At 41.9% G+C, this 258,215-nt stretch overlaps 8 protein-coding genes across 13 annotated transcripts; 4 read left to right on the top strand and 4 right to left on the bottom strand.

Moving 5' to 3' along the window:
* Positions 1–18,543: 18,543 nt before the first annotated feature.
* WDR26 (WD repeat domain 26) lies at positions 18,544–48,689 on the top strand. 2 transcript variants are annotated; one of them, XM_062490464.1, is made up of 14 exons: positions 18,544–19,369; positions 20,894–20,993; positions 21,110–21,217; positions 27,706–27,842; positions 28,405–28,502; positions 29,292–29,448; positions 34,193–34,331; positions 37,843–37,983; positions 39,287–39,406; positions 40,170–40,315; positions 40,807–40,885; positions 41,435–41,564; positions 44,194–44,379; positions 45,778–48,689. In XM_062490464.1, the coding sequence occupies exons 1-14, from the start codon at positions 19,014–19,016 to the stop codon at positions 45,801–45,803; spliced, it is 1,923 nt and encodes a 640-aa protein (XP_062346448.1). In that variant the 5' UTR covers positions 18,544–19,013; the 3' UTR covers positions 45,804–48,689. The 2 variants fall into 2 exon arrangements, with proteins under 2 accessions (XP_062346448.1, XP_062346447.1); XM_062490463.1 differs by having other exon boundaries at positions 18,887–19,369; positions 21,110–21,166.
* Positions 48,690–54,263: 5,574 nt separating this feature from the next.
* Positions 54,264–62,066, bottom strand: CNIH4 (cornichon family AMPA receptor auxiliary protein 4). 3 transcript variants are annotated; one of them, XM_062490460.1, is made up of 5 exons: positions 61,914–62,052; positions 60,562–60,630; positions 59,638–59,750; positions 55,538–55,678; positions 54,264–54,942 (listed from the first exon to the last, which is right to left on the bottom strand). In XM_062490460.1, exons 1-5 carry the CDS (start codon positions 61,980–61,982, stop codon positions 54,915–54,917), a joined length of 420 nt encoding a protein of 139 aa, XP_062346444.1. In that variant the 5' UTR covers positions 61,983–62,052; the 3' UTR covers positions 54,264–54,914. The 3 variants fall into 3 exon arrangements, with proteins under 3 accessions (XP_062346444.1, XP_062346446.1, XP_062346445.1); XM_062490462.1 differs by lacking the exon at positions 61,914–62,052 and adding an exon at positions 61,849–61,864 and having other exon boundaries at positions 60,562–60,658; XM_062490461.1 differs by lacking the exon at positions 55,538–55,678 and having other exon boundaries at positions 61,914–62,066.
* Positions 62,042–99,991, top strand: NVL (nuclear VCP like). 3 transcript variants are annotated; one of them, XM_062490459.1, is made up of 23 exons: positions 62,042–62,164; positions 64,106–64,179; positions 64,731–64,783; positions 64,874–64,970; positions 65,817–65,871; positions 66,415–66,681; positions 67,485–67,608; positions 67,901–67,977; positions 68,257–68,391; positions 69,854–69,955; positions 71,791–71,908; positions 72,421–72,565; positions 74,872–75,091; positions 77,338–77,556; positions 78,141–78,245; positions 79,013–79,075; positions 80,257–80,376; positions 81,048–81,147; positions 88,719–88,825; positions 92,356–92,432; positions 93,927–94,015; positions 97,907–97,977; positions 99,730–99,991. In XM_062490459.1, the coding sequence occupies exons 1-23, from the start codon at positions 62,108–62,110 to the stop codon at positions 99,772–99,774; spliced, it is 2,520 nt and encodes an 839-aa protein (XP_062346443.1). In that variant the 5' UTR covers positions 62,042–62,107; the 3' UTR covers positions 99,775–99,991. The 3 variants fall into 3 exon arrangements, with proteins under 3 accessions (XP_062346443.1, XP_062346442.1, XP_062346441.1); XM_062490458.1 differs by having other exon boundaries at positions 74,872–75,130; XM_062490457.1 differs by lacking the exon at positions 62,042–62,164 and having other exon boundaries at positions 64,131–64,970; positions 74,872–75,130.
* Positions 99,992–105,902: 5,911 nt separating this feature from the next.
* On the bottom strand, positions 105,903–110,347 carry DEGS1 (delta 4-desaturase, sphingolipid 1). The gene is made up of 3 exons (XM_062489326.1): positions 110,242–110,347; positions 108,709–109,451; positions 105,903–106,522 (listed from the first exon to the last, which is right to left on the bottom strand). The coding sequence occupies exons 1-3, from the start codon at positions 110,321–110,323 to the stop codon at positions 106,376–106,378; spliced, it is 972 nt and encodes a 323-aa protein (XP_062345310.1). The 5' UTR covers positions 110,324–110,347; the 3' UTR covers positions 105,903–106,375.
* A 4,328-nt stretch (positions 110,348–114,675) lies between these two features.
* On the bottom strand, positions 114,676–128,107 carry FBXO28 (F-box protein 28). Its single transcript, XM_062489325.1, has 5 exons — positions 127,895–128,107; positions 121,925–122,034; positions 120,812–120,950; positions 118,194–118,389; positions 114,676–116,316 (listed from the first exon to the last, which is right to left on the bottom strand). The coding sequence occupies exons 1-5, from the start codon at positions 128,105–128,107 to the stop codon at positions 115,922–115,924; spliced, it is 1,053 nt and encodes a 350-aa protein (XP_062345309.1). The 3' UTR covers positions 114,676–115,921.
* Positions 128,108–139,061: 10,954 nt separating this feature from the next.
* TP53BP2 (tumor protein p53 binding protein 2) lies at positions 139,062–190,742 on the top strand. Its single transcript, XM_062489323.1, has 18 exons — positions 139,062–139,224; positions 158,817–158,964; positions 164,103–164,216; positions 165,722–165,801; positions 169,966–170,067; positions 172,509–172,683; positions 174,020–174,201; positions 174,576–174,740; positions 175,147–175,384; positions 177,080–177,208; positions 177,613–177,755; positions 178,546–179,035; positions 179,402–180,183; positions 181,951–182,088; positions 182,660–182,793; positions 183,766–183,932; positions 186,963–187,162; positions 189,839–190,742. Exons 1-18 carry the CDS (start codon positions 139,198–139,200, stop codon positions 189,878–189,880), a joined length of 3,456 nt encoding a protein of 1,151 aa, XP_062345307.1. The 5' UTR covers positions 139,062–139,197; the 3' UTR covers positions 189,881–190,742.
* A 1,324-nt stretch (positions 190,743–192,066) lies between these two features.
* CAPN2 (calpain 2) lies at positions 192,067–214,532 on the bottom strand. The gene is made up of 21 exons (XM_062489041.1): positions 214,296–214,532; positions 213,448–213,517; positions 206,770–206,888; positions 206,275–206,408; positions 205,295–205,463; positions 203,302–203,385; positions 201,957–202,042; positions 201,253–201,327; positions 200,871–201,031; positions 200,395–200,564; positions 199,815–199,826; positions 198,085–198,296; positions 197,303–197,339; positions 196,610–196,675; positions 196,047–196,104; positions 195,040–195,104; positions 193,885–193,953; positions 193,467–193,545; positions 193,137–193,253; positions 192,722–192,780; positions 192,067–192,090 (listed from the first exon to the last, which is right to left on the bottom strand). Exons 1-21 carry the CDS (start codon positions 214,530–214,532, stop codon positions 192,067–192,069), a joined length of 2,103 nt encoding a protein of 700 aa, XP_062345025.1.
* A 7,107-nt stretch (positions 214,533–221,639) lies between these two features.
* Positions 221,640–251,074, top strand: CAPN8 (calpain 8). Its single transcript, XM_062489322.1, has 21 exons — positions 221,640–221,876; positions 224,070–224,139; positions 231,936–232,054; positions 233,133–233,266; positions 233,517–233,685; positions 234,536–234,619; positions 235,414–235,499; positions 236,853–236,927; positions 237,927–238,087; positions 238,790–238,965; positions 240,912–240,923; positions 242,653–242,864; positions 243,444–243,480; positions 244,119–244,184; positions 245,110–245,167; positions 245,679–245,743; positions 246,987–247,055; positions 248,323–248,401; positions 249,301–249,420; positions 250,061–250,119; positions 251,051–251,074. Exons 1-21 carry the CDS (start codon positions 221,640–221,642, stop codon positions 251,072–251,074), a joined length of 2,112 nt encoding a protein of 703 aa, XP_062345306.1.
* The last annotated feature ends 7,141 nt before the right edge of the window (positions 251,075–258,215 follow it).

Here is a 258,215-nt window from a genome sequence, read left to right as displayed (position 1 = left end):
TAAATGGTCATTTTTAACTCTTGAACTCCTATGACTTAGTGAGATGGTATGATCTGTATTACATCTGCTGCAGCAGTATTTAAACAAACATCCTTAATAAAATCTTGCTCACTCCCACCATCTAGAAATCCTGTTTTGTATTTCACACATTTTATTTTCATACCTCAGAATTCAAAACACCAGAAGGCAGGAGTTTGGTCTGGTAACTATTAAATTAGTTGCACCCTGATACAAAATCAATTTGCTTACTGCATCCTTTACACTTGTCATTTTACTCAGTGAACTGGCTGCAGAGACTGTCTAAAAATTCACTTCTGTCTCCTCTAAATGTTGTTTAAGTCAGCAGCCTGTCCTCTATTCACCTCTTTTCAGTGTGAAACACAGCCACACACAGCCAAGTCAGGGTTGTGCAAGAAGAAGATTATGAGGGTGGATCCACTTGTTTTGATCTCCCGACAGAGCGCTGTGGCTCACCCTGCTACCACCAGGCTGTGGGGCTGCTCCTGCAGTCACCTTCTTGCTCTTTTTCCACTCCTAAGCTCTCTTCTTTTTCCCCTTTTCTTTCTTTCCCCTTTTTCTCCCCGAAATTAATGAATTAATCTACATGTCTAGCAGCCACCACTCACAAAGAGCCAGACCTCAATGTTCTTGAGAGCAAGGAGGCAAATTTTAACTACTGAAATGAACTTGTGTGCTGGAAGAGCTGCTTTGACACAGAAGGGAGGCGTGCAGAGGGATGAGTGTGGAGGTTTAAGTCAGATCTTATTATCACAAGACCTCAGGGCACTGGCTAATCAGCAGGGGTGTAGCTTTATTGGGAAAAGTGTCTTTTATGATATTCATGTCTGTATCTGAAACATTCCATTTCAGTGAGACACCAGAGACATTTCATGAGCCACTGGAGTGCAGTATCATAGCAATTAATAACAATTACTGGGAGACTCTCTTCCAGGGCATGCCAAGCCCCAGCATGTGGGAAGGGATAAAGCACATCACTGCTCATGTCTTTCAAGCATGCTCTTCCCAACACAGAAACTAAAGCAAATACCAACATACACGGCAGACTTATTTCTTCTCTCAGCATACTCTTTTTCCTGTAATCCAAGTATTGGGACACATTTCTTCCATCTACTACATATCTTTTATCTAAAACCTCAGATTTGTGCACTCTGAGTTGCAGCTTTATCCTCATAGGATAACAAATCACTTTTAGGATAAAGAATCCAGAACAGGGAAGCAAAAAACTCCAAACTCAGTTCACAGTGTAAACAAAAGACTGCATTTACTCCACTTGTTGGACATCCTGTATAGAATAGGATGGCAAATTTCCCTAGGCTTTGTTTATGCTGGCTAGCAAAATATGCTATAAACAAAGCAGAAAACAAACTGGTTTCTAACATGATTTGTCCAGTCTTTGAGGAATAAAACCAAACTTTTTAAGGCTAACCCAATACAATCAACCAGCCAAACTAGTGGAAGGATTGAAATGAGCTATATATAATTCAAAAAGCCAAGCCAAGAGGAGGCATCAATGACCCAGAGTCAGAATTCAAGTCATTCAAGCATAGAATAAACAGAGGAGGGACACCAAGCAAAAACAAGTTTCTGCATATCCATATTTAAGGGTTAAGTTAAAGAGCAAAAGATCTGCTCACCATCTCCTTCTGGAGATTAAACCAGAACTAAGTGCATACACGTTAGTATATCAGTAAGCACCAGTATATATTCTTATGTTAGAACACCATTTCATAACATACATTTGTTCTTATCAGAAGCTGGAAGACAAAAGAACTCTTCATCCTGCAAGTTAACAACGGGTGACAATCTGCTAGCAACAGAGTAAACAGCGTACTTTATCAAGCATTACTTCATCTTCACTCTTCTGTTTCCATCTTTTTGTGTCCTTGTAAAGACTGGAGTAGCAGGTGTGAAACAAGGAAATGCTACATGCTAAATGCTAAATGCTACAGAATTCCAAGTAATAACATCCAAACCCTGCTTTTTTTAGAATAAACAAGTTTTGCTCCAACATGTGCAGTTGTTTTAAGGAATTTTTATCCTGAACTCAGCATTTAAGGATTGAAAGACAATTAAATATTTAATGTAATCCTATTAAAATACTAAACACTGATGATCATAAAAAGAAAAAGATAGTGTGAAATAGATAATATTGATGTTCTTGCAAAGTGATGCTGTTGCAAAGTCATTCAGCTTGTGTTTCTCTGTGTGTGTGTGTGTGTGTGTGTGTGTGTGTGTGTGTGCCTGTCTTGGTTCTCTCCTCACCCTGATATGGCTGGACTTGCCAGAATGTCTCATTTCTCCCTTTCTGGCTGCAGTTTCCCTGCATGAAGACTGGCTAGGGTAGAGATGAATAAAGGGTGGGAATGTAGGTGTCACCCCAGTTATGGATGAAGACAAGGCACATGCGGGGAGCTGAAGAGCACTGCTGAGGCATGCAGTACAACCACAGCTAATGCAGCCAAGACAGGCCTTAGGCAGCAAGTGATTTTGCAGCTCTGTCTAATCTCCAGGCTTATAAATGGATGCTTTCTGACATTGCTCCTTTTGCTGTGTAATTCTTCTTACCTGTAAGAAAAAAGCTTCAGCAGTTCCCTGAGACATTCCCAAACAATAGATATAGTAATTATTTAGAATGGCCACCTGCTGCTTGGTCCACTGCAATTAGATGTTCTGAATTTTGACAGCATTCCTTTATTTTAAACATGCCACCAAGAGTAAATATTTAATGGTCAGTGATCCCTCAACAATGAGGTATAATTTCTCATTTACCAGGTATATGGGAGTAAATCCATACTCAGTATTCTGTAATAAAACACAGCTCATAAAGTAATATTATGCTTTGGAACATAAATATGAGGCATGACACACAGCATATAACTTAATCATTCTTGACTCTGGCACAAATGGTCAGAGGTGAATGCCACCTAGATTAATACCAGTTACACCTTGCACCTTTATGAACAGACTGACTGAAGCACTTATCAGCCATGCACACAAGCAATTTGTTCTAAGCCACACAATGAGTCAGTGGCAAACAAAGGAAAGGAAACAAGGTTCCTTTATTTCCCAGACTTCTTCTGAGCCAGCTTCTCGCCAACAAGAAATAAAACCCATTTCATACTTCATAGCTACTTTTTGTCAGTGTTTCACCAGAGTTATAACCTCAGCCTCACAATGTATTAAGAAGCTTTGTACAAGTAAATACATAAATATATAAACGTGTGTGTGTGTGTGTGCGCGCTTTAAATATGGCAAAACATAAACCTAATGGGATAAAGCCTCACAACTCCTAAAATCCTATATTTAGTATCTGTACACATTACCAAGGAAAAGAGTACTACTCTAAAAGCACACATTTATTGTATAAACCTCAGTATTTTGTGCAGCCTTTAGGTTCACTGCAATCTTACTGTACTACATTTTTATACTCCTTTAAATAACCACTGGGTGTCACAGTTACCAACAGAAAATGCTTGGGGGATTTTTCCAGGTTCATTTCAATTGTGATTCATATCATCAGAGATAGTACCTATTCTTATACCTGTAATGTTAATACCCACTCCCAGTTCAAGATGAGAAAGTGGCTTCTTCAATTTAAAAAAAAATCAGAGTAAATACAAACTGTGTTCTTTCAGAAAATGTAGCAAAATGGAGATTTACCTTGCAAATTTAGCCTACGGGTAAGATTTTGTCATACTGCACATTTGTGAAGTTCACTACTGAAGTGGAATGAGGCAATTTTAGACTTCATGGACTTGAGGAAAAAATTCTATAGGCTTTCTCTTTCAAAAATTAAGTAACATGAAGAACAATTATTTCCTCTCCACTTCATAAGGATCTCATTCACTTGAAATATTTTGGCATTCTAAATAGCATTATAGCCTTATGCTTCAGGTCTCAGCTCTCAGAATCACACAACTAGCAGAGGAACGTGAGTTTTCTTAATTTAAAAGTAAGTTTATGATCTTCATCATGGAAAAGAAAATGTGACCCCAGTGACTATTCAGGTTTGCAAACAACAGCTTTAAATCATGCACGCTGCTCCGTGTCTTTGTTCAGTTGTCAGTCCCAAAGTAACAAAGCACTGTTCTTTGGGAGCCCTGGAAACTGCCCAAGGGATAGAATTCTTCATGTTCCGGGGAAAGAGGCCCTAAACTGTTAGAAGGCCACTTAGGACATGAAGAAGAATTATTGCCCCCGCACAGTCCTTTGGGGTCTCATGTTAATATACCCCAGTTCTGTCTCCCTGGTTGGCCCGTTGGCCTCTCCCTGCCTTTTCCCTTACTATGTACATTCCCTGGAATGTTCTCCCTTCCCTGGGCTCCCATTGGCCCCATTTTCCTGTAGTGCCCCGCCCCTTTTATCCTATTGGCTGTCACCCTTTGCCCCGCCCCTGAGCCCTCAGCCCATTGGCCCTGATGCTCTGCTCCAGCCCCTTGTTCCCCCATATTTAAACCTGGACCTTGCACTGACACTTCTGTGTCCCTGGAATAAACCTGCCCTGTGGAATCCACCCATACAAAGACCCTTCTTGCCTCTCCTTCATTCGTTGCTTGGATTATCTGGAGTGTGTGGTTTTGTTTTTTCCCTGTGAGAGAGCGTGTGCCACTGAAGCAAATTCCCTCCTATACTGGAGATGCTTTTGGAGGGTCGTGGCGCTTCACCACCACTTCACGCTGCAATACTGTTCACCCCACAAAATCCCAGTGAGATGAGGATTTCACCCACACGGGTGTGTGCCTCACAACTGGAGAGCTGCTCCATGCTTCCACAGCATAGGCAGCAACAACTAAGCACCAAGTAAACTTGCACTTTTAGAGACTGTCTCACCACATACTGGATCCAAATGGTTTGTGAGGAAAGGCTCGCATGGCTGGGACACTTGGGAGAAGACAGAGTGGACAGCCAGCCAGAGTGGACAGCCAAAGGACTGGAGCTCCTAAGTGCCTAGGAATGTCTGCAGGATACTTGGGAAGCCTCTCTTGTAGCCATGCTAAGGAATATTGGTCTGGAGCAGATGCTAAGAGCAGTCAGGGATTCATATTTGGGATCATTCTGGACAACAGAGTTTTGGGGATATTTGTCAGGACTTGTAAGATGTGAAGAAATAAGGAGGAAGGTATTTCATGGATATCTCCTGTATCTTATTAGAGTATGACTTCTGAGGGCTAAATTAAGGAGCATGGGTCAGTTACCAGCTGCCACATTTCTCATTCCCTACTTTTTCTTACTCAGATATTCTGAATTAAAAAACGGAGACAACTAAAAATGGAAGCAAAGAACTAACCTAATCCCTGAAAATCAGGCTCCACAGAAGCACCTATGGCTCCTGGCCACAGTTCAGGTGATGGGTGAGAGGTGCAGGCTGAGACATGGGCAGGTGAGACAGAAATGCCAAACAGGCACTGTCATGAGTGATATGCAACACATGGCAGGCACCAGCCTCTCTCTCATCAAAACTATGTTTAGGGCCTCAGATCACCTTAAGCAAATCACCCTGCCCTGCCCAGTGTTTTCTAACTCCTCCATTTCAGCCACTTGCTGCCTGAGCACTTAAAATGACTGTCTCAGCCAGAAATGTGATTTTTTTTTTCTTTAATCTATATTCATCCAAGTCCAGCTGCAGAGAAAAAGGCACATGCAGGAGAACGCAAGCATTATCTAATATATAAAAGATGGATGCAGAGAGGAAGAGAATTAAGCTGTTCTTCATGCCCAGCATGGCATGATAAGAAGTAATGGGTGTGAACTGCAGGTGGGAGTTTTAGATTAGACATTAGAAATGGCTTCTTTTAACAGTAGGCATTATAAGGACTTGAATAGATTGCTTGAGGAGGCTGCAAAGGATTTCAAAAAGAGATTAGACAAACATTTATCAGGAATCATATTGGTATACATGTTTGCAGAGTGGAGCAAGGAATGGTTTGTCTAAAGTCCATTTCAGTTCTGTTTTCCTGTGATTTTTTGATCCAAAGTTGTCTAATGACTTTTTTTTGCTAGGGATTGGTCTTAAACAAATCTGACAATCTTAAAAACCTGCCACCAAAATAATAAGAAGGACTTTTAAAAAATAAACATTTTTCCAATTTCTTCTAGTCAAAAAGCCCTCCCACTCTGCAACACATTCAACTACAAAGCTGAATACAGTCAGTAAAATACTGAAAGCATTAGCAGTACTGCTAACACCATGGCAATAATACAGCAAGTGATCTGAAATCTCCATTTCTTTTGACCAACTCCTTGCCACTTGTACCTTTCTGACCTTCTTGGCATCCCAACACAATACATAATTTTCTAAATTACTTGAGCTTTTCTGCACACTTTCATTAACATAGCAGGTGCAGTTATTTAGACCATTAATGTCCTAGCAGTAGTGGAATTTGGGAGTGACCCCACTGCAAATTAACAGTTCAGACACAAGAGGTGAATGGTGCTTTAAAATACAGCTGGAAATCTTCCACTGTACCCAAACAGGACTTGGTCTAAGGCCCTTGTCTGAAAGCTGCCCTCTTAACACAAGTCACTTGAGTTGGAGGAGAAAAGCATTACAGATTAATTCTGGTTTGTGGAGAAAAGAGGCTCTTTTCTTCCAGCTGAAGTTGAAAGCTGCCAGCAAACATCAGCGACCTATTTGGAAATTTTGGACTGACTCCTCATGTGATTTGACCATGGACTTTTTCTCCACTTTCTATTGTATTATTTCTATTAAGTCAGTCACCAAAAGCTTCTCTGAGTCAAATTCATTCTTTCTGCCCTTTCCCTTCACACTACTGTGCCACTATTTGTCTTTCCCATTCCCATCACTTCTCAGCAATTATTTCCCTTCCAACAGTTTGAAAGACTGATGAAAATGTTAAGAATAAACCTGCAAGGGAATTCCCCCTATTCAACCTGTTCTGTCCATGTTACCTTTCCATTTTGTCTCCTCTTTCTAAGCTCTAAGCATGCAGGGGCATGGACAGACATAAATTCAAACTAAATATCTACAAAAGTAGGGCTGACTTTGCCTGGGCCTGCTGGGATTACTGGTACATTAATGGTTAAAGACATTGCATTTATGTATTGTAAATAATGCAATGTAATGTAGTTTCAGATTGTGGCTACTACTGCATACCTCGGGAAAAAGAGCAAATAACCTCCAGGAATTCTTCTTGAAATATTACGAAAAAACATGATAAAAAGGAGATGCAAAAAAAGGACAGTGTGATAAATCATATTGAGAATGTGCTGGTCACATGTCAAACCACACTGACAATTACTGAATACAGAACTGGCCATGGAGTGGGGTCCCAAAGCGTGTGTTTGGTAATTGCATCACCTGTGATACATATTCTGAATAACTTTGGTTGAACTACCTACTTTATTACTCATGCAACCCTATAGTTAAATGCAGGACATGGCTGCACAGCTCAGCGCAGCACTCCTACCAACTTACTCCAAAACAAGATGCTGTAGAGGTGTGTCACCAGGGTGCTCCACCTCGGATAATGAGCACAGCAGCCAGCTGGGAAGGCGGGCTGAGGTGGGAGACCTGCATCTTCCACAGCCCAGTGTCCCTCTGGGAATGGGAATGAGGAACAGGACAATCATTACACCTATCTCACTTCAAAGACTTCAAGAAACAGCCTTTTGATGTCTATGTAGCACATATGGATGGAAAGATAAGATCTGCTTCTCTTTTAACTCAGAGACCTCTCTGAGTCGGATTCCAGTCCTTCTTGTTCACAACCACCCAAATTGCTTTTCTTCTGCAGAGCTAAAATTATGGCAATGTGATCACAGCAAATTGAGTGTTACATTGTTGTTGATTAATTACATCATTAAATACATCCTAATTAGTTTCAGTGGACCCTATGTGGCCCCACATAGGTAAGAATCACAAAAAATGTGCAGTGAAGCCAGCAGAGCTTACACTAGTGTAAGCCAGTCTTAAAACAATGTAAATCTCATTTAGGTAAACAAAGAACAGGCCAAATAAATCATCTACCTGAATTTATTACAATAGCTGTCTATACCAAATATTACTTAGGTTAATGAGTCATACCCAGTGAACCTCATTCTGATATTCCTTGTTCTTCCTCACATAAAACTTCCGCAGTGTAAAGAGAGCAGGATTAGACCAAACAATTCCATGAGCTCATTAGCTTCACACCACAAACACAAATCAGACACGCGTAAGAATAAAGAGCCAGTTTGGCAAGATACCATGATGCCAAGTCAGGTCAGTCAGGTTATAATAATTTTTAATTAACACTCTTCCAAGTTTCAGTGTTATTTATTTGCATGCCAGTGTCACTCAGAACAATACAATCCTCTTTCCTCCCTATGGAAACCTTGGAAAAAAACCAAAAGAAAAATTTTCAGCCTGATCTGGACAAAGAGAAATCCAACGTAATGACAAATAAAAATGATAGGTGAACTTGAAAAAAAACATCTCTAGAGATGAGAAGACTGATATCAGTCTGATACCAATGATAAAGAAAAAGCATAAATCAGCAAGGTTGAACACCACAGAAAACATTATTTCTACTGTTCTAGCTATTTTTGATTATGTTTGTCCAAGCAGCAAAAAATTCCCCATCTCAGAGGCTTTATATTGCCTTGCCCCTGAAAATGCTCCCTTTTGAGATATCGCTAGTGTTATTCCCTAAGGAATACAAAGGTCCAATGTAAAATTCAGCAGGTTGAGTATTCTAGAAGGTTTCATTTAAAAAATAATATTTAAATTATGTTTTGAAAATGCTTGATAGTGCAATAACTATGCAATATTATTCATCAAGATTCATTTCAAAAGCCAAGTCATGGCAGCAGTTGCTGACAATCTCAATCTGCCTCAATCTACTGTCTTCTAGTTGAAAAAATCCAGACTGAATATCCATAGGGTTTGTTCCATACATTAAAGTATTTACAATTTAAATTCATGTTTACAGGTATTTGTGTAATATAGGTAAAATCATAAAAACCATTGAAAGTGTTGAAAGGCATAGCTAAAATTTCTATTCCTATGACAAACTTCAGAACATATGTGAAGTAGCATAGTCTTATTTTTCATGTAATATTTGCAATGTATTTCATTATTAATATTTTGTTAACAATATTGATAAAATGCAAATATTCAATACGTTATAAAAGTAAGATGTATAGTAATATATTAGTCCTGTGTAGAAGACAGATTAAGGATGTTTTAGCATCAAATAACTCATAAGATTTCAGAGAAGTCATAATGTGTTTATACCAGACATTTTAGAATATCTACATGGTCAAACTTTTTAACAATAAAGTAGATGATCCTAAGTCTCTTCTCAGTGTTGAAATAAAGCTATCAAAATATTGTTGAAGCAGGCATGCACATATGTGTTATGGGGTAGTTGACCTTATAAAATACAAAAATTAATATGAAAAATGAATGGGTTTAGTGAACAAAAGTGCCTATTTTTAGAGTTTTGTTGAAAAGGCTTTATTTTACAAAAGGCTTTTGTATTTCTTCTTTATTTTTACAAAGGATAAGAGATGGTGGGAAGAAAGAAACTGCTGGCAGTTCTGTATACACAGAATGCTTACTGCATCAGAAAAGTTTTTTAAGCTTTTACCTTGCTTTTTGTTCCTCTGATAATATTTCCATAATAATTTTAATAGTGTATATATTTTTATAACTAATTAAACATCAGTGACTACCCTTTACCATCTCATGAACTGCATATAGGCTCCAGTTAGGCCCAAGAGTCGTAAGGCACATACCCTGAGGAATCAAGAGGATGGAGAGCTCAGGGAGCAGCTTCAAGACAAGATGTGGTAGGTCTAGACCCTCAGAGATCCCCAGAGGTCATCCTGGGATCCTTCCTGCTAACATCCTTGGAGATGCTTCTTCAGGTGACCTGTCAATACTGGCCTGAACATCCCTGTCTGGCTGGTTTCCTCCCACAGCTGGGTCTTAGGAGCCATTATGACCTTGAGGACAGATGATGGCACATCACCAAGAAGGGATGTGAAGGTACAGCTCTGCAATCCATGAGCCACAGGCTGGCTTCCCAGTAACATGGGAGTAAGTGCTCCACTGCCACAGCTCACTGTGTCAGAGCCACATTGGCATCTCTCAGCCAATATGACACTGTTTGGATTTCCACATTTAAAATCACAGTGGTAGAATAGAGGATAGAATTCACCTCTCTTAACTCTACTCACCTACAAGTTAGTGATGTACTCTAACATCGCTGGGCTAGGCTCCGGCAGCATCACTGCAGACACCACACACATCCCATCCTATGATAAGGATCTGGGATGAATCACCTTTGTGGCTGCCTCCACCTCTCCAGAGGAAGCCTAGAAAAATAGCTTAGGCCAACTGCTTAACTTAGAGATGTACAAAGTCAGGCTAGTTTAATGCCATGAACTATGTTTTACAAAAAGGAAGTTCTATTGAGGTTTTCCTGCTAACACTGTTGTTACCATAATAACAGCAAAGCAGATTTATCAAGCTACCTACTTTGCATTTGTGTCAATGCTCCTGGCAAAATGAAATGAGTTCTGTTCAGCTGTGTCTTTGGCACTGCACATCTTTGGCAGGGGACTCCTAACAACACATGGGTATTCTTTTCGCTTCGGGGAGAGGAGTCTTTGTCTTTTAGGACAGAAAGCTTGAACTCATTTCAGGATGCATTTGTGAGGTTTTGAGAGGCCATGGTGTGCAATATAATTAGTTACTCCTAGGTGACAGGTTTGTTATAATTCAAAAAACCAGGTTCCAACTGTGAAAACACAGTAAACAGTAATGCCCAAAGAAGTATGTCTATGCATGCACTGAAAAATGTAAAAGACCAAGCCTTTGATGCTAATTTTAGGAAACTCCCCTCTCCTCCTTCCAGCTGGAACTACTTCCCACCATGCCTCTCAGCACTGACAGAATCCAGCAGGACACACTTCTCTCTCAGATGTGGAGCTCTGAAGAAGCGCTATTAAATCGGAGTTACTGACAAAGAAGGTGTTGGTATTTATAGAAAATGAGGAACTACCTTCAAAATTCTACAGATGTAACTGTGTCTATTGTATCAACTTGTCCTGCTGGATAAAAATAGGAATGACAATATCTAGGGTGTCCTGCCCATTAGTCCAACTGGTGATGAGTAATGCAGCCAAATGCATGTCAGTAAATCCTGCCTACCACACCATGCTTCAGAAACCCTCTTGGCACTCTTCTTTAAGAGAGAAGCCATGAAAGCATAAAGTTTAATCTGCATGTATTTGAAATTATTATGCTATTTATGAGGTAGATTCAAATAAGGTATATTAGTTGCTCCAAATACATCTTAGTAAAAAACTATCTCTGCCTACAGTCCACAGATTGTACCCTCTTCAAAAAAACCCCAAGTATGATATAAAATTTGGTGAAAGTTACACTTTCAATTGGAAAAATCAGGTTTGTTTAGTACAAAAGACCAGAATACATTAGTCAAAGACAAAAAAAAACCCCTAAACTCTCTGATACTAAGAGCCTTTGGAAAAGGATCTGAAGAAACTCTTCTGGAAATGAAAATGTAATAATTAAAGGTTAGTGGATCACATAGATTTAACACCTTACTGCCTGGTGTTAGCCTCAGACAGAATTTGTGTCTTGCATGAGTGTCCTCCTGAAAGCCTGAGTGATCAGTCTTCAGTACCATGTAATACTCCTGCATCTGAAGCCAGTCTAGTTCTGGAACAAAACCCTTTTTCAAGCATGCAGAAAAAGTATTTTTGTGCTGGACTAGTGGTGGTGTCTTGGGTTCTTTATCAGAGTAGGTATTTGAAACTTCCTGATGTCTTAAGTCTGAGAGTAAGTGCCAGAGCTGATGTACCAGAAAACATTAGATGAAGTGGTGAAGACTTTTTTTACTACTGAAATGTATGGAGCCACACAAAGGAATCTTTTCTCTAATTTTGTAACTCTAAATTTCTGATGTAAATACTAGGCACCAACAAGGGAGGGGGAGCTTGTCCAGGAAACTGTATTTTAAGTAAAGGTACAGTTACAAGAAAAACTAATGATTTCCCTTAAAATAAGGGGCACTTAAATAGTGCAGTTACATTCTTGTGACACTAGCCTTTAACCTCTTGCCAAAAGTAAGGAGGGTCTAGTTCACTTGTTTTTTTAAACACGGACTTGAAAAACCATATATTCCTGATTAAGAAGGGGAAAAAATTAATAAGTAATCCCAGGGCTCCAAGGAGCTATTCACAAGCTTAGTGTTAAGATGCAATCTTCTGGTGATTACGTAATAATTTCCCCTCTGCCCATTCCAGAGTGCGTATGAGACACTACAGTCTGCATGCCTGGTCTTGAATGTTTAGTTCCAGGTGTGAGAGCTCATTGCAGTTGCTTAGAGAAAGGCCAAGTATACATGGCATTCTGGAAGAGACAGGTCCTAATTCCAAGGATAGGCAATAGAAGGTGGTGTGTCACCTCACTCAGGGTTAGGCTCTAGGAGCCATGTGGGAGTTGGCAGAGACAATTAACAAGCCTGAAATAACAATTGCCTTGAGAACCAGCACAAAATAAAAGGCAGGGGAGCAGCCCTCAAGTAGGAAAAGTAAAATAACTGGAACAATAGCAGGACAAATCTAATCTCACATAAAAACACCAATAACCCATCTGAGACCTGGACATGAAATCAACACACTGATATTAAGGAACGCAGACCACAAGAAACAACAAGTTTGGAAACCTCCAGGGAATAAAATCAGTGATTGGCTTTTCCATGGAATATCTGCCAGCTCCTGCGGCACACAGTGGTCAGAAGGGGATTTCATAAGTGTTAGAGTGAACATTTACACCTATCAAAATGTGGAAAAAGAAAACTCCAAGCATGCTGCTATTCTGTCCATTGCAATCCATTGAAGCACTGACATGGTAGCCTACTGTCTTTGCAAATCCTGGCTACACATAACTTCTGAATATATCTGAAAATGCCTTATACATCACAGGACACACAGACAAATTTTGCAAGGTGATATCTAGGACAGCCCCAGACAGATAAATCCTGCATGCAAAGCAAGTCTGACATGTCAGATTCACAGCATATGCAATATTGTCTTGCTCAGAGAAGCTGCACATTAAGTACCAATCTGTCAGCACACCCCTTGCACGTGCATGTTTTATCTATTCTTACAGGGAAGTCCAAGTTCTCCCAATACATCACATCCCGCACATCCAGAAAGACACCTGTGGCAATGGAAATACAGGGGAAGCCATGCCATGTATGCTCTTCCTATGAGAAATTGCACTGACCATGTAATAATATGACACACCCTGTATTAAACAGGATGTTCTGTACCTCATGGGATCCTCGGCCCTTTCTGACATTTATTTTTGTGACACACCACGCTGTGCTTACCCAGGAGAGTGCAGAGGTCAACATCAGTGTATGCACATTTTGGTGGACAGAAGACACTGTGTGATTACCTAATATTTAATTAGGCTGCAACAATAGCACCATGTAAGCTCAGCTACAAAGCAACATGATGGCTGTACTGAAGCTTTGGGATATAATATCAGTAACCCCCAAGACATGACGATTATCCAGTCACCAATACTGTTCCTCCCCTAACACAAGGACAGTCTTGTAGAAAGTATATTTATAATCACATCAAAATCAAAGTTGGGCAAGATATTTTGCAGGTCACTGGTTCAACCTCCTGCGCCCTCCACAGCTATCTTCAAAGATAAACTAGGTTGCTCAAAATATTTTCCTGTCTAGTTTTGTTTCCAAGGATGAAAAATCTACAACCACTCAGGGAAAGTGCTCTGCTACTTGACCACTCTCACTTTGAACTTTTGTTTCTTACACACAGTTGGAGTATCTCTGGGTGCAGCTTCTCACTTTTGTCTCTCATCCTGCTGGTGACCATCTCAGAGAGAAGCCTTGTGCCATCTTCCCTATAATTCTCCCTGGGAAGGTGCACATTGTAATTAGATCCTGCTGTGGCCAAATTCACTCCCTCACACAGCATGTGCTCCAGCCCCTACCACCTCAGCATCCTCTGCTGAACTGGCTGTTCCCAAACTGGACCGTGTGTATCCAGTGTGGCCTCACCAATGCTGCACACAAAGCTCGTACCCACTGGGTATATGGATAATGCAGCCCTGCAGGTGTTGAAATCCCATGAGGAACTTCTTTTTGTCCACCAGGATGGCCAGGACCTTTTCTGCTGGGCTACTTCCAAGCCAGCTGGTTCTCAGCCTGTAGCGTCCTATGAGGATAGTCTGTCCCACATTCAGGACTTTGCCCTTGTCTCTGTTGACCAACACAAGGCTCTCACTGGCCCGCTCCTGCAGCTTGGCAAGCCTGCTCTGACTGGCGGCCTCCTGTGTATCAACTGATCTCCCCAGCTTGGCAAAGGGATCAACTGAAAACTTGCTGAGGGTGCACTCTGTACCACCCTCTGTGTCAAACAAGACTTGCTCCAGTACTGATCCCTGACCCCCTCCTAACGGGGCATCAGTCAAGACTTCAAACCATTGAGACACAGCCTTCAAGCCTGGGGGTACAGCCAATTTTTCACACACACACAGTCTGCCCACCCCACCCATGTCTCCTCAGTTGTAAGGTTACTGAGGAAGTCCACCAAAAGCCCTCATAAAGATAAGCTTGAATGGTAGCCTTTACTTTCCCTGTGCTCACTAAGCCCAAAGTCAGTGACACTGGGTCAGACACAACTGAATGCCTTTGTTCAGTCACCTGCAGTTTTTAAATGCCATGGACTTTCAAATGTCACAAGGTGTGAGCACAAAATAAAACTGGCCAGCTCCCTCAACACTCATATTAGTGTCATGTGGTCCAATGGACTTGTATATGCCCAGTTTGACAGACTGGACTTTCTGTGGGTAGTTTCACTCCTCTGCCCAAACCCTGCTACCACCCACAGAACCTTGGGAGATGTGGAAGGGCTTTTTCCCAGCAAAGTCCAAGATGAAAGAGGTCTCTTCTTTCTCCTTGACCTTTATGGCCAATTTAATCACCCAGTTCTGCAGCAGACCCACATTTCCCCTGGTCCTCCTTTTGCTGCAAATTCACCCATAGAAGCTCTTTATGTTGTCCTTCATGCCCTTCAGTTGGAACTCCAGCCAGGTTTTGGCTTTCCATATTCCACTCCTCTACTAAAATACTGACCATCCTCCTCTGCATGAAGTGATGGAATCTCAGACCAGTGTAATTTTCTTACTATCTGCTGAAAAACTTATAGAAATGCTTTTAAGGAAGGCGCTTATCTTTCATCCTTATCTTGTTTTTTTGGAAGTTGCAAGCATATCCAGGTGCCTGTTCAAGCATTTATTTAGCTGGTGCAGTGGAAAACGCGACTGTTCTAAATTATTTTTTCTTTCTTTGTTCTTTGTTGATAGTTGGTTTGTTTCCAATAACCTCAAATTTGGTGCAGAAGAAAATGGAAAGTATATACACCTGATAGAGAATCAAATAATTAATTACCTTCAGCATGCAGCTTTGATGGCTAATCCATCTCTAGAGGATTTTCTGTAATATTTTTTAGTATTATAACTCTGCTGAAGCTGCCTCATATGGCTGTTATCAAATAACCCAGGCCCTTAATGAGAGTTCCTTCCTATTATTCAGATCTGGACTGTGTGCTCCATCCTCCTCTAAAAAAAATGGGAGGGGGGGGAGGGAAGAAGTAAAAAAAAAAAAAAAAAAAAAAAAGGCAACAAAGCTAAATTAGCCAAAGTTTATTAGTTCTTGCCAGCTCATGAACAATAAATTCAAGGGTTGTCTTTTTCTGACTTTCTAGAGATACAAAATGGAAGTGTTTCTTGCTACTCAAGCATTTTTATTTACTCCAGAATGTCCCAAGACAGGTTTCTTCCACTGAAGAGATACCACTAGTTCAAAATATTCTACATTGGTAATTTTAGTGGTTGCTTTTGACAGGGGGTGATTTGGTCTCTTCAGTTTTCTAAACTATCACAATAAAGAAGAAGTATTTCTGCAACATTTTTTTTCTATTAAAGATGTGGATCTATACAATAGGAAGTTGTCTGAATTACAATGTAGTCAGAATTGTACATATTTTGTACAGTTATGTACGACACCTCTGCTTCAGTAACATGGCTGGCACTACAACTGTATTTAAGGTTGTCAAATTTCTCTTCAAAATTCTTCTTCTGGGTGTTATGAGTTTGTCATTTTTTATAGCTGAATTGCTGCATTAATTCTCTACTTTTGGGTAACTTCAAAGATGCCTGAATATGGTGAACTCACACTTCTGATATTATAATAGAGTCATCTGTCACAAGTGAGACGTGTTTTGAATTTACCAATTGATTGTCTGATTGCTCAAAAAGCTGCACACTTATTTGGATTAATAAATTCGCCCTCTCCCATCTGGCTGCAGAATAGAATCAGATCCAAATCAGGGCTTAGCTGATGAAAAACTGACAAAGCATGGTGCCATTACCCCTTTCACAATTCTCTTTTCCCTGCAACTGTGCCAGCCCCAGACCTGTCTTCCAAGATGCCCTCCTGGTGACTAGAGAAAGCCTAGAAGTAAAAACAACCTCTACGAGCAGGAAAGCCATAGGTGACAAAGGACAACAGGAGCAGATGGTGGGAAGTGGTTTTACCATCCCCTTCCCCTGGACACTGAGGCACAAGGCAGGAAAGAATGATGAGCAACTTTACCTTCCTGAAAACCTAGTCTTGATCTTTAAAGTTCACTCTCAGATGCCTTCACAGGGTCTGTGCTGCTCTCTGTGATTGTTCCTGTCATCTTTACCTAATCCAGCAAATGGATTGTGTGATTCACACAGATCCAGTGATGGCATCTGGGGAAGACCAAGAAAGAACTCAACAATGCTGAAAACACAGAACAATGGAGAGTATATACAGCAGTGAAGTGGCTAAAACACAAGCCTTGTGCCCTCCAGCAATAGCTGGTGAGCTGAAAACACAAAATCAACATTCCCCTCTCTGGAAGACCAACACTGAATTTAACCTACAGCCACACCTGAGCAGAGGTCAGGGACAAAGCTCTTTCCAACCTCTCCCTCTGGCAGAAGAGTGCTTTGGATGTTATCAGCCAAATATCTTCTGCAGGCTCTAAATAGGGCCAAGGTATCCACTTCAGCTGGCCAGGCTTCCATGAGGTCTCATCTTCTTCTCTGGTTTCACTCCTTTCATGCATTTTGTCCTTCCATGAAGTTCTCCTCTGGTCTTGGGCCTGTGATTTCCCTCAGCTGGACTTTTTCAAAGCTCCACTCAAAACAAAGCACTGTTCAAACTTACTAGTTTAACCTAAGACAGCACTCCTAAAACCTCAGCTTCTGAAGATAATTAGATATTAACCTCAGCTTTCAATAAGGGAAAAAAAAAAAAAAAAGTTTTGTTATTTCCCTTTGGGTTTTGGAGAAAAGTTTGAGCATACCAAAGATAAACATTCTAGGCTCTAAACCAAATAACATAAAACATATTATTTCAAGATGCTATTTTTAAAGACCAAGATTTCACTCATCTCATGACTTTTGACCAGAGGCTTGGCTCAGGATTTGAGTTTGCCTTCCACCACACAGGAGGGTTAGCAGGAAGAAACAACAGAGCAGAAACTGGGACCCTTATAATTCCCACTGTCTTCCGACAGCCTGTCCTGACAAATGCGCCCCAACTCTTAACACTCCTGCTAGATCCACAGCAAAACTGCCATTTCCCCCCTTTTTCCATGCCAATGTATGCAGTGACTTCAGAAGATAAGGATGTCAGTGGGCCTGAAACCTTCCAGTAACCAACCCGTGCAACACCAGGATGCAACTTCATTAAGCATTTTTCTCTTCTGAAAATCCCCAAACACAGAATCACAGAATCAGGCTTGGAAGTGACCTTAAAGCCCTTCCCATTCCAAACACCCCTGCCACGGGCTGGGACACCTTCTACTAGACCAGGTCGCTCAGAGCACCATCCATCCTGGTTTTGAACACCACCAGGGCTGGCACATCCAAACCTCCCAGGGCAACCTGTTCCAGTGTCCCATCACTCTCACGTGAAAGAATTTCTTCCACACACCCAACCTAATTTTCCCCTTGCAGTTTGCATCTATCTCCCCCTGACCAAACCGCATCAGGAAACTACCTGAGGCCGGAAATTTCCCGGTCACCTACACGGTGTCACAGGGACAGCCGGTCCCACCGGGACACGCCCACCGCACCTCCTGCGCGTCCATCCCGGCTTCTCTCCCACCCCGGCTTCTCTCCCACCCCGGCGCTGCCAGGCGCGGGCACGCCCAGGGCACATGCCCGGGAGCCCAGGAAACCCCTCGGGAACGACGGCCCCGGCCCCCGCAGGCGCCGCGGGACCCCGCGCGGGCGGGCGGGGACCCGGGCGGTGCCGTTGGGGCGTCCCCGTCCCCCCCGGGGGCCGCCCCGCCACCGCCCCCCGGCAGCCGTGGGGCCGTGCCCACCGCGGCCCCGGGCGGCGGAAGTGTGTGTAGGGGGCAGTGCAGGAATTTCCTGTGACGTCCCGGCCCGGACTCCATTAGGTGCAGCTGGGCTGAGAGGAGACAAACCCGGCGGGCAGCGAGCGGAGCGGGCCGGGCGCCTGGGGCTGCCGGGCGGGGGCTCAGGGCAGCGGCGGCCGCCATCGCCAGAGGGAGCCCCGAGCGGGCGGCGGCGCTGCCTCCGGGACCCCCGGCGGGCGCAGGGCCCCGCTCCGCCTCCCCTCGCCCCCGCCGCCTCCCCTTCCTCGCCCCCCCGGCTTCCCACCACGGCCGCTCTCGGCGAGGAAACTCTGGCCTCCGCTTCCTCCTCCTCCGACTCGGACACCGGCGGAGCCTCCCCGCCCCCGCGGAAGAAAGCCCGGGCCTCCCCGGCGGCGGCGGTGGAGGGAGCAGGAGAGCCCGGGGCTTCCGCGGGCAGAGCAGGCCTCACGTCGTCCCAGTCCCCCTCGGTGCCCGCCGGGCTCGCCCCCGCCGCCGCCCCGCTCAGAGGCAGCAGTAGCAGCGGCGGCATCGCCAGCAGCGCCATGCAGGCCAACGGGGCGGGAGGGGGCCAGCAGCAGCCGCCGCCGCAGGGCCCGGAGCTGGGCTGCCTGGGCGCCCAGAACGGCGAGGCCTCGGCGGGCACGGCCGCCGGTGACCAGCTGGCCCACGCCAACGGGCTGCTGCCCTCGGCCAACAGCGGCGGCCCCGGCGGCGGCGGCAGCCCCGGCGGGCTCGGCGTCAACAACGGGGTGCCCGCCGCCGGGGGCCCCGGCCCGGCCGCCGCCGAGCTGGGGGGCAGCGGCGGCGGCAGCGCCTTGAAGAAGAAGAAGCGGCTCTCGCAGTCCGACGAGGACGTGATTCGGCTGATCGGGCAGCACCTCCACGGGCTGGGGCTCAAGTAAGTGACCGCGGTGGGCGAGGGGCAGCGCGGCCGGGGCGGGGGGCAGGCTCCTTCCTACCTTCCTTGGTTTTTTTTGCGGCGCCCTGAGCGGAGGGACCCCCGGGGCAGGTGCGGCCCCGCACACACGCCCGGCGTCCTCCGCTCCGTCCGCGGGGTCCCTGTGGAGGATGGGCAGCCCGAAAGCGGGGAGGAGGGGAGAGGAAGGTAACCCCGGCGGGGGGGTTAGTAGCCAAAACTGCCCCGTCGCAGCCCGGTGGTGTCCAGCGAGGGGAGAGCGGTGCCCGGCTGCCAGGCAAAGCATTGGGGCAGGCCCGCTCTCGGAAAAATGGGGCCGGAGCTGCGTTTTGCAAGCCTGTGCCGGTGTCTAGCGAAGGGACAGGACAGGAGCTTCCGCTGCCAGGGATGGCAATATGGAAGTCGAGTTGCACACCGATAAGGGTAGATCAATACAAATGTGTTAGTGGGGGAGAAGTTATCTGGTAAACATAATGGAGCCCGCAGCTGGGCGTGGGGGGGGGCGGCTTTTCGCAGATGAGCTCCAAGGTTTGGCTTGTCAGCTCGGAGGAAGCGAGACAGAGTAAACTGCCGCTTAAGCAGGCTGTTCGGTTTTGCTCTGGAAACCTTTGGCCCTCTAAATGGTGAAGGCCTCTCTAGATTTGTGCTGGGCACGTGTTTTTTTGCTAAAAGTCTTACTTGTAAACAAGAAATGAGAATGTTGGCCTTCTCTTAAAATCAGAATAGAAAAAATAATTTCCCAGTGGAATGGGGGAAGTCTTAAGTATTTAATCATAACACTTTGTGAGTAAAGCTAAAGCTAGCCAGTATATGTCATCATTTTGGAAGGAGGGTAGAGAAGACCTACAAAGTGCTTATGTAGCCACAAAAGAAGTCTTCAAAACATTGCAGAATGGGTCAGCTATAAAGAACATGTTCCATAAAATAAATTGCTTCTGACACAAGAGGCAAGTTTACAGCAGCAGGCAACTCGTGACTATTCATAGATGACACCACAGTAAATAAGCTATTTTTAGTATAAAAGGGGGAGGGCTACAGGTTCCTGAGTTTGTTTATATTTTTTTAAGGAGCCAGTCTTTCAAGAAGTGATGAAGTAGTACAAATTAGGCCTGTGCCAGATGTTGTAGCTCTCCTTGTTCTTTTAGGGGGGAGGTAGGGAGGAGGCAGGGGATGGCAGCCAGTAGCTAACAGCTTTCTAGACTGTGTCTTCCTTCATGAAGTTTATCTTCTGTGCAGGGCTGGCTATTTGTGGTGGCTGGTAAGTCACATACTTTATGGTACTTCAGCAAAGCTTTCAAGCTCCTTGGCAACTTGCTTTAGGTAAAGGTAGCTTTTTACATGTCTCAGGCAACTGAGATGATCTCCTTGAATGAGCATCTGAATCTGGTCATCGTATTCTTGTTTTATTAAAGTTTCTTTAAAGTATGGTAAACTGTTATCATAGCAGGCGGTGTATTTGTGAGGGTGAAACTGGTCGGGTTTTTTTACACTGTATCTCTCCTGCAGCCAGACTGTTGATCTCCTCATGCAAGAGTCAGGATGTCGTTTAGAACATCCTTCAGCTACCAAATTCCGCAATCATGTCATGGAAGGAGAATGGGATAAGGTAACGTAGGGCTTATAGGACTGTATTAACCACTGTTGAAATTTATAGTATCTATGAGAGAATTCAAAATTCATCCTCCTTATATACTTTTTTTTTTCTTATACTGATTTCTGCAGGCTGAGAACGACCTGAATGAACTTAAGGCCTTAGTGCATTCTCCGCATGCAATTGTGGTAAGAGGCACACTTGAACTCTTTCAGAGCTGTGTAGTTGGACTACTTGTAGTGGTGTGATCTTTCACTATGGAGTTGGTTGTCCATAGTTCTTGTTTTCTCTTTTTTGTTTACTTTAAGATGCTTGCATGCTATCTCAAACATTATGCTAATCTGAACTTTTTTTATTCTGTTGTAGAATGTGAGATAAGCAGCCCAAAAGTATTGAGGCTAAGATTTGGTGTACTGAATGTTAAAACTCCATTAAGCATACCTAACTGATAAAATAGAAATCCTGTCACAGTCCTAAAATAGGTCAGTTTCTGTAGAAACTGCCTATGTTGAATACTAATTTCAACCTTGAAATACTTCTTACAGTCTCTGTGTTTATAGGAGATAGGTTTTCTTGAGGGAAGAAAAGTTTAGAAATAAAATGCATTAACACTAATGTAGTGTTGGCATTGTATTAGCACATTACAAGAATATAGAGGCTGCTATAGACCATGAACAATGCTGTTGCTTTTCCAGATGGCTTTTAAAGAGAAAATGCATTTGTATTGCTGTTTGTGATTTTATTTAGAGCTTTTTCTCTTTGGGTGGCGCTTTTTTTTTTCTTTTTTTTTTTTTTAAGATAAACCTAGAAATAGAAGGTTGGTGGATCCTGTGACATGACAACTACAATATGTGTTGTTATGATTTCAGTTGCTTTGAGTCAAGTGTTTCTTGTTTTGATTTTTGGATCTTAAGATGAAAATCATCACTTGGCTCTTCAAGGAGCTTATTATTTTGTGTTTAAACGTTTATTTCAATGAGATGAAGTTATAACAACTAGGGTCACTTAGGAAGCAAACAGTATCAAGGCTTTTTGAAGTGTCTGTGACTGTAAACAATGAAGAATCAGCTGATGGCTGCTTAGTTCCACTTCTCGCTGATTCCTGATTCGTTTGTTGTCAAGATAATTTCCTGTCTGGTGGGGGAGGGAGAGAAAGAGAGAACAGGAAATGAAGTAGGAAAACCAGATGTTTAGCAAAACATCAGAGGGTACTTGACAGAAGTTAACATTAGGTTCTGTTAATTTGGTCAAAGCTTAGCACCTCTTAATTAGACCACTAGTCCACTTTCTCTTTTGTCCAAGACCTGAACGAGTTGAGAATATTGCATGCAGCTTTCAATAGTTTGTGCAGCCTGAAAGTATGGAACTGCCATATGGGATGATCATTTGAAACAAATTTTCTCATGTTTTCTCATGTTTCTGAAGTTACAAAGTTCGTAGCATTGAAGTGCTTTGCATGTCAATGAGTCAAGAGGTTTAATTAAGTTGTCAACGTTTTTGAAGAACTCAGTTTGAGAAAAAAGAATGTTTTCCTTTTGTTGTGAAGGGCTCCAAGAGCATTCTTTAGTATTGATGTCTTAACTGGTTCTGTAAAGCTTGGTGCAGTAAAAATACTTAGTTTAGACTGAACTTTACCTGAACCGATATTAACTATTTTCTTTTTAAAACTGATCTCCTTTATATAAACTTGATATGATTTAAAACAGGTAACAGTTTTGAATGTCTTACATGTGTAAGATCGCATTATTTGCAAGGATAAGTTGAGCTTGCATGTGTTCCATTGCATGCACCGAGTCTCCTCTTCCCTCCCTGTCCAGCTTTTGTGCACATGGTTGAGGTTCTGGGTGGGTGTTAGTGCTGTCAGCAGCTGGGAAGCTAGAGAAAGATCATTACAGGTAAGGAGGGATGCTGTATGCTCTGTAGGTATTCCCCACTGCAGTAAAGTCAGAGCTAATGAAGGTGATAAATGCCTTGATCAGGAAAAGTCCAAACAAGGTGCTGCTGCAGGTAACTCTTTAAAAATAGAAAATTGAATATTGAGTTTCCTGACTTGTGACTCACACTGTGTGACTAGATGTTTTAAAAATGTGTGCGTTCAAGGAGAATGGGTACCTAAAAATTTAGATGACACAGAGTATTTAACTAAGTAGGGTGTGTGTTTTGTGGTTTGTTTTTGGTTTGTGGTGTGGGTGGGTTTGTTGTTTTTGTATTTGTTTTTTTTGTTTCTTTGTTTTTGGGTTTTTTTTGGGTTTTTTTTTTTTCCTTATGGTTAATATGACCTGGACAAAATAACCAGGATACATAGTTGCTTTTGAAATGTTTGGTCAGCAAGGAGAAATGCATATGTATTTTTATAATCCTACTCATGTTTAATTTCCTGATTCCTGCAAAGTGCTTTAAGTTCTACAGGTGAAAACACTTTAAAGCTTTGATGCAGTGTATTGAAATGGGGGTTGGGGGTGGCAGCACATGGGACAGTTTGCTATTTCTATTTGTGTCAACACAACTGAGTGCTGTACAGTATGTGATTAGTCATGTTTACTTTTCCAGCATATAAGATACAGCTGTCTTAGAAATTCTGTAGGAAAACTTTATAATTGAATCAAGCATGATGTTTTTCCTTGAGTAACAATTGGAAAATACCAACTTCAAGCCACTCTGAGGTTTTGCTTACTGTGGGGCTGCTCAAGCATGTGATGGCATCTATCTTGGGTACTTAATTGCATCTAGGAACAAACTTGGAGATTATTCCTCTACACTCATCTAGAAAATACCTTCAAATTGTTCTCTTTACTTACTCCAGAGATATACAGCTTGCAGCAGGCAATACAATCTAAAAAGTGAGTTAAATATTATCATTTGAGTGAAGTGCTCCACCTGCCTGCATGATGTCCTTCTTGCTACCAGCATTAAGGGCAGTTCCCTCCTGGAGTTAATTACTCCCTGTGTGGAAGGACCTGGTGTAGTTGAAGCCTCATTAAACTCCTTGCTGAATTCTGTAGAGCAGAATGTTTTCTGCCCTTTACATATCAGGGCATTTAAGTTTTGGATTGTTTTTAAATGCTTTCATCAGTGTTTTACAAAACTATCCAAGTAAAAGACTACAGGGTAAAGAAAACTGAGGTCTTAGTCCTGCAGCCTGTAAATAGATAGCTGCTGTGTTGAGTTTGTTTTGAAACATGTGCTGATAATTTCACCATGTATTTTAGTTACCTATTGAATTTCAAAGAGCGGTTGTTTCAGCAATGTTTACTTATTTTGGACTCCTAGTGCATTAATAAAACTGTTGTGGAGCTTGGTAAGATACAGAGGTTGAAAATAACACCAAAATCTAGCCCTGAACTTAGGTTATTTTGCATTTTGCTCATTAAACTACTGAAGTTTTGCTCCTGGTTACAGTTACTGATCAGAACAGCCCAATTTCTTGCCTGTGGCAGTATGTATGTCCTGTTCCTTTCACAGTTTTGTTTGCTGAGGTTTTTGCCTTTGGTTATGTGGTGATGGTGAGTTATAGTACATGCCAGACTTCCTAGAATTTAGGATTCTGGAAGATGTTTTCCTAACACTTAGGACAAGGAAGGAGTACAGTACTAAGCATTCATGTTAGTAATTGAAGGGTGTAGTTTGAAGAAAGGGAAATGCTAATAGTGCATACACTGAAACAAACAAACAAAACCCTGTAAATCTGTTAACTCTTAGTTTTGCCCCAGGGTAATCAGAGTTCAATTTACACTTAAATAATAGCTCATAGAAACAACAAAGTAATGCACTTTATCCTCATCCTTTCTGTAGAGGTGAAATATAGGATGAGGTAGTAATAACTGAACAAAACCAGCCAGACTGCAGTGCTGACACTTGGATTGGATTTTTCCAGGGGTCCTTCAGGGTGAGGAATCTTGGCTATAAGCTAAGCAGTGGTGGTGTCTGAATTTTAAATCGTTCAGCAGTAATGAGTGTAATGATGTTGAATTTCCTTTGCAAACACTGAGATGATAACAAAGGCACTTGTGTTACTTCAGTATGGTTTTGATTATGATTATTTTGATTCCCCTTCTTTGTAAGGCAGCTAAAAAATATGGAGAAGAGAGTAAGCTACTTAACAGTGGAATTTGTGCTTTTGCTTTACAGTTGTCAATATTATAAACAGTTCTCTTTGTTTCTAGAAGAGGCTGTTTGGGCTGTAGAAGAGATGATGTACCCAAAATGGTCTTGGATTTTGTAAAAGGTGGTGTTGGAAGAAATTAGAAGTACTTCTAGGGCAGCATAGAGGAGTTGAGAGAAATGTATTTGTCAGCAAAGTCACTAATTGCACAGAAATGAGAAGTGGGAGGCAGTGTGTCCCAATGTTAAAAAGGTGACCTGCAGTGTGATGTTACTGGAGTGTGACTCTTGCCTTAAGGAAGGTCATTGTTTGAGTATGCTGTAGGGCAAGTTTTGGAGCAGTTATCAAAATAGCTTAGAAGTTCAATTTAACTTCCCCATCAAGACTTTAGTCCCTGCCCTCTGCTATCGATAAATAACTATTTCAAGTTGCTTATCTCTTATTCTAATTCTCCATTATGGGAACACTAGATTGCTGCATGCGATGTATAATACTTTGTTTTTCTGGAGGCCTTTATATTCCTAATATGCCTAAGTCATACATGGCACCAATGACCTCCTTTTTTAAACCATACCTTTTAGCCTAGAACTGAAACTGCATCTCTTTGGCAACAGCATTCTGAGTGGTAGCATTCCTGTTATGCTTTCATGGAATTGCTGGGACTGATGCTATAAAACCCATGTTATAGGGTTTTTCTGCTCCTTTTATTTTTCCTCTAACAAAATGAATTTAATGTGCCAAGTCCTGGAAGTAAGGTGGGAGAAAAGGTAGGTTATCACATTTAACGGAAATATTATATAAATTGAGTAAATATTATATGCAGTGAATGGAGAAGGAAGATAGGGAGAAATTACAGTTTTTATTACAAACTGGAAATACCAGGCTGTTTTTTATCTGGTGGTGATCGTCAGTGTGAGGTGACCAAGAGAAGGGAAATAAAGTGTGTGTCTGCTACCTGGGCATCTCCCTGTATCCTGGAGAGCATGTGCACAGCTAGTGGAGGAAGTTCTTATCCCTCCTGCTGCTGGTATATAAGCAGACAGTGTGGGGTCTGCTGGCCTGCTGCATGGAGCCAACCACCGGGCTTGTAAATGATTGGGATATCTTTCATGTGGTTTTTCACATGTCAGAACATCGAAAAAAGTTGTCTCACCCGGAAGAACTGTACAGTAATGGTCTAATAATTCCAAATTCATATAAACTAAAGAGCTAGATTGGGAGTGCGATACAGGTTTGCCTGTCAGATACAGGAGAGCAGAGATCTACAGACAAGTTTGAGCATAAATCATCTTTACTGTGTCATGTTTTATGCTTCACAAAGCTGTGTGGTAAGTTAATGGCAGTGTATGTGGAAACCCGATTCTTTTGAAGATCGGAGTGTCTCTGGAAATGAAAATGTTTTCTGTTTTAACTTTAGATTTAACATCTAGTAAGCCTTAAACTTTCATGTGAGCTTTAATAGGACAGGAACATCTTAAACTTCCCGATTATCCCTCTACTTAAGGAGGCTGGCAGCGTGTGTGAAACTAAGTAAACATTGACCAAATATGAGCATGAAAATAGTGAGGTGCCTGAGGTCTGATGAAAGCCAAGGAAACTGGTGATTGAACTGGTGGTGTATTCATTAGAAAAGCAAATATAGTTTGCTACACTTTATCTCCAGTGTATGTTTCATCAGTTTATCTAAGCATGTACATTTTCCTCATTTTCCTCTTCAACCTGGTGAGTTTTGTGGACTAAACCTATCATTTCTGTCTGATAACTGTGAGCAGTAAAGAGTGTGTACAAACACAAGATACTTGGTTTCATCCAGAAATAACCAGTGTGTTTCTGCTAAAATTAGTATTAGAAATTTCTAGGCCTTCAGTTTTTTTCTTTTTAGTATAGTAACTTAATGCCTAATTTGCCGTTTTTTTAACCCACAGATATTTGTTGTTAGAATAGAAGGCTTGATTATCTTTCTTAAAGAAAACTACCAAAAACTGTATAAGTGAAAGGAACACTGTGAAGTGACAGCACTTAATTCAGAGTGTTGAAGTGACTCCTAAATATAGGAAACTATTATTTTCTGTAATCCTGAAAACAACTCCCAAGGAAAACAAGTTAACATGGAACTACGAAAAAAACCCCAAACCTGAGGCAGTGTCAGTTTGTCACTGTTTTGTTATGCAGCTACACAAACAATCCCTGTCAACACCTATGTAAGCAGTGTGAGAACTTGGTGAGTTGTGTTCTGTGCTGTCTTGCAGTCTTAAATATGTGAATAGCTGATTTGGGGCCCTTTTCTTGGTAGAATGTTTCACTGGGAAACCTGTCTAATGCAGGGTTTGGAGGATGATGACTGAAGAGAGAGCAGGTGGAAATAGGACCAGTTGCAATGGGGATCTGAGGGATGAGATAGGAACGTACTTGGAGCCCCATCAAGCAGGGAGGAAATTCATGGATAGCTTAATTGCTGCAATGTTGTTGAAAAGCCAACAGAAGAAATTGAGTAATGAAACATTACTTAGAGCTATGTTTCTGAAGGGCATAGTAGAATGGTTTCTACTGTTCTGTTTAGGCTCAAACGTTTTCTGAAACTTCAGTCAACCTTTTTCCCCTGACTGCTGCTTTCTGTCATGTCAGAGGATGAAGTTTTTGCTGCTGCAGCAGAAGTACCTGGAATACCTGGAGGATGGCAAGGTCCTGGAGGCACTTCAGGTTCTACGCTGTGAACTGACGCCTCTGAAATATAATACAGAACGCATTCATGTCCTCAGTGGGTAAGTGTTTGGACTTGGAGAGCTGTTGCAGGAAAGATTTTTAAGGAGTCCTATAACTTTTGATAGGTGATATTGTGAAGACTCAAGCTGTATTAAAGCTACTATCCTGGTGAATAGTAGGCTGTACTGAGATGTGATGAAATGCTGTTAAGTAGACAATATTTTGTTTCAGATGCTTGAGAATAAGCTGATGATTTACTTTAATACTACTAGAACCCCAATTAACACAAAGATATGGTCAACTGTTCTTGAGAATTATTAGCCAGTTACCTTATAATTTAATTTAGTATAATCTGGTTTGTTCTTAGATGAAAATAAGACATTTCTTCCTTCCTAAAATTGCATATGTTTTATTTTCTCTTTGTGTGGACAGTTCACAGACATTTGTTCAGAAGACATGCATTTGTGTGAAATAGTTCTCTGCCTTTTTCCCTATTGGTCTCAAGTTTAAATTACATGTTCCCAGCTGATTAAAAATGTTATGATCTGTATCATGCTCAAAAGTGAAAAGAACTATTCCAAAAAGACTTGGTCTGTTGGTGTATGTGCACTTTTGAAACAGGTACCTGATGTGTAGCCATGCAGAAGACTTGCGTGCAAAAGCAGAGTGGGAAGGGAAAGGAACAGCTTCCAGATCTAAACTTTTGGACAAACTCCAGAGTAAGATGTTCTAGTGTTCAGAATTTCTTCTCACCTCTCTTAAATCCAGTATAACTTGCACATCCCAGGGAATTAGCTATGTTTGCTGGTTGATTGTTTTTTGTATTTCTTCATTCATGGGGATACCTTTAGGTGCCTTTACCCTTTGGTTTTCTGTACCTGACCTTTTGCTGTCTCTGATAAACTGTTTGTAATAAGAACTGTTACTTGTAAGCTCTGCTGTGTGCAGTAGTGATACAAATAGGTGATTAAATGTTGTGTGGTTTAGGGAGGGGCATGTGTGTGTTATAAATGCCAGCCACAGTGAGTGGTGGAAACTTAAGTGTGGCCTATTACTGATTGATAGTGGTCTCATACTTTGCTCTGAATTATGGTTTCTCCTCTATTGTTGCTGTTGTAATACTCTGTACCAGAGTTGTAAAACCCATAGTATTCTTTATTTTTATAGTGCTGATAGAGAATTCCTTAAAGGAGCACAGCTGATGTTGTTATACAACATCATAGATTTTGTTAAGTACTGGGTTTTGAGTTAGCTTGTTGGGCAGGACAACATACTTTGTAGCAACAAATACCTTGCATACAGCTCTGCTTTCCAGAAGTTCATGCTTCTAATTCCAGGTGTATAGCTGTAAATTCAACAAGCTGTACGCTATTATTTACCAAGGTCTCTTCCAAAGCCACTCAAATCAAAGTATGCTCTTACTTGACACTTGCTTTTGATAAGTCTTTTTTTTTCTACATTTGTTGGTTTTTTTTGTTGTTTTTTTTTTTTCCCTAACTCCTCTGAAGCCTACCTACCCCCATCAGTGATGCTTCCTCCAAGGCGTTTACAGAACCTGCTCCGCCAGGCTGTGGAACTCCAACGGGACCGGTGCCTATATCACAACACCAAACTAGACAGCAACCTAGATTCTGTCTCGCTGCTAATAGATCACGTTTGTAGTAGGTAAGAAACCTTCCTGACTCCTGAGATGGGCAGTCTTTCTTGGTCTTCTAAAATAATCTGATTGTTAGCAGAAATGTGAAAACTGTTCTGAGTTGGTTTTACAGGATTTTGCTGGGAAAAAGCAGTTCTCGCTAATTGAGCAATGGAGGTGGGGAGTAAAAAAGGTGTGTAGAGGAGACTGATGTCTGGATGTGGGGTAATGGGATCAGACTGAAGCTTAAAAGATTTTAATCAAATTGATGTAGAAAGAAGCTAACTGCTATGCTAATCCATTGCTGTTTGTTTCTGGTAATTTTGGATAGCCAGTCTGTTTTTTCATAAACACAGGATTGCTGTGATTTTTCATTGGAGAATCAGTTGTATATTGCTTATCCAGACTCTGTCTTCAGGGTTACTGGAATGCAGAAAGCCTGCTGAAGCATGCTTCCATGAACTCAGCTTTCACCTGTAACTTTTAAGAGTAGACACATGTGCTATTAGACACGAAGGTTAAAATAGAGGAGAAATGTGCAGTGGATTTTTCTGAGTTACATGATGTATAGTGTGAATAATACAAAAAACTATTTTCTCGGAGTTGTAAGGTGGTAAGAATTGAGTGTCTCTTATGCCTTTGTATTGGCTCTTTAGACTGTCTGGATAACTTTTTTTTGGTGACAAAATGGTGGCTGCTTCTGAACCTTCAAAATGCAATACTCATAAATAGACGTGAAACCAGAAGATGTTTGTTTTTAACAAATGGCTAATTTGAGCAGTCTTTCCTCATCAGGGAAAACTTGGCTAAGGACCTAAAAACTCAGTGTAGCTTTTATGGAAAACTGTTGTGCTGTGCATGGTGGATTAAGGGAATAAGGGCTAGAACATAAGGGCTGTATGGGATATTCTTATATATTTGTCAGTATACTTTTATATATTTGTCCTTGTATATGTAACAAGCTAACTTTGGACTTACAGGGGAATTGTTTTCAGATAAGTTAGCTCATCTGAGGAAGTTAATTAAGAACTGATAAGGTTATAGAAATTTTCTGTACTCAGCTGCTTTGACTTGCATTCTTGGGTTACTTGGAATCAGCTTTTAAAGATGCAGACTTCTGTAGTACTTTGCTGTAACCATTTTAAGGTTTGAAAATTACTGTCTTTGGCACTTTATGTATTCAAGTAGCCTTTTAGCTTACAATTCTGCTGCATTGCATTGTTTCAGCATCTGTGTGTGTGTGTGCAGACATTTGAATGTTGCCCATTTTAAGAGCTGCTGGGAATGATCATATACTGATATTGTGGCTTCCCTCCTTCAGAAGTGAGTCTTAAAATCAGACTGCCTAGAAGAGACTTAACCTTTTAGGCAAGTCCATGAGTACTACTGGATGTTGTGCAACAGGTTTGATATAACTAATCAAGTCCCAAGGAGCATTCAAGATCATTGTGAAGAGCTTGATTTACTGAAGCCAGGCTACAGAGAGCCAGATAGAAAAAATGCCACATGCAATAAACCTGGGTTTGAATTTCCCCCATCTGAATCTATTTGCTGACATAAAAGTTTGGCCATACTTTGGATTTCTGGTTTGTTGGTTCCTTTTTTTTTTCCCACTAAAGTAGTACTTCCTAAACTTGGATGTTTCCTGTGTATATACATACATAGATACTCATGGCTACTGTAATTTAAAAATTCCTAGCAACAATAAGAACCCCAACAAAAGAAGTACCCAAAAAGCTACTTGAAAAGAAAGGCTTCCATTCTGTCCTCATCCTATTGTAGCTGCCTATTGCAGGGGTCTGAGTGCAGCTTGTGGTGTGCTGTACGTGCTGCCATGCTTGGGCATAGTGAGCTGAGTTAGACAGTAGAAGCCAAATTTTGATGAAGGTGATAGAAGTAACAGTAGTCTAAGAGCTTGGGCAGTTCAACTCCTGTGCTATTTAACTGATGGAACACTGGTAAGTTTCCCCTTTTTAGTTGGAATTAATCACTTTTGGACTTAGGGCAATATTTTGGTCAGGCATGCTTGAATTGCACTAACAGGAAAAATGTTTAAGTAAAAACTCATTTGATAAGAGCAGGAGATGAGTGAGGCACTATTGGGAGCGAAGGTGAGGGATTTAATCTTATTGTGCCAGAGATTTTTATAGTAGAGAATTGATGCTCTTGGGGATAATGATTTTTGGTTTTGAGAGCCTTTGGCCTTGTTGGGTGTGTTGGGGTCTCTTTGTTCGTTTGCTTTTTTGATTTTCTTTGTTGAGGAATAAATCTCTCATTGTAGGAAAAGGGAATAAAAAGGTAGCTATTTAGTGTTTTATTCTGTAATTTTGAACTTGTGTAAATACAACATCAGGAAGCTTTATTAGATGCTTTATCTCAGTAAGTGAATGACATAATTCAGGTGTTTTTTGCTGAACAGAGCAATTTGTAATGAAACACTTCACAAAAGATGAAGAAAAGCCTTTGAGCTTCAGTAATATCTAATTGCCAAAACTAGAAGCTGTTAAGACAGCTGGTTCTGGTTTCTTGTTTCAAGACTGCTGATATTTCCTTCCACATCCAGGTTATTTAATGTGGTTTTGCTGTCTATGAAGTCAAACTTGTTGAGTTCTGTTTCACTAGTTAAATGAAACAGTTTTGTAGGAGCACTCTGATCCAACGGAGTTGTGATCAGCATAATTCAGTGTTGAGATGTGTTGGCAGCAGCTCTAATAACTGTGTGTCACCCCTTTTAGGAACCTAAAGGTATCTTACTGTGAAAACTGTGTGCTCCAGTATTACCCTGCTTGCTTTTCATGTCTACAGTACCTTGGCTGCTTTTCTTAAGCTTTAAGATGGAAGAGCTATTGTTCCATAGAGTAGTGTTTTGAAATGAAATGTGCTGAAAAGACTTTCCTGGGACACAGCATGCCCCTTGTACTTTGTGTGAATTATGGATGCAGCCTCACCTCCTAGGGCAGGTTGCTGCTCTGAGCCAAAGCATTAATTTATAACATTATGGCTAAATAATAATGAAACACTGCTCCTGTAGGTGCACATCTCTGTGTAAAGGCTTGCCTGCTGCCCTCTAGACTTGAAGGAAAACAAACTCTTCTTTCATGAGTGGGGCTTTTTACCTTGGGTTCAGTGTTCTTCCAGGGGCAACCAGGCAGTTCCTGGTCAGCTGAAAGCAGGAGCAGAACACACTTGTTTCTCTATAAAAAAGTAAGTATGGACATACCCAAGGAAGCCAAATATATAGATATAGATATATATATATATATATATATATATATACACACACACATATATGTACATTTTATCCCTCTCTACCATAAGACAGAAAATGAGACTGTATTGTTGTTCAGTGCTGCTTGATAGTCTTTAAGCACAGACTAGGAAGCCTCTTCTGATAAAAGAATATGGTCTGTGAGGGTACAGAGCACTATGTGAAGCAGAACATTTTCTTGCTTCAGGGAAGAAGTAATTTATTAGGTGTCTGTCAGCCGGGCTGTTGCCAAACTGTGTTTGTAAACATGAATGTGAAGGAAGTAAGTTTTCTGCTTAAATTAATGGGGGAGGGTTGTTTGACTTAAAAAAAAAAAATATTTCCTTTGGTTGGCGAGTTGTGATGTGTTTTTGGTGTGGGCTTTTTTTGTTTTGTTTTGTTTTTGGTTTTTTGTTTTTTGTTTTTTTTTTTTTTTTTGTTTGTTTTAAGCCTGTTTATCTCCAGTGATAAATACAACTGTACATTCGAGGGCACTGTCATTTCCTTAGAACCTGTGTCCCATCAGAGTTGTGTTGTACTAGGTGCTGTAAAAACAGCCTATATCTAAACCACTTTAGGATCTCTGCAATTGAAGAAAATGTTTGTGGTTAGAGACTATCTTTTACTGCATCTGAACAATGAACTTCTTGCAGTATTACTTTGAAATAAAGAAATCTGCTGTAAAAGCCTACACTTATTTTATCTTAGCTCTGAAATTCTTATTTGAGAGTTTGTAGGCAAGATTTAAATCAAATAAAACTTGTCTCCCGTTCTCACCTAACTTAATAATTTGACTGTTAGCCTTTTTTTTTGGTGTGTACCTAGAATATTAAACATTAGCTCTACAGAAATGTTTGAATCTTCTTCAGTAGTTTATCATGTAATATTTTGTTTGATAAACACACCATTTTACAAAATTGCTTAGATTTTGTAAAGGAGAACTGTTCAAGTTGAAAGCTCAATGGTATCTTGCTAGTTATACTTAGATACTGTATGTGGTACTCTGCAAAGTAAAAATGACAAAACAGAGGCAAAGAAACATTAATTTATTGCAAGGTCACAGCAACAAGGAACTTTGATGTAAGAATCATTTCTTAGCAAGATATAGGTTAGTGAGTTAGATAGCTATAAAAACCTCCTGAGTAAAAACATTGTACCTGTGGTTCAAAGAGACCTATACTATAGTATTTTCTATACAGTAGAAAATTATATAATAATAAACTGTTACACTCCTGATAATGTCAGTTTAATTCCAAGTTACATGAATGCATAACAAATCATGCAAGCGAAATAAGAGCAGTTGTATGTTTTTATGGTTAATTATGATGACTTGGTGTGAGCTTGTTGCCTGATAACACACTTTGTTCTGTACTTACTTGAAACAGCTGTTAATGGGGGGGTTTCTAAGTTGTCTGGTCTTGCATATAAATAAGGTTTTTGTTTGATTGGGTTTTTTCAATAACTTGACTTTAAAAATTTTTACTGCTTTCTTACTGATTTGTGAATGCATCACTTTGTTTTTCCAGGAAACAGTTTCCATGCTATACCCAACAGATCCTAACGGAGCACTGTAATGAAGTGTGGTTCTGTAAATTCTCCAACGATGGCACTAAATTAGCAACAGGATCTAAGGACACAACTGTTATTATATGGCAGGTTGATCCAGTAAGTGTGCAAAGTGTAAAAATGTGTATGTTTTGTCTTTCCCTTTCCTCTCAGCTTTCTCCTGCCAGGATGAAGTGATTCTTGTAGGACAGGCTGACATGGACTGTAGCCCTCTTAAATCCCATTGCCTGGGATGTAAAAGTCTTGTAAGTCTCATAGCTGTAGGATATTTCATATATCTTTCCTACACATAGCTATTGGTATATAAATAAAGAGGTCAATTGATGAATCTAATCCTGTTTTGACTTGTGAAAGTAATTAAGAAAGAATGTCTATGTATTTCATAATAAGTGAAGACTGGGAATAAACTTGAGCATACACACACAGCGTTTGAAGTGGCTAACGCTTGTGAAACACTATCAGAAATAAGATCCTCATGGTTTTTTAACCACACAGCTGCAGGCTGGTATGTGAGGTGGAAAATGAAAGGTTTCTTCAACTTCCATGCTGGTGTTCAGTAGGATCTGAAAGGAGCGTTCCTTTTTTTTTTCACTTCAGGTTAGCAAGCCATATAGTCTGAGTTCTTTTTCGCTATTAAAATGATGGGAGGACTTTCAAAACCCTGTTCCACGTGCATAATCGTTATATCTAGCACCAGAACTACCAGCAGGCACCATGGCTTTTTCAGGCAAAAGCCTGCTGTGGTGTCTTACTGAGGCCAGTGTGCTCTGGGCCAAGAGCTGCATAGCAGCAAAGCTGACTTCTGTTATTTAGTTTGGAAATTACCTGAATTTTGTTTGTTGATTATGGTTTTGTTATTTTTTAACAGAGTAATTTAGTTGAATTAAGGATCAAAAGTTTTTTGCTGTTAACTTGTCACTTGAATGTAGATGCACGTCTTCCTTCTATATTGATGGGTTTTAATGCCAAACATCTTGATTAGCATATCTTGGAAAACTACATAAATGTTTTGTGGGTGTTTAGACTAAGCCTTTTGACCTAAGTGTTGCTTTAGACTAAGCCTTTTGACTGAAGTGTTCCTAAAGAATAAAAAACTCTAAAAAATAATTTAGTGGGGAAGTGGTTTTGTAGAGTTTTATTCGTTTGTCTCTTTTTTTAAGTGCTTTAAAAAAAATTGAAACCTTTTCAAGCAGGTAGGTACTTAAATAGCATTAGGCCACATCAAGTGATTAATTTTTGTATTTGCCAGAACATGCTTCTCACATTTCCTGTAGCAGTTGACAATGTCTTTTGACCCATAAATTTAATCTGTTTTTCGAGGCTTTAGATAGACAGATTCTAATCTGTTCACATAAACTACATGGAAACAAATGTCCAGCAATGTCTGAGCATGTGGTCGGGGAGCCCTGTTTTAAATGAACAGTGCTTGATTTTTTCCACCCACACTCAAGTATGTGAGAATCCTTCATTTTTCCTTTTCTTTCTTAATCACCCCTCTTGAAGTGCAAGGACACTACTGCAATGTGTTGTCTTAATTTCAAACTTCAAATTTCTTATTCTTTTCTAAGACCCAGCCACGTGTCTAGACTGTCTTAACCTATGCTTCTGTTGTCATTTTTGTGTGCTAATTTCAAAGTTCTATCACAGACTCAGCAGCATTAAATAGTGTCTTGAGTTGACTAGGTTTGTGTGGGATGCATTATTTGACTGTCAGGAAGTGTGGCAGAGTCTCTGTGGAGCACAAAGGATGAGCACATTGTGCATCACCTTGTCTAATATGTATTTTCTTTGTAAAGAGTTCTCCTTTAACTGGCTCCTTACAAAAATCCCTTCTGCATTTTCTAAAAATGGTTGACAGGTTTTTGGCATTTCAGCCAAGGAGTTCAGCTACTGCAGACTTGAGTTGATGCCTGAATAGTTGCTTGTCATACTCAACAAAAATTTGGGAAGCTGTATGTAAGGGATAGAAGTGCTGAGATTTCTTTTGGTGGTGGGTGGGAGGCAGATTGATTACATTTGGGGATGTTTGCCTGAAATACCACTGACTGCTGTTTTAGAGCATGGTATAGCAGCTTTATGGCATTTGGAGGGAAGTATGAGAGCAGTATGGGAAGATAGTAAAAGCCACAGAGCGCTATCATTAGAAGAGGAATATCTTATGTATCTTACTCCTCATGGGTTTCAGATACGCTGAAGTGACAGGCTGCTTTAATCCTGTTGTAAAAAGAAATGTGTCTGTGCTCGACAAGCTCCAGGATGTGAGATGATGTCAGACATGACTCAGTTCCCTACAAAATCACTTTAGCTAATAGACACAAGAATGTCTAATGCAGTTCAGGAATAATGATTGGAATGGAAAAGGGATCTTGAGGAGGTCCATTCATTTGCCTCTCTTTCTCTCCACTGTGAAGATTATTCTTAGTTCACTTTCTTTTGAGGAATTTACTTTTTCTAGCCAGCAAAGCTACCAGTGCTGCAGGCTGGCTGAGAGTCACCAAATAAATCCCTCACAGCTGATCCCAGGAAAGAATCCTTCATGTCACTCTTCTTCTGGTCCTTCTCTTTAGAATCAAGAAGTGCTCTGTTGATTAAAACTAGAAATAAAAAAAAAGAGAGAGAGAGAGAAGGGACAATTAGAGAAATCAAGCTAGATTTTTAAACTGGTTACCCATTTTTTAAAGAAGTTGGAGATATAAGCATCTGCCATGCATGGGAAAAAACAGGGGAGGGTGGGTAGAGGGAGGACAATTTGATTGCCCTTTCCAAGAGGCTTTGAAATAATTATTGTCAGCATTTTATCAAGCTCTGTTCTACTTGTGTATATATATGCTGTTACCAAGAATCAGTGCTAATACTGTACTGAAGCATGTTTCTGTATTTAGGAAGCCAGTGTGTGGTTGTTTCACAGTATCTAGCTGTACTATTTATTTTTATAAGCTTTCTGAAAAGTTAAGTTCCTCCAATGAGGCAGCAGTAAGACAGTTGTAATATAGAGATGATACAAGATGCTGCATGTGCCAAGTACGCTTCATTCACTAAATTTGGCAGAAGACTGCTTGCTGTAGGCAACACTTCTGAAATAAGAACACCACCTCTCAAGGAAGTTTTAAGAAATATTTTTCTGTAAATCTCCTTCCTTGAGCAACACACACAAGATACATGCAAGTTTATAAAAATATTGGCACTTCAAAGTTTTTTCCTTTTCAGTAGCTGTGAAGGTTTTGGTTCTCTATTTAACCATGTCAGGTTTCCAATATGTCTTTACTTTTAAGAAAGTAACTTAATTCTATAAAATATAGATAATACTACTTTCATATTCCAGTAGATGTAGAAACACTTAATACTACAGAAATCTTCTGTACTCAGGCAAGTGTAATGTAATGTAAAGTTTTGTAGACAGTGGTATTCCTTGAGTTTTCTGTTCAGAATCACAGAAGATGAGAGCAAAAATACCTGTGAGTGTTCTTGTTTTGAAGATTGAAAGTTAGGAGCTTTCATTTTCTGGCCCTGTAAACTAGCAAACCTATCATGCTGTAGATGGAAGCTGTGGAAATGTGAAATGTGATGGGAGTTCATTTGTGTTGTCTCAAGAACACCTCTCTTGTTGCAGGACACTCACCAGCTAAAACTACTTAAGACGTTAGAAGGTCACGCGTACGGGGTCTCCTACATTGCCTGGAGTCCAGATGACAACTACCTTGTTGCCTGTGGCCCAGATGATTGTTCTGAGCTTTGGCTCTGGAATGTACAAGTAAGTGGTGGCTAAGAGTGAAAAAGAAAACTTGGTGATCAGCCAGCTGCTTTTGTTTCAATATGTAAGTATTGGAGGTGTGAAAGAAGTAAGTGCTGCAAACGCATGCTTGGTTGGAATGTAAAGAAGAGATGCTGATCTTGCTGTTCTCTCAGTTTGAAGAAATAATTATGGCAGCCCGCAAATGCTCTTTGCACTTTGGACGGAAATGAAACTGGAGTTCAAGTCTTAAGTGTCCGGGATTGTGCAGCAATTCTGATGTGTGTGGTTGATAATATAATATATAATTTCTGAGAAAGGATGGCATAAATGCATAGGATGTCAGAGAGCTCTTGAAGAGGACAGCAAATGAATCGAGAGAAGCTGAGAGCATTTTTATCATTGAAGGGAATTGCTCACTGATGATTTTAACAAGTAGCAAAAGTAAAAGATGCAAACTATTTTACTTCATGTAACCCTCCCAGTGGTATTAGTGAAAGGGGCTTCAGTGTATGATTTCAGAACTTCATCTTTCTGACAGGCACTTGGACATTTTGCCATTCCCTCCATGAATTTGAAAATCACTTTCTGCTGTTGAATTTTATGGGCACTTGAGTTAGTATAAAAGCTTGCCTTGCCTCCTTTGAGAGCTGTATCAACTTCCTTGGGCTGTCTTTTACTCTGAACTAATTTGGTTTCCTAAAACAAAAACACTCCCTTTCTTCACCCTTGGAACACTTTTCTTCTGTTTAATTGACTAAACTGGCTCAGCGAAGAGCCCTACTGACAATGCCACTCATTGGTGTTCTGTGTTGTGAAATGGTGGCTTTATACGCTAGGCATGGATGCAAAACCTTGGCATGGAGAACTTTAGCTCAAGGAGGAAAATGTTCTAACTACTGTTATATTCCTAACTTCTTACTAAAATTTATTTTGTCACCTTTTTTCTTCTAATCTCTCCCTGCCTCTTTTTTTCAGGTTTTTTTTTTGTTCTTTTTTTCATTTGGTAGTGCTTGTCATTCTCTTGGCTTGTTCATGTAATTTCTTTTCATTCCACTCAACATCTTTTAGTTGTCTAACTCACCAGCTATTCCATCTCTCTTGATTTGAGAGACCAAGAAATTGTCCCAAATCACATCCAGATTCACTGGATTTGCTAAAGTAGTTCTGCCTTTTCATTGCATTATTCATAAATGCGTAGCTTTTTAATAAACTTGTTGAAATATATACACTTTCAAACACTATTCATGTCAGATAAAATTATCAGTGCCTTTTTGGGAAAGGGTTCTGGTATAAGGCCCTGCTGCCTTTGTTTATTTGCCAGACTGGAGAGCTGAGGACAAAGATGAGCCAGTCTCATGAAGACAGTTTAACAAGTGTGGCCTGGAATCCTGATGGGAAGCGTTTTGTAACAGGAGGGCAGCGTGGACAGTTCTATCAGTGTGTAAGTACTCCCCATCTGTCCCTTTGAAGGCAAAGCAAGAAATTAAAGTTTGTTTGATAAATTTCAGGTTTTGTGTGTGTGTGTACGCTACAGCTTCTGATCCTTTGTAATTCAAAGAAGCAATGCATTAATGCAAGTATTTCAGGAGCACTTTTGTGTGGAGTAGTTTGAAGGGTTTGAGCATCTTTGGTCTGCCTCAAGGAGTGTTTGTGGTCTGGAATTTTTTTCTTAGCTGCTTCAGAAAAAAAACCAACCCACTAATAAAAAGCAGTATCTTTGTCCATATGTATTTTTATTCCACAGAATTTTGACTACGACTTTCTTAGTTTTTGTATGCCATCTTTGCTTAGTGAAAACAGAAATGTGAAGCCCTCATTACTTGACTAGTATTGGTTTAGGGTGGTGGTCCATGGTTTCACCATATTCTTGATTATTTTTTTCAACTAGTTCCCAGAACAGTAATGTGGTATGCAGACCTCACTGTAAAGGTCAGCTCGGTGATGGGGGGTGCAGGTGGCACATGTCATGCACAAGAAAACAAGTGACAGAAGGGCTTCTCTGCTCTCTAGGGCAGATTTCTACAAAAGCCCTCGGTTAGGACAACCAACTCCTAATTCCTTAAGCTCTCCCTTGTAAAGGGTGAGAGTGCTTTCTCTAGCAATTGTCTGAATAGAAAGTGAAAAATATTATTGTGTCGCAGCTCCTCAGAAACCTGAGACTAATGATTGAATGTTTGTTGTTTGTTTTTTTCCCTTCTGCTCAGGATTTAGATGGTAATCTGCTTGACTCCTGGGAAGGGGTTAGGGTACAATGCCTTTGGTGCTTGAGTGATGGGAAAACTGTTTTAGCGTCGGACACACACCAGCGAATTCGGGGTTATAACTTCGAGGATCTCACAGACAGGAACATGTAACTACCTCTTTTTTTGTTGTTCTGAATTCCTGCTTCTTAGTGTCAGAGGAAAATTGAGGAAAGTTGTGGGGAACAGTATGGGAAATGATGTTTTCCATATTAAAAGATGGGACAGGAATTAGTGAGCAAGTTTCAGCAATCAGCGTTAGATCAGGTATTAGAAATAAATTCCTAAGCACTAGAGTAGGTTTCTGGTGATGTTTTGGAATTTCTGTCATCACGAGTACTTGTAGTCCTCTCAATTCCTGGCATATTTTAGTAGATTCTGCCTTGAATTTAGGAGTTGAGGTCTGAAGTCCCTTTGGGTCTTGGTGTTTGGCCCAAGTATAAACAAGTATTGCAGACCTGGCTTGTATTGATGTATGGAGTCATACCTAATATCAGATTTGGAACTATTTTCCCCTGATATTACTGCAGAGACAGGACATGCCTATTGTCTTGGTGTTGCATCATTATCTGGTTATCTTGACTCTCATGTCTTATTTCAGAGTACAAGAGGATCACCCTATTATGTCGTTTACTATTTCAAAAAATGGCCGTTTAGCTTTGTTAAATGTAGCAACTCAGGTGAGTTTGGGATGTTGAAAGGAAATGAAAATAAATTTGCTTGCAACTGCTACCTGTTTTTAAATATTTAGATGCGAGTTGAAGTGTTTGATATTAACTACTCGTATATTGTATAATGTGAAGGCCTTAATATTCATAAATATAGCATGGAATTCTCTGACAAGAAGGCAATCTTATTCTTGAGACCCGTTTTGACTGATTCATAGTCAGGAGTTTTATATTGGGAAATACGTGCTATTAAATGTTATTATCTGGCTTCTGCATTGAGAAGCCAGGTACAGCAAGAGCTGTGGCACTTTACATGTCTGGGGACATAGATTTTATGTATCTGTTTCTGCTTTTGAAACACTGGGTAAGAATAAAGCTTTCAGATTGGAAGGGTGAAAGTCATGTTTAGTAATTTGATGTATCTTTACTCATTTCACCTACTAACTGTACAGAAGTTGGCTCTAAAGTGGTGCACTTTTGTGTAATTTTTTCGTTGTTCAGAAGAATGCCATTAATAGTATTTAATGATAAAATTACATTCTTTATATTTCTTATTTCCAGGGAGTTCACTTATGGGACTTACAAGACAGAGTTTTAGTGAGAAAGTATCAAGGTGTTACACAAGGATTTTACACAATTCATTCATGTTTTGGAGGTCATAATGAAGATTTCATTGCGAGTGGCAGTGAAGGTAACAACATTCTCCTTTGCAGAAAACTGGGACACTGTATCCTTCCTATACTTTCATCTTATAGATGACAGTTGCTAACAACAACATTATAAAAGCAAACCAAATGGCTCATGAAATAAATTTGAGGTGTGCTGAGATTGTGGCATACTTCAAGAAGTAATTGTGGGCTGGCATAAAGAATCTTCTGAGAGGATGGCAGAGGTAGAACGCATTAATTAGTCTTTTGTGTTCCTCCTCTAAAGCAAAAGCATCTGCACAGTTTTAATTAGAAGTGGGTGGAGTGTTCTTGAGGATTTTTCTTTTTGTGGTATGATATTTAGACTTCTGGTTTGAATAAAATTTACTTCTGGGGAATAACAGCTTCATTTGCCTGTTGAAGATACAGGTGTGGTGAGGTTATTTTGATTTCAGTAGAATCATTTTAATTACAGAGTAGCCTCAAATTAGGCAGTTGTTGACGTAGTCTGGTAGAGTTCCTTGGTGATTAAAGGCATTGTGGTACGTTTTTATTTAGCTGTCTGTGGCAAGAGTAGAAATTTGTTAAAAGCTTATGTGTTGAATTGGTTCAGTTCTGTCACTGGTGTAGTGCCATAACCTGCCATGGAGGTCACTTAAAATTCACACTTATGCGGGGCTAAGAATTACGCTTGCAATATATAAACAAATTACTGTGAGTACGCTGTAACTCACAGTTCTTGGGAAGCAAGGTTGGCAAAGGCATTTCCTACTATCTGTTTTTGGAAAATACAAAATAAGTCTAAAATAAAACCAGGTTTCACCCTCTGACTATATCCAGTGGAGTATGACTGAAGGACAGCGCCTCCAGTCCTCCAATCCAATGTGAACCTCTTTCCATGGTTGGACAAGCTTCTTGGTTTGAGACCTGAGTGCCTGAAAGTTCAGGATTTGTTTAGCCATAACTGTGTGGTTGTGTAGGTGTAGATACTGTCATGCACCAGTCCTTTTCCCCCCAGTTTATTGGCTTTTTATTGTCTTCACTATTTAAAAACCACTGTGGTTGAAACTGATGGTAAGGAACTGATGGTTCCTTAGACTTCAACTGTCTGAAGCTGTCACCTTTTTGTAAGTGTGGCCACTGAGACTTTTTTTTTAAATCAAACAATAATAACAGGTCACATTGTCATAGCCGGCTTTAAAAAGTAGTTGATCACATTGTCATTATCTCTTAAAAATCTTGTCACCTGGGTGGGGGTTTTCCTGACAATTGCATCCATGTGAAGAAAATAGAGGTCTCTGTCTCAGAGGGGAATTGACTGCTGCCTTAATGTAGCTATCTTGTTTTTTCCAAACCAAAGTACTGCTTTGTCTTTAGGCTTTGGTTATCTGACAGAGCAGAGGCTTGTGTGTCTAGTGTGTGAACTGTGTTGTTTGGTGAATGGCATGGATGCACAGTCCCCTTGAAACCTGAAGTGGAACGGAAGCGCAGCCAGAACATTTGCATCAACACCAGCACGTGTGAAGGTGGTGCCCTCAAATGAGCTGGTTCAGCATAAGACAAAGGAGTTACCATGTGGGAAGAAGCCATGAGGCTTTTCTAGCAGAGAGGTCAGCAGTGTTTTATATGGGGCTGGGAGGAGGAATAGAGGAAGAGGTTTGTTTGCTGAGCCTTCAGAGTGACATCTATGTGAAAGCCTTTCAGATAGACTGAAATACTTTCATTTGATTTCTAGATCCCAATCCTAGGCTGTTGTGTGATACTAGGAATACATATTTGTCCAGTTTATGTAGCTCTGTTTGGAATATTCCACAGGCATTCTTAGACAGGTAAACCCACAAACTTGTTAAAAGCTGCTGGACTACAGCTGAGACAGCTCCCCCCTTCTTCTCCCCACCCCCCCATTTATTCTTAAAAATGGTTGGTTATAGAGAATGACTCCTCTCTAAACATTGCAGTAGAGTGTCCAAACAGTTGCCTATTCTATATCTAGCATGGTGCTAGAAGTTATTAAAAGCTTCCCATCACAAAATAGGATGTGTAGGGTTTATTTGCATCTGCTTTAATATGTACAAATTTATATCTTTAAATACCACACAATAATTGGTTGTCAAAAGACAGTAATAGCTCACAATTTGAGGCATCAAGCTTTGCCCTCCCTCACTTGCTCTGTTTGCACTTTCACTGGAGTGTTACAGGTTTTTAGTAGGATGTTTTTCATAAACTGTAGAGCTGTGATCTTACTTGGTGCTCATCAACAGGAGGTGATTATAATTATTCTTAGTACTCATGACTTCATAATGCATTTACTAATTTGAAAATACAATTATTTGAGGGGGGAAAAAAAATCTCCAAGTCTTCCTTTTGAATAAGGTTGCAACTCCATACCTGTAATTAAACAGTAGTTTAGTTTCTCCTTTTAGCTTTGTATTGTCTTATTTGCATTGCAGTCAAATGTTTTTCTTCAAATACCAAGTGTAGTAGACTTGCAGGTGTTAGAATGTGTCTCTTAATGGAAGAGCTTTGCCTGCGCTCCTTTGATCACTTTTGAAAGAAAAACTGAGTGCTGTTCCACACCGGAGACCCGGGTGGTAAGGAGAGCTGGCAGAGAGCGCTGTTGGTTTCACGGGCGGGGCAGCGCTGCTGACGCCGCTCTGCGTGTGTTTGGTTCAGATCACAAGGTGTACATCTGGCACAAGCGCAGCGAGCTGCCCATCGCCGAGCTGACGGGGCACACGCGCACGGTCAACTGCGTCAGCTGGAACCCGCAGATCCCGGCCATGATGGCCAGCGCCTCCGACGACGGCACCGTGAGGATATGGGGACCAGCGCCTTTCGTAGACAACCAGGATTTTGAAGGTAAAATAAATGCCTTACTGAAAAATCAGTCGCTGCTTTGTTTTGGATTTTTTTTTTTTCCTAGTGTTTCTGTTGGTTTTTATCCCAGTTACTCATGTTGTGGCGTACAAAAGACACAACCAGTGTTTCCAGCACTATTCTGACACACCTTAGTGGTGTCACTACGGCCTTAGGATTATATTAACTTATTTATGCAGACTCCATGAAAACTTTGCTTTCAGTGCTTAGTTTTAGTAATGTACAATGTTATTAAAATTTAAACAGTGTGTTCTAACCACACTGCAAATGGAGTGATGGTATTGTAATGGTTACAAAAGGAATTTCCAACGTCTAGAGAGACTGTAAAGTTTTACTTGAGAAAATCTGTACAAAATTATATCTTTACTAACCATCAGTAACCATATGTGTCTAGGGGAGAGAGACTGCTCATTTTTTTGCTGCTGGAATGCACCCAGGTGTTCCCAGCCCTTGTTGCCTCCCTTAGGATTGTTAAAGGAGATGACTGCTTGGGAGTTGTTGTGCAATTTATATGCTTCTGTCATTATGTATTCAACCTTGCAGTAAGAATTCACAGGGGACATTAAAATTATATATGGTGTATCCTGTTGCCACAGAACCTCATGGATATGACTTCAAGGGGAACCTGGGCAAAGTAATCAAAGAGAAATCCATTAAGTGCTGGTAGATAGGTGAACACCTCTAGTTCAGAATGTCCCTTAGGTAAAAATGGCTGAAAGTTGGAAGGCTCTTAGGAGGAAGAATTGCCTCCTCTCCCTGCTCCAGTGCTTTGATACATTTGCTTCTAGTCTTGGACTAGGTGGACCAGCCTGGCTAATCTGTAACACCCGGAATGCCCCCATAAGGAGTCAGAGGCTGTCTTCCAGCTGGTTTTACTCATGGCTTTGTTGTTTGGTTTTCTCCAGTGAGCTGCTTGCTCGCTCTTTCTTAGTTCCTCCAGAAAATGAACCAGTAAGTGCCATCAAACCAAACCAACCATAAATGGATTTCTCACAGCAGTGCTTTCGCAAGAAGTGTGGGTGCATGGAATAATAGCTAACCACTTAGGAATCCTAAATGGGTGACAAGAGAGCTCTGTAATTAGCACACTCCCTGTGAACTTGTTTGTAAATGTGTGTTACTTCTTTTTGGACCAGATGCTTTTTGAGTACCCACACCTAATATGCTAAAATTATTTCTAGATTGTTATGAGTGATTTTATCTAAAATAAGTAACTTCAAGCATGGACTTTAGCTACAGTATAAGATCCATTAACTAGTGCATGTTCTGTTAAAATTTATGTAAATACACTGTATTAATTACAGTATGATAGAAATATGAACTGTTGCTAAGATTTTCAAGCTGTGATTTCTTTCTTTCTCTGTTTTTGTTTTTGCTCAGAGGAATGCAGTAGCATGGATAGTTGATGGCGAATTTGGAGCAGACGACTTCAGTTTAACTTAATTAGTCGTATTTTAAATGGCTTGGGATTTGGTGCAAACAAACATGATTGATAGCTGGACAGACATGCTCGTCATGAAAAAGAACCATTTCTGAAGCCCGGTTGGGGCCAAACATTTGCCACCTTTGCTTCATAGTAACCAGTCGAAATGAAGCACGTCTTTAGAACTTTGTTGGACACCCTGTTGAAATTACCCCCCCATCGGTTGTGAAGAACTGTGCTACATTCAGGCTAACCATTGAACTCAGCATATATATATTTTTCCCTCCTGCCTTTTTGTCTGGCAGGCTACTGTTCTTGTTGCTCTTCTGTGTAATGAAGTTTAAATGCTTGTTTGGAACACTTTATTTAACAGTTTAGAAGGCTTGATAGAAAGAGTGCTTTAGTCTGAAGAGTATACATTGGATAGGAAAGTATTTCCTTCTCTTGTTTCTCAAGTCTCTCTCCGCCTTACTTAGCTTGAGATCTTTGCAGCTTGGTTCATGGATTCTAGCCTTGCCCGTTGCGCAGTATATCTATCAATTGAGAGGATAAACCAATGAACTATGTCAAAAGCACTCTCAGTATCACATTTGACAAAAAGTTTTGTACTTTTCACATAGCTCGTTGCCCTGCAAAGGGGTTAACAGCACAATTTTTTAAAAATAAATTATTTATAGGATTAAAGTGACTTCATTTGTATACATTTGGAATTAAAACAATGCAAGAAGTGTCGGTATCACTGATGCTTTTCTGGAGTGTCCTGAGACCCAATCAAAAGCAGTGGCTGGAAGGAGATTTATGTAGGCAGTAAAGCTTCGTTTCAGGTGGAGGAATTCACTATCCATCTTAATGGATAAACTGTATTAGTTAGGAAAAAAAAAAGCATTCAGACTGCACCACCAGTCTAAGAGTTGAAACAAGAAAGAGGTCTTTTTGGTTTTTTTAATTACATAAATATATGCAACAATGCTGGTGTAAAAGGTAGACTACACTTTGAGGGAAGAATGTGTTGAAAGAGTCCTTTCTTCACAAAGTCAACACTTTGTATAAGTAATTTACGTATACAAATCATAATTAAACACTTGTATTATGATGGAAATTTTTTCTTTATTTGCTAAACAAGGGTGGGCAGATTTTTTTCAATTGAGAATATACTTTTAAGTTTGCAGATAAAAATGCCTCTCCCAGACCTTATTGCAAGCTGGGGCTGTGAACTTCTTGACACATCTAGGAGTAGTTCCACTAATGTTAAAAAGAAACACAGACATTTATAATTTAAGTATTTATTCTTTTTGACATAAACAGATGGCCTGGCATCTCTGTGCTTCTGCACTGCACACAAATCCATTATGGGATGGCACTGGATTCCCTTTTGCCACCTTGGGTGGAAAGGTAGTGTTGGTACTGCTGCAGAGTAAAGAAGGAGCAGGGAAGGGCATGCCACCAGGAGTCATGTGAGCAGAAGTGTGGACTTCATCCTTTCATGAGATAATGATTTAGTGTCCTTAGTAGTCATGTGTAGAAGAAGGGTGGGGGGAGGTTTGCTGGAATTCCTGGGAAGACACATGTAGCCACTATGATGAATGGGAGTGTGGTGTTTCCCAGAAAAACAAAAGTTAGCAGGTTAGACTTACTTTTCTTTCTGATTCCAGCCATCTGGTGGTGTGTGTGTGTGTCTTGCCTTGTGTGCAAACTTAAACATGAGCTAAGATTCTGATACTGGTTGAGACCAGCCCTGAATCTGACATATGAGTCTTCTAATACCTCCAAAACCAGGTAGGGACTTAATGTTCAGCCTTAAAGCTAAGGTGAATGCTTTGATAACAATTACTGTTTCACAGCACTGAGAATAAGTGTGTGAACTTAAGATTGTACATCAGTTCCTTCTTCCTTTAATCAGTTCTGGAAGAAGCTCTTGATTTCCCTTCCTAGTTCAAACAGTGTAAGATGAGTCAGGCCTGTGGCCTTTTCATGTTGCAGGAAAACAGACAAGTTCCCATGGTCAAATTTGAGTATGCTAAACCTTGGGGTTTAAGGAAAAATTAATTACCTAAATTGTAAATAGTAAATTGTAGAAGTAATTTACATGTTCAAAACATTCATAAGCAATGCCAGCATGTGAATCTTTGGAAGTTACTCGTATTGTCTTGCTCTGGAACTTAATGTTTTCAAACCAAACTCTGTTTAGGGAGAGTGAGGAAAATGATGGTTTTGATGTCTCTTAATGTCTCATACGGTGGTCTGTCACTACATACTCGTGGAAATAAAGTGGGAACTTTAGGCAGGTGGTGAAGCTGGATCAAATCTCAAGTGTAGATTTCAATTCTCATATGCACTTTAGACATTTCTAATGTGGTGGCCATAACTAACCAGGGCAAGACAGGTACAGCTGGGGTGGTGTGGGCTTGATGCCTGCTTTCCACTGCAGTGCAATTAGGAATTTAAACATAGGACCTCTGCCAAAACACTGCCCATCTCTTCTGGACTTGGTTTGTCCCTCTGAAGGACACTTGAGGTATTTAGAAGCTGAGTTAGGGAGAAGCACTTGTGGGATCTCTCTCCCTTAGTGTCCTGGTGCAGCTGTGCCATGTAAAGGCAGGCTCCAAGCAGGTGGTACTGCTTCCTGAGTGTCTCAGTCACAGCCTGTTTGCATCTCGTGGGCCATGAGCAGGCAGGACAGAAAGGTGAGATTAATCTACATTTTGCCACACTACTCAGTCCAACAGTAGCTGCCATTAGAGATGCAGCAATGAGTACCATCCCAACCTGGAGATGAAAGAGCAACCTAAACTGTTTCCAACACATACATTGCATATTCACACTATGTGGATTGAAAAGTACCAATACTTTTTGTGCACAGACAATGAAACGAGACTGGTGGAGGGGGAGGGGGCGGGGGGGAGAACCCAAATCAGTTTGCTCATTTGCAACACATTGATTTCCATGTGCTTAAAAATGTTCATAGGCTGGAGTGTAAGGCTGGAACAAGTACAGGCAGACAATAAATTACTGTATTTCCAGTCAGCAGGCCCATGGTTTTAGAGAGGAAAATACTGTAAGTGTGTAGTCATTTTGTAACTTTCTCTGGTCACCTGCTGGCTTCAAATATTCACAGTAGCCCCAGGTTATTTTCAAGGCAGATCTCAAAAAAAAAAAAGTGCTGAAGCATTTTATTATCTGAATATTCTCTAGCTGTTCAGGTAAGTAATTTTGAAGGCAAATGGAAATGGAAAATTGGAAAACAATGGAAAACTAAAGGGAAAATAGTAGCTCTGTTAATGTTTTGGAGGGGAGGGAAGTTGGGAAAATGACACCTTTGTTTTTAAATTCCCTCTGTCTTTTCTGAAGTTCTCCAACTTTAAAGTTAACTTCTCTTTATGATTGGAGCAAAGATGCAAGCTAGAAATCTGCCCAGATCTTGCCAGTTACTTCTCAACTTGGCTTCAACCAGGTAATGTTTAATAAAACTGTCTGCTGTTGGGAGTTGGTGTCTAGTTGTGTATTTTTACACTGCTAAGTGATACTCCCACCCAAAATCAGTTGTAAAGGCTTCCTTAGCAGGAAGCTGTGACTTGTACAATTAGCTGTAGCTCAAGGGGATATGTTGTAGATCCAAAAGGGGAGGGAGGTAGAGAAAAAAGGATGGACATAAAAAGCAGGATTTACTGACCAACAAACAGACTACTGTAACTCAAGGGGGAGGAGGAAAAATGCACTTTCAATAGTTTGTCCATATTTTTAGCTACAAAATACACTTGTATCTAATTTCATTTTGAGACAACTATTAAGAAGAACACCCACCCCATAAATGGCTAACCCTCCTTTTGCCCTCCTCCTGACTTTTCCACATTGGCTTCAGTCCATTTTCAGCTGCCATACTTGATTTTTGAAAACTGCTACTTTTAACGATGTCTAGAAAGCAAAATCATTAACTATGACACTTTTTTTAAACAGGGTGGACTTAATTGAAGTATGCAGTGTTGAACTACTGCTGCAGTAGCTGCCTCTAGTTGAAATAAACTGTAGCCAAGTTTTTTCTGTCTATTCATCCAGATAATCTGGATTCAGTAAAACATCTGTGAGAGTGTTCCTCCCATCTGGTATGAGTGTGTGTGTGCATGTGTTCCACGAACAGACAGAGAACCAAACGTTCTAGGTACTTGTCATGTTTTATTGCATACTTTAAGTTGTGTGTGTGTGAAGTGTCCTTTGACCAGAAGGTTTTGGTTAATATCAGTATATTTTTATAAATTTAAAATTCATTGTGCCCCATCTTTTTTCATAAACACTTTTCATTCTTAGGGTATATGTGCTAGATTTGAAACTTAACATTTTTAGGCACAGATGGAAAAAGCTATTGGTTCCTTGAAAACATATGGGACAAAATGGATCCTCAAAGCATGTATGTACTTACAAACCAAGCTGTAGAGATCAAGAAAAGAACTTTATTGTTGATCTCAAGATTTCTAAATTGTCAAGATTTATATGGAGTTGTGGTGGAACTAGTTAACACTTAGAGCTTTTGGTATGTAATGACTATTTGCTATGGACTGATATTAAATGTTTCAAAGGATTGCGTTCTTAAACTTTCTGGATTTTTGTTACTCTCCTCAGATATATTAAGTAGTTAAAAATTTCTTTGCTATATTGCATTAAAAACATAAGAACTTTGGGTCTCGTATTTATTTTCACTTGTTTTACTAATTATTTACAGAACACCGTTTTAACTTTTTTATTTTATAAATGTGTAGTATTTTAAACATATCTTTAAAAATTGTTCAATTGGAACTACATTAACTTCTGTTATGTTTTTATTAGGATTTTTAAAAAAATACACTTTTTCCATGTTGGTGCACAGCACTTAACAGAAATGTTTGTATTCCCTTTCTTTCAATTCAATAAACAATAAATAACTGGAATGAATAGTTCTTAGTTTCCCTAACTTCACTTATATGACTGACTTGGATGTTAATTTCTTAATCATTAATTATAGATTTCTGCCATAGTATTTCACTTCCTCGCTAGGAAAATTAATCTGTGGCAGTGTAGCTGCAGCTGGGTCACTCAGTGCTGTGTTCATGTTCTCCATGCTCTGCTGTCTGGCTCTAATCCACCTCACCCTTGTTTTTGTGCTGTACTTTAGCACTGGACTTGCCCATGTCCCAGGCTGTGCTTATCTCACTTGCTCAATATCTGTTCCCTTGAGGCTCTGTGAAATCCATCATTCCTTAATGCTGCAGCTAACTTAAATACCAGATTCTGGTTGCTGTAGGTGATCTGTGAGCTGTATGGGGTTTTTTGATACTTTATAGCAACAAGATGCTCCTATAGTACTTGGATCTCCTGCCTTTGTGTTCCCTCCAGCTGACCTCATGTTCTTGTCCCTCCTTCCTGGGCCTTAAACCAGAACCTCATCTTTGTCCTGCATTTTTATTCAGCTCTAACTTATATCGTGTTAAAAAAGTTGTGCCTGAATTTCCACTCCCTGTAGCTTTTTCAAACTCAAACCTTTTGCTGATGTGCATTCAATTTTTTAATTCTTTTAACTTAAGTATTGATTAGAAGTCTTCACTCCCTCTAGTAGCATCGTTGTATTAACTTTGTTCTCTCCCTTACAGTTTAGGCAGTATATGCCAGATAATTATGGCTTAAATACAGCTGCCAAGAGAAGGGATGTGCCTCATTCCTCTGCATGACCTCCTTTGTGCCATTTCCCTTGGCTGATGGTATTTGCAGGAGGGTTCTTGGGTTGCAGACCCACTTCAGCCATAAGTTATTCACACAGCAGATGAAGGAAGTTACTGACAAACCCAGCCAAAAAAGCTGTGCTGCATCTGCCATCCTGTCTGCCTTTAATAGGTCAGAAAAGTGCAAGAGAAATAGGTATATGAATTCTATGATCCTATGACTTTTCAGCATTTGTAAGATTTAAGTCCTGTGGGTTTGGTTTTTTTTTTTTTCTAATGTGTTTTTTGGGGTTTTGCTTGTTTTTTAAAATAATTCAGCTTATTTCAAAGAAATTCCTAAAGGAACCTGACAGTAGATGTGCATTTCTTAATTAGCTTAATTCCAAAACTCTGCCTGGGAGCCCTTCCTTACACCTTGTCCTGTGCTCCCTGTGCTGCCTGGTCACTTCCCTGTGTGTCTTGCCAAGGCTGTTGCCTCATCCCAGAAGGATGGCAGTGCCAGTTGTCTTCTCACTTTAAAAGACCTATAATGCTCTGAAGGATAACCACTGAGGCTTGCATGCCTCTGTTCCTGACAAAGTTTAGGTGGTAAATGTACTGGTAACTGCATGGTTATATACATATATATGGCCCAAATTTTCCTACTGCTTCTTCCACTATCCACTGTACCCTATACTTAAAGGTGTAAATGGTCTTTTGGCATTTGTACAAAATCCTAGAGAGCTTCTTGTGAGAAGAATGAATTGGAGTAAACTCTTGACAATCCTGAACAGATAAAGATTTGCCTTTTTGGTCTTATCAGGGCTTCTGGTTGATTGTTAACCTGCATGTAGAATTGTTCTTAGGGCTGCTGGTCAGACCACTGATTTATACCATGTTCCATAATACAGAACCACTTTAGAAAACCAAACCAGTCATTTACTAGATTGAGGCAAGTATATTCTTTAAAAAAACAGGCTCAATAACCAGCACTCTGTAACTAATGATTAATTAGGGGGAAACCTGCAATTCTACACATTTTAACTAATCCCCCAAAAGCAGAATTCTTAACTATTATGTAATCTCTCTGAAAACTGATGCAGGATGATCATCTTTGCAAGCTGGCTGGGCTGTAGATTGTGGGTGAAGAAAAGGACTCAGTAACATCAGTTAACAGTTGGAATCCCTGCATTTGGACTTTGATTTACTTTCACTGATGAGGAGTTCTCTTTCAATCATAGCTAAAGGTTCCTCACAAACTTATACTTGGATACCTCAAGTCCAGAGGGAAATAGTCTGAATGAACAGGAAGGAATTTGTATTTAACCTCACACTAATTTATAGTGATAGTCAGATGAATTTTTTTAAAAATCAGTCTCAAGTTTCTAATTCTCTTGAAATCCATATGATAAGCTTGGGTTTAAATTACCCTGTCCTCTGCTGGGAAATAGGGAGGTTTTGGGGTTTTTTACCATCAAAAGAATTTCTATGCTCTGTGGGTGTCCCAAGAGTGACATAACCACAGTATCCCTATTTCTAGCTAATTAATCATGTTTTTAATTATTACAAATACATTTTTGCTGTAGTTGATGCTGACTTCTGAAGATCTCTGTTGAAGCAGGCACTGACCATGTACAGTAAGAAGACTTCAACATTACCAGCATAATTGTAGTATCTGAAAGCTGCTGCTGAAGTTTTTACAACTCTTATAATCAGTTTTTGGATATAAATGAACAGAGAACTTATTTATCATGTTTTTAGCATCAGATGTCAAGTTGCTAGTTTAATTAATGGACTTTGAATTAGGTTAGTGTTCATGTTTCTCAGTGTGAAGCAAGTTTAGTGAAATGTATTTATTATCAGCAGTTCAGCAAGGACCTGACTTTGGCTCTTTCTTCTAACACCCAAAATATGTGTAGTAGGCTTTTTTTCACATGCAGATAAAATAATTTAATTGCCTACCATCATCTGCTAAAAAAGTTAGTTACTTTCTACTCTTTCAAAGTTTCATTTGCTCTCCTTTCTCCAGACCTACCTCCTGTCTGGGTTTTGGCTTTATAGGGCAGTACTTTTTGTAGTCTGAGGTTATGCTGTCAGGTACTCAGTGGCATCCAGCTGGGGTAGCTGTTTCCTTAGTTATTTTTTTAATGAGCACAATTTTCAGCAGTTCTTAGTTTTTAACACAGCTGAACTTGGACTCCATCTATCAAAAATGTAAAGCCAAACTTCTAGAACAAACACTGAACACAAGGTTATCAACACCAATAAAGCATCAGTGTTGCCTTTTCATGGCTATCCCCAAAAACAGTTGTTGACTCCAGCTGTACACTGGAACTGCAAATACTCAAGAAGAAAAAGCTCATAAATTTTTGGACGTAATTACAGAAATGTATCTTTTTCAAAGTGTTTTAATTGATGTGTTTGTTCAAAGAGACCTGTTTGCAAGCACGTATAAAAAACTTAAAAGACACTGAGGGTACAAACTCAGGTTTATACACTTATCACCGATGCAAGAGCTGCACAAAGAGAACTTGCTGGTATCACTGAAGCAGAATCACATCAGAATTGAGATGGAGGGGGGCGGGGGGTGATGGGTTACCAGACCATTTCCCTGAGCTAGACGGACTCTAGTTTCACCCCACTGGCTGTGCAAACAGCAGGTTCAGGGAGTACCAACTGCAGATAGTCTTCAACTCCACCCCAGTGCAATATGTTCTTTATCTGGATCTCCATGATACACTTCAGTGACAAAATAGGAATTGAAGGGAAAAAACAAGTATTAATCACGTTTCTTGTTTATCTGCACTCTTACAAGTGTCATATGCACCAAAAAATCCATCCAAATACAAGACTTCATATAGGTTGCTGCAGGGGGAATGGGGAAAGGGAGGAAAACGTAACTTTTGTTCCATTGATTTTTGTCTGGAAAGAGTACCAATGAAAAGATGCAAGATGTGCTCCTGTTCCACTTTGAAATCTCTTCCGAGTGCTGCTTCAAATTAGGCTCTGATAGGACAGCTTGGCAGCCAGAGTCTTGTCCTGACGCCTCTCAGCAAGAATCAGGTATCATTGCTGCACTTAAATGTGTTCTGGAACTACCATCATTACCAGCTCATGCTGCTGAAACAAGTTTCCCTTATCACCTTTTAATTCCTGCAAGGTCACTTCTGTAAGCAAGGATTTCATCTTGCAGAAACAGTAGCTCCAGCAGTTTGGCTTGTAAAGGAACAAAGACGACTGCTACACAGATCCAATGTCTTTTGAAAATATTTTATGTTAAAAATACAGAAAAATATTTCTTGTTCAAAGAGGAAAAATATACTGCATGACGACACTGATCTAGGTGTGTTCGGGAGGTGTCTGTGGCTCCACAACCAGTCACTGGAGTGATGACCCAATTTGGCAGCTAATGGTTCTCTTTCAACTTCTCAATCATTTATCAAAGCCAGAATCATACTGTGACAAAACAGAAAACATGATACCAGTGGATTACTGAAGCTTGTACAAGCCAGGAGCAGCTTTCACTGTCACAGGAGAGCTGCACTGAGAGAACCTGAAATAGAAAGTCAAGGCACCCCTGCTGTGTGCTTTTGTTTAGGAAGACAAGGCTGCAGAAGCAATACTGAAGCAGAGGAACAACAGCTCTGTCACCTTGAAGTAGTGGGCATTATCACAGAACACATCTTTTTTGTTTGGAGTTTGTAACTCCACCAGATCAACTTCATTTTTTAGAACCAATTTGTAGAATAAACTAAGTTCTCAAGAGTATATCCTTTCTAAACAGGCCACTTACAGTAGGTGCTGAAAACATGCTCTTTACATTGTCCTTACGGTTTTGAGAGTAAGGAATAGCCTGAGTTTCCAAACAGTGTTTGATCAGAATGAATAAAGGCATATGAGCCCAGAGATAGCTGTCAAAATATATTACTGAGGCTTAGCCAGATGCAAAAACTAAGACATGAATACCAGCAATTACACTAGTGGATTAGAGGAGATAAAAATAGCTGGCAGACAATCCCTTTGTTCCTTGGCAGCAATTTTTGAAACTAACCTGTAAAGGTACATGAAGAAACAGAGCAGATGAAAGCCCAGCTTAATCATGGCTTCTTTCATGTGTGATTTCAGTTGTCCTCGGTTATGGATCTCTGTGGGATCAAATACTCCCATGTTTCCACTTGGCACCATAATGTACCTGAAAGTTAAAGGGGGAAAAAAAAAAAAAAAACCACACAACACAACCCAAAAATGTAATCACCGAAACACTAGGGAGTGTCAGGGCAAGAGGCAGGGTAAAGCTTGCCAAGAAGGGACTTTAATCTGGAGAGTTGTTTCACAATTCAAGGTAAGGGAGTCCTGGACATTGCAGCTATCTCTGCCACCACAACCCACAAATAATAAGAGAACAAGTACTACTAAAAACATCAGCTTAGCTTCCCATGTATAAGTGGGAAAGATTCCAGGTAATAGCCAATTTCAGTTTATTTTAATTGCTGTTCACAGTTAGTTGCTGTCGTGGGGAAAATGCCCACCCACAGTGGAAAGATGCATTAGATGAAAGGGACTGGAAAAGAACCTAATTTAACTAAGAATCAGTGATTTCTTTAGCAAAAAAAAAAAAACCTCACAGTGAAAATCACAACCTCCAGTGGTCACAATGAGATGGTACAAGCCAAGGCAAAGGATCCGTGCCGTTACTCCTGCCCTTGTCACAGCAATCCTGGGACACCACAGCCCAGACACTGAGGCTGACAGGATGAATCGGGCAGAACTGAAGATGTCAGGTTCTGCTGTCTGAACCCACATGAGAGCAACAGCTGAGTGAAGCCAAGTGGAATGTAAGCCAAGGAAGCTTAAAACCAGTAAAAACCAAGTGTTTATGTCCTGTGACAATTGAGCCAGCAGCATGTTCTCTTGTCAGAATTTCTTGAGGGAACACATGGAGTTCTTACTCCAGCTGAGCTCAGGCTAAACATCATTTCACTATGATGTTATACAGGCTCTACTTTCCTGGAATCAGACTCTTTCTATATAGGAATTTAACTGTCCTAAAGCTGGAGCAGAAACACGGTCTCAGAACACTTCAATTTTCTTCATTTACTCCAATGGCACAACTTGTAGTCCAAAAGGCACTTCCCCCACTCTTACAACATTCATTTCCATAACAGGAGAGGAAGGCATGGGAACAAGCAACAGGGGGGTTTTCTAGCAGCAGTAGGACATTAGGAAAGAAAAAGTTCAGCCCACAGCAATTGTCTGTCACAGAGGCACAGAAAAGCAGCATATTTGACTAATACCAAAGACAGTTGCGTCCCATTAAAAATAGTTCACGTTAAATAATTCCAGCTTGAAATTCTCCCCTAATTTTGAAGTTCTGAAGAGTTGTTCTGTTTTTTAGTGTTATAACACAAATTATTAATCCATTTCATGGGAAAGTAGCACATTTTATTGGAATACAAAGAGGAACACATTTCCTGTACCGTTTTATCCTAGAAACAATGTAAAATGGTGACACTTAAATGATGCACCTTAATTATGTAAGCTGTGAGGCATTTCTTCTAAGAGGCTCACAAAGCAGGACAGCCTATATGCTATATCTAAGGAACTGAGCCATGGATACAATTCTGCTGGATGCTAACAAACCCAGCTCAAGCCAGCTGATATCCTCTAAACAACAAAAAAACCTGCAGCAAACAAGTAAACTGTCAGCTTTAATAAATACACACATTAGTGCCTCTAGGATTTGCATTCAGTGGAAGCTGCTATCACAGCAACAGGACACTTCCCTCTAGATTTCCCAGTTTTGGAAGGGATATAGAAGTTCTGTCCAGAATTTTCAGTGAATTGTAAAGATATTTTTTTCACTCTTTCAGTTTTATCTTCTTAAAGGCATGACAAGAATCTCATTATTTGGGCCTGTTCTCTCAAGGAGATCTATATAACAAAGAAGGAAAAAAGACCTGAATACTTCCCTTTGAGTTTTAAAACAAGGAGAATGTAAGATAAAACTGTCTCACTGGAGACACTACAAAATTAATCTAAAAAAAAAAGTTAAATATCATCTGAGGGTGCTGAACAAGAAGGGCCAGTAGAATGTTACAATAAACATGTTGAAAATTTGAAAGTCTCTCTTAATGATGATTTTGACTAATTTTTCCTTCCCAGGATTTGTTTCTGATATCCTTCCCACACAAAACCTCTTTTCTCTCACTGAAATCCTTGAGAGAATTACTAAATTAAGCCAGTACTGCTGGTAGCTGCCATGTAGTCACTGGAATTAAGGAGGATTTAAAGAAAAGTGAATAAGGGGACGACATTATCCTACCTTTCCCTCTATCACTTACACAGCAAAGCAGGGACTTCTTCAATCTCAACAGAATTATTTTTTTCTGTATTTCTAATCTAAATTTCCCCTCTTTTACTTTGCACCCGTTACTCCTGGTGCTATCCCTATAGTTCCCAATGAGCTGAAAATGCTAAACCCCACACTTGCTTTTGCAGGCCTCCAACTCCTTCACTAGAGGTGGGATAGTCCAGACTATCAGTGTGGGAGAAACTCCTCAACACACAGAAAGAAGGGAGAATTAGTGATAGAGGCCTAATATTTTGACTTCTTATTGCCTACACTGCACATCTAAAATTAAGGAAACAATCCTGGATTTTAGGATATTCAGAATATTTACGCTATGTAGAACATATATAAAATGAGAGCTGTCAATACAAAACAGCAATCAAAGCTTACTGGCTGACATGTAGAAATAGAAATAATTTGTCTTTTAAAACTCCCTCTGACCAGTTTTAGAAGGGAAAGCAAGTGGCTACTTTAAAAATTAACCTAAGTACACAAAATGAAGCAGCAAAGTGGCAAACAGCACAAGAAATTTTGACAGTGTCAAAGAAAATGCATTCTGTCTGTGGTGTCTCAGCCTTGCCTAAATGAAACATCACACCCTAAACTTGCCAGCAGATCCCCAACCAAATACTGGTCACTGTAGGTCACAGCCATACATAGGGAGGGGCAGAAAAAAACAGGCAAAGCCATGCCCTATGTGTGTGTATTTAGACATTTATTTATTAAGCATAAAGTTATACTGTCTCATGTTTCTCCATCTTAGAAACATTTGAAGGCTTTGCTGTTCTTTGGAAAATAAGGGTTATATTTATCGATATTTAAATAGCACAGCTATTTTTCCCCAAAACAACCAGGTTTTCAGTGCAGAGATCCTCAACTTTGTTTTTATAAGAGCTATGAAACTTCTTCTTTAATCCTACCAGCAACTCAACTCATCCCTGCCAACAGTTAGCCCTGGCAGGTTCAGGAAAACAAGAATTACAGCCAGCTTTCCATACCTGTACATTTAACATTTGGGCTTTTGGGTTCCCTCAGTATAGTGACTGGAGATAATTTGTGATAAATCCAAATCCAGTTTCCATCAGCTAAACACCTGTGAAGGGTCAGTTCTCCACACACCTGATATCAATGATATCAGATTAAAAAAAAGAACATGGTTGGAACTGACAGCCCCAGTGTTGCCACCTGGAAACCCCCACTGGTAACTAAACCATTTCCAAGGGTGGCAGTCCAGTGTACACAGAGCAGTAACACTGACAGCTGTCCTAGGGTGAAAAGGCTGCAAACCTTCCCAAATACAAATCTGCAGGATGGGGAACCAAAACCAATGCAGTTGGAAGAGGAAGGCACAAGTCAGTAAATGAAGGAAGGTGCAGAGGACAGCACCCCAGCCCCATGGTTTAACACCCATCAGCCATGCTAGCCTAAGCACTTCTATGCTGATAGCACTATCAGGAACAGCATGAAAACAGTATTAACTCTGTTTTCAGTACTATTTCATAATCCCAATTAATCTGCTATGATTTCCTGTGAATTGGAAGTGACCCACAAATGGAGATTCCTGGGAACTAAAGAGAATGCAAGCCAAGGCCAAAAGTTACATGTCCTTCACACTGTTTGGTTTCTTGTCATTAAAATGGCACATGCAAAAATATGTCAGTTTGATCAATAAAGACTGTTAGCAGCTCAAGAACACAACTGAAAACATCTCACCAATGACACATTATTCATCTTTGTACTACACTTAAAGCTAAACTAGTAACAGTGCTAAAGAGAAGCCCCACGAGCCCTTGAGCACTTACCTATATATATTCCATGTGGCCACTGGCAGGTTAAGGAGAAAGATGAACCAGTGCAATGAAATAAGCATTAATACTGTGACAACAGCATGGCCAACCACCTCAGGCACCACCCACTGCAAAAAAGGGAAAGAGGAAAGAGTTACATGCACAAATGTAAATTCCTTTATGAAAAAGACATCTATTTGGGATTATAATCTGATTATAACCATGAAAAATCTGAAGAATTGACAGCAGAGGCATGTGATTCCATCACAGTGTGGACAAATTAATGCCTTCAGGCAGATTCCACACAAGTTAGCAGAAATGGAGCCCTGGGATATTGTAACAGAGGTGCTTTTCCCAAGAGTTGCAAACATTTCTAGAGAGCAGCACAGTCTGAACACAACCATAATACACAAGCATTCAAGAAAGAGAACTGAGAAAGTATACAGAGCTCATTTGAAATCACTCCAGAGAACAGTGGGTTTGGGAATTCAGATAATTAAAACCTGCACAAACAGCCCCAAGCTTGAAACAGATAAGAAAGCTGATCAATATAAAAACTGGCATCTTTAAACTGGGTCAGACCCTGGCAATTACACGTTCTTGGTTTGACAGGATCCTGTACCATTCTCTCTCACATTAAGAAAAAAATACCTTTAAATCAAAGCGAACACACGCATGGGAAGGCCACACTGATTTAAATCTAAGAGTTTTAAGCAGATTAACTGAAAATGGTAATTTTGTGATGGAATTTGCTGAAAGATGGACATCAAAAAAAAAAAAAAAAACAAACAAACAAAAACAAGCAGGCTGAAATAAGGTATACATGCAAAATAGTGCCAATCAAGGCTCCTCAGGTATCCATCACACCCCAGTTATTTGCAATGTTCAGATGAAGGATGTGGTTTTCTAAAACCACAGCAAATGCAAAGAACAATTTACTTTATTGAGCTTGGAGCAGCATGATCTAGCGTTGATGTAGTCACATTCCAGATCTGATAGTGTGATTATCTGAAGTTCAGGATAAGGAAACACTGCACTGTAATTCAGAATACACAAAGCTTTACTTTTAGCCAATAAACTGGGGAAAACCCTCTGCTCTCAGAGTTCACGGCCTCGCCGTACCTCCCTATGTCAAAGGCATGCTTCAATTAGTTACAACTCACTTCCACTTTAGATTGAAGGCTTGGCTACATTTTATCATCAGGACAAGTGATTTTATTACAAATTCTGAAGGGCAACTGTTGCACAAATGCTAAAGTTCAGTTCGGCCCTTAAAACAACCAGGAAGGCAAACTCAGTACTTTTAGTATCAAAATTGTTACTACAACCCTTGAAACCAAAACTTAAAGGGCGGGAGAAGATAATACACTTCCAAACTCTCCTCACAAAATTGCGCAGTTTTAAACAGTGAATCTACGGTTTTTTGGTTTTGTTTTTTTCCCCAACAATTACAACAACATTGAATTAATTAATACTTTGCTAGGAAATAGTAGGATAACATATAATAAAGATAACAATAATATCTAATATATAATAATAGAGTATCAGCTGAATGAACTCTCGGACTGAAATACAAATATTTCAGACAGAAAAGTCCTCTCAAAGAAGGCTTAGGATGCACGTGTGCACCTCGCAGTGCTGTCTTGTAGAGCTCATGGCTCTTTTCTCCAAGGAAGCGACCACTAAGAGGTCTTTTTCCCATTCCTAAAAACGGGTAAAAGCTGTTCATTTTTCAACAAATAACTTATCCTTCTAGGATGAATTTTTTTTTTCGAGTGGTTTTGCTAAGATAACTGAATAGACCCTGAAAAATCCCATCGGGATTGAATGTGAAAACCAGTTGCCTTTTATTGAGAAAAGTAAGGGAAAGAAGTCACATCCGTGCCTTTACACTGCAAGGACGCCAGCCAGCAAAGACTGCGGGCCGGCCTCTAACAAAAGCGCATGGAAATCCTGCTCGCCGAGGAGCTCGGAGCCACGAACGCACCGCTGAACGGGCACGGAGCAGGGAAACACTGCCGGCCGCACTCCTCGGGCCCCTGGGGCTCCCTCCCGCCCACCCCCCGCTCCTTGTGCCGCGCCCCTGCCTCCTCGGCCGCGGCCCCTCAGCCGCCGGGCTGCGACCGCGGTCCGGGCTCCAACCCGCGCCGCCGCCGCCGCCGCCGCCCCACAGCCCCCGGGCCCCGCGGCCATCGCCCGGCGCGACACCCGCACCCCTCCGCCCACCGGTGCCTCAGCGGGCCCGGCCCGCCCCGAGGCCACTCCCTCCCCGAGCCGGAGGAGCAGGATACGAAGTAGACGGAGAGGAAGATGAGAGCGCAGCAGTCGATCAGCGAGAAGATGAAGACCACCGACTCCATCCCGCCGCCGCGCCCGCCGCGCTCGGGCCCTCCCGGCCGCCGTAGGCACCGCCCCGCCCGGGCGGGCCTGCGCAGCGCGGCATGCTGGGAAATGGAGTCCTCTCTCAGGTGGGGGGGTGGCGGCCATGCGGTGCCGGCCCGGCCGCGTCTCCGATCCCCGGCTGAAGCAGCGCATCAAGCAGGTACCGCCCGCCCGCCCGCCTGTCGGGGCACCCCCGGTACCACCGGCACCGGCAGCCGGCGGGGAACTCGTGTATCCGCCTGTGGCTGAGGGGCCTTGAGTCATCCGGCCCTCTCAGCGGCAGGAGAGGACCAAACCCCGGCCCTGCCTCTGAGGGCTTTCGAAAGGCCTTAAAAAGGCTTTAGAAAGGTCTATTGGTTTATTTTCTTTATTTTAATTTTCTGTAAAATATTTTTTTTCTGTCATTCTTCTGGTCTCTTTAGTACTTCTGTTTTTGAGGCTGGCTGCTGCTGCTTCACATGAAATGAAATGAATAGGGCAAAATAAATGTACTCAAAATATACATATATATACACATACATATATATATGTATATATATGTGTGTGTATATGCACACACGGTGTGTATCTGTATATGTATATACGGTACATGATAGATATATATGCATGCGTCTATATATGTAGATATATAGATATATGTATATGCGGTATATAGGTACTTGTATGTAAATATATATGTATATATGTGTGTGTATACGTATATACTTGAACCTTAGGAAGAACTTCTTGAGAAAAAGGGTGATTGGACATTGGAGTGGGCTGCCCAGGGAGGTGATGGAGTCACCTTCCCTGGAGGTGTTTAAGGAAAGACTGGATGTGGCACTCTGTGGTGGACACCATGGTGTTCAGTCATAAATTGGACTTGATGATGTCAGAGGTCTGTCCCAACCTGACTGATCCTTTGATTCTGTGATATTGGCAAATGCTGTTTGTATTTAGAAGCAAGTACAGTGATTTTATTAAATAGCTGAGAAAAGGGGAGCATGGGATTACTTCCCAAATACATGTGGGAACAGCAGGGAAAACTATGATTCCTTCAAGTGGCACAGTGCTGTGTCACATCTTATGATAGTTTATAATAACTTTTCACCTTGAATACCAGGTTTCTGAGCCTCTGAATAAATGTACTCCACTTCTAACTTTAAAATGAGACAGTAATTGCTCAAGGAAACTTGCCTGGTTTAATTGGCAAGATTACATTGAGTGTGTCTCAACTATTCCAAAGTGGAGAACCTAGCTGGGTTTATGGTAGCCTTGATGTTTTGTGCAGGGCAGGAGCTGCCCATGGGTGATCTGAAGTGCAGTGTAATTTTAAAAACTAAATGCGTATTCAATTTGATTGTTTTGTGTAGAGTTATTAATTTAAATGAGGGTTTGAAATCCTCCTTGCTGTGGCATTTGTGATACCAGATCTTTTAGGATGATTCTATTTTTTCTTCCCTTTTTTAAAGAAGGGACCCATCTTTATGGTATCAAAAGTTCCCGCTGCTGATTTGGGGAGTGGGGGAGAGAAGCAAGTGGAGTACAGTAGTACATGAAATTTAGTACATTTTCTCACACTTTCATAACTGGGGTTTGAAAATGGGTTGAATTAGCTGCTGCCAGAGCAATAAAAAGGCTTGATAGGATTCACCTTATTAACAGACTTCTCTATAGTATTCTCTGAAATGTCTTGTAAAGATTAAAGTTGTTCTTATGGGAGTATCCATGCTGATTCATATAGATAGTTTTGTTTTGAGGGCAGGAGATTTAAACCAAAAGGAGGATAACTGAGAGGAACCAAGATGGTGTGTGGACTACAGAGTCAGCTTTCTTGCTAAATAAAAGTAACAGAGCTGACCAGCAAAAGTCATCAAAGCCCCCAGATGTAGGATGCTGCCTTTTCCTAGGAAGCAGAGCTGCCCAGTAATCTGTTCTTTAATAAGTATTTCCCATTTCATTGGAAGTACTGTCTGGTGTGTAGCAAGGCAGTAAAAAGCTGATTCTGATTTTCATTTCAACTTTTAAGGAGGGCAGAATTTAAAATAGGCGTATTTCTCAAGCTGTTCTGGGGAAGTGATTGACAAAGGTTTTATTCCCTGCTTAAAATTCTTCATTTCAGTATCTTGCAAGTAGTAAATGCGGGCAGTATGTTGACATTGGAATTCTAGCATCTGATTTGCAGAAAACCTACAGGTGAGCCAAGATTTGTCTTCTTATATTCTGTCTTTGAAATGTAGAATATATTAGTTTGTTCTTTCACATTCATGATGAAAGTTGTAATTTTCTTTATGTTACCTTCATTACCAGTTGTTGATTGAAACAACAAGATTGTTTGCCTCTGCTGATATATTTAATGGCTCATATTTTATTAATGCATTGGCATTACAAGATCTAGTTGTGGTTTGGGTTTTTTTATGGTTTGTTTTTGTTTTCTTGTTTTAAATAAAAAGCTGCAGACTCGTTGCAGCATGTTGGGGTTTTCCATGGTGAGTTTAAAATAGGGGGGAAAATAACACCTCGGTGCAGACATGGGCAGGGAGACAGAGGGTCCAGTAAGACACTAATACCTTGCTCGGTCTCTCAGCAGGACAATCATGTTTTTTTGCCCAGGTAGTCTTTAATAAGAACCTGTGTGGAAGCTTGGGAATCAACTTCCCATGTACTTTTTCCACTGGGAATGACGTTATGTTGAGGGAAAAATCAGTTGGTGTAACCTGTTTTTTTGTGTTTTTTTTTTTTTTCAGTGTAGATTATGGACGAAGAAAAAGAAATGCCTTTAGAATACAAGTTGCAAAAGGTACATCTGTTAATATTGTGTCCAACATGTCAAATTCTTTGACTGTACTTTGGCTGTTAATTCTTAACATGGTTGAGCCTTTTCTTGCAGTGTTTGAAATAATCAGCAATGAAAAAGAACGCGAAGATTTGGCAGTTTTAGAATCTGAACACGTGGCAAAAAGAGCAAGACAGCAAGAGAAAAATGAGTAAGAAGAATTTTTACCACTAGATTAATAATGCCATTGCCATTACCATTTCTTTAAAGCTTTCTGGGTTTGGTTTATTGTATTTTGGTTATTTCAAGGCTGCAGGTTGATTTCCCATAGTTACCTGTAGTTACTGGAAACTTTTTTTCGTGCTGAAGACAAGCAGATATTAGAGGCAATCATGATTTCTTTGTGTTGGGGAACATACAGCCCTGAATTAGTGGACAACCTTATGGCTTCCTTGGTAGTTTTCCACATAATAATACCCTGTTCCTCATGTGTTTCAGATCCTTTGTTTTATTCTTAATCGTTCTTGGGTGTGAAAGATGCTGGGCACATCTGAGAGATGGGACTACCAGACAGGCTATTCAGAGTAAATCACCAGTGGGTGTGAGATTGGAAGGAAGATTTCCTGACTCCTAATCCAGTCCATAATCTCATGGAGTGTTCTGTTTTCTCTAACCTGGGATAGATATTAATGATCTCATGGGAAGCACAGGACGCTGTTGTCAGAGGGGTTGGTCTGGTTCAGCAGTGATTTGGTCATATTTCCCTTGGTGAACTGAACCAGAATGAACCTACATCACTTTTATATAGGTCTGTCTTTCAGACAGGTTGGCAAGTTGATCCAACTCATCACACACTTGGAAAGGATGCGTTTTTTTTAACTTTCCATGGTGGAAGATTATGAGCATAGGAGTCAGGAATTTCTCTCCAGCATTGGGCTACATACCATGACTATGGGGAGCCACATTGCGGAAATCGCTTTTGTTTTATTTTACAGATGTCTCACTTGCAGTTCTGCTCTGATAAATTAATAGTTTTTGTCTTCCCTTCCCTGTCAAGGACTACTGGGAGTGGCACAGAGGACTCTGACTATGATGATTATCCAGAAGATCTGGTAAGTTGTATTTTATTATGATTGTTTGTATTTGTATAATGTATGATTCTATGTTTTGAAATTGCGCTTGAAGAGTTTAAAAGGGGAGATAGAGATAAGGTCTAGTCAGAGTTAGCAATTCCACCTGAGATTCTGTGGGGCTGGAAGGAGACTGTTTTCTGAAGGAAAAAGAGGAACTTGTGGTGGGGAATCACTTTTGGGAAGGCACACTGAAGAGCCTGAAGGACTTGGCTGTCAAATGGATGAAGTGATTGAAGGAATTGACATTTCCAACTACTGCCAAAAGAGGTGCCTGCCCGTTAACAGGAGTCATTCCAGGGTAAATTGCAAAGGCTACTGCCCCTTCAGCCAGCACATGTAGGTTTATATGCAGTCATTTGGTTTGCAGAAGAGTGGGTTGGAAGATGCATTCCCTGTTTTCTCCAGCAGGGATAATGCTGAATTATGTTCATGAAATAGTTTTCATTGACCTCTAAATATAGATAATTCAAGTTAAAAACTGTCCTATGTATTTTCTTTATGTGTAAATGTGTACATCTGCAGTCTACAAATCAGATGAACAGCTCCCTGCTAAGCTTATACAAGAAAGGAAATCCTGGTTCTGTTCCACCCACTCCAAAAAATGACCCAGCGGAGACCTCTCCTTGTGTGAGAACAGCACCTCAAACAAGCACCCTCACACCAGAATCCAGAGGCGAAAGATGGATTTCTGATGGTGGCTGGTTCATTGATAAAACTCCTGATGGGAAAGACTTCTTCATTGACCTTTCTGAGGATGGGGAAGGAGAGGAAAAGAGACTGATTTCTGAGGTACTTTGTGTTTCGCAAACCCAAGGTGTCCTAAGTAGATGCATGAATAGAATTGGGCCATTTCAAGCACGTTGGTACGGAAGGTGGAGAGTCACCAAATAATGAGTTGCTTCCAGATTTTTTTGAGGAAAATGTAGTTCTTAGTATGAAGGAAGCCCAGATTAGTGCCCATACTGAGAGAAAGATGAGTGGAATGTGGCTGTTATTTAATGTTTTTGCCAGTGACCAGCCTACCTGGCCTGTGGCTTTCTGTAACCACAGCAGGTGATCTTCCTTAGCCAGTGGTAAAGTCTTAGTGACCCTGGGGAAAACAGGAAACTTCCTTTTATTTCTTTTATCCTGTAATACTCCTCTCGCATTTAACTTGTGTTAGCACTGAATAATATTTTCTTATACCCCCTTGTGACTTACTAGAAATAAAAATTATTTCCAATGGAGTAAATACATTCGTATAGTTATATTCATCCCCAAAGTGGATTCCTCCATGGCATGCAAATAACTGGTGTCTGATTTTGGTTAGTAGTTTTGAGGGGGTTTTTTGGTTTTGGTTTGGGTTTTTTGCTCATTTCTGTGTTCCCTTAACAAAAAAATATGACTATTGTAATTAATTCATTTAAAAATAAGGCAAATACTAAGTACAAAAAAGAGTTTCTTCAAAAAGAAGGTCTAAGTTCCTCCCTTGCTTGTCTTTATATAATTTGTGTAAGTTAAGCATCATAGACACACATTTTATTCTTTTAAGTTTTTGCAGAATTTCACTGATTTGGAAGGTTTTGTGTATATAATTTGCTTTTATATCCTAGAAATCAACTGATTTTTCTGTCTTGGAGAGTGAAAGAAAGAAGACAAAGGGCAGGAGAGCAAAAAGAAAAAAAGGAGAATTTCCAGATGTAGATGGAGAAATTGAATCCATGTTACTTAAGAAAGGTGAGAAGTTATTTTTTGTGTGTTACTCCAAACAAAGAGGTGGTACTAGATCATGGAGTCTGATACCAGAAAAATATTTTCTGATGTGCAGAGAAATGACCCCAGGCAGTTTTAAAAAGAAATTTAGTCTTAATGTTGTACTGAAAAAATATTGCAGTCCTGTGTGTACTACTAAAAAATAATATTACTCTGTGTGCTTCAGTATTTGTTTAGGCTGAGTACATTTTGTTCAGTATTAGCAAATGCATTTATTTATACCATGGCTAAATTTGTGTCTTTTCCTCCTTAACAGTGAGAAATAAGGGTTCAGAGCTTTACCACCCTTCAGTGAAGTTTGAGGATGTAGGAGGCAATGATGAAACATTAAAGGTTAGTTAAAATTTTATTGGTGGGCTATAGGATGGACTGAATAAAATGTGTCATGAAAAATGACAGAGAAGAACTATTGCAGAGTTCATCTGCATGGCACTGAGCAAAGCTGCTTGTACCAACAGCAATAAGGTTGTTGGTTTTTCTCTGATTAATCTTTCTGTAAACAGTCATTGAATTCAGATTGTTAAACAGAATTTGTTTTATTTTGCCCTGTCTATAAGAATAGCAGATACTAAATTTCTGCAATTTAAATGGAGATTCTCTTGTTCTTAACAGGAAATATGCAAGATGCTCCTTCACATCCGTCATCCTGAGGTTTACACCCACTTAGGAGTGGTTCCACCTCGGGGTTTTCTTTTGCATGGGCCACCGGGATGTGGGAAGACACTTCTGGCACAGGCAATTGCTGGGGTGAGATGGCTTCATATTCACAGCTTCTTCCTTTTTTGGGTTTCTTCTAGGGAATACTCTTCTTTCAGAGCAGACTTGAGCTTTTCATTGTAGCCATCCTATGATAGTCTGAAATATGTTAATCCTTACTTCCTTTGTTTACGTTCCATCTGAATCTTTACTTGATAGAACCTCATACATAAAGAGTCATAGTGACAAAGTTTTATGTGTGATTTAACTGTTTTGAAGCATTCCTAGAACAGAGCAATAAAGGCACAGGTGTTTTGAGAAGGGTATAAATGAAATATAATTTTGGTTAAATTTACTGTACTGTTTCAAGTCCAGTCTCAACCTTACCAGCTTTTATGGGGCATCACGTTGATTCTGTTGGGTGACACCTGTTGAACAGCTGATTTCTGAATTCCAAAACTGGATCTTGTCTTGCCTGTGTCATACTGATGTTTTCAGAGCACATGACACTACTGGTGTTAATAGTTTGGTGTGATGGTGAAGCTGCTGTGCCACTGTTCCTTTTTTGGATATAAATTTAAGGACTTTTAAGGGCTCTCAGTGATAACCCTGGACATTTCTTTTTCTTTAATACAGTTGCTTAGTAAATGTTGCTGATTATTACCTTAAATTTAGATGCATGTAAATTACTGGTTTTTGTAGTGCAGATAAGAAAATACTGACATCTGTTCCTGAAATGTTGGTTATACCCTTTTGACATTTTTTCACATGTTTCAGTTAAGAAGATTTAGATATTTTCTTTTTAATGCCTTACTGTAAAATGGAACCCTTTGAATAATTTGATGATACTTAATGCTTCAGTAAATATTTGTATGGTGGAAGGGTACTACATTTGAGGAAAGAAGCATGTCACAAGTGAAAAACTTTGAGATGAAACAAATTTAATGACTGTTTCTTGATTTTTTATTTTTTTTTCTTAAGTAAGAGATTTACAGTAGTGCTCTTTCAGGCAAATTATCTTCTTTGAGCACCATAGGGTCTCTGGTGGCTTAAGTTGCATAAATTAGGGATAATTTTCTTTTATATGTTAAATTAGGGATAGTTTTCATCTATATGTGATTCCAAGAGCTTGAATTAGGCTGCAACAACCTGTAACACTATTGTGCTACAGTCTGTTAAAGTTGCAGTTGTATTTATTTATTTTTAATCGCGGAAAACTTTGAGTGTGAGCTTTACAAGTGTCTTACTGTACAATCCTGCACAGGTGTTTCTGGAACACTCTGGGAAACAAACCTGGTGGGGAATACCATCCACACTGCTAAGCAATGCTTTATCCATTTTAAATTGGAGGATGCTCCTCATCTTTTTAAAAGATTCCTAAAGATTGATTTTTCCTTGAGTAATTTGTAATTTGTAGGTTTAAAAGATGTCAAGTTGAAAAATATTTGTCCTCAAGGACAGCCAGCATTTCTAACCTCTGGATATATCATAAAATGTTCCTTGTTTCTTCCAGGAACTTGAGCTCCCCATGTTGAAGGTGGCAGCAACAGAGATTGTGTCTGGAGTGTCAGGGGAATCTGAGCAGAAACTGAGGGAACTGTTTGAGCAGGCTGTGGTAAGACACCCACTGGAAATAGCTCTGTGAATTGTTTGTCTTTCTTTGTAAAGATTCATACTTTGTTGCTGTGGTTTGAACTGGAGTAAATGTGAGTGAGTGAATTTTTATCCTGCTGCACACATGACTTGTCTCTCTTTCTGTGACCAGAATTCCATTGTACTCTCATGATGTCACAGAGCACAAAGCATACTATTCTGAAGCCTTGACAAAAGATGGTTCATATGTAAAGATGGTTCAATGTAAAGAGAGCAACATAAATTATTTACATATTTGGATCTGCTTGGCTTGGTGTATATAAAAGAAAAAATTAAGAGCAGTTCATTGTGCTTTTTTGTTACAAGTGGGTTATGCTAGTTTTGTATGGTATGGAATTTGAGTGAATGTGAGAGATTTTAGGCTTTGGCAGTCCTAGGTAGAAAGCAGGAAATTTAGAACAAACATGATAGGAGCAGGAGAGAAGTTAAAGTCTTGCTTTGGTGTGACTTCTGGATGTAGTAGGAAGTAAAGAGAATGAGAGAGGTTGAGATAATTTTAATTTAAAGAAATGCAGATGCTTGTGATTTTTAGTATGGGGCTGATGTTTTACTTCATGTTTTTTTTTTTTTTGTTCCTGACCTCTGAAAATGTTCTGGTTTTCCAACTTCATTTCATTATTCTACTCTCCCCTGAAACTGTATGTAGGTATTCACAGTCTGCCCCTAAACAGGGTAAAAAGGTTAGTTGCAAAGCTGTTCGCTATTTCCTGTTCATACTAAATTTTAATTTTTAGCGAGTCTTGTTAAGAAGTTGTTTAGAATAAAATTACATAGGTTATGGCAAGGAGTTTTTAGAAATTACCTATGTTTTGTATGTATAGTGATCAAGGGGAGGTTGCTCTAAAATACTGTTGCAGAAATAACATCTGTTGCATAAAATATGTCTAAAGTAAGATCTCTTGCCTTTCTGATAGTCTCTTACACTGCCTTAAGTAGTTTTTCCACTTAGTTTTCGCAGCAGTTTTTGTGCAGGCGAAAAGACGATTCCCGTTTTTTTGGGTGCTGTGGGATCCCCCCTGTGAGAGCGGGAAAGGGAATGACCACGAGATGGCGCAGCCGGCCCCTGGGAACACCCCTTGCACCACGGGTGTACCACGCGGGTTTTTCACCTGGGACTTCTTTGGAACAGGATTCCAGTGTCTTCCTTAAGTGTTCCTTTGCAGTACTATTGCCTTTTGGGAACATTAATGATCTTACATCAGCTGAGCACCGTTATGTTAGTTAGGCTAATTATTAACCCATATTATCGTTGGCTTTTGGCGAAGTTCATGGACTTTTGCAATACTTAAAGTTTCTCACTGCTCATTTTTCCTCTTTGAACGTGGTGGGGCTCTGTAGTAGTCTTGAAGTTCCGTGGCCACCTACTGCTCCTTTTGTTTCATTCTGTGTGTCAGTAATGCTATTCTTGAAATGCCTCAGCTTTAACGTCACTAACAAAACAAACAACAAACCAAACCAGGCCTTCCTTGTGTGATTTTCATTTGTGGACTTCAGCAGACAGTCACAATGGAATATTTAGGGAAAACATAAGGCAACACAGGGGTATATTTAAATTTTAGACAGTGTATAGAGACACTTTAAATCTCATGCCTCAATTATTCCATAGCTTCAGATCAGTTAAGTTTCACAGTCTGGTGACTCTCCAGATTGTTAGCAAGAACAACAGAACTGATCCAGGAGTTGACTGTAGGGCAGATTTACAGTAGGAGTTACGGATCAGAGAACCTGAAACATTACTTTCTTGTAATACAGTCTGTCAGAGTGATTTTGTAATTATGAATCTTTCTTCTTCCTTAGTCCAGTGCTCCGTGTGTCCTTTTCATTGACGAGATCGATGCGATAACCCCAAAGAGAGAAGTCGCATCGAAGGACATGGAGAGGAGGATTGTAGCTCAGTTCCTGACTTGTATGGATGGTGAGTTTCAGCAGGAGCTGTGCTAAAACCAGATTGTAGTTATCATGCTTACTGTCTGCTTCCCTTCACTAGTGATTTGTGCTTACTTTAGAGGAGATAGTGGCAGTAATTTTTCTTATTTTGACACAGTTTGCCTGGGGAATGGTGGGAAGATCATAATAAATTTGGAGGGGTGTTACTGCAATATTTTCACAGTGGTCTGTACATCATTATGTAAGCCTGTCTGTTGTACAAACAGATATAATGGGGGAACCTGTTAAATTTATTAATAATTACTGAATCTGTTAATTTAAAAATTTTTGCTTAATTGCAAAATCTAAGTTTTAGGTAGTAGAGAGAGAGATGAACAGCAGTTCAGTCTGACTGTTGATCAGTTTATCTCTGCTGATAAACTAATCACACTACTGTCATGTGCTGCTGGTAAAAAAAAGAGAAAGAGAGAATCCCATAGATACGGGAACAAAGTTTGGACAGTGAGTATGAGTACTGACTTCCTTCCTTCTTTCCCTTAGACTTGAATAATGTGGCTGCCACTACCCAGGTCCTTGTTATTGGGGCAACAAACAGACCTGACTCCCTGGACCCTGCATTGAGGAGAGCTGGGAGATTTGACAGAGAAATTTGTTTAGGGATCCCAGATGAAGGGGCAAGAGAGAAGTATGTGTTGTGAATTTAAACTTTCTTTTTGATACGTTAATAAATAAGAAAATAATTTGTAAGTAAACATACAAATTAAGGAAAAGTACTTTATTGTGTTTGATTCTATTTGTACCTGTACACACCTGTGGGTCAGCACACACTGAAAAGTTGCAGAAGACATTAAGTGAGCACCTCTTTGTCTTGGTAGTTGTGCCTACATTTGGAGAAATTTCTTTCTTGTGTGCAGATCTGCTTTTAACATTATTCTAATGGCTTTTCAAGTGCCTTTACAGTACAGATGATGGAGTCAAATGCATCTTTTCTTGTGTTCAGGAAGTTAATATTCTATCTTTGGTCCTCCCTATGTAACTATTGAATTAGGAACATAAATTAAGTAAAGCTCATTTGTACCTTAAGCAGCAGGCCTGGATTCTTCCATCCCGTTCCTCATGGAAATACACCAATCCAGGCATAAAGCTGAGCTGTAGTCATCCTGTGTTGTGTAACTGTCCCTTTTTACTCCAAAGATTTATGACTGTCATACTAAGTTAAAAGAAATAAATCTATTTTTGCATTTTTAATTAAAAAGGAACTACTACTCATTTCCTCAACAGCAAGAAACACAGGAAGGGAAGTTTGAAAACCTTACAGCTTATCTTGTTATGGAAAGGAAAGAAAGGTTAAAGGATAAGTTTCTTATTCTCAAATAATCACATTTCTAAGTTGAAGAGGCAAACACTTCTGCTTGCAGTATTGCCCACTTTGCATTGTCAGCACTCAGGCCGTTATTCCACCCTAGGGTTTTCCTCCCCTTTTGGCCATACCTCCATTTATTTTTTTTCTCTTCCCTCCTTTCTCCCTCCAGATTTACTGCCCTGTAGTAATTGTGTTCCTCTTGGCTGTGGGTGGGGCATGCAGATGGGTAGAGGCAGAACTAATGAGTCACCTGAGGAGAGTTGTGATTCTCTGATAGTTCCTAGGGACCTGTTAAAATGATGATATTCCCAGAAACAGCACAGTGTTGAAGGACAGGAGTTGTGAATGGAAGATCTATTGTGGTGTGTCGAGGTCATTTACAGGTTGAAGTGGAGTCACAGGCATTCATATTATTGTTTGTGTGTATTTGTGTTCCTGGAGGTGTAGGCTTACAGCGACTGATGATTTTTTTTTTTAAATTCTTCTCTCCTCCTGCTTTTTGTTTTGTATTATGGGAGGCATGGTCTTGTTGGTTTGTTCCTTTATTTTGAAATGGAAGGGTTGCCTAGACCTTCTAAGTCCTCACAGTGTGCTGATTTACAGGGTGAATCTTGCTGAAGGCAAGATTTGAAGTGCTTAGTTGTGGTTCTGTGGCCTTAGGGGGTGGAGTGGGTTGAGAAAGTGTACCTGGAGATCTTGCTTTACCTGGTGTTTTCTTGTGCAGATTCAGAATGAGCTATTTGTAGTTCTGAACTGTTTACACTTTGACTCAATTGACTGCAGCTCTTCTCAGGTTGAAAAAATCTTGAGAAACAAGCTATTAGCCCTAATAAAAATTGAAAGGAAAGATGATGGAACTTGCTAGTGGGGAGGGACACAGATAAAATATATAATAATTTTAGAGTTTTGAAGAGTTTAATCACTTGATTTTTTTTCCGTAACTTTTCTGTAATTATGTTATTTGATCTAGAAATAATTGGAACTAGTTTGTATTGGAATTAGAAGTATGTTGCTGATCTGCACTTCTTTGGTTTGTGCTGCCTTTTAAAAATATTCTCCCAATGAAGTGTTATTTTGCTGCTGTATTCCGCTTTTAATGGTCAGGGAAAGATACCGAAGATTAAACCAGAGCTTCTCACACAGTCTTATTTCATTTGCTTCTTGCAGAATAGCTTATTGTCAATGTTCTTCAACAAATTTTTTAAAAGTGGCATGGGACAGACAGTGCAGGCTTAGGTTGTTAGGAATACAAGGTTAAGCATGTCAGTGGATTACTTGTGGGAATCTCTGTAGTAGAGTGAGATGTACCCTGTCAGTTTTGAATCTAAATTAGGGTTGAAAGGTGACCTGTGATACTTAGATCACCAAAACCACTGATTAGCAGTGCTTGGTTGAGGCTGTTGGTTTTTGTTTAAGAAATGACAGGAATTTTGTATCACAGTTCTGTGGGTTTCAGTGTTGGTTACTTCCTACTTGAGCAAAAACTTCCCACCGTTCTGCTTCAGTTCAGGTGGACTGAAAGAGGCATTAAATGCTGTTTGTTTTCATATGAAAAAAAAAACAAAAAACAACCAAGTAACAGCTTTTTCTCCAGCTTTATATTTTATTTTTTTCCCTTACCTGCTTAGAATTCTTCGGACTTTGTGTCGAAAGCTGAAGCTCCCGGAATCGTTTGAATTCCGTCATTTAGCACGGCTGACTCCGGGCTATGTGGGGGCTGATCTGATGGCCCTGTGCCGTGAGGCAGCCATGGGCACAGTCAACAGGGTCCTGATAACATCTGGGGAGCACGCACACTCTGGGGGGAGCACAGCTGAAGGAAGCCCAGGGATAGAAACAGACATCCTGGTGGAAGAGGGCACCAAGCAACCAGAACTTCCATCTAAGGTATGTTTTCCTTAAAGTGTGTGTTTTTGACTTCTCAAGAGTTGAGCCATTTTAGACTTATGAAAATCATTACTCATAAATTCTCAAATATCCACAGCCAACCTAATATTAAATTTTGATTTAGAAATGGCAGCTTCTGAGGCAGGAGCATAACTCCTAATGACCCATATAATGGGTCTGGAAAAGTGGATCCCAAACCCCAGTCCTCCTAAAAATTACGTTCATGTTTTATGCAAGGTGTGTTTTTTCCCTGGGATTTTTTGTTTTGTTTGTGCTGTGTTGTTTTGCCTTCTAGCAGAGCAGAGCTTCACAGAGTGGCTGTATCTCTCTTCAGAAGTATATTCACTGTAAGAGAATTTTAGAAGTATCAGATTTGCACTGAGTATTTTGCACCAGCTGTTTGCTGTGCCCTCAGTGAAATGTCTGTGTTGATGCCTGGGGCTCTTCCCTGACCTGGTAGAGTTACAGTAAGCCAAAGTCTAGAAGTATTTATGCAGCTTTTGTTTGCCCCCCAGCTATGTGATTACTTGAGGTAAAATCACATGTGGTGTCTAGTACGTGTAGCAGGTTTGAAGAAGAGAGGAGCTGTTAATGTGCAGCACAACGGGAAATTTTCTGTTGCAGAAAATAGTATTTCCAGTGCCAGAATTAGTCTCTGGCCTAAGTAACATGAAGGCTAGTGAAGCAGAACAACTTTATATAGAAATCCTTGGTCCTGCTTCTCAAAATTTAGTGTCTCTATATGCCTTCATTATGTGCAGGCCTCCTAAAGATTTGTGTGGAGAGAAGTGGGCTTAAATGCACATTGTAATCAGATTCTGTTTTTTGTAGGGCTGTCAAAGAGCACTGTTGCTGTGATGACAAAAATCAGTGTAAAAAGCAGTAGTAAGCCTTTGTATTAGTGTAGCATAAGCATGGTGCTTATACCTCCCAGTGCTTCCTGGGGCCTGCTGTAACCAAAAGAAAGTGGGGAGGGGCAGGTGGTTGCAGCTTTTATCAACATCACCATGATCAAAGGGGTCATTGAGAATGAGGAAGTCTAATCCTAGCAAAGCCATGTTTTGATAGCTGGCAGGAGGTTGACATAGTCTGATACAGGGTATTGTCATTAAAACCCTTGTATTATGTTTATAATGGAAAAATAAACATACAAAACCTTTAAAAATCATTCACACAATTTGAGTAAACAAACCCAGTGGTCTTGGCTATGTCAGAGTTTCTCTCAATGGCTCTGTTAAGAAGAAGAGGCAGGACTTAAATGGAGTATCAGGCATTCTAAGCACTTGTATTTCTTTGTGGTCAGTTGTAGACCTATCCTAGCTGAAATTGATATAATGTGATACTTTTTCTTTATACTGCTGTAGGAAAAAATGTTGAAACTTACCGGAGTTTTTACATTTATTTTTTCTTCCTCTGTCTTCTAATGAAAATGCTGTTACAGTTTTTACTTGTAGTGCAGTACCAGTTTGCTTTGATACTGCCTTTCTGTGTTAGAATGGGGATGCATTTATGTTGTGAAGATCAGAAGTTCTTTGATGGACTATTTTCTCAGTTCCCAATATGGAACTGATTGGAGAAATTGGAATGTACCTCCCTTGGGCAGTGCAGAAAAGCATTACTCTGCATCTCTGTCCTGTTTGCTCAAACTTTATCAGGGCCTGATTGCAAGATCAGGTCCAGCCAGGTTGAGGAGATGTCTTGAAATCAAATGGTGTTAAATAAAAGTGGATGTTCTAGGAATGTGTTAAGAGTTTTAACAGTTTATACAAAACTGAATATTCTGACAATTGTTGGAATTGTGCTGTCCAGCAGTTTTTCACTTTCTCTTGAAAGGAGGTTCTTGTTAAAAGTAGAATTAATACATGTAAATAATACATATTTTGGAAATTTCAGCATGGGAATACCTTTCTCCTAGTCAGTGTGGGAAAAGCAGTAGGAAGAGCTAGAAGGCAAAATACATGTGCTAGCTCATTTTCTGTAGCATCTAAACCAAGATTTTAGGCTCAGCTCAGTGCTTTCAAACCTGTTAAATTTACAGGAAGCTTCCCTGAAACAATTTTATCGTTAATAGTAATTTACATATTTTATGTGTATTGTACATAATAATGTGATTGATAGTTGAAAGGCTTTGAAAAAGCCCTTTAAACAGTCCTGAAAGTCTAACCCAGTTGCGTAACCGTTTTCTCTCCCTTTCTATGTACCTTAAGGATGAATTGCAGAGACTTTTGGGTTTGCTGAAGGAGCAGGCCCCCTTGCCTGAGGAGCAGCTGCAGAAGCTGTGCATTGAGATGAATGATTTTATTGTTGCACTGTCATCAGTGCAACCCTCTGCCAAGAGAGAAGGCTTTGTCACAATCCCTGATGTGACATGGGCGGACATCGGAGCCCTGCAGGATGTTCGGGAGGAGCTGACTATGGCAATATTGGTATGTGCTAACCTTCCTTCCAAAGAGATTTTGCACTTCTCCCTATGCAGGAAATAAAACTGTCTGTTTTCAGTATTTATTTGAGGTATAGGGGCATTTTGCAATATCTTTATTTAAAACAGTCAAGCTTGTATAATTCACTTCAGAATTTGTTTCAAGCCTGGCATTTGTATTTAATATTTTTCTTTTTGTATTCATGCTTTCAGTGTTTGTATTGCTCAATCTTTAAGTATTCTAGAAATTGTGTACCAATAAGCTTGGTTATGCAACTGCCATACAAAGAACTGGGGACTACTTAGCTGGAAGCTTAGCAATCTTGCAGCTAATCAGAGGAAAACTTAACATTAACACCTTTAGGTAACTTCGGTGAATAAAATCTTTGCCTCTGAGTAAGGATATATCTCCCATTTAGGGATAATTAGCAGTGCAAGATACTAAGGTGCTGATCAAATCTTTATTCTTTTAGTCTATAAAAAAAAAAGAATAAAGAACTTGCTATGAATAATTTTTCATCCAGCTGTAACTAAAATGAAAAGTTTTGTGGTTTCTCTATGCCAGAGATAACAATGATAATTTCTTTTTAGGCACCTGTGCGAAACCCAGAGCAGTTTAAAGCTCTGGGTCTGACTACTCCAGCTGGTGTCCTGCTTGCAGGGCCTCCAGGGTGTGGCAAAACACTGTTAGCTAAGGTAATGCATTTTCTTAACATCATTAAAAACACTGGAGATTCTTCTTGAAGTGGATATTTTTGCAGGATGAGTCTGGATCATAGTGCAAGAAGTCGGCCTTTTGCACCACATTTCATAAGAAAATTAAATTTAGGCCTTCATGCTCAAGTTATTTGATTTTTCTTGCATAAAGTTAAAACTTCGCTTGAGTGGAGAGGGTATTCCTGCAAAACTTGATGGAGTGAAGTTGGTTAAGGAAAAAGTAGCAAAGATGAGAAGAAACTCTATAGGATAACCATTCTATGGAATATTTTACTGTAACTAAATTACATGTTTGGGAGTACTGTGCAACTCTTACTGAAAATACTTCTGTTTTCTTATTGAGCATTTCAGTTCTTACCACATCTCCACGTAAATGCAGACAATCATGCAGATTTCAGATTGTTTCTCATTATGTCTTCAGAAGCTCCTACGGAGTTGAATATCTCTCTAACTCCCATAGTTATTGGGCATTCTTTAGCTGGTGTGGGGGGTGGGGTATGAACCTGGAACTGCCTCATCAGAGAGAGAGAGACTACACTGCTGAATTCCTCGCTCCCCTCCCACTCTTAATAGCATATAATTATACTTTGTACTGTTTTCTATATTTTGCAAACACTTGCTAACTGTGTTCCTCCCCTTGTATTTGTCACTCCGTGGACGGAACCGAAGCAGACATGATAAATCTATATCTGTATCTATACCTCTGTCTATATCTATATTTATATCTGGCTTTACCTTTTTCACAGGCTGTGGCAAACGAGTCTGGGCTGAACTTCATATCTGTCAAAGGTCCTGAGCTGCTAAATATGGTATGTGCTTGTCATAGGGGCTTTTGTTACTTATGGAATTCTTGTCCAAAATGTGGAGCAAGCAAAATTCCTGATAATTACACAACTGGTACTGGTGCAGCTGAAGTTGCCTTATTTAACCTCTCCTTAAAGTTTTTAGCAATGTTCTCCTTAAAGTTTAGCAGAAGTTGTTAGTATGAAAAGAAAAACGTCACCTGTGTAGCTTAAATATTTATCTTAGTTTGGCAGGTGGAGCCTTCTTGACTTGAAGAAGTGTTCCTAAATGACCAGCTACATACATCACTGCTTTTCTGTAGTATGGAGATTTTAAACATCAACAGATAAAAGTGCTGTAGTTCAAATTTTTGAAGCACTAGACTGAGAAGTGCTGTGATGTAACTTCAGTCCCTTTCAGAGTCAAGAGAATGTGTTGAACTGAGCAAGGTGGCTCCAGCTCCCATCTGGGGAGGCCATTATCAGTAATGTAGAAGCTGAAACCCACACACTGGATTTCATTGATCTCTTCCCAAACAGTTTTGTATGTCCACTTCAAGTACTGATACAGGCAGGAAATGCCACACTTAAGTTATTGAGGAGCCCAACTTCTGTGTGGAATACAGAGGAAATGGTTGGCTGTGGTCCAGAGACTGTGTTAACATATAAATTGTATCAAAACATGTTTGTTTGGAAAAAAATTAAGTGTTTCCATTTACAACTTCACAGCCCCTGTTCTCACAATTCAGCATTCAAAGTGAAATTCTGGATGACTTTTCAGTTCCCTGCCACCAAGCCCGTGTCTTCAGGCAACAACTCTATGAACTTCAGATGTTCATTGTGTTCACATTGCTCACTGGGTTTGTTTATGAACAGCTGAACAACAGGGTTCTTAATTAAGACTGTATTTGTTAATTCTCATCACCAAAATGATGGCAAGTAAGAGTTATTGCCCAGAAAAAAAAGGAATTCTGTTAAACTCTTAATGTACTACAAATTGTCAAAAGTCAACTAGCGACAGTTCCTGTGTGAATCATGATCAGTAAGAAAACAGAGATAAGAGACTGTTGTCAGAAAAAAACAATTAGTAGGCTGCATTTCTCCCTTGCAAAGTACCTTAAATAGTGTTTGAAACTAATGATTTTTTTTTCCAAGCAAAATCTTCATGTCTTAAGTTGTTTCAGAGTTGTTTCTCTGATATTTTTTAGTATGTTGGTGAAAGTGAACGTGCTGTACGTCAGGTATTCCAGCGTGCCAGGAATTCAGCCCCCTGTGTTATATTCTTTGATGAAGTTGATGCACTGTGCCCTCGGAGGTCTGACCATGAAGTGAGTCTGCCTTGAGATAGCTCCACAAACTCTCAGTTACAGCTTTTGGGACATTGCAGGCCACTGAAGTACCCAGAAGTGTATCTCCCGAGAAAAACAGTCTACGAGGCTTTTTTCGTCCCATATTTGAAGGAAATATATTGGTTGGGTTTTGTAAAACTTAATACTTTTTTCATATGCTTATATAGAAAAAAATATCCAGAGAAATCAGGTTAAGCTATTGAGTTTGGTTATAGGATGTCACTACTATGGAATTACTATTTACCTCGCAGTAGCTCACCTGCTTCAAATATTGTTTCAGAGGTTTCAATATTTAAGAACTCTTTTCCCACAAAAAACTGAATATTGAGAAATTTTGTTGAGGTAGATACCAGAACGACTAGTACAAGTATTTATATGTTCTCCTTTAAGTGAGTCCTTCAGTTTTGATGGGAAAGAAAAGATTTGCCACATGTTAAAATACCTGGGAAGTGTGTTGATAGCATGAATTGGGATGGAGGAGTGCTAAGAATATGAGAGAAGGAATCCACAATGCAGCTACATTGAAAGCGTGAAAAAGAAACTTTTTCTTTGAGTGATATTTCAGTGCAGGGTATTAGTAGTCTTTTACCTTGGAATATTCATGTTCCCACTGTTTGTTTGATTTTGTTGACAAATTTCTCCTTCCAAAGTCAGGAGCCAGTGTGCGGGTAGTGAACCAGCTCCTTACAGAGATGGATGGGCTGGAGAATCGGCAGCAGGTTTTCATTATGGCTGCCACAAACAGGCCAGGTAAGGACCCAGAAGTCAGAAACAAGAAATCAGATGTCCTTTGTTCTCTTTTAACAAAATCATGTATTCCTAAATATTTGAATTCTGGAACTAAGCCTTAAGTACTTAAAGTAAGTGTCTGCTCCAAATTTTTTCTGATCAGTTAACAGTTAATCTGTTCCACTTTAATGTGGTATTGTGAGATAAAGCAATCTCTTTAAAATGTGTCTCACTTAGCACCTGGTACCATTGCTTTTAAAATGCCTTGAAAGACCTTTTACTGCTGTAGATTCTCTCCTTGCAATGTAGAAACAGAAAAGAGACCTAAAATGTATTTTTTTTTCCTTTTTTACTGCATAGATTGATTTTATATCCAAAGCAGCCTTATAGTTTTCTTCTATCTGTTTTTTTTTGCCTTAGGAAATCTGTCTCACATTAAGTCATTTTTCCATTTCCTTATCTTCTGCTCCTGGGCTCTTTGTTCCACACTAGACTGTGTATGGAAATCACTCTTCTGTTTCTTCAAGTTCTGTCCAGCTTGGATTTTGACAGCTGTCTTTGCTCCCTCGCTGGCTCTTTAGTTTTTGGTAACTTTTGCAATTCCAGCAGCATCTTCTCAATTAATAAGCCAAACACTGATGTCTGCTTTACAAACATCATATGTTTCACAGCAACTTTCTATCTCTGTTTTTTGGTTTATTTTCTATTATGGAGAATTTTTGTGTTTCATACATAGTAATAAACTTGTCTTTCCTAAATTTGAATTCCGTGTAGAAGCTGTGGGTTGTAAATAGAGGAATTTGTTGTCAGTTTAGAAAGAAACAAGCAGGAAGGTGTTGCACTTCCTCAGTTTATGAGTATTTTCCTGAATATTCCAACTGAAATGAAATACAGGGTTACAAGTCTGTCTTGGTAAAACCATATTGGTTTTACCAGTGGGTACTGGCATTCTGGAAAGAACTTTTGCACCTAGAACAAGTATTTGGCAAATTCCTACTAAGAATGAGACACAAATATTTCTTACCTGCATATATTAAGTAAGGAAAAATAGAAGCATGGCTATTTTGGATGTAATTTGGAAGATGAGAATGTTAAAATACTTGATACTGCTTGTGTTCTATAAATTAAGGAAGATTTGGTCTGAAATTGTATATCATAGGCAACTCTGAGGTGGGGTTCTTTTTCCAATGCTCAAAAGCTTCAAAGATTTGGAGGAAGATTTTCCTATGTCTCCAATTCTTTGCACCATGACAGACTTTCAAGCCTGGCATGTGTTAAAGTGTGAGCAGTAGGCGCTTAAATCTCTACCTGTTTGTGCAAATTCTTTGACCTAAAGTGGCAGGTTTTCCTGGCATGAGCTTGCTGGTTCTGAGCTGTCTAATGCAAGCAGAATAGAAAATAAGGTTTTGCTATGTATGGATGCAGTTGGATGTACCAAGAGTGTTGGTGGGAGTGTCATCAAGTTGCCTTAAGAAAGAGATCTCCCCCTAAATAAATACTTGTGCTATTGCAAGCATTTGTATCAGGCAGCCCTATTTGGAAGTGTTTCTCAAGGGCTTCATATCTAATTACTGACTTGTCATTATCTCTGGCTGGGAGCTTGGGCTGGGAATTCCAGTATTTCTGAAGTGAGGACACATCCAATTGTACTTCCTGCAGTGCCTCCTCAGCGGCTTGGGCACGGGGCCAATCCTTCTTTGGGCTGCTCTGTGTCACTGTTTTGAGCTAAGGATTCCTCTCGTGGAAGCAACTGAGTGCAAGCACCCCAGCAGCTTCACTAGGGCTAGGTTAGGGTAAAACATTGCTCAGATGTTAATTTCAAAGTATAAATATTTGTGTGTGGCAGGTTTGTCCTAATTCCCTGATTTAGGTTTACACTGATTCAGTGCTTGCTTACAGGTCTGCTTTTTATGCATATATAAAATAGACACATGTGCAACTGTTAATCCCTCTCTCTGTAAGCCTCATATTGGATGCATTTTTACTGTTACGTAGTTGGAAACTTACTTGGGGAATTGGGGGCAGCTGGGAAGTGTGTAAGGTGTGAAACCAGCAGTGTATTGCAAAGGCAGGGATAACGAATACAATTGATTTCTATTTATTGAATTTGTAGATGAATTTATATCCTTCAATTCAGTGATTTTATCATGATGAAGATACAAGGAATTGTTTTGCCAGCATTAATAAAATGGGGTTTTTTTCAGCTGGAAGATGCAGTTTGGATAGGATGGATGTCTTGCTTCAGAAGGACTCTGTGTATGAATAACATTTTGGATAGGTCTAGACCACAAATTTTTCCTGTGATATCTGCATTTGTCAGTATGAAGAAATAGAGTTTCATCAGAACAATTTCTAAAGAAATTGTGTTAAAGTTGAGGAAACTGGTTTGTCTCTCCTGTAGTTTATTCACTGTTCATAGGGCATAGGAAGAGTTCACCAAATGGAGTTTTGCTGCTGTGGTCTGGGTAGTTGAAAGGAGCACACTGCAGGTGGAGAACATTGAATCTGTGCTAAAAAAGCAGTATTAACCACCTTAAGAATGCAAAGCTGAAACAGAGACCTGTAGGACAGCTTAGAGTGCCTACTATATTGAAGTAGTTCCCCCAAACAGTTAAAGCTGTGGTGCAAAGGTTTTTAAATCTTTGTAAGAAAGATTTTTCTGCCATAGTTGTGGTGAGTTGAGGTGCTGCTGGGGAGGGGAGTTGTGTAATGTAAGTCTAAATAATGTATGTGTCCCAGCAGAGTTTCTGCAGTCTTCCACTGAGCCAGTGCTGTGAAGTGTGAGATTTCATGGTTTTTAATCCATGTTAGTATAATTTATTAGGAGCGAAAATGGCTTTTCAAGATGCTTCTTTTTTTAGAGTGACTGCATTCATGGTAGCTTTGATAGTTGGTGGCTGGTACTGTTCATGACTGCTGTGTTTGTTGTCAGCACTGTAGCCTGACATCACTGTGCAATGGGAAGAGCCTTCTCTCATAAGTTATTATTACTGTTGTTGTTAGTGTTATTGCTATTATTATTGTTGTTACTATTTAGGAGTAGTTGCAGTTAGGATGGCAGTGGCTCAACCACTTTTGGCATCAGGGTATGTTCCTGGCACAGTTGTTCCAGGGAGGTGTTGACACATGGGACAAGGTATTACTGTGAAATGATGGTGGTTTATACCCCGTCTCTGAAGACTGCCAAATTCTCTTTTATATAGCCTTTAAACACTTGGAAGGCTTGGCTTCCCATTTTGGTAAAAGTGCAGGCACAATAGATTGGTTCCTTTGTTTATCCTCTACAATCTGAAAGTGGTAATTCTTATTCTGGCAGTGCTGAAAAAAATCCTTTGATGTGCCCTAAAAACCAGGCTATTTGCATGTTTTTTGCACTTACTCAATGACTTTGAATGTCCTCTGCAGATATTTCTTGACTCCTTCTAAATTAACAGGGATGCAGTATTCCCAACTCAATTTCTTTCCACCTAAATGCAGAATCAATGTCAGATATTGTCTGAAGAGGATTAAACTTTTAAAGCACTCAATATCATTAGAGAGAGAAGGGGGAAAAATAGAAGCAGAAATGTCATATCTTGTTAGCACCTTTATGGGTCAGAATGGTTATACTCTTCTCCAACCTTTTTCCTTCCCCAAATTCAAGAGTTAAATACTACACAACTGCCAAACATTACTGTTGAATTAAATCTATCATTTCCCACAATTTTTTAGCTACCAGTTTGAATTTCAGGATGGGATACTGCTTCTTTCTGCTCTTCTCTTACTTCCCCGGGCTTTGAACATTTATAAACTCCTTAGAGAAATGCTGACCTAGGCAGCAGCAGCATTTCCCCTGGGAGCTAGGGAACTGTGTATAATGTGAAGAAGCAGACAAGACAGTGATTTTTAACTGGACATAAATTGTGGTGATGTCTTGCTTTTATTCATGGCATCTTTCTCTAGCTTTCTTAAATTAATTATTGCAAAATTCCTCTTCTGCTGTTACCTTCGAACACAGTCCTAGTTTCAATGAGTTCTACTTTTGTTAGCGAGTTTATTTTCATATTTTAGAGCTATTCACCTGAACCACATGTTTTGAAATAAAATGAAAAAATAATCACCAGTCTTTAACAATAGTTACAGTTTGGGCTTGGGCATTGTTTATGTTTTTACCTGTTTATACATGTTGCTGAATTAAAGGCAAGATAAGATCTAAGAAAAGCAGTTAATACGTGAGGCATGGAACAATTTCTTTCATAATAGCTCTAATTCACACAAATTAAATTTCTGCATTTCAGCAACCCTTGAGTGTTGTGTATCTTTCACAGTAACTTCAATTGTTATGTGCAGTGTTCACCTGGAGTCTCAGCAAACCTTTTAGGGCTTCTGAGCCTGCATTTCAGAACATCACAAATGGGAGGGCCTATATCTTGCGTGCTTCAAATATATTTTTAAAAACTGGAGAGGGAGAGAGAGAGAGTGGGAGAAGTTTGATGGACTCACACAACAGCTGTCACTGCTGGTATGCACTGACCTTCTGTAAATGTGCTTGGCTCCTGTACAGTTGAGATAAGACATGAATAATCAACTGGAAATGAATCCGGGACTAAGAAATTCTAAGATAGACCAATATAATGCCACTGTATAGGAATTCATGCACAGGTACTTTGAATGGAATGTAATAATTCTGTAAAAATTTGCAGTAGTATGCAGAGCTGTGTAGCAAACTGAAATGTGACTTAATTCTCTAGAGGTTAGTGCCTGTTTGAACCCTTAAAAACAAAGCAAGGAATAGATGTACTGTAATTATATTATGATATTGTCAAATTATTTTGAAAATGATACTACTGTCTTCTAATGACAGTCAACACCACTGATCACCTCAGAAAAGCAGGAAATTATTAACTGGACATTTCTCCCAATAGAAGTATATTCTGTCTGTGAGACAACTGCTTGGAAAAGGAGTGCTGTGTTTTGTCACGTTTCCATGCTTCACTTTTCTTCCAGATTGAGGGATAATAATAGACTTTGAAAGAGGTATCTGCAATAACTAGCCTAATTTCAGTAAAATGGTAAATATATCTAAAATGGGTTGACGCTCTTCTGTTTACATAAATTTTAAGATAATAGATATGGAGAGAGTGTTACAATTTACCAGGGTGGAATACTTTGAAATTCCTTAAAGGGGTACCTTACTCAGTTCTTTTAAATGGATATGAAGAGCATCTAAATGAGTAGGTTTGTTCAATGAGTAAATACTAATTTTCTGGGTTATGTGACCTGAGTTTTCAAGAATTTCAGGCCTAAGTCTGAACCAGAAGAATGAAATGAGTTAATTCATAAAGAGACGGGGAGTGTAGATCTTTGTTTCAGACTTTGGTGTGGTGTTGTTGCTGTAAACCACCATTACTGCAGCTTATCTCGTTCTGTCAGTTGTGGTAACTTTTTGAAAGGAGGCAGTGTGATCATTTACATACAAAAAGATAAATGCAACTTCAGAGCATATTGCTGTCTTGATATTGTTGGACAAATAGCAAGTACCATGTTCTCAGCGTGCAAAATGGAAAACAGTATTTTCCATAGCAAGCTTAATATTTTAAAGTAATATTTAATACTTTATTTTGGGAATGTTAGAATGGGGAAATCAGCAAGTGCTGGTGTTGTAATGTAGGCCCTATTTAGAGGATTTGTTTTGGTGTTTTTAACAGATCGTTTGAGTGAACTTTGTCATCTCCTTTTAATAATGTGGCAAGAAACACAGAAACAGGAAAGTGCACTTGTGTCCAAAGCAAGACAAAGTGTCATCTGAACGATGCACAGGTGTATAAGTAACATGTTTTTATCTGTGCCTGCCATGGCAGGGATTCTGTTTAACCATTGTGTCTTCTGGTCTGGATTAAATAAATACAAGTAATTCCTTTTTTTTTTCCCCCTCACCATTCTCATCATATTTGCAGTAGCTGATTTTTCTTCCATAGATACTTCTGCCCAGGACTGCTGTATCCTAGGGGGAAAAATATTTTTGTCCAAGAAAAAGATAGTAAGAGTTGTCCTTTAAGCATAACTGAGAGTGCAACTTGAACAAAACCATGAGTATCTTTAAAATATGGATCAAGATCATACTGTGGTAGGACCAGGTAGTTCAGTGTTAACAGAGTTAAGCAAACATTTTCATTTTGCCAAAAAGCAATAGTTTTACTTCCCTGCTACTGCTTTGGGGCTTGGGTGGTGTCTATTTTCTTGAAAACATCTGTACAGTAAAGATTAGCAGCTTCACTTTCCCCAGTCCTTCACCTTTAATGTAAAGGAGAGCAGTAATTTGTCAGCTCCATTTTGTCAGGAGGGCTGAGCCAATGCAGGGTGTTGGCAGCTGCCTTGGGAGGCCTTGATAATTTCCAGCTTTAGACTTAGGTGGAACTGTCAACTGTCACTTTTGGGAGAGGTTCTTGCAGTAGCTACCTTACACATTCATATTATTTATATCCTTTAAAATAGTCTGCTGTAGTAAAAGTATAGATTCCTTAATATCTTCTGTGAGTGCTTCTGTGACTTTACTGTTCACATTAGTGTGGTATGTAGGATATCAGAGAGTCACAGAATCATTTAGGTTGGAAAAGACCTCAGAGATCATGGAGTCCACCAGTTAACCCAGCACTGCCAAGTCCACCACTAAAACATGTCCCCAAGTGCCACATATACAGTACCTCCAGGGATGGTGACTCCACAGAATTCCTTAGTGAAACGGAGCCATTGATACCATTATTGGATTTTGGTAGATGGGGAAATAGGACATCAAGAAGCATTAAGAAACATCATGCAGGCAGTTTCTGCTGAAATACAGGCAGGAACTGAGGCCTTTTCCAGGTTATATGCCCTGTCTCTATCTCTTGCTATACCAATAGTCAGTTTTTATATCCTGACTTACTTTGTGTATGTTTGGCATCGAAGCCTGCGGTACTAAAAGGCAGCTACACATTTCTGTTACACTTAAGCTTGAAATGGTTCTCTAGAAACATTTGTGATAAGTTTTGCTTTCTTACTTCTCCACGCATAATAAATTCAGAGTCTCTAACTCTCCCTGGGGACCAAATTCTGTACTTTGCAGCTATCTTTGGTATTTTCCTGGGTTTCCTGTTTTGCCACTCAGATAACCATTACATACTAGAAATGAAAATGACCAATAAAATTAAGTTTGCATATGGACAGTTGTGATTGGCCCTGTGTGTTTGTTAGGCTTGATTTATCCCTTGTCCCTTTGGGTAGAGTTCCTTCCAGGAGAACAAACTGCTAATAATTAATGTGGAATTCCTCAGCAAAAATGTTGTAATTCTGTATTGCCAAATATAGGGTTGTCCTCTTAACTGAAGAGATGAAACTGGTATTTATGAGCCATCATTGATCAGATGTGGCTTATTTGTACTGGGTGTTAGAGACTTGTTGACAAAAATGAAACTTTTTCAATCAGCTCCTTTAATGCCCAGAGCTTCAGTCATGGCACAGATGTTTCTTTGAGTCTTGGTACAAATATGCATGTGTTCCTTCTCACCTGCAGGTATTCCTAGGGGTGCATCTCATTTCTGGATTAATTCTTTTCTATTTTTCCCCTCCCTAAGATATAATTGACCCAGCTATCCTGCGTCCTGGTAGGCTGGATAAAACACTCTATGTGGGTTTACCACCACCTGAAGATCGACTTGCTATTTTAGAGACCATCACCAAAGTAAGTATTTGGAAATATATCCCCAATCTTGAAGCTTGGTGGAATGATATAATGACAAATCACATGTTACAAAGAATTGTAGGATCCTGTCTTTCAGCTATTCCATGAGGTCATCAAAATAATCCCTCAGCTCATCTGCTGTTAAATTTGCTCTGGGACTGCAAAGGGCTGGTGAATCTTGAGTAAAGCAAACCTGTTAAACATAAAAGTTGCTGCCTTTTTTTAGTCACAGTTTGAACAGTTTTAATTAGAAGATTCCTATCTGAGTGAGTAATGGGCCTAAAAGTGTTTTGTAAGCTTTTTTTGGGGGGTTCCAGACATTCAGCAGAATGATTCACAAGCTCCATCTGTATTTGCTCAACAGTAGTTGTGACACCTAATTGGCTTTAGGACTAAAAGAAGCTTGTGATGGTCAAGGTTGTAGGCTAAAGTAAATGTGAAAATGTAAAATCTGTGCCTTCACAGGTTCTCCCTGTGGTGGACAGCACAATCTGCCACTTCAGAGACTTGGATTATAGAATTCTGTGTGTTTCTCCAAGTGTGGCAGGAATCAAGGCCTTAAGAAAGAACAGAAAAAGTATTATGAATTGCGTGGGTATCTCCTACTTTTTTCCAGTAGATCAACACTGATTGTTAAGACCAAGTGTTCTGTCAGACCTTTTTCTGACCTGCAAAGGAGACAAAGTCTTTACTATAGAGGAAAGATAGCATTATGAGAAGTCTGGCAGGAATTGTTTAGTGTATTTGTAATAAAAGATAATCCAGACTTATGTAACCTTAAAGTTGTGGTGAACTTGTTCCAGCCCATCCTTTCATGCCAAAATGGATGTTCAGAGGGTGACCCCCTCATTACAAATTCAGGATGTTAGACTTTCCTTCATTTATTCTGTGCATTGCTTCATGGATGAAAATAGATTAAGTATTCCCCCATTTTCTATTTGCAGTACACCAATATGTTGTTTCTAAGTTTTACAGAAATAGTTCAGTTAATACTTTTTACAACGCTGTTCTAGACGAGATGTTGGGAGGAATTGAGTGTAACATCTGTGGATACTGTAAGGAATAATGATTTATATTTTACCAAATTTATTTTTAAAGGTAATTAGGGATGTAGGGGAATAGTGCAGCAGAGCTTGGTGCTTTGCTCCCTTTCTCTCACTCTCAGGTTTCCCTTGCTCACAGTCTCAGCCACGTGTAGCCACCAAGATACACCAATCCACCTGGCAAGAATCACTCATGGGCAACACTGAGGACAAGGAACTGTAATGAGTCCTCTCTTCATCTTCGAGCTTCCTTTTGTCTGTCAGTGCCCAGCTGGTTGTTAGGGAGAACTGCTTGCAATTTCCCGTCAGGAACCGAGTTCAGAATTGTGTTTGCTGCCATAAATCTTGGGTGGGGTTGCTGAAAAGTGTCCTTGTTCCCTTCTCCTGGGAATCTCTGTGCCTACAATCCTATCTTCCTGTTGGGATAACACCAAGAGGAGTGGCAATGGGATGTGGTAACCCTGTTATTATCCCACTGCCAGTTCTGTCTTTTGCTGACAAATCAGCTTTGATGTGACCTTATTTGCTTATGGGGCCTTCTTGACAGAGGAATACATTGCACAGTGTTTATCAGCTTGATTTCTGTGGATCCTGTCACTAGTTACCATGTTGCTTATCATGCTTTTTTGCAATGCAAGATGTTTTCATGCATGCTTAATTCACACTGGTCTGTCTATTTTGATTACAAATCCTTGTGATGAATGAGGAGTTAAATCTTTAAAGATGTGTAGGAGTTACCTGAAAGAACAACATGAAATAGGAAGAGGGGAAAATGTGTTAAATTAATTTAAATACTTTATTTTTTGTTAGATTTCATCCATGCATTCTAGGTGAGAAAATGTGAAAAATTTGAGAACACATTTGCTCAAGGCCAGAGAAAACAAAATGTTTGGTGCAGATGTGAGTGGCTTCTGAATGATGGCATGCATTCCCAGAAATCTCCAACAAATACATGCACGACATGTGGAAGCAGAATCACTGCTGAATGAAAACATGGATGCTTAGAAAGGCAGCATGAGGGGTAGAAAAGGGGCTTGGGGAAGGAACAGGTTGTTAGGAAGACAGACAGCCTAAAAAATGTAGGTTGAAACTTCATTGTGAAAGACTTATTTCAGTTAACTTATACAAATCAGTCATTCCCGATTATGAGTATTATGTAAGAGAAGCCTGTCTTCACATGTTTCAGTTACTACTGTACTTAAACATTCCTGCAAGCTCCATCAAGCTCCTCTGCTGCACAGAGGTTGGCACCAGAGCAGGGAGAGCAAAAAATGCCCAATGTATTTGCTCCACTAAGCACTAGGTAAAACATTTCTTTTTAGCAGAGGAGGTGTCTCTCTGGCTTGCAATTTCCTATAAGAATTACTAAAGTGTCCCCTATGAAATTGTATGAAGCTTCCTTGTTTCCAGCTTAAAGTCTCTCAGGATGTTTTCAAATCAGGCTGCTCCTTTATCTTTCCATTGCTGTGTTATTCTGGATTTTTTCCCTCTCTAACTTTAAAGGTTCATTCAAGATTGCTTCCTTGCTCTGCCTAGTCCTTGACTGTTCCATTGTCTGTTAAGTATTCAAGGGTTTTAACTTGCCAGGTACTATATACTCTACTGTATTTTTTTTCTCTTGAAGGTATTATAGGTATGCAGTATATTAGTTCCTCTGAAGGAGTCAGAAAATAATTATGTGAATTTGTGCATTTCTATCAAATGAGTATCTGGCAGAAAGTTACCATTGTATCATAAAAGTGTTCTTTCCTGTCAAAACTCTGGTATTGTTTGGTCAAAGACACATCTTGAAGCTCTGTACTGTCATGATAATACTTTACTGTTGTCTAAGGATAACAGGAGGATCTCCAAACTTACAGTGTTTGGAAATTTTCTTGGCTAGTTTCAAATACCATTTATGTCTTCTGCTGTTGGAGATACAAAAATAATAATAAAAGAAACCACTTCTGGGTCCTTTTTGGAGGAAGCAGTAATAATATGGAGAAGTAGGGTCCAAAAATCTACAATGTATCTAAACTCCTTTGAAATCTAAATGGAAAGCTTCTAAGCTTCAAAATCTATATCCAGAATGTAGAAGATACACAATTAATTGAGTCTTAAAGGTGATAAGACTACACTGACATGCCTATTGCTTAGCTGTTTGATTTCAACACACAGTAAAACTAGAAGGAAGTTCAGCTAAACAAGCTGCTGAAGCAACCAACTATTATTAAAAGTAAGCCCACATATGGAATAGTGTTGGTGTTATAATGCCCTGGGGCAGGCTGGCCAACATTTCCTTAAAGAAAATCTAATATGTGGGTGGCAAGTTAAAATTTAACATTGTTTAATATTTTCTAATTAAATGGTTTTAAGGCTGATTATCCTTCTTATCAGTTTGAGATTTAAAATATTTGTATTTGTGGATATTGTGGGAAACTTAAAAAAAAAAAAAAAGAGAAAGTAGGTTTTCTTACCTTCTCATTTTCCTTACCTCAACTCCTTCAGGATGGCACCCGGCCTCCCCTAGAGAGTGATGTGAGCCTGAAGGAAATTGCTTACAGTCAGCACTGTGATTGTTTCACGTGAGTATCTTCTAGTTTTGACTTTCATACTTAATGTGCAGTGCCAGCAGTCTTTGATGCATGATCAGCTGTGTTTTGCTGGTATTATTAGGAGGGCTTCTTAACTTTATAAGCCTTTTCCCTTAGGGTATTTTTCTTGCTTTCCCTTGGGCTTTTTTTCCATGAAGTTGGTAGGAATATATGGATGCTAAAGTCTTCTTCATCTGGAATAGTCTTCACATTGCAAAGACAGAACAATGGAGGCCTTCTGGTTTTCTTTAGTTTTATTTTCTAATTCTTGCATCATCGGAGGACCAAAGGGCCCTCTTTAAGTTGTGGGCCGGTACACAATGGTGATGAAAGCAAATTGGTTAAACAGCCATCACCAGCTTGTTCTGTCACAGCGCTGAGAGCAATCTGTTTGACAAAGTAATGAGGGCCCATTTCAGCTTGTGCTTTGGGAATAGCAAGGTGTGGCTTTAGGGAAAGCTTGATGGCCATCCATACCTGTCAGAATAATTTGCATTTATGGTCCGTAAAACTTACAGAGCTTTAAGCTGTTCAATAATTTAGTAGTAGTCAATGTTTTTATGGAGTTCACAAAAGATAAAGTTTATGACAGGCTGCTTGCCACAGTATTACTTCATCTGTAAAGATGAGTAATTTCTCTTTCTACACCTTTCACTCACTGGTTTATAGTACAGTGGGTTTTTTTGTTCAGTGTGTGGGGGGTTTGGTTTGGTTTTTTGTTGTGGGGTTTTTGGTTTGTGGGTTTTTTGACGCTTGGGTTTTATCTGTATTTTGAGTTTGGGGGTTTTGCATCTGCGTGTGTTTGGGTTTTTATTGAGGGTTTTGATGTATTTGGTTTTGGCTTGTTTGGGTTTTTCTTTTATCTGGATGGGTTTAATTTTTGATTTTTAAATACTTTATGCCTAGTACCTCCAAGTGAAGCATGGGGAATTAGTTTTGAAAATTTTTTTTGGTTCAATGACTTTCACCAGCTGAAAGACTTGTGAAAACTTCCAGCTGTTCCAGTTCCAGGAAACTGGCAAGAAATACTTAAACTGATCTGACCATGTTTTGTGGATATTATTATTTTAAGAGCATGTTAACTTTACTCTTGATGCAGCTTTGAGCAACTCCTTTTTGTAATGGTGAAGGATTTCATTTGAATCTTTCATAAGATTTATATATTAAAAAAAAGAAGTTATGTTCCCGAGAAGTGACACAGTATTAATCAACCATTTGTCATTTTAAAAAATGCTGAATGGGGTTTTTGCCTCTTTCCTTGTTTCTCATTAATTTGATCTTAATTTGTGGCTAAAATCTGAGGGGCATCACTTTGTAATGAAGGTTGCAGACTGTGTAATCATCAGGTCTCTTTCCAGTGTTCTTAAGATGAAACTTTGTGACAGCACAAGCAAACTTTAATATAATTTTTAGTGTCTTGTCTTTCTATATGCCATCAGCAGAAGAGAAATTTATCCCCAAATAACCTGTTATTTGTATCCCTAGAGGGGCAGACCTTTCAGCTCTTGTGCGTGAGGCTTCCATTTGTGCCTTGAGACAGGAAATGGCCCTGCAGAATACTCAAACCAAGAAGGGTAAGAAAGCTTTAAGAAGAAAGTCTTAACTGAACAGTGACAAGATAAATAGAAAGTATTTAAAGTGGTTGAAGACAAACATAAGGCTGTGAAAGCTCTACATCACTGATTAATTGACTTCTGAGCCAAACAAAAATTAAGTCACATAAGGGGAGGTAAGGGAGGGTACAGGAAAAACAATTATGCTAGAAGTCAGTATAATTCTTATTTTTAAAGCATTGAAGGTTGAAACCTTAAAGAAAAATTTCTGCTAAATGGTTATGTAAACTGATTATTTTCTAGACTAAATACCCGTTTGCCAATTTTCCTTGTCACTACCAAATACTAATTACTGATGTATTTGGAGGAGGGTTGTGAACTACACCTTCCCTCATTTCCCACCTTTGGCACCCAGCTGTGTTGTGGAACTGAACACATATATCCAGCACTGATGGAGTTGGGAAAATCTCAGTGCCACTTTTGATCTTTGGTGCTTAGCTCATCAGTGCCTCCTGCCAGAACTTTAACAGGGAGCTATAAATTGATTAAAATACAATCTCTGCCCTTTCATTATCTGTCTGAACTGCTGGTTTAAGCTGTATTTTCCTGGGGATTTTAAAATTATAGACTGAAACTTTTGTATAAAATGCCGATCTGTTTTGATTTTTTTCCCAGTATTTTATTTGTTATTTTACCCTTAAGTCAAAATTTACCCTTAAGGCAAAGCTAAGATGGAATTGTGACTTTTCAGATTATTTCCTTGAAAAATATAGGCTTTCATTATGTCCCTGATTTCTAAGAGCAACAGTGGTATTTTAATGGCTTTAAATTCTTCTTTTTGATCTAGTACCTATCCAGTCTTGTCTGGTTTTTAGCAACAGTAGATTACCAGAGCACAGTGTTTGTATTCCCTGTTCTGAGGCAACAAGTATGTTCAACTAGAGGAGGAAAAAAACTGTGAGCTTTTAAAAGCCCTCCCTGTTGTATGACTTGGTTACCCATTTTGCTTCCTGTAGCTGGATAAAACTCTTCATTTGAGGTAGAAATATCTGAGTTTATCCTGTCATTTCTATAATTGTTCAGAATACAGCAGGCTTTATTCAGAGCTCTTCATCCTTGAATTCAGCCTTCACAGTTAGGATTGCAGCCTGAGCACAGACTCTGTGAATGTGTTGGCAGCCAGCAAGTTCATAATACATGTAGAGCTTGATTTGCATGTTTACAGCAGCTGCTTGCTTGGACTGTCCTTGGGTTTCCAAGATGTCAGCCCTGATTGGTATGGAAGCATGTGAGGTGGTTTCTGATTTGAGACCTTGTTCATTTTTATCTTCAAGATAAGAGTGGGGATTTTCTTCCTTCAGTGTTCAGCAAGGGATGCTCAGCTGCTTCCCCTCCCACACTCTGTTTAGCTGTAGATGGGTGCTGAGTGTCCTCCTCAGTCAATCCTATGGAATCAGGGCTGCTCCTTTCTATTCTAGAGAAACTATTGCAATTTCTTGTTATACCTGATATTTTCCCTCTGGAATAAACTCAAGGGTGTGGCTTTTTTAACCCTCAGCAGTGGTTTGCTTGAAGGTGCTTTTAGAAAGTGAAATGGAAAGGTATCTTTTTTGTGATATTTCTTAGGAGAATTCAGAAATTCTACTGCCAACCTGAACAGGCTTAGGCAGGCTGATCATGTTAAGTCACTATGGTCTGAGAATTGGCAGATACAGAAGTTTGAAGGGGAAATTCCTAAAAATTGGGCAGATTTCCACTCTTATGAAGTACCCCTGGATTTCCTCACCAGTGCCTCAGCACTGACTGCCCAGAAAGGTTCACTGTCATTTGGAAACTTGGAGTTTCACTTCTGCTTCCCTTTTCCACACTACTGAAGACGGTGCATAAAAGTGGTCCCAGCACCACTGCCAGAGTGGGACCCACCCTACTGCAGCAGTTTGCAGCTTCTCAGTCAGGTTCCTCAGAAACTTTGGAACACCATGTGCCTCCTGGTGACTACTTCCCCTTGACATGTTAACTCACCTGTTTGGCTTGATCTTGCATATTTATTTCAAACAGATCTAGTTACACAGAAGGTACAGAATATGAGAAAAAGAGAGATTCTTACTCTTATTCCAGCTGTAGTGACAAATACAGATCTTCTAAACTGTGAACATTTTTGTACATTTTTATAAAAGACAGACAGTGGTTCCACATCACCTGCAGTCTCTAAGGCTGATCCTAAGCTGATTCTCATAGAGAATCTGTGAGACTTTTGTTGGAGCAATTAAGAGCAAGTGCAGTTTAACAAGTGAGAATAAAGCTTTGCATCTTTGCAGTTGAATTTGAAAAGCAAGATCTGGTCTTTGTTTGATAGGAACCACCTATCCCTCACTCATCTATGTAAATAGGAAAACACCAATTTCATATTTACAGTTTTCAGTACATTGTCATATTTTTAAAAGATTGTACCTGTTGATATACTTCATTATTTTATTTTAACAATATAAATTGTTTTAAACAATAAAATATTTTTACCTACTTATTCATACTAAATGGTTTTGTCATCAGAAATCAAGCCACAGCGTGTTAATGCAAGTAGCAGAGGTCTAGATTACTCACAGCTACATTATCTACATGATCAAGCTTTGGGCAAGCTTTTATCACATAATAAGCATGAGGTACTCTAACTTACTTGTAATGAGAGATTTTCTCCCTCCCTATAGCATTGTCACAATTTGATTAAAAAATTACATGCTTAAAATCAAAGGTGAAAGCAAGATTAAATTCTCGTAGCTTCATTTTGTTATTTTATGGAGTTTTAATGACTCAGTCTAAAAGTAACCTGTCTTCTGGGGAAGTTCCAAGTTGAACCTTTTTCTTACTGTAAATAGCATTCCCTTGGGGAAATAGGTTAAATTCCTGATATTTTTAAGCTTGCATCTTCAAATTTTCCAGGTATAGTTAAATCTGGTAATAGGAATGTTGAACATGAGCTCCAGAGAATGAGATAAGACAGCACTGAGGTGCTATGTTTAGTTCAGTGAACATTAACCTTCATCTTTACCTTTAACACAGGTAATAATAACTGTAGGCTATTTGCTCTTTTGCTTAATGCCTCAGACAAGGTATACTTCATTTTTAATTTAGTATCTTCCATTTTCTGTTTAGTCTTTTACTATATCAGCAAAAGATTTTGTTCAACTCTGACTCAAAATACATTAATGTTAAGAGTTTTTTCATGTTGACCCATCCCATTTCATGTGGCAGAGGTGGAAATAAAAGCAATAATCATCCTAATGAAAGAGATTAAAAGAATGCACCAAACAAGAGTACAGTCTGTATTTCTGTCATATCTGATACCTGTGCATAGTGTTTGCTGGTAATGAATCTTTATGTTAGTGGCATCTCAGGATTCTTAAATCCAGCTATAACAAGGTACTTGCTTGTGACAGGAGAGGAATCTGTGACTTATGGGAGGTATGCTTATGTTTTAATATACTAAGAAAACCTGTTCAAAAGGTTATTATTAGGAATAATTACTGTGGATAGCTGCATTAAGGTCAAAAAGGCAATTTGCATAAACTTAAACACAGGGAGTTGTAGCAGCAAAAGCTTTCATCACTTCTGGGTAATGGCAGAGAAGGCAATGAGATGAAGCCAATTATTTAGAAATTGAGTGGAATTGGAATGATAGCAAAATGTTTTCTAGGTAATTTTTACTAACAGGGAAGTTTAATATTGAATTTATGTTAAAAAAAAAAAAAAAGGTCCAGAACTGGAAGCATAAGAATTTGAGGGATTCACTTGCAGAAAGGTTAAGGGAATTCAGTTAGTTATGTTTTCACAAATGCTGCCTTGAAATACACGCAACAGTCAGTTGAGTGTCACTTGTCTGAAATTTTAGTAATTTATTATGCTTTGTTCTTTAAGGAGAAATCAGGATTTCTCATAAACACTTTGAAGAAGCTTTTAGGAAAGTGAAGTCTTCAGTGTCCAAGCAGGTAAGATAATATTCCAGTATGTAAGGCTCTTTACTCCCTTGGGAAGGACACTCTTCTGATGCGGGGGACTGGTGGGAATGGCTAAGGCTGCAAGATACTTAGATGGATTTCAAACTGACAATACCTGTTTGTGCATTAAACAAACCTGATCTTTGTCTTAAGGTCAGAAATTGAAGCCTCCCTTTTCAGCTGCAGATGATGCACTGCATGTAGATAGCTTACCAAGATACCAAGGTTATTTTTTAGTGTGGTGCCTTGGACTTCACTGACATTCCCAGACTGATTATTAACCTGGCACTAAGCTCTTATGTCTGCTGAGTTTTCAGTTAGAAGTCAAGGCCTTTAGAGTGCACCACATCATGCCAGAACCTTTCCTCCCCCCTCTGAAGACACACAAAGATGCTCAACCCTTTATGTTGATGTTCAAGAAACGTAAATTTGAGATGGGACATAAAACACACTTCATTAGTTATTTCCTATAACTCTTTTCATTATTTGAATTTGTCAAGGAATTTTGTTATGTTTCCTTATGCCTTGTTCCTTTTAATGTCTGAAAGGAAAGCTGTTCAATCATCTTAATTACTATAATTTTGAAGTTTATATACAGGAATCACTATTATTGCAGAGCTTGTGTCTAAGGTCTGCATGTGTTGTCAAGAGTGTATTGCAGCCAGAATACATGAATGTATTCACATGTAACGCTAGCCAGAGAGAAGTCAGTAAACTATTTCCTTTCATTATTATTGTATTTTGATGGTCAGTGACGTTCCATAAAATTTAAAAGTGATCTCTAGTCCCAAGAACCTTTAGGGATTATGTTGGTTGTTGTTTTCCCTTTGCTAATCACTAAGCAAACAACCAAATTTAAAACATCTCCTCTAACATGGCAATGACTGTTAAGTATTAGAACATACTCCTTGTTAACCAGAAATGTTACTCTGCATCTCAAAGGCAGCTTAAATATCATGTGTCTGGGAGTCCTAGATTTCGGTTATATTAATCTGAAGACTTTTCAGTTAGGTATTTTGAAATATCTTTTGCAGTACAAGATACTTATTTCCCATTCCCAGCTGCTACTTCCTATCTGCTACGTAAATTCGCTCTCACAAAAACTCTGCAGACCTTGCTATGAATACTGGAAAACTAAAAGAAAAAGGGTAAAAATGCTTCATCTTACAGATGTAGTGCATCTACCTCTCCTACCCATACACATCTCTGTTTGGTTTAATTGGTTGACTCAAGATAAACAAAAACAATTCATAAAGCTGTGGACAGACATCACCTTCTGTAGCCAGTTATTTCAGTGGAAATACTGTGTTCCTCAAAATCCTCATTTTGAGTGACCAGTGAAAAGGGTTAAGGAACAGTCAAGACTAGCAAAGGATGATCTTGTCTGTTCATTGTGCAGAACTAGGTGGGGGAGGAAGGTGTCAGTTCAGCAGCTCCTGTGATGAAGAGGTCAGTGCCTTCTCAGTGAAGCTGCCACTTAAGCTGGCATGGCAACAAGAACTGTAAGAACTCTGCCTGAGGCCTCTGGCCATTGGTGACTCTCCCTGGAGAACCTCATTTATGAGCCAAGATAGTGGGGGTTTACCATATTTAGGTTTTTGTTTGTAAATGCTTTAAAATGCAGCTAGTGACTCATAGAGCTGGTTTGTTTCATTGCTTAAATAATACACAGTCACTTTTACATATTGTGTCATTTTTTTACCACTGTCTGAGATATTCTTCCTCTTCCCTTGGCACTGTTAGGATCAAATAATGTATGAAGAACTGCATCAGTCACTGTGCAGCTGATATCTCTGGACAGTTCCCAAAAGCAACTAACTTTACACTGGTGAAGAGTTCTGCAGTTCCTGTGCCTGTTTTCAAGAGCCAGGTTGGAAAGAAGCTGTACTAAATCCATCTCTCAACTTTTTATACTGCACCTAGAAAAAAGGTCATCTCAACCTACAGCATCCTTAATTTAACTGTCTCCAGAATAAAAGATACAATACATGCTCTCTTCTTATAACCATTTACATTTTCCAAATGAATGTTTTTAGTGCTAAAAAGCTAAAACCATTCTGATCTATTTGGTGCCCTGAATCAGAAATCTCTGAGGCACAGGATAGCCCTTCCAAGTGTTTACTCTGCTCAAATAGCTGTTTTCAATCACCAGAGAAAACTGCTGTGTTTTCCAGAACAAGGACACTGAAAGAAGCACTGAGAGGACAGAGCTGTGAAAGTAGGCTGGGAAAGTGCTGCACTGGATGTTATCACACCATTCATCATGCATTTTCCAAGCACAGTGACACATGACTGTGCCAGCACAGGTTCTCAGAGTTGCTAACAGCTTCCTTCCACCTTACAGAAATAAACTGCCCACAGAAGGCAAGCTGGGAGGGTTACCTAGGAGACAGTAAAGTTTGGAAACTGGAGAAGTGCTGTGATACTATGTTTCCTAGGTTGAATCATTTGAGTTAAGAGGTACTTAACAAGCTGGTTCTTAATTAACAAATTTTCAATATCAGAAAGTATCCAAGTTAAGACAAAACACTGGAAAGTAACAGAGCTTACAACCTCCAAGCTTTCAGGGAAAAAAAGCCAATGAAACAGTTTTTGTAAGGAACATCTAATCTGTAAGCATTGCCCCCTACCTATTTAAACATATAAGAGAGATCATTTTATCTCCTACTTGAATTCATTTAAACAAATACCCTGAACAACCAGATCTAACTTTAAGACTGACCTTGATAGACAATAGTACCTTATATCTTAAATTCTAAAAAGAAATCTTGCTGCACCTTTTTACCCCCTGTGCATGTTAAAGGTTTATCACATGTAACTTACCCCCACAGACTTGCATTTAAACAATACCAAATCTCATGGCAGCTTGTTCTTACCAGTGGGATATTTGCTCAACGTGGATCACATTCCCTCCCTCTCCTAGGGAAGCTGGAGCCTCAGTGACTCAAACTCTGACTCATAAGACTAACAAATTAAGTCCCTGTATATAAAGCAGATGATGATGATGTGCCTGCTTTTAATTGTAAGTCATGCTTAAAGCTTCAGCTATGATTCCCAGAAATCCAAGATAAGCATCATCATTTTCAATCAATACCAAGTTGAAAGGAAACCAATGATATCTGGTTCAACCTTTCTTGGCAAAAAGCAGTCTAGACATGATGGCCCAGCACCCTGTCCAGCTAAGTCTTACAAGTGTCTGACACTGGAAAATCCACCACTTCCCTGGGGAGATTTTTCACAATGAGAACAATCAACTAGTGGAATAGATTTCCTCATTTCCAATTGGAAGCACTCCTTAACCCTCATCTTTACCAGGCCACTCTTGTAAAAAGGGACTCTCCCTGCATCTTCTTTGTACTACCTCTGGAACATGGTGATAAGTTCTGTTCCTAAGCTTTGTTTTTTCAAGGCTGCACAAACATAGTTCTCTCAGTCATGGCTTATAATACTACAACAGCATAATAATAATATACACTCAATTCACTTGAGTGGCTGAGTAGACCAATGAAAAGAGTGATTTCTCCTTTATGGATATACAGAGAAGATTCCTGCTACTGTACTTGAGGATAGTTGCAAATGATGAGCTTAGGCAGAAGTGGAGTCCTCAAGCCCTGGCATATCCACCTAAGATTTTTCCTTTCCTTTTATGATGATATTCCTGCGGATGTTTGGAGCAAAAAAAGGGAAGTAGGACTTGCAAGGCAAGATAAGGGAGGAAATGCTATTAAGGAGTAGTAATAGCACTACAGTCTGGTCAAGAGCGCCAGCACAAAACATGTTTATTATTCAAAGTGTCTCAAGATTATTCTTCATGACTGGTGGTAGAGGAAGTAGGATGCAGGAGGGTTTGAATGCACAAGAAAATATGAATTTAAGGTGAAAGGCAGAAAGAGCCAGGTCAGTCAAGTGTCTGCTCACCTTGTCTGGGCTCCATGTGCAGCAAGGAGCAGGCAAGGGTAGGCAGCTGAATTCCATTTGCCTGCTCACATGCAAGTGTTGCACCCACACTTCCCCTTGTGGGCAATTCTGCTTAGGCTATAGTATGTATCACTAAAAACACAATGGTCCTTTGTATACAGAAAATGGTAACTGCTTTAAGGAACGAGCCTTTTCACCCAATAGTTGTTCTGCATATGCAGCTATCGCCCCTCCTAGCAGACATGCCTCTAGGTTGTGCCTCCAGTCATCTTGTTTCTGTTGTGACAAGATCAACAAACTGTTTGTCATGCCATTCTCCCCTCCCTTTTCCTGAGGCTAGCAAGATATCGAAACCACAAGAACGATCCTGTCGCCGGGCACAGTACATGCTAACTTAAGCACGGATAAGGGGCAGAGCCAGTGCAGAAGACTGTCAAAAAGAGAAAAGTAAAATGCTGTCTTCATTCTTGGCTCGATAGGAAACTTTATCCACATCTTTGTCCTGACGAAAGAGTCTTGTATATCCCACTTCAAGTTTGATTGTGAAATAGAAGATTTGCTAGAGAAGATAGCTGCATGGAGTTGCAGGTTGCTGTGCTAAAGGCAGATCCACATGCTGCAGGCACACCTGTTTATCAGATTGTTTCCCTAGGACCTTGAAGAAGTGTTTCTGGCAGACCCAGAAGTGGCTCATGTGCCTTGCAGTGTGCAAGCTCAACAGCAGAACTTGCTTTGCTGTAAGTCTTTTGAGACTTCCAAATTACAGAGTACAGTTTCCAAAAGCTGTGCCAAACTACTTACGCGAGGTTGCTGCTTCAAAGTCACTTTCCTCCTCTTAGTCCAACAGGAATAGGGCAGCCTGCAGTCTGTAGCATTGATGTTATCACCTGTAGAACCTCATCACTGAATAAGGAATGAACAGCTTTTAAGCTCTGCTGTGGCATGCCACTTCATCTGATCGAAGGAATAAGTGTCAGGAAGGCAGAGGCGGGCCACTGACCTCAGCATCTGACAGCAGCCACTTACCGTGAAGAGATCCACATCTCAACACCTGGAGACCTTTGTCCTATGTGCTCACACAATGAGTTCACCAGTGGAGCTCCAAGACACACAACCAGAAGTCTCAACTGTTTCAACTGACCTCTGGTTCCAGGGAGGAAACCCTGCCCTGGATCTGAAACATGGAGCTCTGCAACCAGACAGATGCACCCATTTAGTATGTTAATGTTTGGAAGCAGACAGGTTCAACAGTAAATCGGGAATGCCAGAGGCAAGTGTTGTTCTGAAAGAGTATACCCATGCCTGTTCTGTGGGAAAACTAATGCCTAGTACAATCAGATTCCAGGATGCATTACTAATTCCACTTAAGCAGCTCCAGATAATTGGGGGCAGGGTGCGTTAAAAGCCAAGCAAGGAAATTTATTCTGAAAATGACAAATTACTCTAAAAGCTCTGAAGGGGATTCAGAGCTATCCACAATTTAACTGCAACTAAAAATACCTGGATGACAGTCAAAACTCCTGATTTCACATAATGGAGATGTTTTCCAAACTGACAAACTGAAAGGAACTAACCCTAATAAACATGTAGAAACACCAAAGTTAACTAATTCCATCTGAAAATACTTAGAAAAACAAATTGGTTTAACTGTCAGGGTTCTTTAGGGATGTCTTCAGGTTTAATTTGTTCTTTGCCAATTAGTCAAAGCTCCCTCCAACTTTCAGATAAAATGTCTCAAAGGTTATAGTAACCCCTTTCTGCCAGATAGGTTTTAATTGTACTAATGAAAACTATTTCCTTAAAACAATAACTAGATGATTCATGTGGCTTAAAAAAAATGCTAGTGTTTCATATTTCTATGTCATACCTTTGGAGTAAACACCATGCTTTCTCCAGTCATACTTAAATTCATTGTTCATTAGAACATATCAAAGTCAAGTAGGGCCAGCTGGTCCTAATTACTTTTACCAGGGGTTCAGAAATGCTTCTAACTTTTTTAGGGATGAAACTATGCTGAGTACCTTTCAAATTATCTGCTTTTGGCAGTTTTTATTATTTATGTTAGCTGCTAAGGTTTTTTATGTATTAAAAAGGAATTCCATGCTTAAGAATGCTTGCAAGAATCAGACCATTGTTTCGAACCAAATTTAAATCTCACTGGCTCAGATTAAACTAATACAGTAAGTTGTTCTCCAATATGTAGTGAGTAGCAGATGTTTCAGAAAGATTATGGTAAGCACAGATATCTCCCTCAGAATTCTCTACTATTCAATACCTCCTGAAGTAAAAGTAATATATTTATAATTTGAAAATCTTAGTCAGAACACCTTAAAGCAATACTTGCAATTTTAAACAAGAAAGATGGTGACTTCAGCCCTGTCTAAGAGCAGGAATTCCATGAAGTAGTTACCTAAGACTAACTACAAAACTGTTACTCTGAGCTTCTGCTTACCTTAAATATTCATGTAGGATAGCTGAATTTCTTAATTTTAGCTCTCAGCCATAAAACTTTATAGACGCTTTCCATCCTTCATCCAGCTATCATCAACACCAAAGATAATTTAAGAAACAAAGAGTGATATTAAGTGGCTTAAAAAGAAACTGATTTGCAGCTTCTTAAACCTTTGCAAGCATTTCAACCCAAGTCAGTTCTCCTCTGAGTAGGGAAGAAAGGCAGTTACTATTTACAGGTCATCTGTATCACCACTCAATAGAAAAAGGTCTCAAATCTGCTTTAGAAATACCAGATTTCTCTAAGGCTTAAGTCCTTCAGCATAAGGGAACCCATCAAAAATTCATCCAGTATTACTTTAATCTTTGATTTTTAATTACACGCAAAAATACTGGACAAAGTATTTTGACATTACACTCCACCCTGAGCAACACACTGGCTACCTTGCAGGTTTATGGGCATAATGAAGTCACTCTGTAGGTGGCTGGCAAATTTCCATACAACTTCTACTGCTTAGCCACAGATAAGGGCCCACAGTTAAAACAAAACACACGTTAAAACAGCACCACAGTCGAGACCGAGTTAAGATGGACCAGTATGATCTTTCCAGGCACTGACCTTTTCAAAACAAACAAACAAACAAAAAAAAAAAAAAAAAAAAAAAAAAACAAACAAAAAAAACCACATAGCAGTTTAGGGCATCTAAAATTCAGTTATAGCAGCTGCAACTTCCACCCTCCTCAGCTTCCACCTTTCAGAATAATGAAGAACAGCATACCACAGAGCCACCACTTGAGATTTAAGGGTGATTTGTAGCCAGTTTTGACTACTTAAAGCCATCATGAATGCATTAGAGGGTAGAAGGCAGATCTACTGTGCTGAAGTATGGAAAAGTCTTCACTGTCCAGCAGGTCTATCTGTTCCAAATGAAAAATTTCCTAAGCAGGAAGTTTAATATCACCACCTCTCACCACATTTCAATTTGTAAGAAAGACAAGTATTTATGGAGGGTACTGTAGGTTTAGGGGGAAAAAACCAAACAAGATTGTTTAACAACCTTTCTGTGTACACAAATGACTAACAGGTAGCATTGTCAGTGGTTGCAGCTAGACTTGTTTGCCAGATTAGTATGTTTCAATCCATTCACTTTTCCATAAAAGCCAAACTTCCAAATGGGTGTAAATATTTATATTTGAAACCATAATAATACAGTAATATTTTTTCTTGGAAGATCAGAAAACCCCCAAACTCTGTAATGAGATTTTTCCAACATGAAACCCCACATCAGATATATTAAACTACCTAAATGCCACCTGCTCACACTACATGCCAACAGAAGCAGGTCGGGCAGTAGGTGGGACCCTTGGAGTTGGCAATACCCTTGAATTTTCCACCTTTTCTTATTTTCTTCCCAAAGAAGTCACAGGACCCATCTCAAAGATACCAGTTTCATTCTCATAAATTGCTCCTTTAAGGTATTCTCAATAGAAAATTTGGAACTTTAAAGCATTGCTTCAAATGAACACGTATTTAAACAAAGGCAGACTGAACATTTCTGTGCAAATTTAGTTCTTCCAAACATCAGTTTGGAATAATTTCCAACAGAATGTTTAAGTTAACAAATCACATTCATTTAACATTAACAGGTAAGTACAGCTTTTTAAAAGGAATTATCTAAATAGCATGTTGAGGGCAGTACACTACACTGAGAACTTTTAAACTGTTATGAGCCAGATATTTTATATAGATTTAACACCTACCAAGGTAAATTCTGTAACAAAGTGATTTTGCATTATACATATAACACTGATCCTTAGGCAAACAGAGACACATTAAACTATGAATCTGAGAGCTGTGAGGAATGTTATAACTGGAGTCTGCTACAGAATCCTTAAGGATGCATTGCTATGTTGCTGTACATCTTAATTCAGGACACAAGTGAACAGCTTTAGCAGGAAACCTTTATACCAGCCACTTTAAAGCAAGCAGACATTTCAAAGTTTTTTGGTTGCCAGAAGTTTAATCTTGCTTCACTTCACCCTTCAATTGCCTTTTCATGCGTGAATATGGGCTGATTGTGTCATCCATCACGAAGTCATACAGTACTTTTATCCAAGAGTTATACTGGGGCAGGTTGTCATAGTATTCAGCTGCTATTTTCTTCACCTGAAGGAGAGATAGGAGGTTTATTTACTGATTATATTAACATCAGTTGTGACAACTTTACAACCCTCAATGTGCAACAGCACAGGAAGTTTCATTCCAGAAGTTAGATCCTACAGGAAAGGCCACTAGTGCCACAATGTGAACATTCCTTGAAAGAAAAAGCAATTCCCTAGTTATTAAGCAAATCTCCTGTGAAGTTTTTGGAGCTGGCCAGAACAAACTCAGCTAAATCTCCCAAGCCCTTTCACCATGCTACCTCTACAGGATGATGGGAGCTCACAGAGCAGGTGGTTTGGTTGTTGTTCAAAGTGTATGACTCAGTTCAGTGCTGACTCATAGATACATAAGTAACAGTAAAAAGAATGCTTTAAGTTCTAGGAAGAGCTGTTTAACACAGCTATTCTTACATGCAGTTTCAAATCTCATTACTTATTAAAAAATTATTTCTGAGGAATATTTTGTGTCTGAAAACAGACTTCAAAGAACAAATATAAACAGCTTTCAAAGACTCTGTTCTCAGTTGCACACGTTATCTAGACCACTATTTAAACTGAGAGCAGCAGGTTCAGTTAGGTGCCCATAGTGCTGTTTAGGGCCAACCACGCAAAGCCTTAAAAACACGAATGGAACAAAAAGGATTTTTCACAAAATTCCATAGCTTTAGTCCAAAGAATAGTATCAATCTGTATAAGCAGCAAACAAACCCAAGGTATTACATGGCTGGTTTGAAGGCAAAGCTTGTTTTGACCCATCATCACACCTACAGAATAGTGCAATGTACTTTTACTCAACAGTGGTAACTCTCAGCTCACCAGGGCTGAGGAATCAAGTGTTCAGTACATAGGGATCTTTAGCACACAGCACAGCAGAATCCAATCCTAACAAATTAACTGCACTGTTCCAGAAGAAGGCTTTGTTTTCTTATCAGAGCTGTGGATTAGGAGTCCTGCAGCAGAACTGGGTATCTACCCCTAGAATTAAATACTTGAAAAAATTCATACCCTACTTATAGCTAAAGTACCTGTCCAAGAAGTGAAATGCTGGTTCACAGCACAGACCCAAGGTATCAAAGGAGAGTTAAAGCAACTTTTGCTGTATTTGAAAGATTTAAATCGATGAATAAAAGCAATCATCTGTCTTAAAAAAAAAAAAAAACCCACCACCAACAAAACATAAACGACACAGCGCCTCAACTAACCAACTGCATGATCTACTTGCCCTGCTAAAAGTGTTATTTCAGTTATTTTCATAGTTATTTCAGCTGCAGTTCTACCACGGATAACAAAAATACCAGTCAAGTTTAGACTTCACCAGAGGTACGATCTTACACAAGGTCTCACTGTTGCCAAATGCAGTAACAAAGCTGTAAGACCAACACCACAGCTGCCATCAAATATCAAATTTAATGTCTGATGAAAAACTGAAGGTTCAGATGTAACCTTAAAGCCTATGTTCCCATGTTTCAATTGGGAAACACAGATCAAGTGAGACAGAAGCTCCTGCCTGTAAGAAGCAAACGTAGAAGTGAGGAGAAGCTTCACCTCTGCTACTCACGCAGGCATAACAGTTCTAAGTCCTGGTTTAGAACTCTTAATTCTGCCTGTCCTACACTGCCAATGTACAGCTGATACTTATTTAGGGTTCAAAGGCTCTTGCTACAGGAAACTGAATTACTCCAGACTAGAGAAGTAATTAAACATTTGTAAGCAGTACAACAAACATTAACAGTACCTCAAACCCTTTCTTTTCCCCCACCAGAGGATGTCCCTGAGAGAAGAGACTGAGGGATAGGCACACATTACAATACTGTCCTTAGCATTTCAATGACAGAGAGAACAAATCTCCAGAGTTATCTGCAACCCCTTAACTAGTTCTCTGCATGCTTACAAACAAGAATTCACAAGACAGGTTGTAATTACAGAAAGCTAAAGTCAGTGCAAAGCCTAAGACATGCTTTCCCTCCCCTCTCCTTTTATAGAAGAGGACTGAGCAGCAGCAAACTGGAAGTTTGTTCAGGTACCACTAAAATGCTAAATAATTACATCCTTTATGACTCAACTTATATTGTGGGGGGGGTTTTGTTTTTAATCTCCCAATTTCCATCCTTTTGTCAGTGTTCTATCTTATCGTCTTGCTAAAGTAAGCCTTAATTTAAGAAAAAGTAATAACCTTAGAAGTTAACTTACCAGTGGAAGGCTCTTGCCAGGAATATTGGGGAAGTCATGATGTTCATTGTGATAGCCAACATTAAAAGTGAGCAAATTAAGTGGCCCATAGTAGGAATAGGTCTCATGTCCTTTTAAAAACATGTAATGTTCAGCTATGAAGTGTCCCGAAATTGGGTGCAACCCAAGACCAAGTACTGAACCAGCAAGCATGTAAAAAATGGATTTGACTCCCCATAAATAATAGATCGCCACATCAAAGACGAGCTGAGCTGATAAATTGATTATTTCAAGTCGAGTAATGGGTTTAGGATTGATGCAAAGAGGTCTAATGGCATAGAAAAAAGGCTGAAGAACAATCCATATGAACTTCCTAAACCGGGTGCAGAAAAACCAGCCTTCGAAGTTGGTAGGAATATCCACATCGATGCCGTCACCGCCTAAGTAACGATGATGATCCATGTGGTATCTCTTGAAGGATATGGAGTAGGGGAGACCAAGAGGGAGGTTGGCAAATATTCCAAACCATCGATTCCACATAGCTTTGCTGTTGCCAAAGGCACTGTTGTGGGAGATCTCATGAATAGCCAGAGTCATGGAGTGGCTAATACAGCTTCCAAAAACGTAAGCCCAGAAGACCACCCATTTCCAATCCAAGTCTTTAACCAGATAGAATGCAGTCAACTGCGCCAGAACCATCAGCACAACCACCCAGATCAGGTTGTAGTCTGGCTTCATCAATGCTTTTATCTCTGGATGTTTAGCTAAATGGGGGAAAAATTAAATTAAAAAGAAGTTATTTCAAAGCTCTCCTCACAGCCAACTATCCCAATTAGATTACACGTTTTTTTCCCCTTTGTCCCAACTAGGAGTTGTCTGCAAATGTAATGAAAAGGCGTGACCTTTCCACTTGTGATAACTACTGCTATAATTAATCATTTAGAATCAAGTCATTTTAGCACTTTTACGTTGCTCAGCAACTAGACACGTACATGACAAGCACCAGCACCACAGCCAGCCCCTCAGGAAGGAAATGGCTCTGAGCCGACAGCCCATCCGTAACTCAGAAGGGCTCGAGAAGGCTCAGCCCCGATTTTACGCGGCACTCGGCGCCGCTATCCGCCACCGCCGGGACGCGGGTGCCGCGGTCACCTCTGCGCACAGCGGCCCCAGACCCCGCCTCACCGCCCGTCCCGCCGGCAGGCCGCGGGCGGGGAGCGGCCCGGGACCGCCGGGCAGCCCGGGCTCCTGTTCCGCCGCCCGGGATGGCAGCCCCGGCCGCCGCCGCCCCGCGCCTCGGGCTCGGTCCCCCGCCTCCTTCCCCCGCTCCTTCCCTTCCCTTCTCTACCCCTCCCCCGCCAGCGCCGCCAAGGCGGCGGCTCTCGCCTCCACGTACGCGGGCCCGGCCCGACTGCAGCCGCCCCGCCGGGAGGCTCCGGGGGGCTCCGCCGCCCCCCGGCAAGGGCGGCCATCTTGTGGGGTGTCCGTGTGCTGCCTCCCCCCCGCTCCGCCACGCAGCCGGCGGTAAAAAGCGGCGGCACCGCGGCGGCTCACCCAGGATCTCCTTGCGGCGGTCGGCATGGGGCTGGTCCGTGTAGACCCACTCGAAATCTTCTCTAGCCACAGTATTGCCCATGGCGGCAGCCCGAAACCCCCTACCCCACTGCCCGCCCGCCCGCTCGCTGAGCGCGCCCCCGGTACCGCACTTTATATCGCGGAGGAGGCGGCTCCGCCCTCGCCGCCCATTGGCCGCTGCCGGGCGCGCTCCCGCCGCGGCGGCGCCCCCTGCCGGCGGGGCGGGGCGGCCTGAGGGGAAGGAGGAGCCCCCGGAGCCTTCAGAGCCCCCGGAGCCTTCAGAACTGCCGGAGCTCTCCGGGCCCCCGGAGCCTTCAGAACTGCCGGAGCTCTCCGGGCCCCCGGAGCCTTCCGAGCCCTCGTAGCCCTCAGAGAGGGAGCAGCGATCCGGGGTCCCAAAGCCGCGTTGCCGTGAGCTGCTGTCCTGGTCTGACCCCGTGCTCACAGACCCCTGCCTAACGATACTGACCTCCAAACTCCAAAAGTCTCGGCTTCCTTCCCTTTTAGTGGAAAGATATTTGAAGAACTTCTTTGACAAAATCCTACGTAAGAACTTCCATTTAATCTGTCAATGCATGTGTTTGTCATAAAAAAACAGACTGTGGGCAGTTCAGTGAGAAAGATTACCCTGTGTAGAAATTGAACTACTCGCCTGGAATTTTAGTTGTCCACTGGTAATAATCTTAATCAGTAGATCAAAAATCCACTCAATCTAAATCAGCAGCAGTGATAAAAACAACGGAGGCTATTATCACAAAGTAAATTATACTTTATCTCTTCATGTAGTATTGGTCTCTCAGGATTAGGATTCATCACTTAAAATTTATTAGTAATAATGAGTACAAGAGGCTTATGCCTACAAGCTGCTGGAAGTCCCACATGCAACAGGGCTATTGGAGGGGAAATTCACTCCCTACCTGGAAATGTTTGCAATGTGAAGTGGTGGACAAAGCACAGGATCCATAAAACATAACACTTTTGTGAATAGTTTGGTTTGCATGCATTTTAATTAGTGCACATTAGGGTGGGATTTAGAAGTAAAAAATGCAGCCAGGAGGTGAGACACAGAAAAGGTTTTGCTCAGCCTTTCCCTCCTCAGTCACAGAATTAGAATTGCGCAGACTGTGAAGACTGATGCAGCGTAAGAGGCAAAGCAGATGTCTAGATTTCATCGAGGCACTGTGACCTTGCCAGGTTTACTTTTTGGTCAGTGACCATTTCACAATAAAGCAGGAAGCTTTGGGGTTGCCAGTGCAGCAGCTGACTGCAGAATTGCTGGGGTCACAAGTGTTTCACTCAGCAGCACTCCAAACACCGCATGTAACATTTCTGATAGCATTCCCTTCTGGTTGGAGTTCAAATATTGGCACTGCTATCCATCTCTGTGCTAAAGACCTCCTCATCCATGGCAAGGATCCTGCCAAAAGGAGGAGTGTGGCAGCCAGTGACAGGAGCACTGGAGGAGTGACAGCACAGCAGGATTTTAGTACACAGAGAGGTTTACAGTACTACAAACATACATAGATTTGTAAATGGTCACGAATTTCGGTGGGGCAATTAAACAGAATATCCCAGGTTTATAAACTAAATATTCCAGAGCAGTTAAACAAGGGTTAAACAACTAAAAATATATATATTAAATAGGAAGCTTTGGAAAATTCAATTGCCCAAGTGTACTGGAGAGCAAAGTGTCTTTCCTAGTTAATCACTGCATTTAATCAGTCTGTTTTAAGCAGTCTGTGTAACAAATCCAGATTTATTAGGTCTTCAGCAAGCCAACAGGTTTTTGTATCTGATGTTTTTCATTCCAGAGACAATGAAATCCAGTACCTACAGTACCTACTCTGTCTTCAGCTGGCACAAAGTGTGAACAAAAATCCCAGAATGTTCACTTACATCTAAACCAAAGCAAGGACTGCATCCTTAGAATGGGGAAGGTGAGATCCAGAAAGAATTGCAAGAGTGGAGAGCACATGGACAAGTAAGCTGGCCCAGGTATGGTACAAAGTAGCACAGAAATGTAACCGGAGTGGAACAGAATAGTTCCCAACTAGTAGACCTGTTGCTGTAAAATAGTCCAAACTGAATTTACTTATTCATTAAGTAACTATCACTGTAATTTGCTAGCTACCCTCATAAAACCATCAGGAACACCAGGGAATCTGAATCCAGTGCTGAGACACATTCTACTATATCCTACATCATCCTGTTTTCAAGAGGCTCTTGATGTTGAAAATTCCTTTGGCAATCCTGGTGCTCTCCACAATTCACTGTCAGAAGATCTGAGCAAGAACAACTAAGTTTCTGTTCAATTCTGTCTTACCTTTTACATTGAGAAGGTACAGGCAGGCATCCTTTGTAGCATTAATGAATTTGGTGATTAACATGCGATGCTGAGTATCAGGAATTGATGAAGTCCCATTTGTTTCCATCTGGTTTTTAATCTGTGAAATTTATCTTGTTAAGCAGGTAGTCTTTCTTCCTTCAGCACTTCCACCTGTTACATCCATTAGCCCAGGTTTGGAGGCTCCTTGCACACTGTCGTTACATAGAAGCCTTTCAATGTGGGAAGCAACACAGCTTTTTCCCCAAAAAAGTGCCATGATGGTATCTTTTGATCTCATTTTCATCATGTTCACCAGGTAGACAAACTTGTAAAAAAAATTCCCCAACCTCACTAGGAAACAAAAGGCAGTTTCTAAGCAAGTGCTATTTTTAGAAAAACAGTAAATCTGGCGTCAGTAGTTTAAAGTTATTTTAAAAAACTAAATATAAGACACTTAAAATTGCTTTCCCTGCCAGCTCTGAGCTTTCGTTCAGTTTCAGTCCTTGATAAAAGTACTAAAACTCAACAGTGGCTGCAAATAAATCATTTTCCCCTGCAATTTGGCAAACTACATCTTAGTCTTACTGGTTTAAGGCTCTCCCTTGAACAGATGATACAATCACTAATTGCTACCAACACGACTTGGAGGCTGATACACCAACTCACATAAATGTGCACAGGCATTGAGAGTGAAGAGAGATTTAGTTTTACTTTGGGTGATTCATCAGCTTGTTCATATATTGCAAAATTTATCTTTTTTATTTAACAAGGGACAATACGGTGTCAGAAATTAATGTTCCACCTATTTTGTCCAAACAATTACTTCATTCTGTTTTTTCCATGTGTGTATTTTTCTGGTGTACATTCCAGCCAAAAGCCATCTGGCATTTCCTTCTCTGGGATGTGAAATAGAAAACATTGGTGTACCTCTATTGTGGAATTTCCCAAAGGTGCCCTGAAACCATGCCCTCTACCCCTGAAGTTTCACCAGCCTCATTCCATTTCACTGTCAGCACATGGAGGAGCAGGATGCACCTGGAATCCTGGAGCACAGGATACTTCCTTGAGTTGAAGGTTCCAAGTTGGCACCATTCCCAGAGAACATTTCCCTTAAGAACTGGCTGTTGTTTTCCAGCTCAGTTTACCAACAGCCAGAGATTCCCCAACACATCCAGAAATGCTACTCTGGAGTAACCTGAAACTAAACTGAATAATATCCAAAATGCATGAATAAACCTTTTCAGTAAATGCAATTCACAAGTTTATACTTCTTTGGAAGTATTTAACCACAAGTAGCTGGTAATTAGTCCATTATAGGAATTTTTTATCACCAATATTCAATGAAATTGTGTCACACAGTAATTCTAGCTATCATGCTGACCCTTTGACTCAAAATTGTCTGTTAAAAGTTAAGGTATGTGCCAGTATTTCTAAGCTGAATAGCAGGTATCTATCTCCAAGATAGACTTACCTGTAAAACACATTCTGAGCTGTAGAAAACCAGTAGAAGCAAATGCTCCTTCAACAATTTAAGTCTGCTCTCAGACAGCCTTTTATAATTTCCGTGATGCTGAAGAAAAATGCCCTTTTTTTTTGGAAAAGACTCAAACTACTCGAGGAGTTTATTTGAAAGCTAAGCATCCGTCAAGTATTATGCATTTGCATTGTTACTTCTGGTACGAGCTACTATGCTTTAGAAGTAAAAACTGCAGCTGAGCTTTCAGGTAAGATGTCAGTTTTCCACGACTGTATCATATCTGACCAGACAAGTTCTGATTTGTTTGGTGCTTTAAATACAGCCACTAGGTTATGTTGACAGCCACACAAAATTAACCTGGCATTTTAACCCACAGCAGTAATATCAAGATTGTGAACAGCTACAAATGCAGCATTTGTATTTTCAGTGCCATACCAAGTTGGGTTCAGAACTACCTAAAGACAAAGGAGCACATGGTTTAAAAAAGAAAACGTAAGTCAAATTATAAAGCTACATAGTTTAGTACATTAAAACAAAACCAAGGACAATGGTATTTGCATAAGATTCCAAAAATATACAGACGGTGGGGGGGATAATCACTGTACACAACTCTGAGGTGGTTAAAGTGACCAGAGAGACTGAACAGTGCAAGACATGCTTCTCCAGTTACAAGCTTGAAACAGAAGTGCAAAAGAAATTAAAGCTCCAAAGTGATTTACCTTTTCAGTGAAGTCTGAAGTGATTTACCTTTTAGGATAAGGAAAGCTTAGAATATTGTCATCAGTGTTACAGAGAAATTTCCACCCTAACCCCAACACAGACACGCAAAATAGTTTAAGTTTTCCCATAGTACAGCATTTCACTCAAATGATGTTCCCAGAGCTTGCTGACTCCAGGGACGATTGGTAGGTGTTCGGTGTTGGCCTACGACCCAAGTGATGCACAGGCAGCCTCTCCATTCTCCAGCTTTGACTAACAATAAATCCCTGCCTTCCAGGCAGGGCGAGTGGCAGCCACACAGCCCGGGCTCAAACGCCACTCGCCTCCCCAGACCACCTCGCTGCAAGGAAGCCGCTGTGCCGAAAGCAGAGACTCAGTTATGGCTGAGGAACAAAGGAATTGCTTGACAGGTCCCTGTGCTCTCTCCCAGAGTCTGGAACAGTATCAGGCAAGCGCTTTTGGCAGGCTGACTAAGCTGTACATGCACCGATCCATGCAAATGTAGAATATGGCTCCCAAGACCTAGAACCAGGGTGTGTGCATGTGAAGACTGGACAGAAGGCCCTTCCATGGAAGTTTACAAAAATATATAGCCAATACTGTAGCTTAAGAAGTCAGTTTTACTCATTACAGAGAACCCCAAAAAGTATTAACTACTTTTCAGACATTCCAGACAAGGTCACTTGTAACAAAAAAAGGTCAAGTTCTCAAAAACAAGATTTTAAAAGCGGATCTTTCCTTCAAGTGAGCAGGACATCTGTTTTTACTCTTAACCATTTAGTCAGTTAAGACAATTTATTTAAGATTTCATGTGAACATATGCATAAACACAAATAAGTTTACTTTAAACACATCTGCACAAAAAAAAAAAAAAAGGTTAACCCTTCAAAACATAACAGAGCAGGTCTGGTTAGTATGTAGCTATTGCAAGTCTTAAAGATTCTGTGCATTAGGCCCACCCATATAGAAAGCAGGGGAAAAGTCGATGAAAGAAAATTACTGTTCAAGTCTAAGTGGTGTTTTGAAGAGCCAGCAGCCTAAGTGACACCATGAAGCTGGTCACAGTATCCAAACAAGCAGGTCTGCTTGGGCTACTAGAGCAGTGTATCTTCCTGAAGGCGCCGTTTCCTCCCCAGTTATTTTCTGCTCCGAAGGCGTTTAGATTTCCTAGGACAGTCTGTGGAATCCACCGCCTTCCTCCGTTTCCTGGGAGATTGTTCATTTGAGCCGGAACCTGAAGAATTCCCTACTGTGCTCTCCATCACCTCTCGCAGCTTGCGCTCCAGCTCGGCCAAGCGGGCGTTCTGCTCCCCAATGATTTGGGTTTGCTCAAGCAGTTTCTGGTCTTGATCCTGGAGCTGCTTCTGCTGCTCCTGCACTTTGACGCGCAGCTCCGAGATCTCCCGCTTCAGCGCCGTCAGGCCCGTGCCGTTGGCTTTCACCTGCTGCTGCAGCTTGGTGACTTCCTGCCTGGAAGGGCTCTGCTTGGAGAACAGCTGCATTGTTGTCAGTGCTGCAGAAGGCCCTGGAACTTCAGAGAGAACTGTGATTAATACTCCGCAATTTATGGGCAGAAATGGTGTCCCAGGGTTCGTGTTTTGCTCACCCCTACTCCCCACACATGAATCTGAATACCCACTGCAAGTTATGTGAACAGGTAAATAGATTTACAGTCACTTAAGTGTCTAACGAGAACATGTGGCAATCTCAGAGCACAACCAGTTTAATTTAAAATACTTACAGCTTTTCAGTAGTCTGGAAAAAAGTTCATAATTCATTTCTTGTACATAAGCCCCCTTCCTTTTGCTGTACCAAAAACTGTGTAGAACTACTGTGTTGTCATCTAGACTTAGTGTCACAGATGTTAAGACAAAACCCCACAAAGCATCTATAAATTAATTAACATGGAATAGTTAAGGCTGGATAAATATATTTCATCAGACCAGAAAAATTCTGCTATCTTAGCTGCAGACAGCTGAAGTTCTAAAAATTGGTAGTTTGTAACTTAACAAGGTATTTCAGTATAACTTACATTTTAGAAGAAAGGAATTTATTTTCCATGCTTCTTTAGAATCACTCCTCCTAAGCACTAAAACCATACTGGAATCTGAGCTTGGAACTGTTGGTTCTAATAAAGTTCCTGCAAATCAAGGAGACTAACAGCTACTGTATAATTTCTTTCACTTTTTCTGCCATAAAAGATATCTATCACTTTTGCTGTCATTATACTCTTCTAGCAATGCTGTGCAAGCAAGGTGCAACTTTAAGTGCCCTACAGAAAGAAGTCCGAATATCCATCCTCCTTTTCCTCCTGTTTTCCTGTTAGGATGCCAGCACAGCTAGCATTATGTGACACATTATGTGTGGGGTTGCTGTTGGAGAGGTTATGCCCTTCCCTCAACAAGAGAGAAGCATTTTATGCACCACAAAGTCTTGGCCTTGAAAAGTCGATTGACATCAGCTGTGGGTTTGAGCAATACTTCCTCAGCTGAGAGGCTAAGTATATATTAACACATATAACTAAAAGGAAAATGTAAACCTCTAAATAATTTTTAAAAGGTATATAATTAAAAAAATGAAAGTATAACTAAGAGGATATAATTAAAAGGTGGCATACACACCTATGGCTAAAAGGATGGACAGCACATACAAGAAACAAAAGCATCTGCAGTTAGGCCTATTGTTTTTGCTTAAGATGTATTTCCCCCCCCCCCCCAATTTTTACTAAGTTATTCTTCTAGAGAGTAAAATTTCACAGTTCCTAAAGTGTGAACACATCCTGTATAGGAAAAACTCTACAATTTTACCAATCTTTTGCCCTTTACCATTAAGATAATTTCAGCCATGAGGCAACTGCCTTAGAGTTTGGTTCAAAAAAGTTCTGGAAAGTCTGACAGAGTATACGAAGGACCAGTTTAATGGCTTATTTATATACTGTTGTTTTAATTGCCTTTTCATTACCACCTGTAACTATTTTGCTTGTTAGTGCATAAAAAAGTACCCCTAGTAAAGTAAAGAAAGCCCATTCTAGCCCGCTATGTACTACTTAGGCAAATTCATCTGCAGCTTGTCCTAAAAATAAAAGGCATCAAGTTGTCATCTCATGTGCCAAATTTCAACCAAATGCAGCAATAAAGTCTCATTCATTGGTGGCACAAAAGCATTTGTTTAATGAATACACACTATGAATAATTCTAACATACATTCAAGTGACTGTTCTTTTGGTAGTACAAAGGCTCCTTAAATTTCAAAGCAAATGAATTTCAGTCAGCATTCTTAAGAAACAAGTATTACCAATATTTATGTAATAAAGCTCCCATTTAAGGGAGGGAGCTTTGAAAACATACAGTGCTGTGAATTGTTTTAAGAAAAACTAAATAAAACTTAACTATATGTTGGAATTAATACCTGGGGCAGTTCCTATTAGACGTCCCGATACATCTGACCCAGGCATCTTTCTTTTCAGTATTGGAACAATCTTCTCATCAAAATATTCCATAGCCATGGAGGAAATGTCCCTTAGTTCTTGAAGAACTTCATGAGCTCTCTGAGGAGCTCTTGTAGAGTTTACATATCTTAGCACTCGATAAATTTCATCTATTACCTAAAACATTTAAGAAGAATTAGGATTTTCTGATAAAGGCAAGATTATTTCAGTTTGTTCTAGGAATTATGGCATATTCAGGGGTTTTTACCACATAACAGTTGCACACTACTCTGTGTGTTTTAGTTCCAGATCAGCTTTTTGAAGTGCTGTTCATGATATATCAGAGAAGCTATTAATTTAACCTATCACAACAGCTCTCTTCAAAGTCATGAAATAATGCTTATTGGGTGAAATTTGAAGTATGGCCACAGTTGGCTTGCAAGTTACATAATCTATACTCAGCAGAGCATGATTATTTTCTTCAGGAGAACCTGAAGCAAGAAGCCCCAAAGCAGAGCAGTCACTACCCCTGCCAGTTAAGAAACAGAATTGGAATGGCAAGAATTAGCATTATGTCAGCCTGAAGAGCTGTAAATATTTACTTGAGTCCACTTCTATATACACAAAATTATAAAATACACACACCTGCAAATTCAGGTTAAGTCCAAAATATATTCATTTACAAAACATCAATCCACTACTGACAGAGAACAAAACTCTCTTGAACGGTTTGGGAAACAAAGCCCTTTGGTTAGGAGAGATAAAAAGAGGTGAGGGGTGTCTCAGTAATTTATGAATTAAAGTCTGAGGAAGGTCAAGATAGGAATGCTGGTGTCTTAGCCAAAGCTACACAGGTATTTTGCACAGGATTAAGAATGAAGAGTTTCCTGAAGAACACACATAATAAGGACCTTGTAATACAGTTGCACCTTCTGCTCTGATAAAGGAAGCTTAGCTAAAAAGTCCCAAAAGCTAGACAAGACCGAGGTTTCTCATCAAGCAACAAACAACAAAAGACTTAGCTAATTTTATCTACTTTGTATCTGTTAGCAACAACATCCTCAATATGAAACCTTGCAGCGGTGCTCTGCCAGCACACAAAATGCTGAACCTCAAACCAGGATTAGCATATTCTAACACAAATTCACTTCTGGTTGTTCTGTGCTGAAACTTCCTGAGGGAAGCAAACCAGGTGGGAGGGAAACCACAGACTGTAAGTGAACACTAAGCCTTGAATCTGATTGACCAAAATATTAATGAATGGGTGAACTGGTAACCGTGCTGAGAGAGCAACAGTGCTAGCAAAGTCACACACTAAGTAAATATATATTCTTTAAAAAAAAAAACCCAGCACAAACTTTTTAGCAGTTGTATCAAAATAAAATCAAGGTCCTTACAAGATGGTGCCCACAAGGAAAAGCAAGCTCACCTGCCCACCTCCTACACACCCCTGGTCTAGTGTGGGTACTGCCTTTCTCTCCACTCTTCAAAACAGTAGGGCAACATTTTTTTTAAGTATCCAATTTACCATGTAAGCATCAGGGACTTAAGTTAATTTGACTTTATTATATTATTTTTTTTAAATACATGGTATATAAAAAATATAAAATCAAATAAGAATATAATTCTAAATTAGTTAAATATCAAGTCAACAGGAATGTAAAGAAATAGTCACTTCTTCAAGATAAGAATACATTCCATGCCCACAGCTTATCCTACCATTGCACACATAAATGCCTGCATGCTTCTCCAGAATCCAAGAGATAAGTTTTCCATTCATCTCACTGCAATTCAGTTCTCTGCCCACAAAAAAGTAACACCAACATATCCAAACCTTACATGGAAAGATCAATGAATAGAGCATTAGGATAATGTTCACTGATCTCATTTAATCCCTGAGCTGTACCAGTCTTCCTCTGAGCACGATTCTGTCAATTCCCCTGTGGACTGGTGATTTCACAGCTTATAAAACATCAGTATCTCCAATGTACATCTTGCCTGCATAATTTATATTTAATGCTGGGCTGGTATTCTAAAACACCAGAATTGTTCAGTAATGTTCCCATTTAACACACTTTACATTTAAAACTAATTCCACCTACTGTACAAAAATATACCATCCACTGTAATACTGAACAGTGTTTTGACATACTAAATACCTTAATTCAATTAACCTGAAGTACTCAAACCCTTAAGAAAGGTGCCTAAAATCTCGATTGAGTGCTTAATGTTATGTGTTGTCTAAATTACTACATCTTCAGATGGCCTGATTACATGCTTTGTCTAAAAGACTGTAGAGGATGAGTATACCACAACACAAACATCAGAATCAAGAGAGAATCTAAGGGCAACTAGAAATCAAATTTAAAATAATTAATATTTAAATACAGCCTGGTTTATTCACTTCAGACTGACTGGTAAAACAGAGTACTGGCTTGTAGGTTTGTTTGCAAAATATATGTTTGTTTGTATATATATATATATATATATATATATGCACATACACGTTATCAATTTTCCCCAGCTGTGCCAGGTTAAGTTACACAATCCTATTTTTTAAACACAGATACATATTCACATAACATAGTCCACATTTTACCTTTCCAGGTATGAAGCAACAGAGATTGGAATCCACATACTTCATGAAAGTCATATTTAAGAGAGAGAGTCTTGTTTCTACAGCAGCGAGGATATCTGCATGGCGAGCTAATGAATGGTTTCTCCTTTCTGACTCCCGTCTGGAAAACAGACCACAAGGTGACGCTGATTTAACAAGGAGTCAAAAAAATCAAACTGTAACATTTGTCAAGTTAATGTCACCCTTAAAACCCTGTAGCCACTAACATTTGTGTTCATGGAAATAAGATACTGACTGAGACCCAGCTAGTAAACCATACTACCCTTAGACAGTATTTGTTCCCTAAATAATTACTATGCCTTCTGTGCTCCATAAATTTTGTATGTAATTTAGGGCTATTTAAGAACAAGGCTGCTGTACTAACTAGCAGCAGACACTGAGTCAGAGTGAGTATTTTTATCCCCCTCACTCATATGGTCAGTACTTCAAGGCAATTGAAACAATAAATGTAATATATTAGTAGTGAAGTTTATGTAGTGAAGAACTACTATGAAGTTGAGGTTGAGATAGAAATGCTTTCTGACAAAGGATCTCTATGCTAAGTAGCATTCAGTTTCTTCACTCTGACTGGGAAATCTGATAGGACACAGCAGCAGCTGCATTTATTCACTGGAAAGAGGAAGAAAGGCATTGATTTAGTGAGAAACCAGCTCCCAGTAATGTTCACATGTCAAATTCCTCTTTCTTGTTCCCATTTACTCCTTGCTAGTGAAAAACCTTGCCCTTTTTTTAAAGCAGAGTCTTTGATAAATCATCAGTGAAGGCAGTTGATCTTGAAAAGGAATGGCATTTATTCATTCCCAGGAATCCTCGCCTGATTTGCCAGAAGAGTTGAGTAATACAGAATCCAGACTTCTCTGTTCGAAATACCAGACACATTTTTCACACCACTATTCTATAACTAAATCTTAGGTTCAAGGTGCTTTTAGGGGAAAAAAAATGAAATAAAGGTAAATGTGACTCAAATTTTCAAGATATTTAAGAGGAATTAGCCAGAAAGGAATTAATTTTCAATAAACTGCTCAGATGAATCTAACACAATTAAATTCAATTCCAGTTTTAACTGGTACATACCTTGGAAGTTGAGCTTTGACTTGCTTTTGACACAAGTTGTGGTATCTTTCCACTTTCAGAAATCCCTGATTTAACATTCTCTGGCAAACCAAGTCCATTCGTTTACAAACCTGTATTTAAGTAAAAAGAAATCTTAAGGCTCAATTAAAGCCACAAATCACTTTTACTATTATCTTATCCCTACTTGCCAGGTAGCAAAAGATTATCTTACTGTTTTTTGCTCCATTTCAACAAGTAAAAACTGCAGTTAAGGCATCCCCATCTCCTACCAAAGATCACAATTCACCAAAAAGAAGTAGCTATGTTTCACAAAATTCACAAATAAATCTACTGATCTTGCCTAACAAGAGACAGAGTAGGCTGAATGCCACCTATTAGAAGCAAATACCATTTCCTCTGATTTTAATGGAAGTTGGAAATGCCCATGCCTGGCCTGGTTTTTAGCATGGTCTCCAGAATGATTCTGGTAGATGAAATTAATATTTTTATATTACTAAATTATTAGTATATATTAGTAAATTAAATAAATATTATTATATTTATATTATATTATTTAAAGGTCTCTAAAATAGAAACCTTTAAAGACAAGAAATCACGCTGGTTTTCTTCCAGTGCTTAAGGCTTGTGTTTTTGAAGTCAACCACAATTAAATTTAAAAACACATGGAAAACACTGCACATGGAACAAGGTTCTCCTTTTTGTATAAAAACATCTTTTCTCCTCTCTTTAAAGGAATCCTTTATTTCCTATGTTGGAGACTAATAGTCTCAGGGGTTTTTTGCCCCACATATTAAGAAAGAAGGGACATGAAGAGCTGCAGAAGATATAATAAACTACTAAAGTCAAACCTTCACAAAGTTACCAGTTACAGGACAAAGCCAACTCATACAAAAGTTTAAAGCAATTGCTATTCGGTTCTGAAGATGCAAGAGCATCTTCAGAAGATGCAAAAGACTGTTCTTTGAAATTGTTTTGGTTTTGTTGGGGTTTTTTTTAGGTACTGAAGTCCACAGCTCCCACTGTGATCTCACTTGCCAATAAATATGCCTTTTTTTTTTTTTAAAGAAGTACTCCTTTCCTCCATACACTCCTTTTATAACTTTAAAGTCTATGTCAGTTTATACCTTGAGGAAGAAGATTCTCTCCTCTCCCAGAGAAACCTGCAATTACTTTGTGTAATGCCTTCTGTACAAAAAGAAGTTCTGCTTTGTGTCACAGCTGGTTGAAGTTCTGTGAGAACTGACCACTTTCACACAGATCTGTATGGACAGGCCATTAAGCACTGACTGTAGATCTGCCTGTGCTCCTCAGCATTAGATCTTTCTGGTTAACAAAGAAGAATCAGACAGGCAAACTGTGGAGGGAGAGTCTCAGCACACTCTGCCCCACATTCGGTGATCCAGTTAAATCACCTCCTTTGTATAAGGAAAAATGCTGACCCTTCCTACTGGAAGGAGGAAATCGTTCTTTCTTCCCTGAGCTTGCAGCTCCAGGGGCGCACAGATTTAAATCGTTGTTGAGTCCAAGGCTTTGCAGCTTTCTCGCAGCTCTGATGGTACCGGGTCCCCGAAGCAGGGACTGGTACCCGCACAGGGCTGCGTCAGCTCTGCAGTCAGTCAGCGGGCACAAAAGGAAAACATCTCCATCCCTGCCCAGCTCCGCGCCCGGAGGTGGCAGAGGGGCTGTAACCTCGCTCACAGTGACACCTGCCGGCAGAGCCGCCCTCCAGGGAGCCGCAGCCACCACACCAACCGCACTGGGGCTCCTCATCTTCCTCCTCTGCTTACCCTACACAGCAGGAAGAACTATTTGCCCCGATTTCTCGACATTACCTATATTTAGCCAATAATCAGTCTAGAACCCAAACACCAGTGCCACCATAAATCAAAAATGTTTGCTTGCAACTTATTTTACCAATCGTCTCGTAATTCTCAGCTGGTTCACCATGTAAACCATATAGCACCTGGATTTATAGGAACAATATACCTCCTCTAGACTGCACAGTCAGACATATGCAAAGCAGCATCATTACACTTTTAGGTGCCCATAGTAGTCTAAGACAGTTTGATATTAACTACTTGACAGATCATATGCTGAATTTCCTTATCCTTGTATTTGCAATTTTGGTGAATATTTTCTTATTTTAGTCACAGAGCTGAAAGAGGCTGTTTCCTCAAAGGTCAAGTCCAACCAGACCCTGTATTCAAGTTTCAGGGTTAGAAAGGTATTCCAAGTCCATGTAAAAAGCAGAAAGTTGCTTCTTCATGTGCTGACTTTTGTGTGACAACAGCTTTCTATCATCCTATAAACTCATTTTTCACTTCATTTGTAAACAAACCAACACAATCCACTAACTTCTATTTCCTCAAGCACGTCTTACTTCTTCCAAGTTTCACTACCAGATAACCAGCTCCAAAACAAATATAAAATATCCTATTTAGATTCAATATACGTTGTTTTTCTTAGATGGTACACTGACACCATGTTCCATAAAAACCTTTCTTAAGGGCAAAGTAAGGGGCAAAATGCTTATAAATTCATCAAGAAACATTAAATTAGAAATGCCTGTAAATACAGACTGACTGAAACTAGGAATGTTAAAACCATGCTGTCCAAAGACTATCACTCCTTACTTGGTGCTGTGCAGGAAATAAACACAAGTTCGCTGCAAAATCTAAGCAATTCTGACATGTCAGAATCCAAGATAACCTTCTTAGAGTGTTCATGGAAGGAAGCTGTGGATTGTGTGATTTTAATCATGTTTGTTGTAGCAATAGGCTGAGTGGAAGTGCCTTTCCAAGCTCAGACATCTGTCTTAAAAAGAAACTGGAATCTAGGAATTTCGTTATTATCCCACTGAGGTAAAAATTTCAAAGCTTCTGCAAGTCACTAAAAATATCCCAGTAAAAGGAGCCTTCAAAAGCTGAAAGCTTTTTTTTGGAGGAGCATAGTGAGCTTCCCTGTCAGCATGCACAGTAGGCTTGCCCAGAGCATTACAGCTTCAGACACTGGGATCTTTGGAGTTTTCTGTGCTTCTCTCACAGGGATCATCAAAGGAATTAGATGAAGTAAATACTCAAAAGGGCTGAAAGCAAAATGCTGCTGCTTTTCCTCATTCATTTTGTCTGAACAAAAGTTTGAGGGCTCAAGATTTCCCTCATTTCAGACATGATTGCTCTCTGAATACCTATTGTTTAGTCTCTGTTCCTTGGAACTACTTCAGTGCTTAACCAGTAGGTGTTTCATTTATGCTTTTACAGGCAGTAACCCCAAGAATAGCAGAAAGCATTATGCTCAGGAAAGCAAATGCTTTTTGCACAATGAGGGGCCCAAGGTCTTAGCTTGCCTGATGGCAATCATCACAAGCAGGAAATGTTCTTCAGTCACAGAGAAAGACTTGAGGATCTTATGCCTGAGATTATGCTCCTTATTATGCTCTACATAAACAATGTTTCTATCTCCATTTCAATCTGAAAACATTCTGGTGTTCTGTATCCTCCCACCCAGCCAACTCCTCAGACTGTTGTCTTGTATACCCTGTAGATCCAAACCCAGTTCAACTCAGAGAATTTATTTTTCTTTTTTTTTTTCTTTTAATGGATCACTGAGCTAAGGTGATCCAAAATAAAAAGCACATTATGACATCTGTTCCTTCCATGCTGCGATCCAGAGAATGCATCAGAATGATTTGTTTAGGGAATCCACATTTTTTTGTCTAAACATGTATGATCAAACTTTGTTTAGGTTCACTGATGTCCTGGATTTTCCTGCCTTCCTCAAGATGTTTTATCCCGTGGAATCCCACATTCTAAGAGGTAATGAGGCTGCTTTTGGGTGTGTTTCTAATGTGCATGAGACATGAGCAATTTAATACCAGTCATTCAATTAATGTGCTCCTGCAATGTATCTTTAGCACAGTATTACTTATCATAAGATACACTCATTCATTTTTGATAAGCAGCTCAAGTCAGTTCTCCAGAAAACAAAAATTTACTGTTTGTGCACAACAGCTCTCAGAGCAGGAATACATAGGTCTTTCCAAAGGCTACTCACCACCTTTAAAAATCTCAAAGGAATGAAAATTCATTATGAATTCATGCCTGGGCATTGCTATTTTTGAAGGCTACCTTAATTCTCTGAGGAGAATTAAGCACCTGGAGCTATGAAGAACATTCAGTGTCTGCCTCTCAGTGAACTGCCAAAAGAACACCTTCAGCTCTGAACAGCCACCTGAAAGACCCAGCTGATCAAGCTTTTGGGCTCCAACCAGAAAGGCTTTGATTCTTTACATTACTGCTGGTTAACAAAAGGCTATTTTCTTCTCAGAAGAATTTTCGTAAAGCCTTCTGATGGGCTTAAAGGAACAGTTAGGAATTTGATGGAGATTAATTTTCTTGGCTGTCACTGACTCAAAAACTCAAAGTAGGGAAAAACTAACTGAATAGTTCCCTTCATTTTATGCCCAGTAATGTTCTATGCCTGTTTCAAAGTATTTGCATATTTCTGAAAGTTCTGAAAGAGGCAGGCCTCCTCTGGAAAAAAGAACTTGGAGGCGCTATACAAGAGAACGTAAGTGTCACATTTTACTTCCTAAGTGCTAGTGAGAGTTAAACAGCTGGTTTAGTCCTGACATAATCATCTTTCCTACTCTCACCTTCACTGCCAACACAGCATTGCTTACAAACACTTAGTACTGGAGAAAGAAAAAGCCTTCTGTTGACTTTTGAGAGCTCCCACAGGCACTACCATTCATAAGATGCAATGGGAAAGGTGCAGCCACAGGCTGTGCCTGGCATTGCAATTTTCAGCCTGAAACGTGGCATATCCAAACACCACATGATGTATTTCCCTGCCGTGTGGTCAAACTGCAAGTACCACCCGTGATCTTGGGGATGTCCTGTGCAGGGCCAGGAGCTGGACTTCTGTGGTCCCTGTGGCTCTCTTCTAACTCAGGCTACTCTTAAAGTAGCACATCTTTTTTACAGATCCACTACCTACTCTCATAGAAGGAGATTAAGTCTTCAGGGGACTGACAGCATACTCTAGAAATACTTAGGAACTGGTATGCTTGGAGCTGCATAAATGAGAACAGGTTTTTTTTGCTTGAAAAGCTTTCAGTTTAAAGTTACAGTCAGGATGCAACACTTCAGGTTACTGATCCAGGACACAGGCAGTCCAATTTCCTGCAGAAATACACTTGTAATATTATCCAGTTTAGACTAATCGAGTTCTTAAAATAGGAACGGTACAGTGCATGCACGTTTACTGAGAGTTACATAAGCTGCACTAATTCCCTCACTATTATTCCATTTACAACCTCGTAAGAGATTCAGTAAGACAGCAGCTTATCATAATATGACATGGTTTACATCAAGCTCCTTATGCAGGCAGTTAAATATTGATATACATTGATCTCCTCACTGACAGCTGTGGGGTTTTTTGGCATTATCAAGTTCAGAGGTGCAGATACTATATATTATTAATTACAAATCCACTAAGACTGGAAGAAACAGGCAGACTTTTTTTTTCATCTTCTTTTTTGACCCACATTTCTAGATAGGGGAGGATTCTTGGAGCAGCAGGCTCACCACCTCCTACACTTGTAGGTTTAAGCCCTATAAGTAAAAATAAACAGATACATGAGACACAATAGACTACCCACCCCAACCAGTCACTAGAAGAAATGAGCCTCCTGCAGCCCGGTGCTTTCTCACAGAGCGCGCAAGGAATGAAAGAAGTAAGAGACGGTAAGAAGAGCTTTAGAAATGCGTGTATGGAAGCGCACACCGGAGAAGGGATAAAGCCCTATCCCACCCCATCCAGCCCCTTCCCTGGCGAGCGCAGCAGCTCGGCGGGGGACGCCGGGGCCGCCGCCCCGCCCGCACCTGCCCCCGGCCGGGCGGGCTGAGCCCGGAGGGCTGAGCCCGGTCCCGGCCGCAGCGGCCGCCGCCTCCCCTCCGCGGCCCCTACCAGGCGCAGCTGGCTCGTCTCATCGTAGGACAGGAAGCTGAGGATGCTCTCGATAGCCACGATGGGCAGCCCCATGAGCGTGTTGCTCTGAGGCGGCGGCTCCATGGGCGCCAGCGGCTCGGCGGCCTCCGGCAGCGGGGCTGGGGAGAGCCGCGCCGAGCCCGGGGCGCCGCCTTCGCCCTCCGACACGAGCCGCTCCTCCGGCGCCGCCATCTTGGAGCCCGTCCTTCCTCCGCGGGGGAACGGCAACGCCTCTATGTGACGCCTCTTCCGCAGCCGTCACGGGCGACACCGCCCCGGTATTCCCGCAGGGAACCGGGGAAATGGAGCTCCGAGTGCTTCTGCGGCACGTGAGGGCGTGGGCTGCTGCCCCTGCCCGGGGAGCCGTTCGCGGGCCGGCGCGTGCCTGAGGGATGGCGTCCGACTCTTTGGCGGTGCCTGCAGACAGGACCAGAAGCAAGGGCCGCGAACTAAAACACGAGGAGTTCGCCGACCTGAGAGAGAGTGTTTTGAGCTGAGGGTGACAGAGCCCTGGAACAACTGTCCAGGGAGAACGTGGAGTCTGTGTCTCTCTGGAGACGTTCAGCCCCCGCCTGGACGCGCTCCTGCGTCACCTGCTCCCGGTGACCGTTCCTTGGCGCGCGGTTGGAACGATGATCTCCGGAGCTCCCTGGCAACCGTAACGAACCCGGGATTCCCCGGGCGGGACTCCCACTCTGCCCGTGAGGAGTTTCTCTCACAGCCAACCTGAACTTCCCCCGAGGCGGCTTTAGTTCATCCCCTCTGCGATTCGGCTGGAGGTCGGAAAGGGGGGATGAGAGCCTCCCTCTCCATGCCCGTCTGAGGAAGCTCTGTGGGAAGGGCCTCCCAGAAACTCCACGGGTGCTGCTGCTGCGGAGTCCGGCAGTGCTCCGTCCGCACAGGCACAGTGGTCTGTCTGGAGAACGTGCTTGAGCTACAGTGAGGCAGCTACGGGGTAGAAAATACCCCTGCAGCTCCTAAGTGAGACACAACGACATCCTTATTACAATACAATCCATCCTGCTGTATTTTACCTATAGATGGGCGAGCACCCTTTCTATGTGAGGTGTCCAAGCTGCCCCTACTCTGCTGGCAGGGGGAGCCACAGCAGCCGGGGGCGCTGCAGGTCCGCTGCCATCGTTTGGGATCAGAGCCAGCTGCCAAAACCCTCGGCAGCCCCAAAAACACTGCCTGGAACCAGCCATAATAAAAAAAAAAAACACTGCCTGGAAACAGCCAGTATAAAGCAAACTCTGTTCCTTTATTTGCACTTCATCCTGTATATTAAGGAGGTTTCTGGATCAGATTGCTGGGACAACAAAGGGATGGGACTAGGAATGTTTATAGAAAATTCCCTGGTGCTTCTGAGAACAGACACACCTCGGTTTCACAAGCATTTTAGCCTGACAGAAGTTGGCACAGCCTTTGAAAAGCATGGTGCCAGTCTCCTCCGTGCCTTCAGCTGCTGCTGCTGCTTTGTTTCACATCAGCAGCGTTGGGTGTCTGTGCTTGACTGGGGACCTGGTGCTGCTGAAGTCTGAGTTGCCAGAGGAAATCACTAAACAAATGCCAAGAGTGATGGTAGCAAAATGTGTGGGAAAAAGACATCGAATGTTTGGGGAGAACGAGACCACTTCTTTCAGTACCTGTACCAAGGTAGTACAGCTTAAAATATTACAGGACTAAAGAATTATCTGCCTGCAGCACCTCTTTACATTTTTTTCCAGCCATGCTTCTTCTCTTTGAAGTTTTATCTTAACCCATTTCTTTCACTCTCCCCTGTCCTCAGAAACTCATCTGCAACTTCTTTCTTAAAAAAAAAAAAAAAAAGGCATCTGGAAAAGAATGAACTTGGAAGCAGGGCAAATGCAAGGGTAAGACTTTATGTGAGTCATGCTAATGGCACTCCAAAAATGTGTGCTGAAATTAATATTTCCTTTTGGGGAGCAGAACACTGTGCCTTGTATGGATCTGGAAGTGTTTTGCTGCCTCCCCTCCACTAAACTCATCAATGCTGCTATCTTGCAACAAAGGTTTTATTCTCGTGCGTGGTTTTCAGACCTGATCTCCTTTCACATTCATTGTCAGAAGTTTAAAACTCGCTCAGGAGAATTATTTATGAACTTGTGACTTGGCACGTGAAGTTTGGGCTGGTGGTGTGTTGATGCTTTAAAAGAAGTGGGGTTTTTCGTCTTACCTAAGCTTATAAAATTTCACACTGTTTCAAGAATGCTTTTTTTTTCGTATCATTCAGTTTTTTAGATACAGCTCTATGTTTACCGAATAAATACAACGAACAATATATATATATTTTAGTAAGTAGGGTAATTCTGCTGCCTTCCAAGTTCTGACTCATGTCCTTCCCCAGTGTATCTGGTGTAATTTTTCTGAGCATGCATCACTTTGCATTAATTTGGAAAAACACAGTTCTCACGCACTTTCATAAAACCCCTATTACAGACTCTAGTGGATGAACTTTTCAGTTATTTTGGGATACTGTGAAGCCAGAAAACTTGATACTTTCTGAAAGAGATGAAATAAAGTTATGTAGAATCTATTTGCATGTGACATGTCATGTATCATCTGGAAATAGCCTGAAATCTTGAGATCTTGAAAAAGGCATAGTTTTGATTTTACCATGTTAGAATTATAAGTGTAGTTGGGCTGATTTTTTCAACTTCTCAATGACTCACAAGAAGGTGTTAGGAAAAATGAATTTTTTTACTCCTTTCATGCAAAAATCCACATAATATTTTTATTTATGTTAGGGGGAATGAAATTTTGATGTCTTCATACTCTGGACTGCATATTGTGCTCCCAATTGATTCGAGTGTGGTGTGTTCAGGCTGTGAAATTTTACTGAAATTGTGTGGAATATTTTGGTTGGGCTTTGTATGGAAGCAAGCAACACCAAGAACTGTGATGAATAGGAAGGAGCCTGGCTCAAATACAAGTCAAATTGTATCTATGAAATCTGAGAAAGGAGAATAAATTGAAGAAAGGGTGGAAAGAGAGAGAATGAGAAGCAGGGGCTAACAAGCAGACATCTGGGAAGATGGGAGTGGGGGAATAATTTAGCAGCAGGGGTAATTTAGCACGCTGAAGAGGTGAAGGAAAGTGTATAAGTAGATCAGGAACTGTCATGTTGATGTGGAATATTGGAGCAAAGAGGAGTAATATGCTCAGAAATGAGGATAAGAGCAGAAGTTGGGTGGGAGGAGAGCAGATTTGTTTTATTAAATGAATGTAATCAATAGAAAAATAGAAAAGGCTTTCCCACATGATATGTTTTCTTCTTGGAGGCAGCAGCAGTTTGCTCACTTCATGGATATTAGAGATTTTTTAAAAGAGGTGCTAAATTCTAAAGAAGTCTGGTCTATTCACACAGCTGTATTTTCATTCAGGCTGCTGGACACTAAGGCAGAGTAAAGTCTTTCTTGCTTAAAGGTCTTTTTGTGAAAGGCATTAAAAATGGAAAAGAGTAATGTTTAAATTTCCTTTGAGAGTGTTGTTGATAAACACAGACAGCAGTGTAAATTTGAGCACATTAATCTTTTGCAGCTGAAACTTTTAATCCTTTAATAGGTAAATGAGTAAATATTATGGTATGGAGTCAGCTTCAGATATTAATGTAATCCCAGTTTAATTAAATCAATATAAATATTTAACTGGATCCTTTGCAGTTTAATCAGTTTTGGACCCAGTAGTGCTGCATGTTGCATTAAAAACTGGTTGAGAAACTGACTCTAAAATCTACATCCACCCCTTAATTTACTTGTAATCCTGTATATTAGGTATCTGATAGTAATCATATGTTGATGTTTAGAGGCAGAAGAATATGATGCTCCATGGAAGATGAGTGGTAGAAGCAAAAGGAAAACAAGTAAAAGACAGGAGGATAGAAAATACAGCCTCTGGATTTTTCTGAACTGAAAGTCTGGGGACCAGACTAATCTTGAGTGGTTTCTATAGGTCAGGCGTGTTGCACAGTCAAGCTTTCATCAAATATGTTTTTCTGTTTCAAATTTCAAGAAAATACTTGAAGTGTTTTCAAATCCACAGGAAAATTGGCATTTGTAGACACATACTATATTAATTTTATACAACTAATAATTAATTACAAATCAGGTAAACCAATGTACTTGGGGGATAAAAAGGACAAGGGTTCAGACAAACACCCTTTCTATTTCCTTGTAGTCAAAATACCTCCCCCAAGGAGGGCTGCAGGATCAGCTACTGGACTCAGAAGTAACCTTGATAAACAACCTTCAATTGAAAAATAAGATACTTTCATTAGATAACATGACTTCTGCTAATTCTCTGTGTTATTCTCTTATAGGATGTTTGCCATCCCTAGGGCACAGAATTAGTTTTCACCATGAGGAAAGGCTCAATTTTGACATAAGTTTCAAGGAATTCCTTTAATTTCAGTATACTACCACATATTTACACTGTGATAAAGATAATTCAGTGAAGACATAATGTCTCTATGTCTCATCAGTTCAGCTTGGTGAAATATCATAGATACAACAAACTGCACCAGAACATTTGATGTTCCCATGTCTGCCAGGGTAATCTCAAGCAGAGTCTGATATGCTAAGGTACAGGACTTACAGCTCTGGGTGAGAAGGTGCAAAGAAAATAGATAAAGTAACCATGAGAGAGGTTCACAAAGACATGGTTTGCTCAGTCCTGCAGTCACTTTACAAAAGAGAAATTGTTGGAGGCCTGATCTTGAAATAATTTTGTATTTTCTGAAATCCTTCTGGTTTCATTCTCTCTTGAATCCAGAGGGACTGTTAATATGAGATAAGTCTGGCTTCTTGGCAGCTGAGCAATAGAGATGAGGCAACAGTAAAATGGCAGTGTTCATTTAACTCTCCACATCCTCCAAATATCCAGCTGGGATGAAGGTCCAGAGTCACTGTGTTGCTGATCAGTACCTTAAAGTTTCTAGTAAGGAATGGGATTTTGATCACAGAATTTCTGTTTGCAGCAGCTGAATATTTTTGTGCTCAATGAGCATGTGTTTCAGTTCCTTCCCTGCTTTTCCTCACTGGCCAGCTCCCTTATCTCACTGGCCAGCTCCCTTATGGGGCTGGATGAGTGGCTGCAGGCAGATACAGCTCTCCCAAAATGCTATAATTGCCCTAAACAGACGTTTTGTTACAGAGGGTCTTCTGTCAGGGTCTGTGCTGAGATAAAGTCACAGGGACACAGAGTGAGTGTAGTGAATATAATTTAGTTATTGAGAAGAATGGCAGCTGTGTGTGATGCATACAAAACACTAATTTGTGCCAGCCTCCATTTTGTTGAAAGATGCTGGGGTCTAATGGAAGAGGAAGTTTATTTCTCCTCTTTTTTAAGACACAGTGCAGACTTGCTTTAGCTGGCTGATTGTTAAATTACCTACAAGGGAAAAAAATCCCATGCTGAATTTAAATTGCATAGAAAAGATTTTTGAGTGAGGAAATTAGAATTTTATTCCAGTAAATAACTTGAGAAAATGGAGGAGCTTTAGTTTACTGAAGTTAAATCATACCATGTTGACCTGGAATAAATTGAAGTGGATTGACTCTTTAATGAATTGACTCTTTAAAGTGAGTGATGCTTGTGATATTAATGACACTTTCTATTTTTAGGGAACCATCCTTTGAAATTCTCTTTAAATGATCAGCGTAAGGCCTGAATAGTTGCAGCAAAATTGATGCATATATCTGAAGTGTTTTCTGAGTGCTGCTGGCTGTGTAAAAGTATTGGTTTAGTGAATAACATGATTGAGTGTGTACTTTGTGCAGTGGGTACATGTGAGACTGTCACAACTTAGATAATGGGGTTAGTTTACAGAGAGGATGCGAGTTAAGCAAGAAATAACATCTAACTGACTTTAAAGTTACAGAGTCTGACCTTTGGTTGTCTTGTGCAAGCCCTGTCTTTGGTTGCTTATGTGCATGACTAGCTCCTACATACAGTGACCAATGAAGTTTATATTTACTTGGTGTGGTTTTAAGTGCCATCACAAAGCAAGGCACCAGCTCTCATGCCCCTGAGTGAGGAACTGAGCTGTTGCTTGTGTTGGGAAAGTCTAGATTTTGTTTCAGCTGTGGTGTAGGAATGTGGCAGAATACAGTTATTTGTTTAGATTTTAAATGGACTTTATCTGCGTGTGAATAAGGAAGCATATGCCACAACCAAAATGGATTTGATGTGAGCACAAAGCACACACTGTCCAAGAAGGGGCCTGATGATGTTCTGCATTAAGCATGCACTGATGTGATAAACTCCCTAAAGAGGCTCATTCCACAAGTTTAGAGAAGGGGTTTATCTCCAGGAGGAAGGTATGTCTTCTGTGTCCCTCCTCAACGTCCAAGAAAACTCTACACTTAGAGGATTGACTGACAGAAGTTGTGGCAAGCCACTGTGTCTTAATTTAAAATTCATACCTGTTAAATGCTTCTTGATGTATTGCTTTTAATGCGGCATCAATCAAAGGCTTTTGCTTTGGAAGCAGCCACTGGAATAACATGGGATGTCCTAGCTGATGTTGTTAGCAAATTTCTTACAAGAGTTCATTAATCTTACATGCAGACTTTGGAATTTGGTCAAGCACTGGAACAGGCTGCCCAGGAAAGTGATAGAATCACTTCCCCAGAAATGTTAAAAAATGTATAGTTGTGGTCCTGTAGTTGTGAAAGACCTGGCAATGTTGGGTTAATGGTTGGACTTTATGACTTTAGAGGTATTTTTCAACTTTAATAATTCTATGGTTTTCTATGGACTTCATTTTCCAGCTGGGAGATAGACTCAGTCATTGCTGCATGTTTTCCCCCAAACTGTTTTTGCTGTAAGGTCTGTTATCTGATGTTTAGAAAACAAATTAAATTGTAGGAATGCAGCATTAAATAGTGGAAATGAATCTAACAAGAGGGCAGCTGGTGGATTAGCGGAACTGTATGTAGGTGCTGAAAGTGTTAAACCATCGTGGTTTTTTTGTTTTTTTTTTCTTTAGCTGCATTTTCTCTTTGTGAGGAAGTTTGACAACACGGACTAATCGAGGTCTTTGTGTTGAATCACTGTCTGGAAAAGCCTTATCTTGAGCTGAAGAGTAGCTGTATAAATTAGGTGCCAGAATTTCAACATTGCTGGAAAGAATCCAGACTTGTGAAGCTGCTGTGCCACAGCCCGATGAGCTTAGATGAGCAATTCTCTTGGCATGTTTATTTTTTTTTCTTTCTTCTTTTTATTTTCTTTTCCCCGCAGCAATCTCAATCCCAAAGCATTTCCTTCCTTCTGGGCTCTTAAATCATATATCCTTCGGGAATTAGAGCTCAGAAGTCTGACTTGATGGAGTTTTAACAGTAGGTGGCAGTGGACAGCAAATCTAACCCAGCTGCCCTCCTGTACCTCCTTCAATTGCTGCTGCTCTCTTGATTTATGACTAACTGTGAAATTTTTGTCTTAGAAGCAGTCTAATAATCATATTCAGGTTTCTGCTGAAGAATTGAAGGGTTTAGTAAAAAATACCGATAGGTACAGCTTTTTTTTTTTTTCTTTAAATTCTTGCAAAGTTCTTGCAAAATGAATGTTACCTGATAGTCCTCCAAATTTTTTTAAGGACTGTAAAAGGGGACTTGTGTGGTCTGGAAGTAGTTTTAGGCAGTCTGGTAAGGCAGAGGATGTGAAGTTACTATTAAAATTGCTTTGATACAGCACTGAAGGAATTAAGTGGAGTTTGTTTAGTTCTAAGTAGTGTGCTGAGAGCATGAAATACAGCAGTGTTTTCCAGCCCTGTCCTACAGATCCCATTGTACGGAAAAACTAATGGCAAGAAAAAATGGTTCTGTTTATTTCTACTGATTATCATTACCAATACCAGCTGTAATGTCTCTGCTACTGCAGGTTTCTGTGATTCAGATCTAGTAGATCTCCTGTGGAAAGAAGAACGATTCTGCTACATTTCTATTTAGTGGTTTGGTGGACTTTTTTTTTTTTTCCTTTTGTTGGATGCTTTTCAAGCCATCCCAGGAGTATGAACTTCCCTTGAACCCTTGCTGTGATTATTTCTTGGGAACTGCATGTCACCTTAGTCAAGTGCAGCAGGCTCTGCTTAGGCCGCCAAACATAGTGGGAGCCAGGGAAGAGGTGCAGAGCTTCAGCTGTCCATGCCATTGTCTCCAGGTCCTGTGGATCTTCTTTTTTTTCTGATAGCTCTGTGTGTGCAGGACTGGGAACTGCTGCCCCTTGCCAATGCTCCTGTGCATGACTCAGTTATCTCCAACTGTGTCAACACTCTGGAGATTGAACCTGTGGTCAGAAACCTCCCATATTTCTGCCCTCTCTGGGGGAACCATTAACTTTCTGCTCTTAAACCAAAAAGTCTTCCCTGTAATTAATAACCCATTGTGAAAAATTCATGGCGTGCTTATCTAGTGAAATCGTGTCTGAGTAGCTGTGAGGAGCAAGAATGTGAAGTGCCGTAGGGAGGGCGAGCAGTGCTGCTGGGATAGGCACCAGTACAAGTGGTTTTGGCCCCACTTTACCTGCAAACCTGGCCAGCACTGTTCCCTCTGCTGGAGAGGAGCTGGGATCTAAAGTGCAAGACCAGATGGCACTGAGGGCCTTCATTGCAGTGTATGAGTCACAGAGCCTGCACAGAACTGGAAATAAATAGGTGCACCCCTTGGAGCTTCATTTCCTTAGCAGGGATGGGGTTGGAGTTCTGTGTGAAAGATGTCAAAGTTTGAACTTGAGCCAAAAGAGACTTCTGTGGTCTGTCCTGCAAGAGGCTTGTGCTAGCAAAACGTGGCTACCTTGCACACACACTTATCTGAAACACCTTTTCTGCTTGATTTTTTACCTAACCATTTCCAGGTTTATTTTACAGGGTCAAAATTGTTATTTTAATATTCTAATTGCTAAAATTTTTTGTGTCTATATTTAGGGAGTACATTAAAAGATCACACTCTAGATTTTATCCCTTCTAAAAATTCAGCAGGGATTTGCAGAATTGTTGAATTGTTGGCTGGAGTGTGTCCAAAGAGGGACAGCAAGGCTGGTGAAGGGTCTGGAGCACCGGGGCTTCTGAGGTGGGACTGGAGGCTTTAGCCCCCAGTTTAGCCCGGAGAAAAGGATGATTGGTGGGATCATTGTGCTCTACAGCTCCCTGAAAGGAGATTGTGGGTGGGCGTCTGTTTTTTCTCCCAAGAAAGAAGTGACAGGGCAGCAGGACATGGCCTCAAATTGCAGCAGGAGAGGTTTAGCTCGTATATTAGGAAACACGTCTTCATTGAAATGTCTTCATTCAAAGGCTGCCCAGGGAAGTGAGGGACTCACCTTCCCCAAAAGTGTTCAGAGGACGTGGAGATGTGGTGCTTTGGGACATGGTTTAGTGGCAGACGTGGCACTGTTGGGTTAATGATTGAACTCAATGATCTTAGAGGTCTTTTCCAAACTCAGTGACTTTATTGCTCTACAACTCTTAAGAATTTCAGTTCTCCGTTGCCACTCGCTTTGCCACGTAATATTTTTACCCCGTAAGATGAATCTAAAGTGTTACTTTAAAACAAAACTAGCAAATGAAAACTGTCTTTGTAAACCTTCTGTGCGTAGGTTGACCCATGCATGAGGGCAGCGGAGAAGCGAATCGGAACGGGCGCAAGTCGGGAAAGAGCCGGAATTCACAGCTCCACTCAGCCGGTGGGATATCCGCGGGGTTTGGGGCGCGGCGTGGTGGGAGCAGCCAGTGCGACTCTTTGCTCGCGGCTCGGGCGGCGGGTTTCCCGTCCCGGAGTCCAACAGCCGTGCGGGGACAGGGCGGCAGCCCCGCTGGAATAGCGCGTTCTCCACCGGGACAACGGGGAGGCGCCGCTCGGAACGCCGCCGGGGCGGGGCCGTGACGTCACGGCGTTGCCAGGAGACACCGCGCTGTGTTCGTGAGGCGCCCAATGGGCGCCGGGGGAGGTGACGTCATGCCGGCGGCGGCGCCTTCTCATTGGCCGGCCGTGGCGCGGGGGGGGGGCGATGTGCGCGGGGAGCGGGGCGGAGGGGGAGGGACGCGGGATGCGGGAGCGGCTCTGGGATCGGGGCAAACACGTACCGGGATTTTATCCTTGTCCCTCCCCACCGCCGCAATATTGTATTGAACAGTGCTTGCTTACCGCCTAGGAGTTCCTGGGGAAGGGGGGGCGTTGTTAATGCTATCAAAGTTTCTTTACTGTTTTAGAAAAAGAGACGTTCGTGTATACAAATTAGGTTTGCGTCTGGCTCTTCTTCATCTATGATTTTCTAATCCCCTCCGCTTTTATTCTGCCGAATTACTGCGAAATTTTTAATACGAGAAGGAAAAACAGATTGAGCAGGTTTTCCTGCCGAGAGAGCCCTGTAAGGGTGCTGATTGAACATACTTCCAAGCCTTGCGTGAAGTTCTGGAGTGCTGCTAGCAAAGTGCCTGGGTTTGAGATGAGTGTCCTCCTGCACACTGCTCCAAGGAAGGGAGAACTTCCCCCCCCCCACCTCTCAAGTAGTGGGTGCAAAAGATTTTTTTTTTTTGGACAGCCAAACTAAGACTTTGTTACCTCAATGAGGTCTGATTTGATTGTCTCACCAGGTCCAACCAAAAAACAAAACGTAACAAAACAAACAAACAAAAATAAAGCGTGCCTCGGGCATGGATGCTCCACTGACTGCACACACGAGGAGCTAAAAGGGATCTGTAGGACGGTCCGTCTGAGGCAACAGGAATGGCAGGGGCGCGCAGATCAGGCTAGGGGAGGCTTTGCTGTTGAAACCCGACCTTGGCCGGTGGCTTCCCACCCGCGCTTCCGCGCTGCCGATCCAGGGAAAACCGGGCTGCGTGTGCCCCTGCCCTCCGCGGGGCCCCGAAGCCGGCGCGGCGTGCCGGAGGAGGTCAGCCCGGGGCCTGCCCCGCATCTCGTATTGTCGCAGCCCCCGCTGAGGGCCGGGCCCCGGGAGGTCTGACCTCTCTCGCGGACCTCTCCGCGGCACTCCCGGCCGGGGCAGGAGGCGGGCCGGCCCCTCCCGGGGGTGGGCGGCGGGCGGGGCGCGGCGGCTCCTCCTCGCCGGGCCGGGGTTAGTTTCGGAGCGGAGCCGGGGGCGGAGGCGGTGGTGGGAGAGAGATTCCCGGTGGGAACAAAGCGGAGGGCGGGCGGTGAGGCCGAGCCGGGTGTCTCCTGCAACAGGTCGTCCCGGCGGCAGCGCAGCCCCTCCACGCCCCGGGCCGCCGCTCCCCGCTCCGGGTGGCGGGGCCGGCACCGGCCGCCCCCATGCGGTTCGGCTCCAAGATGATGCCGGTGAGTCCCGGACCGCGGCGAGCGGAAAGTTGGAGCGGGACAGCGGGAGGGAGAATGGATCCGGCGGACGTGGAGGGTGAGCGGGAGGCGACGCTCCTTCCCTCCGACATTCCCCGCCCGCCTTCCCCCGCTCAGCCCGGGCTCCGCGGCCGCGCGGGGGCTTCCCCTCCCCCTCCCAGGTTTTCCTTTTCTTCCTCTTTCACGCCGGGATCAACTCGTTAGACGGGCCCGCTGGAGCCGAGCCAGGCCCGGGGGGGGCCGCGGGGCCCCGGCAGCAGCGCGGGGTGGAGAGGGGCCCGGGGCTTTTCCTTCGCCCCGCTCCCGGAGGATAAGGCTTCCCCGCCAGGGCTGCTCGCCCCGCTCCGCCGGGCTAGGCGGCTGGCTCCTGCCTTTTTTTTTTTTTTTTTTTTTTTTTTTTTTTTTTTTTCCCCTATTTCGTTGCTGTTCTTAATGGTAAAAAGTTCTTAAAGTTGGTTTGAGCCAATGCTGCTCCTGAAGGGCGGGGGTGGCTTTATTTTGGAGCGCCCGGGCTCCCGCAGGAAGATGGTGTCCGCGTTGTTTACGGTCCGATGTGCCTGCGAGCTCTCGGGCAGGTATTCCCGACCTCGGCCGGGAGAGTTTCGGGAGCTGTTGGCGGAGGTGCGTGCTAAACCTGCCCGGCTCTGGGACGTGTCTCTGTTTTAGCACTTTCAGAAGGCACACGGAGCACCACCTCCCCTAAGGAATTCTACCATGAATTTTTAAGACTGCACCATTTTTGGGTTTTTTTTTTTTTTTTGAGCTTAGATGAAAGCAAAGCCAGCAGCTTTTCCTTAGTTTCCAGCACAGTATGTGTGAAAGTGGTGACGTAAAATAGTTTCCTTTGAAAGTACACCTGCCTCTAAATACCTGGCTTTACTGGCAGGGATGCCCCGTGAAATCCATACTCTGTTGCTGTGGTACACTGGAGTATGTACAGAAAATCCCGACGAGTTTAATACTTTTTTTTTTTTTTAAAGTCTCCTTTCTGCCATCTTCCCCCGGGCGATGTGGCCTGTCTTTCCGAGTAGCTTTGCACGCATAGGTGGTTCTTTCAACAGCACTCTTGTATTAGATATTATTTCTAGTTTAACTCTTCAAGGAACTGACTGAAGCAAGCAAAAAAAGAACTGTACTGAAAGGTGAAACCGGGAATCCATGCTGGAAGGATGTGAGTGTTTCAGGGAAGCTTGTTTTGCTATAGGTGTGAGGTTCTTCCTCTGCAATTAGGAGGGAATAATGAGCGATAATTTGATCGCGCAGAGCACTAGAGAAGACTGGTGACGACTGCTCTAGCTAATGAGGGAGGAACGGGCAGAATATGAGCACAACTAGATTCAATAGCATATGTGTTGTGCAACAGTGGTGTTGTCTGCCTGTAAAAGCTTGGGAAAACAAGCAGTAAGTATAACAAGGTGTTAATTCAGTCCATGTCAGAACTGAGCTAGGTTGGCACCCTCATGTATCAGTGAAATCTCCGGGAGATGCAGTTGCTGGTGAGTTCTTTGTCAGTGAGTTCAAATAAAGGAGAAAACAAACAGGCAGCAGTCTTATCCCATCAGCATTTGCAGGTGACAAGTTCCAGAGTGTACATGGCCCTGTGGCTCAGACTTCTCTTTGGCTGATGACTTCACTCATTAGCGATTCTGGTTTTTAGCACGTAAATAAAGGGATGAATACAGCCTTTTCACATTGTGTTTACTGCGAATAATGGAAGGTTTGTGAGGGTTGAAAGTGGCTTAAGGAATTAAAAATGTAAGCATTTTGAGTATTAGAACTTTTAATTCATTTTAAAAAGCTTTTCTCCAGATTTCCTCATTGTCTTTTAGTTAATAAAAAAGCCCCCTTCATTTCTCTTTTCACAAAAAAATTAAAAGTTTGAGATGGGCCAAGAAAGAGGTTTTGAAGAAAGGAGGGAACAGGACATGAGGGCTCTTTTATTTATTCAGTAATGAAGTGTTCATAGACTTCAGTGTCTTTTTCTGCATTGTTTGAATGAGAAGTAGTAGACTGGCCCTAAGCCATCTACAAAGTGTTTTGCTTCTTAAAGTTTAAGATGTCTCCTTCTTTTCCCCACCCTACAAATAAATTAATCTGTATATGATTTTTAAGTCTTAGCTCCAGGTCCACCTCCTATGCTCCAGAAGAGAGCATGGGGCAAAGGATTAAACAGTGCAGTTTGTTGTCCAAGTGGGAAATACAGGCAACGTGAGCCCAGCCAGGAATTCACCTCTGAGCAGCTGCCAGGGAAGAGCTGGGAAATTGCTGTAGCAGCATAACCACTTGTGCTCTTGGGAGACTACCCTGAAATGGGAATGTTTTCCTCGTGGTAATGACCGGTAGGAGCTAAACTGCTGCTGTAACCATATGTCAGGGCAATGTGATTGGAAGTCTGAAAATAAGTAATTTGTGTGTAGCTGTACTGATGAAGGTAATAACAGGGTTAATGCTGGCAAACTGCTGTGAGGTTGTCTCACCTTTCATCTGTGAAGGCTTGTGGGAGTGTGACTGCTGCTGTTAAGTAGTGAAAAGGAGCTGGAAATGCTTTTTAAAATAGCATGTTCTTCCACAGCATAGTTGGTATCTCTCATTTTATTTTACATTATTACCCTAAAAGGAGCATGTATTGAGAAATAATTTGGGTTATTATGCATGCTGGATAAATATTTGGGGTTTTTTTTCCCTGTCAGAATGTGGGATATGTTAGATTAAGCTACCCTTTAAGAGAAGTTTTTAGGTCAAACCCCCTTGATCTATTTAGGTAAGGATTAATTTTTCAATTTGAATTATGTACATTGGTTACTGGGGGCCTCTTGAAATCAGGATGGATCCAGACCTGCAGCTGTACTATTAGGGACTAAGTTGACAAACTTAATTCCTTAGTAAGTTTTGCCTCTGTCATCAGAAATGACTGACACTGAAGTTCTTGATAATTGTGTGTTCCTTTCTAATCAAGTTAAGCTTTCAAGTGTAACACTGCAACTTTGATACCACCAGGAGTAATGCTTTCCTTCTAAACTCTTAACATCCCAAGTGATCTTCTTGAAGCTGCCACATCCACTAAGCACTTCAAATACATATTTTCATTGCAAAATGCTCACTACTTTGTGGATATGTGTACGTTTAACCTTTAAAAAACCCCTACAACTAACGCTGTTTTGCAGTTAATTGGAACTGATGCGTGGATTCTGATTTACTGAGGTAGTTGAGTAGTAGCCTGTCCTTGGGAATTTTTGTAGGAAACACTTTTCTGGTAATTTAACTAAAGAACCTTTAGCAGAAGTGAATCTCTCGTGCTTTGTAAGATAAGCAGCTGTAAGTTTATAAACAAACTGACCCCTGGCAGAGTATATGAGAGGGATAAATCAACTGTAGGATTTCAGTGCTGTTTCCTGTAGTCTTTTAATTATTTATCTCTGATCAGGTTTATCAGTCATTAACACTGTTTTCCTTGGCCCCTTTCATGGGTTTCAGTTCACAAATGGGGTTTCAGACTGTGAGCTCTTCAAACAATATGCTGCATATCTTCAGCTGGTTGGGTGATTTAGTTTATTAAGTGTTCTTTTAACTGAATATCTACTTAATGTTAATAATTTAAAAGTTTTAGTACTATATTGAAACACTTTAATGTGGTACTCAGTGTTTTAAGTATTCTGTCTAGAATGCTAAATGAAGCTTAGGTGATTGTTTTGCTGTCTTAGCTCTAAACTTCTCAAGCCTCTTGCACTTCTTTTACAGACTCTGGCCTGTTGTTATGTACAGCAGAAAACACTGCCTTGAGGTTCCCAGAGTGCTTTTTATCTTTTCCGCCTCCTTTTGCTTCATGCTGCTCCAACAAGATCTCTTTCTTTTTTCTCTTCAATGAATAATTGTTCCAGGAGTAGTTTTAAATGCATTTACTTTCTCCTATGTCTTTTTTAATACTGTAGCACTCTACCTGCAGTTTGTGTTATATTGCACAGCAGTGTATTAATATCTTTGTTGTTTTGTGTGGCTTTTATCAGGCATGGGGGAAGGGCTGTATTACAGATTCATAGCAGATCAAGCTGTGGGGACCATAGGAATAGTTAATTATGCCTCTTCTGATCTATTGAATAGTTCAGGGGCTGAGTGCCTTTTGAGGATCTTGCATTTACAGTTTTGAGGGCTAATATGCAGTCATGAAGTTTGGAATGGATGGATAATTAATGGAATTTTGTTTTATCTTCTTCCTAGTGTTGTCAGATGGGATCTCTGCTTTTTTGGTGAGCAGATCTGCTTTTTGGGGTTAATTTACATGCAAGTCAGTTGGATTTTAAAAGAGGCAGGTATAAAGGTTATTTCCACAGAATAAACTAGTGGGATGGCACTGTGCCTAGCATTCCTTTCAAATTATTGATGGAGAAACAGCCTTGAAAGTGCTCCATTTGTCTGGCCTCTGTCCTTGTTAACAGCCTGCCTTGGGGATTCTCTCTCCCACAGTGTGTTTTATGGAGCTTGTTTAATTACATGCAGAGTCCTGTCTTGCTGCCATACAGCCTCCCTGGAGAAGGAGTGGGGCAACCCTGACAAGACTCAAGCTACCTCCTATGGTGTGGTGGCACAGCTGAAAAAGGACTTCCTGCATCCTTGTGCGTGTGCCCACTGACAACAAAGGAGCACCCAGATCCTTCTCATGTCTGGGCTTTCACCATCTTATGCAATGTAAAACTTACTCAGTGCTCTGGAAACTGGAAGATGCTCTTCTTCAGGAGGTAATGAGTAGATAAAACTTCTCTTTGCTCTCAGTTTTGTTATCTTGAGGCCTGGTTTCTCTCAGCTTAGTCACTTGTGAGTCAGGCAAAGACTTTTTGATCTTTAGTTCCCAAACAGTTGGATGATACTGTGAGTAAAGGTCACCAGAAATCCTGGACATCATGTGAAGTGCACTTAATTATCTTAGTCAGTACTGCTTAACTGGTTTAGAGGTTTCAGACTTTACTGTGGAACATGGAAGATTTAAAATGTTGTTTAAAACAGTGTTAGATAACTTGCTGTAGTTTAGGATAAATGTTCATGGAGAGGGAACGGTGAATTGGGGACAGAACAGCAACTGTAACTCTGACGTGTTAATGGGCACAAAATTCTACTTTTGCTGTTTGCGTTTAGTTAATCATTAATATTCAGGATCTTGCTGCTGCTGTTAAGAGTTAGTCATGCTTGTGTCTTCATTGGCTATTTCACCATGGGGATGGTATTATGTGGATGTTGAACCCACTGGTGTTGAAGGATGAACTTTTTTTTTTGATTTTTGTTTCTATGGCAGTAATGCAAATAATTTTTTTACTGAGCTGGTAATTCTTGTACAATTTTTTTCTGGTGCCGTGATGCTTCTAGGTATTAATAGGATATGAACCTTTGGTAGGTGGCGGTGTGCAGTACCCTCCCTACCTTTTACTGGTGTTTATTTAAAAAAGAAAGATTTGGGGAAAACTTCACTCTTGTCTAGGGTCTTAGTTTTTTTTTTTCTAAACCCTATTCATATGTTTATTTCATCCTTCTACAAAGTAAAGCATAGACATTTTTAAATCAAACTTGTACTGCAATTATTGCTCCTTCTATATGGTTCTCTTGATAATAAAATTTATTCTTAAAAGGCTTTATCTGCAGTGTATCTGGGTTATAGTACCAAACTATGTAGGAACATGGACATGTTCCCCCAGTTGGCAGGCAGATGACTTTAAAGGTTCTGACATTATTATTTTGAGTTATTCCATTTCAAACATTTGATCTATAAAATGCAAACTGCTGTGGATTGTAACTTTGAATAAAGTGAGCAGATGCTTCAGGGAGGTCAAGCCATTTATTAAAGGTCATGCAGTGGGCTCAGCCTGGGTTGTGTTGGACATGTAGACTCAATCCAACTGGTACATTTTGGTGCAGCTGGAATATAGTCTGTCATATCCAACATCAGTATTTGAATGATTTGTAGGGTTAATCACTAATGGGGAGAGAGTTCTGGTGGTAGTTCATTGTGTTCCACGTTTGAGACTGGGCCCTGAAAGAGATGCTTCTTCACAAATCCTTTACAAGTATATAAAATAAATATTCTCATTTCACATGCATGTTTAAGATGCATCTTGGATAAGAAGCCGCATGCAGGGTTTGTTACGGCTTTTTGTTGAATAAGCTAGGAGATTTTCATTGTCATTTGATACTTCTATTTTGAGAAACTTAACTGTTTAAAGAGTAATTTAGATCTAATCTTCGATTACTGGTTTTCCTCTATTTCCTTAGGATGTTAAATCCCATTGTTTCTTGGAATTGAAAGCTAAGGAAGAGTCTCTGGAATTAGATATTTTTCTTACCTTAATTTTCCTTCTGTCATTTAAAAGATTAAAATCCTTTTTTTGATCTTCTTCAGTGGATTCTTTTTAAATGCATTTGGGCTCTGTTCTGCACCAAACCGCAGTAACTTCAGTGTAGCAGCAGTCTCTGAGTGTGTGAACAGGGAGCTGGAAGGCTCCACATAAGCACTGCAGCAGTTTATCCTTCTTGTATTCTCAAGGTGTAAAGGCTTGACCTTCTACAAGGTGACTGTCCTATTCCTGAGTTTCAATAGCCACAAGCCTCTTCAGCAAGATCACAGGGATCTCACCCTCCCATTCTTTAGTTTTGCTGGACAAAGCTGAAGTTGTGCAACTTGGCTGGGCTAGCGAATAATATGAATTTAGAGGAGGGCTTTTACTCCCTGTAGCTGGGTCTCTTACTCAGCTGTTTCTGTCCTACCTGTGCACAGTTATAACTTGTTAATTTCCCTGCTGCCTGAGGGTGGTGGCTTCTCTAGTGCACTTTCTCCTATTTTTTAAAAGCATGCAAAGACTTTCTTCCACTCTGCTCTCCATCTATGTAAGTATTTGCTGTCCTAAATGCAGAATCTTATTGGTGTCTGAATCACAAAGAGCAGTGGTTATTATCTCCTGCCTGACTTCTCCAGACAAGTGAAACCCTTTCTTGCCATTTTTCAATATCGTAAGCCAGTGAAGACCCTCTAAATTCCTAGAATTTGTTAGAGGTTCTCTGGTCTCAGCTGTAGTAAAACTGCGTGTCTCTCAACATAATCAAGTGTTCAGGAGAAGCTGATATAGCAGGGAATGACTGATTTCTGGCTCTAACAGAGGGAGGGAGGCATCACTGAGTCGTGAAAAGCAGAGTGCAAGTGACCTGGTAAAATGAACCTGACCTCCCAGGAGAATGCCAGGAAGCTCTCCTGTGGAATACCAAGGGGAAAAGGGACTCTGCCATGGCTGGTGTCCAGGTCGTGTTCCTGAAGAGTGTTGCTGTCCTGTCATGCTGCCCTGTGGCCTCTCTATCAGCGACAGCCATGCTGCACCTTCCAGCCTTTTGAGAGCACGTTCTGCTGCAAGCAAAGGTTTGTGCAGGGAAGCCATGGAAACTGCACTCTGTGCTTCTTCCCTCTGCACTCTTGTGCCTTTGCTCTTGTCTGTAGGTCTTGCCCACGAGGCCCTTCTGCAGAGTGATTTATCAGTGTTGCACAAAAGCCATTGTTCTTTAGGGTACTTCTCTTGCAAATAGTATTTAGCAGCCTTGGCTAAGAGAAGAAGCTTTCTACCTCCAGGCAAGCTGAATGAGCATCCAAGCAGTACCAGGCTGAAAGGGACAACTTCTGAAGCTCTTGAAGCAAGAGGATCCTGGCATAATATGAATGTTATTTGTTTAAACTCTGCTCTGTTTAATTCATTAAAATAGGTGTGACATCACCTAAGCAACCACCCTTCTGTATAACACTGTCTTGTTCACTGTCATGACTTTGGGAACAACTTGTAGAGCCAAAAGCCACCCAGCAAGCTCTGCTGCCTTGCCCTGCTGAACTGTTCTTCCTTCACTTCTCAGCTTGTGTGTCTGCACAGAGCCTGCTATTGCCTGGAAAGAGCTGTGGGGACTGAGCAGCGCTTAAATAAAACCTGTCAGACAGTGATCAGCTCCACAATCTGTCACCCTTCTGCAGCGTCTGGTAGAGTGCCTGAATGTTTGGGATGTGAGTTATAGTGTGTGGAACTCCACATCACAGGAGCAATGGTTGGATCAAGCAGGTTGCTTGGGCTCATGGGCTGACTGAAAGGACAAGATTTCTCCTTCCTAGTTCTGCTGTAAAGTGGTTGGCTAAGACTGTCTGGACATCCATCATTTCCAGTGTTGAACTAGCCCCACTGATCCCCTTAAACCTGCAAAATAGCAACAAAGATCCATCTGTTTTGTTGCAAATGCTCAGTGTGTCCTCCATGCCAACGGAATGGGTGCTGCTTTAGTTACTCATGACTTCCCGTGTGTTTGCTGCCCAGAAGTAGTAGGACAAAACCCCTCCTTAGTGGCTTTGAATAATAATATCAGCTGTTGTCAAATAGGTGTGATCACTAAGCACAGGCATTTTGTGCTGGCCATCTTTGGCATGGCTGGTGGCTGTGTTGGTTGTCTGCAATGCTGCGTGTCTTGGCTGTGTCACCTGGATGTGACAAGTGAAGGTCATTGCCATGCAAGCAAGAGTGTGTACCCACCCAGAGCTGGTGGTGGATTGGGAAGAGCTGCCTTTCTGCAAAGGTGTGGTGTGACATTACACCTAATTAATTTAATAGTAGGATGCTGCTCAAATGGATGGTCTTGTTCCTTTGGTTTCCATTCACACCCAAAGCCACTGTCTTTTGTAGCTTCCCCTTGAATTTAGTAAGGACTTGAGTGATGGTTTGTATGAAGTGCTGCCTGCACTAAAGGCAAAAAGGAGCTAAAAGAGTTCCATGGTGCAAGTGATTTGTCATGTGGATGTGCAAACAGAAATAACAAGTGGGTTATTTTGGGAAGATCATGGTGTTCCTCAGCTCACCATTTAGGTTGGCTGAGCTGGAACAGTCATATGATGCCTTATCCTTTTCCTGCCCTCCCTTGAGAGTTGGTAATACAGGGGAATTTCTCCACCATCTTTGTGTATTGTCGCTCACTGCCACGATTAATTTGGGCTAACAAAAACATTGTTTACTCTGGTGATATTTAGAAGATGTAACAAGGAAGCCTCTGTGTTTTGAAAGCAAATGCATAGGAAGGCAAAGGACTTTGAAAACAGTAGACAGGCAGGTGCACTGTTGTGCTGTGTGGACTGAAGTTCATAGTTTGGGTTGGTTTGGTTTGTTTTTTGCTTGTCCTGAAGGTAGATGGCTGAATAGCATGTTATGGAATTGCAGCATTAAAGAGATATCAGCCCAGCCTGTGGTGTGCTAAAATGCCTCTGAATTTGCCTTTGTAGTAATGTGTTTTAGGGTACCAGACTTGTCAGCCTGCATCGCAGAACAGCCCAGTGTGTCCTGTGATTTTTCCCACACTGGAATTAACCTGTGTGGTTAAACATGTCATTGTTTCAGATGCCAGAAATGGTGTGTCCTCTGACCTACCTCTGTGTGTAATGAGTGCATTGGTTTGGACACAGATCTGTTTTATGGAGGTAGGACACAGGTTTTGACAGCTGTTTTCCTGAAGGAGTGACTAATACAATGTGTTTTCAAAAGTGTTTGGCACAGAGCACTGTGAAGTTGCTGGGATTGGAGTAAATGACTGTTACACTTTTTTTTTTTTTTTTTTCCTGGCTTGCTACGTGATTTGTTTTGTGTTGCTATTACATCACAAATACTCTGCTTTATTTTTTTTTATACTATTTAGATACATTGACTCACAAAAAGAGAAGTGCCTCTCTTCTGCTTCATACCCTGACCTCCCCCATGGGTGTTCCCACCAGCACAGCCCCCTGGTATCAGTAAATAGAATTTAAGTAATAAATGTGCTTGATGCATGGGTAGGCACTTGTTGTATGATAAATGTGGCTTTTGCTGTGTGTGTTCTGGTGGGCTGAGGTGGAGTTGCTTCCTGGTGTGAATGTCAATTGTCTTTTGATTGGTGAGATTATTACGCGTTGGCTGGAAAAGCAGAAAAGGAGTGTTTTTAAACCCAGAAGGAGTTGGTGTCTTAGGAAGTGGGAGGTGTGGTGTGGGTGGGACAGGTGCCAGATCCTGTGATAGCCTGTGTTGTTTAGGTGTAGGTGGTGTTAAATATGCTTTCATCCCTGATGCGCATCTATTTTTGCTTTTCTCCAGGAAGAGTCCTGTCTTGTACAAAATATTTTTTTTTTATTACCAGGAAAAACACTGGGCTTTCTTTTCCTTGTGAGAAAGGACCTGCATTTTAAAGGACTGTCCTGAGATGTGTAATTCTCCCAAGTTCTGATAGGGAGCACTTAGTGTGGCGCTTTTTTGGTCTCTGGCCATGTAGGAGGCTGAGAGAACCGTAATGCTTATTCCCAGTGGGGGGGATGCAAAGCTCTAGAGCAGCAAGAGTGGATTACTTTCTTTTTTATTTTCCTTTATGTAGTTATAACTACCTTTTTTTTTCCTTTTGTACAAAGCCTTCCTCTGGGTTTGACGTAAGTACAGAAAATTGAGATGATTCAGGCTTAAGCTTGAGTTCATAACCCCACTCATTATGCTTAGATGTTGCCTTGGCTTTAGGATCCTTAGGAGCAGCCTGTGTTTTGATACTGAAGAATGGGTTGAGGAGCAAGTGGAACCCCCTGTGAATATGTTACGTGAGTTGGACTGTTCCCCTTTTCTGTAGTAGGTATCTATTGTAAGAATTACACTGTATCGTTTTTTATCTACCTGAAAGTAGCATAAATTTCATTCTGCTTGTGTATGAAATGTGTATAACTTGGTGCTGAATGCAGAAGATGAGGCAGTCTGCCTGAAGGGGAAAACCTCCAAAGATGCAATTCTCCTTTGCTGGCTCCAGGAGGAGGAGGAGGAGCAAGCTGCAAGTAGGACATCAACAGTACAAGCCCAAATACCATGTGTGGGCTTGCTTTTCTGACAGTCAGCTTGCAGGAGTTTGTGGTAAAGTGTCCAACAGTGCAAAAGCTGTGTCTGCAAGGAGCCATGAGGAAGGGTTTAGGGAGAAAGGGAACAAGTATTTTGGAGTGGAAGGGGATATGTTGAAGGAGTAGAGCTACACAGATGGCAGTGGTAAGATCTGTGAACATGCTGCTGTGTGGTATAGTATAAGGAATATATTCAGGGCTTGTTTACTCTGAATTTTTGCAGTTGTTTAACTACACTGGTGCAAATCCAAGCAGATACAGGTTTGAGCAGAATGAGGTGTAGATGGGGTTGGCAAATGTGGGTGCTCAGTAGAAGGCTGTGGTTTCCTACATGTATTACCGAAACCAATGTATTTTGTGTCTCTTACAGGCCAATTTGTTTGGTTTTTATCCTTGTATTTGGTTTGCACAGCCAGGTTTTGCTGGGTGGGCTACATGCGTGGCTTCTGTTAGAAGCTGCCAGAAGCTTCTTGCATGTCCAGCAGAGCCAGTTTCGGTGGGCTCCAAGATGGACCTGCTGCTGGCCGAGGCTGGACCAGTCAGAAATGGTGGCAGCACCTCTGGGATAACACATTTAGGAAGAAGGAAAAAAAGAAGTTATGCAGATGTAATTGCAGCTGGAGAAGAGTAGAGTGAGAATATGTGAGAGGAGCAACTCTGCAGACACCAAGATCAATGTGGGATGGGGAGGTCCACAGGGATACAGAGATCCACCTGCAGCCTGTGGAGGAGATCCACACTGGAGCAGGCGGATGCCTCAGAGGAGGCTGTGAATGGGCTCTGAACCTGTGGGAGGCTGTGGTAGAAAAGGCTTCTGGAGGGGACCTTTAGACCTGTGGAGAGTGGAGCCCATGCTGGAGCGGGTTTCCTGGTAGGACCTGTGACCCAGTGGGAGACTCAGAGTGGAGCAGGCTGTGCCTCTGGAGCACTGCACCCTGTGGAAGAGTGGCCTTGTAGCAGTTTGTGGAGAGCTGTTACCCCTGGGGAGGACTCATGCTGGAGAAGTTCGTGGAGATCTTTATTCCCTGGTAGGGACCTGTCACTGGGGCAGGGATTTGTCCCTGAGCAGCTGCAGGAACAACATGGGATGAGCTGACCACAGTCCCTGTTCCCATCTCCCTGCACCGCTGGGGGAAAGAGCTAGAGCTGGAAAGGTGGGGGAAAGGTATTATTGTACTTTTTATTATCCTGCTCTGAGTTTTTTAGTCATAAATCCAATTAATATCTGTAATTTGAATCTCTTTTGCCTGTGACTTTATTTGGGGAGTGATCTCCAGCTTCTTATCTCCATGTATGAATCCTTCATTAAATTTAGTCTCCCTCTTTGAGAGTCTCCCCTCTTTGAGGGAAGTGATTGGGAGGCTTTGGTGGGTGCCTGGCATCCAGCCAGGGCTGACCCACTACAAACTTTTAGATTTTTTTTGTATTCTCCCCGTACTAAATGTTGATGTTGCAATAGATACTTGCAGTGCAAAAGTATGGGTGGCTTTAAAAGCCAGCTTTGTTTGTGATTTTCTTGCTTTGTGTGATAGCTCAGCTGAGGAATGGCGAGTTAATGTTGCTGTTGTGCCGAATGTTCATCCAAAATAGTGAAGTTTATTTGCATAGACCTTTCTGGTGTCTGGCTTGTGGGAGGGCTTTTGCTTTCTTGTGTATAAAAATGCCTGAAGAAAAACGTCAAGTTGGAAAATGTAACTTGGGTTCAAAGTAAAAGTCTTTGTTTGGAAAGCTGTCTTAGACTGCATGCATAATGCTGTGCTGAAAGAAGGGGGGATGTAGGTCAGGAATCCTGTGTTTACTGTCCTGATAGACTTCACAAAGTCAAAATTGCTAATCTAAGATAATGATTTTCTACAGGATTTGGCAGGAAGGTTGTTATTGCATATTCCTCACTACTGAGTCTGAACTGCAGTGCTGAGCTCTGTTGTTGAGGTGGCAGTCCATGAAGTAGAATGGGAGCAAACCTCCATCCATTCATTGCAGACAGTAACAATACTTGGCCAGAACTCAGGCTGTTTCCCTTGCAGCTCTTCAGATTCCCATCGTGGTAATTCAGATGCCTGATAAGAGAGATGCACTGTGGTACTTGTGCTATAGCCTTTGCCCAGTTGAACTAGCATATACCATAAGCAGATGGCTTTCATTCTGTTCTCTCTACAGTAAGGATAAGAGGGAGGAAAAAAATAGGAAGGGGAAAGCTTCCTCTTTGCTGCTTCCAGCTCATTTTTCCCATCCCTTCCTCAAAGTGCCTTCAGATGTACATTGTATTTTAAGTCCTGGAAAAAAGTTGACATTTTTGCTAAAGATAAAACACGAATGCATTGCAAACTTAGCATTTAAATAATCTGTACACGTAGAAATTACTATGCCATTGAGTGTAAAGACTCAGTCTTGTTTTTTTCTGCTGTGGCACAATGAAAAGGGAAAAGGGCTGTGCTTTATATAGACTGGGAATAATCAGAACAATCCCGTGGTGCTTCCTACTGTACTCCACCTACCTTGCATCATAACTTCCTTTCTCATATTTGTGGCCCAAAGCCAGTGCAAAATAAACGGAGTAGTGTGTGTGGAGGGTGAGATGGCAAGAGCTGAACTCCGTGCGTTTGGGTGTGGCTGGAGGCAAATACTAAACTTTACTCTGCATTTCTGTTGAATTCATACTGAGCAGCTGAGTATGAAAAGGATCAGGGATAGCAGTCATCCTGTGTGCCTGTCTTCTAGTAAGTCTATTATTATCTTTTACTTACCTTAATCTTTTGCTTACCTTAATCTTTAGGCACAATAAGTGAGGATGTTGCCACCTGAAGGACGGTTTTTAGGTTCTGAGGAACTTCATTCAGAGGAATCACTGAATTGCTCTATTGTTGTTGTATACTTTGCACTGAATGGAGAGCTCTAACTGTGCACAGTTCTGACTGCTTCTTATTGGGACAGGAAAATGTGCCATTGTGCAGGCTGACTTCGGTTGTTTAAAAAGTTGCATCAAGTCAGCAAAAATATCTGTTTTAGCCACTGATTTTTTTTTTTTGTAGCCATCTGGGAAGGTGCAAGCATCATTGCTCCCACTAGGTAAGATGCAAGACTTAAATTTGAAACTCTTTGTATGGAGGGGTTTTGTATTTATCAGGGAAGACTTATAGTAGTTTAAACTGTGGGTGAAAGCGGTTATTTTTCATTTCTGTCACCTGTACCTGAAATGTGATAGTTAATCTATTAATTCTAAAATTTATATGTTGCTAGTTTTTCAGTTAACTAAAACTAGCTTCTAAAACTACATTTTAGTTCAGGATGTAAATTCACAGAAACTGCTTAGGTTTGAGAAGACCTCAAGAGCGACTTTTAATGCCTCTTTAATAATGAGAGCTGAGAAAATTGGTTATGCAAGCTAAAACCATTACTTGGCTGTGTTATGGAAATACAAAAACCTTCAACACAGGTAATGAGTGCTTGAAGGGATTAGGTTTCAGTCTGAAATGCAGCTAATGCAGAATGTGGTACAGAATTATGTTGTTAGCTCTGATGCAGGGTAACAAAATGAATCAAATTTTCCAGAGGGAGCATGCTTGTTTGGCTATCAAATAATGGGATTGGCTCTGTTATTGCCTTCTTGTATGCCTCAGTTTCCCTGCCTGTAAAGTAGGAAACTGCTTGCTTGTGTCTTGACTTCCTGGTCATAAAGTGCTTTGAAGCTGAAGAATACTGTGTGAATAGATGCCAGGGTTTGTATAGTATAGAGCATGCTGTGCAGGAAGCCTCCATAAAATTAGGAAAGCAGACAATAGTGAAAACCAGGGTTAAGGTGTTATTTTTAAAATACATTCTCTACTTGATTATATTTTATAAGGGACTGAGTTTTGCTGATTATTGCCTGTTGCTGACATTTTATGATTGGAATAAATATGGGGGGGGGGGGGGAACGTCTCTCTTCACTCAGGTAGGTTCAGGATTTAAGTGTATTTTAATTTGCATCATGCACCATATTACAGTATTTTCTGAACATTTGAATCCTGAGTACTTGAATGCTATTAGTGTATTAGAAAGTATCCAATTTAGCACCTTTTTAATAACTAAGCTGTGTGACATCAACTTTATAATAAGTAAGGGGTAAGAGAAGTCTGATCCTTGCAGAAACACCATCAAAGCTGAAAAGTAAATTGCATTTCTATTCCCCCCCCCCCTTTAATCAATAATTGAGGTCTTCTGATCTAAGGAGAAGTGATATGAGGCCTTTGATGTGAAATGATATATTGTTGGATGGATGTGAATTATAAGATGTGTGTTTGCTCAGGTTAGTTTTTGGAAGTGATTTCTTCTGGGTTGGGTTTGTTGTGTGTTTTTTTTTTTTTGGGGGGGGGTTGTTTGTTTTGATTTTGTTTTTAATTTTTGTTTTGTGTGGCAACAACAAAGCGGGAGTGGAAAATGGAGTGTGGTCATAGCCTAGCACTTTCACAGAGCTGGCCATTCTTTAATATTTTACTTTCAGTTGAAAATGCATTTGCAGATGCTGAGCCCTTTTCTATTTAATATTGGTGTAATTGTAAGAAATAATCCTGTTGATGAGCTCAGCAATGAATGGGTCAGATTTTCAGGCCAATGTAAGGCTGTTTGGGATGATGGAGGATTATAAAATGGTCTGTGATTTGCTTTAATTGATACCCTCTTCTGTCCTTCTGTTTGGTTGCTTTTCGTACTGTGCTCCCTTCCTGTTCCTGGGTGTGTTGCAATCCTGACTTAGTGGCTGTAGTTGGAGTTAATTCATAAATAATATGAGTTGAAGCAAAATTATATATTTCATGCTGAGGGTACTCAAAGTTGTACTTCACACCAATGTGGATTTTTTTATTATATTAGTTACTTAAGCAGCAGGCTTTTTTGAGACATGAGGTCCTTTATTTTCAGTATTCTGCTTTTCCATCCAGTTGTTTGTAAGTCAAACACTGCAGTCATTCCTTGCAAAAACTCTCCCTTGCCTTAGCTTGCGTGACCTTGGTCTTCTCTGTGATGTCCTTGGTGCAGCCGATCGAACTGCCTCATTTGGTGGCTCCATAACTGCAAACTTCTATTTTTCTAAGCTGGAGCAGAGTCAGCTGGAATCTCTGATGTGATTTTCAAAAGGAACTGCTTCAGTAGTTGCACAACACCCCTGGTTTCTCTCAAGTGTGGCAAAGTACTGCAGTGCTTTTATATTTTAAAGCTTTTCAGTACCTACAGTGAGCATATCTTTGGGTTGAGAAAAGGGAGGGACGTCTTTTAGTTTAGACTTCACTTAGGGATCTGAGTTGTGTTCAAAAAATGCTCGGTCTGTGTGCTGGGCATTCCTAAACCTCAATCTCTGAAAGTATAGAGGGAAAAACCCCTCATCTAAGGCTGTATAGAATTGTCAGATGTTTCAGTAATTGTTTTCATGCTATCTTTAAAAACAAGTAAAAGTTTTGACTGAAATTTGTCTTCCTTCAGTTTTTTTTTTTTAAATCAAGTCCTTCATTTATGCCTAGTTTGAAACTGAATTTTTTGCATGTAGGGTGTTTGTTTTTCTCCTTTGAAATTTCTGGATGTTTGTATACAACTGTCTTAACATCTTCAGTTTCAGGGAGGAGCAAGAAACTGTTTTGTGTTAGGTGGGATGTAAGGATTCCAGCTTCTGAACAAAGTGTCAGGAGAGTATTCATTTCCTTAGTTTCTTGTTGCCACACAGCAATAAGACAGTGATATAAACTCACTTGTAGGGTGGTTAATGAATGTCACAGTTGAATCATTTCCAGGGGAAGCATGGTTGAGTCCTTGGGATCACAGTGCGAGGTGGTGCAAGCCACAGCAGCCACCAAGGGTGACAAGCAGCACCAGGAAGCCACAGGAAGCGTTTGGTTCGCATCGGTTTCTTCACCTTTCCCACTCCTTTCTGGGAAGAGGCATCTCTGTGATGGATGTTCTCTGGTCAGCTTGCCCTAGGCTCCAGTGTGTCCAGGGTAGCAGGGCACTCCAGGAGGCCCTGCAGGTGAGCAGGCAGTGGTGACAAATGTGACACCATCTAATCTGAGAAGAGCAGAACTACTTGGAGAACTTGATCATCTCAGCATTGCCCCTGGAGCTAAAGGGAAGCAGGATAAGAGAGCACCAGCATCATAACACTTTTATTTGCTTTAGACTCTTAAGGACTTTAAGGTATGTTTTTAGGGAATTTGCAGTTTGGTTGCTTTTCCTTTCCTTAGTTCCTAGTATATGTGGGCTAGAGGTAATGCAGTCACTCCCAGGTCCCAGAAATGGCCCCCACACAGGTTTGAGTGCTCTTGGCTTAATGTATTTAGTAATTATCCTGAGCATTGTGGATAGAAATGGGCACTCGTGATCCTTCCTGTGTAGTTGTCTGTATTGCTAAATCCTGAGGATTAACAACTGGATATAGACAGGCCCACTGAAGAGTGAACAGCCATGCTCGGGTCAAATTAGGTCTGCTTTATGTATAATGCCATGGTTTTTAATTTTCTCTTAATTCCCATCTGTGAGTTCATCTTTTAAATTAACAAATGGAATTGCAGACATGCAGCCTGTGCCATTTAGTGGTGTTCCGAATACAAGGTTGTATGGCATTAAATGTGAACGGTTGACATGGTTTACACACCTGCATAACCCTGCTCTAAGTCTATTCGGGAACTTCTTTTTTTTTATTTTATACTCTTCTGCCCCAGTAATTGTGAGTAGGAGATATTCTTACCTGGCTGCACCTGACATCCTTCACTGTCAGGGAAGTCAGAGACTGAATCGGAAAGGTAGCATGTTCTGTGACAAAAGATTAAAGCCAAGTGTGAGAGATCCTGCTTGGGAAGCTTTGTCTCTTAATTTATTTAGGTCACTACCTCCTTGTGCTGTAGACAGCAGAGCCAGTAAGTGTGTGGTAAACTGATCTTGCCTACCTCCACATTCTCTCTCCTAGTTTCCTTCCCTATAAGCTCAAAGTTTGGCTTTTTTGTTTGGTTTTCTTGTTGATTTTTTTGGGTTTTTCCCTTCCCATAAAGTGACAAGGAAATGGGTGGGGGAATGTAGCAGTCGGGCAGTTTTGAGCTTGCTTTCAGCAGGCTTTTTCCTCTCTGTGAATATTTCTAGAAGGTGTTCAGGAATTTATCAGAAGGCTTTGTCTTGGGGAGCTGGCCAAAACCAGTGGTCAGAAATTCTGTGCTCTTGGTGCAGTGCCAGGGCCCGAAAAACACTGTTTGCAAGTGTTTGTACTGCCATGAGTGGGCCAAATACTTGCACTGTGTGTAACAAGATGTGCAGTCTGGAGTGTTTTTGTCAAAGCTCTTAAAATAGTAAAGGCAGCCTCTCACATAGGTTTGAAGGGGATCTTGGCACTCAGAAGAGCCCTGCAAAGGCTTTGGAGACATGAGGAATGTGCATGTGCACGGTTGTATTCTGTGAGAATCCCTAGCAGAGGATTCGTAAAGCTGTGAAACAGATGGGGCTAAATTTCACTTTGCAAAGGCACAAAAAACTCTAAATTCCATAGTATTTACACAAAATCACGGGAACAGTGCATGTGGTAATGGTTTTGTTGCTTTTTTATTATTATTTAAATTTATTCAGAAGGTTATTTTTACCTCTCTCCCCTTGTTTGATTTGGCCTCCTTTTCCTCCTTTTTGACCTTTTGCTCCTAAGAATGTATACCCCTTTCACCCTTTAGAAATGAGGACAGGCAAGGATTTATGCATTTTCTTGAGAAAACACCTTTTCCATCTGAATGAAAAATCCTGAACTGTATAGGTTGCTGTTGCTTGAAATGCCTAGTGGAGTAATTGCTTTCTGGAGATATTTGGCTGATCTTTGTGTTGCTGGAAGCCGTGTGACGAACAGCTAGTTGAGACTCAAGTGGAGAATTGGTCTCAAGAGAATTGACATTAATTTTTAGCTAGCAGCTAAACTTTGATAGCAGTTTAATATTAATAGCATGTAGTGAGATGGTGCTCAGAGGCAGTAATCATCAACATTTTCTATCAAATGTGGCAACTAATTTTTTAGAGTGCTCGTTTAATAGTTGTGGCAGGAAAGACATGAGCAAGAACATCTGTGTGGTGTGTATAAACAGAAAAAACAAAGATGAAGGATCCTTCTCTAGCTGTGAAGAGGAAGCCAAGTAAAACATCCTTGGTTTCCTGAGAATGGGGTTTGGGGGGTGATCTTGTATTCAGGCTGAGACTAAGCACAGCAAGTTGACTTGTGTTTCTAGGAACCTTTCGATGAAATATGTTACAGAAACGCAAATTGTGTTTCTACTTCACTGCCTATGTAGTAAGCTTTGGTCTTTTTTTTATACCAGATGTAATTACCATGTTTTTTCACTCCTGCTGAGCTCCAGTTGACTGTTTCTCCTGCTATGTCAAATGATGGCAGGATACATATGCACATAGTAATGTAGGAGGAGTTCTGACACATCACCTGAAGAGAGAAGGAAGGAGCACCAAGTCCAGATTTAAAATCTAGTAATGCTCCAACAATGTAATTTAGTTGAGCAGGAGATTACTTTTGCAGTGTCTCTTGCTTAAAGAAATTTGAGGTTGTTTAGAAAATGGTACCCAGTGTAGTTGATAAGACATTATCTGTGTGGGAAAGAATGTATTTAACGAGCAGGTAGTGACTCCGAGGTGCTGCCTTTGTGTTTTGTAACCGTGTGCTGTTGCCTTTGTTTTGCAGATGTTTCTGACCGTGTACCTCAGTAACAACGAGCAGCACTTCACTGAGGTGCCAGTGACCCCTGAGACAACCTGCAGAGATGTGGTGGAGCTGTGCAAGGAGCCTGGGGAGAGCGAGTGCCACCTGGCTGAGGTGTGGTGTGGCTCAGGTAGGTCAGGCTGGCAGCTGGGGATGTACTGGGCATTCTCTGCTCCTGAGAAGGTAGCACATGGAGACCTGACAGATGTGATCCAGTCCCAGAGAGTTTCTGCATTACCATTTCATTGGTTTCTTCCTCAGACTGGCTGTATGGTAACGTACCTGCGAGAAGGTTCACATATGCAAAACTGAGTGAAAAACAAAAGGGAACTTAGGCATGCAGATGTTCTTGTGTCTGTGCAACCCTTCTGTGACTCAGATGAGTCTGAGGGATGTGAGAGATTTTGAAGTACTAAGTATTGTTAGTTCTGTGACTAGTTCAAAATAATTTCTTTAACCCCACAGCCATTTTCACTTGCAGTGGCAAAATAAAGCTTCATTTTTCTGATGACACTTTCAGTGTTACCAATTGCATTGAGTGTGGATGGGAAGGAGTTTGTTAGCAGAAGTAGAGGGAGCTACCTGGTGTGAAGTGCTCTAAACAAACTGGGTGAAAGGGAAGATGGGGAAACTACTTTTAACTGTCCTTTCAAGCCTGTGGAAAAGGGGTTTGTGCATGTGGCTCGTAACTTTTTTTTTTCTTTTTTCTATGCTCTTCTGATCTTAGGAGTTCAAATCTCCCTAACTTGCTGTGTTCCACTGGAACTGGAGAATATGTCAACAAATAAAACCTAAAATATTACTATTGTCTCATGGCCTAAATGGGAAAGGGCTCTGGACTATCTCCTGTCTCCATGGTACTCATTAGATACTGGGAGCCATCCAGAGGCATAAGATAGATGAATCCCTGACAGGATTTTGAGTAACAAAAATAATTATGTCTGAGCCAACTTCTTTGAGATGCCTCAACAAGATTATAAAAGAATCAGATGATAAGGGCTTATATTTCTGTCTTCTGCTGCTGTTATCTCAGGCTCACATCTGCTAAAAGAAGTCTTTGGTGAGATGGATATTTGTTTAATGTTATGAGATACCTGAGTTCTCTCTTGATGTTTACTTGCTTCTGGCAGAGATATAGTGTTTCTGATATTTCCAAGTCTAAAAAAATGGAACAGAATTTTTTCTTCTCCTTAGAAGGTAAATAAGCTTTGCTTCATAAATGATAATAAAATAAAATCACCAATTCATCATGGAAAAATATATTCCAGGAATCTATTCTATTTGTACAACTTTGTCTAAATCAACATAATACTGAAGTCTATGGTGAAAGAAAAGTAAAATAAAGATTTAGATAATACTACAGAATTTATAGTTAGCCTTAGTGCCCACACCCTGTTAAAGAGCACAAGTGGTTGTGGTGAGGGACAGGGTTCTTCTGTTGGTACTGAAGTTGGAGCTGTGCTGGACTGGGCAGCTCCTCTTACGTTTCCTGGATCTGGATTCTTGCATGGTTTTTGAGATGATGATGTAGAGTATGCTAGAAAGAGCAGTAAGATTGTCCTGAAATCAAAGAAGAGCATTTATAGTAAAAAGCAAGTGAAGTCTGCCAGTACTTAGTGCCCAAATGTTCTTGTTAAGCTGAAAAGTGTGAACTTCTGTGTGATTAGGACAATACAGTATGTAGTGTTTTATTCATATAATCAAATTATCAGCCTCTCTGATAGTCAAGGAGGTGTGAGAAGATAACCTGGATACAGAAACATAAAGTGAAGCAGAGAACTCTTTCCGAGATTAGTCATTAGACACACAAGAACAGATATCTAAATATTGCTTGGGCAGCTGTTGTAAGACAAAAAAAAAAAACTTTGTCCATTTTTACAGTGAAAAAGTGAAGTTCTTCCTGGTGTCCCCTGGTGCAGTTTGAAGCCATCTCCTCTCGTTGCTCACTTCTTATCTGTGAGAAGAGATGAACCCCAAGCTGGCTACAATCTCTTTGCAAGCAGTTGTAGAGAGCAATAAGGTCACCCCTGAGCCTTCTCTTCTCCAGGCTACACACCCCCAGCTGCTCCTCACAGGACCTGTGCTCCAGCCCCTCCCTCAGCTCCACTGCCCTTCTCTGGACTCTCTCCAGCACCCCAATGTCCCTTCTGAAGTGAGGGGCCAGAACTGGACACAGCACTCAAGGTGTGGCTTCACCAGCATCAAGCGGAGGGGGACAATCCCTGCCCTGGTCCTGCTGGCCACACTATTGCTGATCCAGGTCAGCATGTCAATGGCCTGCTTGGACATGCTGGCTCATGTTCAGCTGCTGTCAACCAGCACCCTCAGGTCCTTTTACACTGGGCAGCTTTCCAGCCACTCTGCCCCCAGCCTGCAGCACTCCTGGGGTTGTTGTGACCCAAGGGCAGGGCCTTGCTGAAGTTCCAAATACAGTTCCCCGTTGTACTTGTTAACAAAAATGCTGTTATCTCAATAGCATTGAAATATTTGAGTGCTGGATTCATGCATGTTGCTTTGGATAAAAATCTGTCTTAAGTATCTGTGTAGTGTCTAGTAACAAGCGTTTGCAAGATGCATTCGTATATATTCTGGATTTTTTTGGGAGGGGGGAGGCAGCAAGGGAGAGAAATACTTTTAGCTTTTTGCTAATCTCATTTTAGATGTCAGCAAAGTTTTCCATCTTGTTCTGCCAGGATTAGCCACGATTTCTGTTTTGTTTGCATATTACACTGAACAAATTAAACTGCTTTAAAACAAACGTGGTACAGAACAGCCAACCTCTGGGGGTAGAAACAAAAGGTTTGGGTTGGAAAGTGACTTCTCAGACTTCAATTACCAGAATCCTTCTTAAAATGCTTGTTTCTTTGTTTTTCTGACACTGGCTGAGAAATTTTAGCTTCTCTTGTCAGACCTATTAAGCCTACTTTGAAAGATTGCTGCAAGTGCGCTTGAGGCACTTTGCTCCCTGAAGTGGGCAAGTTTACTACTCTCTGTCCTGATAGTTTTGCCTGAAATTTGGTGAATATCAGCAAAACTTCTTGACCTTCCTATTACTGTCGAAATTCTGTTAGGCAGTTACCTTGCCTACTGTGGAAAGCAGTCAAAAGGAGTGAATGTATAAAGATTTTTTTTTTCTCTCTCTGAGCCAGGGAAAAAAAATTGATTGTCCATTCTTCTTGAGCTTTCCAAATGTACATTTGTTTGGTATTTGACAATCTCTTTGACCTTCCTTTGAAGCCAGTGAGTGGTATTGGCAGAATCCTTGTGTAAAGGGCATCTCCCTTGATTATAGAGTTTCAGCTGAAGTATTGCTGAGCTGCTAGAAATCTGCCTCATAAGCCTGTTGTATAGCCTTTAAGACAAAAATCTGCCAGTGGTACTGTTGATTTTTTTTTGTTGTTGTTTGTTTGTTTTTTGCCTTTCTTTTTCTTGAATTAAGGTTTCACAGATGAGGAATGTTTTTTGCTGTCTAGACAAGTAACTGCTAAGAGACAGCTTTTTCTGTAACAGTGACCTACTTGCTTATTCTGTAAAGCTAATCTCTCCTGACAGTGACTCCAGAAATTCTCCTTCCTAGATTGCTTGAGCACAGCTGCAGCATTTTCATTTAAAGAAACACTTCTATGTTGAAAAGAGCTTTTCACATACTGAAAACATGTTAGCAGCTCCTTTTTTAATGAAACTGAAAGCATTTATACTTAATGCCAACAGTTCTTCCTGCTGAAAAGATTATTTCATACTAAGACAGTGACTTTTTGCAAGATTTTATTGAACATGAATGAACTACTCTCTGGTTTCTTTTTCCTATTTTCCCCCTCCTCTTGCTTAAAAAAATAAAAGGAAACCGGCAACAAAAGCAATGTCAGGAAAAATGAAACTGAAGCAAAAATGGTGGTATTTAATTTCATTATTTGTCTGCTTGTCTTATTTCTCAGGCCAGGAACAGTATCTTCTGCTTGTCTGGCATCCAGCATAAATGGGTCCAACCTGATCATGAGCCCCAGTGCTGTTTGAAGATACTGTGACAGTATCCTGACTATATAAATTCACTATTGTGATATATTTGCCACATTGTTGCCGTCACATTTAAAATAGGCAGAAAAAATACGGTAAAATCTCTAGAATAACAAAAGGAAACTGCTTTTATGTGAAGATTTAGAGGCCAATAAGTAATCCTGGTTATATTCTGGCTGTGATGTATGTAAATTTTTGAAGAATGGTAATACAGAAAGGGAGGAGTACTGGTAATTTTAGACTCACACTGGGTTTTTCTATTATCAAAAGGCAGTAAGTAAGGCTTAAAAATTACTTATTTGACTGAATCCTGACCTTAGGAATAAAAGCAGGAAAAAAAACATCAGTGGAACTTGTGCATGTAACTTTTTCATCGTAGTTATTTGAAAGGAAATGGCAAGTTCTTACTGGACTCACTTTTTGCTGTCTGATCATTTTTTTTATTTCGAGCTATGAATTCAAAGTAGTTCAGCTTTTCAAGGTTTATCAGAAATAGGGCTTTCAAAATGCATCTTGTCTGAAACTCCATGAAATTTGCTGTCCAAGACAATGAGGTGAATCTGTGTCTGACAAGAGCTGTGGGAGAACACTTGAAGTGACAGGAGCTGAGCTGAGGATCAGGCTCAGTGGGTACTGCCAAGGAACCTCTTCAGGGTGTTGAGTGCTCCTGCATGAGCTTCAGTGCAAGGGCTGCCATCCAGCATTAAGAGAAGAATTCCTCTTCCCTGAGAGTTTCTTTGCATCTCTCTTCATTCTCATTGGGATTAGGAAGTAAATGAGTCCCTGTAGGAATCCTGGCAGCAGTGTCCTTGAGGAGGGGGTAAGAATGACTAAAGAATGAGTTTGTCTGAGGTGCCACAGAAGAAAGGTGAAAGGTACAACAGCACATTTCCTGTGCTGATGAATGGGTAAGGTGGTTTGCACATACAAAATAAGAACTGGAACTAGAACTGAAAGCTCTAAATTCCCCGTTTGTTTTCCCTTGGGCTGTGGCAGTATCTCAGGTTTTCCCTTCAGGGGTGGACTTTTCCAGGGCTGCTATTCAGAGGTGTTGGTTTAGTTTCAGAATCAAGGAGCGATGTAGTGGCTTCTTAAGGGAAAAGCAGAAATACTTTGGAAGAGGGCAAGTGTTACGTGCACTCACTACACCTGTTCACTAATGGTGTTTAGGTGAAAGATGGACAGGTATTTTTGGTTTAGTGTGGGCCCAAGCTATGGTGGGATGTAGCAGTTGACTGTTTTTTACTTTTTCAGAACGTCCCATAGGCGATAATGAACGGATCCTGGATATTCTGCAGAGGTTTGGAATGCAGAGGAGCGAGGTGCGTTTCTTCCTCCGCCATGAACGCTCTCCCTGCCGGGAAGCCGGTACGTGTTGATCTCAGCTGGTTCGTTTGTTCAAGTTCTGCTTCGTTCTTCAAGGTTAAGGAAACAGCTTGTGTGTGTTATTTGTTAATGTTCATAGGCAGTAGGTGTTGCAGGCCTTTTCTGTCTGACCATTGGCTAATCTTTGTAAAGGCTTCAGCTTCCCTTGCCAGATCTGGGAATAGTAAATCCAAATTGAAATTTCTGCAGGTTTTCTAGAGCGATTATCAAAAAAGCGTGCAAGGACATACTGTGTTAAATGTATTCTCTCCACCAAAATATCTTGAGATCTGTGGTGGTGATCTTGTCTTTTAAATATAGTAAGCAAACTGTTGCCCAGTAATGTGATCTGTGATTTGGGTGATTTTTCACCTGGATAATACTTTACCAGGGTGATAAGCTTAGCATACTTGGCAAAGATAGAGCTCTTCAAAGTTTCTCCTACACATTTGTGTTAGTTTTAGGAATAGCATTGAATGAACTGCCTGGTCAAGTTCTCTGATAATGCAATTTTCATTGTAAGTTGAAATGTGAAACCTGTAAAGGAAATTACTTTAAGCTTTTCAGGGGGTTTCTGTGTATCCCACATTCATCTCTTCAGCCGAATCTTTGACTTTTACCTTTAAATCAATCTACCAAGATCCTTGTTCCTCCCCCTTTCCTGTTTTTGTCCTTGGTAATCTTCCTCAGTGTTGGAAATACTGCGTTTAAGTGGCATTGTACCCTGCATATTTTAAATGGCTAAGTGTATCTTGATATTTGAAATGTGTACTGGTGATAAAATGAATGCATGAAAAGCTAAAGTTGTGCCATTTCCACCTGCTGAGGATCTTGCAGAACAGTTCAGTTGTCAAAATGTATTTTTCAAGTCCAGGGTGCTTGTAATATTAGCATTATTGTCATTTTATTTGCCACAGCATTGCTAAGGAATATATTTGAGCTCTGAGTTAGTCTCACAGAAATATGGGCTTGAAATAGGAATCAAATGGGCAAGAAGGTAACAGGCATGGCTTTGTCCTGTAGCACACTTATGTTCTACAGGGAAATCAGTGAGCTTGGTATTAGGCATCTGAGCACTGTTTGCACATAATTTGATGGGAATAAAGTAGGGTTCTAGTTAAGCAGCATCTTTACTGAGACAGTGACTGTCAGGAAGAAGAAAAAAAAATGTGCTTTTCAACTGTGTATCTGTAATGCACATTCAGTTGGGGCTGACTGCCTGTTTGCCACAGGATAAATACTGGAACAGCCTACTATTGGTTAAGCTGTTTTGTTCATTTGTGGTTTTGAACAGAGCTATACTTTAAAAAAAGCTGACATCGAACAGCAACCTTTTTAGAAAAGGTGTTGTGTCATCACTTAAATTCATCTTGGTAGTAAACACATAAGAACAGGTGTTCAGATTCTACTCCATAATGATTGCTCTTACTCTCCTTTTGTACTGAATGCTATGTCTGAAAGAATAAGAAAGATCTATTACCTTACTATCTTTGACTGGTTCTATCTAGGGACCGGACAGAGGTCTCAAGATCCAGCCTTCAAAAGAAATGGTGTGAAAGTGCCTGGTGATAGAAGAATAGAGAATGGGGTAAGTGCTTGATGCAATGGCTGGTTGGATTGGGTCTGGCTGAGCTGGAGGTCATTATCCCACAGCAGCCCTCCCAGTGCTGTGTTTTGCATGAGCAGCCAGAAAGGTGCTGATAACACTCCGGAGTTTTGGCTACTGCTGAGCAGGGCTGGCACAGCATCAGCACTGTCTCAACGTTCCCCCCACATCAAGGGGCTGGCAGTGGGCAAGGTCCCGGGAAGGGACACAACTAGACCAGCTGACCCAGAGTAACCAAAGGGCTATTCCATGGCACGTGGTGTCAGCTGAGACACAAAAGCCAAAGGAAGGAGGAGGAGCATGTGTTATTTTACATTTGCCTCCTGAAGCAACTGCTCCCTCTGCTGAAGCCTTGCTCCCTGGGAAGGAGCTGGACATTGCTCTCTGATAGGTAGAGAATAAACTACTTTTTGTCCTTGCTTGCTTGCACAGATTTCTTTGCCTTTACTTTAGTAAACTGCCTTTTCTCAGTCTAGGAGTAATTTTCTGTCTTATTCTCTCTGCCATGTCCTGCTGGAAAGGGGAGGGGTAGAGCAGCTTGGTGGACACCTGGTATCCAGCCAGGGTCAATCAGCCAGTCCTTTTTGGTCCCTGAACAGGGATGAGACAAAGGCAGTTATTTTATATGTATATGTGTGTACATATATGTATGTATATTTTGCATACCATAGTAAAAAGTAGTTGCCAAGTATTGAGCTCCTCTGTGGGACGCAGAGCTTGTCAGCTGCACTGCTTATCTCTTTACTTTGCTGAGTTTGGGAGCCTATTAATGTAAACAATGGCTCTGTGCTTTGCCCTCACACTGATGGCCTTGTTATGCTGGGGGAGCTGTCTTGTGGGGGTGAGGAGTGAATACACCTCCCTCTCCCTGCCTGAGATTGATGTGAATGCTTTGAAAATGCAGGCTCCTATAGTCTTTGCTCATCCATAAACAAGCTGTTTAATACTGTTAACAGTATTAACTAATACTGTTGGCTTCCTGTGGGGTTTGTGGAATTGAGTGCCATCCTGGTGTAGGAGAAAACAAACTTTAGGTGAGGAGATATTGAGATGTGCTCTGAGGTATCCAGTTCCTGGGTGGCAGGTAGTGTGGAAGAATTTGGGCAGGTGACTGGGGTGGTTATCACCTCCCATTGCCTGGGACTTCACACCAGAACAAGTAATGAATCAATCAAACCTGTCAAGCTGACATGCCAGCTGATAGAAGGGTGCCTTGCCTACCCCAGTGAGAACCAGCAGCCTCTCACCTTGTGCTGGGGCCTTGCCTGTGAGCCACAGCTCAGTACTTAGAGCACTGTGGTTGAGGCAGGAACCCAGACTGTGTTTGAGGATCCTGTGGCTGAGACAGGGACTCAAAATACCATCATTCCCCTAGTAGAGAAAGAGGAAAATGATGTAGTAAGCTGCAGGTCCTTACTATTGGTTGGAAAGGGAGGAAGAAGGAGAATTAGGAAAGTAGGGGTCAGATAAGTAAACCAGTCCTTCAAAAAAGAAATTGCAGGAGTGAGACAAGCAGGAGACAAAGTTACTCAGTCCTTGACCTCATCATAACTTCAAGACTTGTGAGAAGATTACAGCTGCCAGCCACGTGAGCAGACTGCTGCCTGGCTGCTTCACTGCTGGGGTAGTGGGGCTGGCAGTCAGCACTTGGAAGGTCTTGAAGCCCAACAGCTGGGATCCCTTGCTAGAGATCAGCGAATTGAAAGAGGAATTAGAAAACAGAGAGCAATTTGCAGTTTTTGGACATGGCTCCTCTCGTGTATGAGGTCAAGGTATCCTCGTCATGATCTTTAAGGAAGATCCTGTAAATTCCCAGGAAAGCAACCTGCTGCACATGAAGATATACAGTACTTGAGAGAATTAGCAATGCTGGAAGTCTATATATAGTGATCTAAAAAGTGACAGTGTCCCTAAAGATCCAGAGGATGTGCCTTATGCAGTGGCCATGTAGAGGAAGATGGTTCAAAGTGCCCCTGCATCATAGTCCAGCATCTTGGTGGCACTGGATTATCTACAGATGGATACACCAGCTGCAGAGCTGGCATCCTTCTGGCTTTGAAATGTTGAAGAAACTGGGTGTTTCCATATCCCTATGGGCCAGCTCCTCAGATGTTAGGGGCAGCCCAAGAGATGGCTCTTTTCCTGCCCCAGTCAGAAGGAAGGGAACCACCAAGAACAGGCCATGTGAAGAGCCCTGGTTATTCCTGTGTGAGCAGGGAGATGACATGAAGCAGTGGGATGGTGAACCCACCTCTAAGCTGGAAGCCTGTGTCTCTGAACTGAGAGGAAAGAGAGCTGTTCAGAAAGGGTCACCCAAGAATGCTGTCAGGGTAGTTGCCATAGACAGAGAGGAAGGCAATCAGTGATCTCCCAGACACAGAAGGACTGAAATTGCCTCCTTTAACCATGGTGAGGGAACTTCTGGCATCACAAAGGCAGCCAGAATACCCTGACCAGGAGCAGGAATGGAGGGTCCCTGCCTTTGGCCAGGAGGAGGAAAGGGATGAGTGGGCACACTGGCCTGGCACATCAGATCCACATGAGTATAAAGCTTTAGCAGGTAATTGATGTGTGTTAGTGGTGCCATCAAGGCACAGGAGTGCAGAGCCCATCTGGATCTCTGGAGTGACTGGGGAATGCCAGGAATTGTCTGTATTAGAGGCTGAGGTGAGTTTGACAGGGAACAAGTGGCAAAAGCACCCCATTGTGACTGGCTCAGAGGCCCCTGGTATCCACAGCATCAACTACCTCAGGAGAGGGTACTTGAAGCATCCTAAGGGGTACTGATAGGGTTTAGCAATAGCTACTGTGAATACAGAGAAGATCAGTTATCCACCCTGTCTGGCACAAAAATACCCCTTCATTGTGGGATTGCTGCAAGGTGAAGACTAGCAAGTGATAATTGCTACCGGGGCTGTGCACTGGCAGCAATACCACACCAACTGAAACTCTCTAGTTCCCATCCATGAACTAATTCATTGACTGGAGAGCCAAGGAGTGCTCAGCAGGACCCACTCACCCTTTAACAGCCCCATGTGGCCAGTGCAAAAGTCTAATGGGGCCTTGAGAGACATGTTCTGTGGTGACATAATACCTTGGAGAGAATTGAATTAGACAATGGGACTAATTTTTGAAATAACCTCAAACTCCTGGGAAAAGCAAAATGGCATTGAGTGAATCTGTCACGACACTTAGTGCACACAAGCCTCTGGAAGAATTACCATTGTAGTGAAAATGGAGGCTTCCCTTCTTTGGAGGTACTGGTGCAAATTGTACCATGGGAAAAAACTAAGAGGCTGTTTTGTAGAAGTTGTTAATGACTGCTCAAAAAGAGACACAATGCCTCTAGCAATTATCATCCTGACTTCCAATTTTCAGGATGTCACCAGGATCTGCTGGCTGCCATAGCTGTGCTTGTACAGGTGATCTCAGAGCAGCAAATGCACCATATTTCCCCTTCTCTACTCCCATCACAGTTCTTTTCTCAACTTACTTCAGTCTGGGTTTTTTTTTTATTTGCAGTTTTGTCACAGGTCCTGAACTCCAGATTTCAAGTTGACCCCAGTTACTGTTTCAACACTGAGTCCATTGTCTGTCACTCTTGCTCCATAATTATGGATGTAAAATTGAATCTAGATTCAGGAAATATCCTAACAGACAACCAGTAACAATTCTGTCTTTGAGAATGGTGTTTTGCCTCCTTCCCAGCCATATTTAAACTTTATAATTTCTACAGCTTATGTGGAAGTGCTTCAAATTGTTGTGTTACACCTATGAGCACAGATCCATCCTGCCACATGCTGAGCATTCTGGGCTCAGTCAGTCAAAGCTGATTCATGCTGAACTGAATTATGAAGGGCTCTGAAACGCCTCTTTAAAATGCTGTTGAGATTTTGATAGAAACATTAAGGTTCCAAGAGATGTTATTTTGTGTGAATTGTTGCATTGGGTTACACATGCGTATGAGCTTACGATTGTTTATTCTTTTACCACGAGAAGATGTTGTGTCTCTAATTATTTTATTGGGTGTTCTGTTGTTATTTTTGAGTTGTTGTTGCTTCTATCATGGTTTTCTGCAGTAGCTCTGTTAAGTGCTAGCCCAGTTAAAAACTCTAGACTTACCATGCTTTGGGTTTTCTTTGACAGGTAAGTGCACCAAGGATGGATATGACACTGGCTGAGCTTCAGGAAATGGCATCACGCCAACAGCAACAAATTGAGGCTCAACAACAAATGCTGGCTAACAAGGTGAGTTTGGAATTAGATTGTTTACAGCCAGAAACAAAAAGATAGTAAGAGTCACGTGAAGTGGAGGGAGGATTGGGGAATTGGGGTTTTTTCACTCCTTCTAAACAGAGGTCTCCTTTTCTTTGGCTGCCTGTTTTTAAATTTGAAAGTGAATGTATGTAAATATCCAGTTGTAAAACATATAAATAATGACAGTGATAGAAGTCATCATTTAGCTTACTGAAAGGATAGAGCACATAACATTAATACATTGTCATTCATCCTGGTGGCTCTGTCAGCTCTGTTTGTGCTCCATGTGGTGACCAACAATTCACCAGTTTGATCACTAACAATGCTTTTGTCTGCTGTCCTGTCATGCTTATCTTGCCTTCTTTTGATAAGAGTTCAGTGTGCCTGGTTTTCTGGGGCAGCTGGCTGGAAGAGATGTCTTGTATGTGATAAAAGTAACCTAGGACTGTGATTTATAAAATACTTGCAGAACAATAACAGAAAAGCTAATGGAAGCACACAGGGTGCTCCTGAATTGTGTAGGGGGAAAAATACTGTGAAAGCATATGCAGAATGGTTGCATAGAGTTCATGTTTTGCTTGTGTGTTGATGGTACACATTACTCTTGAAAATGTAACAGAAAATGTTGCTTTTGGCAGGGAATTGTTAAATATGAGCCTGTCCTGAAGAGGGCTCATCTGTCTGGGTGGGTGTTCCCATGCATTTCGAATGTGCTTTGCTGGGGAAGAAGGCTGCTCTGAGGATCTGCTCTCAGTACTTTTCCTGTGTCACACACCCTATCTCCCTCTCCCTTTGAGATCAGATGTGTGTGTCTGTATGTTTATTAACTTGTTCAGTTCCCTTGGCCCTCAATAATTGTATCTCAGGGAAATGCTTTGAGCCATGGATTTCTAATTGTTCTGCAGCACCCAAGTGGTACTATGGCCTGTCAAAATAGCCAAAAAACCTTTTTCTGCTTTGTGGTAAGAACAGGTGCAGCTATGATGCAGGAAATTGGTCAATCAACCAAAGGGAGGTTTCACCTGAAATGTAGCAGCACAATTAATACCTATACTGCCTTGTTTAATTGGCCAAAGAATGCTGCCCTCCTCTCCATTGCAGCTGAGATGTATTTATATGTGAAAAACCTAAACTTCCACAGCCTCTGTTTCACTCACAGGTGATGGCAATGCTCTCTGGTCTTAAAAATAACACCGTAGTCACAAAAAACAGGAAAGCTTTTTTTTTTTTTCCTGTAAATTGAGTTGTACAAGATTTAAAAAGTAAAAATATGAGTTTGAGTCTGGATAGCTGCTGGGTAGGTGTCTTCTGCCTGAGGTTTGAAGGAGAGTAGCCCTGTGGGTGTCCTACTGGTAGGATTTTTCATTTCAGTGCCTCCCTGGAACAAACCTCCTTTCCTAGGTGCCTCTTCAGAGTGACTTTCCATTGCCTCTTTCCTGTCTTCTGAAATCAGATGCAGTATTAAAAATAGATTCCGAGGGAGGAAAAATACACTTTCTTTTTAGACATGAGCTGTAATATCTTTTTTGTGACATTTTCCTGTGTGGGAGTGACTCTAAAGTAGTGCACACACTGTGGGTGCTACCTAGTCCTGGTTTTCTCCAGAAGGCAAGCTCACTTTTTTGCTCTGCCTTTTTTATTTCAAGTGCACAAAAATCCCTGTTTTCTAAATCTGACTGGTGATTTTTTTTCTTTTTTTTTTTTTTCCTCTTTTGTGGGTTTGGCTTTTTTGGAGGAAGTGTGGAGTTCTAATGTTAGTAAGCAGTGGTGGTCTTGGATTTTAGTGAGTGCTTGGGAAAATCTTACTAGTTCTACTCTTCTGGAGTAACCTGTCATCTCCAGAGCTGGAAGCCACATGTAATGGGCCAGTGATTTAGAGCAATTCTTTGTAGAGGATCTAGTGGTCTCATGGTTTCTTCTAGGTTTCTTCTAGACATATGCATGTAGAAACTGATAACATATTTTACTCTCTTGGAAAGGCGAAAGGATCCTCTCCATTAACGTGATAGTGGTTGTTTAAATGAGGGCCAGGTCACTGTAAAGGTTTTCCAGTGTCTTGAATTTTTAATTATTTTCTTTATTATTATTATATTTTTTATTTATTATTAGTGGTGATAGTGGTGATTATTATCAGGAGACCAGTATGTTTTCAGAGGTTTGGTGTACAGCCATCCTCCATCTCCAAGAGGTTTTAGCAGAATTAGTAAAAGTACAAATAGTAATGGAAAATAGCAATAGTTTTATGGAATACCTTCTACATAAAGAACATCTAATATTCTCCAGTGTGACTCAGCATGGAGAAGATAGAGAGGAAATAGTCCTTAGATCTTGTAACTCAAAAGCCAAGAAGTCATTAAATCAAATTAGCAAAAATCTTGGAAAATGAATGCTGAAGTTTTTCTTAGACTTCAAAATCTTTGTCTTGACTGCAGGAACAGCGGCTGAAATTCCTGAAGCAGCAAGATCAGCGACACCAACAGCAAGCTGCTGAACAGGAGAAACTGAAACGATTAAAGGAAATTGCTGAGAATCAAGAAGCCAAACTTAAGAAAGTGAGAGCATTGAAAGGCCATGTAGAACAAAAAAGACTCAGCAATGGGAAATTAGGTGAGTTGCTGCATGGGGAATGTAGCCTGGGATTTTTCATGAAACTCAGTTCTTGGAAGTCAAAAATTTCTGATGGTTTCAGTGACTCAGAGGAGATATTTGCAGCATACCAGGAAATGTTAGTCTTAACAATTTCACATCTTGTATTTACCAAGAAAACTCATGACTGATCTAGAACAAAATATATTTTCTTACTATATTTTAAAACATCCTGTAAGAGTGCCCTGTATTTTGAGCCTAGCATGCTGCTCTTAATTACAGTGTAGTTTTTTTTCCTTACTTGAATACCTTTGTGCACCACAGTAACTTTTTCCATCCTTGATGTCAATACACTACACAGTGTTATTTTCTTGGCCTATAACGAAGCTTAGCCTGGTACCCAAATTAGCTTTTATGCAAGAGGTAACTAATGGCCAAATTCGCTGGATATTTGCTTTTTAATTATGTGAATTTGACCATGGTCTTGCTTGCTGTAGGGTTGGGTGCTGGTAGTTCAGCATGTTGATGCAACAGTGTCTGAAATAAATATTTATTCTTCTGCCTGCTTTTTCATCCTCTCTATTGTGCAGAACTTGTTATTTCCAGCCTGACTCGACTGGGAAAATGAGTATGTTATTTTAGTAGGTAGCATTTTGGTTGACAGATAAGTGTTTTTCTGTCAGAGAAAGAATCCCCTTTCTGTTTGGGTTCTGCTACACAAAACAATCGTAAGTTTTAAGGCATGGAAGGATGGTAGAATAATACAAGATCTTGGCACATGTGAATCTGTTTTCCTGCACCATGCCCAGCAGGTCTGATTTTGGTACTTGCTTGAATGCTTACTGATTCCTTAAACTTCATTCTACAATAGAACAGTTTCAGCAGTGGGAGCAGCTGATGACAGATGTTTGTAATAGACCCTAAAAAGCCCTCTGAGTCTTTGTTTAATATGACAGCTTGGGTGTTTTGTCACTGAGTTCTTATGACCTAAATTCAGAGTTTTAAGTATCATGAATATGCTTTGTGGTTGAGTGAGTGTCTTCCTGCTGAATTCAGCATGCAGTGAATTTAAGCTTCTCCAGATGAATTCAGTCTGGCATTGTGGTTTTGTTTGTTTCCATACTTCAGGAAGTTAAAAAAAAGAAGAAAAAAGTTCTTTCCCTCCTTGCCAGTGCTCAAAGTAGACCGAATTTCCATAACCATTCTAGTGAGCATGCATTTGCCAGAGCTCAGAGGAAGAGCTGGTGTGACAGGGCAGTGGGTTTGGCTGGGCAGCCCTGCTCTGTCTCCTTAAGTGCTGCTTTGGAAGCAGCCCACGCTGGGCTGTTTCTCAGGGCTGCTCTGCCCTTCTTTGCAGTGGAGGAGATTGAACAGATGAACAGCCTGTTCCAGCAAAAGCAGCGCGAGCTGGTGCTGGCTGTGTCAAAAGTAGAGGAGCTCACCAGGCAGCTGGAGATGCTGAAGAACGGCCGGATTGATGGCTACCATGACAACCAGTCGGCTGTAGCTGAGCTCGACCGTCTCTACAAGGAGCTGCAGGTAATGGGAGGCCAGCCCGTGACCCTCAGCTCTTCCGGGCTCAAAGTTGGTTGGGGTGTTTCTCACTTTGTTGGAAAGAATCCCCATTGCTCCTGTTCCTGCCAGAGCTGTGTGGCAGCCTGCTTGCTGAGGATGGAGGGTTAGTTGTGCTGGGTTTAAGGTAAAGAAAGGAAGGAGCACACCCTGTCTGTACCTTTCCTTTCTGCAAAATTTGGAGACTAACCAAAGCTTTCTCTGGAGGGAAAACATGACTTGACTTTTTTTTAGAAGGCTTTTCTCTTTCCAACAGTTTCCCGTCCTTGATCCTGAAAGCGAATTTGTTTTTATTTTGGTTGTTTTCCCCTCCTCCCCCACTGCTTTGTGAATTTATTCAGTTGAGGAACAAACTGAACCAGGAGCAGAATGCCAAGCTGCAGCAACAGAGGGAGTGTTTGAACAAGCGCAACTTGGAGGTGGCAGTCATGGACAAGCGTGTTAATGAGCTGCGTGAGCGGCTGTGGAAGAAAAAGGCAGCTCTGCAGCAGAAAGAGAATGTACCAGTAAGTGTGGGCTATTTAATAACTAAAACGTTAATTCTGTGTCTTGCCTGTACAGCCTGAAGTAAAAACTTGCTTGGGGGAAGGCTGTTGAGATGCTAGACTTGTTGTCTTTATCCATATGCAGTAGAAGTCTTTGTATTATTAAAGTCCTTTTCATGGTGTGTTAGTGTTAACCTACTTACTCCTTACAGACAAGAAGTCTTGTGCTGTCGTGCAATTTTATTTTAGATTTTTTTTTTGCTATTACTACCTCATCTTTATAATTCTCAGAGCTTTTTCAAAAAAGCACTTTTGATATTGGAGTATCATTTGCTACTTGTTTTATCCTTTTTGACTTCTGTTTCAAACTCTATGAATGGATAACGCAGAATAAAATTCTTTAAATTTTCTTTTTTTTTCCCCCAAGGCTTCTTCAGATGGGAATTTACCACAGCCTGTGCCTTCTGCTCCAAGTCGAGTGGCAGCAGTAGGTCCTTATATCCAGTCCTCTACTATGCCACGTATTGCTTCCAGACCTGAGCTTTTGGTGAAGCCAGCATTTTCTGATGGGACACAAGCTTTGCAGGTGCCTGATGGGCCCCTGAAAACACAAACGCTGCCCAATATGAGAGCTGGGAACAGTTCACAAATTAAAACTCCTGCAGGTAATAGCTTACAATTAATATTTCTTGTCCAGACATGTTTTGTTTTCTTACCTTTTAGCTCTGTGTTGATGTTTTTGGCGGTTTTTTTAAACCAAGCATTATTTGAGATGTCAGTCTTGCTACTTGCAGCTCTTCCTCCACCAGTGAATATATTTCATAAGCACTGAGGTTCTATGATTCAGTGTTAAATATTAAATAAATCTATTAGTGAGCACTTCAAGTTGATATACAGTGTGGACTATAGGAGGATTTTTCTATAAACTAATTGTTTATTTTAAAGTTCTCCTAAAATCTGTTCAACAATGTGTTTGAGTTTCTAGAGGCAATTCTAGTACATACCTGTTAACCTGGTGCCTGGATTTGAAAACTGCAATGCCAAGTTTTCTGGTTGTTCATTTTGGAAATGATGCATGCAAAGGATTAACCAGGATGACAAATTTTACAAAGAAGGCAGTTGCTTGTAGCAAAGAAATAGCAGTAAAGTTACTGACTTGCCGATGAGTGAGGTTTGGCCTCTCCTACTTGGAGAGTTAATAGAGATCTGTTGGCTTCTTTCTGTGGCTTTCTCCTATGAGAAAGAGAAGCCTAAAAAAATTTTTCAAGAGTTGTAAATATGTCTTCTGTGCTGTCCTGGGAGCAGACTGTCTTCAGCTGGGAGAGGAGAGAACCACTGATCTTCCCAAAAGCAAGAAATGGAGATTGAGCTTGTAGAATAGTTCTGTTTATTTTCTATCTCCCTTCCTCCATCTCCAATTCTGGCACATACTAAAATAACCATTGCACAAAAGCAGTTCCAAGTGTCTCTTGCCCTATTGGAGAATGGAGGATTGTTTTTTCTTTTTTTTTTTTTTTGGTTTGGTTTGCTGATCCTAAAACAACTGGAGTGGAATTTAAGCTCTAGACCACACAAAATTTGATTTTTTTTGCTAGAAGAATGTCTGGTGGTTAGCTATTTGAACTAAAATAGCACTTCTTATTTTTTAGCATTTGGACAAAAGGACTGCTTTCCTAGAGAGAGTTTTTGGTACTTTGTCAGAATGAAACTTTCTGCTGCTGCTTATTATTACTGTTTGAATTTAACATTACTTAGGTTATTTAGAGTTTAGTAGAGAGAATTTGGTGAAATACTTAATAGGAGTTTGCAAGCATTTTCTCAGTGGTTTTTGCAGATCTGGATGTCTACTGTAGTAAATGTAAAGATCAGCTTTAATGCAGACCTTATGTGCACATTTAACACACAGATGAATTTTCTCCTGTTTTGAATATCCCTGGCACGGTCTGTCTATGTTTTAAAGCATCAAGTTTTCCTTTGCACTATCTTTTTTATACTTAATTATTGTATCACTTTTAACTTAGCACAGATACTCTAGGAAAGTTTCCTACTAACTGGAAATAAGCTAATCTAGAGAAGTTTCTTTTGTGAATGCTGTAAATGCAGGTGTGTGGTGTGACAAAGTTTTGCTGCTGCTTTTGGTAGTTGGTAGTTCTGCTTTTGGTAGTTCTTGAACTTCATTTACATTCTCTTTTTAAAACAAACAAATTAAAAGCTCTAATGATAGGTTTTATAGCAGTTAACCTCTATGTGATACTTTTACATTGGCTAGACCTGACTCTTACAGAAAAAAAAACCCTATTTGTATCAAGTCAATAAAAGCTACTATTTTAGCTTAATCTGTTCCACTTATTTTCTCCTAGGTTCTGTGGTCCCCAGTGCAAAACCTTCCCCATCTGCCCCTGACTGGAGTAGTTCAAACACAGACAATCATATTAATCAAGGATCAACCCTGACTTCAGGAAAAGGAATTGTGACAAGTGAAGGACAAGGTATGTTCTTGTGTACTTGGCTAATCTTAAAATTTGGAGAATCTGGTTGATGATACCTCTCTTCTAAATATGTCGGTGAATAGTTGAGAATTCATTTGAAAGCACAAAATAAAAACTCAAAGAACATTGCCATTGCTTTGCTATGGTGTTGCAGGGCTTTTAAAAAGAAAGAAACCAAACCCACACCTCGCTTCAGGTGGTCAAGTAGATCCTAGTTCCTTCTTACATGGCCCTGCTGAGCTTGCATAATACAGCACTTGGCAGGCCCAGGGGTCCTTAGTGCAGAGGTAGGATGGATGCAAAAAGCATCCCCCTGCATGCACTGTGGTAAATATTGCACAGAGCAGGGAACTCACCCCTACAGTTGCACCGTCCCTTTTGAAAGTTGTCTCCTCTCTCTTCAGCAACAGCTGAAGGAGAAACTTTTTTACGTGACAAGGAGAAGAAGGTGCGTCCGTTCTCCATGTTTGACTCCGTGGAGCAGTCTGCCGGGCTGGGCACGCTGAGGAAAAACCAGAGCAGCGAGGATCTCCTGCGGGAAGCACAGGTATGCAGGGAAGGAACCCAGGCTGCTGCTCTCCCTCTGCCAGGGCTTACCCACAGCTGTTCTAATGTGGCTGGTAGAAAGCTCTGAAAAGTACTCAGGTCAGCTTTTAAAAGATGACTTCTGAGAAAAAAATGTCTCTTAGGCTTTTAATGGCAATTGGTAACTCCAAATCATTCTCTGCAGTCGGTGTGGTGAGAATCTCTGGCTGTGTTACTTGTTCCAGCGTGTATTTTTTCCTCTGAAGATACAAAGACCATGTGCATGTTTGTTTGGTTTTTCTTCAAAAGCATTTACATACTTGTTTCACTCTTTTAATGCAACAGTATCCTTCAGATATTTAATAGCAGCAGAGCTTTTCCCCTAAGTTTTGGCACCAGGACACAGTTTGATCAAGTAGGGGTGAACTAGCCTACAAGTAGGGATGACAAGTGCTTTGTTGGCGAGCAAACTCTGGCCAACTCAGTGTCTAATATCTCTAGAGAAATTACTGTGCCCTGCCATTGGCTCCTGTTTTAAATGTACCTGTTACAGAAAGAATGAGTGAGAATAAGCTCAAAGTATTTACATAAAATGTTTCGAGCAGAATAGGCTCAAAGTATTTACACAAAGTGTTTCAAGCAGCATCTTCTTGTTTCCAATGATTTTGTAGACCCTATTACAGCAGTAATAGACATAAGATACTGTGTCATACTTTTGAGGCTCTTTGGTCCTTCATAGCAGAACTCCCAAATCACATCTTACTGTTTTATCTTAATGAATTTTTTTCTTTTTTTTTTTTTTTGTCTTTCAGACAACCAATAAAACTGTGACCAAGGTGCCACCACCTGTCCCCACTAAACCAAAACAGATAAACTTGCCTTACTTCGGTCAAGCCAGTCACCTGCAACCTGCTGATACAAAGCTGGATGGAAACCTGCAGAAGCTGCCTTTGGCTGTTGCAGCCATGGGAAACAAGCAAAAACCAGTGGCACAGCCGCCTTCTCATCCTTCTCAGCAGATACAGCAAAGAATTTCAGTACCTCCTGCAGGTTCTTCTTCCAGTCAGGAGCAAATTCTTCCTTCCTCCAAACAGGAGAGTCCCCCAGCAGCAGCTGTGAGACCTTTTACTCCTCAACCATCCAAAGAGTCTTCACTGCCACCATTTCGAAAGCCTCAGACTGTGGCTGCAAGTTCCATTTACAGCATGTACACCCAACAGCAGACTGCTGGGAAGAACTTCCAGCAGGCAGTGCAGAGTGCTTTGACGAGGGCGCAGACCAGAGGACCACACTTCCCAAGTGGTAAGCATGTTGCTCTTGCTCTCTTCTGTCTGATAGACCTCAGATAGATGTTCCTTCCACCTGGTCTGTGGGTATGAAGCTGTTCTTCAGGGGAATTAAGTGGGTGAGGGCAGCTGTAATAATTTTAGGTGGATCTTCTGTGCTCTGTAAGAATGTTAACAAGAAGTGTGGAGTGTGTCTTTTGGGTTAGCAAAATAACTAATGGTAGATCTGGCTACCAGATTAGTTCTGTTCAGTTTTTTGTATTCAGCTTTCTTTGCCCTATATAAAGAATACAGAACCTGATTCAACTTTTTGTTGTTGTTGTCTTGTTGATCAAAAATTCAAACTTGTTTCCCCCCCTCCCCTCTCTGAACTGTTCCACAGTGTATGGCAAGCCCGTGATGGCAGGAGCAGGGGTACAGAATCAGCTGCCACAGACAGAGAACATCTACTCCAACCTGCAGGGCAAACCAGGCAGGCCAGAGCCTGAGGTGGAAACAGCAGCCTCTGCTCACGAGAGCCACGAGCCAGAGCGGATACCTCGTCCCCTGAGCCCGACCAAGCTGCTGCCTTTCCTGTCCAACCCCTACCGCAACCAGAGCGACGCCGACCTGGAGGCACTACGGAAGAAGCTGTCCAATGCCCCCAGGCCACTGAAGAAACGCAGCTCCATTACTGAGCCAGAGGGACCCAATGGCCCCAACATTCAGAAGCTGTTGTATCAGAGGACCACTCTGGCTGCAATGGAGACTATCTCAGCTCCATTGCATCCCTCCAAACAGATGGCATCAGCTGCCAGTCCTGAAAGCCCAGTGGAAATCCCAAATCCTTATCTAAGCACAGAATCAGAAAAAGAAACAGCTGCTTCCATGCCAGAACCTGCTATTGCTGAGGAGACAGAAAGCACAGCAGCAGAGCAGAGTGAAGCTGCTCTTTCCCCCATACCTTTGGACACTGTGCCTGAAGCTGTATCAGACAGTGATGAACTCATGCAGCCCAAACCAGAAGAACCACACCTAGAAGCTCCACTGCCACTGGAGGTGTACATGGAAGAATATCCTCCATACCCACCACCTCCCTACCCATCAGGGGAACCAGAGAGTTTGGGAGAGGATTCATTCAATATGAGGCCTCCTGAAGTTACTGGACAATTTTCCTTGCCTCCTGTAAGTATTAGCTTACAACTGGGGTGCCCTGTCAATAAATCATCTCAAGTGCTGCCGTAAACCCCGTGCGTTGTGTCGCAGAGCTCAGGCAGATGTGGGAGAACAGCCACAGAGTCTGGAAGTCTCTCTGTGGGTATCTGTTCTATTTGTGTGATGCTCTTATCCCCAGACTGCATAACAGTAATGAAAAGTCTCTCTTGTCCCCAGAATTAATGACACAATGAAAAGTTTCAAATGGAATACACAAATAGTAAAACTCTACAGAGCTGCAAAAAGCATTCTTTATAGAAATCTGCCTACACCCAGATTTTACTTCCTTTCTAAGAAAAATTAAAGCTGATTTTTTTTTTTTTTCCCCTTGAGGTACAGATACAGATTTCACAAGCATTTCCTGCAATAGCTAATAAGAGCTGGAGACTAATTTTCTTAGTCCTGGATTGCATTTGTTTATCTGAAGGTGCCTTGCTTGAAAAATATGGAGGAAAAGACTTCTTTATTTTTTGCCATAAAAAGTCATTTGTAGACATCAGCTGTTTGTGCTTCTACTGAATGTTTCCTGAATTTCTTTGAAATCTGATTTAACACCAGTTTACTCTCAAGTTGCATCAAAATGGAGTCTCTTGGAGCTGGGAGGAGGCAGCATTTTTACCATTTATTTGCAAGTTTATCTGTTTGTGGTATGACGTTATCCCACTGTTGTAGAACAAAAATGCTTAACGTTTTCAGTTTCTCAAAGATTTTCTTTAAAAACACCTATCAAGAGTAGAGTTTTGATAACAATTTTGATAACCTGATACATGAAAGTGGTTTTTTCCTCTATCACTTCAGTGCAGAGGAGTTAAAAGGTTTAAGTGTGCTTTTTAATCTTGTAATTTGTGCATGGAGTAGACATTCTTTGTGTTCATGCTTTAAAGAGTTTGTTTTTGCTCCCTTTTACAAAGAACCTTAAGTGGTAAGATTTCCTGAATTGTGAGAACTCCTTTCTGCTTGGTTTTGTAATAATTTTGCAATGATGAGAAGAAACCAGCCCAACTTCTTGATTTCATATTTAAATCTGTGGGTTGTTCTGCCAGGCTCACTCTTGAAAAAGCCACTCCTTTTGGTATTGTGTACAAATCTACAGGCAGAAGAGTATTTAATTTCATTTCTCTACTTACATATCTGATCTCCACATGCCTGCTCTTTCAAAATATGAGTCAGTTCTATTCATCTTTGCCTGGACATCTGTCAGAAATTTACATACCCTCATGAATAGTCTTATTGCTGCTGCCCAGGCAGCTGGGCGAGAGCTGAGCTAATGGGAGCATGGTCCCTAAAGGAATGAGCATAAACTCAGCTATAGAAATACATGGTTTCCAGTATCAATGGGAGCATCTAAAGCAATTCTACACTTGGTTCTATATTTTTCTAAACCATTTTCCATTGTTGTTTGCTCCCGCTAACCTCTGCTGTACTTAAAAAATGTTAGGAACTTTACATCAGCACTTGAAGTAGTGTACTTTGTGGAGTGCACTGCTTGGTTTGTCTAGCAGCTATGAGAGTTAATGGTAAAGTTGTCCAAACAACAAGAAAGATTAAAGCAGAGATCTTTCATAACATGCTTAACCTAATGTATTCATAATGTGTTCGGGGATTGGTAAAAATTACTATAAATTTTCTGTTAAACACTTTTCTAGTTGATAATTTCTGCTGTCATTCCTGAATAAGCAGTTCTGAATTCATCTTCCCAGGAAAAATGTGACTGTAACTTACGTTACCTTTTCACAGGGGAAGAGGACGAACTTGCGTAAGACTGGCTCTGAAAGGATTGGGCATGGAATGAGAGTGAAATTCAATCCCTTGGCATTACTTCTGGATTCATCTTTGGAGGGGGAGTTTGACCTTGTGCAGAGAATAATTTATGAGGTAAAAATGCTAGTTGGTAAGACGAAGAACTTCAGTCCTGGTGGAAATGGGGAAGTCATAGATTTCCTGGGTTAGTGCAGAACCTAGATCTGTTCTTGAGGAGATAAATCCTAACAGTTTCTAAGTGATCATACTTGGAGGCTGATTTTAAGTGTGTTAAATCCATGGTGGATTTTTAGCATCAAGACTATAAATTTGCAGTACATCCTTTTCTCATTTTTTATGTAGTGTTTCATTCCCTGTCTGGCATGTTATCAGATAATTTGATAAGCAAAATCCATGTGAACTTTGCTCAAGTTAGATAGACGTATATCAGAAATTTGTTAGAAGTACTTTTAGTAAGTTATCAAGATCCTGTTTCTCTGAACTGCACTGTTAAAGGGAGACTCCAAGCTTAAATATGAGTTGAGGTGCAAAATTGGTAGTGGTTGTGTTCTTCTTGCTCGTGTCCTTCCTAGAAATACGTCACACATTCATATTTCAGAATAAGACAACTGATTTTTGTATGAGAAGAGGTGTTTATTCCAGAGAATTTCACCTGAATGTGATTGCTTTCTTTCTGGCTGGCCAGGTGGAAGATCCTAGCATGCCCAACGATGAAGGAATTACTGCTCTGCACAACGCTGTGTGTGCTGGGCACACGGAAATCGTGAAGTTCCTGGTGCAGTTTGGGGTGAACGTGAATGCTGCAGACAGCGATGGATGGTAAGGGTTTCATGAAGTGGTTCCTTATGGATTCTCTCCACAAGAGGCAGGACATGGAAGCTGCTGCAGGTCCCTCAGAATGTCCCTTGCTTTGCTCTTGTGGAGCTGAGTGAGTTTTCTTTCCAAAGCAGAGCATCAGCAGTTCTCAGTTTGGCATCATATGGGGCTGTGCAGATGGGGAAAATAGGGAAATTACAGCAATATTCCCAGTATGAAAAAAACATTGTAGGGGTGGACACAGTTGTCAGGAAATTGCCCCAATATCCTCTGTGAGAACCTGTAACTTACCTGTGCTCTGGGCAGTATCTAGCCCTGCAAACTCTCCCCAGTTCTTTGTCCAGTCATCAGCCAACTTGAAACCAAAACGAAGTGGAAAACCACAACCTTCAAACAAGGCTTGCAGCTGATAGTGTGTTACAAATCCTTTTTACAAATAACTAGGGAGATTATTTACGGAAAGCTGGTGTAAGGGGTGGTGATTTTACTGTGGTTTCTGCCTATAACAGAGGTGTGTGAGGCCTAAAACTGAATAAAGATGCTTGTGCTCCCTCAACCTGAGGGGTTATCACAACTACGTGCACTTGTCACAAAGTCAAATCTTGAAGTAATTATCTAGATTGTAAGAGGCACGATGTCAGATTTCTGAGTGGGTTTTTAATACTGCTTAATTTTTTTGATTTTTAGTACCTTAATGAATGTTCCTAAAATATTAATAAATGATAGAAAGGTAGAATAACTGGAAATCTGTATGGAAACTCTAGCTTTAGGGCTCAAGCAGCTCTCAGTAGCTCCTGTTACCTGTGAAAAATGATTGCTCTTGCCATGCTGGGTTAGGTGCTGTGCTGGGAAGGCCTCAGCAGGGCAGGGCTGATTGCTGAGGTCCTGCAGGCACGGACACCGTTTGCTCCCAGGGCTCTGAGCGCGCTGTGAGCAGCGGGAGGGAAGTGCCATCCTTTTGTCCTTGCCTTGCAGGACCCCTCTGCACTGTGCAGCATCCTGCAATAACGTGCAGGTGTGCAAGTTCCTGGTGGAGTCGGGGGCAGCCGTGTTTGCCATGACCTACAGTGACATGCAGACGGCTGCGGACAAGTGCGAGGAGATGGAGGAAGGCTACACGCAGTGCTCCCAGTTCTTGTATGGTGAGTGAGTGTCATTCCCAGAGTCTGCAGCATGCCAGGGGCTCCCCTGCCTCCTCTCAGCTCATTTGTGCATGAGGAGGGGTAAGGTGCACACTCGGGTTAGGTCCCTGTGCCACAGGTTCCTCTTGGAAAGAGAGAGGTTTTTGCCAGCTTCCTGTCACAGAATGAGTTCCATCAAGATTAACTTTGCAGTACTCACCCTGTGGAGGAGATCTGAGTAACAAAAGCTTTTTCCCTACATTAAAAGCTTGAGCGAAGCATGTGCATTGACAGATACACTAATTAGGTGACTCTTGCTACATGAGAGCTTCTTTTACGTGACAACAAAAGTTGTATGGATGTTTCAGTAGGCAATTCATAGCTGTTATCTGGTGTCTTGAAATGAGGGGTATTTCCTAATGTGCAGAACCAGAAAAAGTTTTGCTAAGTTCCTGCCTTGATGGATGTCTGTAAGCACTGAATTTGACTTTACCTTCCTGACTTTTTTCTTCACTTGCATTTAAAAAGAAATCCCCTATTAAATTTAGATTGTATTCAAATAGTAAGGCTACAGATATACTGTCTTTGAATGGAGAAAACTTAATTCCCCCCAGGGTGTGATGAGTATTAGTCAATGAGGTTTTACATTACTTTACTGTATGTTTTGTTTGTAATGAGGTTTTAAATTACTTTTCTCTGTTTTGTATGTAGCTCATGTCCCCATGGCACCTACCATCTGGTGTGTCATCTCTCTGCAAGAGGTTAGAGTAACAGCAACATAACACAGCAGAAAAAGCTGTAAAACTGCCTTTCTGCTTTTGTGGCACAGGCAAGAGCTGAGTTTCTCTAAGCTGCTCAGCCAGCAGATTTCAAAACAGTCTGTCCAGCTGTCCTCACTAAGCTTGAAAACTGTGTCTTTGGTGCCAAATACATAGTTTTCTCTACAAAGGGAGGCAGCCTTTTTAACTGGCATCAAAATTTGTAGGTTAAGCGAAATTCCATTTGGTTTTGTATCCAGGCTCCCAGGGAGGACATCAACACCGAATACCCAAGGAAGATTGTAGGACTAAATAAAAAAATAATACTTGTCTAATATTTTAAACTGGTTTTAACTCAGATATTAATTAAGAGATGCTGTAATTGTGTTGAACAGCTCTTGAGGGATTTCTGTCAGGAATTTGTCTAATTCTTAAATTCAAGTGAACTGCCCACGAGATTCTGTGGAAAGGAGGTCCATGGTCTCATTATATACAGCATGAAGAAATGCATTATTTTTGTATGTGGGGTTTGTTATGACCTGCCATCTGGTGATTTCACTTGATGCTCTGTTTTTTGTTGAGTTTGGGATCTTTTTGTGTTATGAGATACTTTTTGATGGGTCCTGAAAGGACTGTAAGGCTTTGGCCTACTGCCAGTTTTTCCAGATAGTTTCAGTGGTTTCAATCTCTTGATGTATTGATAGCTGAACAGCCAAAGTTCCATGTTTTTCCATCGGAAATTAATCCTATTGCTAAGACTGGTTCTGGTTGCCTGTAGTTACTGTAAGAAATTATTCCCTGCCTAAAACTGCTTCTGTTAAAGAAGTTTGGGAATGTGTATTTGTTCTCAGAATATGTTTTCTGAACTGCACTAAACCTGGCCCTCTAAACTCATTATTAAGCTAATTAACCCTGGTGTATTTCCTTGATTCACCTGATCTTTTTTATTGCAAATGATGTCCAATATCAAGTAAGAGGAACAGGTAAGTTTAAACTAAACCAGTCATCCTTTAGCATTGATTAAATTACAGGTCTGAGGCTGCTTAAGTATGGAATTTTTTCACTTTCTTAAATGTAATGCCTGTGGTGGCTCTGTTTGCCCCACTACCCTGGCGTGACCATTAAGATCCCTTTAGGACACCACATGCATTGTGTGAATCTTCTTTGTCTACTTTGGTGCTCAGTCTTCCCTTCCACATGTCAGTGCCGAGCACAGCTTTGGCCAAACCTCTAATTACACCAAATGCAAAGCAAGGGATGAGTTTACCTGAGCAGAGCTTATCATGCACTGGAAGTAATTTCGTGTTATGTGCTGAGCTGGGGTGCAGAAGTAAAGAACTTGATTTGAGCAGATGTTTCCTTTAGTAGATGTAGGTAGTAATAGCTACATGATGAAAAGGGAGAGGACAAGTTTTGTGATGCAGTCTGCAGTGTACTCTCTGCTCCTGAAAATACCAAAACCAACCAACCAAAAAAAAAAAAATGCTCCAAACCAGTAGAATTCAGTATTTTTAAATAATTACTTAAGGGAAAAATCAGCTGGTGTACAAACTAGGATACCTTTTCCAGTCTTCTGTTCAGAGGCTGAGGAATGTGTACAGAAAGAAGAGTATCATCTCTGGCTACAGCTGTAAAATGAGCAAGTTCTGAATAACCCTGCAGGGGATTACGTGTGTACTCCAAAACACCTTGGTCCAGAAATAATTTAACAAAATTGTGTTTCTGAAGGCAGTGTTTAAAACAAAAACAACAACAAAAAAAAACTGTGTTAGAAATTAAGAACTGCTGAGATAACCAAAAGCAGGTACAGAGGAGCAGGCAAATCCCTCAGGCAAGGTCTGAGATGAAAATTGCTTTCAAGTTCTGAAATAAAATGACCCAGGTGGCAAATGACCCCACAAGCATCAAAATGACAATGGTGGTCAATCCAAGCAGGTATTGCTATCTCCCTGTGACAGGAAGTGATTACTATTGCACTAAGAGTACAGAAAGTGTTTCTTGCTCATCACTTAGGTCTAGAAAGCGTGAACACAAAAATAAAACCTTTTATCAATCAGTGCTGCTCTCCCCATTTGCCTTGTATTTTTTAACGTGTTTAAGGAAGGAGTCTGTCTGCTGTAACTTCACAAAGCCACTTCTTCCAGGGCCAGCTCTTAGTAGGCAATAAGGTGCCAAGTAGGTAGGATTTTTTTTTTTTCTGGGCTGTAAGAATAAAGGAGTCTTCCTTCCTGCTGTCCTTTTTATTTATATCTTTTCTTCTCAATTGAGCTGATCTGTGTTTTCAATGTTGCAGGAGTGCAGGAGAAGATGGGGATCATGAACAAAGGAGTGATTTATGGACTGTGGGATTATGAGGCTCAGAATGATGACGAGCTGTCCATGAAGGAAGGAGACTGCATGACAATCCTGCGCCGGGAGGATGAGGAGGAGATCGAGTGGTGGTGGGCACGGCTGAATGACAAGGAGGGCTACGTGCCCCGAAACCTGCTAGGGGTGAGTCCTGGCTTCCAGAGCCAAAAAAAGCCCACCCCAGGATGTGCAGTGTACCCAGCATATCGGATCTCTTGCATCGAGGTGCAGCTTTAAGAGTCAAGAGGAAGGAGTTGGCATTCTCCATCTCTATTTAGGGTGTTGAATACCTTGGCAGAGTGGGTTAGCACCCTGTGTTTAAGGTACTTAACACAGATTAATGGGTGCACAAAAGAACAACTTGTATCACCACCTTGCTCGACAGAGCAGGCCCTAATACCAAGCTTGTCCCACCATTTAGAGAAAAAAATCCCATTTCATCCAAATATGGTGTGTGAATAAGATTTTCTTGAGCATGTTCTCAGGCACATGGGGTGATTTTGGGGCTGTCTTTTGTAGGGCCTGCAGTTGGACTCAGTGATTTCTTAGGGGTTCCCTTCCAACTCAGGATATTCTACAATTGTTTGAGAACAAAACTAGTTTTCCCTGTTTCAAGAAAGTGATGTACTGGCAAAAAGGGCCTTCAGAACTGAAAGCTGCATGAAGAGTGAGTCATAAGTTCCCTGCGTATATAAGGCACCTTTAGATCCAAGGAGATAAACACTACAAAAATCTAGGTTATATTTTTTGTAGTGTTGGAAAACAGATCACATTGCTCAGCAAAGGCAGTTCTTTAAAGTAACTTTTAAAGTAACTTTTAGCTATATGTCAGAGGCCTTACATGAATGGCCTCTCCTTCTCTCATCACCTTTTGTATTTTGCCTTTTATTAAAAACTGTGTACAAAAGATACTTTTAATTATGTCCCTCTATTTTTCCTCACAGTTGAGTTACTAGAAAATGATGGCAGATGGATGCATGTATAAAAATTCCATTAAGCTTTTTTTTTTTTCAATTCTAGTTTCCCTGGTGCTGGAGATGAGAGATTCTCCAAGATTAACTACTCTGAATTTTAGCTGATAGATGTATGGTGCTTGAAAGAGGCTGAACCTCCTTCCTCATGCAGATAATCTTTCCTCTTAAACTGGTTGGATTTTGCAGAGTGACTCTATCTAATGCAAAATCAGTTTTCATCAGTCTGTATCATTTCCAGGTCAGGCCTACACCCTGCTCACTGTAAAATCCTCTCTAACATAGTACTCCTGCTCAGTGTTTTCCTCTCCAAAGTTAACATTTCTGAATGGAGAGCAGCCATCAGCCCTGCACAGTAAGGTTAGAATGGCAGCTTTGATTTTTGCTTGCCCCAGGGTGAACTGTGCATGCAGTGCTTGTGCTTTGAGTCTGAGCATAGGTGTGTAAGAATGTAAGGAACATCTCTGCTTCTGAAAAAAAAAGCACAAGGCAGCACAGCTTGAACTGGAGATCGAAACTTACCCTTGTAAGCACAACACAATCCCAACAGAATCTTTGGGGAAAACTACACAGTATTTATTAACTGCGACACTCCTGTGTCTGTTCAGTTGTTCTGCTGCTGAAATATCCTGTGATGATTCTCCAAAGCAATTACTGGCCTCTTAATATAGCAGCTGAATTCTAGTTTGTGATGTTCACCAGAGGAAAACATTTGGTAGATTAAATATTCTTATTTTTATCATAGTTGCTTTATCCCCTTGCAGTCAGGTGTACTGAATAAAAACAAAGATTAAATTACCTGTATCAGTGCTCTGTCCTTCTTAGTGACTCCTTAGCTCCCTAAGCTAATAAGATAATAGTGTCAAAGGGAGTCTTTTGAGCACTGTCAGGTGTTGGGATACTGTAAGTGACTGACTTCATCTCTGAGTGGTGAAATCACAGCAGGCTGAGACAGACCTTGTGGTGAAGTTGTTTGCCTTGTCTTAGTCACTGAGAAAAGAAGAAAGCCAGAGTCTGGTTAGAGAGAGAAGGGGGCAGCTTTGAGGAGATCTGTAAATGGAGAAGCTGTGATGTAGACATGCACTGCCATTTAGAGCATGGAGGATTCATCTCTCTTAGCTGTATGAAGTGTATCCTTCTCTTTTCATATGCCACAGGCCATGCTGTTCCCATAGCCCTTCCAAGTGGGAGCCAACAGCTTCCCAGGCATCTTGTCCCTGCTGTGTGCTGTCCCAAGCTGTGTCCTGCCAGTTGTCCCCTGCACCCCTGTGTGTGTGGCCAGGATGTGTGAGCAGCAGGGGCCACAGGCTGGCAGGGACCAGTTTCCTGTTGGGCAGGTCATTCATGGAACTGACACCTACCCTCCACTCTCCAAAACACAGCCTCTCCACTTCCATGGTCCTTCTGGAGACCGGTGTTTCCAGCTTGCCCAAAGCTATGCTGCCATAAAAGCTGATAGGTGAGAGAAAGCAAACCAGACTTGAATACTTCTCTGGTCCCATTTATAACACAGGGAATAATCCCGCAGTTCTCTGGACACACAGGTCTCTTGACTTACAAAGCCACGTGCTTTTCCTGGCCCACCCATCTGGGTAGAGCTGAAAGTACTCAATTATGTCCTGTTCCTTTTGTACTGACACGGTGGGTATTTTTTGAAGCTTGCCTAAGACTGCTAAATTCATATTTGTCAGTGCCCTGGGTGTTTTTTGTAACCATGCTTTTGCTACTATGGATTACATTAGAATTGTACCACCAAAGAGAGGGGTCTTTTGTTCCTTTATTTTTTCTTTTTAAAAAATAATCTTTTAAAGTACTAACATTTTAAACCTCATTTCTGTTTTACCCTCAGCTGTATCCAAGGATTAAACCTAGACAAAGAAGCTTGGCATGAAATAGTACAGAAGCCAGATTCTTTAAGTGCTAATCATGGATAACTTACAGAAAAAAAAGTCCATTTTGTGTTGGTTCCAGTATCATGAGACTTATTTCAATGACAGTGTAATTTGAAAGCTATGAAAAATGTGCTTTGAAAACAAATGAAGGATTGATGCATTAGCAAATGGATGAGGGCATTGTTCAAGATGAAATAATGCTTATAAGCAAATGAAATTCTGCTGCCTTTGGTGGAATCAAGCCATTATGCTCAAGTACCCACCTGGATTTCTTCAGCCATGGCAGAAAAGAGTTTCACTATTTTTCTGCATCAAATACAAGGACCTTTTGAATTTGCCATTGAAGGAATCATCATGAAACACACAACTTGGCTTTGTCCAAATTTATCCCGAGGCTTTTTCCAAAGGGGAGAAATTAAAGTATGTGCACAGCACCCAATTACTTATTGCTGGAAGCAGAATGCTAAAAGAAGCTGGAAGAACTGAAGAGTGACAACCACATGACCAATCCATTAAGCAATAACTTTAAAAAAAGCTGTAGCATCTTAGAAATTCTGTGTATTCAAAATATAATGTGCTGTAACAGAAATGTAGTTTTAGATTCTTCTTTTTACAAAGAGCCTCATGTATTTATTGTATTTTGTACTTTGGAGACTAAGTGTAGAAACCTTCTGTAGTCCTTGATGACTTACTTGTTTTTACTCCACTATTAAACTTTTTTTTTTTTTGTCTGCTCTCAAGCTTTAACTGTGGATATTTTAATAGTGTTTTTTATTAGAGATGTTACCAGCAAGACACACTGTGGTTCTACATTGCACTAACTTTTGGCTACATTCTGTATTAAACTGAACCCCTCCTCCCCCATCCATTCAAGGTAGTTTCTCTGCATTTAAAAGTGAGCTGAATCTGTTCATTGCATGTTGTTAACCTTAAAAGCTAAGGGACATACTTGAAAAAAATCAACTTTACTACAAGTATTTTCCAAATAAAGCCTTTCCTATAGAGCTATCCTTTCTATATCTCTATTTGGCAATAATTTGATACTGAGCAGTATTTAATAGAGGCGCAAATAATTTCTTAAGGGTATTTAGAAAGTGTCTCAGGTGCAGTTTTGTGTTTTCCTACTAGGTCCTACTGCTTGCTGAAAGAAGTAGCTTGTAGGAGGATACAGTTCCTCAGGTGGGGAAACTAAAGGCAGCAGTGGATTGGTTCATGGTCACAACCTCTGATTTCAACAGGCTGGGTGTGGGGTATATAGTATCAATTATCTACCTTAGAAACCCTTAGCTGTTCAAGCATTAATCCTTTAAAGTATCATCTTATCTAACATTTCATTAACTGCCACACATCCACAATCAGCTCCAGCCTGCTGGTTTTCCCCTTTAAAAGGCAGCAGCTTCTGTTCCTGAAAGCAAAAGCTCTGCATGTGCACTGTGATGATCTATCTCTAAGAAAAAAAAAAAAAAGCCTCTTTTCAGCAGAAATAACAGTTTGTCAAACTTTATTTCTACTGTTTTTTAATTTAAATACTTTCTTGTATTTCAAAGGAAGATAAATATGATACAGGAATTCAAGATTCCACCTGAAAGCATCAGGGGCTTTCTCTTGGAAGAATCTTGTTACCCACAGCCTCCTGCTCCAGGCACATCAATGCTCACTTTGGTCAAAGATGCACTTACTACTCAAATTCTTTAAAGAATATTTAACTAGAATAGTGCTGGGGCTTGACACAAAGCATACGCGGAACCTCTATCATATGTTTAGATATGCAATATCATCTCTTCTCTTTCCTTAGTTCAGGATAAGCAGGATCTTGTTCAAAAGAACTTTTTAAAACCAGATTGTCAAGCTATAATAAGCTTTTCTTCCAGAAGTCCTTTAAGTGCCTTAAACACAAATATATTAGCAAAGCAGTATTTTCAAACCTTGCACTGAGGACTGATACTAAATTAAAGCCTTTGTCCTGAGGCTATATAACATTAGGCACAGACTATCAGAAACAAAAAGAAAAAATGAGCTTGCACGTTCTTCTGTGGAAGTAGAATGTTTTTCTTGTTGCAATTACATGCAAAATCTGCTTGCTCTGTAAGTTAAGGCACACTCATGTTGGGATATTACTTGTATGCAGCTTGATTATCTTCACCTGATCATGCTCTTGCTGAGGTCTCAAGCTGATACCAGTGGCTCAAATGACAGTCAAGCACAGCCACTGTAACAAGAGAGAGGGGAAAACCAGGTTAAATTTAGTAAAAAGACCTCTAGCAAGAATGCATAGTCACATTTCTAGCATATTGTCAGCCTGCTATTTGTTACTGAAGTAATTTTAGGATCTTTCCTGAGCGATTTAAATTTGCGTCTCATTTAAATCAGAGTTTTGGGATACTTAGGTTCAGAAATGAGTTATGTTTAGGCAATAAGGAAGTCAAACACATGTAGGAGGGTAGTTTTCTCCAAACTTAGTCCTTTCTAGAGGGCACACACAGGGCAGGAAGAAGCAGACATGAGCAAGACCATCAGTCTTGCCTACACAACTGCACCTACATTTTGCTCTGTTGAAAAAAAAAGCAGGGAAGAAGCCAAAATTACTGCTAGCAAAGGGATAAAGGGCTTCTGGTGCAAGTGACCTTGTCTGTTAGAGAATATGTTGTGATGTAGGTACATTTTTAAAAGGTAACATTTCTAAGGCTGCTTATAAATACACAGGGTAGATAAATCCAGCACAAATGTGAGTACTTAGAACCAGCCATTCTCAGTCAGAATGGAGCAGGAAACACTCTACATCTTACCCCTGCCCCAGGTTTTCCCCCAAAATTAAATGTTTTAGAGCTAAATGAACTTACATTAACAAGTTTTAATTCTATTGTCCCACTTTTCTCCGTATCCAGTTTTCTAAACATTTCTGTGGTGAGAGAGATGACAGACAAGAGTTAAATACAGGAACTAATTTTCAAAGCCTTCCCTTTCCTTGTGCTTCAGTATCAATTAGGAATTTAGTCCCAGATTTTAAAACCTTACAATGGCTTACACCCCAGATCAGAAAGGGCCACTCAAGAGTCATTGTGCAGGAGCAAGACTGAACATTTTTACTTGTTGTCTAATATTTTTTAATCAACATAGAGTTGTTTGCAGGGAAGCCAGATGAGTATCTCAGGCTTGAATTTGTCTGAATACCTTATCCTGGGCTTCTGCCTGGACAGTTATCCTGCAGGAATCACAAGGCAGCAGAACCTGTCTGGTTGCTGAGTGGATACTCACTGAACAAGGTTTCGAGCCGAATCAAACACCGCACGAAGTTATCAAAGTCAATGATGAGATCCTCGTCAGCAAAACGAGCCACAATGACCTGATGTAACTGGCAGTTCAGTTTGAACCCTGAAAATACAATGCCAAGGATTTAAAAGAGACTATTTCCAAAGAGTAAACATGGGTACGAAAATAAATGTCTCATCTGGCGTGGTGGCAGGAAGGGAAGGCTCCAGAGTGCCCAAAATTCAGTAAGTTAGGATGGGACTCCATGTTTTGAGCATCTCTCAACCCTGCTTGGAACTGATGGAATCCTATAAAGAGACAGATCAATATAAATACCTGCTGTTTCCAGTGCCCTCCTCATCTCGTAAGAGTTCATCGTACCCGATCGATCCACATCAATTTCTCTGTAAATTTTCTGCAAAACACAAAACCCAAAGTGAAACCTTGATAATAATTCAGAGCATGGTTTGGCTTCTGGAAGAAGCAAAACATTTTGAAATGCAGCCTGCGTGTTACTTGAAGCACTTTGCAATGTTGGTCTGAAGGAGCTGGTACTTACATCCATTTCTTCTAAAAGTGGCTTTAAAAAGTAAGATTTTTTTTAAAGCAGTAGCCAGAGTAGATAAAGACAAAACCTGGGGGACTGCAGACACACAGCCCCTGCTCTGGGAAAGGTGGCTGTGCACACTGTATGGCACAAATCAGTCTACAGCCACTTCTGCATGTGACTGTTCTCCCAAAGGGGTTGTCTTACCTGGTATTTCTGAATCTTTGTCCAGAGGGTGTGGAACTCCTTAAGTCCCAGTTTGCCACTCCCATCATTCTTCTCTGAGTTAAGGAAGTTTCTTCAGAGGGAAGTAAAAGGGGTTTCCTCTCCCTCTGCTGGGCTTACTTGCATGGGCAGTTGTGACTTAAAAAAAAATCCAAACAAAAAAGGGATTCAAGTCCCCTCTGAAGGACTGTTGAATACACAGTTGCTGTCCAAGATTTCTTTCTAAATCATTGAGATCATTAATTTAAATCATGACCAGTTCACAAGCTCTTTCCTGCACTCCTGCTGCAGGTCTCTCTTTCCACTACAAGTATAAATAAGCCAGGATGATGCCATTTTGTTTTGCATAGTGGCTTCAACACCTGCAGTTACTGGAGCACAAGTCCTTAGCCTGGATTATAAACAGGAAAAGCTACAGCCAGGTCTGCTATTTGGAGACCTTCAGGTCTTGACCAAACAGCTAACAAAAGAACCTGGTCATGGCACTGCTCCCAAAACTTGCCAAGGAGTTGCTATGTATTGCTGTATTTTACACCAAATTATAGAAGAGTATCATCTTGTGTTGGTAATTTTCCCTTTTTCCAGCTCTGTAATTCAACTCCCACTGCACAGAGAAGCTGAACACAACTATTCTTAGACCTGATCCTTCATACTACACTTTTGCCTGTGCTCTTAGGAGTAAGAGCTCCTAAAATCCCACGTATTCTCTGCTTCCTGTATGGCATGTCAAAACACCATACTTATTTCCCTCATTTTCCATTTGCTAAGTCTGTATGGCATTGTCACACTCTTACCAACTCTAGCCTGGTAACAGAGAGGTGAAACAACCCCACAGCCAAGGCCATCTTCACCATGCTGAGAGTCAGGTGCTTTTTCCCAGCACAAACATGACTTTGTCCCGCTAAACCACAACACCCAAGGGCTGGGAAGGCTTCCAAGCAGACTTCGATAATGAATTTTCCCATTGCCTGGGATAACACACATGTGAACAGCAATAACAAGGGAGTGGGTTTTTCAGGGGAATCAGGGTAAAGCCAGCTTCTCCACCTCAGGAGCCATCAGTACATCAGGATGGACCCACTGGGGAGCAAAGGCACAGAAGGGGGAATATAATTTAGGAAGAGCTTTAAAGGATACATCTAACAGGTCAACCATTATTTTGCATGTCTCAATACTAAAGCCATCACTTTTAATATCTTGGCCTGTAAAGCAAAAGACAGGATTATCACTTCATGCTGTACCACAGCACCTTCCTAAATAGCTCATGAGCTCTCCAACCAGTACTTATTTGCTTCCAACGATGCCATCCTATGAGCTGACAAAGAGGCTCTGGGGGCAAGTGAGCTGGATGTGTCCCCAAGCAAACAGCCTGAATAGTCTGGTTTGTAGGTGTGCTACAGGAGCAAGAGACAGAGACAAAAGCCTTCCTGCTCTTACTGTCTGCCTGCAAAGTGGGCTTCTGTGGACTTCCAGCTTATGGAGGTCAGCGGGAGGTGGCTTCATGAAAAGCTGAACATGAAGCCAAGCTTGGTAGCCAGCAACACCCCATTGCTGATTGCTGGCTGCTGGACACAGACATACACCACAGCCCTGACCGCCTGATAAGATTTCACTTTGGAAATTAAAGAGACACTTATTTCTCCAGGCACTTGTTTCTTGAGCACTGTTTCATGGGAAGGAAAATAATGCAGAGCCAAGCTAAGAATCTCTTCGTAGAAAAAGAAGCCCAGAGTTTCAAAGTTTTTCCTCCTCCTTAGGGAGACCTGCCTGAATTACTCCTGGGTGGTTCAATACTAAAACAGCAGCAATACCTCTCTTGATTTTTATCAAGGATTATTCAAATACATCCATCTTCCTGGCAGCCAATTCCCAGTGGCAGATGCTGGGATAAAAGACACCCATCTGTACCGTGCCAAAGCACACATCCTGTGAAACACCTTCTGGGCTGGCACAGTCCCAGTGTTTCTGCAGCCCCCTGAAGCAGCAGAGAGAGCACATGGCTGTGGCCATATGGAGAACCAAGCAGCAGGGCTGGGGCAGAGCCCAGGCTCTGACCCTGCCCAGGTGCCCTCTCTGCTCCCATGGCCACGGTGGAAGCCTGCTGGTGGCCATCTGCAGCTGTACTCTTAGAGGAAGGCACTCACGTTTAGCCAGGATTTTGTTCAAGATGCTGCGCAGTTCGAAGGCGGAGATCTCTGCATCCTGTGGAAAAGAAGAAAACAAATTTTCCACTGTGAGCTGCAGACACCATCTGCAGCCTCTGATTCCTTTGGGCAAGCTGGCCAGTTTCAAACACCCCTTTGAGTTCAGTTCCCTGGAGTGGAAGCAAGTGGGAAGCTCTCCCCACCTCCCATTCCCAGGAGCACCCGCAATTCCCAGAGATTAGCAAACCTGGCAGCAAGGTGTGCCCGAGGCAAGAGCAGCCTGGCGAGAAGGTCCAGCCCAGCCATATGCTCTGCCCAAGGACAGAATTCAGGCCCTGCAGAGATAAAAGTCGAGCCCACAGCTCAAAAGGAGCAGAGGTTGTTCACCAGGAGTGCTCACAAATCCGCTGTGGAAGCAGGTGGGTGACTGCACAGATCCTGGGATGCACAGCTGTGCTCACATTTGAGAGCTGACTCTGCACAAGAACTAAACTCTGTCCTGAGGGAGGCATCTCACCCACTCACCCACCAAGCCAGTAAGATATTACCAGAAAAACACTCACATTTCCTGCTAGCTGCCCAAAAAGCTTTTTAAAGCTGGGTTCGATGTCATCTTCACTGATCTCAGTCTAAAAGACAGAAACAGAGACTATCAAAAGGGGGAAAGTTTCTGCCTCAGAAAGACTTAATGCATCTCCTTGCCCTTAGTAAAAAATTCAAATGGTAAGGTTGAAGGTACAAAGCAGTTTTTACTATGATTTTATTCAGTTTTATCTTCAGGGGCAACTCAAAATACTGGCATTGTGAATTCTGGAAAAAACACCCACTACACATGGGGTAGCTGCATTAGTAGGCAAAGCATCCCCAGCTCCAGCAAGACTAAACATGTGGTGAGCCACTAGTTACTCCTGGAAACAGCATGACATGCAGAAACAGCCCTGCTGCTGAAAGCTGCACTCCTGGATTCCTGGAGAGCAAAGGGAATTCCCTGTGGCTCCAGTTAACTCTTCAGAGTGTACTTCTGCCTTGGAAGTCCAAGTTCTAGATAAAGGACAACACTTGTTTCCATTACATTCCTGATGATATTAACATTTGTTTGACACCCAGCTATGGATATTGAAAGATCTTTTCCCATTTTCCCAAAGTGGGACAACATTTCTTGATGATGCCTATAGAAAACATCACCCTGAACAGGGATTCCAACCCCCCCCCTTACAACAAAATTAGCTCAATTTCAAACATTTAATTTGATGTACCTCATCAAAATTGCCTTCAATTTCATCATCTATCACCCTAGAAAGACAAAAAAATCAATATTAAAATCAAAATAAGTCATGTTTATGATGCTTTTCCATCAAGCTTCAGTTAAAGAGAGATGCTTTAAAATATGGAAATAACAATGAGCATTCAAAAATTACTGGATTAATCAGCTACAGACACTGCATAGCACAGGGAAAGCTGTATTTTGCCAGCCATGCAATAAGAGTTTGAAAAGACAGCACAAATCGTGCAATGTCCTGCAGAGCCACAGACAGGATTTTGGGGCACACATAACCCTTTGGGTCACTGCCTACTTAGCACAGGACCAGGTTCTTGGATACAAATCAAACTTTGTCTCATCATTTCTTCATTAAAACAGCAAAAAAAGTGAGAGCCCTAAAGTAATTCAGACGCATCTCATGCTGAGGGAGCACCAGAGCCACAGATGGTGCCCAAACACTCCTAAGGGCCCGTCAAAAGCTGAATGTGTCCTCACACAACAAACATCCAGTGTTTCTCACTGCTGCAGGAATATACAGCAACATATTCCAGGACAGAGGAAGGGTTTTGCTTGCTCTGAATCAGGGCAACTCAATGCAAAAGACCCCACACCCCTTCTTCAGGCTTTAGCCCAGCTGCTCTTCAAGATGTGACGTGCCTAAGTCTTTTAATTTTAATTAAATAGTAATAGGGATAACAAAACCACTAAAAACAACAACAACAACAGTGATAGCCCCCATGTGCCCACTGCTGTAATACAGTCACCAAAAGTACCTACGTGGAGTTGGCATTTTTTTCAGAGAAGACTCTCAGGCAGAAGTCCCCATTCTTGTTGGGTTCAAAGGTGGAGGGCACGATGATGTATTCTCCTGCAGGGAGCTTGAACCGGTTCAGCACCTCTCGGAGGTTGATGAAAGTGTTGGATTTTTCCCGGGCTTTGTTGGTCAGGAAGAAGTTTTTGCTCAGATGAATATTTGTCTGGCCAGAAAACTTAGGAAAAGCAAAGAAAGGGGAAAAAAGGGGACCCACTGTAGTCTGCATGTGTTCATGTTTACAAATTAAAAATATCACAGATGTGTCAGTTAGCTGTGTCTGGGGAAAATAAAAAATAATAATAAAAAAACCTCGTCACTTTGACAGAACTGAAAAAGAAGAGAAAGGGGGTGGGACTCCTGAGATGTGGCTGCAAATGTATTTTGTAGATCATTGCAATAAATTATTCAGGTCATGCTTTTGTTTTGCAGATGATGATGGGTGGCTGAAGAAATTGGGCAAATTCTTCCACCAATCATTTTTCTTTAAATTGAGATGGCACATGTGAGCCATGTCCCTCTGGTCCCCAGGGCTGGTGCCACCTGCAGCTGAGCTCTGCCTCTGAGGTCAGGCTGCCTTAGAGCAGAGCCCGCTCACCCAGGGCTCCAAGAATAAAACAAAACAAAATAATAAAATAAAATCATATATTTGGTGTGTAACATCTAGTGAAAGGTGTCCCTGCCCATGGCACGGGGTTGGAGCTGGGTGATCTTTAAGGTCCCTTCCAACCCAAACCATTCTATAATTCTGTGACCTCCCAGAACAGACTCTTTTTTGCAGGCTCTTACAGGTGGGCTATTTCAGCTCCAGAAGCCAACTTCAGGAATGTGCATCTTTCAGAAACCTCCTCCTTCCTGTCCTTCCAGATTTTTAAGAATGAAGAAAGAATTTTAAAAACCTGTCAGACCTGCTGAACAGTAGGAGAGAAAACTCCAACTTTTTAGGGGAAAAGAGTCATGGGACTGTAGCTATAATCAGTTTTCTTATGGAAAAGAAATACTTGGACTACTAGGGTGAGTGACAGAGCACTGCTAAGGCATTAAAAAGGTACATAAATTTAATTAGCACCATTTATTTTCCTGATGAAACCATACTTTACATAAAAGCCACTGGTTTGGGCACAGCCTCAGGAGCCACAGGATGCCCCAGCTACTATGCACAGACCTTCACAGGGACAGCAAACCCAGAAATAGGGTTACCCAGGGGTTCTGCTCAGCATCAGTCCTTCCTCTGAGGAGCAAGAGCTCAGAGGCACTGCTGCACTGCCACTCCTCTGTGACCCCCAGGGTGTATTATTAGCTGCCTGCAGGTAGAAATAGAGAGAAATCAAAAGAGGTGGTGCTTGGGGAAATGAATATAAACACCTACTTGGAATATTATTCATGAGTCAAACATGAACTCCTTGCGAACCTGGAAAAAGCAGCTGTGTTCTGGGGGAGTAAGCATGGGGCTGGGCTGGGAGGGTAACTGCAGAAGAGCTGCTTTGGGCAGCTTCTGCAGCACTGAACACTCTTATCCCAATCCAGGACCCTCTAAAAATGCAATGCGAGGTCAAGACCCCTTCCAGAATAAATGGCCTCTAACTGTAGACTGTGCAGTCATGTCCTGCAGTGAGGTAGGATCCTCTGAACCTCTTCTTCCCACCAGCTATTGAGCCCCAGCTGCACACTTTGACCACCAACCCATGGCACATACCTCTGGGGGCACCTGCAAGAAGAAAAGGAGAGAGTTATATGCTTGTTGAATGGCATCTCCATCTTCTTTTCACCATTACCTAGCAAGGACATCCACATTCTTGGGGGAAAAAAATTAAAAATACTTGGCTTGAGGGGAAGGTGAGTGCTAAGCCCACATCACCCAAGTGCTGGCTCAGCTCCCAGCTCCATGCCTGAGGCAGGTGAGGCTCACCTGGGGCAATGTGGGCACAGCCACAGCCACAGCCACAGCCACAGCCAGGCTGGTTGTGGCTTTCTGCTGAATCTCTTCCCTGCAGCCCACCACAGTTTTTATTGTAGACTCAATTTCTGTACTATTTCTCCCCATCTCATCTTTTGCACTCCTGTCCTTCTGACCTCTCCATCAGCAGGAGAGGAGACAGGGGCTAAGCAAGACAATAATCCAGCTTTTTGTTTCTTTAGAACTTCCTTGCTGCAGCTGCTGTCCAACTCAACCCATCTCAGTTTTGTTGGAAAGCCCAGCACGGGAGCTGCACTATCCCATTTATGGGGGAATGATTTTCCCTTTTCCTCCCACATTCCTGTATAGAATTCCTTGCCTCATAAATGGCAAAGCCGATGGTGTGCATGTCCTCCCCCATCTTCCTCTGCTTCCGACGGTGCTTCTGGATCAGCCCAACGAGGAAAGTGCAGCCCCCCTCGGGATCATCAGGGTCCTCATCTTCTTCCTCCAGCTTGATTAAATACTGTGGATTCGTCCAGAAAGTGTCTGGGAAATGGATTCAAGCAAACTGCTCAGGGGCTTCTTTGACAGCAACCGTGATGATATTTAAACATGTCAGCTGGGACAGATGTGGCTCTGACTGCCAAAATCAGCAGTGAGAAGAGAAAACCAATGCACTGCCCTGCCCAGCCCCACCCCAGCCTTTACAACCACAAGGGACCCTCATCAGGGAGCCACATTTCCCAGACGCCTGCACTTTTCCGAGACTAGTCCTAGATATCCCATAAGCCATCCCAAACCATCTCCTGAAAGCTCCCAGAGAAAGTAAAAGGTGTCCCCAGTTTTTCTTACTTGGGTAGTTCCTGCAGCCCCCCGCGGTGGCTCCTCGTCTCCAGTTCCCATTCAGCTTCAGCAGGCTCCACTTTTTGTACCTGTCACTGGCCAGGGTGTCTGGAGTCAGGTTGCAGATCTCCAGTCGGGAATAGTGCCTCAGGAAGTCGTTGAACGCCATCCTGTGGGAGGCAATGCCACTGGCAGTGTCTTCTCAGGAGAGACAGGTTTTCCATCACCACCGCGTCCATCCTCCCTCCCTGTCACTGTGATTTAGCACCAGGGTTTGAGGTGAATTTTCACACTCGTCTTGGAGAGCAAACGGGGACAAGTTTCTTTGCATGAATAAAAGCAGAGCAGTTGATATTCCCTTCTGCTGGAATGGGAACCCAGTGACACTCACCAAAATTCCCCATCTTCGTGTCTCCTGGTCAGCCGCTCCCGCACCTCAGGGTCAACACCACTCCAGTTTGGGCAGCTGGAAGAGAAGCCCACGTCAGCTACAGCCTATGGGAAAGGTGGAACCCTAATGTGGCTGTTCTGCCACAAGATCTAAGTTTTAGCAGTTCCAGAATTCTCAAACCACTGCAGAATTAAAAATAGGTGCACCTGGCACATGAAATACCTCACTTCTCAAATATCCAAGGTAAGGATGAAAAACAGGGTGTTATTGTTAGAAAATGCTAATGCCTGGACTGAGACAGAAAGAGTCAGAATAAAAACTGCCCAGCCACAGAAGTGAGTAAACTCCAGCATTCATGGCTAGCAGCAGAAATGGATTTTTAAAGCCCTTTTAGAAAGTGAGTTTTCAGAAGCTCACTGCTGAATCCAGGCTGTTAAATAAGCAGAAGCTACAGGGAGCTTTTTAGGTGTCACCAACTAAATCACTGCATCTTACACAAAGGCTGGAATTTGCATGAAAGGCATCACATCCTGTGATGGCTACAAGGGAGAAGACAGTGAGGGGATGCTTCCCTCTGAAACAGTTCCATGTGAACACCACATCCAGACAGAACTTCTAGAGGAATTTCATGTAGGGAACAGACAGAAAAGCAAGAAACACGACTGCATCCCTGCAGTAAAGGGCTACTGGCAACAATGACTCACTTGTCATTCCATTTCCCAGTCCACTCCACTTCTCCCCAGGGATTTCGGATTCTTATCAGCTTCTGCACTGTGCCTCGGAAGTTCACCTGATGGGATCAGAAGTGTACGGAGAGTTACCAGGGATTCAGCACCACACTCCCTCCCTCATCTGCTACAGTAATTAAAATCATGACAGAGCAAGTATCTCAGTCCTGGGTGTGACAACATGCACGCATCTGGTCCAAAAGACCTGAGTCCAACTGATTCTGAGTGAGCTTCACACAGCCAGGCTTGTCCAGAGAAGTTTTACAGCATTATATAAATCAAAGCCCATGGAAACCAAAATGTCTGATTTGTGCTGCTAAAAAAAAATCACCTTTGATAAGATTACAAGCTAAGGGGATGTAAAACTGCTATACAAAATCCAAAAAGAAGGTACAGAGATATTTCTCAAAGCCATCACTTAGGTACAAACTGTCTTTTCACATTCAAACACCTTTTTACCCTCCTGCTTATATCTAAGAGGAGCCTGTTACAACAGTCAGGACACTCAGACTGGCCACAGCCCCTGTGGCCACACCAATGCCCTGCAGAGCAGCAGCCTCAGCCCCTCCTGTCACCTGCTGTCTCTGCACACACACAGAGGCCACACCAAGCACGGCTGTGAGAGCTCCACTGGGAGCACCCACTGTTTCTGGGGGGCACACAGCACTCATCTGAGGCACCTCTGGAGCCTGAAGCCAAGAAAGCTGCAGAGCAGCATCAGCAGCACAGCCCAGAGATGACACCCCAGGTGAACTACCCTTACATAGTCTGCACAGATCTCCAAAGGAACAGCCTGGCTAAATCATACTTATTTGTGAGTTAAGGTGAACAAACTCCCTCTTCCCCGCTTTTGCTGCGAGGAGAAGACCAAATGCACACTCACAAACCAGCACAGCAAGTCAGAAGCTCTCTACACCTCATCCTGAACTTCCAAAAGTTATTTCTTTTTTTTTTTTTCTTTTTCCTCAGGACATTTCTTGCTGTGCTTCTAAGGTAAAAAAGTGTGGCCTGCTGTACAGAACTGCACTAAATGCCTGGTTAGCAGCAGAGGATAGCATACCCTCTGCACAGATCTGCCCACCACCCTGCTCAGTGGGAAATAGCCATACTTATGAAATAACAGGAGTTTTATTTGGTCAAACACCCAAGAAGGCAAATCTGTGCTTATCCAAAACATCCAACTAATTAAAGTGCTCCTTCAGAAAGAAGAGACTCGAAACCCAGTTCAGCCAAATGGGTGACATTAAGAATTTGCAGTGTTGAAGATGGGTTTGTGGTTGCCACGCACAAAACCTGCTGCCCCTTGGGGTGGCACACCTACCTCCTGTGCCCCGGTGACCGAGTACGCGTGTCCCTTCACCAGCTTCTGGGAAGTGACTGCTTCTGTTTCTGCAGCACTGGTGATCTGCAGGAGCAAAGGACATCAGTGATTGCAGCTTCCCATGGGCAGGGCACCCAGCAGAACAAAGGTTCCCCCTCCAGCAGGGCTTTCATCTTGCTGGGAGGCTGCAGTAGTGGTTTAGCTGCTGCACAAAAGCAACAAGTGTGACAGAGCAGGGAGGGGGGACAGCAGCACATGTGGTGGTGCTGGAGCCCCAGGGACCCTGCCTGTGGCATGGGATGCACACCAGAATCCTGGCACTGCAGCACTCCTGGCTCCAAAACACTTGGTGTGGTGCAGCCACTCCTGTGCATCTCCAAAGGGGATACACACAATAAGTTCCATATTCTCAAGGGGCCAGGAGAAAAATGGAGTGACTGTCCTGAGGCTACACTAGGATCACCCCCAGGTCCAGCAAATTTCAGGGTCAAAACACCCCCTTCAGCTCCAAAGCAGGGTGGGAGGTTCCTCTCCCTTTCCCCAGCCCTGCCACCCCGGGATCTGCCCTGCAGAGCAGCAAGGGAAGAGGCTGAACTTTGGATGCCATTTGTACCTGAAGGCACATCTCCCTCTCAATTTTTCACAGCCACTGCTTGGGCAGTCTGGCCTTTAAACCCTGCAGAGAAAAGTCACTTCTTGTCAGACAGTGAGTGTTTAACCACCTAAGAAACATGGGGCTGCCATTGTGTTTCCACCATTTCAGGAGTGTGTAACCTCTAAACAAGCATATTTGAACAAAAAGAGAGGATTAGATTGAGCAGGCAGGATTCCTTCTGTCAATTCATAGCCTATTTCTGCCCCACAGCACACCCTGCATTTAATGCTTAATCTCTGTGTCCCTATTGCTCTTAGAAGAGGAAAGATTTTACAAGGGTTTTTGTTTTTTTTTTCAAAGGATGAACTCAGCAACAGATAATTTACACTACAGAAAGTGCCAGCACTTATCAACAACATAATGTATTTATTCTCCCCACCACCCACCCAAGGGATTTGTATCAGTCTGGGGCAAAAATCCAGATGTCAGATTCTTATCTAAATACAAATGAGTAAAACAGGCCTTGAAAATACCATCAGGTCAAATTGACATTAACCAAGCACTTTTCCTGCTGGGAAGCTTCCCTCTCCTGGGACTCTGATTTAACTTGAAAAATGGGAGGAAACACTTACATTGATATTATGAATGGAATTTTTGTAGACAATTTACCTTCCCTTCAGACATAACTAAGATGCAATCTCATTTGGGAGGAGGGTGATTACCACAATAACAATACTTAGATTCATTTCAGTAGGGCTAAAAGCAATGCTGAATCCTTGAAGGCAGAGCCAAAGCTCCTCTTTTCTTTCCCGTGTGGGTCCAGCTTCTGACAATGTGTCTTCCCATAAAACCTTTTAAAGGTCTGGCAACAGTCTGAGCCTCTCTGCTTCAAGAACAGAGCCCATTTTTTTTTTTTTGAACGTTTTAGGCAAAACCTGTGCAACAAAAAGGCTGCAGCAAGGATGGACATTGTCACCTCTGAGCAGCTGACTGCAGGAGCCATTAGCAGCAGCTCTGTCCAAACCCTCTCAGCCTATGCCATCCTGCTGCCAAGCTAAGGCTTTCTTAGGATCCATCAGGACCCCTAACAAGTTCCCTGTGTGATTCCTTACCATGAACCTACTAAACAGCAGAAGGTCTCACAGAGGAAGCACAAGGTAGGGAATGAGCTTTGTACACGAACTAATGAAGTTTAGTTTCAGCCTAGCCCCCACGAAGAGCACATGCCTGGGTCACATTTGCGGGTAAAATTCTTCAGGCACAAGGTAGAGCAGGGAACCATAGGCAGAGAGGACTGGCATCCTGTGTGCAGCTCCTGCAAGTGCAGCACCTGCAGGTGCAGGTGCACCCCCAGCCCATGTGCACAGCAAGAGCCCAGAAATAAACCTGCTAACTCACATCGATGGAGCAGCCAAGGAGAGAGCCTTTCTGGAGCGCCTTCTGAATGATTTTGAAGAGGTTGGGGGGCGGCTTCTGCAGCTCATACCATTCTGCAATGCCACCAGTGAAGTCCTCAAAGCCTTCGGTGGTGCTGCCGCCAGAGAGAGACTCATATGATCCGTTCAGCCTGCACAAAAGGGGGGACAGACACAACTGTCAGGCTCCCTGTTCTCTTCTCACATACATACACACACCCATCAGGCTCCTGCTCTCCTGTTCCTTCAGGAGAGGCACTCAGTGTGCCAGCTGTCACAGCCTTTCTGCTTTCAGGAGCATTACAGCAGCCAAAAATGTGCCCCTCCATTCAGCTTTGCTTCTCAGACTTCTGTACTTTAAAATATTATACAGTCATGCACACACCTTGCAGGTGCAGAAATCATGAACGCTATCTGAAGAAAAAACAATATATTAAAAAAATTAAGACCAAATAATTTGCCTCTTTAGTTCCAGTCTTTAAATTCCTTTAACAGTTATGGGTCTGATTTTCAGCAGATCTAAATTTCTTAAGTCAATTCAAAACAGTAGAGTTAGAGGCTAGAACTCCTCTCTGGCCAACCCAAAAATGGAGATCCAGATATGAGCATTGAACACAGACCTGGGCACATGTACTGATGTGCTTTGCACACTGAAGCATTGCAGCTGCCAAGCCCTCAGAGGTGCATAGAGCACATGAAATGGAGCTTCCCAGGCCCTGCTGACCAAAGGCTGCTCCAGGAACAGCCTCACCACGAGGTGCAAGAGCCACTTTTCTTGGCTAGCAACAAATCCGGTGCTTTTGGCTCCTTGTCTTAGGCATCTGTCAACAAAGCTGTACCAAAGGAGCCATTGTGGGATGCCCCAGAAGCTGCAAAGGTTAATAAGCAGACTGACACTTGGAATGCACAGTATCCATGCAGCTGAGGATGCTATGGGGCAGCAGGAAGCCTGGGCCCACTCACTTGGCGTAGGCTTTCTCCAGCAGCGCGCTCCAGAACTCGCTGCCCTCCGCCGAGTGCACGAAGAGCAGCTCCCCGTTCTTGGTGGGCAGCCTGTCGTCCACCACCACGTCCACCCACTCCCCATACTGCCAGAACTGAGGGAAAGAGAGCACAAACATCCATCACCTCCTGTGCTGGGCGCTCCCATCACCAGGATGTTCATCTTTGAACATCAATTTCCCCGGGGAAAAGCAATCCCGGTCCCTGTGCAGGGATGTACATACTCAGCTGGCTCTGCTCAGGGAGGGAGGACCACAAAGGCAGCCCCTGCTCCCAGAGCTTGGACTAATGGCCTTGTTCCTTCCACCACCCTTTTTAGATGTCTCCTTTTTTCTGTCTGGCTCTTTGACATCCCACAAAGCCATGTCAGGAAACATCACATGTGGATACATATCCAGCCACACTGGCTCCTGCCCAAGAGCAGGAGCTAACAGGAAAAGGCTGTTTTCCACATACCTGGAAGTGGAAAATTCCTGCATATTTATCCTGGAAGCTCTGGTCTGTGGGAACAACACGGGCCAGAATTTCTTCATTCAGGGTGAGAGAAGCAATGGCAGCCAAGAGCCAACAGTCCCCTGTTGTAAAAAGAAAGAGAAAACAAAACCCAAACCAGACAGCATTCATTATTCAAACTTTAGTTTTTGCACTGTTTCAGGATTGTGCATTATAAGCAATAATTCCCTCAGCTGGGATAGGATGATCCCTCCCATGACTTTATCTCTGAGACTGATCAAATATATGAACACAAATACCCTCCAGATCCAGGCAAGTGTTTCTTCAAGACCAAAGTAATTTAAAAAAAAAAAAATGGCAAAGTAGGCTTTTTCTGACCTACCACCACAGTTATCACCCATTCTGGCACTGCTGGAAAGAAAACTTAATATTCAGTTGAGTGAAAGGAAGCAGCACAGAGAAAAGGCAAAGAGCCTGTGGGCACGCACAGGCACTTAGGGGTGCAATTTCTCCTCAAAGGGACAGTGTTTTCTCAGGCACAGGCTGCATTTTTTCCTTTCTCCATGTTTAATAAACATGTTGCCTTGCTCTCCAGAGATCTGTCCTGCAGGCAAGCTCCCTTTGAGGTCTCTTGACAGCCTCCCTGCAAACAGGAGCTCCTTTCACCTTGCACATCTCTGGAGGCTCTTGCTTGAGGTCTCTCTGTTTAGTCCCAGTCAGTCTCCAGCACAGTCACTGGAGAGGCAGGAAGGGTCTGAAGGCAGGCACTGTTTCCCAGCCCCGCACAGCTCCTCATCCTGCCGGCCATGGAGCCCACACACACCAGCCCTGCACACCACAGGCTGCCTGCACAGTGTTTTTCCATCCTGTCTCCTGCCACGCAGAGGGAGGAGGAGACCTCAGCTCCATAAACACTACACCTCTACTTTCTGTAATTCTTTTCAGAGGCCAGTTTCACTTTAGCAGAGTAGTTAAACTTTCTGCTCAGCCACGGGCCTCCCTCCTGCAGCCCATTAGTGAGGTCGTCAGAGATTTACAGACCCCAAGGATGCCCTGGCTGCCACAGCCCCATGCAAAACTCCTTGTTACCATTTCCAGATCTGCTGTTCCCTTGCTTTGTGAGCTGAGCGCTTACAAAGGTATTGCACAAGAGATCCCCCAAAAGAATCCTGCAGTACTGGAACCCAAAAACCTGGGAGTTTTGAGCTTTCTGTGCTTTCTGGCACTGAGCCCCAGGAGAACACTGCTTTTGACCTGAGGCCTTGGAGAAAGCTTCCAAATTTAAGTGATGGAGTTAGTCACGGGTGTGTAGTTAAAAGAGAAGTGTGTGATTTCACATGGTGAAGGGTTTGGAAGTTGAGGTTTTTATAATATAGCAATAGGTGTGAGACGAGATGATTTTTTTTTTCTTCTTCCTTCTTCAGCTGTCAGGTAGTAGTTTCTGATTGGATAGCTAGCGCTGCACTGCAGGTCACAAAAGTTTAGTTGTTAAATCAAAAGTATAAATAATATAAGTGTTAGTTCTTTATTAGACTGTTTAGCTTTAAGAGACCTTGTAACTGGTTAAATTGAATCTCCATTTTGCTCCCTTTTAGCTAGTACCTAGAAGTGTTACAAAAATCTCTGTACTTCAAATAAGATTTAATAAACAACCAAGCCCGAACATGAGAAATATCATCTCCTTCATGTTTTTAATCCTAAGTGAAAAAAAAAAAAAAAAGACAACTCACTAATTAAGTGGTACAAACACCACTTTTGGACTGCAGGATTGCAGGTTCAGTGTGTGAACCCACCACAGCTGCCAGCAAGCCAGAAGCCAGCAAAGCAGCTGTCCCTACACAGCCACCTCTCTCCCATGGGAAAAGGCTCAAAAGCTCATGGGGTGAGGAGTTCTCTACAAATGGGAGAAAGTCTCAGGGTGAATTAACTCTAAAGCAGCCCTCAAGGTCCATCCTCAGGCCCAAATCCATCACTGCTCAGACAACACCAGCTGGAACACGGACAACCTGCAGCTCCCTCCAGGCTGCCCCAGCAGCAGCTCTGTGACATACACCTGCCCCACAGGTATTTTCACATCTCAGGAAAGGTGGAAGAGGTGAAATTGCAGGATAATTTCAAAACCTGAGGTGCTTACACTGCTTCGCAGCCTGAAGGGGAAGGACTGAACATGAAACTTTCCCTTCAGCCCTGCCTCTGACTGCTTGTACTGCAGTGGAAAAATTAGCGTGTCAGAGAAGTTTTTAAACAGGAAAGTCACCTTGCTGTTCTCCTGTGCCAGACTATGAAGCAATGATGAAATTCCCCTCCCTACTCTGTCACAGCACGTCCATCTCACCCTGCAAAGTGGTGACTCCTCTCACAGCCTCCTCCAAGGAGCTCAGACCCTCTTCCCTGGGAGCTGCATCCAGAGGTAGCACTACATACTGCAAAGGCATTTGCTGGGAAAGACAGGGCCAGGAGGAAAGAGTCTGACTTAGAAGGCAGCTGTTGCACCGTTCTTCCCAAGAAATATTAGTATTTCTTTTCCATACCCAGGCAGGGGCTGGGCAGGCAGGGAGCAGCACGGGAAGAACAGATGAACAACTCAAATGGCCACAGCAGCTCAGGAAGGCTTGGTCAAGAAGCTGATCAGATATATTCCAGATTGTGAACATACACTTCAGTGCTGTAACACTTCTTTGAGTCATGTTTCCCCTGGAGGCAAGAAGCACAGGAAATTCAAGGAGAAACTCCCCCCGGAGGACCTCCACGCCCATAAGCAGAATTTGAAAAGAATTTCCTTTATTTTCTGGCCGTCCCCAACAAGGCAGACTGAAATTACAGCCTGTTGTAAAATCTCTCAGCTGAACTTTATACTGGTTTCTAACAAGAATTTGGAGTCAAACACAAATCTTAACTCTGGCAACTCTGGGCAACGTTTTGAGGTTTAAAGGCAGCCGCAGCATACGTGGAAGACATCCTTTGGTTTCCACACTTAAAAGTGCTCAACAGCCAGGATATCATCTCTACCTTTGTGAACAACCATCACTAAAAGCACACCTGATAATTCAGACCATGGGTGAGAACAGATCTTATGATTACACCAGGAATTTTAGCCTGCACTTAGCAAGCCTGAGCAGCGTCTTTACCAAATAGTCTGAACTTTCAGAACTGGTGCTTCTGCAAGGCTCTTGATAGTGATTTTCCTTTTGATAGGGAAGGAAAGGCCAAGGAGAGGGCTGACAGAAAGGTTGCTTAGAATCTGAAAGGAATGTTAGCAAGGCTACATGAATCATAAATAATTTTTGTAAATAAACGGTAGCCAGAATGAGGCTATCAGAAAAGGGAGTATTATCAGGCTGTGAGTTTATCTGTAACACATATTAACAAGAAGTGCTACTTTTTGTCCTGTCATGCTTACTTTTTCCTACTTTCAATGTTTTACTTGCTATTTCCATATACCCATCTCTGCATTTACTTAATCTCTAGCTGTAACAAGAATGTTAGGAAAAAATAAGTAATTGCAAAGCAAGCATAAATAGCCGTAAGGGCTTAAAATTAGCCATTCTGGAAAGAAAAGACAAACAAAACACACCCATCAAATGCCTGAAGGGCTGTAAGCAAAAGGCAGCTCCTCTGGTCACTGCACAGCTCATGTAAGAGTATGGGGAAAAAGGAAAAATGTACTTTCTGCCAATCACAGACTCATCATTATTTTAAAACAGTCTTAGATTAACAGCTGCTGAATATATTTATATTAATACCACAGCACTCCAGGAAGTTTTCTGGTTGCAAATATGAGGCTGTGGCAACCCACAGGCGGTAGAGTGGCTGTCAGCATGAGAAAACCATGGGTCTGATTTTTGAAATTCAACATATTCAATTTGTTATTTTTTCACACATTTGTTACGTAAGGAGGAGACACCTGCATCCAAACAGCAGCTGGGAGATCCTGTGCTGTTTGCAGCCCAGTGTTGTGATACCATGGTGACACCCACTCTAAAAAAAAGTGGTTAAGGGTGAACCAGGCTTCTCTGGCTTTGGATCCTCCCCTCAGATGTAATGAGTCACCACATCCCATATGCTGCCATTTGGAGCCAAATACCATCACTGACTTTGCAGATCTGATACTGCAAAGCCAACTCCAAATACTCTCCTTCAAATGTTTCTCCTAAGGAAAAAATCCACAAAACAACAACAAAACCAGACAGCGACAAACCAAAAACAAACAAAAAAACTCCTCACAAGGCCAGAATAAAGGCTAATCCAAATCCCAAGGGGCAAAACTTTGGTGTCTGTAGAACCTTTGCTGCACTAATGACCAGCTATGCCTTATATGCATCACAGTTTCTTATAGTCCAGGTCAAAAAAGCAATGAAACAAATTGATGCACTTACCCAAAGACTCCTAAGCTAAAAGAAACCCTGCTCATTAGCTGAGCTGTTTGATTATACATTCCCTACCAAGAAACTGCCACATAAATGTGGTGGGTCTGTGTGCTCTGGATACCTCATTTGTCCCTGCAGTACTCCCAGATGTTCTGAAGGGCTGAGAAGCAGCAGTGAAACTCCCCATGGGCACAGGTCTGTTGATTTTGGTCAAGCTTTTTGGGGGATAAATGAGACTAAAATCTTCTCTATAACATCCTAAAATGTGATGGGACATGAACATTCAAAGTAAATACAAAGTTCAAGTAAATGGAAGCTTAAGCAAATTTATCAATACAAATGCTAGTGTCAGATAAAGCAGTGGAAAAAAGAAAAAGAAAAAAGAAAAAAAAGCGCATTTGGACAGTGCATCTGCCAGCCCCATTGTGTGAAAGAGCAAAGACTCCCTCCAGGGTCTTAGGAACTCAGTGGCTATATAGAGATAAGATCAAAAGTATCTAATTTTCAATCAACAATTGTCACACAATACCAAAATCCCAGATTCCTGAGAAAACAGCTAGGAGAGTCATAGAGTGCTTAGTGACAGTGAAAAAGGAGATACAAAAACACTGACAACCTCTGATTCAAATATAGTCAGGAGGAACAAAAATGCCAGCTGTGAGTCACTTCATATCCTCTGGTGATACCATACAACCCCACGAGAACATCTGACTGGTCCAAAGACCACTAGGGCAGCAAATCCTTTCATCAATTTAGAACAGAGGTAGGTATTAGAAACAGCAATTTCACAACTTGAAAATGAAGCTTCAAGTCTTTCATTCCCATGCTCTTGCTGCCACATCATCTGCAGAGAAAAGCTGGAAAAGCAGAAGGCAGAAAGCAACTAAGTCAGTCCAGAAACCAGCATCTCTACAGAAATGCCAGATGTTGAAATGGCATCACAGAAAACTTTAATTTCAATTCAAAGAACTTCTTACCATAAAGTTTCACAATAAAATGAGATAACAGATATCTGGCACGTGTGTTTAAGCACTGGGACATGCTTCATGCCAAAACAGTTGTGGTGGGAGACATGATATTGGGCAGAGAGAGCACAGGAAGGAAGTTGGTGACACTGGCAACAACCCAAGGCACAACAGAGCCTAACCCACACCACTGATGATATTGGGGCATGAGGAGAACCAGGTTATAATCTAAGTATTTTTGCTGTCATGGATTTTTTTTGGGGTACAAATTGCATCTTGTTGTCACAGCACTAACCTAAAAAAATTCTGGATGAAAACATAAGCACAAAATATAAGCTTCTCTGCCTGTTACATTTTTGGGCATGAACCCTCAAATAGCAGCAGTGGGACTAGGAACAAAGAAGTTGCAATATGGTGAATATTTGAAAGCAAACAAACAGAACTTGGTTCCTTTGCCAGCTGCAGCAGCACAGCACAGCACAGCTGATATTAGTCACATTTCCTACAGGAGAGCTTTCCCTAAACCACGCTGTCTAATCTAAAACCCTCTCACTACTGCTATGGAATAGGAGCCCTCTGCTTTCACTTCACTTCACTTGATTTCTTCACCTCATATCTCTGCAGACATCGTCCACACAAAACCCCTTCTGAAGTCAGGCAAGGCAGGAGGGTGGTTTCCAGACTGGGATAGCTGGGCACTCACAGCCAGGCTAAGCCATTTGTTCCCGACTGTCCCCTGGCACTTGCCTGCTCTGGGAGCTCCCAGAGCTCCCCTGGAGAGCCCCACCAAGGGGCTGCCATTGCACAACCTGAGCAGAAGCCATGGCAAAAGCAGAGGGCTCACAGGCTGGCCCAGCCCTCCTGAAAGATCCCAGTTTTGTCTTCCTCGAGAGCTGGCAACCAGCAGGAATCCTTCTTTTCAATACAACTTCTCTCTCTACAGCATCCCCCCAGGCTTCAGGAGGTTCCTCCTGCTCAGCAGAACGCTCTCCCACTGGGGAAGATGCACACATCTGCTCTTCCAAGCAGACTGTTAAAGGCAGAAATGAGTCAGGCTGCTCTCAGGCACATGGATGTGAAGGTGAAAGAACTGGCCATGATCAGAAAAGCCATCAGGAAACCAGCGTGTGCCACCCCTGCCTGGTGCACACAGAAAAGCCGTGCTCAGCCACCATGCACGCAGACCCCCCTGCAAATGCCAAGGAAAGGTGAGAAAGGTCTGGTTTGATACGAATGGAGGAGGTAGGATGCAAAAGGAGGTATTTACAGAGTGAGTTACAGCCATGTATAAACCCTAGTGTCCCGGGGAGCACTTGCATGGAAAACTCAGCTTTCTGCCCCCACCTTACCTAAGGCCCCTTGGCAGATATCCGTGCGAGTGGCTCCACCAGCTATGAACTGGGGGTTGGAACACAGCTCCTGGGAACAGAACAAGCCTTGCATTACACACAGCTGCAGGTGAGGCGGGGAACAAGGCCCCACTTGCAGCAAATGAACCAAACCATTGACCACAGCAGATGAACACCACAGAGGTGGAGCAGGGCAGGAATGGGTGCGGGCACCAGAACACACCAAGCACAATGTGAACGAGAGCTGGTGACCAAAGCTCGTGTGCAGCCATCTCACTTCACAGGACGTGCCAGGAGGTGCCCTGCATTTTCACACACGTGCACACACTGCTCTGCCATTACCTCCCCACCACTGACTACACCAAGATCTTTCAGAAGTGCCTGGAGGCACCCCGGAGTCCACCCGACCCGGTGGCTCCCATGGCTGGCAAGGCTGCTTCGGGAATAAACCGCACGCCGGTCAACTCACGGCTCTGTGAGGGAAAGAGTTATCAGACAAGACAGCCCCAAGCGCACCCCACAGAGATTTATCCACACGGAGAGTTCTGTCTGGGTGGAGAGGAATGAGACTTTTCTGAATTGTTTGTTTTCCAGGCAGAGCCAAGTCACGCTGCCAGGCTGTCCCCGGAGCAAAGGGGAGCCCGCGGTGCCCTGAGCATCCCCAGCCGCACGAAACGGGGTCACCGGGGGAGAGCTGGCACCGCGCTGGGCACCCGCACCCGGACCCGGACCCGACCCACCGCCCCCTCACCCCTCCATCACCCACATCTACGGGGAGCGGCGGGGACAAAAGCCGGGCTACCCTGCGGAATGACGCTCCCGGGGATCCCCGCTCCCCTCCGCCCTACCGTGGGTCTGCGCCAGACGACGCCCTGCGTCTTGTGCGAGCGGGGCCCCAGCTCCCGGTAGCCGAGGGCGGCGGGGCCGGCGGGGAAGGAGGGGTCCTGGAAGAGCTGCCCCTGCTGCAGGCAGTCCTGGCGCAGCTCCCCGAAGCGCTGCCCCAGGTAAGGCACAGCGCGGTCGTGCCGCCCCGCGCCCGCCGCCACCGCCCGCTCCTTGGCCAGCGCCTCCGCCATCCCCGCCATCGCCGACACCGACACGGCCACCGACACCGCCCCGGAGCGGCTCCGAGCGGCACGGCACATCCCAGCCCCGCCCGTCATCCCTCCCCTCTCCATTCCCCATCCCTTCCCCATCCCATCCCATCCCATCCCATCCCATCCCATCCCATCCCATCCCATCCCATCCCATCCCATCCCATCCCATCCCATCCCACCGCACCCCCGGCTTGGCTCGCGTCGCTCTGTCCCGGCAGCCGCGGGTGGATAAGTTCCTTCTCCCGGTCTCGCAGCTCGCTGCCCCGTGTGGAAGCATCTTTGCCTCACTGGGTGCCTCATCAGCTTCGTACCCGCGCCGTCCCTGGCTCCCCTACGGCCACACGTGCCTCTCAGTTCCAAAAAAGTTGGTATTTCCCGTGTAAAAAACAGAACTATCCTTATCAGTTATCTAAGTTTAGACCAAACAAGAAAAACCAAACCAACCAAACAAACAAAACAAAAAAAAAAATAAAAACAAATCAAACCAAAAACCCCAAACCGAACCAACCAACCAACCAACCAAACAAAAAAAAAAACCCTAACCAAAGCAAAAATAAATAACCTTTCCCCCCAAGAAACCCTAAACCAAACAAACAAAAAATCCAACCCCCCAACCAACAAAAAACCCCACCACCCCTAAAAAATAAACAAAAACAAAGGAAGGGAAAACCTAATATGGCTCAAATCCCACTGTGGTACATCCGTACTCCATGTCGTCACCTTGTTCCAACTTTGAACATTACAAGTAAAAGCGATCCAGTGCAACTCGATTTGCTGGTGGTCCTCACAGTGCTTTGCCACTGCTGGCATGGACCCACGTGTACTCCCCACACAGCCCAAACCACAGACAGTGAGATCCCCCTGAGTTTCCCCAAAAAACACACACATGGGGTGGGGGGAGAGAGCATCTCCGTTTTGGCAGTGAGTTGCTGCCAAGAATGGCTGAAATGCTGCTGCTGGCAGCCCCGTAGAACGGCAGCCCTTGAAGGGAGAATTCAAACCATTTGTTTCATATTCTAAGTCTGACTCAGGATGTGCTGGTGCCAGGAGTGTTCCCTGGGCAGCACACAGTGTTCCCTTCGTGCTGCACCCACTGCCCACAGCGGCTGCCCAGCTGCTCTGGAAGGACAGGCACCTCTTTTTCCAGGATCAGCTTTTTTGCTGTCCTGGAAGGACAGGCACATTGTTTTCCAAGTCCTGGATGCGTAAACCAGTGGTTTGGAGCCATCCTATCTGACTAAAATAAACATTATTGCTCAAAAATTGCTTAAAGAACCTTAAATTACTGGAAGTACCGTTTGCTGAGATGTGGTGGGAAGTTGTCCTTTGTTGCTGGTATATGGTGCTCCAAACTATTGTGTACCACTGTGCTTGTCAGTTTTGCCCTATCATCATTTATTATTCCTCTTCCGAAGCTCAGCACAGGTCCTACTTGCACAGTTCATGGGAAGGCATTGCCATTAGACAGGAAAAAGAGCAGAGCTTTGCCCATTCAGTTCCCAGTATAGCAGAGGAGGCCCCCAAAATCTTTTTGAAGTTAGATTCGAATGGTCTGAGCAACACCTGTGTGTGCAGTTCATGGCCATGAAAGAAAACAGCCCTGATACCACCTGGTTATCCAAACCTGGCAATGCACAGTCCAACTTCACTGTGTTTTGAAGATGCCTCCTATCCCCTACAGGTCAGAAGGGCTCTCCTTATGAAGAGAATCATGGCACTTTTAGCAGCACGTGGGAAATAATCACATGTGGAGAGCTGGAAGCAGATCCAGCAATATTACATGCCATAAGCTGTGTACACTCAATTGAGGGTGTGCCTCTGGCCAGCGTCTCCAGCATGGCTGTGCTGAAGCTTGAACAGGACACAGAATGGCACTGGAGGATGGTTTTGCTCAGCTGTTTAGATTTCTTAAGCACTGCTGAGTTATCTCACAGGCAAGGCCATCTCCTGGACCAGGAGACAACAGTGCCTCGCCACATGGGTGTTTAACTCACAGTGGGCTGTGTTGCATCCTGACCTGATGGATCTGGGAGCTTTAGAGCTGCTCAAAAAGTGTTTCTTTGGCTCCATGCAGTGGTTCAAATCTGTACAGCTGCCACAGGTCAGACTTCTCTGGTTTTACAAGAGTCAGGGCTGAAGGAAACCAGAGTCAGTTCAAAGCAATGGTTTTCACTGGCCCAAAAAACCATTTTTGGTTTGTGAACACCTCTGCTCTAGCTGTTTTCCAGCAGCTGCAGAAGTTTTGGCTGGGTTGAAAATTTGTCGCATAATTACTTTGCTTTTCTTAGCTATCTCTTATGTGCCCCACAGATGATTCTCACAGACCACTTTGTAATCTGCTGGCAGCTGCCAGCCTCTGCTGGACAATGATCAAGACCAAATGTGTGCAAGACTCTTATGTGGCTGCTCTCCTCAGTCAGAGTTACCAGAGTTTTCTTAGAGTCTCTGTGGTGCAATGAGGGTTGAGGCTGAGCCAAATGGAAGAGGAGAAGAACAGAAGGGAAAAAAGCCAGAAAGAAACAGAACCAGCAAGGATTCAATTAGCAGTGGGGGAGGTACCTGGGCAATGCAGGGAAGATGTATATTTGCCACCCAGGCTTGTTAGACTGGTCCCAGACATATAGGGACCATACTGTTCCATGTGGCTTAATGACAGGACAAGGATATATTTGTGAATCCAGAACTTATTATCTGGGAAGTTGGCTGTCCCAGCAGCCATCTGAATAGCACCCACTCACAAACTGCTCTGCAGCCATTTAAGTCCACAAGTCAACTACTTCCACTTCCAGCCCAGCAGTAGATGTGGATGGGAGTCCACAGCCTGAGGGAAGTTCTTTTGACTCACTACCTGAGCCAGTTCCTTCATTTTCTACATACTCACACAATATGCCCATTTTCTTTAAAGAAAGAGGTGATTTCCATTTGACTGTGAGACCAAGGTCATGCTCTTAAGTGAAAGTAGCAGTTCCACGAATAGTTACCCAATTGTGTCTCCCTAAACCAAGGCAATTTCAGAAGGAAAAAGAAATCTGATTTCTTCTTAATCTCCCTGCACACCTGCAGCTCTTCAAAGAAGTCACCAACTCTCACATTTTGCAAGTGAGTGGTTTCAGCTGCTGCTGCAGCAGCTCATTCCTGATAAGGAGCATCCAGCTGCCTTTTGCAGCATGGAGTTTCAGGCAGGATGGGCTTGTCTTTCCTGAGCTCACAGTCAGCAACTGTGAGTCACTCAGAGCTGCTCTGCCTTGCATCATCCCTCCTCCCTCTTGCTCCTCTGTTCTTTCACTGTACATGGGTACTGGGGAGCAAATGGCCAACAGCTCAGGAAGGGAGAATGGCCCCACACATTTTCTGGACTCCTGTTCTCCTTCCCAGGAACTGCCCCATCCTCATTAGGATGTGGGTGGTTTCCCAGAGGAAGAGGCTTGCAGCAGCAGTAGTGATGTTTCATTTGGAAGTGAATTGCTTTCCTATCTGAGGCTGGCATCTGGAGAGGTACTGGGCTTCCCCCAACATCACAAGGTGGCCCCAGCCCTGGTCAGTTCTGTGTGAGGTGTCAGAAAGACCTGGGTTATCCTACAAAATCCAGCTTTTCTTCCCAGTGCTGAACGGTCGCTCTGGATCAGCCAAACTGGTGGAGCTTCATGTGTGGGGTGCAGGCATTACCTCTGCAGGACATCATCTTCCTCCTCCTCCTCCTCAGGCACCAACAACTTTATGGTTTTTATAAAACAACCAAGCAGGATCAGAGCTAATTTCAGATGTGTTTCCCAATAGGGAACCTGCCAGGCTGCAGCTTGCGGCAATCCTTCTTTCCCCAAACACTTGGATAAAATATTGCAGCCTCTATAACAAGAACCTTAGAGACAAACATTTAGGAACTTTCATAGCTCCCGAAGGTCTTCCCATTGATAATCACATCACTTTTACAGAACTAGGATGGGTAGGAGCCCATACATCCAAGATATTATGGGAGGCAAGCTCTCAGTACGAAACTGATCTGTTTTCATGCTGCAGGGTCTGCTGTACAGCGAAGCAGATTTCATCCTCGTTAGCCAAGTGCTGCAGTACAGGACAGCCCTCTAATTTTTCTCTAAGGCACTGTATCAGAAATGTGTCTGAAACTGCTGGGTAATTGGCAATTATTTTCTTCTGAAGATTTCCCCATAAACAGAACAGTCCTGACTGCATGGAATTTTCAGTCCCTGCTTTGAAAGCCATGTGATGTGTTTTTCTGGTTTAATTTGTTCCTTCTTACTCCCCTCATCCTCTTGCTGTCAAGAAAAGGGGAGAGGGAAAGGAAAGCAAGTAGAGCCAGGTGAAAATATTTAACTCCCAGAAGCAACAAAAGAATCATTGTTATAACTATTAACCCCAAGGGTTAATGCCACTTCAGTAGCAGCTTTTGAGTCATGAGGAACTTTAGAATTTTTTTCCTCTTATAATACAACTGTTGCTGTAGTCAACAATAGTCTTCATCATCTCTTCTTCTTTATATCCTCTAGATGGTGCTTGTGTATCACATTCTACACAAAATAAATCATAAATCATGCTGCTGCTAATCAAGCTTGGAAAATGGATTTGAAGTGCAGTGACAGATCACTCGAATCAAATAGCTGTGGTGGACACACTGGGTGGCCACCTGGTCCAAGCTTCCCCCAGAGAAAAGGGTTGTCCTGAGCCTTTTTCCAAATGAGAAAACTAAAATTAATTATTAAAATTTGATTGAATTATAGAATGGTTTGTTTTGGAAGAGACCCTAAATATCTTGTTCCAGCCCCCCTACTATGAGCAGGGGCACCTTTTACTAGAATGGGGTGCCCAAAAGCTCATCCGACCTAGCCTTGAACACTTCCAGGGATAAGACATCCACAACATCTCTGGGAAACCTGTTCCAGTGCATCACCATCCTTACAGTGAAGAATTTATCTTTAATGTTTCATCTAAAGCTCCCCTCTGTCAGCCTGAAGATACATTCCCATTTGCCTTATCACTACAGACCCCATAAAAATTCCCTGTCCAGCTTTCTGGTAGCTTCCTTTAGGACCAGGAAGGTGCTCTAAGGTCTTCCTGGAGCCTTTTCTTCTCCAGACTGAAGAACCCCAGTTCTCTCAGCCTGTCTCCACAGGGGAGGTGCTCCTACCTTTTGTCTGTCTTTCCCTGTTACACTCTGGTGATGCACAAGGGTTCACCCCTCCTGTGCCTGCTCACATCTAGTGGCAACTGGAGTTACTGAGCACACAGCATATCAAGTGTATGTCTGAAAAGGTACATGGAAAACAAAATACTCCAATTTTTCAAAATTATCTTTTCCAGTTGCTTGAGCACCATGCTTTTCCATGAACAACATTGCCAAATTTGCAGCTTACAGCAGTCGCAGCAAAGTGGGGGCATTCCTCCCATTTCCCACAGGAAGAGGAAATTTCAGCACAGGGCACTGATGCAGGATGGGGAAAGAAAACAGTATTCTGCCTCATGAGCAAAGAAAGTTGGTAGCCTTGAGTGAGTCTATTTGTCAGGAAAACAATTCCTCCCTGGAAAGAAAATTCCCTTGCCTGAACCTTTTGTTATTCCACTCCTCACTCTGGTTCAGTACACAGACATGCCATGGAAGTACTGAAATGCAACAGGGATAAAATGCTGGCCACCCTTTTCCTTTATTCAATTTCAACAGAATTAGTTTAATTTTGGGGTAACTGGTACATTAGTTCCCTCAGCCCAGCCTTCACTGCCTGGAAGTGACCAAGTCATGTTATTTCCTCCTTTGCATTCACTCTCTTCAAATATTAGCAGACAAGCAAGCTGGCTAGCCTCTCTTTGGGCTCCTTATCTCACCAGGTTTTATTCTTCAAAAAAATCTCTCTTCCCTTCCCCACACCTTCTGTCTAAATTTACCTAGAGGTAGTCATCAAACATGCTCCTTGGCAAACAGGGTTACTGTTTACCCAGCTCTCAGCTGGACATGGGCGGCTTTGCTGGGGAATCCCAGCCATGACACAGGATGACAGCAGAGAGCACCTGTGCTCCACGGAAAATATTTCCTCCTTCAGTTCCTAAACCTACAAAGGCAACCACCTTGCCAGGGAGGTGTGGACCCCTGTGTCAATACAAAATGGGGTTGCTAGGATAAAAACGGAGTTTTTCTCCAGCAAGAACAGGAACCGCTCTTTCCTAAGGTCTATAAAGCCTTTTGCACCCAAGGCTTTCTTTGTTTTCTGCCTGTAAATATTTTATATGCAGGAAACACCACCAGAAGACTGTAAATAAGATGGGTAATCTCTCAGTTGCTGAGACCCTGTTTTTACAGATGCCGACATTTTAGTGATTTCTGCCCAAGGTGACATTGCAGAGGGGTAGCAGGGCTTACCAGCTTCCCTGTTGTCTGGTGGAACAATTTCCCATTTTTGGCCTAGGTCATGCTCCTGTGTTGCATCCTTGCCCTCTGCATGTGGCCAGCCCTAGCTCTGTCAATGTCACATCTCTTTTCAATAATAAATTAAATTATAAATTCATACTGCTTTGAGAGTACCAGAGAGAGGGGTCTTTTTAAGAAAACTCATAGTTTCAGCCAGAAGTGGGTTCAATTTTCCCTAGCTTTAAAACTCCATGGCATCTCCATAGCCATGTAAGTTGTAGCAATAGATATCCAGCTCCAGTTTTTGTAGCTGCACAACCCTCCAACAGCATAGAGTCCAATTTCAGAAGGAGGAAAGGAGTCTTGAATCATATTCACCTGGGTTTTTAAAGGACTGATCCTTAAACCTGATTTCCAGCACATGGAATGCACACAACCTCTTTCCATCTATTAACAGGTGTGCCTGCAAGAAGTTCTCCCTGACTTCTTCCTAAAAGAATACTTTAAAAAAGGGACAACAAAGAAAGCAAATACCATGGGAGTAGCAGCAGGCAGTGCCCATAATCCCAGCCCGTCTCTCCGGTACATATTTGCTCTCCTGGTGCCTCTCCCTCCAGGGCTGCTGGAGCACTGGGGCAGTCCTTGGCTCCACCCGAGCCTGCTGCCTGCCCATATTCACCTCCTCTCTTTGCCCCAGAAGCAAAGGCAGAGCTGCAGCACACACTGGCAGGGTGGGGAGCATGTCCAGGGTCACGGCGAGACTATGCCAGGAACGAGCAGCGGCGGATGGGCTCGGATCCAACGGGAATGCCATCAAGTATTTGAAGCAGGACTATGAAGCCCTGAAGCAGCAGTGCCTGCAGAGTGGCACGCTGTTCAAGGATGAAGAGTTCCCAGCCTGTCCTTCTGCTCTGGGCTACCGGGACCTGGGACCATATTCCTTCAAAACTCAGGGGATAGTCTGGAAGCGCCCCACGGTAAGAGTGCTCTGTGACTGCCTCTTGCACTAAAAATCAAATCTAAACCAAAGCCCAGCTGAACATCCAGGTTAAATCACAGCTGAGCTTGAATATTCACTGCTCCTCTATGTCTTTTTTCATAACTCTATCTTGCTTTACTTCCATGGCAGAAGCAAGGTTGGAGAGGGGGGGTAGGAATCATTTTCCAAGCCCATTATAAAGCAGGGAATCCTGTAACTGCTTCTGGGCACCTACTTCATGGCAACCTGCTTTCTCCCTATCCACCCCAGCTTCAGAGAGCTACAAGTCCAGGGTAAAATCCAGAGCTGGATGCAAAAGCCCCACATATATCCAGCCAGACCATGAGCCACCCCAGGAGCCATCGACTATCATTTATAACAGCACCCACATCAAGGTCTTGCCACTGTGCCCCTCTGGACGTCAGGCTAATCCCTAAATAAAATCCTCTGCCTCACTTCAAGCTGCCTGTAACAGTTAAATAGCAATAGTTAAATGGAAATGTTATTACCTAAATGCATATATCCTAGAAATGGCCTCTGATTCTAAGAAAGTAATTTTCATCAGCAAAGATTAGATGATGATTTTTTTTTTTTAAATCACAAGATCAGGGCTTCAGAGATTTTTCTGCACTCTCATTTTTCAGTCATTTATTTCTGTCCCCACTTACTTCTCCTTTGTAGTCGTAGAACATCAATAAATAAAAAAAAAATAGAAAAAAGGAGAAAAGGGATTCCTCTCCCCTCAAATTACTTACCTCCATCTGGTGGAAGAAAGGAGAATGAGAAAAACAGAAAATTTTGAGGCTTTATTTTTTTCACCTGAAAAGTGGAAAACAGAAACTTGCAGGTTTAGCAACTCCAGGTAACCCTGTTTATCCATCACTCTGGTACCTGATGTTACCTCAACAAATACCATGGATGTGTTTCTTGGCTTTACCTGTCCTTGGAGAAGATCAGCCTTAGAAAACTCATTAAATTAGACTCGGGTTTCTCATATAAGAACAATGTTGAGCCTGCTGCAGTCAGAGACACAGCCACAAGCACAAGAGGCTAAGGAGTAAATGAGGGCTGAGATCCAACAGGGTTAAAAGCCCCAGCCCTGCCTGCCAGAAATCAGCCCGTGGGACCCCTGAGGGGGAACTCAGCTTGTGTGCAAGGTGCATGTGGCACTTGGGAGTGGCTCAGGAAGGACAGGTATCTGGGTGAGTAATAAGTCATATGCAGCTGACTGACACCAGCTCCAGCACTTTGGAGAGAGAAGAGGAAAAAATTACACAAAACCTTCTTCTGTGTGGTGGGTAACCCACTGCTGGACCTCTCTCCACTGGACAGAAGCAAAAGGATGTAGCTGAAATGATTCCTATTGGAGAGAAGATTCACAAACTGGCTCTTCATCGTATACAAGAAGTCCTGGGTTGTGTCTGTCTCTCCACGGGATACTCAGAGCTGACAGCTGCTGCTCTTAAGGAGAGCCAGTGACTGCCTAAACTGTCCTCAACCCTGCTTGCCAAGTTAGGCTTCCTTTAAATTGCTCCTTGCTGCCATCCAGAAGCTCATGGAAAATTCTCAGAAAAACAGAAAAGGCTTTTGTCTCTAGAGAGATAATAATGACTTCCTAATATAGGCCATGAGTTGCTGGAGAGCTCAGAGTTGGGATAGGAGTGACAGCCATTGCCATAGTGCACTTGGCTGGCCCCAAAGGGCCAGGAAGAAAGGGGAGTTGTTGCTAATAAAAGCATTTGTGTGGGTGGCCTCCCAGGAAGCAGGGTCAGGGTGGGGGAACATCCTCCACACTGTTGGCACTGGAAACTCAGTGCAGCTCCGGTGGCACAGGCAGCAGCCACAGTCAAAAACTCATTTGTGCTGCTTGAAACAAAATCTCAGCAAGGTGAAATAAGATGTAAACACTGAGGTGATTTTCACCTCTGTCTCCACAGTAGGAAAATTCTTGGTAGTACCACTGACAATGCCTAGTAGCAAAGGGCATCAGGATTTTCCTCAAAAAAAAAAAATACATGCAGCCCTCAATTTAATAAAGAAATGTGACTTAATCAGACAGAGGACAAAGGATATAATTTTAAAGAAATGTTCAAAGTGTTTAGTAGTTTTTGAATATTGAAACAAGGAACAAGAAAAGGGAACTTTTCAGACCAGAAAGGGTGATGCAAACTTTGAAATCGTGTCTTTCCAGGAGTTATGTGCCAACCCTCAGTTTATAATTGGAGGAGCTACCCGAACAGATGTCTGCCAAGGAGAGCTGGGTACGTACAGTGCTTCTGAATTTTGTTTTGGAAGAAGAGAAAAAAATGAAGCTTCATTTAAAAACTCCTGGTACATGGACCATTTTATTGGCTGTCTCCCAGACATAGTACGGAGGGACAGATAACCAGGAAGAGGACACACATACCAGCACTGCTGCCTGAGACAGGGTATATGTGGGCTTGTAAGAGCTATGTCAAAACTGGAAGACACCAAACTGTCTTCTGGAGGAAGGAAGTAATTATGTAGAACAGAAAACTGGTTTGCTTTTGACCTCTTAAGACAGAGGTGGATGCAAACCTAATTATGGGAGCACTTGCCCTGAGGCAAGAGAGTGGGACACCAGGGAAGTTTTCTGCTATAGCCTAGTGCTTAGATTCTTTTATTTGGGAGGCAGATCGAATTCCTGCCTCAGTTTCGCACAAAACAAATACACAACCAAGGAACAGAGCAGGAACTGGCTTAGTAGAGGGGCTGGGTCTGTGATGTGCCATCAAGCAGGATGGTCCAAGTATGAGTTAGGCGCAAGGACCACATCAGAAAGAAATGAACAGAGAATGTGAACTCTGTCATACCCTCTGCAACAAACAAATTATTCCAAGCCCTTCATGTGGAGCCCTCCTTTCTGCTTGAACAGCATCCATGTAGAGCTGTGAGCAGGGACAGGAGCAACCAGGAACCAGCCACAAAGACAAAAAAAAAAGCAGTGCTGCTCATCTCCCTGAATCAGTGCCTGATGCAGAGGAGGTATCTCTCAGGCACCACTCATCTTCTCCCAGACATCCATCATAAAATACCTCCCTTACCCATTTTTCTGCAGTGCTTGCCTTTGGCTAAACAGAGCTGCTGTGCAAGTGGCCAGAAGGGAGCTGTAAGGGGACTTCATTCCCCCTGGGAGTAGCTGCTGCAGCTGCTGCCTTCCCTGCCTGCCTTGCTGATAAGATCCAGCTGCAGAGGACAGCAGCAGCCAACCCTTGAGTGCACAGAGAGGCAAGAAGGCTGAAACTCTTGTAATGAGAATTTGATAGATTAGACACAGAGAAACCAGCCTTTCTCCCTCCTGTGCTGCTAACTGCAGTGCTCCTGACCTCACTGGTCTTCCAGCACATCCATTGTGCAAATGAGATTGAAACAATTTCTGCAAGTCGTTGGCGATAAATAACACCAGTGCTGCTCTTGTAAACACAGCACTATTAAAGCAATTGCTAAAAATTCCCTGGTGTGTACTCCAAATCCCCAGGCTTGTACTCCAAATGCTAAAAAAAAGATGCCCAATCATATACTTGCTCCAGGATATTTATTTGGTGGAGGCTGGAACAGAATATGGGGAAATCACTTACTGTATTTCAGGAGAATGACTCATATAAGTAGATAAAGTGACATTTCTTGTCATGTCCTATTTGGAAAGTTTCTATAATGGCATAAAAAAATTTAAGAACATACACCTGAAGTAAAACCTCATTTCCCCAGACAGTTTACAAGCTATAGGACTGAAAAATATTATCTGTTCTTAAACTAGAAGAGGCCAGTGCATTATTTGTGTTTAGCCTAGAAACTGAATACAAATACCCTGAGCCCTTTTCTGATTCTGTCACCTGCTGAATATTTATGTGGAGTCCCAGTCCCCTGTGCTACACGGGCTTTCTCTGGAGAGATCAATGCCAAAATCCATCACACAGTGGTAACAGCAGAATTGGACCCCAATACCTCCTGTGAATTTGGGGATGGTGCCTTGCTCTGGATTTTCCCAAGACAGCTTTTAGTGGACAGTAACCCAAAGGCTAGTCCTGAAAACTATCCCAAACCTAGAAGAAAAGTCCCAATATCTGAATCTGATATTATTAGGAGCTTGATTTTCTCTCTCTCTCTCTCTCTCACACACACACACACACACACACACACAAAAATAAATATATATATATATATATATATATATATAATCCAATTAATTTCTGCAAGACTGCTTACAATTTCTTCTAGGACACTGACCCTTCACAAAAAAATAAACTGCAGGCAGGGGACTTCCCTTCTAGCCTTCAGGTATTTGCTTTACATCTCTGAGGCATACTAAGCTTTTCTGGTATTTGATCCAATACTTTGAATATCAAAGTCCTTGTAACTAAAACTGTCATGTAAAACACTTCTATTTGAAACAGACCCTGATTACATATTTTCATAACCCATGTATGTGACTGGGTAACACATCCTTTGGGGAAACAGAACCTATTTTTAATATTATTCTCTGACATGTTTCTTTTCTTTTAAAAATAACATATCAGGTCTGGGTTTATATGAACAAAAGAAACAAGAAAACCCATCCATTAAACTTATTTCTTCGACACTAGATGAATATCAGCTTGGGAAGTTTGATGGGGACTTGAAAGTCTTGGAATGTTTCAAAAGTTCTTTGAACCATTTCTTTTTGATAGCCTAGTAACAACTTGAAATGTAGTCACATAGTCTTAGTTATTAAAGGTGACTTATGAAGTTTTCTTTCTGCTATCTGAATAAGTCAACCCGAGGACTGTTTGCAGAAGTTCTTAAGAAGTAAGTGGCATAAATTTAATTTAAATAATATAAAACGTACTGAAACCCCCTCAGTTTAATATTAGCTTTCCAGATCCACACTATTTATATTCATGAGTTGCCTTTTGTTCTGAATGCCCAGAGGCCACTGCAGGCAGGCAGCTCCCTGGGCTGGGGCTGGCAGCTGGAGGAGTTCCCTGAAGCCAAGGCAAATCCACCAGTTCACACCAGCCCAGGAGCCCACCCCACATGTGCTTTGTGCATGCCTTGTCCTACGGGAAGATCTGGGGGAGATTAGAGGTATCCTGGAGAAAAAACCAAAGCCTGACAGCTCTGAGATAGATCTGATACCTGTTGAGGGAGCCTTTCAAGTGGTTGTAGGCAGGAGAGAACTTAATAGTACTGGGCTTGTTCACTTATTTTGCTGTAGACATTAATACATGGCCCTTCTGACATTCAATCCCATGGGCTCTGGGATATTGGAGATCCTGGTTCTAGTAAATATACCCCACTGATAGAAAAAATACATTCACTAGCAACTCCGAGACCTCAAGGAGAAGAAAACCTGTTCTTTTGCTGGATTCTCCTTTACCTTTCTTTACACAGCTGCAAAGCAAAATTAATTCCCATGGAAAACCTCAGAAAGTCTTCAGAAATCTCAAAGCAGAGGCAACCTGCACTACCATAAATTATAAACTAGTGGGTCAGTAGCTTCCTTTTTGTCTGGTATGCTGCCCCAGGTACTACAAGCTCTGAACAAGGGCTTGCAGCAGACACTAAAGCTGAGAGTCAGAGCTGCTTGGCAATCCAGGAAGCCACAGCACTGTGTTTGGATCCTTTCTGAACACCAGCCATTGCTGAAACAGCAACAAGCCAGAACAGAGTCAGGACAGAAATGCCTCTGTGCTGTCCAGTTACATCCTGGAACCAGACACTTGGACTTTTGCCTAAAACTTACCATCTCTAAGTCAAAAGAGAGTTCAGGTGCTCTGTGTCTAGACACTTTGATGGCAGCTAAACAGAAACTGAGCACAGCTCTGGAGCAACTGAAAAGAATCAAATTTTTCATTTATTTTATGGCCTCTGCAAGTGGAGCATGCTTGGGTAAACATCATCAATACAGAGGAGTCGCTGAGCTGCTGGGTCACCAAGGATTCTTTATTTGCTGCAGCAATTTAATTATCTCTGTAAACCAGGAGCTGCCTGGGTAGCACTGAGAACATGAGCCAACTCAGGACATCTGTGAGCAGCAAAGGATTCTATTTCAAGTGCACTAAAAGTCAAAGTAATTCTCCAAGATCACACACGTGTGTGTATATATACATACACACACACACACATATATATATATATATACACACACAGGAAATAAGAACAGCTAGGCTTCATGTTTAACCTTTCCCCCACAAACTCAAGGTAAGCATTGCTAAATTAAAAGCAAAACCAAAAACATCAAAACCAAAACCAACAAAACCAAAAAACAAACAAGAAACAAACAAACAAACAAAAAAACAAAACAAAAAAGCAGAACAACACCCCCCCCCCCTCCCCCCAAAAAAAAAAACTTCACTTTATTACTATGTCAAATGACTTCATATCCAGAAATCAAGCTGGGTTGCAAACACTGTAATTGGCATTTGTCTGAAACTTTTGTTGATGAAATATGAGACTGAACAGAAGAAGTGATATGTATCCATAAGTGATTCAGCCTTGGAGAGCCAATATTGAGAAAGCTTTTTTTTTCTTTTTTTTTTTTTTTATAGTTGTTTTTATAAGCTAAAATGCTGCAACTTTAAATCCATGCGGTGAGCAGAAATGCTTTTTGGTATTGTCACTTTCCTGACTATGAGCCTATTTGAAATACATTCTAATTAATTGGTCAATTGGACTCTTTCTCTTTCTCAAAAAAAAAAAAAAATCTGTTTTTTATGAATGGAATAAAATAATTTCCTCACAATGTGAAAGGTTACTTATAACTTGCAGCTGTACCAGAAAAAGTTTGAGGGTTTTACATAAGGTGCCTTTCTGGGGAGCTTGTGCTCTTGTACTGTCCTGTAGGCACAACCACAAACTATACCCTGAAACTCGCTGCTGGCAAAATGATATCGAAGTTTGAAAAAGGGAACAGGAAGTGTCAATTTGTACTCTTTTAAAACTAGTCCTATATTATCCACTAGGGCTGAGAAGGCTCATTAATAGGCCAGGATCCCACTATGGTGCACCAGAAGGTAAGAGGCCAACTGCGCTGTTAAGACCCCATCATGGAAGCTTCTGGATGTGAACAGATTCCTACATCCTCTGAAATCAAATATTGCAGGAGCTTGAATGTTGTGCATCTCTGCTCTACAAAGATGCCCCCAGTCCATCTACATTCAGACACATTTCATTTTTATCAAGTTACTGTGCAGCAATCACCTCCCAGCTGGTTCCTTTTGGCTGGCACAAGCTTAGGCAAAGGTATCAGGCCCTGGAAGGAAAGGTTTGGAGGCAGGACTCTGCAGTGCTCAACCGGGGCATGGCTGCTTTTAAGGACAAGCTCAGCAGTGCAATTCTTCCAACACAGATCTTCCCAGGCGTGCCCTGAAATGCTTCCCTGGGAGGTCAGACTGCATTGGTGTGTTGGAGACAGGCAGCAGCACCCGGGTCACTCACTCACTCACTCACTCACTCACTCACTCACTCACTCACTCACTCACTCACTCACTCACTCACTCTCCCAGGTGCTAAGAAGTTAATTCATGCTGTAAGAGAGGCACCTTAAAAGATTTCACGTTGCATTTGGCGTCCTCTTGTCTGAGATTCTGAAATTGTTTAGTTCTGAGGTGGGAAGGAAACAACATATTTAAGGAACCCCTCCTCATTTCACCGAATCTTCTGCCTGACTGTTCATCCAACATACACCATCCTCAGCAAAACCTGCAGTGGTTTCTCACTCACTGGCTTTAAAATACTGGCCAGGATTTTAGGGGAAAATTCCAGTTGTTGCATACTGGGAGAGCACCAATTTGTCACTGCTGCTGTGGTCTCACAGGGTGGAGGGACACAACAGGAACACCAAGGACACCTACCTTGCCACCTTCTCAGAAGCAATCTTCTGCACTTCATAGCATGCCAGGGACTGACAGAGCATCAGAAAAATGAGGATTTCAGTTCTGACTTGATACGGCTTTTCATCTTCCTCCTCTGAAAATCCATTCCCCAGACTTACTACCATTATTTCTACCTCTTCAAGGAAAACAGAAATTATAACAGCTTAAGGCATATGCTGTACCAAGAAAAGCCTCAAAGAAATAGCTACAAAGCAGATCTGAGTGTTCCCAGTCTCATTTTTTCCCCTGCATCTACATTTCCTTAGGAGAGAATGTTCTTAAAGCCTTTTTCCCCCCAACACCTTATGCTCTGATAATTTTGCTTATTTTATACATAAATACCTCAGGCTGAGAGGAAACTTCCAGGCCAGCAAGTTGATCCCTCCTGAGAAGGTTTTTGCTCATAGATGTTCTATAGTCTGAGGCTTCTGGACTTCCTTTTCTATATGCAGAGCATCAGGTTTTCCCTATTTCCACATTAAACATGTCACAATTCTTTTATTTTATCTCCTTCTCTGCAAAGGAAATATTATCTTTCAGCTAAGAGCTCTTACCTCAAACAGCTTTTCTGCAAAGTAGCATTTAACCTACCTTTCACTTCCTCTTCAAACTTCACTTGTATAGGATGAGCAGGACAAATTTTTTTAACCTCTTCTCATAAAAAGTGCAGGTGCATGGGGAAGAAGCAGGCAATCCAATCATTTGTCTGGCCCCTTCCAGCCTGAATGCTCTTTTCTGAATGTGACAGCCAAGATAAGGCAGAGAATCCTGGGGGAAGGCTCAAGCAGCACCTCACATACTAAGAATGGATTTTCCTTCCTCTTGAGAAAGGCCTGAAGTGCCACAACAGGTAGAACTGTATCCTACTGCATATCACGGGTTTGCAGCCAGTGTGATCAGCCAGCTCAGGTGGTCCCTGGCCATCACAGCAAGGACACTCCTTTACAGAGGTTCCTTGAAGCAGCTCATAGGAGCCATCTGGGGACCTCCCTGTGGGTTATGGGCAGCAGGCAAGTCCCTTCATCCTACTTTTACACTTGTATTCACCACGGCATTAAATAACAAATCCCAAGTCAATATAAAGAGTTAACTGCTGCTCTAGGATGTTCAATCTTGCTGCAGATTAAGCTCTTCCCTTGGTTTCTCAATTCCTCTGAAGCAAGAGCTGCCATGCCAATTCCTCCTGCAGAATATACATCCTCCAAAGGAACTATGTCTTGGCGCAGATAATTCTCTCAGGAAACCAGAAAATTGTTGGTACCTTCAGAGCAGTTTTGTTTTGGTAGGCTTTCTGCACATCTCGGAAATAAAACAGAATCACAGAAGTTCCTCCGGCTGTTTGTGGCACGCAAACACCACGAGTCACCGCCTTTCCCAGGGCCACCACCTTCAGTGGGACTCTGAGAGAGGCTCTGTTTACCCAGCCTCCAATCCTCAATAAACAGGTAACCAACCCAGCAAACTGCTCCAGCTGCAAGGCACGCAGCCTCCAGGGAAGGAATGTCCAGAATAACCAATGGGCCAAAGAAAGGACTCGTCTCCTCAAAAATGTCCCAGGAGACTTCAGCTTCCATTGGGTTGCTGGGCAAATCTCTGGCAATATTTCTAAGTTGCAGTTTAGACCTTCAAAGAAAGGGCTGTGGAGGAATAGGCCCACAAATGTTCCTGCTATCCACTGAATCTTCTCCAAAAGATAGGAATTGAAGTCCTTCCATCAACCCAGATCTTTTGCTCCTTCCTGGACATCTCCTCAACCCTTGTCTGCCCCAGATGTGGTGACTTGAGTTTATTTAAAGTACCACAGGTCATTCATTAACTCTGTCCTGCCCAGCCACACTTTGTAACCCACATATCTCTAATGCCTTCTTCTGGCTGTGTTCTTGATCACCTGAGGGCATTAATGAGCTTAGGTAAAGCACATGGTTTTCACAGCTTCATTACAAAATCAAAGCTCAGACTGGGCCATTGAAATTATTACCATGGTCAGCCTCTGAGGCCCAGGATACCTATGTAGTTTGGATGAGTGGAAAATGGACAAAACAGAGAAATAACAGAACAAGAATGGATTTCTGAAGCAAGGCTGAGTCTGGCATAGCTCTTAGTGCTGGCATTTTATTCCAGGTGAGAGTGTGATTTTATGGAGTTATTGATGAACTTTTCTGCCTTGCAATGTGTGTTTTTAGGTGATTGCTGGCTCCTAGCTGCCATTGCATCTCTCACTTTGAATCCAGATATTCTGTTCCGTGTTGTCCCCAAGGCTCAGAGTTTCCAGAAGGACTATGCTGGAATCTTTCATTTCCAGGTACCTGTATGATCAGGGGATGAGAATAAAAAAGAAAAATGCTCATATTTAACTAGAAGCAGCTTGTTTGTTTGCTTGTAACACATGAAATAATCAATAGTTACAGTGTGTATGTGAAATTGATGGGGGAAAGAGAAAGAAAATAGGAACAGAGTTAAATAATGTTAAATGAGAGCTACTCACTGGTGAGGTACTGCTGTCTCACAGCTGCTGGGGCTCTGGGGACTTAGACAGATTTTGCATACTGAGCTGAACCATCAGGCCACATAAGCCCAAACCAAGCTTGGTGGATGCCAGCTATCTATTGAGAGTGAATTCAGGCTGGTGTGGTTCATTCTCCTTCCTCCCTTTCCCTCCCTGCTTTGCCTTTATTTCCTTGCCTGTGGAGCCAGGGTGTTGGGATTTAGCCAGGTTAGGCTCAGGTGGGAGCAGTGTGGATTCACCCTGCTAAAGGAGCTGTTCTGGTGAGGACAGAAGTTTTAGAAGACATACCTAGCCCTCCACCAGGTCACCTTGGAGTGTTATGGTGTGAATTATCTCTCCTTTCAGGAATGCAGCAAATCCTGAAGTAAACATTTTTAGCTTCGAGGCTGAAATTTGCCCCTAGCAGTGTTTCACGAATTTCCTAGTATTTTCAGAAGGGATTAGCGCTATTGAGTGCTTCCACTTTAGATGACCTCTCCTTACAGGCATTTTTACAGGTGTTTTTATTTTTTTTTCCTTCAAGTTTGGGCCTTGAGATAGTTTAGAGTGTCCTATCTCCATGCTGGCTTTGTGGCTGTCCACCATGTAAGCTCAGTTTACATGTTCAGACACTGTTTTCGACGCTATGTACAACAAGATGCCGTTAATATTTCCAATCAGCAGAATTTAATATAGCATTAAGAAGCCTGCTGAACGATTCACAGAGCTGGGAGTTTTTCTCTATTACAAAGGAGATGAACCCAGCATGGGAGTAAACCCTACAGTGGCTTATGCAGTGGAAGGTGATGACAGGTGAAGGGGTAGCAGAATGGTAGTGTGGAGATGTTGTGGGCACACCAGCCCCCATCATCTTTTATTTTCTTCTTTCCCTCAGTTCTGGCAGTATGGGGAGTGGGTGGACGTGGTGGTGGACGACAGGCTGCCCACCAAGAACGGGAAGCTGCTCTTTGTGCACTCGGAGGAAGGCAGCGAGTTCTGGAGCGCGCTGCTGGAGAAAGCCTACGCCAAGTGAGTGGGGTTGGGCAGGGGCTGTGCCCCTGGTGGTGGCTCAGACCAGGGATGTCACTCACAACACCCTTCATTCTAAGGCAGCCTGCCTCCCACCCAGCATTTACAGCTCCCTCTGGGTCCATAGAGGATGATGCCAACTGTATTTCAAGGGGTTTGGATTCTCTTGCCTGAGGTCGCCTTGATGACCAACCATTGTGCTTGCAGGTGGAGATGGATCCTTGTATAGCTCTTATAATTTCTCCCCCAGGTTGAATGGCTCTTACGAAGCTCTAGCAGGAGGGTCCACTGTGGAGGGCTTTGAGGATTTTACTGGAGGCATCTCTGAGTCCTATGAGCTGTGCAGGGCTCCTTCAAACCTGTACCAAATCATCCAGAAGGCCCTGAGAGCTGGATCATTGCTTGGCTGCTCCATCGATGTAAGAGGTTGACAAAGCTTGACTCTCCTTGCTCCTCTTCTCTGGGCTTTGGCCCATACTGTGACAAAAGCCCAGACCAATGTAAGATGTAGGTAGGAAGGTCTAATATAAGAGAAAAATTAAATTAATGTGAGATCTTCATTGATCAAAAACTTTGGACAAGGTTCTAAATAACCAATGCTCATAATGTCTTCCTATTTACATGACAGCATGCGATAATATTTAGAACTATGAACAACCTACTAGTTTTCTAGAACTCCATTCTCTGAATATATTTACTCATTCAAATTTTGTGTGATTTCAGCTCCAGACACTCAACTGCCAGAGGCAAACTCCGAGTCACTTTGTTGTAGCCTGTAGTCTGATTCTGGCTTTGGTTTTCAGTCCTAAAGATTAGTGACACCTGTAATACAAACACTCTCAAGTTACAGATGATGTTTGAACATGTTTTGGAAACTTCACGCCCTTCACATCCTGTTTCATTATCCTGTTTGCATTGAGGCATATAGGATTACCAGAGTTCCAATTTTGATATACTGGATCTCGACTGAGACAGGCTAGAGCTAAGTTCATGTGAACATGTCTTTGCAGGTGACTGGGTCTGTCACCTGAGCTGGGAATTTGATTTAGATTTAGACTTCATTGTACATTCTTGGAATTCTTCTGTGCTCAGACTATGTATTGTATGCTTTTGCTGTGGATCTCAACTTAATTGAATATACTATGCATCAAGAATATTGGTATTCATTGAGCACACCACTTTGGATATTTTCCCCCATATTAATCTGCTTATGATAGCTCAGTGCATACTCAATATATAATCATAAATATGCATATTTTATTGCTCCAGATAACTGCTACAGCTGAGATAGAAGCAATCACAAGTCTAAAGCTGGTAAAAGGACATGCTTACTCTATCACTGGAGCAGAGGAGGTAAGCCAGCCTCTCTGGGGCCATCATGAAAACCAGCTTGGGGTTGCAACACTGCAGTGCCTTCAACTTTCTGATGCCTTTCAGTGACTGACCATAAAAATGCTCCTAAATTATACACATTCGTACAGAGAAAGGGAGTATGTGTAGTACACAGGTCAGAAGCTGTGTACAGGCAGTGGTGTGGAGCACACTGGGCAATCTGCCACTTGTATGGTATCAACAAAGTGTGGAGGTGGGCCAAGCTGTTACCAAAATTCAGGGTACAGAAAGGAGCAGCAGGAGAGGAGGCAACCATTCCCCACATGTTTATGTTGTGTGAGGTGGGATTGAGCACTTGCCCAGTCAGAGCTGATGGGAAAAGATTAAAAGCCTCTTTGATGAACTCTGCTGTGAGTCTCATCTTGAGAGTGAGCCCCAGGTATTCCTGCTTCTCTGAAACTGGAATCATTACACAGATGTCCATGCCAGATAACCTCCTTCCAACCTTGCTGTGTTGTGCAATGTTTCCTGCTTTTGAGGATGTAGATATTCTGCTGGTTTGTAGCTGGTGATTTTCCTTGCAGGTTGCTGTCATTATATGAAATAGAGAGTGCTGCAGCTAATGGCTCACTTGGTGGCACAGGATAATGTAAAATAAAGGTGGAAGGCATCTAGGTGTCTTTTTAACTATTGCAAATTGTAATGGACTGTATCACTCAAGTACAAATCATGTTTTATCCTATCTGAAAAGCAATTGCCCTCTGATGATTGGAATAATGGAAGTGCTCAGGCTCTGTTTGTTGTGGATCTTTTAGGTATATTACCGAGGACGGCCAGAGAAACTAGTGAGGCTTAGGAATCCCTGGGGTGAAGTAGAATGGACTGGATCTTGGAGTGATAAGTAGGTTTTTATATGCCCCTGCTTCTCTCTCTTTGGTGTATTTTGGAATCTATTAAAAATTAAATTGGGACAATACAGTTAATCCAATCACAAAGCACATTTAGGAGAAATACTAAATCACTTGGAATAAAATACTATTAATTTATTACCAAGGTTGGGTATTGACCCATTCTTTCCAGCAGGCATTAATATCTGCCTCAGGCAGAGCCTTCTCATCAGAGACAACAGCCCTTGGTTTAACTCTGAGCAGCCCGATGCAAGCCGTATCCATGTCATTTTGCAAGACAATTTTTCTCAGCTTGATCTTACCAATGGTTCCAGGACCTAAGTAAAACATACAAACAAGTCTTGTTCCTGTGAGTTAAAGCAGGGATAAACTACTATACCTCTGCTTTGACTCCGAGGTTGCTCAGCTCTAAATCACACCAGAATTTGGTACCTCTCTGAGAATTTTGAAAAAGTGGGGATGCTGACTAAGATAATGATACACAAGTTTCCAAATCTCTCAGAAACTCTTTGGGCTTCAACTATCTTGGAATCTTGGGAGTGTGGTAGTGACAATGCCTCTTTTTTTTTTTTTAATATGTTTAGAATGGCATAAATTTCACTGTCATTTGGACCACAATATATTTTTGCATGCAGCACTTTGACATTTCAGTTTCCTGTCCTGACTGACTGCAGCCTAGGTGCTGATGTATCATAATTAAGGATACAGATAACATTGCAATTAATTTTACTTTTATCGGATCTGCTTTGCTCAGCCCCAAGGTAAGGTGCCTCAGGGACACACACATGCCATATCCTGGTTTTCTCACACCTGTTTTACCAGGGGACAACCTTGGTGAGGCAGGTGCAGCCCTGCATTGTCACATGGGAGGAGATCAGAGCAGAACCTATCCTGAGCACATTAATATCACAATGATAACGGAGCAACGCTGTTTTCTGCAGTAAATTCTCTGATTTCACCTTTTTACTTTCCTGTTCTTTCATGACCCCCAATAAATGGAGGTTATATAATTTCCCTAGAGAGGATATCAGGCACCCCAATAGATCTTAAAATGCAGAAGCTCTGACTGACTTTCAGGCTGTGAATTTCCTAATCCAGCCAGTCTGTTTGTACCTTCTGGCACCTGGCAGGGGAGAGTCAATTCAAGGCTGATTTGTTGCAAATACTGTTGCAGTCTATTTCCAGCCCAGCACAGTCAGGTTGCAGGGTGTCATTTGGAGGGGCACAAGGTCTATTTGTTGAAGAAATATATACTCATTTATCAGCCCAAAATAAAATCTAACTCAGATCTCACTGTAGAATAAAATGTAACAGCTGAACAGTGTGCTTTTGTGCTTTGTCTGCAGTGCTCCTGAGTGGAATTATGTGGATCCCAAACAAAAGCAGGCTTTGGATAAGCAAGTGGATGACGGAGAGTTTTGGTGAGATTTTTTCATTTAGCTTACTTTTTTGGACATTTTATGTGCCTTAAGCAATCTCTTCAATTGCATGCAGAAAAACTGCCACAACAAAAGGGGTTAATAATGACATGCATGCATTGTTAGCCTCTTATTTATCTCCCTTCCTATTCAAATATTACCTTTTATTAGAGCTTGCATAACTCGGCACTTATCCAAAATATAGAGACCAGATGGTAATAAAATTAATGAGGTGGCAAGAATGAACCTCAGCTGCTCTACATTCTGAGGTTTGTTTTTTTGCCTAAACGCTGCACACTAATGAAAAAGTTCAGATTACCAGCTTGGGAAGAGCCTATTTACCCAGACCTAATAGAAAGCCTGTCCTAACCCTGATCTGATTATATATGGATCAGTGCTGAACTGATGTCGCTCTGTCCTAGCCTGGAAAGATAAGCGGCCACTGTCCTCCAGTGCAATCAGCTGCATGGGCCATCAGGCACGAGGAAATGAGAGCAGACCTCTGCTTGCAGCATGAAGCAATCTAGGTCTGCCACTCATGCAAACCTAGTAGGAATGGTAAAAATAAACATTAATGATAGGACTGAAGCAAAACACCAAACTGGGACTGTTTTCCTACAGAGTGATGTTTTCACAAGGGCCAACTCTTACTCCCTTTAAATGGGATCTCCTCACACATATTGTTTCAAGAGTTCCAGTGAATTTGTTTATGAAGCACGATCCATGAGGGATTGCCCACAGCTGGTGATGACTGAAAATGGTTTGACTGAGCCCATAATGTGTAACAGCCATTGACAGAGGCTGTCTCCAGAAGATATGGCTCATTCAGGCAGTGGGCAATTTTGTTTTCCAAAAGCCAGTTCCAAATTTCAGAATTTAATTAAATGCAGCTTTGGACAGCTCTGCAACACCAGTGTTTTCTGCCCCGTTGGAGAAGTGTCCAGCCACAGCCACCTCATGTGCTGCAGGCTGATGAACTAACCTGGTCTCTTTGTGTGCCAGGATGGCATTTTCAGATTTCCAAAGGCACTTTAGCCGCCTTGAGATCTGCAACTTGACTCCTGACACACTGACAAGCAACAAGGTCAACAAATGGGACCTGACCCTGTTTAATGGACAGTGGAGACGGGGATCATCTGCTGGAGGCTGCCAGAACTACCAAGGTAAGGACCCAAGCAGATGGGCTTTTGGTGAAATCCCAAACAAAACATTCAAAAACTGCTTGTGAACAGGTGGGGCTTTGGTGGGAAAAAAATGAGTTTGGAGGTGCAACAATTTCTGAGGGGTTTAAACAGTAAGCAAAAGCCTGGGAGTTTAAACGAAGATCTAATTCACATTTATTTCCTTGTGTGGTATTACCAGCCCACCAAACAGTTAATTCGCAGTGATATTATTTTTTTCCTCTGTCTGCTTTTCCTGCTTACATGGCTTTTGCTGCTGGCTGGAGTTATCCTCTGAAGGGTTGGGTAGGCTAGGAAGGTGTCACAGTTCAGTGGCACTGCTATTTCCAATTCGTTTTCAGGTTACCTTTGGAGATGCTGTCTGGCATTTGGTCCTCTTGTAACAATTACAGCCTCAGCCAAGGATATTTCCTGGAGATAAATGACTGGCTGGAATTAACAGTATCAGCTCTTCCCTGTTGGTCATTAGTCCCAGGAAGCACGCTCGTTTTTTGATTTCCCATGGCTGCAATTGATATTCAGCATAGCTGTGAAAACATAAACCCATATAACTCAATGGAAAGAACTGGAAAAACTCCAGGTAATAGTTCTTCCAGGGAGATATCCTCTGTAGGTCTAGTGACAGCCCATCTTGGCTGCAATGACAGCGAAGCCTCCTTTTTGTCTCCTGTTGGGAATTGTTAGCAACCTATTGGACCAATCCCCAGTTTAAAATCCGGCTGGATGAACCAGACAATGACCATGAAGGGAGTTTGAACGAGCCATGCTGTACTATTCTGGTGGGCTTGATGCAGAAGAACCGCAGGAGACAGAAGAGAATGGGAGAAGGTCTGCTTAGTATTGGTTATTCACTCTATCGGGTAAGGTTTGTTCCTCATTTTAAAGACTTTATTCCTTGTTCTGCTAAGCTGGAAAAAATTAGCAGTGTGCTACATCTTGATACTCAGCACTACGCTTCAATAAGATCTGTATTTTGCAAAATGATTCAATTACTTTTCTCATCTCTTCCTGACCCCCATAATATGGGAAGACTCAGATAAATTGAGGCTCAGTTTTTTCCCACTTTGACAGGATGGCAGTGTAAATTATTGAGCCAGTAATTTAGAAACAGTCTCATTGAGAATCTTCTTTTACAAAATCTGAATGGGGGCAGGCTTGGGGTGCCTGGCAATTACAGATAAGTGTTTCTGATTACAGCCTGTCATTAGCCCTCAGTAGTCACTTTCTTTTTTGTTATTATTTGTCCCTTGTATTTCAAACTTTTTTAGATCCATTGTCTGCCATATGCTACTCTTCTCGTTCAGTAAATCTGGGGCTTTGTTTTCTGATTTTCCCAGTGTTGCTAAAAATATAATGTAAGGAACAAACCTACAGTATAATCTCTAATATCTGTGGTGTGAGCAAATATAAAAACTACCAGCCAGTATCATCATTACAAATATCATACGTGTAAAAAAGCAATTAAATGTTGTATAGACTCCACTGGATGAACTTCATTAGCCAGCAGGTGGAGCAGATGGGAATGCCTGACTTTTGCTAATAGAGCTTTTGTGGGATGCCTCAAGATTACAGAAGGTTTTCTCTGGTGTCCAAGTGCCTGCATGCACACATGGCTCTCACTGAGCACATTTCTGAGCTGCCTTCTCTGTGGTACCAAACACCCTCACCTATCATCATCCCAAATTTGTGCATTATGGATGTCTGTCTGCTTCCATCACTGAATACAAAACAGGAGAACTTCTTGAGCTTTGCATCTATTCCATCCCATCTGTGTTCTCTGTGGCCTTGCCCACATTAGGGTAGGCTAGGTGACTCTTAGGTCCTTAAAGCAACTTTTAAGATGATAATTTTTTTGAAAAACCTGGCTGCTAAGTCATCTCAGGTAACTACCCAGCTATGACCCCAGCTCCTTGGACCATGTACTGCAGTAGGTTTACTTCACTGCAGCTGATGCTGCAGCTGGGGAGCTCCAGTTAGGACTGCAGAGATGATGACCTAGAGCAGATCTCTGCAGGAGAAGGTGAAAAGATATGTGTTCAAGTCTGTCTACCTGCCCTGCAGAGCTTTTTTAAGTCATGACCTCACCCAGCTTCCAGTGTGCTGGTTGTAGGCAGCAACATCTGAGGTCTCAAGGGGCCACTCAGGCTCCAGAAATGTTGTATGGGTGATATTTTCAAAAGCTCTTTTAGGGCTTGGGTAGACACTGTCTTTGGCTCTCACTGGAATCCATGCTCTCAAGACAGCTCACTGCTTTTTGAAAATTTGCCTCTTATTTGGAGGTACAAGTTAACACAGCCATTCAGTTAATTTAGGAAGGGACAAATATTGAAACTGGCTACTTATTATAGTTGTCTCACAATCTCATCATCCCCAGGCTGACTGCTAGTGACAGTAGCCTTATATTTTCATCATATTCAGTAGCAGTAGACTAGTGGAGTTTGGGTCTGCTGTAATAAACTCTCTGGTTTTGGTTAACAAGGTAGGACTAACTTGTTGACTTTCCTGACTGAGCATTTAAAGACTTACTCAAGTATTTCCTACCAACAGTATCGTTCACAACACCACATCAGGGGAAAAGCAACTCATTATGCTATAGATTTCTCTGGGTAAAGATTCAGTTTTCCCTTTGGAACAGCTCTAGGACAAGACAGAATTTAACGTGTATCTGATAGTATTACATGTGGTTGTAAATGGAATTTTTTTTCAAAAAGTGTCTGAAGGAGACTTTATCTGAATATTTTTTCCCCTACTGATAGGTACAGGTATATAGCAGCACTTTAACATTGTCTTTTTCCCTTCCTTCCAGATTCCTCAGGAGGTATGTAGTCTCTGCTGAAGACTTCCAGCCTCCACACAGGCTCCTCCTCTTGCACTGGAGAATTCAGCTGCCACGATGACTTCTTCCTTACTAATGATAGATATATCTTCTGGAGAGCTTTGCCCTTGAAGCACAGGACCAATATCTAAAGCTCCGAATAATCATTGTCAAGGGACTGGGGCATAAGAATTTATTACAGATGTCTTATTCCCAGTCTTCATCTCATTTGTACTTGTTGAAATTCGGCTTCCAGGAAGTTTGTACAACGGACATCAGAATTTGTCTGTTTAGCTCAGGCGAAGGCAGAACAGGATCTCTGCACTCTAAAACACAAAGAAAAATGTAGCTAATATTGTTTAGAAGAAATGCCAAGTTTCTCTGGATCCGTTCCTTTTACAGTTCTGAGCTGGGGTTCCTGGTAATGAACAAGTCCTGCTCAACCTTCCCTAATCCCCCCAGATGTCAATACTCAGGCAAAGAGACTTTTCATTGCTGAAGAAAGAGACCCCAGGGGTGTCTGGCAGTAGAAATAGCCTATATTCATTATTGAGGTCCAGCAGCCTACTCTGCCAATTTTTCCTTGGCTTTTCAGCCCTTTTCCTTTCTTAGTAAATGAATGTGTGGCCATGTAGCAATTAACTGTGTTCTTTTAGCAGCCTTGCAAATGCAAAGGGAAAATTAACCTTATAGACTGGGGAGGATATGGATCTATCTTCTTAACCTTTGCAGTTCCACTTAGCTTAATATTGAGTGAGGGGAAAGGATGGGGGTGTTGAGTAAATACCAAGTTCAATCTTATCTCTGAATGAAAGAGGAAAAAAACTACATTTTTTCTACAGTTTACAACAGAAAACCTGAATGATTGTAAAATGTTTGGTAGGATTTTTGTGTGCTCTGGTCTTGGACAGACAGAAACCTTATCCCTGCATCAGCCCCACTGCATTTTTTGTGTGTCACTGAATCATACATTTTGAAAGACATCTTTGTGAAGGAATAGCCGTGAGTAGGAGTTTTAGAGCAGGGATGTTGTTCTTACACTACTGTTCCTTCTTATGTCAGAGTTTTATTTTATGAACTGTGCAAGGTTTAACTTTCTAAAGAGGATGTTCGTATTAAGGAAAATTTAAGTAGTGTTTTCTACAAAATCCAAATGAATATCTTTAGTATTACTAATAGAAGTTGGGTAAATCACCTAATGTGGCTCCAAAAGTCTCACCCTTGTGACTATGACTGTGTTCTGTTTACTATTATTTTCTGTCTATTTAAAAAAATCAGAAACTACAATTCCTATGCAGTTAGGAGATTTATTCCATACCATAAATTGCTCAAAAATATTCTGAAAATTAGATCTTTCCGCAGGCTGCCTATGAAAGCAAAAAAGCACTCAATGCGTGGAAAATTTACATTCTAGTAATTTGATCAGATATGAGCACACATTATGATACTTTTATTTATTTTAGGGTACCAAGTGGAAAGAGGCATGTGAAAAGATAATCTTTATAGAGGAAGATTCTTGCCCCTTCTAACCATCTGCCTGTTTCCCATGACAGAACCCTGGTGGGGTTTGTTTTGTTTTGTTTTGTTTTGTTCTTTGTGGCATCCCTCACGAATTTATTATTTCACGCAAAGAAAAGCTTGAGATGGCTTTGAAGCGCTGAGATCGAGATCGGGTGCCTGGCTTACCAGGGAACTGCCAAAGGGTTTCTAACAAAACCCACATTCTCCACAGCTGGAAAACAGCACAGATGTGCATGCAGGCCGTGCTTTCTTTGCAAGGCACCAGCCAGCAGCCCGGACCGCCTCCTACGTGAACCTGCGCGAGGTGTCCAGCCGCATGACGCTGCCCCGGGGACAGTATCTCATCGTGCCCTCCACCTTCGAGCCCTACAAGAATGGGGAGTTCTGCCTGAGAGTTTTTGCTGAGAAACAGGCTAAATCACAGTGAGTACCTTCTCTGAAAACCCTTCTTCTGCTGGGGAGGCAGGCAAAGGAGAAGGACACGTGTTGGACCCACACCCTGGGCTTGATCTTTTGACTTAAGCAGCAAAAAAAGGCCCACATTTCCACAGCCCATTTTTTCCACAGTGTACCACACATCCATGGCAGATGGTTTTTCAGAGTCATGGCTCTTCAGAGGTGTCCACTAAACACTCAGCTGGAAGCAAGATCCCTCAGCTCTGTGAAGGAGAAGCTCCCACAATGAGGGAGTACAGGATTTCAGGCTATGATGATGATGATGATGAGACAGTTTTAAAAGGGGTTGTATAAATAGCATCCATTGGATGAAAAAACAAGAGTCTGGATGGAAGAACAGCGAGGCTTCATTCCCCATGGCAAATATCCTCAAAGAGTTGGGGCAGGCAGAGTTGGGATGTGGAGCATGGGAAGCAGGAAGCTCGGGGACTTCTTCTGTGCATTTATTAACACCTTATGGTTTAACAGTTTGTTTTTCTTTTGCTAATTATTTTGAAGGAGACTCATAATTTCTGGTTGTTTAATTTTTATCTTTTCTTTCCTTAGGATGATGGGTGATGAGGTGTCTGCAAAGCCATACGAGGTTAGACGCCCAAACTGGGCAGAGTTTTCCTTCATAATGTGGAAGTAAAACAGGGGCAGGATTTTTACTTCTCACTAGAGCTGGGATTACAGAATGTTTTTGTGCTGAGGAGAAATATTTTTTCCTCATGGGGACGTTTTACGTATATCCATGTCTTAGTTTCCCATTCATTTTCATGTACCTGGGCCATGTGGCACAGAAGCTTCACCCATGTAGACTGAGCTGGAGCATATTTGATTGTCCTTAAGTCCAGCATGGGTAGGAGAAGGTGGAGAGGGCACATTTCCATAGAAACAAATAGTCTTCCTGAAGCCTGGGAGAAGCTGCAAAAGGCTTCCAAGGAGCTGCTGGATTGCTCTGGCCAAGTGCAGCAACATCTTCACTGTGGCTGTTTTCTAAAACTATCTTGGTAACAGAAGAAAACTTTCTCATCAGCTTTAGGAACTGTTTGCTCTCAAATTAAGCCAGCCCCTGGCTGGTTGTGACTTAAGTAGTGCCTCTGTTTTGCCATTGCTGCAGAGCACATGCTTATTTTCTGTTGCTGCAAAAAAGCTCCTGTACATCATCTTTACAATATCCACAGCTCACTTTCTAGAACCACCTTGTTAACCATTCTCTTGGCCATCCCTTTCCTCTAGCCTCATGTCGATAACAAAGATATAGATGATGAGTTCAAGACTCTATTCCAAAAGCTCTCTGGAGAGGTAAGTAGATTAAAGTGAACAAAAAAGACCAAGACCTCTCTGTTATGATTATACAAATATTTGACTTGCCAATTCCTTTTACTGTCTGTTCAAAAAACCAAGTATTTCTGCCCTTTTATTATCTCACAGCTTCAGTCAGTTTTTTTTACAATAGAGAAGGTTTTCTACATTGTTCCTCTTATTGGTGCAAAATGTGATTTTTTTTTTCCCGTTGGTAATGCAAGGCAGGGAATAACTTTGAAACTAGGGGCAATAGGAGTGAGGACTGTGAAAATATTATCCCAGGGTGAAATAAATTACCTGTGGAGTTATCGTATAATTCTGACAGTTGCTTGGCTGGACAATTCCTTCTTTTTTGTTTAGCCCCAGGAATTGGGAAACTGTTGGCTGGGCTTTTTCCCTACTTAATGTATTTGAAAAACAATATCTACAAAGCCCTGCTGCGTTAGCCTGTGGCTGTCATGTCAGATTTCCTCTTAATGAACGTGTGGCCATTGCTGCTGGAGAGAGAAAACATCTTTTTAGTCAGGAAGATCTTTCTGAGTTTTGAGAGGGCAATTATAGAATTGTTTGGTTGTAGTTTCCACAAGCCCTGAAAATCTCAAATGTTTTCCTGGACCTTTTTATTTGGTCAAACCTTTAAAAAAGTTGCCATTTACTTGGTTATATCCCCTTGGCACCTAACAAACCACTTATTTCCTGGTTGAATGTCTAGGAAATATGATTGGTTTTGAAGATCTTCTCCCTCTGATATCTGAGGGTAAATGTGAAGGGTTAGAAAAAAATAAGCATTTACATGCCTTAGATTTGGAAAGAAAATAGTCTCTGGATGTCTAATAACAAGTCAATAGAACTTGTTTCCCTCACAAAAAATAAAAATATTTTTTTCTGTTAACACCTACAGAATGTTTTGTTTTCCATCCAGGACTGTGAAGTGAGTGCAACTGAACTTCAAAGGATCCTAAACAGGGTTTTGGCAAAGAGTAAGTGACATTATGTACTTCCCATCGGATGGAGCAGAGAATGGGGTCTGTGCTAACAAAACTCAGCTCTGTCAGCTAGGGTTGATGAAAAACTGAGATTGTGTCTTGTCCCAGCTGAATTTCTCCTGGCTTCTTGAACCCCAAAATAGGGGTGGGGTGGGAATACTGCCTGGTGCTTCCCTTCCTAACGCTGCCAGCAGATGTTCTGCAGAGGTACAACAACCCCTGTACTTTTCTGGGAGGGCCACCATGGGCAGTGTTATTACGCTGCTGCATGACTTCTGTGGACAGATAAAAGCTTATCACCACCAAAACAAATAACATTCCCTCCCACTGTGAAAAAAAGAAAAAAAACATATTCATCACCTGAAAGAACATAGTGGAAGAAATGGCACAGCATTTACTTTGCTGCCAAGATTTTAAGGTGGTTGATATCTCCAGCATCTTCTGCAGAAAAATATTTATCTTAAATGATTTCTGACTCGGACTTTTATATTTCCTTTTTGTACAGGAAAAGATGTGAAAAGTGATGGATTCAACATTAACACTTGCAGAGAGATGGTCAGCCTTTTAGATGTATCCTTTGAATTTTATTTCACCCTGAAAGTTTCTGGATCTCGTTTGCAAAACTTCCAGACAAGCTGGCCTAAGTTTACACTTCGGTTGTCCCGGCACATGGCTGGGGGCAAAGAAGTCAGCCAAGCATCTCTATCAGCTCATGGTGGCAGAAACCTGAACCATTTAATTATTACCTGTCTCTCTCACCACATCTCTCATTGCTTAAACTTTTTCCTAAATATACTGGGGAGAAGGAATAGGGCCTTTCTGCCTGGCTGCACCTGTGCAGTTCCAGGTGCATACAAAACATGCTTGGCAGGATGCAGGTTTTTGAGCACATCCTCAGCTGCTGTCTCTGAGGTTTACAGGGCCCCGAGCTCACAGCAGCAGGGACAGGCTGAGCCTGTTCCCAGGAGGAAGGCTGCAAGTACCAGCAGTGCCTGCCTCCCTTCCGCATAACCGGGAGGGCACTCGGGAGCTTATAAGGTTTGAGTAGCCAAAGGAAAAGGAGAGGTCAACACCTCTGCCTAGGTTTGTGTAGCCAAAGGAAAAGGAGAGGTCAGCACCTCTACCCAGTGCTCCTTTGCACTGGTAGGGTGAAGAGCCATGTTGCCAGGATCTTGCTGGTGTTGGTGTCATGGCATGGCCATATTGAGGCCAGCAGGGTTTCACTGTGGGTCTTGTGGATAACTGGCCATTAGGAGAAGTGATGCCATTGCCCTGCACTCCACAGGCTCCCAAGCCTAATGAGGTAACCCAGTAAGTACAATATCATGGTGTCCAAATCCCTGTTTCTTCATAATTTTCCATTGGAAGGGATGCTCAAGTCCTGAAGGACATGGGAGAATACTCTGTAGATTGCTACTGGACTCTTTTCAGTTGCAGCTCCTGCCTCTGGATTCTAACAATTGTCTGCTGCAAGGCCAGGCCCTTTTCCCACTAATCTACTCTAAAGGACTCTAATCTACTGTTAAGTGTAGAAAATGTGAGTGCTTTTAAACATGCTTATATATTTAGCAGTCCCATATATCATTCCTTGAGAGGGAAGATAGCCTAGAAATTCTTGGCATGCCTTTAGCCAAGCAAATGTGGAGCTGTGGGCATGTCTGTGGGAGATGGAGATGCATTTACAAATGAGAACTAAACTGGCATTAACATGACACTGTGATGGGTGAGTTGTTTTTACCAGAACTGATTGCTCTCCAGTTTTGTTAAGGATAAAGGAATCATGATTTTTGAACCATGCCTTAACATGACCCAGACCGATGGGACCGGCACCTTGGGACTTGTAGAATTCAAGACACTTTGGATGAAGATTCAAAAGTATTTGGTAACAACATTTCTGACTCTATCCCCTTCCCTCCCCTCTCAGCTCAGGAGCACAGAGCCAGAACTGAGATAGAGTTAAACCCTCCCAGGCAGGTATAATTGAAAGCCTTCCTTCTCAGGGCTCAGGTTTGTTCCAGGGCTTTGAAACTCAACAGGGCACAAACAAACCCTCTTTCACCTTGGCCCCATCATTCTCCATAATTTGCAATACTTTACCGAAAGACAGATTAACTCTCTTTGATTATTGGCAAAGACAGCTCTCTCTGCTGCCTGCTCTATTAAAGCTCATATGAACACACCTCGGCTGTTGCAATATGTTGCATTTCTGGCTGAGCATAAGCAAACACAAGAAACATATTTTTAGGACCTACAAAAAACTGCCTTTGTATTTTTGAAATCTTGTGGAACTGCTGAATTGTTTTTCTGGTAGAGGATTTAACATCCCAAGAAGTTCTACCAGAATGAAGCTGTGTAAAGGAAGGTCAGATCTGGGCTTTCCTAGTGTGACCACCTCCCTTTCAGGCAAGCCTGCCACCACAGTGCTTGATGTTGATCATCACAGAACATCTGTCCTGGAGTTCTGTGAAGAAATTTTGCATTTATGAAGACCCAGATTTGTCCTAAGGCTTGTCAGAAAAGCAAGCCCTGGGACCCAAATCCAGTATTAACTCTAGGTCTGGATGGCTTCTAATTCTGGATAATAAACCTGCTGGCAGTAGGAGGCATCTGTCATCTTGCCTGAAATATTAAGCAAGATGGACTTGGTCTGTTGCAGTGTTTGCCAAATGATAAGATATTTTCCTCAATGGCCTGTCTGCCACCATGTAATGTGAAGGCAGGCAAGCTGCCAGCCCATGGGAACGTGTTTCCCACTCTGCCTGGCTTGTCACTAGCTGCTTGAAATGCTTTCCTTGCTCATTAATGTTCCAAAGAGTAGGAGCCTGTGGTGGTAGGGGCAGTCCCTGTCCCAGCCATCAGTGGGCACAGCAGTGACAATGTGACCATGGCAGAGGTAGGAATGATTGTCCTGGCGCTGGTTAGCCACATGAGCAGGGAGGATGGCAGGGCATGGGCTGCATGGTGGGCTAACAAACCAAGGTTAAAGCCTAGAGAAGCCCTCTGAGTAGTTCACTGTGGCTTGTAGCCACGTGGCTGCTGTGAGCCAGCTGTGCAAGACCAGCCTGACTCCCGTGCCCAGACCATGGCATTGCTGCAGGGGCACACACTTGAGTGCCCTCTCCCAATTCCCTCCTTCCCCTTTGCCACAGGCAATCTATAAGAAAGTGGACAGTGACTACTCTGGTACCATTGACTCCCATGAGATGCGGAATGCCCTGAGAGAGGCAGGTGAGTGTGCTGCTCGGGGACACCATCAGATCACCAAATACTGGGAGAACAGCAGAGATTTTTAATGGCTTTTCTTCTCTCCTGTCACCTAGATCACAGCATTGCCAGTGATATTCTCCCTTCCTGACAGCCACACATTGCAATCCTTTTGCTGTTTCATACATCAAACCCAATCCTCTGTTCTGCACCATGAACCACTGGTACTTATGTCCATGCTGCGACCATTGCTTATCCATCTGATTATTACTTGCTCTATTTTTGGCCTCATTATTTCCTAATCTGATAGTGCTCTTTGAGAGCTATGCCCAAACCCTCTTTTTCCTTCATTTCACACCACCTTTCTCTCCTCTACAGAGGTGCAAGCCTTATCAAAGCATGCCCCAATGATGTCATCTCTGATGTGTTCACATTTTGGAGCAGAGCTTGCCAGCTAAGGGGCATCTAGAGGAGCACTGTTTTTTTATTTTTTTTTTATTTATCTTGTGCTCAGTGGATTTTATGTGAATGATCCAGAGACAGAAATAGCATGAATATGGGCCTGAATGGAGCCCAATGTGTTATGTGAGCAATTGGCTCTGCTGCAATCTCTGCTATTCAGCTGCAGTGCCAAGACTCTCTAATTAGGGGTTTATCTGGGGAACATAAGACGGGTTATGCTGTGGAACAATGTGAAATATGCAGTCTGACAAAATGCTGTGGGAGAGCTCTATGCCTCTCTTTACCCAGCACAATTGGCTTTAGAAAGGACCCACAGAGGTGGGTGTGGGAGTCCAACAGACCTTCTGGGAGGAATAGTCCTGCCCTTCAACCTGCAGCTGCAGCAGTCCACGGATAAACCACATCCAACACAGCAAATTAACCTGCTGTTTCAGTGACTCCCTTGCTCTCCTGGCCCTCAGGTTTCAGGCTGAACGAGGAGGTGCAGCACAGCATCGTCACCCGCTACGCCTGCAGCACCAAGCTGACCATCGACTTCGATGGCTTTGTAGCCTGCATGATCCGCCTGGAGACCCTGTTCAGTGAGTGCCCAAGGGCAAGTCCTCCAAGTTTTGGGGCTGCCTTAGGTATTTGGTGTCTTCTGGCTGTGAATGTAGCAAATTGCATGGAAAGGCCAGTGCGCCAGCAAAATTGTGCCAGAGAAAGCAGCAGGGAAACAGCAAAAGCCTTTCTGTCTGAAAGGCCATGGGGAACAGGGGACATGTTTCCAGACCAGACCATGGGGAGCAGGGGACAGGTTTCCATAACACACCATTCTCTTGTGCTTTGCAGTCACCTGCAACTTACTTAGGGGTGCTCTGGCTCCCGTGTTGTCCCAGCTCTGACAAATGGGACCATTTATCACTTGCAGTCCTTACTCAGACCTGATTTACAGGTTTGTCCCCAGATCATGCCAGATGCCGACACATCAGATTTTATAGCTGTCCTGCTGCCAACGCCCGTTTTGCTGCTGTAGATCTATTCCACCCCATGAAGCAGTTTAGAAATTATTTGTAAGAAGAAAGAAGAACAACAGCTGTAATATCTTAGAGAACCAGCCTAAATTTCCAGTAGATCATGGCAAAAAGCCAGACCTTAACTTTTTTGTCAGACAGTGATTCTCTACATGCTGAACTCCGTAGTTTATATCCAGTTTTTTTCCCCTGCTCTTCTGCATTTCAGAAGCGTTCCATCTCATGGACAAAGACAAGAATGGAATCATCCAGATCTCTCTGCCTGAGGTAAGGTTGGTCAGATTGAAATACCACCTGATCCAACTGCAGCAGTAGACCACACTAAAAAACACTTATTTAAAATCACTATTGTAAGTGATTTAATTACTGTAATTAGAGAAACATGGTAGTGATTCAAAGGGCAGGTTTGTTTATGTGAAAATGTTCTTCAGCCCACAAGGCCTGTCTGAGTTTGTAGAATGAACTTTTACCTTTATAAGAGAAAAAAAGAAAACATATCTTCAGAATTCCCAAGGCTGATAGAGAAGGTGCTTACACAGTGCATTTCACTATGTCTTTTTAGAGGGCAGTGGTCAATTCATTAGAAAACACGCAGCAGGGAACTCTTCTTTTCTGGCAGAAAATGTACTGATCAACCTGCCAGAATTAGAGGAAACCTTTTAAGATGCCAGGTCTTTTTTTTCCCCCAACATTGTTTTAAATGCAAATTTTTCCTGTCGAAGCTGTTGGAAAAGCAATCAGCTTGAGCCTTCCCTTTGCAGAATACAAATTTATCTCAGGAAACAGCTGGAAGGAGCCCCAAGAGGTCTATCCAATTAGTACTCTCAGCTGAAGACTGGCTAGAGGGGAGGAGGTTGGCTAGGAAGCCCTGTGACCCTCAGTCACAGTTAGTTAAATGTAGCTGAAATTGTACATTGCATACTCCCACCCTGGAGTTTTTCAAGGTTGAAAGTTGAAGCTTTCTCCAGCTTGCCTTGTAGAACTTATCTTCCTTTGGAAGAGACCCCACTTGCAATGTTTGGGGCTGATCCTGGCAGTATATTTCCCTGAAGTTCAAGAGCAGGTGGATCTTACACATATAAAAGATTAAAATGCAACTCCAGCCTTTCCCAGCTTGCTCTCCCAGAGGCATGGAAGAGTGCCCCAGTGGCATCCTGTAGACCTGATGCCCTGACTCCTTGTTCTGTTTCTCCCTCAGTGGCTGTGCTGCACACTGGTTTGAACCACGGTCAATCAATTCAGCAGAGACCTCTGAGGTTCTCCTGAGCATGAAATCGCTTCTTTGGCATCTCCTTGCTGTGAAAACAGAAAGAGAAACTTGTTTTTATTCCTGACAAGTTACTTTAAGCCAACAAAAATTATCTACTGTCAGTTATAAAATAAATGCATTTCTAAACAAACTAATAAACAGCCCAGGACTGACCTCCCTCACTTTTCCTGGCCAAAGGGTATTGCTCTGTGATGGGCCCAGGTGGCTGTGCTTTGACTTCTGACTGTGCAGCAAAGTTCAGCAGTGTTCAAAATCCTGGAAGGGATCTCCGTTGCTGCAAAATCCAGCATACATTTTACTCCATGCTCAAGAGCGTGGGCAAAATTTATGTGGCTGCCCTGGCAACCTCCCTTTGCAGACAATTGTCTGCTTTGGCTGTGCCAAGTGTCTGCAGAAGCTGGGGCTGAGGAGCTCGGAGGCAGATGCTGAGCTGCTGGGAGCGCAGAGGATTTGGACACAGACACAGCCCCAAGGATTAACTGGGAATCAGGAAAATGTGATAGCACTCCTCCACAAATCTTGGCTCAGTCCTCCAGGAGGAGGAAAGATGACGGAAGGTCAGATGTTATTTTCTGCAGTTATTTCAGCTGAGATCTTCTCCTGTGAATGCTTGTCCCTGTGCATGCCCAAAGATGAGATTTGGAGCTTTAGTTTAATGAGTGACTGGAGCTCAGAAGCTCATGAAGGCAAGAGACAAAAAATGCAGATGTAGGGGGTCCAGGAGCATGAGAATGCAGGGGATGTACTAATGTGGACTATGACTTAAAGAAGCAACTGAAGCTAGCTGGCTTCAATGTCTTAAACTTTGCACTGGCTCAGAGTGCTGTGCTTTCCTAAGACCTCGTAAAACATTTGCCCTCTCAAAACAAGCTCCTGTCTGTGTTAAATTTCATAGTATTCAATAGAGTAATATCATAGCACTGCAGGCAAGATAATCTAGCACTCTGTATTAGCAATCAGAAAATATTTCTGGAACTTGCAGTAATGATCTGACAAGACCACGCATGTCGTGGTCAGGGACATGTCTGACACTTGCTCCCCAGGAGCACAAGGAGTGCAGGCTGACATCTGTGTCCTCAAGGCAGATGTGGGGCCACAACTCTGTCCCCCTCTTTCTCTTCAGTGCTCTGTTTGAGAGAGGTCTTTCTCCACATTTGCTGGTTCCTAAGCTCTTTCTTTGAGCAGGAAGAAAGCCATTGTTTGGTTCCCATCACTGAACACAGAATGCCTTGTGACAAACCCCACATCTTCCAGCATTTATTCTCACTGCCAACCTCTGACTAAGAGGGATGCATGATCTATGTCAGTGCACAACTCTGCCTTTCTAACTGATGTCCTCTGCCAGTAAAATAGAAATAAATATTTAGTTTGGGTTGCAGGATAAAAGCAGCTGGAGTAGGAACCATAGGCATTCCACCACTGTCCCTCTGCACATATCACTGCCCATGACCTTTTGTGCAGCTGTCATAGGTTGCCACCAGTTTCTCCTGGCAGATATTTGCCTGCTGACCAACAACAGATATCTGTGTACCTCCACTTGCCTGAAAGACAGAGCTACCTGGGGCAGGCTGAGCTCTCCAAAACCACCAGAAAATTCTGGTGAATGCTCTGCCTGTTCAGTAGGATGAGGGTGTCCTTCCCTGCCCTACATCATGCATATGCAACGTGTCTCCTTGCTAACCAAGCAGCAGAGTGAGCTGGCTGCTTGGAGCGTCAGATTTGCTTTCTGCTCACATGCACTATTCATGAGTTCATTCCAATTATGGTCAGAGAGGCTTCTCTCCACAGGACTGGGAAAACTCAAACATATGCAAAAATCCATTGCATGCTCCCACTTCTCCTTTTACAGCAAGCCAGATGCCCCCGTCACAGTAATTCTCACAGTTATCTCAATGGCTCTCGCCCTCTTGCACAGGATGGGCAGAGTGCTGCACTCCATCTTCCTTTATCTTTAGAAAGCAGGCAGCTCCAGAAGAACCACCTCTTCTTTCATTTGTTCTTTGAGCACAGCACTTGGCTATTAGGTCTTAGAGAACAACTGCTCAAAAATAAGCCTTTTCATGAGATTGAATGTGCTTCTCCTTTTTTACTTAGTGCGTCTGCAAAAAGATGATTAATGTCCACTTGATTTTCCTTCCCTGTGCTGCAAGCTGGGCAAATGTCTGTGCTCATCAGTTCTCCCAGTTAGTCCTGATGGGGCTAAAATAGCTTTTGACTAAAATGCCTGCAGCAGCTCCTGTGGAAGCAGTGGGGCATGGTTAGCTGAGCCAGGGCTTGGACATCTGGACTTTCTGCACTCTTACACTCTGCATGTTGGCTGTGCTTCATTTTTGGAGCTGTGAAGAGCTGCAGCTCTCCTTAGATTCGAGTAGCTCAGTCATGGGGAATTACAATGCAGGCAAGTTACAAAGGTTCATGAATTTGTGATCTGTTCCCTGTCACAGTGAAAACTGTGGTGTGTGGCATTCTCAGCACTTTATAGATATGGCAGGGCTAAAGAGAATCCCACAGAAACTCTGCCACAGCTTTCAGATCTTTCCTTTATCTCTCCACTTGCCCATAGAAATGTTTTCCTCAGAACTGCAGGCTGGTGAACTGGAAACCTGAATTTTGTACATTGCTCTGGTAAAATGAAATTCACATTAGACCGCATTCAGAGTTCCAAATGCAGAGTTCCTTGTGCGCTAACTGTTTTGTGGTTGCCTACAGAGGAACTTCTCGTGAGTATAAGTCCTACCCCATCAGCATCTGACTCCACCTTTGCACCAGCTAAGTGTCTCTATTTTGGACAGGACAACCATAAGTATTTGGGATTCTGCCTATGAACTAGGAGAATAAAAATAATCAGCCTTGTATGTGCAGTTATCTGTCAATTATTCATCCTCCCAGAATGGGAGATTTACAGGGGGATGTCTCCACCAGTGCAGGCTAATGATCAGATCCATGGCTTATGAGTAAGCACAGAAAGAGAAGTCCTTTACAAGTTCCTTTTCAATCTTTATTTCAGACAATCCTGCTAAACCTGACTCAGTGGTGTGTTTTCCTTCTTCCTTTCCATACATTTCAGACAACCAGGCATGCCTGGATGCACTGAGATACTGTAGGCACATTCCTCCTTCCCATGTTATTCAGGATGCATCCAACATCCCAGCCTGCTGTTGTTATCCCAGGATAAGCTTATACACTGGAGATTCAAATTCTGTAAAAGCAGGTGAGATTCTGGGTGCAAAAGGAACCCAAATTCCAAAGCTTTTGAAGTTTCTCCACCACTTATGATGTCCCAAATGATAGTGCATCTGAAAGTAGTGCCCTGCTCGTGCCTGACAAGCTTGTTGCCATGGTGTCTGTCTCTCTCTGTATAACTGGCACGTACAGCATAAAATCCTCTCTTTCTTTAATAGAGCAAATTACTTCACTTGTTACTGTTGGCCACTCATTAACTCCTTCCTCAGTCTTTGAAATCTTCGATGCAGCTCTCACCTGACTTGCACTGTGTTGGCAGGAGGGGCTTGGGGAGGGCTGTGTGCAATGACAAAGAGCAGGCAGCAGAAAAGAATCCGTAGGACTGTATCTGAGGGATGCACTCAAGAAGTACCTGGGCAAAAGCTGGAATAACAACCAGGAAGCAGCTGAATGAAACAAGCTTTTTATCCATTCGGGAGCTGAACAGTGTCAGGAACTGGAGAAAATGTATTCTGTGACCCTGCAAGTTTCAGGGCAGAAGACATGTACACGCCTTTCTAAACACACAGGGCTGAGTTAGATAAAAAAGTTCTTTTGCTCTTTGGAAAACTATGTAAAACATTGGTCTATTCACTCACTTATAAACATGTTAAAACTGCATTGTCAGCCCAAAGAGTGATTAAGGTGTTTCTTCTAACCCACCTTTTATTCATTCAAAAAACACAAACCACCAAACACAAAGGTATTTTTTTAAAGTTCAAACTAGCTGGTGTGTTCCTTGATGTGTTCCTTCACCAAATTTGGTTTTCCAAGGCTAGTTTAAATGGTGTAGCTTACTGTCACTCTTACAGAGAAGATAACAGTGAGGGCCTTCTTCCAATGTCTTAAAGCCTTTCAGGGTTCCCTAAATTCCCATATGCTTTTTGATAGTCTCTCTTTTATCCAGTCTTTAGTCTCCTAAATGCACAGACTGTCACATTTTTATCTCTGCTGTATGCTTCTTTTCAGCTGATACAGTGAAATGTTCCAGTGCTCCTTTGTTATACATAAGAAACCACTGAGGCTGCTTTTGAAAGGGAACTTCCATTTTCCTCCTCAGTTGTTCCTTCCCTACCAGTGAAGACACAAGCCATGCCTAGAGAACAAGGTCTGTATGTTGGTCCAGACCTGCCACACCACCACCAGTTGCTGAGGTGGAGCAACAGGAACAGCTACAATCACTGGCAAACATCACCCAAGTGCTCTGCTGAGGCCACTCCCAAACAGCTCACGGAACACAGGTGCATGGGGCACAGAGACCCCACAGAGCCCCCAAGAAAACTTTCACTCCGTCCACATAGAAAGCACCACAAACCTTCTTAAAGATGTGTCCTCATTGCTTCATAGATGCATGGGCACAGTAACCACTTTTCAATGGAAGTGGGTGTTTTCTCTGTGTCTTCACTCAGCCCTGTGGCTCCACGGGGACAGCACTGAACTTCCCACCACAAACGTCACTGCCCTGGCAGTGGCATCACAGACCACAAAGAGAAAATAAGCAACAAACCTCCTTGCCACTGGGGACCTGTATTTAGACACAGAAACTGGTTTATTACGTCAGCAGTAACTCTCATTGCCTTTAACACCTCTGAAAGGAGTCAGGCTACTTGTATGTCTGATGAAACTTTCAAAGGAGAAGGAGAATGGGCCAAGGCAGTGTGACATTAATGGTAAAATCATCAGTTCTCTCTTTTGTAATGAAGGGTATCCTTTTGCCACAGCTTAGCTACAGATAGCACAGGATTTGGCATTTCCAGAGATTTCTCATTTCTCTGTCTTAACTTCTCAACACACATTCAGTTGATTAGCTGGCACTCCTAGGTCAGTTTTTGGACATAGATTTTTGGATACCTGGACTTCAGTGTTACTGGTCTTCAATGTCATCCATGTAGGCTTGATCAGGAAAGAAAATATTTCTTCTTATTTATAGAGCTTTATTTGTTAATTGATATGAGTAAGATATCTGGCACAGTCACTAAGCCAGCCAGCTCAAAACTGTGTGTGTTTGTGAAACTGTGTGTGTTTTCCTAAGCTGTAATCACACTCTTAGACCACTGTGCAAATTTACCCAGTATACACACCAGACCGGGTATGATCTCTTGAGAGTTTAAAGGAGCTTTGCAACCAACACAGTTTATTACAAATTGTGTTTTGCTACATTTTAAAAAGATCATCATATTTGCTTATTAATTTGCATGGAGCTGGAGCTCAGGAAATGTGGTGCTCGTCAAACTGGGATGGTGGTAATGGGTGTTGTGGCAGGCAGTGGGGTATCCCACAGGGTCTGTGTGTTGGGATGCAGCAGCATTCCCAAATGATATTCCAGTGTGCAGGTTGTGTCATAGGAAGGATGCTCCCATCTGCCTTGAGTGAAAGAATCATTGCTGGGGAAGCTTCGCCCAGCAAATGTCAACTGTGAATACAGGAAAATAGACAAATGTTTTCAGTTTCAGAATCTACGTAGAATTAGTTAAACAGGAAAAAAAGAGAGAGAGAGAGAGAGATTAAAGGAAAACATGAGAAAATTATAAAGTACCAACCTAATTTGACCTCTAATTTGTAAAACACCTTTAGCCAGAACCCTGAGAGAAGGAGCAGAGAGTGCCAGCTTTCTATATGTTAATTTAATTTGAACTCATCTCAGTTTTGGGCTGGGATTTTTTTTTATTTTTTTTGTGTGTGTGTGTATGCGCGCGCTTTTATACATGCTGATAATGTTTGAATTGCAGACATGCTGGTCTGGTGCATGAAAGCATGAATGAGAAATTATCTAACCAAATTTTAGTGTCCAAGCTGACTAGAGTACAAACAATACACAAGTTTTATGGATAGAGAAAATACAATCAATTTCAGAGTTTACACCTTGCACTCTGTGGTGATACCAGTAACACAAGTAAGAAGAAAAAAATAATGATTTTCAAAATTATGTGGGTTATTATTATAGGTTACCCTGGCACTGACAGATTTGATTTTGCCTGTCCTCATAAAAATCCTTCAGCCACTTCTCTCCATAGGATGCAAACATTATCCTAGTTTAAAGGATATGTCCCCTGAGTACCTGGTGTCCTACCACCATTCCATGATATAATGGAGCTAGGTAATGGTGATACCCTACTGTAACTAGGAATGTACATTTCTTTTAACACAAGGTACATTTTATGGAAAACATATATATGAGTCTGTCTTGAATAATCACGGTGTTTGTCAAACCATGGTATTGCTTCTCTGGATCGCTACACATACAACAGATGAAATTTCCTCAGACACCAGGAGAATGATTTTTTACTTCAGCTTTCTTTTCCTCTGAATGAACTCTTCTGTTTTGGGATTTCTGGGAGAAAAAGGTAAGTAAAATACTATCAGCCAGGTCTCATTCATTTCATTTAAAAGGAGTTGGTAACAGAGTGATAGCTGGCTTGAGGGTACTTCATGTTTCCATCCCTAAGCACAAGATCATTTCATGGAGGGATGGAGACAGCTAAATCAGAACTCAGCGAGAGGAGGAGTGATTCTGGCTAGGCTAGTGAGGTTCACTGCATTGACCGAAAGTCTTCAGCATATTTTGATATTGGTTCTGATAGGCTGAAGTTTTCTGCTGTTTTGTAGTAGATTATGCTTCATGACATAGGAGTGGTCAATAGAGAAATCTGGGAGTACAGCTTATTCAGAGGTACCATAAAATCAATTATAACACCAGCAGATCTCAAAAGTACCACAGAGCTAGACAAGTCTGTGTTGCAATATGCCTTCAACCTACACTCCCTATGTCTACATCTAATTAAATTTTCTTAATTGCATAGCAGTGTTCTTCCTAAATACACTGGGGAACCTCTCTTGGTCCTTTATCTATTGCTCAGATTATTCTGTCATT

This window comes from Cinclus cinclus, chromosome 3, assembly GCF_963662255.1.
Source record: "Cinclus cinclus chromosome 3, bCinCin1.1, whole genome shotgun sequence".
Lineage (NCBI taxonomy): Eukaryota > Metazoa > Chordata > Aves > Passeriformes > Cinclidae > Cinclus > Cinclus cinclus.
Note: the sequence above shows the minus strand (reverse complement) of the source record. Positions and strands in the feature narration are given on the sequence as shown.

What these genes read in the sequence shown, in the direction of transcription:
- TP53BP2 (XM_062489323.1), top strand. Translation starts at nt 139,198, where the DNA reads ATGCGGTTCGGCTCCAAGATGATGCCG. An exon ending in TCGGCTCCAAGATGATGCCG is followed by an intron (nt 139,225 to 158,816) that starts GTGAGTCCCGGA and finishes TTTGTTTTGCAG; the next exon opens with ATGTTTCTGACCGTGTACCT. An exon ending in TGAGGTGTGGTGTGGCTCAG is followed by an intron (nt 158,965 to 164,102) that starts GTAGGTCAGGCT and finishes TTACTTTTTCAG; the next exon opens with AACGTCCCATAGGCGATAAT.
- CAPN2 (XM_062489041.1), bottom strand. Translation starts at nt 214,532, where the DNA reads ATGGCGGGGATGGCGGAGGCGCTGGCCAAGGAGCGGGCGGTGGCGGCG. An exon ending in TATCTGCCAAGGGGCCTTAG is followed by an intron (nt 206,889 to 213,447) that starts GTAAGGTGGGGG and finishes TTTTTACAACAG; the next exon opens with GGGACTGTTGGCTCTTGGCT. An exon ending in CTGGAGAAAGCCTACGCCAA is followed by an intron (nt 205,464 to 206,274) that starts GTGAGTGGGCCC and finishes CCTTTTGTGCAG; the next exon opens with GCTGAACGGATCATATGAGT.
- NVL (XM_062490457.1), top strand. Translation starts at nt 64,672, where the DNA reads ATGTTGAGGGAAAAATCAGTTGGTGTAACCTGTTTTTTTGTGTTTTTT. An exon ending in ATCCATGTTACTTAAGAAAG is followed by an intron (nt 67,609 to 67,900) that starts GTGAGAAGTTAT and finishes CCTCCTTAACAG; the next exon opens with TGAGAAATAAGGGTTCAGAG. An exon ending in AACTGTTTGAGCAGGCTGTG is followed by an intron (nt 69,956 to 71,790) that starts GTAAGACACCCA and finishes CTTCTTCCTTAG; the next exon opens with TCCAGTGCTCCGTGTGTCCT.
- FBXO28 (XM_062489325.1), bottom strand. Translation starts at nt 128,107, where the DNA reads ATGGCGGCGCCGGAGGAGCGGCTCGTGTCGGAGGGCGAAGGCGGCGCC. An exon ending in AGACGAGCCAGCTGCGCCTG is followed by an intron (nt 122,035 to 127,894) that starts GTAGGGGCCGCG and finishes ACTTAAATACAG; the next exon opens with GTTTGTAAACGAATGGACTT. An exon ending in GTTGCTTCATACCTGGAAAG is followed by an intron (nt 118,390 to 120,811) that starts GTAAAATGTGGA and finishes TAAATGTTTTAG; the next exon opens with GTAATAGATGAAATTTATCG.
- CNIH4 (XM_062490460.1), bottom strand. Translation starts at nt 61,982, where the DNA reads ATGGAGTCGGTGGTCTTCATCTTCTCGCTGATCGACTGCTGCGCTCTC. An exon ending in TCTTCCTCTCCGTCTACTTC is followed by an intron (nt 60,631 to 61,913) that starts GTATCCTGCTCC and finishes CCTGAACTTCAG; the next exon opens with ATAATCACACTATCAGATCT. An exon ending in GCCACATGGAATATATATAG is followed by an intron (nt 55,679 to 59,637) that starts GTAAGTGCTCAA and finishes TTTAACTTTCAG; the next exon opens with GTACATTATGGTGCCAAGTG.
- CAPN8 (XM_062489322.1), top strand. Translation starts at nt 221,640, where the DNA reads ATGTCCAGGGTCACGGCGAGACTATGCCAGGAACGAGCAGCGGCGGAT. An exon ending in ACTGGATCTTGGAGTGATAA is followed by an intron (nt 235,500 to 236,852) that starts GTAGGTTTTTAT and finishes CTTTGTCTGCAG; the next exon opens with TGCTCCTGAGTGGAATTATG. An exon ending in GAATGCCCTGAGAGAGGCAG is followed by an intron (nt 248,402 to 249,300) that starts GTGAGTGTGCTG and finishes CCTGGCCCTCAG; the next exon opens with GTTTCAGGCTGAACGAGGAG.
- DEGS1 (XM_062489326.1), bottom strand. Translation starts at nt 110,323, where the DNA reads ATGGGCAATACTGTGGCTAGAGAAGATTTCGAGTGGGTCTACACGGAC. An exon ending in CCGCCGCAAGGAGATCCTGG is followed by an intron (nt 109,452 to 110,241) that starts GTGAGCCGCCGC and finishes TCCCCCATTTAG; the next exon opens with CTAAACATCCAGAGATAAAA. An exon ending in CTGGCAAGAGCCTTCCACTG is followed by an intron (nt 106,523 to 108,708) that starts GTAAGTTAACTT and finishes TCTCTCCTTCAG; the next exon opens with GTGAAGAAAATAGCAGCTGA.
- WDR26 (XM_062490464.1), top strand. Translation starts at nt 19,014, where the DNA reads ATGCAGGCCAACGGGGCGGGAGGGGGCCAGCAGCAGCCGCCGCCGCAG. An exon ending in TGGAAGGAGAATGGGATAAG is followed by an intron (nt 20,994 to 21,109) that starts GTAACGTAGGGC and finishes TGATTTCTGCAG; the next exon opens with GCTGAGAACGACCTGAATGA. An exon ending in TGTTAAATGTAGCAACTCAG is followed by an intron (nt 40,886 to 41,434) that starts GTGAGTTTGGGA and finishes TCTTATTTCCAG; the next exon opens with GGAGTTCACTTATGGGACTT.